At 38.8% G+C, this 288,358-nt stretch overlaps 2 protein-coding genes and 1 long non-coding RNA gene across 5 annotated transcripts; 2 read left to right on the top strand and 1 right to left on the bottom strand.

The window, feature by feature from the left end:
- The first annotated feature begins 91,918 nt into the window (after positions 1-91,918).
- Positions 91,919-220,829, top strand: fam184a (family with sequence similarity 184 member A). Of its 2 annotated transcripts, XM_036582090.1 has the most exons (18): positions 91,919-92,346; positions 97,917-98,339; positions 104,569-104,704; positions 110,685-110,866; positions 115,719-115,904; positions 131,713-131,835; positions 135,596-135,757; positions 138,313-138,434; positions 150,449-150,599; positions 158,326-158,538; positions 169,086-169,239; positions 171,665-171,792; positions 191,505-191,689; positions 197,864-198,010; positions 208,582-208,699; positions 209,744-209,848; positions 213,455-213,663; positions 220,681-220,829. In XM_036582090.1, the coding sequence occupies exons 1-18, from the start codon at positions 92,029-92,031 to the stop codon at positions 220,760-220,762; spliced, it is 3,144 nt and encodes a 1,047-aa protein (XP_036437983.1). In that variant the 5' UTR covers positions 91,919-92,028; the 3' UTR covers positions 220,763-220,829. The 2 variants fall into 2 exon arrangements, with proteins under 2 accessions (XP_036437983.1, XP_036437984.1); XM_036582091.1 differs by lacking the exon at positions 213,455-213,663 and having other exon boundaries at positions 220,681-220,800.
- On the bottom strand, positions 110,693-120,084 carry LOC118815751. Of its 2 annotated transcripts, none has more exons than XR_005007814.1 (3): positions 120,036-120,084; positions 115,401-115,521; positions 110,693-110,782 (listed from the first exon to the last, which is right to left on the bottom strand). It is a non-coding gene; the product is annotated as an uncharacterized LOC118815751 (long non-coding RNA). The 2 variants fall into 2 exon arrangements; XR_005007815.1 differs by having other exon boundaries at positions 110,722-110,824.
- Positions 220,830-258,244: 37,415 nt separating the features above from the next.
- mcm9 (minichromosome maintenance 9 homologous recombination repair factor) lies at positions 258,245-280,347 on the top strand. Its single transcript, XM_036582699.1, has 13 exons — positions 258,245-258,332; positions 259,734-260,050; positions 267,472-267,788; positions 268,773-268,854; positions 271,540-271,740; positions 272,840-272,965; positions 273,046-273,165; positions 274,238-274,412; positions 275,062-275,264; positions 275,999-276,202; positions 277,505-277,587; positions 277,677-277,822; positions 278,654-280,347. The coding sequence occupies exons 2-13, from the start codon at positions 259,741-259,743 to the stop codon at positions 280,125-280,127; spliced, it is 3,441 nt and encodes a 1,146-aa protein (XP_036438592.1). The 5' UTR covers positions 258,245-258,332; positions 259,734-259,740; the 3' UTR covers positions 280,128-280,347.
- Positions 280,348-288,358: the final 8,011 nt, after the last annotated feature.

The following is a 288,358-nucleotide window of genomic DNA, read 5'->3' as shown; positions in this document are numbered from 1 at the left end:
GTGATGACATTTTGTACCTTGGACGAACATTTAACAGTATCCATTTGAATAAAAAAATGAAAATGGATACCGTTAGATGTTCATCCAAGGTACAAAATGTCATCACTTTAGACCAGGGTGCGCAGCTTTTCATTATGGGTGGCCAAAGTGCAGTGTTTGTGGTGGACTGAGGGCCAAAAAGGCAAACAATACAAAGGTAAAGAATTTATTTTGTGACATTACAATATATTTGCATACCGTATGTTATTTATATGGTACAAAAATATTCAGAAATCGCAAATTTATAAGGAAAATAAGAATGTAATATGGTTATAGTCTAAATATGTTTGTTCTCTTATTGGATGATGGTGAGAGGTCAAGGTAACTTTTTGATGCACCAAATAAAACATCATCAGATCACACTTTGGGCAGCCCTGCTTTAGACCAAGCATGTCAAACTGGGGACCTTCCAGGCCAAAGTGCTGCAGAGATTAGCATTTACCCTCATCTAACGCTCTGAGTTCAGTTCATGAAGACTTTGCTAATTAGCTGATGAGCTGAATCAAGTGTGTTTAATGAGGCAGCGTGCTGAAGTCTGCAGTGTTTTGGCCCACCAGGACTGGAGCCTGACACATGTGCCTTAGACCTGTCAGAAAAAGTGCTGTTTTTTCCTTGTTACACTAAATGTATTTGTTGGACATCAATGTATTAAATATAACTTCATTATAATTGTAAAGTAATCAGCCAGATTGCATTGTTTTCAATTTATTTACAAACAATAAGTCCTAGGATGTAATAAGCCTGGTGGGTTTTAAGTGGTTAAATTATTGCTGATAAACTGACTGGAAACATACTCAGTTGTTTTTAAAATGTTTTTAAAAAAAGCTACATCACCCCAAACTTTAAATGAACAGTGTATTTTCTCCAGTATTTTTCTCCCACTTTCCGCTGTTTAGTATCTTTATTCTGTTGTAGACTGTTACACAGCAGCTCTGTATATCTGCACCGCGGGAAGAAGCGGCAGCACATTCAGACGTCCTGCGATACACATGAATCCTGCCACCTCTGCTTGTCAAACTGTCAGACACTCAGCATTGTGGAGTGGCTCATTGTGTTTGGAGGAGAATGAGAGGCTCTGAAGCAGGCAGATGTCTGACTGGCTGTAACACTGCACACACTGACACCCTGTCATTTCTGCCTGCAGTGAATTGTAGCAACAAGCCAGCGACTGAAAACAAGCAGAGAGGCTGGGACCAGGATTGTGATGTAACGTAATACGTATTGGGAAATGAAGTATCTGTATTCAGTCCACATTACATTTTGTAAAGGCAGTATTCAGAATACAGTTACTTATACTTTTAGGAGAACACCTTTAAAATACTTACTCACTAAATTTAAAAAATAAATAGCATCTTTAAAAGGAACACCGTCAATGCTTGTTTATAAACTATTTTACAATCAGCGCATAACATGTAGCAAAAATGCTCGATAGACAAACTTTAAAGAGGACCTGAATTAACGACTTCTTTACAAACTGAAGTTCCTGCTAAAGCCTGAGTGGACTGATAAACCAATGTGATGATCAGTTATTAATCTCAGCGTTACTGAGCTCTGCTAAAGCCTGAGTAGACTGATAAACCAATGAGATGATCAGTTATTAATCTCAGCGTTACTGAGCTCTGCTAAAGCCTGAGTGGACTGATAAACCAATGTGATGATCAGTTATTAATCTCAGTGTTACTGAGCTCTGCTAAAGCCTGAGTGGACTGATAAACCAATGTGATGATCAGTTATTAATCTCAGCGTTACTGAGCTCTGCTAAAGCCTGAGTGGACTGATAAACCAATGTGATGATCAGTTATTAATCTCAGTATTACTGAGCTCTGCTAAAGCCTGAGTAGACTGTTAAATCAATGTAATGATCAGTTATTAATCTCAGCGTAATCTCAAACGGATAATCTCCCCAGTAGTGGAAATGTTAGCGAGTGATAAGTCGGTGTCATACTGGACATCTGCTTAGGAGATAGTGGCTTTTAGCTAAAAAAATAAATTAACCTATTTGGAAAAAAAACTCATTCTATAAACTTACATTAATGTACAGTTTGCTAACTGTACATCATATGACACAAAAATTGCAATTGCATTTTTTTTTTGTTCACTTAAACACACATTTGATCAAATTTGAGTTTCTAGAATTCTGCATTATTTGAAATGGACTTAAAAGACAACAGGATTGCAAAAATCTTCAGACTGCACAACCAGAAATATCCCAGTAGATGGCAGCACACTATAACAGTTGTTCTGACAAGTTGTTGCAGCAAATTAATCATTAAAGGGCCAGTGTCTGGCATTGTCTCTCACTTTTTTTCCCCTGAGGGCCACTTTAGTGTGAATTTATCTGCCAAAACCTGTTATAATTTCCACTCTTTCTATATTATGTATAATGCACTCTTTCTTTATCTGTTAATTAATTAAGTAGAATTAAGCAGCCCGTTTTTGTTACTGTACTTTAAAAGCAGATCTGGCCAAAGTGAGCCACATGAACCAAAGTTGACCCGCAAAGATGTTTGATTTGGCCACCGAAGTGTGAGTACACACACACACACACACACACACACACATATACACACACACACACACACACACACTCACACACACACACAAAAAAAATTATTAAAATATATTTTATAAATTCTTTATATCTTCTATTTTTGTTTTTTAACTTACGTTTATTGTTTTTGTATCAAGCGTATAGTCAAATTATATAATTAAGTTTTAAAAATATGCCTCTTAAAGGTGCAGTGTGTAAGATTTAGGAGGATCTATTAGCAGAAATGGAATATAGTGTACAAAACCATGTTGTCAATAGTGTATAATCACCTGTAACTACTAATTACTAATTACTATGTACTTTTGTAGCTTCGAATGGGCCCTTCATATCTACATAGGGAGCAGGTCCTCTTCTAACAGAGGCTGCCATGTTGTGCTGCCATGTTTCTGCTGTAGCCAAGAACAGACAAACCAAATACTGGATCTAGAAAGCGGCTTTCCAGTTTTTACACTGAAGAAGCAGCTTGAATTTGGTGGTGCTATCACCCTGCAGAAAGATGACATAGAGATGCCAACTTTTGGCAAATGGAGCATTATACTTATTATCTGGCACAAGAAAAATTGAGGAAGGGTGAGTCCTCGTCTTCAAAGAAGCAAAAACATGAAGAAGCAAAGTGAAATTAGGGACAGTCAATTGCAGAAAAATAAGGATAAACATTGTTGTGGCCTTTTCCTACTATAAGCTTTACTACATGCTTGGAAAGGGAAGAGTGAGGGAGGAGGATTTTGTCGGTTGCAATCTGCAAAATCACCTCTAGATGAAAAAAATGTATACAGTGTACTTTGGACACCACACAGAACATCTTTCCAGGGAAATGAAAGACACAAGTTGAACAGTTTGCAGTTTGCTTTATGTGTAAAGAAACCGCTGCAGTATTTAAAGCATACAGGATTCATCATCGTCATGAAAATACAAATGCTTTAAAATTTTCCAAATATAGCTGTTTGTTTGTTGTTGTTTTTGAGTTTTTTGGTCCTCTGCTTACCACAAACATTGCACTTTGGCCACTGAAGTGAGAAATTTAGGAACCTCTGCTTTAAAGGAATAGTTCAGCAAAAAATCTAATTTACATCATTTTCCACTTGCTCCAGATGTAGTCAATCAGCCAAGACATGTCTAGGATTCAAATTTTCCCTATTTAGTTTAGAACTGCAGCTATGATGCTAATGTTGCACTAGAAACACTAGAAATCAATAGTCACCCAAATCTTTTTCATAAATACATCCCCAAAACTTCTTTCAACCCACTTAAACCACTGTTTTTTAGTAGTTGTTGTTGTTGTTGTTGTTGTTGTTTTATTTGACTAGTTAATTCAGCTGTCAAAAATGGCTGCCCACTGCTTTCACCTACACAGTGAAGGACACTAGAAACATAAGCTGAAAAAACAGCTTATATTAAATTCGTCATTTTGGTGATGTCACAAAACCACAGACTCTATGGGCTCTATGGGGGAGTGAATGACACATTTTGAAACTTGAACAATGTTTATATACTACACGAAACTCAAAAAAGTGACAAAATTTGGATTTTCTATGATACGAGTCTTTAAATAGTATCCTTTCTGAATGTAATTATATGATCAACCTTTCATTAAGAACATTATTTGTTGTGTTTATGCTTTTACTACTTTAATGTGCTTATTATATATTGAGCTCCACTGTACCAGAAACAGCAATTCTGTCCTGAGCAGCTATTTGACACAAAAGGTTTTCATGTGTTTAACTAACCGTTTCATTATGGAAGTGGAAAATGTGTCATAACACCACAAGGTGGCAGTACAGCTCAAGTTGTGAATTACAGTATGTCGCCACTAATCAGAGAGGTTAAAGCTGAAGTCTTTCATAGTTAACAGGCTGCAATTAAAGAAAGTTTTCAAGTGGATACCCAAAGTGTCCTCATTAGTTAAGCCAAGAACATCATTTTTGTCTAATGAGATTGATTACTAAGGATATGAAATAGCTGAACTCTACAGGGCTTCATTTAGTTATAATTGCGCGCTTATGTGGCTCACCGGATCCCAGCAGTATGACTCAGGCTCAGTGCTTTTAAATCTCCCCCTACCTCTGCTGCCCTGTCACCCCTGATAAGACATTTATATATCATCGTCTCATACAGATCTGTGTGCAGCCGCTGCAGATGGATGCCAAAACATCCCGTATTATCTCATATTGACTGTGTATCTGCACACTCCCACATCCTGTAATGCTTGTTCCTCGCCAGTGTATGAATCATGTGCTGTATTGTATATTTGTCACAGCTGCACAAGTGCCAGGCCAAGCTAAACCAGTTTAAACTTAACACTGAACCCTGATATGCGTGACTTGAGCCACTTGGTCACTCACGACTTGACTCAGACCTGCCCTTACCTGAAAAGGGGAATTCCATCAACTTTTTAAATTTCTGCAGAAGTAAATGATTAAGTTGTTATAATGGTTCACTGTGGAGGTGATGGCAACCAGGTGTCTAAAGAGTTTACAGAAAAAAGTTATTACATGAAATGGTTATGAAAGAGCACTATTTTACCATCATCAATATTATATATAAATACCAATCGCTGGGATTCCCTTTTAAGACTTGTGAAATTTCAGCCTGATTACAAAACTTTAACGTGGTACATGTGTGACTTTTCTAGGGTGACCATACATCTTCTTTTTCCAACACATGCCCTCTTTCTGGAAACTAAAACACATGTGTCTAGGATTTCTACATTGCCTAAAATATCTGGTATTTTGCCTTGCTTTCATGTTGACCTTTGCTTTATAGTGTCTGCCATGTGCCACCCTCCAGTCCCCAGTGTCCTCCATCCATCCATCCATCTTCTAAACCGCTTATCCTTCAGGGTCGCGGTGGGGTGCTGGAGCCTATCCCAGCTGTCATTGGACGGAAGGCAGGATACACCCTGGACAGGTCGCCAGTCTATCGCAGGGCACCCCAGTGTCCTCTTTTATTTAAAAAAATGTTACCCTAAGTTTGTCAGTTTTGCTAAGGTCTTGCATAGTCACTACTGTAACGGCGTTCTCCTACAGCTCACTGCATGAGACCTGCATGATACAGCTACAAATAATGAACCATTATAGGAAAACCTTCAGTCTGATAGGATGAGAACAGAGCACTACATGTAGTGTGGTGTGTAAAGAAAACAGGCAACTTCAAAACTTGAAATGGTTGCCTGTTATATAGTTCAGGGATGCAGGAAGTGGGGGTACCAAGGGGGCTGCAGCAACCCTGGATTTCTGGATTGCAACTGTTAAAAATAACAATGACATGTTCTGAACTTTATAATAACTTGTGCATATTAAAGACCCATGTGCGCTTGTTTTAGATTGAAGTTTATATTTCTTAATTAAATTTATATATTTTTAAAATCTGTAGTGACCGTGCACTTTTTAAGTGAACATTGTTCTTTCACTACAGTGAGCCGACAACCGCTTGCCGCTTTGGGGCCATGTCACTACAACACATGCAGGTTGAGATGCAAAGAGAGAAAGTTCATGCAGATTTATAGGCTTGTTGTAAGACCCAAAGTAACCTAATATTGTTTCTTAAATCTCACTGTGTGACTTTTTGCTTGTGAAGCAATCAGTTGCCACGCCAGAGCTGATGTAAGTGGAGCCTGGCCACTTCCCATTCACCTGTTATATCAAAAACATAACTGCAAATGCCGGAAGGCTTTAGTGAACGCCGGTGAACAGAGCTAAACGGCTAAAAATGAAAAGTTAAAATAGTTTCTAACCATTTGTGCAGGACCTTCCTTTAATTTTGGAGACGTAAATGGATGTATTTCACTAAAAAAAGAAGAGAATGTATGCTAGCATTACTGCCACTGAGTTCTGATTGGTTGGTGAGCTGATCAGCTCATTGGCTGAGTGAACAGGTTTGTTCTAACTGACATCACAAATGTACATGAGGTGTGTTGTCCTATTACTGGAGTTCAAAAATACTCACAAATATATCAGTGGTGTTAAAATATTTTATACTATTCTGTATTCAGGATATGAATGCATTCTGCTGTGTAAATGTTTAAGCTGAAATTTTTTTAAAAAAATGTCTTTTAAAATGTACTAAGCTTGATTTTAGTCACAGTTGATATAAAACCTACAGGCTGAAGATCATCAGTTACTATGTGGTTTGATTACTAAAGAGTTAATGCTTTAAGAGGCATTAAACTCTTTAAACATCTGGTGCCCATGATTCTGACACTGTTTCTGTACGACAGAGTATTTCACATTAATTCTGAATGACTTTGTTCACATCGTAATTATTTAATAATGCAGAACGTTTTAAAAATCTGAGGAACTTCCCTTTAAAGCAATTTAAATATGCAATGCCTTTTGAGTCAAGTAAAGAATGTAATTTCTTATCTCTAATTGGCAGAAGATGTCCGTTACTTATTAGCTACGTTAGCCTCGTAGCTCCAGTGCAAAACTAACGAAAATTTTGCAAATTAGATTTTTCATTGAACTTTTCCTTTTCCTCTTTAGGTTTAGCATTAAGACAACAGTCACCTAAAATAAAGCCTGCCAAGATACAAGACATATTCTAAGGTATTCTAGCTTTATCACCAGTTTAAAATATTAAACATAAAATGTGCTTGATTTATTGCAAAGCTCTGAAGAACTTTCAGACCTCAATACTGTGTCACACAACCTGCTCAACATTAAAAGCAGCTACTAAAAGGCATTTAGTTAAAACCCTAATAAGGATTTGTGGAGACGGTGCCTCGGCCGCTGCAGGATTATCCCTGACTTTACAATCACAGGCCCTGTAAAACACCCAGTTTTAGTAGATGCTGTCTTGTAGTGCAGTTGGCTGAAAGCCTTTGTTGTTGCAGATTATTTTCCTGACTTCAGATTTCTTTTGCTTTCAGGCTCCAACATTGCTTTTGATACCAAGAACTTTTCCTCAGTTTTTCATTTATATTCTACTGTCTGCTTTACAGAACGTCTGCAGAAAGAGTTCAGCAATTGACTCCAAAATGGGTTTTTACCACAGTCTAATGGTAAATGGTCAAAGTCAAAAAAAGAAGAAAAGAAGAAAAGTAAAGAAAAAGGCTCTTTCTCAAAGCCCCAGGCAGTTTTGCTGTACTGAAAGACTTTTAAAACCTGATCACTAAAATGTATAGCATGTACAGACAATAGCCATATGGACAAATGATCACATAATGCTTGTCATTTGCCATTTTCATTTCATTTCCAGAAATAGTTTTAAAATGTATTGAGTGAATCACAATTCACTTTCAATTTAATCGGAAGAAAAATATAGATTTTCACATATTCTAGTGACGTATACGCAGACCATAACTACCATTCAGATTCCTAGAGAATTACAGTGAATTAATGGCTCTAGTTCAGGAAACACCACTTTTGGTTTAGTATCCCTTTGATTTCCCAATTTTTACACACTACTTGAAGTCATTAAAGGCTATTATTAGTTGATGATTCAAGTTGTGTTAAGAGGAGAGGAAACAATGAACCACAGCTACAGGACAGGATATTAGAAAAACTGAGCTAGAGGAAATAGATCAAGGGCCAGTGCAATGTGACGGAATTATTACAATTGAACAGTAGATTCAGGAGATTTGTTTCTGTTAATCATTACAATATTTCTCAGTGTCTAGTACAATATATTAAAAAAACTTTTTTTTAGTTTGAAAAAGTTACCAAAATAAATTAGTTTGATCTCACACGGAAGGCCTAAACAAGTATTACACCAACCTGGTTGCATAAGCGTGAACACCTTTCATAACCGAAGATGTGGCTGTGTTCAGAATCAATAAATGTTCTTTAAAATCAAATAGTAGCAAGTATACACCTGCCATCAATTAAAGTGACTCTGATTAACCCCAAATAAAGTGTAGGATTTTCACCTGGATTGACATCGTCTTGGTGTCATGCTGCAAAAGCCTTTGGCCCACAAAGAGCTTATGAAGTATGAACAGGATCTCATTGTTTAAAGGTATAGATCGGGCGAGAGTTTCAAAACAATTTCCAAGGTATTAGTTGTACATGGAAGACAATTACCAACAAGTAAAGAAAAGATGGCACAACTGTGGCATTACCAAGGACAGGACATCCCTCCAACATTGATGAGAACACAAGGAGAAAACTTGTCAGGGAGGCTGCCAAGAGGCTTACGGCAACATTAAAGGAGCTGCAGGAATTTCTGGCAAGTGGCAAGTACTGGTTGCTCCCTACATGTGACAACAATCTCCTGTATTTTTCATATGTCTGTGAATAGGATGGCAAGACAGAAGCCGTTTCTCACAAAAAACATGTAAGCCTGGCTAAATTTTGCATGACGATACATTCAGTCTCTTAAACCCATGTATACAAATGTGTTATAGTCTGATGAGACCAAGGTTTAATTTTTTGACTGTAATGTCAAAAGATAAGTTTGGTGCACAAAAAACACAGCACATCAGCAAAAGAACATTATACTCACTTTGAAACATGGTGGTGGCAGCATCATGCCTTGGGGCTGCTTTTCTTCACCTGTAACTAGGGCTTCAATCAAGATGGAGGGAGCCATGAATAGCTTAAACAATCAGTCGATTTTGGTGCAGAACCTTCAGTCTGCAAATGCTAGAAAGCTGAAAATGAAGAAGAAGCAACACGACAACAGCACGACAAGGCATACATCTAAATCAACAAAGAAATGGCTTCACCAAAAGGAAATCAACAAAGATCAATGAATGTAGACTTGAATCCAACTGAAACTCTGTGAGATGACCTGAAGAAGGCTGTGCACAGGAGATGCCCTCAAAATTGAATGGATCCAGGACATTTTTGCAAGGAAGAGTGGGAAAATATTGCCAAGTCAAAACATGCCAAGCTGATAGACTCTTACCCAAAAAGATTGAGTGTTGTAAAAAGCACTGTAAAAAAGTTATTTTTCATTTTTCTTCTTTTTACTTTGAAAGAGAGTGGAGCAAAAAATAATTTGGGGTAAAATGTAAAACAATTTTGATGTGCTTAAACAGGTTTAAACCAACTTTCTTTTGGCCACTTTCTCATATCACCATTCCAAATTTTCACAGCAATCAGACAGATATTTCTTGATATTCACCCTGAGGCTGTTTCTACCATGAAAGTTTTTTCCAGCTGTGTGTAAGTCACACCTGTATTGTTTTAATCTCCCTCTTTATGCTTGTAGCATAATTTTGAAGTATATAACTCATATAACTACAGGTGGCCAAAGTCTAAATTACAGCTGACCGCTCTATAGTGCCAGATTAGTTGTAATGCTGTTTTACAACTAAGCCTTGCAAGAAAGAGAAGTCCATATATCCCCATATAAATTCAGAAATAGGCCAGTTACTATTATTACATATCGCCTATTTGCAATTATTTATGATGACTGCAATTACTTTCTATCCTAGCTTTCAAATCATATATTTACCTAGCAACAAACAGAATGTGAATTGAGTGCATTTTTATCAGTTGAGTTGAGGTTAATACATTCAAATAAAAGAAATCAGAATTGCAATTTTTTCCATGGCAATAAATTGTCAGCTAAAATTTCGTGATATCAGAAACTTTTTTTAGAAGTTTATGTCCATATACTAACATATTACAGTTTGTAAAATATATTTCCATTTTATCATGTAATGTAAAAACCAATTTAGAAATTTTACAACCCCATTTCCAAAAAAGTTTAGACGCTGTGCAGAATGTAAATAAAAATAGAATGCAATGATATGCAAGTCATGTAAACCACATTTTTAAAGGAAAATACTACAAAGACAACATATCAAATGTTGAAACTGAGAAATTTAATTGTTTTTTGAAAAATATTTGCCCATTTTGACTTTGATGCCAACAACACATTCTAAAAAAGTTGGGACGGGGGCATGTTTACCACTGTGTTTCATCACCTCTTCTTTTAACAACACTCTGTAAACGTTTGGGAACCAGGAGGACCAATTGCTGTACTTTTGAAAGTGAAATGTTTTCCTGTTCTTGTTTGATATAGTGTTTCAGCTGCTTAACAGTTCAGGGTCTCATTCGCCGTATTTTTCATTTCATAATGCGCAAAATGTTTTCAGTGGGGGACAGGTCTGCACTGCAGACAGGCCAGTTTGGCACCCGGACTCTTTTAGTACAGAGCTGTGCTGTTGTAATACATGTAGAATATGGTTTGGCATTGTCTAGCTGAAATAAGCAAGGCCTTCTCTGAAAAAGACGTCATCTGGATGGCAGCATATGTTGCCAAAACATTTATATATCGTTTAGCATTAATAGTGCCTTCACAGATGTGCACGTCACCCATGCCATGCACACTAATACACCCCTGTACCATCATGAATATTGGCTTTTGAACTGTGCACTGATAACAAGCTGAGTGGTCTTTAGCCCAGAGGACACCATGTCCATGATTTCCACAGGACACTTTTGATGGACCACAGGACACTTTTCCACTTTGCCTCAGTCCATTTTAAATGAGCTCGGGCCCAGAGAAGGTGGCAGCATTCCTGGATCCTGTTTATACATGGTTTCTTCTATGCATTTTAGAGTTTTAACTTCATTTATGGATGCAGCAACTAACTATTTTCATAGACAGTGTTTTTCAGAAATGTTTCTGAGCTCATGCAGTAATTTCCACTACAGAATCATGTCTATTTTTTAATGCAGTGCCACCTGAGGGCTCAAAAAGCATTGCCACAAATACTGGTTTTTGGTCTTGTCCCTTGCATACAGAGATTTCTCCAGATTCTCTGAATCTTTCTTTTAATGATATTATGTACTGTAGATGATGAAAAGCAAAAGTACTTTGCTATTTTATGTTGAGAAACGTTAGTCTTGAATTGTTGCATTATTTGATTATGTGTATTGATTGTGTAGTCTTTCACAAAGAGGCAAACTCCTCCTCATCTTTACTTCTGAAAGATTCAGCCTCTCTGGGATGCTTTTTTATACTCAATTATGTTACTGACCTGTTTACAAACAAGCAACAGGTGTTTTTTTTAAGCATTACACAACTTTACCAGCCTTTTGTTGCCCAAGTCCCAACTTTTCTGGAACATGTTCCTGGCATCAAATTCTAAATGGGCATATATTTTCCAAAAAGTTCTCAGTATTAACATTTGATATGTTGTCTTTGTACTATTTTCAATGGCAACACTTAATAATAATACAATATTATATAATAATATACAAACCCAATTCCAAAAAACAAACATAAAATGCAGTTCAAGACAGAAAGCAGTGATTTATAAATCTACTTGGAACTGTAATTGACCTGTTTTTTGTAAATATATATTCATTGTGAAATTGATGCCTGAGGCACGCTCCAAAAAATTTGGGATGGGTCAATTTAAGACTAAGAATATTGTAAAATGTTCAAAAACATCTTAAACAAGTGCTTGGGTATAAAACAAGCATCCAGGAAAGCCCTAGTGCTTATACTGTTCCTCAGCCTGACTGCAAAGATTTTAGGTATTTGACCCTCCACAGTGCAAAATATCCTCAAAACATTCAGGGAATCCAGAGAAATCTTTGTGTGTAAAGGACAAAGCTGAAAACCAGTACTGAATACCTGTGACCTTTGACCCCTCAGACAGCACTGCTTTAAAAACCAGCATGCCTCTGTGATGGATATCACCACATAGGTTCAGGAATACTTTAACTGTTGTCCATAAACACAGTCTGTCACTGCATCCACAAAAGGTTGTACTGTGCACACGACGTCATATGCCAACAACATCCAGAAACGCTGCCGACTTCTCCGGGCTCGATCATCTGAAATGGACCGATGGAAACGGGTTGTGGTCAACCTTTCAGATTATTTATGGAAAAAATGGATGCCATTTTCTTCAGACTAAAGGGGTAAGGGACCATGCAGATTGTCGCCAGCATAAAGTTCAAAAGTCTGGGTCTGTCATAGTGTGGAGGGGTATTAATGGTTAACTTGCACATCTGTGAAAGCATCATTAAAGCTGAACACTTTTTTCAGCAACATCTGCTGTTTGCCAGATTTCTGATTTTTCAGGGATGTCCATACTTATTACAATGTGACAGCACCAAGCCACATTCTGCATGTGTCACAACAGCATGGCTACGTAATCAGAGAGTGTGGGTGCTAAACTGGCCCACCTGAAGTCCAGCATTTTTAAGCTCAAAATACAACAACAAACACCATGTGCAGTTACACAGCTGAAAACAAAAAAATCTGCTTTCAAAACTGGATCAGTTTGTGTGTTCAGTCCCCAATCAATTATTAAGTTTTGTTAAAAGGAAAGGTGATGTAGCCAGTGGTAAACATGACATAAACTGACATCCATAAAGTTAAACATAACATGTTGTGTTTTTGTACAGTTTTCAGTTTGATACCGGTCAAACAGAATTTAGTAATCACTGCTTTCTGTTAGCATTTCACAGACTGTCCCACTTTTTTGGAAAGGGGTTAACCTAAGAATAACTCAGTCACTTTGCATTGAAGGCCCTGTTGTTACTGAATAACAACCCTTAGTATGTAATAAGCCTGGGATTTTAAACAGCTAAAGTATCTTCTAGATCAAACAACATAGAACTGTAGTGAATTATTTGTGTTTGCATTAATTGGTCAGACTTTTAACCCCATTTAGCCCCACAGTCAGTTTAAATTAACTTCCCTTACAGGGTAACCTGTCACATTTGCACTTGTGCCACTTTTGGTGGAGTTGTTTCCAAATGATAACTGCTTGAAACTACATCCACATTTTCATTTGTAGCATAGAATAAAGTAAAAAATATATATTTAGCAAAAACCAAAATGTGCTAGGTTGTGCCCTGCACTTTGTCATTCCATGAAGTGGTGGGATGAAATGTGATCAGGCCTCAGTCATTAATCTCTCTTAGATTCAAATTCAAGTGTTCAGGAACTGAAGTGTTTAATTATATCCTCTAGTGAAAGCTGAATCATCACTTTGCCCTTTCCCTTGAACTTACTGTTAAATGCACACCAATATACTGGGTTTTAAATGGGTTTGCTTGGTAATATTTCCTAGCTGAAAGCTATTGATTCCTGGCTTTTGGCTCACAAATGTGCTCTGTATTTTGGCACCAGTGTCAGACTGCTAAAACAAATTTGCCAATGAGGTGCACTGACTGAAGTGAATTATCAACTTGTGTTCATTTTCTTCTTGATCTTATGAAGTATGAAATATGAATGAGTTGACAGCATCGCTTTTAAGTGGCAGTTAAAAGTTACTGAGCTGTTTACTTTACCAGTATGAAACGCACTGAAGATGGGATCTATCTCCAAATTCACTTCTGCAGTGAAAGTCGTGCTTTAAACCTCTATATGCACTATATGTCCAAAAGTGTCCAGACGCTATCCTAATAATCTTAAAAATATCCTAAAAATTCAGAAATGATTTCAGAAGAAATGCTGGATGGCAGGCATCTGCAAACATTTGGGCACATAGTGTGTCTACATCCAAATTAGTTTTGCAGGGAAGGTCATGGCTCATGCCTCTACATATTCATTAGCTTTACTGTCATTATTCACAATCTCACGGCCAGACAACTGCAGCCACAAGACACACTAAGGAATCACCAGCAGACTTTTCCCTGCAAGGAGAATCCTTGAATTCTGATTCTATTCCCTACAACGAGGTGTTTCAAATGAAAAATTCAGATTAGAAATTCGAAGCAGAGTCATTAGAGCACATTCATCATTTGTGCAGTATTCTGCAGACCAGCTCTCTTTGATCTCTCAAAACTCTACTACTTTTTTTATTCTAAGCTATATTAATGTGTTACTACAGCCATAGACATACACCGATCAGGCATAACATTATGACCGTGTTTCTATGCTCATTGTCCATCAGCTCCACTAACTACATAGGTGCACTTTGTAGTTCTACAATTACAGACTGAAGTCCATCTGTTTCTCTGCATACTTTGTTAGCCCCCTTTTACCCTGTTCTTCAGTGGTCAGGACCCCCATGGACCCTCACAGAGCAGGTGCTATTTGGGTGGTGGATCATTCTCAGCACTGCAGTAACACTGATGTGGTGGTGTGTTAGCGTGTGTTGCGCTGAGTGGATTAGACACAGCAGTGCGGCTGGAGTTTTTAAACACCTCAGTGTCACTGCTGGACTGAGAATAGTCCACCAACCAAACATATCCAGCCAACAGCATCCTGTGGGCAGCGTCCTGTGACCACTGATGAAAGACTAGAGGATGACCAACACAAACTGTGCAGCAGCAGATAAGCTATTGTCTCAGATGGACTACAGTCTGTAATTATAGAACTACAAAGTGCACCTATATAGTAAGTGGAGCTGATAAAATGGACAATGAGCATAGAAACAAGGTCATAATGGTATGCCTCATCGGTGTATAACAGTCATGAACATCATATCATCTCTCTCCAAATAAAAATATGTATCTCCATTTTTGTAGATTTTTCTTTTCTTTACTTTTTAACATAATATGAACACAGCAACTGCTCTTTACATTGTGTCGATGGAGCAATCGAAACGCTCAAAAATCACTTTGGAGTAAACTCTATTTACATTAACTTACATAAAAATGTAAGACGGTTCTTGCATTCTCTTGTAAAGTCACCATTTTGGAGATACATGTTTTCTTTGGATGGTGAACATATTGATGTTGGTACAGCAGTGTACAAAAGTCAGAGAACACCAGCCATTACATATAAGTTATTAACTTTTTGAGAGATATTTCTGAGGAGATCAGGTGGTAAGATTATCCACTTCCATAAGAAAGGGGAAAGTCAAAGGAAAATAATCAGCAAAAAAAAACATGGAACTGGAGTTTGGAAACAATGCAAGACCTGGTAGACCACCAAAACTGTCACCATCAGCTTTCATGTTTGAAAGGTTTTGTAAGTGGGATTACTTGCATCATGAGAAGCAGAAAATGTGACCAACTTCTAAGACTGAACGTTGGAACTGTGGAAAAAAGTCTCTGCATATTAAAAAAGTGGAAGCTGTAATGAAGGCAAAGGGTGGTCACTATAGTGAATATTTAACATTATATTTAGTTGTTGAGGTATCTTAGTCATTTCTGTTAAGTATATGTTTTGTGCTGTTTTCCTGATGCTTAAAATGGATTACATGTACTTAATGACTGTTTTGACTGGAAATAGTTGAAGTGTGGTCTCTGGGAGTTGCATAGTACTGAGCAGTCTTATGAAAAAGTTTGAACACCCTCAGTCGGTTAGCACACAATTTCAATGAATACAATTTGAGTACTGTTGCATGTAAAAATATCAAATTAGTTAAAGAGTCAGATCCTAAAACAAAACCCATCAGAATTGGAATGTGAAGCTTGGTGAAAGAAGGCCCTGCAGGATCTACTGAAGACTTCTGGGGGCTTAGTGACACCATAGTGAACATAAAGGCCAACTAATAACACACACACACACACACACTCACACATATCTTCTAAGCCGCTTATCCTTCTGGGTCGTGGGGGGAGCTGGAGCCTATCCCAACAGTCATTGGTGGGAAGACAGGATACACCCTGGACAGGTCACCAGTCCATCGCAGGGCCAACTAATAACAATGACTACAAATGTGCTATAACTTTTGCACTGGCCACATTTTATGTTTTATTTCATTTTATGTTAAATTCAGCAAATAAACAGTAACTGTGCATTACAATATGCAGAAGTGTGCTCACTGTAGAGGACGTGTTAACTATTTCACTTAGAAAATCAACACACCATGTCATGTGAGCAGGGGTGCTCAAACTTTTGCATACAATTGTATGTACAATTGTCAAATTCGTAACAGAGAATGTTTCTTAGTACATCTCTCTTTGAGGACAGCATTCGTTTATCTAGCCTGTTTTGCTCCAACAAATTGCAAAGGAAACATTTTAATTGCTTTGTTGGTTCTGCAACATAAATCACATCCTGCAGCAGAGGATGAAATCAGTGACCTCAGACAGAATGTATCCTCATACAGCGTGTATCCAGCGAACCTGACAAAAATTGCCTGCAGAGGAGTGCAGCAGAAAGAAAAGAGAGTGTGTATCTGCTCTAGCGACATTTCTAATGCACACAAACCCATTCAGGTCATGCTCAGGCCTCTGTCTGAAAGCCCTGTTAGCCTCTGGAGGAGACCCGTACACAGATTCACTGTCTGTAATGTACAGATGGCGGAATATGTTGGGCGAGTAGCTTTTTCTGGGTTAATCCAAGAATCGTCATCACTGTTACATCATGCAGAACAGGTCAACACAAGGTAGGCAAGGTCAGCAGAGACATACCCACCCTTACAAAATGACACAGTCCGACAAGATTAATCCTTCTCAGTCTGGAGTTATTATTGCTGTTTTGCTGTACTATTCTGAATAACAATATAGTTAAACATTTATTTACTTAGTAATAAACTACGTTTACATACAACACATTATCTATCAACAGGTTCAAATCGGCACGTCTGAGTTTTTTGATTCTTTCAATGTCAAAAACCGACAAAAACAAGGCAAAAGTGTGAAGAATATTTTTCTTTATGTAGACTTTATGTAGAAGACTACACACTGCAAAAACATAACTTGTCAAATAAAATGATCTCATATCTTTATCTTATGTCTTAAGTAGTTGATATATTTGCTGTTTCTCATGTGGAAATTTATTTTATTAGATTATTTTATTAGATAATTTTTAGATTACTAATTTTTTTTTATTCACTATATTGGCAGATAAATTTGCTTGTTTTATTAGACTTGAAACAGCAAAATCATAACAATATAGTGAGGAACTAAATACATATAGCAGGTTTGTTTGTTTATTTGGCTTTTATATTTACTTGTGATGCAAAATGTTCAGCTTTATTTTAACCATTTCTGTTAAACAACACAACAACATGTGGATGTTCAGTGTGGTCTCACTGAACTGGAGCTGTGGATGTTCAGTGTGGTCTCACTGAACTGGAGCTGTGGATGTTCACCATGGTCTCACTAAACAGGAGCTGTGGATGTTCACTATGATCTCACAAAAATCGAGCTGTGGATGTTCACTATGGTCTCACTAAACTGGAGCTTTGAAGCTTCACTATAGGCTCACTAAAATGGAGCTGTAGATGTTCACTATGGTCTGAATAAACTGGAGCTGTAGATGTTCACTATGGTCTCACTAAACTGGAGCTGTGGATGTTCACTATGATCTCACTGAACTGGAGCTGTGGATGTTCACTACGTTCTCAGTAAACTGGAGCTGTGGATGTTCACTATGGTCTCAGTAAACTGGAGCTGTGGATGTTCACTATGGTCTCAGTAAACTGGAGCTGTGGATGTTCACTATGGTCTCAGTAAACTGGAGCTTTGAAAAAGGTTCTTACTAAGCTGGAGCTGTGAATGTTTACTATGGTCTCACTAAACTGGAGCTGTGGATGTTCAGTGTGGTCTCACTGAACTGGACTTGTGGATGTTCAGTGTGGTCTCACTGAACTGGACCTGTGGATGTTCAGTGTGGTCTCACTGAACTGGAGCTGTGGATGTTCAGTGTGGTCTCACTGAACTGGAGCTGTGGATGTTCAGTGTGGTCTCACTGAACTGGACCTGTGGATGTTCACTATGGTCTCACTGAACTGGACCTGTGGATGTTCAGTGTGGTCTCACTGAACTGGAGCTGTGGATGTTCAGTGTGGTCTCACTGAACTGGACCTGTGGATGTTCACTATGGTCTCACTGAACTGGAGCTGTGGATGTTCACTATGGTCTCAGTAAGCTGGGGCTGTGGATGTTTACTATGTTCACTACTACTCACTAACACCAAAAAAGTCATTTTAGCAATTAGCCTTTTCAACTGCACCATAGCTCCCCCATATGTTCTGGCATGGCACGCTTGTTACCGAATTCAGTACGTGTACTCAAGTAGGTAATAACAATAAAATTCATAATCACAGTTTTATGACCATGTCGTACTATACTGCAATACAAAACAGAAAAAAATGAATAAATCTAAATCTAAACAAATAATATTATTAACGGTAATGTCTTACATATTCAGTATAGAGATTCAGTTTTGTTGCCTATTACAAAAGCATTTTCATTCCATTTGTCACTAAAATTCTTATTCTGACCTGTATGTTGCTATAAATATATTAGCAAAATACCCCAATAATTATCAATCTGATGATAATTAATAAGAAAAAAGAAAAACTAATAATACCTGTTATTGCATAAGAAGTGGTGTACCGTGACTGTTAAAGTAAGGCCTTCAATTCAGCATATAAATCAAAGCTAGGTCAAAACACAAGGAAAAAATAATGCTACTAGCAGCCCTATAGGATTCTAGAGGTTTGTTAGCACTAAGCTAATGGCAATTGGCATGAAGGTGTTTTGGCCAATCTAGGATAAATTCAGACATTTGAATCTTCTAAAAAATATATTATCATTTCTAACATCCCACTTATTAAGCTCCCACTCATGTTTAGTCAGAGATGTATGAATGACGTCCAGAAGGCCTAGACAAATGTTTTTTTCCAAAAATTCCCAACTATTGGAAATCAAAAACATGATCCATTATGTTGATGGACAGTCTAACAGGTTAGGCCTCTCTTCAGCCCTACAAGTCCAATAGGAGAGCTCACTTAGCTATATGTACGTGGATACCACAGAGAAAAACAATTCCTGATTGGCTGATATTCAGCTGGATGAGTCAAGAATTTAACTCTTTTGTTTCAATCCAAAACCCAACAATGAAATGAGAGTCAGACTCTAATATTTGCAGAATGCAAATACAAACATGATTGCATTGAAAAAAAAAGAAATCAAAAATTACAGATGTGTATTTTTAGTTACCAGAAATCATAAGGCCTAGAAGGCCCTGAGGGTTTGCCACTGTTTATAAGTCAATAAACAATCATAGTACAGTAGAGTGTTGAAAACAAGGGCAGGTTTGTGCTTTTTTCTTTTTGCCATTATTGATTTGAACTAAACAAAACAATAATCTGTTTTGGGTTTAATTAGAGTTTGTAATTGACAGCTATATAATAAATGATCATGATTCATAATTACCCCACGACCCCCAAAATCATCTTGCATAATTTCAAAAAATGTCTCCCCATGCACCCCCCCCCCACTGAATTTTTATACCAGTACACCCAGAAGGTTCAGCTACAAGGTTGATATTTCTAATAAAGTGACCAGCGAGTGTCCAGTGGTGCTAATGAGTCCATAATAGGAAACAAGTGAAGGTCATTAGTATGATCAGTATTTGGAGTCTCATGGAGGCAAGAATATATGACACTGTCACATTGATAAAGCCATCGCGAGAGAGAGACCACCCACCTAAACACCCATGGCCACCTCAGTGCTGCAGACACATCAATGGTAATTATCTCAATGAATAGGTACAGCATGAGCAATGAATGCTGGGGGCTCTGTGAGGGGACAGTGATGTCTCCCTGGGGAGGTGACTAATGAGAAAGACCTCAGGAGTTCATCTGTCTGGTGACTTGAAATAAATTGTCCAGTTCCTCATTTCCCCCAGAGAGACAGCGCAGAGTGAAAATCCATTATGACTCTTCCATGACTGAAGGTCAAGATCATTATAGATGTTTGGTGCTCTGATCCTGGATCAGCTTCATGGTGGGTAAACCTCCACCCAGACTATTAAAGCCCAAGGGGCTGTACTGAGTGAACCATTGAGGATCAGTTATGAAATTACAGCACATTAAAGCAAACACCAGCGTGATGGCAGTGATTAAAACCAAAATTCTGCTCCATCACTGAGATTCTTCGCTAAAAATTTCCTTATTAAGAAATTGCAGTTTGTATAGTGACTTTATTTTTACGACAGATTTAATTCAGTTTTATGAAGTTTGTATCTCTTTGGCGACTGAGTAGATAGCAGTTTTTAAAAACTATGTAAACAATTTATTTTTACTTAGAATTATTTTTGAATAAGTACTCAGTGCCTGGTGGCCATTCAGGTCATGGCAAAATGTTAATTAAAAATTAAATAAAAACACAGCTTGTATGTAGTTTTAACAAAGGTTACAGATATAACTAAATATACATGAAGTGAATGAACGTTACTGACTTTGCATTAACCATGTATTTATGTGGTAAGACAGCGCTCACACAAAATGTATTTCAAATAAACAAGATCTTTAAACTGCATTTCCACAGTGTATCAGTACCTACAACTGTTGATTTTGCTCCATTAAAGGTTCATTTTCTCATGCTTGAAATGAAGATACTAGAATACAAATTCATTTCAGAAGGTATTCCAAACAGTAAACTACATTAGACAACTGTTATGGCATTATATTTATATGTATTTGATAAATACATTTACATACATTATATTTGTTCTATGGTACATTTCTACGTGTAATATTCAAATAAATATATTTAAAAATATATTGCTATATTAACCAAAATGTACATTTGGTTAATATGGCAATATATTCTGAAAAAATCTTAGTGTTTGGAACGTATTTCAATAAGGATTGCAACCTATTTGAAATTTCAAATATATAAAAATACCTGTCAAATATTTTTCCGATATAGGCACAGCCATTCCCAATGGTTTTGTAGTGTTTTTGTGTAATGCATGGTGGGTACTACAGTAAGAGATCATGAATTTTATATGTAATCATGAATTTTGTTAAACTGATGAAGCTGAGGGATATGAAGCTGCACTACAGAATATCGCATATCACAGCAAATAACATATCAAACTGTTTGTTAAAGCCAGAATGCTCCTTTAAAGAGGTAAGACTTTAGTATAAGCTGAATCTTCCTGATGCCCAATCATTTAACTTTGTTGTTAAATACAGACTGTTTTAATGACTTTTAAATGGCTTTTACCTGGTAAGGTGTTTTTATCTAAAAGCTTTTGATTCCTGTTTTTGGCTCAATAAAGTGCTCCATATTTTGTTTCTGATGTGAAGCCTGTGAAAGATTTGCCAACATGGTGCACTGGCTGAAATGATTTCAGTCAACATTCAGCTGCTTTGTGAATTTACAACAGGGTAGTTAAGCATTAATAGGGAATTTGTCTCTTTTTGCTGCAGTAACAGCCTCTACTCTTCTGGGAAGGCTTTAAATTAGATGATGGAACATTGCTGTAAGGATTTGATTGAGGCCACAAGAGCATTAGTGAGGTCAGGTACTGGTGTTAGATGTCTAGTACCTTGTATATTAGGGCTCCATCTTCCTTTTGGACATATAGTGTAGTTAAGGTATCTAAATATGCTTCTAGAAGGAAATAATGGTTTAACATATCCAAGACATCCAAATCAGCTTCCAGTCCGAGAACGTAAGTCATGATTCATGAGTGTATGTATGTCAGGCTCTATCTATTCATTGGCTTTACTTACTGTCATTACTTACCATCTCGCAGCCAGACAGCCACAGCTGTTGTGTGTGTGTTTTTATAAATATTCAGGGCAAAAATGTCTTTGTAGGAAAACCAGAGAAAACAGGGCCAACAAAATGGTCCTTCTAGCAAAAGAAACATTTAAATGTTTAAAACCTAACATTTAATTTTTTTTTATTACTACATATAGATATTTACATTTAAATTCAGTATATTAATCATATAGGTCATTTCTTTAAATATAAATACTTGCATACAAATATAATATTTCTAATCATTTAAATGCACAGTTTTTAATGTTTTTCTGAGTTTAGCATAGTAGAAAAAAGAAAACCTAAAATCTGTCATGTGCATACGTTTGGACACCCTTTCAGTTGCCGCACTGTTGTTTTTATTTATTTATTTATTTGTTTAGTTAGTTAGTTAGTTTAAATGCCTTAATCTATGTCAGGTGCAGACAATTCCAGAGTTGAATCAAACCTGTGAGCCTTTAAAACTTCTCAAGGTGTTGTGATTGTGCTCAACAGCCATGGGCTCATTAGGTAGCTGACTGAGGATCTGACATTAACTGACTTAACTGATTCTTACAAAGCAAGAAAATTCTTTTAAGAAAAGATATCTAAATACTCCCTATTCATAGTTTTCACCATCTAAAATTCCACCAAGAAATGTAAGGTAAGGTAAACTGTCAAAACATAATTTTGAAAGACCAATAAAATTCTTTGATAGAAATGCTTGTAGACTGGTCAGGTGTGCAAAGCAAAACCCCCACATCACTGCCGATGGCCTACAAGAAGATCTGACACTGACATAATTAAAATCAATATGTTTTGTATTAATGTTACTTGTATTTATTCTAACAATAATATTTTTCTGAAAAAAAAACAACGCTTACTGCCCAGACAAATAACTTTTTAAATGTAATTTTCTTAGGTGTCCAACACTTTTGCACAGTACTGTTTATAAATTACATGGGACATATTATTATTAGGTATTGGTAATGCCATCAGGATGACCCAATGTCCTGACATTTAAAACAAATTTCTTGTGTTGCTGATTTCAAATGTTCTGTTTAAGTCCATCCTTTTAAAAAGTGATTTTGTTAAGAGTGGTAAAATCGATTGACCGCTAGAAGAAAAGTGTGAACCTCTTTTCTCAGAGCTGTAAAATGTCAAGAAGAAAAATATCTGTTGCCAGAGAGACACAGTCAATGTGAGCAGTACTGCTGTAGTTCATACTCGTCTGTGAGCAAGGCTATGGTGGATGTGAGAGTCCAATAACATAACATTGCCAATACTGATTTAAACAGTGTGTCTATGTAGTCCAAGCTTTCATTTTTGTGTTTGTTCCCTGCATGAAATGAAATGTGTTTGTATTTTATGCAAATAATGACTGTGAAAATGAAAACATTACTGTCATGAATATCTTTGAAAATAGTATTAAGAGTAGATACAGGTAGGCTGACCTATGGACGTATATGCATAAAACTGTGAAAGAAACCTAGTATGGTCTTTCGTATGGTTATTTATGAATTTCAAATCCATTTGAGTGGATTTTGCTTCTCTTTAGCAGAGACCACTGACATATCTGCAAGACCGTTGAAAGGTTGAATTTACTTAAAATGCAGTGCAGGAAGTTTTCCTTAACTTTTAAATTAGTAGAACTTTTCTACAGTGCAGTACTGGCCTGCAGTAATACCTTTACATATATATATATATTTGGTGCAGAAATGCTACTCTGGTATGAAGATTAATCGTGTGAGAGCAATCTTGTGCTATCAGAATGAGTTTAAGAGTACATTTGATATGATATAGACTACCAGTCATTGGTTCCATTAGTTAAATGCTGGAATTACTTCAGCTTCAGGATGTATGAGGACGGCTGTATCTTCTTCTTCACAGCTCCCCTGGCCAGGCTAATGAATGGTGTGGAGGGCTGGGTTAGGAGCTCAGTAGCTACATGTCCAGGCAAGACTGAAGGAATCTGGAAGATGTTGGATATCTGACAGCAGAAGGTAGTGTTTTCCCCCACCACAGCTGGGGAAATGAGTGCTCCACAGGACTGAAGAGAGCACACTGCCTCTAATAAAGCCCTGATTGCTCCGTTTGAGGTGATGACAGAAGCAGGTGGAGGAGATGGCAAGCTGAACCCCATCTTGATGCTCCTTGGTGACACAAGCAAAGCTGAAAGATCTGGTAAAGTGGCGTCTAATCACAATAATAGCCTGCTCCCAGTGCTGCGATGTGCGATAATGAAGCTAATCAAAGGCACACGCGGGCGGCGAGCCATCTTGTGATGTCATTTGGATCAGAGGCACTATGTGGAGCTTTGAATTTCAGCCATAACTCCGACAGTTCTCTCACCTGTCCAAGAGATACGACTAGGCCAGGATGTGCGTAGTATCACACTGCGGGGGCGGACTGCTTCGCAAGGTCAGAAACGGCACACAGTACCTCCTCCAGAAAGCTGCAGCATCAATGTGCATTATTTTCTCCAAAGCTAGAAAAGTAGTTATGGCCTTTCTTCTCTCCCTCTGTTAACATTTCAACCTCTCAGGGTTGCCATTGCCTAGCAACTCTCCTCACTGCCAGCAGTGTCCTATTTTCCAAGGACAGGGCTTTTTTTTTCCTTTTTTTTTTTGCTTCATGTTGGCCTTAAAAAAGAATTCATCTTATTTTTTGACGCAAAGAGCATGACAGTGTTTGCAATTAGAGTCGCTGTCAGATGTTTTCACCTCACAAAGGTATTAGATTTTGTACCACTGAATGCAGTGCATGGCCTAGAGTTCATGAGCACTGTCAGGGCTGAGAAACTGAATAAAGAATTGGTTCACTCCAAGCACAAGCAATATTTTAATGTTTCCGTTCTAGCCTTCCAAACCTAATATAAGATTCTTAAACCAGTTAGAAAAAAAATGAAAAACTGCTTCATCTTGTTACTTTTTCATAAGCTGTATGTAGGCCTAATATAATAAAATACTAGGTTTGAAAAGTTATGACACTCCACAGTTGTGTGTGGATGGATAAGGACATGTTGGCAGGCCATGGAATTTTACTGTTTGTGAATCTTTAAACTGCTACAAGTTGTTTTTGCATGCGCAGGCTCAGAAAGAACACTGCAAAAATAGTATCTTATGCACAATTATCTTAACTATGGTGAATAAATCTAATATTTCTCCTATTGAGATAGTTGTAAGCTTAATTTAAGATTATTTACCTTATTTCTAGACATTTTTACTTGTTTTAGGTCATTTTAATAAGCAAAATTGTCTCACTATATCAGCAGATAATTTGGCTTGTTTTAAGAAATGTGCTTAAAGCCAGCAAAATTATATGCCAGTATAGTGAGATAATTTTACTGAATAAAATTAACTAGAAATAAGCTAGATAATCTTATAGTAAGTGCACAACCATCTCAAAATGGGAAATATTAGATATATCGACTAGATTTAAGACCCTTTCACTTTACAGGTGGCCATTTTTTGCAGTGAAGGTCTGGCTCGATATTTAGATCTCAAATGCAAAATCAACATTATGCTGATGAAGATATGATGACAGTAGTAGATAATTCACTCACTTCCTCAGAAACCACGTCCTTCACCAAGTTTTACCTGAGTTTTCTTTGAATAATCTTCCAACTTGCTTGCAATCATCAGATGCATCCTGTGCCACAAAATGTTCTTCCCTATCCTGCACACAGTTACACATTTCCACCAGAGAGGTCTCTAAATGACCAAATCTGCTTACATAGTGTAGCTTTATACGCCCTCCTTTAATGGAATTAATAGATGTATACATTTGTCATTCCTTATCTCGGTATGGATACATAAATGATGGAAGAACAAAAGGTTTACTAAGCAGGGATTGGAGGGCTAAGACAATGAGGCTGGTCTTAGAATCAGTCTGATTGGCTTAGTTCCTGAAGTTGGTAGAGCCTAGTCAGGCTCCTGCCCTGTAGAACAATACATGGTACATGATGGTATTTGTGGCATACTGTATACAGTATGTACTGCTGCAGTATGCAGTGTGCTATATTGAACATAGTCATTGTCTACTTATTGGTCATGATTACAGGATGAATATGTAGCCTAACAAAAAACATATACTTACCAAAGATGTGACGTTGATCCTAAAAGATTTAGGAGTCTGAAGAAAAGACACAAATAATAACCTAGTGGGCTAGGTGGCATAGAAAGATAATGCTTTTAGCCAGCGTTTAGCTGCTTCTATTCCTAGGAAAATACAGTTAATTTCCAGTTTTGTTCTTCAAACTGATTCGAGTGCTGGACACATTAGCTGAAGATGACTTCAGACCACCAGGTTAGCACATTTCACTGGCTGATCATACCAATGTTTCTGAGCCATAGCAATATGCTAAGCAGGCATGAGTCACAGTCAGACTGGCTCTGTACTGCGCAGCACGGGAGGCATTTACCAAGAGCTGAGAGCATTCATGTTCCAGAATATCTTATAAGCTTCTTAACACCAGCTGTAGAAATGCCAGGATGAGGGTCTTCATGCAATCAAAAGCAGTAGAAATTTACTGTGTGCTTTCATTAATCGGTTGAACACCCAAGAAGTGTACTGTTAATCTTTATTATTATTGCTGTCAGGAGAAAAACTCATATCTCCCAAATGGAGAAGAGAAAATATTCTTTACTTGGAAGTTGAAGATACAAGTAATTTAGAAAAAACGTATACTGGTCCATTTATAATGAAATAAAAAAATGAAAATGAAAAAAAAAACAACTGGCATTTTTCAAGTTCTGTAAAAAAAAATAAGTAAAACAACTGTCTTGTTCTTGAATCAGCTCTTATGTGTTTTTGTTGTTTGCAAAACTGTAAGCCAGGAACTTGTGTCCTTATGAATTCTATTTGAAGCAAACATTTTCTTGAGGGTTGATGCTTCATTTTGTTTCAACAGGCCTTTAATTGGAGCATCACACTACAGCAACAGTGTCACAAGACAATATTTTCTCTGTAAATTGTGCATCCAGTTGCATTTAATTATTCCCATGAGGAAGAGAAACGACCAGCAGAATATCTGTTTTTACTCTGCTGCATATTTGCATAAACTGAGCCAGGTAAAACGTTGGCCAAATCATTCCCAGTTTTATACTTTTCTTTTGTCCTAAATTATTTTTTGTCTTTTTAAAAACTTGAAATATTAAAGTTCATTCATACACTTTTCCTTTGTAGTTGTGGCTGTTTTTGGTACATAAACCCCCCAATTTTGCAAGATATGATCCCCTTAAAAAGTAACGAGTATAAGGGTCTGTATGTGGGCCCACACATTGATTATTCATTCTTATAACTACATAACCTACATATTAGTTCCATATAAAAATCTTCAGAATCATAACTGAATAATAATTCTGCAGTTTAAGGGTAAAGAAATGACTTGGCCTCCTTGAAATGGTCATGTAACATGGAAGAGACCTACAGCTGTGTGCAAAAGTTTGAATACCCCTGGTTCAAATTCCATTTCCATTTCAACAACAAAATTTCCAAATTTCCATTTCAACAAAAAAAAATCAACAAAACATGTTATCTGACAAGGGGTGCCAAAATACATTAGACATGGTTAAAAAATTGGCCTGCTTTAGAATTGATTTATAGTGTTGGATTATGTCAGGGGTTCACAACTCCAGGCCTGGAGAGCTGGTGTCCAGCAGTGTTTGGTGATTTACCTGCTAACACACCTGATTACACTCATCTGTTAATTCCGAGGTTAAGTGGGTGTGTTTGAGTAGGGAAACTACCAAACTGTGCTGGACACTGGCCCTCCAGGACTGAAGTTGTGCACCCCTGGATTAAGTCAATGCATTGATTCATCCAACCAATTAAACATTTAGTGACTTGTTAGAGGGCAATTTGCATATTCAGCCTTCTGTGCTACCAGTAAAGGCAATATAGAGATGGCAATCAAACTATAGGCTACATCAAGCAGCCCTACTTTGTAAACTCATTCTTCTATGGAGAAAAAGTAGACGCAGTTTGTCATTCCTCCCCAGAGCACAATGCCCACAGTCCCGGGTGCATTTTTCACCCACATCTTTCATCTGTCTCTGGTGCAAGAGGGATGGTTTGGTTGGCCTACATGTGCTGTTCGCAGGCCTCCGAATGTAGCAGTTAAAGAGCATATTTCAGTAATATTCCAGAAGAGAACGCTCAGTTCATGCATTATTTATCAGCAGGCAGATAAACGGGGATGTGCCCTATTTTCCAAATAATTCCAATCAACCCAACATCGGTCTGTTTAACGAAGTGCATCAGCTTGCATTGCAGAAAGAAGTACAGTTCAAATGCTTACAGTACTGCTCCCACAGCCGCTATGATGTCAGACTTAAAATGAGTTGCACAGAGTCATTAGTGTTAACTGGGTATGTGTCTAACTTAGTTCATTTAAATGGTCAGTTCTGGCTCTGACATGCAGCTACACTGTGCTATCTCACAAAAAGGCCTGAACCTTAAAACATGTCTTGGGCAGTGCTGTGGTGGTTACTCAAAAAAAGTAATGCATTACAAATTACTATTCATTGGTCTTTTCCAGTAATATATTTTGAAAGACACCACCAATCACATACAGCCTGTTATGCTGATTAAAATTACCAATAGATGATTCTATTTGAGTAAGTAGAAACATTTCTGAGTGATAATAAGTATATTTCTGCATGCATATATTAATATACATGTTGATGAAATATACGTAATGGTGTCCGTTTTTAATATTTACAGATATGTCAGACACGTATGGAACTACTTTACAAACCTGACGCATGTTTTGAAAAATATATGGACATATGGATATTTCCTTTGCATGTAGACTATGAAAAAGTTATGGCACATTTTACACAGAAAAATGCCATATTATGGTGTGTTCTCTGTAGATAATGTGTTAACTTATTTTCACTTAGAAAATCAACAGTACATAATAATAATAATAATAATAATAATAATAATTGGCGGGGAAACTTTTTATACAGAGACAATATCTGTTTTTTAAAAGTATCATACAAGATTAATATTATTCTCTCAGAAACATATGAATAACACAAGTAATTTACTCTTATTAAATCAGTAACTGTTTACACAATTTTAAACTGTGATGTGTAACACTATTGTTTACATGGAAAAAATATTGATGTTACAAGTTACTTTGTACCATTTTACCCACAACACTCGTCTTGTGGCACCCACAACCAAGGTGCGGAATGTAGGGGTCCTGAGGATCCATGACCCACTTATTAACCTTTCGGACCCCCTGTATTTCTCAAAATCAAAATTCTGGGGGTATCTAAAAATATACTTATTAGGACTTTATGCTTTATGCTATCTGTATTCTTAACTAACCAGAGCTGCAGCACTGGTCTGCCTCAGGGTGGCACTGTAGCAAAGTAGTTCACCCAATTGGTACTTCATAGCCTAGCAACTGTAACTATGCCCAGCATTATATTGTAGAACTTTACAACTTTACAATATACCACAAATCTGAGTCTGCATGGGTTTCCTCCGGGTACTCTGGTTTCCTCCCAAAGTCCAAAAATTGGCTAATTGGGACTAAATTGCGCCTGTGTGTGTGTGTCTGTCTGGGTAGCCGTGATGGACTGGCGATCGCCTGGGATAGGCTCCAGCAGCCGCCACCACCGCCCCCCTCATGACCCTGAATAATAAGTTGCTTAGAAAATGTGTAAAACTCGCCCACTTTCCCAAAAGATTGGTGGAAAGATCAAGTTGACACTCATTTCTTAAAAATAAATTAATGTGTTAATTACATATCTTAATTAGTGTGTGGAACAAAAATTTTGACAAAAAAATTAACGAACTAGAAAAGAGCATTTCCAAAAGAAGAATTGTTAAACAAATATTTTGTTGCCATCAAAGACAGCATTAGCGCTGCTGGCGAGTGAGTTAGCAGCCAGTCAGCACTAGAGTAGCCAGCCAAGATGGGGGCCTCTCATTCACTGTCCATAACCTTTGTCTATCATCTGATCATAAGTGGACAGCATAAGTTTAGGTTTGCAGGGGGTCCAATTCATCCCAGAGGTGCATTCAAATCTTCTTCGGAGGCGGTCAGGGACGCATATAACTTTACATTTGCAGTGTGAACATCAAGTGTCCCAGTGCGTCCCTGTCAACATTGACCAGCCTTAATCAACATCACAGCAGAGCCAAACTTTTTTCTTTTTTCATATTCTTATTTGTAGATTTGTGTGTTAAAAACTAAGTGAACTAAATGTTCATAACAGCCTGTACATTTACACACACAAGACATTTTGGTCTGACAACAAATACAATGAGAGCCGGTACCATTCCTTCAGTCACGAAATACAAACATAAGTGGCCATTGGAGACGCATTCAAGACCCATTGAAATGGCAGGTGTAAACAGCTATACATCTCACTGTCCACTTGTGATCAGATCACTCAGGACGGATGCCTTAGAGCCATGAATTTCAAAAGATCTCATGACTGTGAGTTTAAAGTGCAGAATATCAGTTTTAATTTGGGCGTGTTTACATCTACATACCTTCTGAGGTTGGAGTCTAGAGTTTATTCTTGATGTGGTGTTTGGATCTGGGCTCTGTTGCTGTTGTCTCTGAACATGTTATGAGTGTTATAAACAGGGCATCCTGAGGCTGATCACATCAGGCGTGTAAGAATCAACTGTTTGCATTAGTAAACAACCTGCCATTTCTTGCTATATGCCTTATAAGCAGTTGCTTAAGGACCTTGGGCCTTTTATTTATTGTTTAGTCATTTTATTTCCCTATAGAATGTAGTATTATATTTATCATGCTGTTTTAATATTATTACCTTAACATTTATTACACTTTTACTCCTAATCAAAATGTATTAAATATGATTTTTTTTTTTCATTTTTGCATACAATATAAGACGGGCTGGTTGTGCTTAGGGACACAAAATGTTAAGAAACTGCCCTGCCTGCAGATCATGGACAACCACTGTAGGGGATGACTGAAGACGGATTTCAATCATGAAGAATGTTTGAACAGAACAAGAATGTTACCCAGAATGTAGGCACAGATATTCAGAAGAACACCAACAACTCCATAGAAGGTCAAACCACAAGACCTCAAGAACAGTAAGGCCAGGTTACACAATGCTAAAAAAGCACAATAACAAGCCTGTAGAGTTCTGTGACAAAATCTTATGGACAGATGAAAATTAAAGGTTATATATCGCCGCTGTTGGAACAAAACCTTGTATCTCCAAACTGGTGACTTTACAGGGGAACGAAAAAACATACTTTCCTTTTAATGTAAGTCAATGGAACCAGACATCTTTTCAGGTATTTTCGTGCCAGTTGTTTTGGTCTATTCATCATATAAATTACACACAATGTAAAGGACAACATTGCACAGCAGCGAAATACGAGGCAGCGATATACAACGTTTTAAACATTAATATAGCAGCAAACAGCTATTCTGGCCAAGTGCATTTTAGTCCTGCATTGTGAAAAGGTTGGTCCTCCCCGTTTTTTGTTTTGCCCTTCCCAGACAGTGACCACCCACACAACATTGTGCATGCACCATTTAAGGTGGAACGGGAAAACTTGAACAAGATGCTGGCGAAAAAAAGAAGCTGACTTCAGCTCCATTGAGAGTTTAAATGAAAAGGGAAGGTTTGTTCTGCTTGACAGGTGAGTAATGTTAACTCCTTTTTGCACAGTACCAATAGGTCAGTATTGTTTTGTCCTGTTTGCTAATGTTTGTAATAGCAACTGATTAGCTTCACTGCAGCAATTGTAGCGACAGTTTGCTAACCCACAACCTAGCTAACGTTAGTTACATTACTTGTGGTTGTTCGCTCTCATGTTATATCATGGTATTGTCTGTACAACGTATGTGAAGAGTTTTATGTCCATGAATTGGAGGGGTGGAGCTTCTGAAGGAGCACTGAATGGAGGGCCATATTTGTTTTGCTGCTGAGTATAAAAATCAACAACCATTCTCCAGAATCATATACTCCTCCTTCAACCTCTACCAGAAGAATGGAAACATGAAAATGCGCAGATGCTCCCAAATCAAATCATTCCATCTCATCTGTAAACCATGATGTACAGCTGCTGGCAGAAACACTCACTTGTCTTTACAGGTGTTATGACTGACGATAGTAACACCTGATGTTGAGTTCAGCTACCTGGTTGGTTTTGTCCATTGTTCTAAATTAAGTTAAGGTCATACTGTGTCCCAAACCACATTGACAAGTCTGCACAACCTTAATGAAGACCTGGATGTCTTGTCTGGTTGACTGCCTATATCTGCGTTAGGTGGAAAAATGTGTAATTTGATTTCTTGTCCAATTCTTGTAAATGCTCATACACCTACAAGCCTCCAGACTCACTACACGGCAGTTAAAATGTAGAACTGAAGCAGCTATGGAGTTTTTCAGGGTCAAAAAGTGGAATGATCTAAACCGGTCAGGACAATCACCCAACCTGAACCAAAGGCCAAAGGCAGAAAGCCTCTGAAACAAGTAGAAGGGACACTAGGAAGCACAGTGTTTGCAAAATATGTGCAACTACTAGATACAGTGGTCTTATTTCAATTGAATTTAATTGGTCCAGTTCCCTAAAATGAGGCTGTATATTTGAAATTTCACCCAATACAGGTGTAAACTTAAAAGTGATATTCTGCAATTTAAAAGTCATTGTTTTATCCCAGATCCAGTGTGCTTGAGTGCAGAGCCAAGAAATCAAAAACAGTGTCACTGTCCAGATACTTACGGGCTGCACTGTATGAACGCAGAGTGGCCCAGAGCGACCTGTTAAATTCTACATTGTGTTCGTCATGAAGATGTCATAAGAACACGCAGGAACAAAAGCATGACTCTCGTAGAAGACCAGGCCAGTATGAGAACAGACATTTACTCCTAATTTATTGCAGATAATGACTTCTTTTGTTTTTCTTGCTTTCAATGGGGGCATTTACTGTCTATTTGAGAATGATTATATACTCAGCGCCAGAGCTCTCTGCTGAGTTTGAGGTCTGCATCCACTTACTGACTAGAAAATATTCAATTCATTCTCCTTTGGAGGCAGCACTTGTCTTCTTGACAAATTACTTTCTGTGCCGAACAATGCGGCCACCTATCAATGAGGCTCTTGCACTCACTCAGAGATCGTGCATTAAATTAGGCCTGTTCTGCTAGAGGGACTAAAACAAATGATTCAATCAACAAACAAGCAAACAAATATAACCAACTGAAAATGGAACAAAAAGTAAATAAATAAGTAAACATATAAATGTGAATTTTAAATAATAATTGGAAAATAATTGCATATAATAATAATAATAATAATAATAATAACAATAACAATAATGGTTGTTTTTATTATTATTTTATGATTATTTAAATACCTTTATTATTATTATTATTAATATTATTGTTATTATTATTGTTGTTGTTGTTATTATTATTATTACTGGGAAAACTTTATTTATTTATTTGTTTAGATTATTCTTATTGCTGAATTTATGGCATGGCAAAGCTTCTACTATGAAGCACCGGCTGCAGGCGCTGTGTCGCACCGCATCCTCAAAAAAAACGCATCAATGGACCTTCACGGGAGGAGGAGAGAACGGGCATTATTGTTCTGCACCTGTATTCAGGAACGCTCCGCCCTTCTGCGCAAGCATTGGCTAGTAGTTCATACGTAAGCTAAAATTAACCAATCCTAGCGCAGCTGGCGCGGTTCGTCTGGCCAATTCCAGCACTGGGAGGCGGGACTTGCCTGAATACGGGCGCTCTCCGTGACGTCACTGGCTGTCATGTAAACTGTTGAGGCGATCCATGGTAACAGCTCAGACTTGAGCAGTGCAGCAAAAGCCTCCTCGCACATTCTCTCTCTCTCTGTCACACTCATTCACACGATAGGATCGAAAAGCCACACTGACTGGGATCCCTACGGCTCCCCAACAACATAAAACACATCTCAGACTTTTAAGAAATCCACGCCGAGCGACCGGCTCTGCAAGCGAGCGGAGGAATTTCTGGAAAACTGAAAACTGCCGAAACATCCGAGGCTTCTCATGCCTTCTTCATCCAGAGGTAACGTTACGCTAGCGGCGAGCTAAACGGCTAAAATAACAACAACACCGGGAACAAAAATGCTCAGCTAGCTACCATCCACGAGGACAATACTCGACAAATAAGGGACGTGTTTTATTACGTTTAAATATAACGTACACTACATTGTACGTTCAGCGCTGGGTTTGTATTAGCCAGCCGGAAAAAAAACATGACTGTTGTGGATTAACGCAGCATCTCTGTGTGTTGATGTAGCATCTTTTCTGGGTTGCCTTTATCTGGAAATAGCAGCTTAGCCGCTGAAGCCTGCTCTCAGCGTCTCTGCCACTGATTTGAACACCTTCATAGTAACAGCGTTTTGAAGGGTTGTGAAGATGGCGACTGGAACGGGATGGCAGCAATACTACAGCCCTGCTGGAAAATACAGCACTTCCACATCCACGTCCACCTCCTCCATGTCCTTCCAGTCAGGCATAACCCTCGAGTACACTCAAGACCTTCACCTCAAGATGAGCAAGAAGATCGCCCAGCTCACCAAGGTGAGCTTTCCAGTCATCTTTAAAAGCGGTGCCTGTGCCTGTGTATGTGTGTGTGTGTGTGTGTGTGCACTACTGAAGGAGAACTGGATTGAGCATGCGCAGAAGCTTTGCTGTCCCATCCCAGGGAATGCACTGTTACATTACACTAGTTATAATACACTAACCCAAGCTAAGTGGCCAATAGGATTCCCTCTAGATGCCTGATATGATGAACCGGTTCTGATAGTCCTGTAGGCAAGGCTACTTTAGGTGTAAATGACCCACAGGGTCCTTCAAAACCAGCATCAGCTCAGAGAGCCCTAGCATGTTCCTCTCCTGTAGTTAACAAGGAAAAGCAGTAAAACATTTATTGATCTAGCAGGCAATGAATATGTGGCATACGGAAAGGACTTACTGTATTTAGGGGTCCAAGCAGTTTGTGCCAGTTGTTTTAAAAGATTTTTTTATTAATGTAATATGTTTTGCTCTTTCTCTTAATACAGAGAGTCTTCAGTTTGTATGTATTATTTGATTATGCATTTTATTATTATTATTTGAGAATTTGAGCTAGGCATCTGTAAATATATTGCCTATTGGGTACCCTAATATGTCGTCATCTTTAAACTGCCCCTGACAGTCTCTAGGTGAGGCTACATTAGGTATAAATGAATATGTGGCATACAGAAATAACTTACTTTTGTTAGGGGTCCAAGCACTTTGTGCCTGTTGTTTTTGTAAAGAATATTTTATTAATGTAACATTTTTTGATCATTCTCTTAGTATTGAGCATCTACAATTTGTGAATGTATTATTTGATTATACAAAGTATTATTATTATTTGAGAATTTGAGCTAGGCATCTGTAAATATATTGCCTATTGGGTACCCTGATATGTCGTCATCTTTAAACTGCCCCCGACTCTCAGTGGGTAAGGCTACATTAGGTATAATTGACCCATACAATCCTTAAAAATGAAGGTTTTTGTCAGCAGCAGCCCTTTGAGTTCTAGCATGTTCCTCCCCTGTACCAACCAGATGGACCCGAGCTGTCCAACCAGTTGGCAAAACATTAAAAAATTAAGTGTTGGAAAAGGGACTGTATTGATCTGGCTTAGGCAGTGAATTGTGGCATAAGAAATAACTTGCTTTTATTAAGGGTCCAAGCACTCCATGCCTATTGTTTTTGTAAAGATTTTTTAATGTAATATTTTTTGCTCATTCTCTTAATACTGAGCATCTACACATTTTTTCTGATTTGAGCTCGGCATCTGTAAACATATTGCTTACTGAGTATCCTGATTTGTCAAGATCCTTAAACTGCCCCTGGCAATCTATAGGCAATGCTATATTAGGTATAAATGACCCATGCAGTCCTTCAAAAATGAAGATAGAGCATCAGCATCAGCTCTTAGAGTTCTAGCATGTTCCTTTCACCCCTGTACCAATTGGAAAAGGGACTGTATTGATCTGACTGTGAATGTGTAGCATATGAAAATATCTTGCTGTTATTAAGGGTGCCTATTGTTCTGTAAAGTTTGTAAAATTGCTCATTCTCTTAATACTAAGCAACTGAAGTCGTATTATTTGAGAATTTGAGCTAGACATCTGGGAATATATTACCTGTTGGGCATTGTGATTTGTCGTCTTCTTTAAACTGCCCTGACAGTCTATAAATTAACCATGCGATCACATGAAAACTAAAGGTTTTTCACCATCAGCTTTTTAAGCTCTAGCATGTTATTCTCATCCCTGTACCAACCAGAGGTACCCGAGATGTCTGACCAGGTGGCAAAACAAAAAGAGATGTTGGCAAAAAGACTGTACTGATCTATCTTAGGCAGTGAGCGTGTGGCATACAGAAACGGCTTGCTTTCATTGGAGGTCCAAGCACATAGTGCCAGAACCCTGTCGTTTCTGTAAGGCTTTTTAAAATAATGTAATATTTTTGCCCACTCTTTTAACATCTCTGGATATATGACTTCTTGAGTATCCTGATTTGTCATCTTTTTTTAATCTGCCTCTGCTAGTCCTATTGGCAAGGCTACTTTAGTTATAAATGAGTCTTACCATCCTGGAAAAACGTTGAATTTTTCATCATTGGCTCAATGAACTCTTAACATCTTAGTCTCAATCTTGTACCAACTAGTCAGACCTAAGGTGTCTGATCAGACAATAAAAAAAAGAATAAGAGGCACTTGCAATGGGCTGTATTGATCTAGCTTAGGCAGTGAATGTGAAGCATACAGAAATAACTTTTTATTAGCACATAGATCCAGATCCCTGCTGAATCTGTAAGGATTTTTAAATAATATAATGCTTTTGCTCATTTTCTTTACACTGAGCTCTTAGTTTTATTATTTGAGAATTTTTGCTAGGCATCTCTGAACACATGACCTACTGGGTTACCTGATTTGTTGTCTTCTTTAAACTACATCTGACAGTCTATACACTATATATATATATATATATATATATATATATATATATATATATATATATTATAGAGTCTTTCAGCAAAAACTGAAGATCACTTTTGTACCAACCAGTCAAACCCACGATGTCTGATTGTTCTTATGTATTTGCAAAGGGACTGCACTGTACATAATTTGTTTTATTAATGTAATATTTTTTGGCTCATTCTCTCAGCACTGAACACTTAACATTTTATTATTTCAGAATTTGTGCTAGGCATCTCTGAATATATGACCTATAGGGTGTCCTAATGTATCATCATCTTTAAACTGCCTCTGACAGTCTTTAGACAGTGCTACCTTATGTTTGAAACAACCTCTCAAACTCCTCCAAAAACTACACTCCTAAAAAAGATGGTTCTTCAAGAGTTCTTTAGTAAAGACAGTGGTTGTATATAGAACCATGAACACTCCAAGAACCCTTTGCATGCTTAAAGTTTTCTTTGCATCATAAAATTGTTCTTCAGATTGATGAAGAATGTGTTGCACATGGTTCTATATGGCACCAAAAGGGGTTCTTCTATTGTTATGATGTCAAGCTTGTACCAATAGAAAAACACTTTTTGGTGTTATACAAACTCTTTTCAAAAAGGTTCTGTATAGAACCAGTGATACGAAGAAGCCTTTAAGCATGCACATGGTTTTTTGAGTGTTCATTGTTCTAAATAGAATCATTGTCTATAGAACCCTTGATGATCCATCTTTTTTGAAGAGTGTAAGACTCTCAGGTCTTTCAGCCTCAGGTCAATAAGCTCTTGGATTTTGTATCAACCATTCGGACCTGAGATGTCTGGCCGGTTGGCAAAGCAGATAAATGAGGTTTTGGCAAAGGGATATTGATCTGGCTTAGGCAGTGGCATACAGAAAAAAAAATCTTTTTATTAGCAGTTCAAGCACATACTGCCAGATCCCTGTTGTTTCTGAAAGGATTTTTTTAATAATGTAATATTTTTTGCTGATTCTCTTAACACTGAGCACATAAAAGTTTGAGCTAGGCATCTGTGAATATATGGCTTACTGGGTATCCTGTTTCGTTGACTATCTTAAACTGGCCCTGATAGTCCTGTAGGCAAGGCTTATTTAGATATAAATGAACTATGCAGTCATGCAAAAGCTAAGATTCTTTCAGCATCAGCTCAGTGAGTTCTGGTGTCTTATTCACACGCTTGTATCATCCAGACAGACACGAGATGTCCGACTAGTTGGCAAAACAGTACAAAAATGAGGTGTTGGCAAAGCGACTGTATTTGTCTGGCTTTGGCAGTAAATGTGTGACATATAGAAATAACTTGCTTTTTATAAGAGGCTTGTTAGAGGTTGTTTTTGTATGATTTTTTATTAATGTATTTGCTCTTTTATTCATCCTCTGAGCACTTAAAGTTGTATTATTTAAGGGTCCATAAATATATGGGCTACTGGGTATCCTGATTCATTGTGTGCCTCAATAGATTATGTATAAGGCTACTTTATATATGAAGGGACCTGTGACAGTCTTTCAGTATCAGCTCAGTATGTTCTTCTAACCAAGGGGTTTAAAACTAACCAAGATGTCAAGTGTCAGTGAAAAAATAATAGAAAGAATGAAGTGATGACTTATTGATCTGGCTTAGACAGTGAATGTGTGGCATACAGAAATAACTTGCCTTTTTTCATTCTCTTAACACTGAGCACAAAAAATCATTTTAAATCAGTGAATCTTAGCTGGAAAGCATATGTGGAAAGACACTAGATGTTGGACCATTGCAGTGAGGATTTGATTGCATTCAGCATTGCCTTAGTGAGGTCAGGTTGGGTGAATGTCTCCAGATCACAAACATGGCTCCAACTTATTGCAAAGTTATTGGATGGAGCTTCATCATGACTTAGAGCACCACTGCTCCACAGCCCACTGCTGGGAAGCTTTATACCCCTTTAGCTAATGCTTAGCTTTAGGCAGTGTGACCTTAGGCTCATGTGGCTTCTCCAATGCTATTGTTAGTGCTTTTATATGGGGATTTTACAAGCAATTGAATGCCTGTGTCCGCAGCGGGTGTAACTTAAAGTAACTAAATTCACTAATTAGAAGGGATATCTGAATAATTACTTTGTATGTACGTATGTGTGTATGTATTGAGTAAACAGTGTCCAGTGTGCTTCAGTAAGAAGTGTACATGTCAGAATTCTGATATAGCAAGTTTTGGAGGGATGTTCTTCTTCAGCTGTGTGAGCTTCTAAAGCAACAGGAGGTGAACCAGTTTAAATATATGCATATGTTTTTTCTGTTCATCTGTGTTTGATTTATATAAAATTGAACTGCCACCAAGACCAGACTGGCAAATTACCTTTACTCCTGACTCTTCTTATTAGTTTATCTCAAATATTGCAATTATAATACAATCAAATTTGACTGTTGATGTTTTCTGTTTATCTGATTGCCATAGTAGTCTAGTGGGGCCTGATGTGATCTTGTAACGAGAATACACATCTGGGAATAACTTCTGTTGCTGGATTGTGGTGAAATCCACCGCTAACAAAGGTACACCCCCTCTTAAACCTGCCCCCTAAGTTCCTCTAGTCTACGCCCTTTTAATGTCAGGGGTACAATCGATAACACAAACAAAACAAGCTAGCTAGCAAAATGCTGTGCCTTACAAGAGGTAATGTTTCTTTTTAACATTTTTACCATATGTATTGTGTTTTTTGCACAGGCAACACACATGTACATACTAATTGGAGTTTGTCAGGGACTTTTCAGCCGTTCTAACTCATGTTACATCCATGGGCCAATGACAGCCTTGTTGTCCACTGGACAGTGTTGGTAAGCTTTGGGTTGGTTTAGAAATTTGTTGTAATTTGTTAGCACCCTACCAACATTTAGACCAGAAGTTCTCACATTTGTCCCCGAAGCTCTTGTTACAAGATTATGTCTGGCCCTACAAGGCTACTGCCATAGTCCTGCCAAATAAACAAAAATCTAAGCAGACATCATGCTGAAATAGCCAAATACATATAATGTAAGTTACATATACTGTGACTAAGTATATAAGCCCTGTGACCCAGCTGAAAAGTTTATTGGTTCACACTGTTGTTTTCACACAGTGAAATCCAACGCCTCCATTCAGGCTGTTGGCTCATCTCACCACGTCTGCTATACTGCCAGTCCATATGTTGTGCTTTTGCCCATGTATTGCGAGTCAGCTGACTAGGATGACAAATAAATCCTTCAGGCTCTGGATGTGCAGTGAAACAGCAGGACCTGTCACAGTGGCATCAAGCCGTGGCCACAGCTCTTAAAATAGATATACATTTTGATAGTATGAAAAAGCGTAGAGAGCATTTTTGTCTCATGCACTGTATTTCACTCAAAGCATCACTTGAGGCCTTTTGCATTTTTTTTTAAGATTTTCTCTTTGTGGGCCCTCTCACAGTCTTGGTCTACAAACAGATAAAGTATATATGACGGAAGTGTTCCTCATTGCATTGCTTTGTATAACTTGACAACCCCTCAAGCAGCAGTGTTTGACAAGGGTAGTCAAGGTTATTCTTTTGGAAACTGGCTCAACAAGCACAGCCTTCAAAGCATTAGGCCTAGTTCATGCATGCGTATTCAGAGTTCAGCCAGCATTGCACCATTTGAAACGCTTCCCCTGTGGGGGGTCACAGGTTAAACATGAAATGTAATTAATAGATTTCATGCAGTGATTCCTCTCAGGCTTTTTCTCCCTTATTAGTAGCGTGGCTGGGCTGTGAATCAGTGGTATGAAACTCACAGTTCCTACAGCCAAGATTTCATCACAACTTTTTGGAGTTCAGGAGCTTCACACAAACACACAAACTTTGTAGAGCAGCTACACAAATGCATTTGTGGGCAGTCGTGGGCTGGATGTTAGGGAACCAGCCTTGTGACCGGAAGGTCGCCGGTTCGATCCCCTTAGCTGAAGTGCCCTTGAGCAAGGCACCTAACCCCCAGTTGCTCCCCGGGCGCCATGGATAGGGCTGCCCACCGCTCCGGGCAAGTGTGCTCACTGCCCCCTAGTGTGTGTGTTCACTAGTGTGCATGTATGTGGGTCTTTCACTGCATGGATGTGTTAAATGCGGAGGTCTAATTCCTCTGTGTGCAAAACACAGTAGGCTAATGGTTCTGAATTCAATTCATTCATTCATTGGATATTCAGTTAGTCATTCAATTATGAATCTTTCTTTCTTTCTTTCTTTCTCTCTTTCTTTCTCTCTTTCTTTCTTTCTTTCTCAATTTGATTGCATTCAGCTGCAAAAGCAGGTAGTCAGGTCAGGTACTGATGTTGGGTGGTTAGTTCTGGACCACAAGTGGCACCCTGGCTTATCACAAAGGTACTGGATGGAGCTCCATCACTACAGAGAACACATTCCCCTATTTCACAACCCAAAGCTGGGGGCTTTTGTACCCTTATTGATGTTTAGCATTGGGCATGGTGACCTTACCATAGTTATGATAAAGAAAGACAGAAAGAAATCTTTTTGAGTTCAGTAGCTTCACACAAATGCACAAATGTGTAGCTACTAAAGAGTAGCTACACAAATACAATGTACATTTATGCAGGGCTGGGCAATCTGACAATATATATGATTATTGTGATAAATTATATCACAATACAATACAAGATGCTTTTCTGTACATATTTTGCACGATTTGTCAATATGTGTAGAACACTGACCAACTGCATGTTTCATTATAAAGAGAGCAAAATTTGTCCCGTTTAACCGGATTTAGTGCCAAATATACAGTAAAAATTACTGTATTTACTGTTTTTGATAGTATTTTTCAAAATTTAGCACTACTGGTTTACTTTCTTCTCTGATCAGACGTCTGAAAAAATAAATGATTAGGCATAAATGATTTCTATATGAAGACAATTACTACAGCATAGTGTATCCAGAATCTACAGCATAGTGTATGCGTTCATTCATTCACTCATCCATTTATTCAAACTGTCATTTCTTTCTTTCTTTCTTCCTTTATTTCTTTCTTTCTTCACCATATCTTTTGTTGAGCTGTTGTAAAAAAATTATTTGTCTAAATTCTCAATATTAGTATCTTTCCAATATACAAATTTGTTTAGCAGTTATCCTTTTTGTAGATAAGAAACTAAGTAAATAATTTTATGACTGGAGAAAATAAGCAAGTCTCTGAAACAACAAGAACTGTTTTTGACTGTGTGAAGCCATGACTGCATTTGCCTTATCACCGACCCAGAAAACTACCTCTAAACCTCTACTCTGAGACAATAAGAAGTGTCTCTCTGCGTTATGTAACCTAAGCATATTATATTTTCTCTGCTGATTACGCAAGATTGATGGCTGCATTATTAAGCATGACCGACTTGCCGTAGGCATGCAACATTTTTATGTGCCCAGTTCCTTGTCCCCACTTTCTTCCCTGTTTCTTGTGTGATACAAAAAGAAGCTGAAAGGTGATAGAAAGACACTATTAATAATCAAGGATGTTTGGGATTTTTTTCTTTTTTCTCCTCTCTCCACTGAAGTGCCAGGTGGTTCTCAGTGTGAAGTCAGACAAAAATGCCCATAATAGAGCCTGCACCTGTGTACGTGTGTATGTGTGTCTTAATCCAGGGGTTAAAAATGGACTCTTCTTGTGTTATCTGGAAGGCCACAGGCTGTCTTTGGGCCAGGCAGATGGCGTAAGGCTGGGGCCTGTAGGCCTCAGCTTCAGTACACAATGGGGTGGCTGTAGAAAACAGCGCCTTCACCCAGATAACGCACAGCAATATCACGGCCTCCTTTTGGATTTCACTCACATTACTGTAAGTGTGAGCAGCCTCGCAACCCAATTATAACTTGTTTCTGTGGTTTACTCCTTATACCACTTAGGTGTCTCAGCCAAAGCCTGAGGCACTGTACAGCAGAAAACAAAACAGAAAAAAACCTTTTTTATCTGCACAAACCAGATGAAATTATTTGCCCCCCCCTTCCGCTCCTTCCTCCCCAAACACTGTTGGAAAGTAACTATATTTGAAGTAATCCTTGCCGGTGCCACATTTGGAGGGAGAGCATTTAAGAATTTCATGCGCCACAGTAAGTTCCCTTTAAGCTGGTTTGTTTAGAAAATAAGTCAGCATTGTCAATGTGGGGTGACAGGATTAAGGCATTCATTTTGAAGCTCTTTGTAAGGCAATTTGTAAGCATAATTGCATGAGCTTCTCTGTATAATTGTGTTTACATCCACGCATCTGCAAAAACAGCAGTTTGTAATGGCCACTGTCCTGAATAAAGCGGGCGTTATTACTGGTTTTCCATCAAAGAAGTGTGAATTAACCCCTTGAATCCTAGGCTCATTAACTGCTTATAAATATTTAGACTGTACCCATTCAGCAACTACTGAGTTATTCAGTATCTACTCTAAAACTAAGTAGACCTGTAAAATCTTTTTTTAAATCAAATTCTGTTCATTTTTTGATTTTCTCTGATTTTGTTGTAATTAAATTTTTTACTAATGTTTGTGTGTTTAAAAAGTACAAAAACACAAAATACAAAGAGGTGTATATCTTATTCATTAAACTTAAACTTAAGTGACCCTTATTAGTCCCACAACATGGAAATTTCACCTCTGCAATCTAACCCATCCGTGTAGTGGAACACCACATACACACTAGTGAACACACGCACTACGGGGCAGTGAGCACACTACCCGAAGTGGTGGGCAGCCCTATCCGCAGCACCCGGGGAGCAGTTGGGGGTTAGGTACCTTGCTCAAGGGCACCTCAGTCACGTACTGTCGGCTCAGGGGATCGCAGGCTAAAGTATCTCAAATCATTTAGCACTCAAATAGTTTTTATATTTATTATTGAAAGAGAGGAAACCAACATGAACCCACCCAAGCAGGATCCTGCAAATGTGCATGTTGCTGTTCAGCAACAAATGTTTATTGGTATGAGAAGCATTTTCTCAATTAGAAAAAAACTGAAAAAATTCTCATTGTTAACTAACTAACCCACAGGCCTTGGGCAGCAGCTGGACGTCATGATGTACAGAGAAGCAGGGCGGGATTGCTTTTTAAAGAATTTGGCTATTATCTGATGACAAATTAAACAAAATGTTTAATATGTTCAATACTAAATCTCCAAATTCTGCGCATTTCCATGTTTATGTCAGAAATCTATTTTATGTCTCATTTCTGTGATTTTCAGTTCTCCACATTGTGGAACTCAAAGGACCCTTTGTAAGTAATTTAGTGGAATTGAACTGTGGGCCCACGTCCAGATTCTTAGAATTTAAGGAGTTAAAATCTTTTGTAAAGCAATACATTTATAGATTTAGGAGACCTATGTATAATTGATAATGTAAAAGTTACTACTAAGACTTCAACGAAGTACACAAAAGAAGACATAAAGTAAAAAAATGTTTTATACCTAGGTATTTTTAATCCTGCTTGTGGGGACTGCACAGTTTCAGCTATTCCCTGCCTCTGCACCTGATCCATCAAATTGTAATCACCAGCCTTTCATGAGCTGGATCAGGAATACTTGAAACAGTCCCGAGGAGGACAATATGATTGATATGATATGATCTCTTTGAGTATTCATTTTGGTTAAGGCATATTAGTCTTTAAAAACGTAGTAGTGAGCAAAATAAGAAAAAATCGTCATACGTCAAGAAATGATACTGGACGTGCTGTCTATTTTTTCTGAAATCTGTTCATTTGGAACAGACAAAAAATTATGAACACTCCAGTTAAACGGGTAATTATGCTCAATTTGCAAAGAAATATGCAGTTCGTCAGTGTCATAGAAGTACTGATAGTATCCACGGAATGCTTAGAGAAGTGTATTGTGTTGTACTGTGTATAAATTTACCACAATACACTCTCAGAAAAAAGGCATGAAACTGTCATTGGGGGAGTACCCCTTCTGTCTCTGGGGTGGTCCCTCAAGGGTGCATCTCAGTATCTTTAGTCAGGGAACATAATTGTACCACAATCCATTGAAATTATATTTTCTAAGTTGTATTGACTCCACACACCCCGTCTCGTCTCCAGGCTTTTCATTTTATTATTCTGGTTTAAAACAGTGTTATGAAAAGATACAAATATGTACTTTTAACCTGGGAAAAAACTTATTTAAGGTACACAATTGGACCCTAAAACCACTGTTGTACCTTTGAGGCAACATTTACACTGTTCGTACCTTCATGAACGAAAAATGTACCTGCACGGCACCTTTATTTCTAACAGTGTAACGATAAATTACCCAGCCCTAGTGGTCAGTCAGAGTAGTCTTACTGAAGTACATCCAGTACAGCACATGCCCATTTTCTCATTTTCTAGGAGTTTTACCTGTGGGCTTAGAGGATACGGAATTATTTCATTTTGCAACAAAGTTAATATATAGAGCTGGAAATTGGGTGAGCAAGCTGTCAGAAGTGGATATGACTGGTGTGGATGTAGCAGGTTGCATTAACCTCCACAGAGTTTCCTCTGATTCTCACAATGCTTCGTCAGATCTCATTTAGATTCGCTCCCGGCTCACAGCCGTATGTTTTTTTTTAGTGAAAACGTGAGGCTCTTTCGGCAGCATGCGAGCCAGCACTGTGTGATGTAATCAGGTGTAAACAGGCAGGCTGATTTGGCCCGGGTGGTTTATCTGTTTGATTTGGATGTGGAGCTCTACGGTGGGCTTGGTGTTACTACAGTCATGTTACTACTGCTTGTGAGATTCCTAGAGGCTTTAGCTTCTCTGAAACAGTGTTTCCAGGCATGAAGGTTTCATACATTCCTCTGTCAAAAGCTCTGTCATCAGTGGCTGAAAACACAGAGGATCCCTCAACTTAGGCTGGCAGGTTATTTTGTGGAGTTTTTGTCAACACTCTTTACTGCCACTCAGCTCTCTCCACCTCTTCACTGCAGTAGGAATAGCAAAATGAGTTTCTCCACATTGCTATTAGAAGAAGCTCTAATAGGGGAATGTGCATGAGTGTGATTGTGTCAGACAGAGGCGATGACAGTGCAGGACATGGGATGTCAGCGCAGGTCAGAATGCGCTGAATATCAAAGCCTTGCTCGTCCGTGCGTGATCTGATGCTTTTCTCTACTCCTGCACGCTTGCTTTCACACTGGGCGGAAGAATCACTGAGTATGATCCTCTGCAATCATAGCCCCTTTTAACCCTGTGTTTGCCCCATTGAGCATTCTCATTGCTCTACAGCACCAATGTCTGTGTTGTCATTGGGGTGAGTGGCCAGTGTTGTGTCCTATTAGAGCATAAGAATGGAAATCCACTGTAGTGGACATGATAAGTCTCTAATGACCCACTGCAAGGCTCTGATCCTTTTTCAAAGTGAACGTAATTGAGAAATGCATTTTTCCTCCCTACTGTGATGTATTTCTGAGTATCTCTGTAGTAGCTGAGTATTTTCTCTCAGTGAAAGGTTGTTGGGGTGGGAGGGGGAGGTGAGAAATGATATTATGTGGTTAATTTTATTTTTTCCCCCACCCACTAGTGCATGGTAACATAATCAAATCAGACGACATTGTAGAGGTGGACAAAAGTCATTGCGTTTTGATGCAAGGTTACAAGAAACCAGTCATTTTAAATTACATTAGACGTGGAACATAAACTAACTAAGGCAAGAAAAATGTAATTTCAGGACAGCTTTATTTTTAGATATCATAACATGGTGTGTACAGCTGTATGTAAAACTGTGGGCGCCCTGGTTAAATGACATTTTGCTGATTTGTCTAAGTGAAAATTACACATTCTCTGTAGGGAGCACACTTCGAAGTAACATATTAGAAAAAAAAAACATAAAAGGTGGCTTGTGCAAAAGTTATGGCACATCCTATATTTTATGTTTCATTTTTTTCCAGTAAGTTGAGTATTCAGCAAATAAACAAATTATGCACAAAAAATCGCAGGACATTGCCGTATTTAAATTTGTTCCCTGTAGAGACTGAAACTTATACTTAACAAAAACATATTAATTAGGCTGTTTGGTCACACTTTACTTGTATGGTCCCCTATAGATGCTCTACAGATACTTAAATCATTAACACTCTTTCTGGTGATATTCAGTTGATTATCAACAACATTATGGTTAGGGGTAGTAGTAGGTGTAGGTTTTGCCCTGAGGTTAAGGTTAGAGTTAGGTTTAGGGTTAGGGTTGGGGACAGATGTAATAAACTCCTTCACGCTGAAATTGAAGTTCAGTCATATTTAATGGAAATTTAGTTGAATGTTACTTAAAGATATACTGAGCATTTACAAAGCATCTACAGTGGACCATCCAAATAAAGTGTTATCGGCTGTTCCTCACTTTGTAGCTCATTGAACCATCTATCTGAAGTATGGAAACAATGCCATATTTGTGCTCTTAAGTAAAAGGAAAAAGTCAGAGAGCAGACACACATACAGAGAGTAAATTGAATATAAATAGGTTGTGACTAACCGTGTAATTTATTGTGGAATTACATTTAAACAGTATAGCAAAATGTTAAAAACATTCTTAGGGTTAAGGCTTGATAGAGAGTGATAGAGATGTCATTAACACTCATGCTGTTAGTTTTTAAAGGGTCTGTGTTAATTCACACTTCCTGAGATGTGTCAACACCATCAGGGATTATGGACAGGAAAGGTGAGTTTGTTTATACCATGTAGGACTCATGGTATTGACTCATCGTTCTGCACATTGCATGAGCTGTTTGCTGTCTGAATAATCATATAACTGTCCTCTTTACCTGAATTTTGTATATATAGCTGTATTTCTACGCATTCCACACATTCATAATACCAGTGCATTTGGTTAATTTAAGTTGCACCCATTGGTTCAGTTGCACACACACAGTTTATATAATCTCTATAGAAAAGCACGGATCAATAGATGTCTCAGCTAGAGAGATATAAAGCTCCCCAGCATTGGTCTGTGGAGCAGGGCAACTGTGGAGTGAAGAGTGATTGAGCTCCATTCAGGACCTTCAGGATGAGTTGGAGTGGCGTTTATGATGCAGAACTAATCATCCAACATCAGTACCTGAACTTACTAATGCTCTTGTGGCTGAATGCAATCAAATCTTCACAGCAATGCTCCGACATCTAGTGTAAAGCCTTCCCAGAAAAGCAGAGGCCATTTCTGCTTCAAAGGAGGACAAACTCCCTATTGATTCCATTGGTTTCTTAGGAAACATAGGATGAGAGATGTCTACAAACATTTGGACATATTCTGTATTTTTCATAATTTTAAAGACACTTTAATACAAAGGTTTAAATAAAAAAAAACCCTCAAGTAGATTTCAGCAACAACAAGGTCTTAGCATATGATGGAGATGCTTTATATGAGGTGGCTTCTCATTAATTCTTGTGTACAAGACAAAGCACTTTATATATATGCTCTACAAGCAGCTTCTGCAAAATGGGTCTCTGGGATTTAGGTCTGCTATCTGACCCGGGTTTGTGTTCTAGTTAGTGAATTTTTTTATGTAATAGATTTATTTTTATTTGAAAGAATGTGAATTTCGTGCACCCTTACACTTTTTTCCTCCCTTGCGTGTTCTCCCTATTAACATTTCAGTCTATAGCTGCTTTTGGAACAGCTCTGGAGTTTAAGGAGTGTATGAACATGCTCCTGAATGAAAACGAGGATGAAGTTCAGCAGTGTATCAGTCTCTGGAACACCATGGGTGATGAGAGGGATATGTTGGTTTGATGGAAAGGTTACAGCAGATTTTTCTCCTTGCATTTTAAGTTTGCCCAAATTGTGTAAAGCAGGAAAGTTGAGGAAAGTTTTGTGCAGTGGGGCTAATGGCTAGTTAGAGGATGGTGGATGCTGTGTAGTACAAATTTGGCCTTTTTGGGTTGGCTCTATAAGTTGCAGGTACAGGTTGAATTCTGGCTTCAGTTTCATATCTGTGCAGTAGAGCTGGGCAATATGACTATATTTATCATTATCGTGATAAATTATTTCACAAACATGTCTGATATGCTTTTCTGAGCATATCATGGATATTGTCAGTACTTAAAAAGACACTTCCCAACTGCATGTGTGATTATAAGGAAAGCATAATTAAACCTGTTTAATTAGGTTTAGAGCAGTACAGGATGGGAAGTTTTATATACAAATCATTGTATTCATAGTTCTTTTTAATTGTGGCTCTACTTTGTTCCAACTTATCAGATGTCAGAAAAAATTAATTTTGGGATGTTGTGTGGTAGTGGGCAGTATACGGGTTGAAATCCCTCCTGGGGTATGAGTTTTACCATGACCGTTATAGAGGTTTGCCACAAATAAGCACAGTTAATGCAATGCAAACCAAGCTAACATTAGCCTGTTCGGCCAAACAGCTGAGGCAGGGGTGTTTTCATCATGTTTCAAAAAAAACACAGCAGACCTTTGATCACTTCCCACCGTCTAGTCCGTTGCATCTGAAGTAGTTTGCTTTGTTTTGGAGGCAGCTAACATATAAGAATGATGGGTTATTTGGGGTTAGTTTTAGCCTAACATGGATACCAGAGCGCATCTGTTTACTCTCGTACTGCCTAAAAGAAACCGCCTGACTCCATCAGCTGCATCAGAACATTATTGGGGTTTGTGTGTGAAGCAAGCCATTGGCCAGCTGGTACTGAAGCATGAACGACTGTAATATTTTTCAAATTCCAGCAGTGTCCGATGGTCAGAGGCACGAGGACATGGGAGGCATGTATTCTTAATACTTCTTATTGAAATTTCCTGTTCCTCCTTAAAGGATGCAGCAGTTACATTCAGGTGTCTGTACACGTGCCAGAATGTAATCACTACTTCATTTGAGGTGGGGCAGAAAATTTGAACATAAAGCTGGCAAATAAGAAGCCAACGACAGCCTTGTAGAAATTAGGACGTAAAAAAAATTAGCACCACTTTTGCCAGATAGTGTTAGGAAGCAGTATTAACGCAGGCTTATCTATACATTTTAATTTTTTTTTACTGTTTTGCACCATGAAAATATTTCAGATTTACTTTCGTTGTTAAAAATTATTCTGATTTAAAAGTGAAAGGACATTTCAGAATGATAAGCCACTGTTAATCTACGAAAATAGTTCTACTAAAATGGTTTTATTTGAATATATATGTGTGTGTATATATATACATATATATACAAAGTCAGGTTGAAAACATGTTTTGGTCTTTTAACTGATTTGGATTTTAGATTAAGATCGTTTTGCTTTGAATGACCCTATACCTTATTTTATGTTTATTTTATTAAAACAAATAATTGAACATGTAATTTTGTGACAACCAAAGCAGTCGTAACTAGAGATGAAACGATATTAAAATTGCATATCACGATTATCATGACCAAAATTATCACGATTATCGGTATTATCGCGATATTGTTCAAATGTTTTGAAAACATTTCTGGGGTATGAGTTTTACCATGACCGTTATAGAGGTTTGCCACAAATAAGCACAGTTAATGCAATGCAAATAAATATAAATAAATAAATAAATAAATACTGATACACAAACTGAAACTCATTTCACCAACTTTTATATTAACACAAATAGAATTGGCAGCAATATGCACTTTTTGTTTGCATAAACATTAAAAAATGAGGTCAATACATTTTTAGTATTACTTTTGTATTACTTACAATACTAGTAATACTCTGTAAACAAAAGAATAGCAAATTTATTATTATTACAGTTATTATTATATTATTATTATTATTATTACTGTTATTATTCTTTTTCTTCTTCTTCTTCTTCTTCTTATTGTGCCGTTGTGGCGCTGAACCCCTAATCAACACAGTGCACCAGGAAAAACAGCCAAAATCACAGAGGAACTGCGTGACCGCGCTGTGAGCTGCAGACAGTGTAGAACTCACACAGTGTGAGTTCACCTGTGGAGCTGCTTCTCTAAAAGCATTTAAACTAACACATAACTTAAAATTAACATGCATCTGAGCTGCGGCAGAAACACTCCTAAAGTTTAATCTCTGAAACTCTGCTTTTCCCAAAAGCAGCACGCAGCGTTACTCGCGAGGTCCCGTCTCAAAGCACACTATCTTCCCTACGTAGTGCACTTCGTGGATCATGAAATAGCAAATCCTTCACCCAAAGAGTGCAGGAAATGTTCGACTAAGTCATCTATAATCAACATTAACAACAGGCTACAAACTCCCTGTTTAAAACTCAACTGCTTGTTAATGATGATCCTGTTTGTTTGAAAAGTAGCGCACTACGTAGGGGACACTGAGTGATTTGAGACGGTGTTATTCTCCTCTCAGGCAGTAAACACTGCAAGCGAGACGAGAAAGGGGAGCTGTGCAGATTGAACCTCTGCAGCGTCTCGTTCCGGAGCTTGTGTGACTGTTAACTCAGAGCTCATTTTGGAGACTCTGCTCCACAGAAATGTGTTAAAAGCTTTAGTTTCGATTCACAGTTGATTCACCGATTGTTTTTCTTTTTTTTTGACGCTAAAAGCTTCATTCTATATGATTAACGAACCATAAGCATAGGTTAAACCACACAAACCGTGACATTTCTTCTATTTCGAAGTCCCCACAGACTTCTCCGTTAAAGTTAACCTTGCATTCTCTAAAAAGTAGCGGGTGGTGGTCGCGAAGATGACTCGTAAAGTTTGATGTGTTGCCCCCTTTTCCCGCTATTTTCTTTCGGCCTGTTCTGCAGACAGGGTGGTCATCTTCAATTAACTTTCCTTCTGCATCCTTATAAAACCCGAAATATGACCAAACGTCAGACTTGGTCTTCTTAGAAGGCTGAAACATCTCCGAATCTCCGAGTTTTCACACCGCGGTAATCGACCGCGGGTTTAACGATACTTTAAAGTTCAAACGGTACTACTAACCGTCATTAATTTTTACCGCGGTTTACCGTGAAACCGGTAACCGTTTCATCTCTAGTCGTAACACTACCAAAACTTTACTGTCTGTTCAGCACTGACTGTTTCAGTAGTGACAGTTTTAACTCATTTTGAGCAGAGCTCAAAAATGCTGGCCAGTACATGACTAGCAAACACAGCTTTTGAACAGATGTACACAGATAAATACATAATACAATAAAAAACAAAAAAGTTTATTTGTTAGTGACAGTTCTTAATGTTATACACTGATGGGAGACATTTACTTAAAGACAATGAAATCTAATCATGTTCACCATGTGGCCATGAGGGACAGGGATGCAAGCTCACTTTAAGCTCTGAAATGCAGGGGTGTGGCTAAAATAAGGCACCGCCTATGGACTAAAACTCTGTGTGTTTTGGTACTGACATGAAAATGCATGACAAAGTATTTTTTTTTTAGTTTTTTTTATTTAAAAATCAAACTCATGATAAATCTAAAAGTTTCAACTTCACTTTGAAAGAAATGATTAAGATCTTTAAAAAACATTGAAAATAAAATACAAAAAAAGGTAAGTATAATTTTCACAAGTGTAAATTTAGGGGTTAGGGTTTGGGACAGACACCTCCCAATAGAAATTAAACTGTAAATGTTGATTTTGTACATATTTAACTTATGACTATCTCAGTTAATGTCTGTATTTTAAATAGATCATCACATAATCCTGGTAAATATCAAAGGTCTGGATTCTTGGTTTTATTTATAGTTTTTTTAATGTGGGACCACAGTTTGAACTCATTTGGTAGAGTAATCCATATACATCGTGATGTTTACCGAAACTGTCAAAAAATTGTATTTTCGCGTGAAACAAAAACTTTTTGAAGTATCATGATATTAAATTTTTGCCGCACGCCCACCTCTACCGTACAGAGCTCTGCTCTGGAAATGGGCCTTGGGAAAATGGGTCAGTAAACATTATTGTGTAGCGTTGATTGTTGGCAAATTGATTTAAATATAAAATATTTATTCAGTTTTAAAAATATCTCTGCTTGCTCCCATACTGATTTGGCTTGTGTGTGCAGGTTTTTCATGCTGTTTTTATCAGTCTCTGGTGTGTCTAGTTTGGAGCACATTCAGCTGTGTCTGTGCTCACATATACACATTAGGGCTGCATAATTCCGCGCTAATGTGATTGTGCTTAATTGCGGGTAAAGGTGATTTGACCGCCTCGGTATGCACTCGGCGTGTTTTGTGTCACTCTGCGTGATTTGTCAGTGCAGCCAGCTCACACATTATGACAATTCCTCGGATTCATTAACTCACTCATTTGAGGAGTAGCACTGCTTGTAATTGGAAGTGTTTGATTGTCATGCAGTCAGACACGCTGCTAAAACGAACGCATTAATTGCTGCCTTTTGAGATTAACTAACAGGGTCCAAAATTTGACTTTCTGCTAATATATGATTAATTATGCATTTCTAACACTCATACACACAAACAGAACACCTGACTCCTGCGGTGCATTAGCACGTAAAACAAGATAAATAAATCAATGTTGCTGCTGCTGCTGGCCTCACTTAGGGCTTTTTCTCATGTCAGTGCAGCCCAGCTGGATGATGAGGCTGCATGCATTATTGAAGTGGGGCAGCTCAGACAGGAGAGCAAGGGCCAGTCTCTCAGGGAAGCTGGCTATTACCCCGTCAGCTCCACCGCCCACCCTCGCTGATCACGTTGTGTTATCGCATCGCTGGATCATTGTGTCTAGAGGAAAAGTGACACAAACCCCTAGTAGGGCGGCCCAGAGATAAGCATTTCCACTTTGGAAATTTTCCCCATCCGTTACTAAGCTGGCTGCTTTCGTTTCGTTTGACGGGTTCAACAGGAGCCTGGTTTCCTCATCGTGGCTGATGATAGGAGGGATGGCGAGCGCTTCAGTCTCTTGCTGTGTGTCTCAGTACTATATTCTTATAGACTATGTTATGTACTTCACTATCTATTGCCTGCACTTTGTTAGGTAATTTGTTATCAGTAATGGTTTGCACTAAATTGAAATGATAAAAGGCCACACACTTTTTCAGGTTACTGAATCAGGCCTAAATAGCCATTAAAGACCACTGTAGTTGTGCATCATTCTGTAGTCCATGTTATGCCCATATAAGGAACTCTGAGTCTAAGCTGAATTTCTCTATGGCCAGAATAAATGGGGTTTTTTTTCGAGTAATTGCCTCAGTCGTACCGTGTTATATAAAAATGTTCAGAACCCGATACGTTTTGTCCTGTGTACATTCTTCTCCCAAATATCACAGAATTTTTAAAAATTACAAGGTCGTTAAAGAGTCATAATAATAATATTGCTACATGAAAGCTAAAGCTACTGCACATCAATTTGATGTCACTAAGCTACGCAAAACTAAGGCAGTCTATGGCAGTGTTCTTGTGAGTTGTGCTACCTTATTGAAATGTATAGGTTTATCGCATTCATATGTATGTGCATTCATAGACATTAGGATATTTTGATAGCTTAAATCAGTTTTTTTAGGGAATAAGCAGTAATATTAAGCTGAGTCTGTACTGAATTAGCTTGAATGCGGGTAAGTTTGTAGTACAGAACGGAAAGTGTTTTCAGTGAGTGTCAGATGAAGGACAGAGAACTGTAGGGAAACCTGCTTCTTTTGTTCTGACTTCTTTTCATTCACCTGCAGTCTGTACATGGAAATATGCTGCCACACTGGCAAATGCTGGTTTGCACTATTTTAAGGAGGCTGCCAGTCTAATGACGTCAATTCAGTGTGCAGTAGCTTCAGCTTACATGTAGCAATATTCTGTATTTTTAGCAACCTTGTAATTCAGAGGATCCAGTGATATTTGAGAGAAGAATGTTCACAGGACAAACACATTTGAAACTGCAGGCTTCTCCCTCTCTGCAAAATAAGGCAGCCACTGTTTGAAACGTGCATGCATGAGCAGTGTAGCTAGCTAGCGAGCAGTGTACCAGGGACAGCTGCAGAGACAAGAGAAGAAAGTTATCTAAAGTTGTGTTGATTCATGTGTGCGTGTATCCTTGCTTGAAATATGGGTGGCGATCTGCAGAAACTGAGTCTGATTTTGCAAAAAAGCCAAGATGTCAAAGAAATTCAAGTATTACAACATTTTGGTCATGTATTTACTGTAGTTTCTGGTATACAATTCATAATTTTTTAACTTAGATGAGTCGAAACAGCAGTTAGCAGGCTAGCCTGTTAGCATAAGCCTTGTTATAGCTTTATTTACACCATCATTTCCTTGGAAAAAAGATGAAAAAAAAGTCCATCATTCAAAAAGGTTATCAATTTAAAAAATCTGTCTGCGAGTCTTGTGTGTGTTTCTGTGTGCAGCTAACTTGACTAACTTGACAGATCGGTAGAAAACTTTCATAAACAGTACAAATACTGCCAGATATTTGAGCAATCTCACGTGTTAACATCGACAATGTTATCAGTGTTAACAAACTGAAATAAGTGATCATTTATTACTTTATAACTGGTACAAAATTTAAAACTAAAAAGGAGAGTGAATCAAGGGTCAGTGTCTATAGGTGTTACAGAAAATGTCATATCTTGGTCTCTGAGGTATCTAAAAAGAATTTTAATAAAACCTCAAATTCCAAAAAATCGAAATTTCAGTATGTGAAGGGTTTCTGCAGGCCACCACACATGTTACTGTAATAACTTTAGGTAAACAAAGGAGTGTGAGGCATGAATGTGTTAGTAGCTATATAGCTACTGGTCATATTTAACTCGACCATTAAATTGTTTTATTACATGAATGTGTGTTCTGTGCTTAGCTATCTATATTTCAATCTATCTAACTTAAGCTAGTTGCAAGTGTCCCAGGGACAGCTGTAGAGATGAGAAAAGGACTTAAGAAGGGTAACTTATATCTTTTGGGCCTATACATGAATGCATGTCGAAATGCGGCTGTTCTGTGCAGTTAATGGCAGTCCAGTAAAACTAGGCTTGCCTACTCTTTCTTGTCAGTTTTCGTTATATCTGAATACATTTTGATTGTTAGAATAGAATAAATGATTAAAATAGTATTTAATAAAAGAATACATATTTTATTAATTATCTTATTCCACTGTAAATAGTCACAAGTCACATGTTTTTAAGACAAGTCTTGTTTCTGTGTCATGACATATTGCTGCTAGCTGTCTTAGACCTTTCAAAATTAGGGCTGTCCTCACTTACCACTTTTTGGGCATCGGAGCCGAAACTGTCCACCCTGTGTCTGACACCTGTGTTGAAAGCATATTTACATCAGTCGCTGTAAAATTCAGTTCTCCAGGCTAGCCGCTTTCTTTGCAGATTGCCGTGGCACTCACAGCTTGGCTTCACTCCGTTTGCCAGTCTGGCAAGCCTCTGTTAGTGGTGGGCTAGGGGGTAATAGCACAGTGCAACGGGTTGACCAGTGCTTCACAGAGGTGGTCAAACTCGAGGTACAAAGGGCATACAGTACGGCCCTAGTAAGGGTCCAGTATGGCAGAACACTGTTTGCAGCCACCTTGGGAATACATGCCATGCGTAATGTCCACTGCTGTGATTGAGCAGGAATTCGTTCGAATGAATATCCAAATAGTCAACATTTGGGTCCAGTCCCGGTTAAAATCAAGAATTTTTTACTGACAATAAATTGCAAAGGAAGTAATTATGAATAAAGGGCCCATGTCCGACATTTCTCTTGTATTTCAATTTTTCTGAATTTTTGAGGTCTACTTTTGTACCACATAAATAATTTTTAGATGACCATTTTCAACCTCTCTTTATCCATTAAAATTAAACAGGTTGCCTCTTTAAGACCGACATATGTAAATGACCTCTCTTCTGAACTGAATGTCCTTCAGTGTGCCTGTTTCAAAAAGCTGAAACTGGGCTGAAACACTCCTTCAGTGTGAATAGGTGGGGCTAAACTACTGAATTGGTGGATATACTTTAATGCATTGGGTTTCATGATATCACCAAAACAGTGTCCTCAAAACAGGCTCTTTTTGCAGCTGAGCTTCCTTATATGGACTGTATGAACTAGAAAATGAGTGGTTTTAAAACTTTAAGAATGTTCACATGGTGAACTGTTTTATTTCAAAAAAAGTCGCAAAAAATCAGTTTCTGTTGATACGGGCTCTTTAACATTTTATTATATTTTTGTACACTGTGTGCAACTGTTAAAGTACAAACCTGAAGTGTCCAAATTAACTGATTATGGCTTTTGTTTCCCAGCTGACGATAATTAGTAGATGACAGAAGCAGCTCAAGCTCATATAAACAAATATTACTCACTGCTGCCCTCTAAAGCCCATTTCTTACATTGCGGACACAGCCCTTGCATCAAATTACTTCCTAAAGAGCCATAATCTAATCAGACTGTTTTGTGGTTAAATATCTGCACCCCTAGTTCTAGTAGATTATGTCTGCTACATTACGGAAGCACTCGATTGTAGACCCAGTGTTGCACGACACCATCAGACCCCACTGAACCCATAGCAATCTCACGCCGTCTCCCTCACCTCATTCTTTTTGTATGCGTGTTGACAGCCCTTCTCCGGTCCCATCCTCTCCTCTCTCCTCCTCCCCTCATGCCCTCTTTCCCTGGAGTCCAGGATTGCAGAACTAGAAACGTCCCAATTAGAATGAGAGCGAGTCGATCTGACTTGGCCTTTCACTTCAGAAAGTTCAGTGTTAATGGCTGTTGACTCGCAAACCTTTCACCTGCGGCTCAGACGCAGCGCTATCAAATCTCTCTCTCTCTCTCTCTCTCGTTTCTCTCTTCTTCTCTGTCTCGCTCATTCTCCCTCTCACTTTACCTCTGCCTGTCTGTCTCACTCTCTCCCTTCCTCCTCTTCTTTTCACGGTGCACTTTAGCAAATGGCAGCCACATTATCATGCAGAAGAGTCACACCACTTCCACGCTGCTGCCTCAAGGAATGCCTGGCATTGTTAAAAAGTGCCCATATCTGTGAGAGGTTTTATTTGGTCCTGCTGTCCTTTGTTGCTATAAGCTTTAGGCTTTCCTCCTCTCACTGCCAGTACTGTGAAGTGATGCGCTTACCTGGCCAGGACTCTGGCCTCTGCCCAACTCTTCCCAGGCAAAGCACAGTGTGCTTGAAGAAGAACGAAAAGAATCTTGACAAATCCGGCTTCTGGTTTATGAAGATAAAATTTCCACCGGATGCTGTTATTTCATTTGGGTGCCTCTATTTTCTTTCAATCAGCTCTCCTGCACTATCACGCTAGCACATCGGCTAAGTCTCCAAGGTAAACGCCCAGGCAGTGATAGGGAGCCCGTTCACTTTGAGCAGTGTGCCCTTTCCAGTTTTCAGCTGAAGGAAGCTGACTTGAGCATTGATGAATGAAGGCCTGCCTGAGTCTGGACTATCAAGTCTATTTTTAGCCTGAAGTAAAGTCAGTGCTATAAACTCGCCTTATGCTGCAGAGTCTCTGGTCCCTACTGAGATTGAGCGATGGCAAAGTGTATTGGAGAAAGGCTTTCAATAGTTTTGTGTATACAAACATTGGATTCTCAGTTTGTCAACAGAATGCTCAGTTTTTGCCTGGAGTTCCCATAAACCGTGCAGTGCCAGAGCACTTCTGTAGGCCCGCCTCTACAGCTCACTGTGACTGGTAATACTCCAGGCAAAGCACTGAACAGTCTCCAGAGGAGATGTAGTGAAGTTTTAGGATTGGTGAGAGTTAGTCGGTGGAGCTTCCTGAATGTGAATGAAGTGCCTGCTTTCTGATTCAGAGCAAGCGGCCAGTAAATTGTTCTACTAAGTTTACTTTTTTTTTTTTCTCTGTAAGCCTTTGCTGATTTAATCTCAGTCTTTATCTATTTAGTCTAACCATAAGGCATCACATTAGTGCCAGTGGATTATTATCAGCTAATGATCAAAGCTCGTCATTTTATCTGCATGACATTATGATCTCAATACTTTTTAAAGTCACACTGAAGTCCATTAAACCAAACTGAAACTCTCTTATTTTGGATACATTAAGAAAAGAACCAGTTCATTGGGAAAGACAATTATGCTCGGAACAGCTGAAGGTAAAAGAGGAAGCAGTCCACCCGAAACAAGATGGATGGACACAATAAGCGATATCAGGAACAAGTCATTTAGAAGCCTAAATGCCCGAGCAGAAGACAGGACATTCTGGTACAAAATAAATATAAATAAACACACTTGATATACTGTCATCAAAACCTTTGCAGTTTCATTTATGGTGTCTATCAAAACACTGAAGGTTTCCTATTAATCTTGAAATATTTGGTCTCTTCAGTACTTTATGTACTATGTTTATGGATAAGGTCATTGTGCTGTAGTTTAAATCACTACGTATGTCACAACATATAGTGGAAAATTTGATAGAAAAACATTAATGGAGAACACTTTATCACCGTGTGAACTGCATACTGTTCTGTGTTTACTCATTGTGTTGCTGTTTTAGCATTTTTCTCATGTGGTGGCTCATTACTTCTTATGAGTTTCCCTTAGAATATTAAAGCATATTGTGAGCATAAATCTGAAAAATGCTCCTTGATAAAGCAACCTGTATACTATATTATTTCAGTTTGTCAGAGTATCTTGTCTTGCATACAGTTACAAGTTGTATGTTATCTCAGGTTGGGCTATTTATCAGATATTTTGCAATAATTTAAAATAATTTTGGAGAATTAAAAAGTAGCAACCTCATTAAATTAAAATAATCATGTAATGCAACATGATCATTAGCAAAATTATCAGAATCTCAAGCAATACTGCAACATGTAAAGTGGTTGAATAGTACATACAGGCAATATGCTGTTGTCTACCATATTAAACAGTTTTGGACAGAACTGTCTGCTTAAAACATAGATGTACTGAGAGAGAAAATTGAGGCTGAAGATTTAGTATCTGAAAAATTTCTTTCATCACCCCAGACATCATCCCACCAGTGTAGAACAGCTATTATTGTACACTTATATTTTTTCACTTACTCAAAATCAAACTTGTATTATTTCTTTGTTTTTTTTTTCTACTGTATTTCACATTAAGACTCATTAATAACCACACAGCCATGCTGATGGCATTCATTTTCAGTGCAGCTCTTAGCAAGTGTAGTTACAACACAAAACATAATTACAGCAATATGTTAAACACAATACAATACAGACTAGCTTCTTAATGAACGTTACTTACATTACTTAGCCACATTAAATATGGGACACTGAAGACACAACCTAGTCTAACGCATAACATAGCAAATACAGACAATCATGTCGCAGTATGCTTTTCTAAGGTTACTGTGGATATCGTCAGTAGTTAAAGAACACTGACCAACTGCATGTTATGTTATACAGAGAGCATAATTAGTTCTGTTCAATTGGATTTAGTGTAGTGCAATATATGAAACATTAAATAAGATTTGTTTTTGATAATATTGTTTAATTGTGGCGCTGCTAGTTTTTTTTCTTTGTTCAAACCTTAGAAAAACAAATGATTGTGATACATGTTGTGTATTGTGAAAATGTCTGGAAGTATCATGTAGGTATATTTTTGCCATATTTCCATATGAGATGGAATTCCAAGTTTGTATTACCGTGGAAAAGAAGCTGTTTTTGAAACAGGTTGTTTTGGTATAGCTCCCCCAAGAGGCAACAGCTGGGAAATCATATGTGCTGTGTGTGTGGAGTGAGCGATAATTTACTTTGCTCTTTTTTACTGTCCTTTTATGGTGGGGGGGGCCTATGATTCTGGATGATTTGTAGACAATGTGCTGGACAATTGTAGACAATCATGTCAGCACTGACTGTCTGTGACAGACTGTTATGGAGGTGGTATGAGTGCTTTCTATGATCACCCATATATTTCCTTACCCTGAACTTTTTGAGTTGTTAAAGGAAGCATCTTTATTTATAGTCTTTATTAATATACGTAGGTGCCAAAAATCTGAGCGAGTCAGTGTTGGAAACTGGCCCATTTTGAATGTACTTGGCAACAATTTGTTTCTTTCCAAGTTTGCTATCTCTTTGCATATAAAAGAGGCTGTTCAGACCAAATTAGGGTCTTTTCACTTTTTTTTAGTCATGTCAGAGAGAATGCATGAATATTGAGATGTATTTATTGTTAGACATTTTGTTCAAGTCATTAATGGATATATGTCAATTTCATCCTACAAAAGGATGAAAAATATTGAGATATTTATTTTAAACCTGATCATTCAGCCCTATTGGGTCATTCTTATGAAACGACCTCAATCCTTGTCCATTATTATTATCATAGTCATAGTCATCATGCAGATAAACACACAAACACACACATGCTTTCTAAACCGCTTATCATCCTGGGTTGTGGGGGGGGTTGGTGCTAGAGCCTATCCCAGCAGTCGCAGGGCTGCAGATAAACAATATTCACATAATTTAGTATATTGGTATGTATGAAACAGGAAAAACTGAATTCTCCAATTTTATATTTTAAAGTTACCAATACTGATAAACTTACCATAACTGATATTTATCATTTTTTGCTTTTTTTATTTGAAAAAAAAAGTTAGTTACTTTTAAGTGTTAAATCCCTTAACTTCAAAGTTCCATGTAAGCTCTAAGGAAGTGAACCCACACAACAAAACGTTATGTGGCACAAGAAAAATTCAAAAACAGGATTTTTTACTAGATTATGAAAAGAAAAAGTTGGAAAAACACTGTGTACATGTTTATCTTCAAATCCTACTGTGTTGCAGTAATGAACATTTGAGCACTTATGTGGGAAATGGTTATTAAAAACCATTTAGAGGGTCTATGTCTCATGTCTTTCTTGTATTTTTTTTTTTCTCTGAGGTTCACTTTTGACATTTATGTGGGTTTATGGACCAAAAAAGTCTTTTTCTATGACCATTTTCCAACCTCTTTTTATCCTTTTGAATTTAACAGGCTGTTTTTGTTAATGTAAATGAGCTCTTTTTGTATTGGCTGCCCTGTATTATGCTTCATTCAAAGAGAAGTCCAGGCTGAAACAGTTTCTTACAATTTTACTGTGAATGGGTGAAACTTTTATTTAAAAAAAAAGAAGAAAATTCAGTTTTCGGTGAGATGTGCCCTATTAAACTGATGAAAATCATTGAAATGATTCATGTTTACTTTTAATTATTCATACAGGCTTACTATTCTATGTTATCCAAAAAAGAAAAGATGAAGTTTTATTCGTTGATTTCAGGTTGGGTCCTAATTTGGTCATTTTTCATGAGAATAACCCTAATTAGCCTCTGCAGTGCCATGTTATTCTTACTTTTCTCTACTTTTTTACTTTCCTGAGTTGTTTCTCTCTTTCCTTCCTCAGGTGGTTTTAAGCAGAAGCTAATGAGGGGGCAGGGTGATGTAGCAGACAAATGTGCAGATCAGCGACTGTGTTTAAATGAAGATGTATTGTTTCCTGGGGTGAAGACGAGAGCGATACAATGCCTTTTTGATCTGCTCAGGGCCAAAGTGTCGACCCCTAATATAGCTTTGATCCATGGCTGCACTTATGGAACTGTGTGTGTGGTGTCTGTGTGTGTCTGTGCGTGTGTGTGCCCCCGTGGGCCCAGAAGCACTACTGTTATCAGCTCTTTACTTTCTATAATCATTCTCTCTTCTCCTCAGCTCTCGAGCTGCTGCAGGGCAGATTTGGCCTATCTGGAAGATGCATGCAATTTCAATTACACTTGACACCTGAATCAACCAATAGTGGCTGGGTTTTATTTTGTGGTTAAGGTCTGCTTAAGGTCTAGACTGAGAGACCTTAGCAGAAAAGCAAGGTCATGCGATTTCCTTTTTTCTTCTTTAGTTTCTTCATTCGCATTTAATTTCTGTCCAAATGTTTTTTTTTTTCGATTTTTATTTCTCTACATCATTTGAGCACTCAGCAGCTGCTCTTTACATTGTGCAAATATCCTGAGGAACTGACCAATAGAAATGCTCTAAAATTGCTTAAAATAAAATCTTTATACATTGAATTATGTTAAAAGTAAAGAATGTTTTTTGCCTTCTCCTTTAAAGTTACTGTTTTTGAGGTGTTTTTTTGACAATGTGAAGTGTTCTTTAGATGACTTTTTGTCCCTGCGTCCTTTGGAGGGACTTTTTCCCCCCACACGTTGACATAAGGCCTGAGTTTTAGAGGATTTTCAGGCCAAGGTTGATAACACCCTGAGGGTGCTGTTAAAAGGCTTAGTCATTCGCTCCCTGTGGTTTCAGAGCCTTTTCTCCTCACGTTGTTATAGGGAGTCTAATCTCATATGTGACTTCATTTGTATTCATAATGCTTACAAAAGGACATCATCTAAAATTCTGAACTATTGAGAGACAGAGAGATGTGTAATTCTGAAAGACATGCATCAGTGAAAAGCATCATGTTCAACACGTCATTGCTTAGAATGAATAATGTGTCTCTGAGAAGGCCTCATATCAGTTATATTTCATTTTTAAAATAAGAGCTGGCAGAAAAACACTTCATCTGTTCCAGTACTGATGTTGAAACCCTGAGTATTCGCCAATACAATATGTATATTTCTAATTTAAAACCTTAAAACCTACATTTGTCATATAAAGATATATAAAACTACATAAAATGTTAAAAATTGACCTCAGGCAGGAAATATGGATATGGGACCTTAAAGACTTTTCCCTTTGGTTTTGAATAAAAAGCCGCTGTACCTTTGTATAACATAGTGTTTGATATAATTTTAAAAGTGGCACCGTTGGTGCATGTCTGTTCCAGTCAAAAGTAAAACAAAAAAAAAATGATGATATGTATCATGTATCATGTAAATGTCAAGTACTGTGATGTTATATTCTTGCTACATTTTGCATTATTTGGTGCTAAAAACAGTCCTTGTGCAAAAAAACAAGCAGAGGAAAATTTCCCTCTGCATCAGTCCGTGAAGAGTGATGGTGCAAAAGTTCCCTCTGCCTCTCTGCCCTATCGTTCTTCTGCTCTGTTCTGTTCTGTCAGATTTGTTTCAGACCGCATGTTAGTTTTTATTAAAGTAAACATCTTGAATTTACTTGGCAACTGTTTATTTACTTCCAGTTTGCTGTCTCATTGCATTTAATGCAGGCTACTTAATCCAAATTAAGGTCCTTCAAATAGAAAAATTACTCTTTTAAACCATTTTGGAGGTTTTTGGATACGGATACACACACACACACACACACACACACACACACACACCATTATATAATATTAGGGGTGAGCGATGTGATATTATAAAAATATCACAGTACTTGAAGACATTTTCATAATCTCACAAAATCGATTCTTAGATGCATCGCGAGGTGGACGTGAACGATTCTGAATCGATTCACAAATGTCAAAAATCGATTTTCTAAATATTTAATTTATAACGTAACGTTGACGGAACGCAAAAGGCGGAACTTGGAAGTGCGGAAGTGCAGCGCCCGGACAGTCTGTGGCGGCACACAACAAAAACACACATCGATGATCGAGAAATCCGACCGGCTCCCTCTGCATTAAAAGCCAGGTTAAGTCAGGAGTCACAACACAAATGATAAGAAGAGCCATTTTGTCCTTTCAACAAAAATCAAACCAACTTGGGAGCCGCAACATTTAACGTCCAGTATGTCTCAGTATGTGATGATGTCCTAGTATAGACTAAACAATATAAACGAGAGCGCAGATTTACTTCGCTCTGCTTTAAGCTTCAGCTACAGCCGCTTTCCTCCCATCTCCGCCAGAAAACCTTTCCTCAGAAGCAGATCAGCTTATTGAAAATGTCTCAGCGTTCGACTGTTTTACGAGGCTGAAGTCGCTTCTTGTTCGAATTTTTTCGTTCCACCTTAAATTCTGACTGAGGCGCCGAATGTAAATGCGTTACCATTTAAGGTGGAACGGGACAATTCAAAAGAGAAACTGACTTCAGCTTCGCAACTTTTTAGTGTTTGACAGTCTCTCGTTGCAGATTTAACGTACCAGGAAACCAACTGCGCTGCTTATAAATGCGAATAACGCGTCGTTGCTATGCGACCTGCGGTCTACGGAGTCGTTGAGAAACAGGGCTTTCTCGCTATGCTGCACACGACCCGTCTCGAAGATTTACTGACACAGCGACCCCCCCCCGTCTCTACAGCGAGACCAAAACCGAAGTGATAAAATCACTAAAGAAAACGGGCAGGACGGCTGTAACGTGCTGCGTGGACATCCACTGACACTGGATCTTGTTTCCCCGTAACTGCTCATTTTATCGCAGATGAGTGGCAGCAGCGTCTCCTAACAAGAGCACTGAATGAGAGCCTTCTAGTTCACTTGCCACATCACTTCCATTTGACTTATTAATTAAAGATATTGGAAGTAAATTCATTGTGGATCATTACAAATACTTTGCTTAAACATTACCAAGTCCTCAGACAGTAAGAAAATAGAAATGCTGTATAGAAAAATAAGATGCACCAAGATGCATCGATAATTGTTTTATAATCGTAATCGAATCGAATCGTGAGGTGCCTAGAAATTCCCACCCCTAATATATATATATATATATATATATATATATATATATATATATATATATATATATATATATATATATATATATATATATCAGGAGCATTGCAGAGCATTTCAAACCAAAAGGCTGAAGAATATTTAGATTTTTAACCCTGTCACCCAGGGAAACAGCCTTAAACTTAGTTCATTGGTATTAACATAGTCATCATGATGATAACAATGTTCATATAATTTGTCTGAAAATCAGATTTTTTTCATTTGATATCTGATACTGCCCACTACCAACACTGAGCACTGGATCGGTACCTAGTCTGTATCTTAAAGGATCCATATGAGATTTGTGTGGTTTTATATGGCTTCACAATTTATTTTTACATGACCATTTCCCAACCCCCCTAGAATGAAACAGGCTGCTTTTGTTACTGTCACTTTAAGACCAATATATGTAAATGAGCTTGGTTCTGATTAGCTGCCCTATACACTTCATTCAGAGCACAGTACAGTCTGGAAGACCACTTATAACTGCAACATGAATGGGCAGAGCTACACAGCTGACTGGGGTAAATAAGTAGAAAGATGTAAATGTTGGTTTCTCATGACATCACAGAAATGGTGACTTTCAATTTGGGCTTAGTTTTGATAGATGTGAACTGTATGGACTGTGGAGTAAATGGTCCTCTTTGAAACTTTAACAATGTTTTTATAACAAATCAAACTCTTATTTTAAAAAAGAAAATTCAATTCAATTTAAATTCGATGTGCAATATTAAAATGCCACTTTTCCTTTCTCCTTAAATAAGCACTCTCTGCAGCGGTTCTCCGTAAGAGCAAAAAACTGATAGAACATGCATGATCAGTTATCATTGAACACATACAATTCCAGCCTGTTGGTGGGAGATCATAAAGTATTACAAGCAAATATACAAATGAATGGATATATTGCTGTTTCATTTAGTGAGACTTACTATAATCCCCACTATAAAGGGCAATAAAACTAAAAAAAAAGAAGCATGGATTGATTTGGACTGATAGAAAATCCCACTTACTCTGAAGAAGTGTGGTTCATTACTGTATTCATAAAGCATGATTCCAGACGTGATTTTAATAGCTGTATTCTTGGCTGAGAGTTAGCTGGAGGCTGTGGAACTGGGTTGGAGGCTGGAGTATGTAGCGCTGCCACTTCTGTATATGGTGGACGTGATCAGCCTGCAGCCGGCTTGCAGCGAGGCGGGCCTGCCAGATAAAAGCACCTCAGCCCATCTCTACTCTGCTCGCGAATTTCCCGTGGTGTGGACGTGCCCATGGGAGACCCGCACGCTCATTTTGACATGTTCAAAGAGCCAGCTCAGCTGTAGTCTGGCTAGCTTTGATCCCCTTTCTAGCTTTGTGGACTTCTGGCTGAAGCGCTGGCCTAGACCGCCGCTCAGGAGAGACTCAGGTTGGGGGTCTTCCGTTGAAAGAAGAAGGGTGGTTTTAGTGTGCCTTTTCAAAACTGAGCCCTCTTCTCTCCTGTTCTTCTTGAAGAGTCCCCCCTGCTATGTCGAGCACCTCAGTCAGGTTTAGAGAGAAAATAAGAACAGAAGATTGACTCTGTCTAAAAGTTTTTTTAGATTTTGGAGGACTCTTCAGGATGGTGTAGCATACAGTAAACTTCTTGGAGGTGGGATAACTACAGAGAAGAAAAGGGAGTCACAGAGGTGGAAGGTGAAGTTCAATGTGCACTAGCAGGAGATGTTGAAGCATTACTTTTGACGCATCACCTGTACACTTTCACTGTGAAAACAATGCTGCCCACAGGGCTAAAGAACAATGGGTTTTGCATTGATGCGGGGCTAAACTTAATGAATTCTATGAAACATTCTTGATCTGAAGGGAAACGGAGCAAGAAGGAGAGAGCAGAGGAATGAGAGGGCAGAGAGGCAGATAGTGAACTTTTGCAACATCACTTTTCATGGACTAATGCGGTATTAATTATTTTTGGCATCAGATGAAGCAAAATATAGCAAAAATATGAATTGACAGTTTGACAGTTTCCTTGATACACAGTACATATCATCAATTTTTTTTTTAAATTTTGATAAGCTGGAACAGACATGTACCAATGGAGCCATATTTAAATGTGCTGTCAAACACTATGTTACACAAAGATACAAAGATTTTGCACTGAAAACCGCAGGTCAAAGCCAAATAGCACTTATGCTACATTTCTTGTAAGGTTCACTTAAAAAAAATTGTGTGGTTTTATGTATTAAAATTGGTCATCATTCATTTTTAAATGACAATTTTCCAGTCTCTCTTTATCCCCTAGAATTAAACAGCCTTTAAGACTGATGTGGTTCATTCAAAAAGTACTCAGAGCTGAAACACCGAAACCTTCAGTATAACTAGATGGAGCTAAACTGCTTTAAACATAGATACGGAGAATGAGTTAGTTCTTGTGTATCACAGGAACAGTGAATTCAAAACAGGCTGTTTTACAGCTAATTTTTGCATATATGATAAACCCACTCACCACCGCCACTGCATATTGTTGCTGTCCAAAACAAAAACAAGAAGTATCTCCAAAATAGCAAATTTACAGGTGAAAGCAAAAACAGGCAAACATTTTTCCACATGCAGCTACAGTGCGTTAAATGAATGCATTAAACACATTTGGCCTTTTATATTCATAAAAACAAAAAAGTTGCTTGTTTAATTTGAAATCAAATAAAGTACATCAATATATGCATGTATATGTGTATATATATATATATTTTTAGCACAATGAGTCGTGTATAATTATTTTACATTATTTTGGTACAGGAGTAGCAGCAGCATTCAAATACATTATGAATGCATTTACTTGCCTCACGTTATTTACCGTATAAAACTGCAACACAATCAAAATCATAGACCATTTATCAGCATGTTCTCCTGTGTTCTCATGTTCTCATCTTGTCATCTAAGTTTTATTCCAATACTCAAGAACACTTCAAATACTGAAAATGGTCAAAGAACCTGGATCCATTCTTGATTTAGCCCAAATACTGAAGATGCATCAGTTTATTACTTGCCAACAAGAACTACCTGAAAGTACCATCATTCACACATTGGCGTCATCGTGACAGCTCAGACCCACAGCTGTAAACTTTTTGCTCAAATCTGCTTTTAAAAAATGAGGTGAGAAAAAGACACTAAAGCTGTCAAATCTTTGCTCGTTTCAAGTTTGTTCTGAAAATTTTTCAAGAGGCTCTGTTTAGATTAACTTTAAATCCAGCTATGGTAGCTTTGGAAGTTTAAAGGCATTATTTTTACTATTATAGTTTACAACACCTCTTTAAACGCTACATCAGCCATCATAGTGAAATCATTTCAAGGCAGAATATGGGCCACGTATTTGGTGATGAACCTTAATGATGTTGTATAGGCGTCTGAGAAATGCACACTGAGGATGGACACCTTGAGGTTGACTTTAGATTTTTGCTGAAGAGTTTATTCTATATAAAAAATAAACTGTTTTTCCACATAATTATTGTTTTGGCATTACTTGTGTACTTGTGTTTGGCATGACTGTTTGCAGTTTCAGTCTGTTAGACCCTTAATAATATTTTATACACCGCAGATGTGAGAGCAAAAAGGAAAGAATTTAATGGCTGTGTTTATTATTAAACAGCTATTTTTAGGACACATTATCTTGTATCTATCATAGCAAAGGGTATCGTCTGTAAACCACAGCTGAAGATAAATGGCACTAAAGCAGGTAGCCTCTTCTTCATCTTTCTCACGCCTCAGCTTGGCTGCTCCGCACCTTTCGGTAAAGAGTTACTGCCGTGACGGCTACAGGCAGCAACTTTTCCCTCTTAATTTCTGTGACTTTTTTCATCCCATACCTTGCAGTTAAAGCCCAGGCTATTAATAGTTTTTCCCTGCCATTGGCATGTGAACACTGAAACAAAATTACCGCTGCTGAAGAAGAGGCTGTATCTGTAGAATAACATACATTATTTTTGCAATGAAAGAAACACAGAGCAGTCATGTTAGACCCTATTTAGTCATATGTATCACACAAACATTTTTTAATTGTATGTATAAGATTCAGGACAGCTGTGCATAAGTTTTAAGGCTAATTGTAATGTAAATATTTACCAAGTTCAGATTTACGCATTACTAAATCAAAACTGGTTGCACCACACAAACTAGTTGTAACATTGAGCTCAATAGTTACTAAACATTTACACCTCCCCCTAAGTAGGTGTACGTGTTGAGGACACCAACAGAAACTACATAGAATGCACAAAACATGGCTTTTTGGTTAAAAATCATAAATGTTATGTGGTCTGATTTTATTACAGCTTGAATCACCACCCCGAGGTTTAACTGCACATGAGACTAACACCCACAACTCCAGTTCGGCGAGATTCAGCAGCTGCTGGAACATCTAAACTGATGCTGTGGTTGTGTCACTTTGCCAGAAACTGCTGTTTATAAAAGCTTCTTTGGCACAAAGAAAAATGAAGAATAAACAGATTATGGCTACAAGCCATACTTTGACACATGTTTCTTTTCCTTACTGGATATATTTTCCATGGAAAAAGTCAAGGTGCTTTCCATGGTAGCATAATTAAAGATTTATAGATGGTAGCATGTTCTGAACATGTAATTCTCATGCTAAAGCAATGTATGCATTAGTTACTTGTTACCAGTTAAGGCATAACGTGCAACCAAGTTTAGTAAAAGTATAGTTAACTGAGTATAGACTTTAGGAAAGACTGTACGCACAAACTGAGATATAAACTTACGCAAAACATACAACCAGGTCATGCTGGGCATGGAGTAGGCAACTGCGCAGTAGGAAGTATGCAACACATCTTGCAAGGTAACTTGTCAAAATAGTTCTTCCAAAGTCCATTCTTCATGTTCTTGGTGTAGAGAAACATCCCTACATTGTCCATTTGCATGTTTGGGGCAGATATCTACAGATTCTGATTGTGCACCGCTAGTATTTTAGATACTTGTTGGAGTCTCATATACTTGATATATTGGACTTGAATATGCGTCAGTTCAGATCTTATAAACTGTGCCTGCATAATTAAACAGTGTGTTTATGGGTTTCTGTGTATGTGTAAGGTGCGAGCTGCACAGCTGTTCTCCAGTCCCGACCTGGATCACCTCTCACACACAATTTCACAAGTGGATGGCCAGGGACAAATAACGAAAGGTCTCATTCATCACCTCTGAGGCTCTGTCTGAGACCAGGTGACAGTGCATGCTCTCTGTGCGTGTTTGTTTGTGTGTTTTTTTTCACACACACACACACCAAGCCTCAGCTAGTTCTGCAGCTCCTCACAGCTGTGTGAATATGAAGCTGTGCCCGATCAACAAACATTTTTATACTGTACGCTATTAGCAGAAAAAGCTTGAATTTGGAACTTTCGCTATTTCGCTTTTGATTTTCCTAGTACAAGATACTGTTCACTAGTGTTGGCCCAAATTATTTGAACACTTCAGTATTAGTTTAGAACATTTGTATCTGTTTGTCTATTGAGTATTCTGGAGCTTCGAGTGTAAACTACAACACGTTTCATCAGCAAAGACCCTAAAAAAGAACAGTTATCAATTATTATACAAGCTGTATTTGAATGAAAGGGCTATAATTATTGAATTCTGTCACAGCAACATTTTGCGAGCAGCTGGGCTTCAGCCCAACTAATAATACATTGTTGCCACCTACTGGAAATGTTTGGTACTGCAGTAATGTACTTAAAATTACACATTACTATTACTAAAATAATGCTATTTTCATTGTCCTTTTTGTCCTAGTTAGAGGTCTAACGACATTGTCGTGATTTATACAGAGCATTAGTAATGTACTTAAAATTACAAATTACTATGAAATGTAAATATTGTTGTTTTTAAGGATTATTTTGAGAGAAGTATTCAGGTATTTGTTGAAAATACCAATTCATAACTGACCAGTTATTGATAATGATCTTTACCAAATCATACAAAAAAAGTATTGTGATAAGATTTTTGAGTATATCATTCAGCCCTATCTTAGCCGCTACTCTGTATCTGACAGATACCTCAGCAGCAGGAACAGTTCCAGACCACCTTACACTCAGTGGTAAATGGAGAGAGACGGAAGGATGAGTTGATGAGTAGACGAAGGTTGCTGCCATTTTTGGATAAGGTTAAGTTTTGAAAAAAGGGGCATGAGCTAGCGAAGCACTTGACCTTTCATTCCAAAAAGGAATGAAATGAACAAACAGTGGACAGTTGGGCAGGATCCACCGCGCTCAGCCCTGCAGACCTGCTGGTGCTTGGAGGTCGGAAGTAGAGATTGGAGGTTAGTGAGAGCTAAGCGTGTGATGATGTGAGGAAGGTTATACTTTTATTTCTGTCCAGCCACACAGAACACAGACCTAGGCTCTAGGCTGGTGAGTCATTGGCCTAATTTTCTACTGCAGTGCTTTACTTGTCTGGGGTGTGCTTTTGCTGGCTCACCCGGACACACAAACACAGAAACCCGTCTTCTTAATTCACATACACTGTCTCAGTTCTCAACCTTGACCTCCACAGTACATATCTCTACATCTCTTTTACCCAAGCTCATACTTACGGAGCCCTGCTGGTGACATCCCGTATAAATTAAAATAATGCGTGGCCACGCATTAGGATCTCACTCCCACGCCTTACTAAGTCGTGGCCATGATTTAATTATCTTGTTACCTTGCCTTACTAAGTCGTGGCCACGCATTCTTTTTATTTATACAGAATGTCATCATAGGGGCTCCGAAGATAATTTGTATTTCAACGTTCTTTTGTCATAAACTGGCAGGTAAGTGGTGATTTACGGTAGCTAATGATCGTCCCACCTTTTCTATATTCTGCATCCGTGACATCAAAAGAGATTCACCTTTTGGCCATGTAGCTTCACTACAAGGCCAAAAGTATGCGGACAGACAAACATCACATCCATAAGTGTTTATTGAGCATCTCTTAACCATGGACTTTAGTAGAGAGTTGATCCCCCTTTGCTGCTGTAACAGCCCTCACTCTTCTGGAGAGGCGTCACACTAGATTATGGAACATAGCTGTGGAGATTCAGTCACCCTTTAGCCATAAGAGCATTAGTGAGGTTGGGCGCTGGTGTGGAGCGATAAGGCCTGGTTCACAGTTGGTGTTCCGGTTTATCCCAAAGGTCTTGATGGGGTTGAGGTCAGGGCTTTCTTCAAGGCAGTCAAATTCTTCCACACCAAACTTGGCAAACCATTTTTTAGTAGGGCAGTGCTCACTTTGAGCATTGTTGTACTAAAAAAGGAAAAGGCCTTCCACCAAACTGATGCCAAGCACACAGTTCTCCTCAATGTAAAGTCCACATAAGCTTACCAGCTTATTTGGCATGGACTGGACAAGTTTCTGGATGTACGCAACGTCAGTGTTCAGCCACTCTTGCATCAAAGAATTGCACAGTTCAGCCAGATTTTGTGGATGCCTTCCCTGACGTCTTACTCGTTGTTATAGGTAGTCCCACAGATTTTCAAGAGGATTCAGATCTGGGGATTTTGCAGGCTAGTCCAGATGTGTGAATGCTCCTGAGTGTTTATCGTGCCAATCAGTCACATTCGTGAATGCAAGAATTGTCATCTTGGAAAACAGAGATAGGAATGTTATTTTCCTCAATAAGATGATGAGCAAAAGGCAAACGTTTCTACCACCTTAAACACGGTGACTAATATTTTGTCCGAGGAGCTTACTTTAACTAATATAGTATGTACGCCTGAAGAGATGAATGCTGGCTTTTTCATTGGTGCCTTCATGCTGCATTTACTTTCTTGTTAACCACTCTCGATTGTTTATTAAAGGTGGAAAAAAGGTAGTCGACTGTATATCTTTAATGATTTGTTGCATAATCATGTGCCTGGAAAAAAAATCACCATCAGGGTTGACTCTTGATGAAATTTAAGTTCACTGATAACCTCACTAGGGGTGATTCTTACGCCTTTGCAAGATTTTTTCTTTATTTCCCCATAATTTACACCTCGTCATCCTGTACATGTTTAATTACTGCAGAGAGCTGGTTTAGCTTTACAGTAAATAGGCATTGTTCTTAAGAGGGGCGGTTTTTCTTCATTCTCCCCTATCTGTAAACATTGCATTTACCTTTTTAGCAGATGCACTTACCCATAGCAGTTGGTGAGTGTAGCGTGAGAAGTGTATTATTATAGCAGTAATGTTTTTGTTTGTGTTTGTGTCGAACAGGGAACAAAATTCTGCTCTGTCATGTGTGGCGCAGTGTGTTGTCTACTGTAATATTAAAGACTTTAAATCAGTAACTACTGGAGCTACATATGAATCAAAATTGTTTTTGGCCCTGTCGCTGTTCTTTCAGGACTAACATTTTAATTCTTCACCATCGCTCTCTCAATGACACAGCAGATCAGTATGCGCACTGCAAGAAAAAGGTCATGTGACTGAGATGGACGAATAGGCTAGGAGACACTGACCAGACAAGCACAAACAAACACAAACATCTGGTTGGTGTGCCATACCTGTGTAAGGTTGTCTGGGGAGTATAGAATGTTCTGTCCCCATTCACTCTAGTTCATTTGGCTTGTCAGTTCTGACAAGTTTTGGACAGCCTAATAGCAATAGCAGACATTCAAATGTCTGTCCAGTTAGTGTACTCTGGCCTTATCATCTCCTTTAGCCATTCTCCTAATCCAGAGTGATCTCTCCACACATGCATGTCTTGGGTAGCACAGATGGCAGATGTTGTCTTGGGCTCTGCCATGTATTTTCACATACATGGAGTTTAATAAAGCATGTAAACACTCATGTATTTCAGAGTTGGGGTAAAAAGGGGGCTGTATAGAGGTTCTCACATGCCTCTGAAATTGGTAGGGGAACATAATAATGCAGAAAAAGACATAATTGCTGTAACTATAATAAATCAGAGTGTGTTTATGAAACACACAATTATGCCTGTCATCAACATGTAATAGGGCTGGCTATTTTTAACAAACAAGCTGAAGTTTCATCTCGACTGAAAGTTCGAGAGATACATCCACAAACTTACTTAATCAGCTTGTGAACTAACAGTTGCATCAAGCCTAATATGAGTGTAATCAACTGATTTCAGCAAATGTTTAATTATAGGCTGCTAGAATATTTTAACCCAATCAAAGCTCGCAGCGAGAGCTAAAAACGGGGGAGGTAAATTGCAGCATGGAGAGAACCCTGCTTCACCGTTCACCGTTCATCACGTTCCTCACACCGGCAGCTGTGTCTAGTTGCCACGGTAACTTGCCGCTCTTCGCTGTGAGGTCAGAGCTGCCAATCAGAAAGGCACCAAAGTGCTTGAATTCTCTGATTTCGCACACGGTGGTCTGCAATTACAGTCCACCCACACAGGCCTAAATATATCGTCAGAATATAGCACATGACATGAATCTCATCAGCCAGGTTTAGCTGGTGACCTGTATCGTGCGACTGAAACTCACTTATTTGCTGTAGCCGGCAGATTAAGTTTAACAACAGAAGTTTTTGAAAGTTTGAGAGCCTGTGCTCCTGAGGAAATGGCTAATCTCTCAGGAAGTTAAATGGCTCTGTGGTGAAAATCGAAGTGTCATTTTATTGTTAATTGGGCCCAAAAGGGGATAAAATTGTCAACAGCAGTTAAAAAAAAAAAGTGGAAAAAATCTAGTTGAATGTTTTAAATAAATAAATGATAATTTTCTTCTTGCTGACTGCACAAAGCTGCTTGAGAAGCTTATAAAAAGTACTACAGAAAGGCTAAGGAGTGCGTTGTCAGAGTCCATTTTTATTCTGTTTTTAAAGTTAGCGAGTGCTGCTAGGTGCCGTTGGGTATGGAATCGAGATATAGGAGTGTGTTGAACTTTTCTGCCTTTTCCACATTTAAACAACATTTTGGACTGAGTGGGAGTGAATGGAAATGCCAGCTTGGCCAGTGGCTGAATGTGCAAAGTGGGAGGAAGAGGAGCGTTTAATTAGCCTAATTCATCATTTTTACAGCAGCGTAGCAGCTTTTTCTGCATGAGACCAATGATTTTGATCTGATATGGAAACACAGCTCTCAGGGGTGAATAGGAAAACATTCTATTGTGCATCATGCAAAGCAGAGTCAGTTGTCAGTTGCAGTGACTTACTAGCTGAACCTTAAACTGAGCATGTTCTGTGTTGCTTTTACCAATAACTATGTTTACATGCACAGAGTAGTATAACTAACCACTTTGTTTAAAGAATTGGACTGAACTGAGATGTTTACATGAGTGAAAAGAGTAGTACATTTATAGTCCTGTTTACATTCACGCTAGGATAGTCTGCTAAGTTTATCCTCGCATGAGGGGCGTCTCATCCTCCCTTCAGAAATGTCCTTTTGCCTTTTGTCATTCATGTTTGTTTTGGTGTCATAAAGCTGTCTTCTCTTGTGTGGCGCTCTAGAAAGTGCTGCAAAATGTTTGAAAAACACTCACAGCAATCTGAGCTGAGCTGATCTTGATCAATCAGGCCAAAATCAGCCTATACAATGTTTTATTTATGTGACCTTTAACAGACTTAGACAATCAAACCATGCTGTTTACATTATCATATCTTAGTAGGGCTGCACGAAATGGACATAAAATGCTATGTTTGATAAAGCTGTTGAATATCATGATGGTGATATGAGAAGTGAAATCACTATTAAAATAATGTGTCTCTGGTTGGATGTAATGCTGGTGCAGACATTTTTTGGGATGTGTAAACAATCTAACTGACCTCACTTTAACCCCCCTATTTAACAAATAGCAAAATGCAGAATTACAGAAGCACCATTTACTGTTCTGCAAAAAAAAGAAATCAAATACTAAAAACTGCTTACATTAGAACTGCGGTCACAGGTTTTTGTGCATTGAAGGGTTGAGAAACAGTCAGCTACCTCAACAGCTTATTCTAAATAAATATGTTTTTTATTTAGACACACACGAACAAAAACATAATCTTGTTTCATTTTTTTTTTGTTAGTTATTAAATATTGTGGCATCAGACACACCGCTATATTTTGCTTAAAAATGATATTGTTCATGCTTTTGGTTGAGTGCAGTTAGGCACTGTGTTCTTAGTTGGTCCAGGACTCTTATTTTGAAGGACTCTGGGGGTGTAAGGTAATGAGCTTCAGTAGCTCAGCTGGTTAGCAGAAAACTGTAGAGCCTGAGCAGCCTGTGTGCTGCATGTTATTCAGATTATTCCTCCAAAAGACGACTTTCTGTTTTATCTGGTTTACTTTTCTCATTTTAATCATTTAATCAGAGTAAAAGTAGAACTGTAAAGTAGACAAACCATCATTTAAAACAGGCTTTGCCCGCCCATGCACACACACACGCGCACACACACACACACACACACACGTACGCACGTTATTGAAGGCATTTATCCTTTTGGGTCATGGGGAGTGCTGGTGCCTATCCCAGTGGTCATGGGGCGGAAGGCAGGAAACACTCTGGACAGGTCGCCAGTCCATAAAGCAGGCTTTATACCCTTATGTATTTTATACAAAGAAATTTATAGTAGTAGGTGAATATTAAGTTAGAAATCTCTTCCAGCAAGTCTTATCAGTAAATTATAGTAGCTTTTCTGATTCCTGCCTAAATGTTGGGGTCAAACTATGTTCTACCAAGTGTAAGCTATGACTTCACTGATAGAAACCTCGGTCTCACCAGAAAGAAAGATGTTATGGACTAACACAGTGCATGCAAAGTGCATTTTGAATCTATTCTCACAATGCATGTTAAACAATTCTTTATTTAATAATAAAACACCAATACTTGGACTTCAGTGTATATATACTATTTGAACCCCAGACATTGGAGAGTTTTACGTATAGATTTTTTTTTCTCCAACTTTTTTCCTCTACTAGATAGTGTTTATTTTTTATCATTTCAGTTTAGCAACACGCTGTTTTCCTCATAAACTGCAGACAAGAGGTTGGAACAGCAGTTCTGAATTTTGTTGCTAACTCACCAGGGTTCCTCGATAGATGTGTAAATGTACATCACATTTGTTGCATAGACAGCTTTGTCCATCCTCCACTCTTTTGATGTGTGGAAATCAGAGGCAGGCACATGGCTTCTTTGGTGTGCAGCTGGCTCATTAGCTGGGGGTTAAACAGTAGGTACAGCGAGCCCAGCAGGAGAGCGGGTCCATCTCTGATTTGAAGCCCAGTCCAAGCATCCCTACCAGCTTGCACAGTGTGCCCTCGCTCCCGATGCAGAGCCGCCATCTATAACAGCTGCACAAGCCCACAAATCCACTAAAAGGAAAGCAAACCTTCCCACTTTTAGCTCATAGTACAGAATCTATCAAACGAGTATGATCACATAGTTACCATGGTGATGGAGCATGGTCACACGGCTTGTGCATGTGAGGTAGTAGCACGTTGGCTCTCGCTGGGGAAACTGCTTGACTCAGTGCAGCGCTGGGGGAGAGGTATGCTCTGTGTGGGTTTGATGCCCGCTGCTGGAGAATCCACAGCAGGTGAGTTGGAGAGGAATAGGGTTTCAGTGGAGAGTTGGGGAAGAGCTTCTGTGGGGTTTTTTTGTAGACCAGAGTGGAATGAAAGCTTGAACCACATCAAAAGGCAGACACAGCTTCTCTCCACAGGGCCTCTCACATGTCTGGCAATGCTTGTTTTGTCTTGTCAGAAAGTATGGACTTTGTGCAGATTTAAACATGGCTCCTGTCATGTTGGCCCACACACAAACATGGGCATGTTGCTCTTCCACTTCCAGGTTTCAACAAATACCATATGAATGCAAGCTAACTGTAAATTTATCCTGAGAATCCTTATCACCTAATAGATTTGTTGACCCTTTAAGGACTTCCATGTGGGCCCACATTTCAATTCCTGACCATCGTAAATGCATGAATTACATATTGGTGTCACAGTAGTTAGCGAATTATTTATGCAGATACTGAATAATGACCCTCAAGATTAATAAATAACGCCTGGCCTACAACATGGAAAACCAAATTTTCTTCACTTTTTGTGAAACAATGCTGAGTCTACATGTTAGTGTTAAAAAAAAATGCCTCATAGGAAGAAACTTTAACACATGCTATGAAATCATTGCCATGGTGACAGTATTAGAGGCAAAAATGGATGATTATCTGAGGAGAGGTTGTTTTGTTTAAGATAGAAAGTCAAGTGGATGCTCTATACTTTTTTTTGTATAATACTGGTTGTGCCTGGAGTTTTGGATGTTTGGTGTTCATAGCTCCTAGAATAATCAACATCCATTACGTTCCACCACCACGGCTGACAGCAAAAGCTGAGAAAATTGATCTCTTGATGGAACGTTATACTAACTGCTCTGGTATGCCACCATTGCTGCTGATGCAATGGAATTCAGTGGGATATCTGGTTTACTGTCTGCTGTCATAATGATGCAGTGTAAGAGTTTCATTTAGAATTTGAATGTGGATTTTAATGGATCGCTACTCTCTCTTTAATACTATGCTGTATAGTAAACTATTTAAATTACTAAATCACAACAAAAGCACATGAATCAATTCTTTCTTGTTATCAACCAGCGGCAGAAGTTGGCTTCTTATTCAACATAACTCCACTAATGGTATTGCTATATGATAATATATCTATCTATCTATCTATCTATCTATATATATCTATATATATATATATATATATATATATATATATATTTTATATATATATTTTCTTTTTTCCAATTGTATGTAGTTTTAAGAAAGGTTACAGGTATAAATAAATTTACATATACTGAATGAACGGTACAGACTTGGTTGTTTTGCGTTCTACTTCGCATTAACCATGTACATATGTAGTAAGACACTCACACAAAATGTATTTCAGATAAGCAAGATCTCAAATCATAACTGCATTATCACAGTATATCAATACCTACAACACTTGCTTTTGCCATGTTAAAGGTGCATTGGCTAATAATTAAATAAAGATACTGGAGTACAGATTAATTTCAGAAGGTATTCCAAACAGTAGTACATGTGCACTAGACAAGTATTTTAGCTATTTTCATATGTTTTCAAATGTATTTTATAAATACATGTACATACATTTATTTGTGTATGGTACATTTCTAGCTGTAATATTTCCCCATATATTTTAAAATAAATGCATTTGAAAATATATTTGATTAATATGGTAATAAATTCTGAAGTACATGTTAGTATTTATGGATTGTATACATAAAATACACAAAAATATACGTCCATGTATTTTTCCATATGGGGTTCCTCTGTAACCAACTTTCCTCTGTCCATTGCTTTGCTTTTCATTCATTGTGATGTCAGAAAAACAGTGCGTCTACATATATCTGCATATTCCATTATGAATACTTCAACTGATTGCTTTTTTAATGAGACACAATGCGCGCCTGCCAATCAGAGCAGAGGTCATTTACATATATTAGGCTTAAAGACCCAGTAAAGGCAAAATAAAAAGCAGTTTAAGCACCCTTTATTTCCCATGTATTGCACAAATTAGTAATGGTACTCTTGGCTATTAATCAACACTACAACCTTTTACTCCTTTTCTTAAACAATTGTGACCAAAAGTGAATCATTAAGCACTTCAGCATGGCAACAGTGACATATCAAATTCACTCAGCCTGTTTTACTCTCAGCTAGATGGCTTTGTTCCCTGTGTGCACAGAATCAGTGATTCTCTCCGAGTCCCTTCCAAGATTACATAATGATCCTGTCAGACATTTGCACACCCTGAGGGGCTTCTTGAGAGACACAGCAAACAGGCTGAAAGGTCTGGAGTCGCACCTGTGGCTCTACTCTGGGACTTGGCCTTCATGCTTCTTCCATAGCAGATTGTTCGGGGCCTGAAGAGGCACCAGAGCAAATATGTTTCATAGTTTCCTGCATCGTTTGTCAAGCTGTCTTCGCCCACATAGTTTTCAGATATTTTCTATAAAGACTATTAAAAAAAGAAGGGAAAGTGACAAGATTGCTGTGGCAGCACTGGCCATAACTTTTCTGCCACACCATCTCTTTGGTACATTTTACTGTGTACACTTTGTAATTACAATGTATGGATGTCATACCCACTTGCTTCAGTTACTGTCACTGTCACTGTTGGAGTATTGTTTCATTTTTTAAGAACCTTTTTTAATCAACAGCCCAGCAGCCACAGATGCGTGATTGATTTAGTGAAACCTTGAAGTAAAATGAATCTAGTATTGATTGATCATAACAATCAGGAGGTGCATAAAGCCTCTATTCAGCCTTGAATGCTCTCCATGCTGGAATATGAATGGTAGATTCAATGAAAAGGATGTCTCTCTGAGGGAAGTTGCTAGGTGACAGTTCACTTCTTCTTTTCTCAAACCTTTCTTTGAGAGATAGTGATGCTGTGATGCATCCTGTTGTCTAGGCCTGGGTAGTCAGATGTTGGTGATGGCAAGCAATGATGATGCTTCAAAGGCTGTAGTCGGTGTGTTGGGAAGGTGAAACGATCGAAAACTACAGAAGACTAATTTAAATTGAAACTTTTTAGTAAAAAAACTTACATTTAATGTTAAATAATATACACATATGATGCTTTATTCCCTTTTACTGTTAAAAGAGTAGATTTTTAAGAGGCAAATTTTCTATGGAGTAATTGTTTTTCTCCCTTTCCTGGGGATTTCCCAGAAAGCAACATACTGTCTGAGAAAACTTTTGCACACAGCTTAAAGTTCTCAATGGTTGAAAAAAAAAGTGTATGTGTGTGTGTGTATATATATATATATATATATGTATATATGTATATATGTATATGTATATGTATGTATGTATGTATTCTTCAGTGGTCAGGACCCCCATGGAAATATAAATACATGGATATATATATAATGTTTTGGACAGATTCAGTAAAGCTGAGCCAGTAAGCTTCTTCTGCCCTTGTCTTCTTTGTTTGTCACAGTACCTTGGTATTACTGCTTTAGATTTCGAAATAGAGCTGGTCTCCTAGTAGAAAACATTCTTATGATTTTTAACATTCTTATGACTTTTTTTTCTCCATGTTTTTCTTCTATAAAGTATGCTCTGTGTACAAGTCTCCGGAAGTAAGGGAAATTACTTGTGTAATCTTTGCTCTCTGGAGAATTCTTATTTGTAGTATAATGTAACGCTCTGATGTGCCTAAGGATAGATTGGTGTTGTACAACTGGGAAACGTTTCTAAGGCACCGATGCAAAAAGCAAAATGAGGAAGATGAGAAGCACTGAGAAGCCTCTGTTCCTCTCAGGAGGTTCCTACATCAGCGGACGCTGAGGAGGCAGATGGGCCCCCATCTTTTCAGTCCTCCCTAAGTGGGCCATATTAAAACACAGCAGTTGAAAAGCAGATGTAGCATATTTTTCTATTTCTGATCAAATCTCAGTGTGTCCTTTTGTATTTTTTTTTACGGTGCTCAAGGTTGGGGTTTGATATTTAATTAATTTGGCCTACATCCCAAACCCTACGGCCTGTGTCAGCTCTCACTGAAGCTGCAGGCGTGTTGGAGCTCTTAGCTGAAAACATGGCCTGCCCTACCTAAATGCTCCTGCTTTGTACTGTTGTCCAGAGTCCAGGCAGCTAAAGATAGGATTGCAGGGATTCAGCTGTAAATTGGCTTGGTCTTTGAAGACATTGCTTTGTAAGTGACCTACTTTTTTTTTTCTTTTCAAAATAAGAACAAAGCATATCTGTCAATTTGTCACTTAATAGCTGCAGGAGGATGGTATGTGTTTTGTCTTGAGACTTAGAATATGAATCATGGGGAACAAGAAATGGCTTACTATCAAAATCAAAAGATGGTTTTCCAGTGCATTTTATTGTTGCGTTTGTAAATTTTAATATGCTGATTAATCAATCGAATCGATCCGCTCTTTACAATGTCCGAATTGACTTTAAAAAATATTCATGCCTTATTTCATTTAACAGGACAGTAAAGTTTACTTTAAACTCAGGAGACATAGAGATTTTATTTCAGTTGTTAACTTTATTACCCCAAAGAGCAGCAGAGGTTAAACGAAGTCTGAATATCCATGTCGAGCTGAGAAGCTCTGAAAAATGAGTGGGAGAAGCCAGACAACACTTTATACTGAACGCCACACTCCAATGAATTGATAGGAACTCATACTCCAAATTCCCGGAAACCCCTCTGTTTCAACCTTTCCATGTAGGTTTTCCAGTCCCAATTTGACAGGCATCCACTGTGCATCTGCGAGGCGCAGCATCAAGGCAGTGACTCAGACAGGCCCACAGGCCCTGGTTGCCATGCTAGGCTGCTGGCAGTTCTCTGACAGAGAGGACAGGAATTGATTCCCCCTCGCTTCCTTTCTCTGCGCTTTACTCCACACATGTTTAGACTTGCAATGAGAGTCCTAGCTGAGCCCTGGCAGCTACTGACAAAGTATGCTAATAAGCATGCTAACCTTTGGCACATCAAAGATAGAAAGTCCCGTGTTAAGGAAGAGTGGTTCATTTTCGGAGATGTCAGCAGGCAAACCTGTCCTATTCGTCTGACTCAAATTAGTCTCGATTTCCAGGCGGCACCATAACCTGGATGGAGCTACAGTAGAAGAGGAGAAAGTTTCAAATACAAACTAGTTGTTTTTTTCTAGCAGTCATACTGGCTTTCCTGCGAGTCCGGACATCACCATGAAATTCACAACAGCTGAGACTGCTCGGTCTCTTTCCGTGGAATGTTCTTGTTCCTCTACCTTAGCGGTCCTAATTTCCAGTTTTTGGACTAGAGCTGTAATTGAACCTGAAAGCTTGGCTGAATATATTCCAACAAAATTCCGACCAAAATCTTTCCTGATCCAAGTCCAAACTCATTGTTTCCCCTAGATTTATTTCAGGCCGGGTGATAGACCCTCCAAAGAGGCCCTCGAAAGTTACTGTTGTTGTGCATACGTGGGGTCATCAAACACTTGCAAGGCTGGGGTAGTATCACTACACAGACTAATATACACTGTGTGTGTGAGTACACCAAGTTTTATGCTGTCTACACATTTATTTTAAGAAGTGCAGTTGTCATTGATGCTACAAGACTAGAGCTAGATGTTGCTCCTAGATGCTCTTTCACTCTATGGCAATGATCAGATTGGTGACAGACTAGGGATTTAAAGTAGTACAAATTTACATTTGGAAACAATTTGATCATTTTATTTTGGCCAAAGAATAATGCATACACATACATACAAACCAAGGAAGCAAAATTAGCTTACTAGTTAATGTTTGTTTCTCATCCAAACCAGACACTTAAGTTTAATGGTGGGGAAAAAACTGAGGTCCAAGCTCAGCCCAGCAGAATCTAAGCCTGACCACAACCAAGCAGAGGCCAACAGTCATCCTAACAATAGCCCCTGGTATGCTACTGTATCAGTAAACAAAATTTAAAAACGATTAACCTTTTTAAACCTCTTTAGTTTTAATTTCACACAAAAAAAATTATTTTATCAGTCAGTGCTTTCAAACATCTCAAATGTATTTAGTCTGGATGAACTTTGTCTAGGCCCCATGTGTCAAATACAAGGCCAGCAGGCCGAGTCAGGCCCATGGCACAATCCTATTCGGCCCACAAGTTTATTTTAATTTTCTATTAATATTAGCCCATTTTACCATGAACTGCACTACAGTTCCCAGCATGCACCGCAACATAATGTGTGCTCCCACCCCCTCCCCAACAATGATCTATAAGACTGTACCACAAAACAAAACAAAAAAAAGATGTTCAGTTCGAATGGGCGGTGTTAAAACACCTACTGTAGCCGTTGTAGTTTTGGCTTATTTTGAACAAACAATGGCCAGTTGGGGTCATGGCAAAATGTTAAGTAAAAATAAAATAAAAACACCGCTGGCCCATGGCTTTGTTGAGATTTTTTAATATGGCCCTTTTAATGGTTGAGTCTGACACCTCTGGTCTAGGCTAATACTGGACTTAAGGTCTTTGGTGGACCTTGGTGCCAAAAAACAAGAGGCTCCAGTGTGAGAGGGTAAAAATAGTTTAAGCTCATAAAAGTAGTGAGGAAGAGTAAATAGGGGGAAAACTAAATCTGGGTACAACTGATAGCAACACCTGTTAAAGGTGGAAGATGGTCTATGAGACTTGAACATGAAATTTTATCCCAACCCAAGCCCGACAAATATCTGAGAAATGATGCACAAACTGACCGAACCCCATGTGAACAGTCAGGCCCGTCAAGTATGGGTAAATATTTCAAGCTCTTCCAGAGATCTGTTGCCCTGCACATCCTAGTCTCTGCTCCAGCACATCTGATGCAGCTTATCCGGTATTTAACAAGCCCTTCATGAGCTGAATCAGTTCTGGCAGAGAACACTTGAAACTGCATAGGACAGTGGGTCCCCAGGACTGATCCAACACACCTGCTTTAATTTGTTAGGTAACAATCAAGCCATTCAGGGGCCAAATCAGGTGTTTTAGTTCAGAGAAAATGCAAGTATGTGTGTGGGTTCCTCTGCACTGGGATTGAGAATGACTGCTCAGGCCCCATGGGTACATTAAGAGGGGAGACACCTTGCCCTGTAGCTGTTAGGAGATCCTGTATCGATTGGTGTGCAAGGCTGCTTTCACTGTCAGCCTGACCCAGATCCCAGCTCCTATCCACACCACCGAGAGGATGACTCATACACTGTAAAGGTAAGGGTGCAGAGGCTTCAGCATTCAGGGTGTACCACCTCAAGCAATGAAACACTATGAGGCACTCACTGGCAGTGAGTTTTGAGAAGATCTAGTGTGCCCACAGCAAGCCAGAAGCCCTGCTGTGAGTTGAAATTATACACAGAATCCTCGCTCATGAAAATGATGCCATAGTCTGACTCTACCTAGCAGGGCTATCATATTACTGGCAGATCTAATCTTTTAAATGCCTGTTCCTGCTGACTGACACGTATCTCCACCCTGTATTCTTACTGTAGATTAGTCCTCGTTCTCCTCCATATCCCTGCTGTGTGTTTTTGCGTTTGTTTGTCCGCATGTGCTTGTAATTCTGAGTGTGCGTGTGTTTCGGTGTATGGGATTTGCCTTAGAATCATCCTGTGGTTGTAAAAGGATTTGCGTACCCTCTGCTCCCTCTCTCTCTTTTTCTCTCTATGTACTGGTTGGGCTAGAAAATATGTCATCTGGCAGCAATGTGATATGGGGGGGTGTTAGTGCCTAACAGGGGACAATCACTGTCCACCTCCATTAGCCATATGTCATATTTAGCCTAACCTCAATTGCCAGGAGATAAAGTTTCAGAACTTTCAGCCGCTGTGGAACGAACTGTGTTTCCATGGACATTCACACCAGGATTTTGGCAACCAGGACTTTCTGGTGACGTAAGCTTGGGGAGCCATCATAACCCGCCCGAGATCCATATTCTTGATTCCTCTGTGAAATTGTCTTGTAATAGGACGCCCCTCATGGAATTCAAAGCATCTGGTACCAATAGTGGATATACCTTAGTGCCGTAGTGCCACACTAATGGGTTGTCATGCCTGAAGAAGAGAAGTAAACAAGAACATTTCTGTTCCCCAGTTATTCAGCATGGCTGTGCCTCAAAGAACTACCTAGTTCAGTAGTGATAATACACCTCAGGGAAATCAGCCATTTTCTTGGATCCCATTGTCCAGAAGTAGTGACATGTTTCCAACAGAACTTTGCATAGCAAGCTGTTACACACTTAGCTAGCCAGTTGCATTTATGTTCTGATTTAAGTGATGTGCCTAAATTTTGATGTGTTAACTATCAGCTATGGCATAAAGCAGAACAACGTATAACATGCTATATTTAACAAGTGTTGCACTTTATTTGGCAACTTTATGAACAAAACATGACAGAGTAGGCCATCCTGGTCAGCAGGGAGCTTAGAAATATTCTGTAGGCTTTAAGTTTAAATCTGAGTTACTGTAAAACTGCAGCACAAAGTAGAAATATGTTATCTGGATGTCTAATCAAGTATCAGTTGACTGTTTTAGCTAGAGCTGCCATGTCATGGCGCTAACAAACCATTAGGACCTCGCTAGCAGAAATTAGCATTATGCTAACCCTGTTGACAAATGACAGAAGCCCATTTGTCAAGTGACTGTGATTGTAATAGCATTAAACATTACTATGTAATGAAATGTGTGACTGTGCCATGAAAGTATCTGGGTCTCATTTGTAAACAAAATGAAATCGTTCATGAATTGACTGGAATAATGACATTATGGCCAAGCACTATATAATTAGCGAGCTGTCCAGTCAGTGTTGTTGGTACTTCATTGTGTGCTGTCTCTGCCTCCGTGTCACATGTAATGCAGTGTCTCAGTGTTCTTAGTACCAGATACTGAATTTGAGTTCACTATATACTGATTCATTGTGTACAGAACTAAGGAGCGGAACAGAGACATAGGACATTTTCCTCTATGATGTGGGATCACAACACAAATGCTGCTCGCTAGCTCAGCCTGCTACTGCTACTTACTAAATCATTGGGTTTCTATTGATTTGTGGATATTTAAGTACATACACCTTTACAGAGTCAACATTTAGCAGGTTACCATTTCATATTGGCTGTTTGTCATGGTAACGAGTCTACTATACATAAAGATGTGCACTGTAAATCTGGAGTAAGTTGTCCAGCTGCAGATGGTAAGGGTAGGATTATAGTGTTGTAGCATGCAATTAGTTCACGTTGTGTTCTTTCTAGTTAATAATGACTTGCCAGGACCACAACCTTTTGGACCATGGCACCCGTAGCTCGAAACAACTTTCGCTAAGTCTAAGGCTTAAAGGTTTAATAGAAGCAAAAATATTCTTAAAACAACCAGCTTTAGCAGGCCTCGGCCCATGGCGTGGCCAGGAAACTTAACATTTGGAATAGTGCCATACGTTATCCATGACCGCAGTGTGAGAGAATAATTTTCATTATCCATATTAATGAGTTAACAGTTGCAGGTTCACTAAAAACTGAATCACTGAAAATCGATCCTCAGCCTAAGGCATGCCATGCGAATGAATGGTACACTCTGGGAAACCTCCTGACTGCGGCTTCATCCAGTCAGTTTCAAATCAGTGCCGGCAGACTAAAAATAGAAATCTGAAGTTTGATGAATTATTCAGGATCAGAAAAAGGATTCCTGATGCTAATTTCCAGAGCAGGTGATTGGAGCGCCGTCAAGCTACATCAGTTTAGAAGCTTACATAACAGCCATAGTGCAATAGCTCCGTGTCATGCATGAATGGTTTTGAGAAGACCTGTGCATTTGTTGCTCGTCAGCATCCAATGAGATCACTCCAAGGATGGAAATGAATATTGCAGATCAGCTTGAGCTGTGTGAAATATTCATCACGATAATGAAGCTGCGAAGTAATAACCACCCGCCCTTATAATGAGGGACACGCAGATGCTCTTATGCAACACCAGGGGAAGCCCGACACTCCTTAGAAATGCATAGCTGACCATGCTTACAGCTTCTGCTCACAGTGAAGGGCCACTTTTGTCCTGAGAGATTACATGCAGGATGCATTGTTAGGTTCCACAAGGCTATGTTTAAGAAGGTGATCTATAAAAAAAAGTGTGTAAAGTTTTCAGATCATTGGAGAAGCTGCTCATAAACTTTTATTCAGTCTCAATGCGTACTTTTCCAAGTGCATTATTTGGCTCGTCCACCCTACAGTTTAGTGCATCCGCTGAATATAATTACTCTAATTAACATTATCTATGAACCACTTAATGCATATTCACAAACCTTACAAATCACTGGCTTCTACTTGAGGTCCAATTGCTTGTGCAGTAACATTATATTGGTCCAGCTGGTGAGCTACTTATTCAGGTCTGAGTGGCCTGTTTTAGGTTAATGTATCTTCTTGGAATACACAGGAATACAAAGCTCTGTGACAGTCGAGGTTGTTAATACCCAAGAGGTGAGTCCTGCTTTGCACTCTTCAGGAAAGTCATTCAAGAATAGAAAAACATAACTGTGTCTCATTTTAATCTCATGCTGAGTCACAGCGCTGAAACAGACTGCGGCTATAGCCACAATGGCATTTCCCTTAGCCCCTAGGTAATCTGGACCAATTTACTGAAAGCTACATTTCACTGGACAATATGTCTCTCTCTCACTGTCCTTCAGCAAATGTCGGTTATTATCATTATCCTAGAGCAGGTCCTATTGACTGATAAGAGGCCAGTCATAATGGCTCCTAGATTGGAGGAAGTGATTACAGCTGCAGTGCCAGGGGACGTTATTGGATTTGTCTTATTATAGCTCTGTTAGGACACAAGTCACCCTGCCTGCCAAACATGCTGGACTTATTCCGGATTAAAGACTGAACTAACATGGTTGACCAGCTCACTCAAATCGATATCCCAAGGATGCCAGTTGGCAGCGGCTCTTTACGCTGCACTCGTGGCTACCACTCAGAGCAATACAGCAATTTTTCAGCTGTGTTTTTTTTTTTCTTTACTGTATCGCTGTGTTGCACTGCCGAGACCTTAGAGAGAAATGTCGAACTGCGACCAATCTCCCTAAGGTATAAACCTCCAAACCAGCCGCGCAGCAAATGTCGATTTGCTCCCTTGGTGGCGAGATGACCAGAAAAATCACTCCATAAATCAGTGTACAGCAGGGTGGAGGTCCAACGGTCAGGCCTTCAGGATATTCAGGTGTCGAGTGTTTGTTTGGGGTTCTGACTGCCTGTTGAATTTTAATATAGCTGGAGAGACAGCAAAAAACAGCATCATGCTGGAAGGTTTTGTGGTGTTATTTTGGAGACATCGGAAAACTCTAGCCCCCCACAGCCCTCCTGGGATCAGTGTTCTTACCTCAGCTTTAAACTGCTGCTATTGCTGCTAAGCACTGCATAGTTTTGTTAAGCCTGCACACAGACACTGTCAGATAAGGGCAGGGGGTTAGATTGGGATTTAAGCTGAGAGCACACAAAGATTTTAGCCCTAATTTTTAAAGTCACAAAAGGGTTTTTCATCCATCTCTTCTATATGAATTTTGAAAATGTGTGAGAAAAGCCTGGACAAGCAAGAAATTTTTAAAAATGCAAAAAAAAAAGTTCTCATGCTTCAATGAGGTGGAAAAGTTAGGCTGTGGAAAATTTGCACAAATGTACAAATGTTAATTTTTAAGTGTTCTTATCATCCTATATTACGCTGTAAATAATAACGATTGTATGTCAGCTCAGAGCTTGCACGTACACTATATGGACAAAAGTATTGGGACACCCACACATTACACCTACAGGAGCTTTTATTACATCTCATTCGAAATCCATAGCCATTAATATGGAATTGGTCCCTCTTTGTAGCTATAACAGCTTCCACTCTTCTGGGAATCTTTCTACAAGATTTCTGAGTGTGTCTGTGGGAATTTTTGCCCATTCATCCAGAAGAGCATTTGTGAGGTCAGACATTGATGTTGGACCAGTGGGCCTGCCTCACAATCTCTGTTCTAGTTCATCCCAAAAGTGTTAGATGGGGTTGAGGTCAGCCATGCCTTTATGGACATTGCTTTGTGCTCTGGGACACAGTCATGCTGGAACAGAAAAGGGCCTTCCCTGAACTGTTCCCACAAAGTTGGAAGCATTCAGTTGTCCAAAATGTCTTGGTATGCTGAAGCATTAAGATTTCCCTTCAGTGGAACAAAAGGGCCTAGGTCAACCCCTCAACTCCTCTTCACAACACTTCTTTGAGTGCCTCCATATTGAAGAAACTCCCTTTTCACAGACAGTTTACAGTGTTTTTACAGATATGTGAACCTGTTTTTTTTTTTTACCTTATAGAAGGTAAAACATGCTGAAATCTCTGCTGCAGGAGCGCACAGTCCATAAAAATGACTGACATTCGGACGGGATTAAAATTACAGATGCAGACAAAATGACCACCTCGTTGAATGGGTTATTGTCAACTAATCCTGTTGGACCGGTGCTTTTTCCAATCTGTTCTATTTTTATTTTATTTTTCGCTTAGTTAATGTCTTATTTTATTTATAATATGTGTTATAGTTGGTGTACTTGACTGGTCTGTTTGGAAAGTCACAGATCATACGTTTGTACACTTACCATGAGAAATTCCTCATAGATGTAACATTCTTGGTGAAATAAAGTGAAAATAATTCTGTGTATCTGCACCAATTAGAGCAGAAACAACAAATACAACAAATTTCTTAAGCTCCAGTTTGGCATGTGATAAACACATATTGCAATTATTTCCATGTGGCAGTGGGATTTTGTCATCAGGTGCACTTTGACACTAATCTCTGTGTGCAGTGCTTGAGCCTCACCTGCGTTAACTGATGTAGTATGCACAGCGCAACACAACAGGTGGCACATGAGGAGTATAAGCAGTATAGTGATTCTGAGATTTTGAAAGTCAGGTACTGTCCACTAGGCATGGGGAGGTGGGAGTCCTACTTATTTAGTGAGGGCCAACAACGTGGGAGCAATATTTTTGATTTATGTGTTATTGTATGACATTCTCTCTTCAATGATCTACCAGCTTCCCCCATCAGTCCACCACACTCACCAGGCTGAGAGAATACTGAAGTGTTATATGTGAAAGTGGACAGTAAAGATAATGACTGCTCTTCAGTAAAGATAATGACTCCTGTTCTGTGTGGGCAACCCATTGTAAGATGGTGGCAGCTTCACCCCACTCTGTGGCCATTATTTCCCCCAACAGCTCTCATGCAGAACAGGAGCCACAGTGCTGATAAGTGTATTGTTCTGCCGCAGCACTTGCCTAATCAGATGTCCAGACAATTATGGAAATGAATTCTGAGCGTGACGCACAAAGAGCAAGATTCAAAGTCTGAAGTCCAATAATAATTCCAGGCAAACTGTGTTATTTTTGTCCCTAAGTTAAAATGAGCTGTCATGTTATCTTTCCCATAAATATATCATTGGCTTTTATGAATCTGATGATATCTAGGGTATTTATATTTCAAATATGTGTATTTATAATGTACATATTGCACATTCTTGTCTCCAAACAAAACAAATGCAGAGGGAGTTCTGCCAAAGTTAACAACCCAAGATTTTACAACATGAAAACAGCAGAATGTTGACACACTTAAGAAAAACCTTTCAGAAAGTCCCCTTATCAACAGAGCACATTCATATTTAAACTTCTGCCTGGATTGTTGTTTTTTTTACCCTTTGTATGCTGTTTGAGATATGAAAAATAAGGCTGTCAAAAGCAGCCATGAGATTCATTATTAACTTTGTCTTTCGGGAGAAAGTGGCTAGTTAGGCAAAGTTTTCCGGTTTTCTCAGTCAATAGACAGGAGGATAAAGATTAGACAGCTTTTCTGGTTCCTTTTCGACTGTGCCTTTGAAAGTTATTTGTGAAAAATGTCTGCGTGATGAAAAAAGCACTTTATAGTCAGATTAATGCAGCTTTTTAGTTGAAAGTCTGTCTTTTGGATTTAAAGGTCACTGAGTCCCTTGTCTGCTAGGCAGCTGCGTGTCTTCATGTGAACAAACTCAGGACAAATGTCCTGAGTCAGCAATAGGATTTACTTAACCTTTGATATGACATTTGTTCCATGCTGATTCTCCTCAACCTTTTACTCTGTAAAAAAAAAAACATGTAGCCCTCAGTTGGACCCTGGTAACATAAAGGTCTTTCTAGCAGAGACAGTCTCTGGACACTTGTTTATCCGATTTTCTCTTCTTCTCAACCAGGTGATCTATGCACTCAACACAAAGAACGACGAGCATGAGGCGGCCATCCAGACGCTGAAGGAGGCGCACGAGGAGGAGGTGCAGCAGATCCTGTCGGAGACGCGGGAGAAGATCATGCAGTACAAGAGCAAGATCAGTGACGAGATGGACCTGAAGAGGCGCATCCAGTCTCTGGAGGAGTCCCTGGAGCTGCACGAGCGGATGAAGCGGCAGGCGCTGGCTGAGTTTGAGTCGTACAGGCAACGCGTAGAGGACATGCAGCTGTGCACAGAGGCGCAGCACACACAGCGGGTGGTAACCATGTCCCGCGAGGTGGAGGAGATGCGCCGATCTTTCGAAGAGAAACTCCGTTCCTTTGGACAGGTGCAGGCCCAGTTTGAGCAGGAGAAGAGGCAAGCCCTGGAGGAGCTCCGCACCGCACACCGGCAAGAGGTAACAGCATGGCCAGTCAGCTACAAAAGTGGTTCCCAAACTGATCCTCGGGGCCCCCCAGACGGTCGGCATTTTTGCTCCAACCCAACTCAACATATGACGAAGGAAAAATGTGGACTGTCTGGGTGGCCCTAAGAACCATGTTGGGAACCTCTGAGCTACAGCATGTGAAGCCAGTTGTGTAGCTTAGCAAGTATGTTTAGCAGCTTTTTAATGGTATAATTGACTCTGCACCAATCCCAGTAAAGTGGTACCAAAGAGAATAGGTTTGGACAGCCACTGCAAAACCAATTAGAAACCAGAGGGTTCCTGTGTGCAAGAAGGTGAGACAGCTTGTATTTTTATTAGCGCTGTCCTAGTTCATGTTATATAGTACCGTGGAAAACTCTTAGGTAGACATAAAAGAGATTAAGTGTCTTTGCCCATAAAAACCACTATGTAACCTAGAATTAGGCCACTTGAAAAAGATGTTGTTCCTTGACTGGTTTATTTCATGCAAACCAGAGCAAGACACTAACATTCCCGCATGTGAACATAAACTAACTTTTATGTTCATAAAGTATCATTCTTATAAATACCACATTTATCGTACAGCTCCATTTCGAAAGAAGTTGGGCGCTGTGAAAAATGTAAATAAAAACAAAATGCAATGATGTGCAAATCATTGAAACCCTATATTTCATTGAAAATGCTTTAAAGACAACATATCAAATGTTGAAACAGAGGAATTTTATTGTTTTTTGAAAAATATATGCCCATTTTGAATTTTGAATCCACTATATGGCCAAAAGTACATGGACACCTGGCCATCACACCTATATGAGCTTGTAGGATATCCTATTCCAAAACCATCAGCGTTAATGTGGAGTTGCCTATGCCCTCCTTTGCGGCTATAACAGCCTCCATTCTTCTGGGAAGGCTTTGCATGAGATTTTCGAATTTGTGCCCATTCAATTAAATACACAATTTCTGAGGTCAGGTATCGCTGTGAGACAAGTAGGCCTGTCTCACAGTCGCCATTCCAGTTCAAGGTGTTGAGTGAGGTTGAGGTCAGGACTCTTTGCAGGCCTCTGGGGTTTTTACCACACCAAATTCATCAAGCCATATCTTTATGAAGGTTGCTTTGTGCACAGAGGCACAGTAATGTGGGAACAGGAAAGGATCTTCCCCAAACTGTTGCCATGAAGTTGGAAACATATACTTGTCTAAAATGACTAATGCTGTTGCATTAACATTACCCTTTGCTGGAACTAAGGGGTCCAAACCCTGAAAAACAGCCCCAGGTCATTATCTTTCCTCCACCAATCCTTACCTTTGGCTCTATGCATTCTGGTAGGTAGTGTTCTTCTGGCATCTGCCAAGCCCAGATTCATCCATCAGACTGCCAGATAGTGAAGCGAGAATTATCACTCCAGAGAACACATTTCCACTGCTGAGTCTGGTGGCAGCGTGCTTTACACCACCCCAGCCAACGCTTGGCATCTTAGGCTTGTGTGCAGCTGCTTGGCTATGGAAACTCATTTCATTAAGCTACCGACGCACAGTTTTTGTGCTCGTGTTGCTTCCAGAAGCAGTTTGTAATGAGTGATGAGTGATGGGATAGATTTTTACCCTTTACTTGCTTCAGCAGAGTTTGTCTGGTCTGCTGCTTTTTGGCTGAGATGTTGTTCCTAGGCCCTTGAAAATAGACAAGACATTTGAAAATAGTAGCACTTACAGTTTACTAGGGAAGATGTAGCAGGGCAGAAATTTTACAAACTTACTTATGGCACAGTGCCACATTTAGGCCCAATCCTATTTCACACCTTACCCCTACCACTTAGCCCTTACCCCTCTGTTTTGCGCATTCATGTCCAGGGGTAGGGTGTCCCAATTTTTGTTGAGATAGAGGGGTAGGGCTTTTTCAGAGGGTGGAGGTTTTTCAGAGGCACACTTCAAATGGAGTGTAATGAGAAAAAAGAAAAACCAGCAAGATGGCTGCGCGAGCGACCAAACAAATCCACAAATGTAAGCATTTTCTCCGTTAAAAATTATGATAACCGTTGTATTGTCTTAGTTTAATGTCATTTCAATGTATTATGGTTGTTTTCTTCATAACAAGCATAAGAAATCGCTATTAGCATGCTAATGTTTCGCTAGCTAGCTAACGAACTTTCCTGTTCCACCTTAAATAGTCCGGCAGTATTGACGCCTGAAGCACCAGAATGTAACTGCTGCACCATTTAAGGTGGAACGGGAAAATTCGAACAAGAAGATAGCGAATAGCTGACCTCAGCTTTGTATCACCAAAGAATTAGCGGTCGGCGATAATAAGTAATTGTCTTATCCCCCCTCTTTGAAAGCATATGATGCCCTAAATGTAGCTAAAGCCCAGCAGTGAGGTCGCTGAACTTTTCCCTTCTCTGCCGTCATTGAAGACGGGCCAGGTTGCCTGCAGAACACTGCTAGCAGCCTGTTAATGAAGCAGTGTTTTTGTTTTGTTTTTTTTTTTATTTGAGGGTCCCATTTCGTAGGTTAAGGTTTCAACCACTACCCCTTGTAACTCAGTTCCAAGGGGTTAGGTGACACTTGAAACCAGGGGTAGGGGTAAAAAGAAGAAATAGGATTGGGCCTGAAAGTCACTGAACTCTTCAGTGCAGCATCAGACAACACAGCTTCAGGTGTCAGCACATGAGGAAAGCACATCTCAGCTCTGGTGCATCAAGAAAACTGGGCTGTTTCAAATATCCTTAGGTGAAATGGGGTGGATTTAGAATTCCCCAAAAACCACTATAATTATTATTATTTTGCATATTAATGAAAATATTTTTGTTTTTTTCTGTCATTATTATTATTGGTGTTTGTTTAATATAACATGAAGAAAACAGGGAGAAAAATGGGAAAAAATACACTATACACACTGTTTATCTTGGCAAGTATAAATACAGAGAAAAAAAACAAGACTTTTTTTATTTAAAAAAAATGCATTAGTATTTACATTTACAGCATTGAGTAGACGCTCTTATCCAGAGCGAGTTACAAGTGTTTTGTTGTCTACTCAGAGGAAGTATGTTTGCTACCTACAAATAGGTTAGAGAGAAAACTAGTCCTGAGCTCAGATATTGCTAGAAACAAAAGCCCATGTTGATACCTAAAGAAAAGAAACACAGTTAAACACAGCACAGTACAATACATTTCAATAAGTACAGTACAACACAATACAGTAAGTACTTAACTCAGTGCTCACTTTAGTGCTGTATAAAGAGATGTGTGTTCAGTCTGCGTTTGAAGACGGCAAGATACTCTGCTGTTTGCACAGCCAATGGGAGTTCGTTCCACCACCTGGGTGCCAGGACAGAGAAAAGTCTTGATGCTTGTCTTCCATGCATCTTGAAGGATGGCGGATCAAGCCGAGCTGTACTTAAAGCCCAAAGGGCTTGAGGTACAGTTTGAGTTTTGATCACTGCCATTAGGTAGGAAGGGGCTGTCACTTTTTGGCTTTGTAGGCATCAGGGTTTTAAATCTGGTGCATGCAGCTACAGAAAGCCGGTGAAGGGAGCACAGCAGTGGAGTGACGTGATTGAACTTAGGAAGATTGAAGACAAGCCGATCTGCTGCATTCTGAATGAGTTTCAGGGGTTTGGTGGCCTGCATAGGAAGACCAGCCAAGAGCGAGTTGCAGTAGTCAAGCCTTGAGATGACAAGATACTGAACTAGCACCTGGGTGGCCTCTTGAGTGAGAAAGGGTTGAATCCTCCGGATGTAGTACAGGAGAAACCTGCATGACCACGTTAGGTTCGCAATATGACCGATAATTGACTTGCTAGGACTGAGCTTCAGATGGTGAGCTGCCATCCATGAAGAGATGTCAGTCAGACATGCTGAGATGCAACTGCAAGCCTGAGCATCAGAAGGTGGTAAGGAAAGCATAAGTTGAGTGTCATCAGCATAGCAGTGATAGTAGTGATAGAATATTTCTAATTTTCTATTTTACTGTATTTATTTTATTTTGCATTATACAGTTATTTTGTATTTCATTGTTTTTATTGCATTTAACATTTTTAACGTTTGCAACAATTTATTTGCATTTGTCTTTCATTGCGTTGAATAATGGCTGTATAGTCAAAACCATGGCTTCATCATAAGCCATTTCAGAACAAATGCATGAATATCAAGGTACATCCTCCTTTTTGGCAGGAGGCTTAAGAAAGGTTGAGATATACATGGTTAGACGAATGGAACAGTCCTAGTTACAACCTGGGCCAGATTCTCAATGGCCTTATGTCCCTTTCAACCTAGGACTACTCTAGTGACTTTTGATATGGCTCATTCTCAAAAGAAGGATGGAACTTGGGAAGGCTGCATGTCACCTGTTGTACTCTTTGCCAATGACAGTGCTTTTCTATATGCACACAGCCAATAGGATGAAAGTGAGTCCACATGGTACGTCATTACCTTCTGCCTAGTGTGAACAATGGCGAGAACTTACAGAGTGATTCAAAAAGATTAATCTAATTTCAAAGCGCCATATGTTTTACAACCGTGAGGCGCCTAGGAACCAGTTACATACCAATTGAAAGAGGGGGTCATAGAGTTTCTGACTGTCACCGGAAGACGGCTCCCTTCAGTCTGCGAGGAGATGGTGACCCCTTAGCAGAAAGCATTTTGCGTTCTCCACTTCAATAAGAGTGAATCCATCATAACAGTGCAGAGTGATTTTTGGCGGCTGAGAACCTTCAACAGCTCAGAGCATTCGATGTTGGTTCCACAACACTGGATGATCTCCAAAATCGCGTTGAAAGATGTGAGTGCAGTGACACCCGACATGATGAATCGAGTATGGGATGAATTTGATTATAACATTGATGTTGTCCGTACCGCTGGAGGAGGTTCATATTGAGCACTTGTAAAATTACATAATAAACTTTAAGCTCACTTACACCATTTACAATTTACTGCACTGTTCTGTAATGATTTACAAGTGAAATAAATCATTTTGAAATCAGATGAGTCTTTTTGAATCACCGTGTATATTCATCTTACATTACTATTTTTGTCATACATAGTTGCCTGCAAAAGTTTGAGCATTCCTGATAAAATTACATTTTGTTGATTTTGTCAAAAATGACATGTTTTGTCCAAGTGAAAATAAGTTAACACATCTTCTACAGTGAACACACTTCTGCATATTTTAATGCACAATTACTGTTTATTTGCAGAATTTAACATATTGGAGGAAAAAAAAATGTTGACTGTGCCAAATATGTAACTGTGTGTTATTGTTTATTTTGAATTGTATTATGACAGTTTATTTTACTGTTATTTGAATCACTTTTACCTTGTAAAGGCTTTGTTAAATGTGCTCTTTAAAAACTAATATATGATGACAAAAAATTGTATTCTTTTTACTGCTAACACAAACAGCACCTGAAATGTTTTAAGAATCACTGCAGCAGCCCGTTATGACCGAGGCTGGGAAGATATGAAGGTCCTAGTGGGTTAAATGCTTTGAGAATCCAGCCCCTGAGTTCAGTCCTGGGCCTACAGTTCCTAATTACATGTTCCACATCTCAAACTGGTTTTCATTGCAGGTCCAAGAGCTGCTTCGTTCTCATCAGAGCCAGAATGCCAACTACAGTAAAGACCAGGAGAAGCTCAGCCAGCTGCACAAGCAAGAGGTAGAGGCTCTGACGGAGAGGGTGGAGGAGCTGAAACAGGACAAGAAGCGTCTGGTGGAGGAGTATGAGGCCAAGCTGAACAAGGCCCAGGCCTTCTACGAGCGTGAGCTGGAGGCCATGAAGCGCACACAGCAGATGACTGCGGAGAACCTTCTGGCCTGGAAGAAGACAGAGGCAGAGCTGAGGAAGGAGTTCCAAGCGCAAGAGGCAGCGCTGCAGAAGACGCTGGGCAAGCTGCGCTCTGAGCTGCAGAGGGTCCAGGAGGAGGCCAGGGAGAGCCGAGAGAAATCCCACAAACTACAGGCTACTCTCTCCGCAGCAGAGAACAACATCAAGGTAACAGTTTCGTTCTTGTAAGACTTTGTTGCCTGCCGTTTGGGAGACTGTGTTCTATGTAAATCACCAAAGAGCACTTTAAGATGAGAGTCACAATCACTACAGCTCATGTTTAGTGTGTGGAATTTGCTGTAATTAGGAGGTATGGTGCTCCACATCGTCTGCACACACCGCTTATTTTATCTTTTTTTTCAAGGGCGATCCTTTAATCCTCAGGAATTTCAGATTAAATTCAAGAGACAAGGGAAGTAGAAGTATGTGTCAGAGACAAAGCAAAACTAAATACTTTGATCTTATGGAGTTAAGTTGCACATAATCCACAGTTTGATCTAAGTAAGGGGTTAATTTGAGTTGATATTAATTAAGGCTGGTAACACTTTCTAGTACATTTATTTATTTATTATTGATTGAAAAAGTTTATTTATGCACTGTAGAGCCAATTAGCTCTCTTTTTATTTTCCACTCAGTTCTTCTCTCAAGGGTGTAATTACACTGGTCAGAAGGGCACTTGAACTAAAGCCCTTTAATGGTAGGCAGGGCTTTGCTGCCTTTTTTTTTTTTTAAAGAGCAAACTTTTCTTTAAAGCTGGACTATGTCAGATTTTTTTTGTTAGAATTGACAGAAAGTCAGGAGTCAGGAGGAAAAGCACATTAAATATGGTGTCTGTCCACTGCTGGGAGTTGCCCTATAAAGCCAGATGTGTCGGGTCAGATTTTGCAGTAGTTTTTCAGACTACATCATACATCTTTACATATTAACATCACACGCACAAGCTCAAAAAGAAGGTACAGCTCAGTGTTTCAAATACAAAATCAACATTGTACCAATGAAGATATGATGACAATAGTAGATGATTCATTTACATCCTCGAAAGGCACGTGAGAGAGGTCTTTGAGGTCTTTCAGTGCACTCTCAGTCATCCAAATTCCCACATCTTACATAGTGCACCTTTAATAAACATCTTAGTAATTCACATATTAACAGTTAGCAGGTTAACTATATACTAGAGCTAAGTTGATGTAATCTACAAATATGTATGCTATATCCAGATAGAAATGAACAGGAAAGCTGTGCAAATTCTTTCTGCCAGTTTGAGAAACTACTGAGACAGGCAAAGAGGAACAGAGACAGCTCATGTTGGCTGTGTCACTGAATATTAAAGACAGAGATACTGCAGGAAAATGTAGGATGAATCATGATAACAGTTCCACGCTGGAAATGGCAAAAACCAGAAAAATCCATCCCCATCCACATGGCATGTGCAAAATAAATCCCAGAGCAAAGGAATTCCTGGGAACACCATCTTAAGAGAAGTATAAGAAAAGCCTTTACTGAAACATGGCAATATGTATAAAAATGTGCCAGTGTGTTGTGGCCTTCTCAGGCTTCCATCAGGACACAAAAAATGTCAAAAATTCCTTTGCTCTGGGACTTACTTTGCACATGCCTTGTGGATGGATGGCTTTTCTGGTTTTTGTCATTCCCAGCATGGAATTGTTACTCTAAGTTTGCTGCACCCATGCCCCAGGAGCATCTGTCTTTTTGCTTCATTTTTGTGACCTCTGAAGCGCTTCTTCGTTTTTGTTTTTTTCGTGTAGGATTAATGTTAAGCTGTACACACCGGGGCGTAGTTATGGGAAGCCGGGAGGGACCTAGGCTCCCTCATGTTGAAGCCAAGCGCCCCAGATTTCAAGTACAAAATGAAAAGCTGTCATGCACAAAGGCTAAACCAAGAGAAGAGTTATTGCAAGTAGGATTCTGATTAATCAGTCTTTACTCGCTGTGGTGTGCTGTCAGCTGTTATAGTTACTAATGGTAAGCAGTTGAATGCGAGCTAAGCAACTATATGTTTGGTTCAATATTCCTTTTTTTATTTTGGTAATGATGAGTTAGCTAACTTACAATAAAGTAGGCTAGTGGTAGATCCACCCCCCCCCAACCACACAGAGAAATACTAGCTACACCACTCATGCATACATTGAATAAGAAAAATAGATAAAGTCTCTTTCCTTTCGTGACTTAACCATCTTTCCAAAGAGCTGCCAAAGACCTGAGAGTGTACGTACACTGTAATGGTGAGAGACAGCTATGTGGGAGCTGATGGAAGGTGGCTGTTAACTTAAGCTGACCAGTCATTGTTCATGATACCATTATACATGATGGAGGTACAAGGAGTATGACAGTTCAGGACTCTTGATTGAGAGATATGTGCTTTGGAGTTTAGACAGGCAGGTGGGGGCATCCGGCACTTAGTTAATTGGCACAATGTATTCATTACTAACAATAATACCATTAGTAATGCTTTATTTACTGAAATGCATATTATTCTATTATTAAAATATGACTACAGTTATTAATGATTACCACTAACATTGACCTATCACATGCCTGGTGCCTAAGCAGAGCTTCACCAGCTCCAATCCATTTACCATTTCATAAATATTTCCTATGAATAATAACACAAACACGAATACCACACAAATATACCCTATAATAAATAATAACACAAATATACAATACAATATGCAAATAACAATAACAGCGTGCTGTGTACAATGATTAATAAAATATATTTAGTGTTGATGTGTGGTAAATATGAAAATGTGATCATGGGTTTGTATTTTTATCTGGGCTGTGTTGCATGTTTGATCTTACGCTTATGAATCCAGCCACATTTCAAAAGGTGCAGTGCACAGATGCGTCCCTAATTTGTTCTTAGTCAACACAAAGTCACCCTTTAATAAGTGAGCAGCCATGAAATCCCTGGAACCTGTTTCTGAATTTAGATTATAAATGGAGGTGTATTTATGCCTGTAATTAGTGGAGGGGGGTGTAGAGCTGCATTAGAACGAATGGAGAAAAGGAAAAAAAAGGATGAATCATTCAGATAAAGCTTCGAAACCTATAAAACAAGTTTTACAGTCTCTGTTGTTGTAAATGACACAGTATTATAAAAAGTGCTCAAAGAATCCTACAGCTCTCTTGGGCAGCCATATTCAAGCGTACTTTCTGGCGAAGACAAAGCAGCTGCCTCACTCTGCAGCTGTATTCACTCTGCAGAAAGCTGCTCTTTTAATAGAATCGATTTGGAGTCACTGTGACATTTTCAAAGTCTGTGTCTCATAATGGGCTTGTCCTCAGGGGCACATCCCGGTCAGTTTTGGTTAATCCATGTTGATCAGATGGAGAAATGTACGGATGGTGATGGTTGAAGCAGCTGTGCGTTAAGAACTGGCGCAGCTTTTATTAGGAAAGAACAACACAAACAGGTTTGCTGAATGAAGCGCAGTGTTTGCTTAAACTCATCTGGTCTCAGCACACCTGGAGCCACTCTCTCCAGACGTGGACCAATCAGAAGCTCGCGCAATCCTCAGGGGAAGTCGTGAGCAATGGCATGGTGGTCATTGCCACCTTTCAGCTGTGCCTCTCGACTCCTCATCAATCAGCAGACACTAGGGGCAGGGGAGCAGATCAATGTGTTGCTTTAAACCCAATAACACACGCTAGAGTCCAACTTGGCAAGACGAACACTGTGGTGCTGCTTTGCTCATTGAACTTTGCCTTCAACTCTCTAAACGAAAGACTGCAATCTCATAAGTGTTGCTTAACTCTTAGTCTCAGTTATCACTGTCAATAACAAAAGCGTATTGTAATTTAAACTATTACAATAATTAATCCCAATCACATAGTATTAGTTAATTGTGATTTATCACACACTTTAAAACTCCTTTAAAGTTTTTACTTAAAAATGTAAGTAATCTGGCTGCCTTAAAATTTAAATTTTATTGTACTTTAAAAAATGAGTCAACAGAAAGTAAAATACACAATAACTGTTCTGTTAACTTACTATTTGATGTTCAATGTGTGACGGAATCTGACGCTTGCGGTAAAAATCAAAAGGAGAGGCTTTAATGTCAAGGGCTTGAGCAAAACTCGTGAAACAGGCAGAGATCAAATCTGAAAAAATCCAAAGACAGAAAAGAAAAATCATTACAACCAGGCCACCAAATCCAAAGGGGCAGAGACAAGCAGACAGAGTCGAAAAATTCCAGGCAGACAAAACAGTAATAAGGAGACAATCAGAAAAATACTCAGTTGCTCTCACTCGAAGAAGCAATACCTTGCAAAGCAACTCATCTAAAAGCCCGGGCTTTATACTAAATCTAAATAGACACATGACAGAACAGGTGTACAAGATTAGTAGGAGAATGAAATCGATGATTGGAGCGCTGAGAAGAGTCATCGATCAGAGGGTTCTGGGAGGTTGAGTTCGTGAGCGTCTCAGAGCCGGAGGGATGCGTGACACAATGAACTTGAAGTATTGTTCTTTACAGTACATTTGTCCCATTTGCTTAAATTTGACTATAAAGAGAGATTTTTTTACATTTATAAAGAGGTGTATTTTGTTATAGCTATACAAAATAAGCTTCATCAGTGTGCATCTATTACTTGCAGTAATTCGGTAACATTGTTTTCATTGTGTGAATGCACTGTTCACATGAAATCACTTAATTATTTTACAGAGTGAACTCAGCTTCCAATTTTCATAAGCCAGTTCCAGCCAATGAGTGGCTATTTCATATGCACAGTTGTAAGCAGCAGTTTGAACATCCCCAGTCAAATGACATGCTTTCTTGATTTTGTTAGTGAAAATAAGTCACCACTACAGAGTACAAACTCTGCATTTTTCTACAGATTTTAGTGCATAATTTCTATTTAGGTGCTGAGTTTAAAGCTGCACTATGCAAGTTTTGTTGTTAAGATTGAATCAAGTAGGATTACTGAGTAAAGAGAAAGAAATACTAAAATATGACGTTCATGTGCTGCTGTGAGTCACCCTGTAAACCCTGAAATTGTAATTTAAAAGTCAGAGGCGTCGGGTTGGATTTTTGTGGGAGTTCTCTGTAAGTACTGTTTTAATGCACTCGCAGTCACCAGATTCATCTGCATGGGTAAGGGCTCTGAAGCACAACCCACGTTACAAGATGTTCTTCCACACGTTGCGTGCTATTACACATTTCCATCAGAAATGTCTCCAGATACCCAGAGCTTACATTAATTAAATATAAAATACAGAATGTGCCCAATTTTTTTGCACAGGCCACATTTTGTGTTTAATTGCTTTTCTTAATATGATAATTCTCAATATGTAATTGTTTGTTTAAATGTACCAAAGTGCGTTCTCTGTAGAGGACGTATTAACTTATTTTAACTCAAGAAAATATATCATTTGACCAGGGGTGCGCAAACCTTTGCATACAACTGTATCATATGCATACTTTAAAAGGTTTAGAAAATGCTAAAATCCTCCATGACTGAAGCCTCTTGCTGTAAAAAACAGTATGACTGTGTCAGTTTTTCTTGAATGGAACATTTTACTTGAAACTACTCTGAATGAACTTCCCAAAGATTGAATTATACAGAAAGTTTGAAAAATGGTAGAATTGCCCTTTAAGTTAGAAAACAGAAATGAATGGCAGGTACTGGCCATTCAGGGGGTTAACAGTGACCTGCATAATATACCACAGCATCCAGACAAAATGGCTTTTTTGTCCAGCAAAGAGAATGAAGACGAATAGGAATTCATGTGCATTCAGTTCCACTGCAGTGTTCTATTTAAGAATGGACCCTTTTGTGAACTATAAAACTAGATGTGTATTATTTCATGAATAATGAGCAGCTGAGCGGAGACAACACTCGCAGTGTGCTATAAAAACTGTCTAATTAGAGATGAGGACGTGTCTGCTCATCTTCACTTCTCCAGAATACGCAGTCTGTGTGAATGAGAGTGTGCATGTGCCAGTGAGGAGAGTGGAAAGGGTAATACAGCATGGCACAACAGAGACAAAGAGAGAGAGAGGCTGATAGAGTGAAAAAAGGGGAGAGAGCAGATAGATAGCAATGATTTGATTAATAGGAGAGAAAATGACAGCAATAGAGAGAAAAATAGGGAGAGAAGGAAAGTGAGGGCAGCAGAGGAAATTGCCGTAGAGAATAGAAGAGGAAGAGATAATGTGTGCATTCACAATTAATAAGGGTGAGGTAGAGAGACGAGGGATTGAAAAAGGAAATAGCCAGACAGAGAGAGACAAGAGTGTAGCCGGTGATCAGATAAAGAAAGGCAGCCCGAATGAGAGACGCAAATCAGTGGAAAGTGAGAATGAGACAGCAGCCGTGTCGCTCAGTGATGATGCTGCTTTGATTGATGGGTTTGTGTGTATGTCTGCAGGAGCTCCACAAACAGCTGGATGAGGTGACTCAGGATGCGGAGATCATAGCCATCCGGCAGAAAGAAGCGGAGTGCGAACTGGAGGCCACCAGAGACAGAGTTCAGCAGCAGGCCACTGAGATCCTCCTCAAAGCCAGTGAGATAACACTGTTTCCTTCAACATTGCTGACATGTCTACACCCTGGCATATCTATGCTGTCTTCTTTAGTTCTTTTCAAGTCTAAAATCAGAGACAAAGCTTGCTTTCATTTGTAATCGTGTCTAAAACCAGTGATAGGGCCTGTCCAGTATATTGCTGGCTAGAGCAAACAATATTACAGTTTCTTGGATATACTGGCATCAGTGTAGATCCCACTGATAAAACACTCATAATAGCTGCGTTCCAAAGCCTAGACTGCAGCCGAGGTAGGGCAGGTCTCCGGTAGGACTGTCCTTTGAAAACTCCTCCTTAGTAGCCTAGTGTGGTGACGTTACGAAAAAGGTCCCGCCTCTCTGAGCCCATTGCATTATGTTTGTTGCTATGGTAGCTAATATGCCAACAAGCTTATGTAGTACGATAAACTGCATGTATACAAATACTTCTGATTAAAATACGATATATGGATGAATGCTTTAATTAATCATTCTACACTTTTTATGTAAGGTTATGAAGATGAATTCAAGGACGTGAACAACTTGCATTTTAAAACAAGCTCTGCTCCAACAGCTCCATTTTCCGTCATTTTCGTGGGGCTCTTCTTTTTCCTTCACAACGTTTGCGCATCCTTGAAATCACTTTGAATGTAGGCTGCATTTCTAGGCTGTATATGAAGGGTCCTTCACTTTGGAACAGCCTGCTATGACGTGGCAGCCGAGAAATATAGCCTACCTCGGCTACGGCCCAGGCTTTGGAACGCAGCTACAGTCTCTAGGGCTGCCAAATGATTACAATAAGTGCTTGATAGTGATCATATTGTTTTGGGCAGTAAGTGTTTTATTTCAGGAAAATGCTAGTATCAGAATAAACCTCTTCATAAACCTTTCCAAACCTCTCATTGTGGTAGCCCAGTATTATTTGCTATTCTTTATGTTAAATCAAATGTGCTTGTGATGGAATTGAATAAGTCCATGTGGAAAGTGGGGACAATGAGGAAAATACGGAACCAAACTTTGTTCTTGAAACTAACTACATTTTTCAAGATATACAGTATTTGTGTTTTTTTTGCATTTTTTTAATGACATTTTTACAGTAAAAAAAACACGCTTACTGCAGCACATATTAGACAATACATAGAGTATTTACAAGTGGCTTGTTTTGTAATTTGGAAGGTTCTGCTTTTTATTTGAGTTGTGGAAATTTGGCAGTTGAGAATTTCATGAACTGCGGTTGACAACTGACAATATGACTGACAGTCATACCAATTATTAAAGCAGTGTAATTGTTTAATTTTTAACGTAATAAGAGTTATATGAATTTAGGCACGTAAAATTGGTACCGGTGACAAAATGTTCACATCCTTTTTAGAATGCTACTCACAAATGTAGGTTGTGGTTCTATTTTGGTCCTACTGACTGCCAGAGGTGGTTCAAAGCGTAGTGGGTGATGTATGCTAACAAAGTCACAAACAATAGACTCACCTAGAGTGAAGCTGAGAAGCCCCACATAGCCCCAGCAAGCTCACTGTGTCATGAGAGGTCCAGAAGAATCAGAGGAGTAATGACCAAATAGCTGCTGCACAGGCACACACCAGCAAAACACCTTTCGCTGCCACCTAGTATCAGAGCCGATCCAGGCTTATTTTAAGTATTGACCGAATTTACTAGAGGTGATGTAAACAGGAATTATCCACAACCTGCAGAAATGATGCCTGCTTTCAGAAGTTAACAGTGCAGTTTAACAGTCTACAGTGTGGAACTAATTTACAGTTAAAAATGAAAATATATCATATTTGCAGCACCAGTGTTTCCACTATGTTTGAACCACATTTCATGTAAATGTGGGCACATAAAATGTGAGTGAGTGGCTTTGTCACCAGAAACATGTACTAAATGCACTCCTGCTACATTTTTAACTTGCGACTGGTTAAAGTATCTTGAAAGTATCACAAAAACGTTCCGCCTAACTGTTCGTGTCACTTCTGGTTCAAAACACCCAAGATAGCAGAAACAGTGCATTTAAAACAAAGAGAAATTAGCAGCACAGTATAATGGATGTTTGATGTAAATTGTTCTCCCAAAGAAAGATGTTAGTCTAGACTGTATATCATTACAAACATATCAATAATGAAGTGGTTTTACTGCAGCACTTTAAAGGTATCATGTTAATCAGTCACTTTGGATCATACGCTGCTCAAATGTAGTCGTGGGACACACTCTAAGTACAGGACATGTCTGGCTTATTTTTTACTTTCCAAGCTCCTTTGTATCCATCAGAAAAGTTATAACAGCCATCAATAACAGCCAGGTTTACTATCTGAAACTCAGAATGATCCCAAAAATGAAAACTAAAGTACTCAAACATCAGTGGGACAAACATTAGTGTTTCCTTAATGTATATAGGTTAGTGTTTAGTATTTTATTATTATCAGTATTAAAGTCAGTATTATGTTGCAGATCTCTTCTTTTGGATGAAAGCTTAAAGTTTTCATTTGGCTGGTCAGAATGAGACATTTTTTCTCTTTTTTTATTACATTTTTTTTTTATTTGATTTTGGATGTCTGCAATCTTTGTTACAGATATATTATTACCAAGAGACAATATTCTGACAGATTAATTCAACTCAATAGTTTTCTATGTTTTCTATGATGCGTGTTGTAGTAGTGTCCCCACATTGTATGGAAGTAAAATGGGAGGTTAGGTGACTAACTACTTGGTTATTGTTCATTTGAACCAAAGTATTCATTGATAAGTCAAAATATAGCTAAAATATTGTACACTTGAATATGGTAAAATAACAAATTAAATAATTCCAAAAAGAACAAGTGATGATGGAGGTGTCCCAAGACTAGTTTTGGGCATCTTAAGTCAATATTAAGCACATTTATTGAAGGTCATTTAAAAATAAAAATGTAAGCCATAAAAATATGTAAGTTTGATCGTCACATTATGCGCATATAATATAATCTAAAAAAGTTAGATTATTGTTGCGCTGGTCTGAGTGGATCAGACACAGCAGTGCTGCTGGAGTTTTTAAACACTGTGTCCACTCACTGTCCACTCTATTAGACACTCCTACCTTGTCAGTCCACCTTGTAGATGTAAAGTCAGAGACAATAGCTCATCTGCTGCTGCACAGTTTGTGTTGGTCATCCTCTAGTCCTTCATCAGTGGTCACAGGACGCTGCCCACAGGACACTGTTGGCTTGATATTTTTGGTTGGTGGACTATTCTCAGTCCAGCAGTGACACTGAGGTGTTTAAAACTCCAGCAGCACTGCTGTGTCTGATCCATCAGACCAGCACAACACACACTAACACACCACCACCACATCAGTGTTACTGCAGTGCTGAGAATGATCCACCACCCAAATAGCACCTGCCCTGTGAGGGTCCATGGGGGTCCTGACCACTGAAGAACAGGGTAAAAGGGGGCTAACAAAGTATGCAGAGAAACAGATGGACTTCAGTCTGTAATTGTAGAACTACAAAGTGCACCTATATAGTAAGTGGAGCTGATAAAATGGACAATGAGTGTAGAAACAAGGCTGTTATGGCTGATCGGTGTACTTGTATATGTTTTTGACCTTGTACAAAATGTATTGAAATAATGATAACACAAAAAGTGTGTTGCATGTAGAAATCACCTCCACTGCTGAGTGGGATGGACTCTGATGCAGGAGTCTATTTATTCCCATCACTGATGCAAACTGACTGTTGATCTGTCTGGCTACATAGTACTTAAAAGACTGGGCAATACTGGGAGCATTGAATGTCTTGCTTGTCAGTAAATGAAGCCAAATGAATACAGTTATATACCTACTGAAGGCATAAAACTAGGTTAGGTCATACTGTCAGAGCCTTTTAGACTCTGTAGTGGACTCACAGCTTTACTACATTTAGCTGAGCTAATAGCCAGTAGAAAAGCAGCCTTCAGTGAAATCCATCTGTATCGGTGGCTGTGAAGGGTGGATCACATCAAGGCCAAATCTCATGGCTGGACTGTAGGTGAGCGTGAAGGTTGAAGTTGCCACTTGCCTTTAAGGAAAGCACTGATCAAATTATTGTGCATCTACAGATGACCACCCAATTGCTTGTGACACATGTGAAACATCTCCTGACCCATAAGCTCACAGTCCATCAACCCTGACACAGTGGCCACAGCCAGAACCGAAGGCGATGTAGGTTCAGGGGCCACACTTTCAGTGGTTAGAGAAGTTCACAGAGATTCACCACATTTGAAACAGCAATGGTTGGTTCAGAGAGTGATTTATTACATTCTCTATTCTATTCTCATCTCCTGTGTGATTAATAAATTAAATATGAGCCTCAGAGTTTCAGAGCTTGGGCCAGAAATGGTTCTTTGATTTGCCCCAAGGCCAGTTTCGGCAGCCGTGTGTGTTGACGGCAAAGTTTTGGGGTGACAGATGACCTGCTGGTATCCTGGCAACAGCAGTTGAATGTCCCAGCTCAGAGGCACACTGAGACCTCATCAACACCCGCTTTATGGAACATTCCCCAGGGGAGTGAGGCCTCAGCTGGCCATGCAGCACCTGTTGTTCTCCTGGCCTAAATGCCAGCATTACTGCTTACCTTTCACAAGGAAAACATGCACACCAGCCTGTCTTACAGTGTCTGGGCCAATGATAAATGCATTTAACTGGTGAGAACATGGATAAATAGAAAGTCAACAAATCAAAACATACTGTAAACCTTTGTTTCCAGGGTAACAGAGTTCTACAGTATATCTTTACATGGCAGGTCATGTTTATTCAACAGCTTTTTTTGCAAGATACAGAAAACAAGTGAAAGGAATGAGATGTCTGATGAAGTGGATGGAACTGAAATATGTATTTTAACACTTGAAGTCAGAAATCATGACACAATTTCCTTCTCTAAAGGGTCGTGTTGTGTACAGGGGCTCTGTACAGTCCCCTAATATAGTAGCAGGAGGGGGAGGTGAAACATTAATATGTTGATATATTATTATTTTTGGTGCACAGTAATATAAACAAAACTCAGAAGGCATTTTTTGAGGCAAGTAAAAGTCACTACAGTTTGATCAGATATTACAGGAAAAGAAGAATTTAATCTTTGAAATTGTATGATATGTGAGGAATCATGCTTAGTAAGACCAGGAAGAAGGAGAAAGAAGTTGAAAAGAAGGTCAATTTTGATTTCAGATGCCAACGGTTTGTACACACCTGACATCATTATCTTCCTGGCACTTTCATTATAGTGTGAAAGTTAGAGACCACCCTTCATTTATTTAATTTCTAGGCAAAAAAAACACTAAGTATGTTATTCATTTTTCAAGAAATAAGATAAGATGCGTTCCTTAACGGTGGGGAGATCAGATGTAAAGTATTCAACTTGTATAAAGAAGAGAAAATTGAAGAAATTAAGTGAAAAAACAAGTTTCCAAAACTGTAGTTAAAAAAAAGATTAAACAAAAACAGACCTCATAACAACCGTGCAAGACCTCATAAACAGTCAAAACTGTCACAATCAGATAAACTTAAAGCTTTCATCTTTGAGAGAGAGGAGAAAATCAAGCTCCACTCTTACTTCAGATCTGAAAAAATCCACAGGTGTTTCTGTCCATCCTTCCACTGTGAGAAGACAACTCAACACTATGCGTCTGAAAGAATATGTAGCTGTCAAGAAGCTCTTACTGAGAAAAGGAAATTGAATCAAACAAATCAAGCAAAAGCAGAAAATGCAAACAACTTCTAAGACTGAACTTTGGAGGTGTGGAAAAATGTCCCTGCAAATTTCTTTGAAAAACTGAAAGTGAGTCTCCTGAAGTGTCTGGTTTATTCCTGAAACCAAAAGTTCACATATTCTTCCAGTACTGTCCTGGAGCCAAAAATCACTCAGTGGTCCAGGTCCAGTAGAATGCTGAAGTATAGATGAGCTGGTGGTAAAGTTTTAAGCCCTACAGCAAGTGGTGATTCTGATGATCTTCTCTGTGTGGTTCAGGTCAGATCGGCAGCTTGCAGGCTACGCAGATGACCCATGAGGCGGCCATCCGGGACCTGGAATCAGAGAAGTCACGTCTGAAGGACAAGGTGTTGCGTCTGGAGGAGGAGAGAGGAGCACTGCAGAATAAGAGCCAAGTTCTGGACGAAAGACAGAGACAGCAGATCCTTTCACTGGAGAAGGTACAGACCAAACACAGTCTCATTTACACTGCATCATTTCACTGCATTAGGACTGAAACAGCTTTATGGAACTATCATTAGAAATGCTGATATTTGATGTCACAGAAAAGGAGGGCTCTGTGTGCTGGGTTTCCTAGAAAATCTACAGCACTGATAATAATATAAAAGAACTATTCTTTTAGACTTCTTTGTATAACCATATTAGAAAATAGAAGTGTTATTCAATAACTGCATGCAAAAAATGTTGAGTGATTAATAAGTTATAGCAGTGAGGAACGGAGGTCTGGGCTCGTATTAACAAGTATTTCTGTGAGTGTATGCATTTATCAAAGTGCATGTTTACTTGGATTATTACAATTTTGAATTTTTACTTTGTTTTTACTCTTTTTAGTTCTTGACTTTGTTTTTTTTTATTTTTGTGTGCTTTCATTTAGTTTTAAGAGCGCATTACTAGTTTTACATTTGGTTTTGTTTTCAAATAGTTCAGTTTTTATTTAGTTTCAGTTTTAGTTTTTATTCTTGGTATTATGTCGAGAACTGTGAGAGTAGGTGTTATAGAATTAAATTTTCATAATAAATATCTGTGTAAACCACAAAACCGTATACTACATATACTATAAAGTGAAAATACATTCTAACACATTCACACTCTACAGAGAACACACTTCTACACAATCTGCACAATTTCAATAATTTTAATGCACAATTACTGTTTATTTGCTTAATTTAATTTTAGGGAAAAAAAAAAATAAAATGTGGTTTGTTTAAAAGTTATGGCATATTATATGTTTTGTTTTTATTTTTTCCAAAATGTTAAACTCAGCTAATAAAGTTACTATAAAAACTATAAATTGCAAAAAAAAACGGCATGTTTAAGTCTGTTCCCTGTGGAGTATGTGTTGACTTTCTCTTAGAAAATCGACAAAATATGGCATTTAAACTTTTGGGTCATCTTTATTGTCCTAACAAAAACTTGTATCTCTAATATATTTATGATTGATAACTTTACAGGAGCAAGAAAAACATTCTTAACTTTTAATGGGTGTTAATGTACCAAGAATCCACTCCAAGTCTTTCTGAACCATTTCTATCTGTCAGATCGTCAAGAAACGTTCACACCCTGTAAATGGTAGCTGCTGCACTCAAATTATGTCAGAAAATAGAAGTTATAATAGAAGACAAAAAATTCATGTATTTTGTATGACAGCAATGAAATGCACCACACCTTTCTGTGATGTTCACAAGTGTGAAGTGTCAGTGAAATGCATGGTTTGTGCAATACCCGTCAGACGGTGGGACGCCTCTGCTCGAGGAGTTTTTCTGTAGTTTTGGTTTTTAACATTCTTGGAATTAAGCAATGACAAAAAAACATTTTCAACAAATCAAACCCGTTCTTCTGTTTTAGATTTTACAAATTTGCCTCTCTCTTTGTCCTGATGCAGCTTTACACATGCTCAGAATTCTCTCAAGCAGCTTCACGAAGAGCCACTTGGGATGCTTTTTTAACAAGGGACGTGGGGACATTTAAAAACGTGCTATTGTTTGGAAATAAATTCATACATAGGCATTCATTTTTTAATTTAAATTTGTCTTTAGATGCACATTTCAAGCATTTAAGCATAAGTCTTCAGAGCAGGATGTCTTTAAAAGTGAATTCCGCTCATGAAGTGGTTTAGATGTAAACAAAGTCATTCAGAGCGAATTGGTGTGAAATGCTCCATCCTAGAGAAACGTACTGAGAGAAGTTCACAGTGGTGATACTAGGAACCAGAGTTTAATGCGTCTAAAAGCTCCCTCACACAAAGTTATTCCATGAAATGGTTATGAATACACTGCCTGATGCCTGAAACATTGTTTTACAAAAGATATGAGATGAGGTTTTATCCTGAAACATATTTTAAAATACGTTCATGGTGGAGAGATACATGCAGGGTGTTGTATGGTAAAACAGTTTCCAAAGAACCTAATTTATTAGATTTACAACTATTTTGCATATAAAAACTCAGGACACGCATGTAGGTTCCCTGATTGTTTTAGATAGTAAAAAAAAGGCTATATTGACATTGTACACATCACAACCTCTGGCTCCTTTCACCACCATTGTTAAGAAAAATGACGTATAAATGGTCAATCAGGTGTGTCTAGACTTTTGACTGGTACTGTAGATTTGTGTTTGTGAGAGAAATAGGGAACCCACAGTAAAATGTTTCTCTCACACATTATCAGCTTTTTAACATGTATGGCAGCTTGGCTGACCGTTATAAGTCCTAAAGCTGGACCACCTTGTATAATTCAAAAGACTTGAAAAGATGATTGGACAGAAATTCTATTTGAAGTTGTTCTCATATTCAGTTTTTAAGTGCCCTAATTTAATCATTCGTGTTACATAGGACTATTTTTATAGAGTAGCTTCTGTGTTGTTTTCAAAACGTTGCTTTCTAGGCTGGGCTTTTAAGACATCCCACAGCAATTAGGCTGTATTTATTATTGATATGTTCAGAAGTGCCGTCCATGAGCACATTTTAGTTCAGGCGTTTCAGCAAGTTTTCTTTCAAAAAAGAAAAAGTTTCTGTCTTCAGCTCTTGAAACGCCCCTGCATAAGAGAATGCTTTATTTAAAATTTGAACATTTTAATTTTGAAGTACAGCCTCAAGAAAAGGGCAGAGTACATGTACACTGAAATCTGAACAGCAGATTGCAATTCCATGTAAATGTCATGCATAATGTTCTTCTGTTTCTCAATTTGCATAAGTATAAAGCAGTGTGCAGAAGCGGGGCCCTTCCCTTGTGCACTCCACTCTGTAAACCTCAGTGCTGAAATTCATTAACTTAAATGAGTGAAGAAAACATGAAAAATATTCAGTGGTTATACAAAAGTAAACATATTGTGTGTATTAAAAACATTTCTTCCTTTTTCTGGTGATGAAACTGTTAAATCCTCTTTGGAGATTTAGGTAAAAAGTTGCAGTCCATGGCTCCCGAATGGCACAACCGCCTAAGCATTGGCCCTTTCATCAGGAGATCACACATTTGAAGAATGATAAGTCTTAAGATTAAATCACTGAATAACACCCAAGTCACTCTTGTCATTTTGAATTACAAGGTTTAATTCTATTGAATGATGGGAAGCATTTAGAATTTAGAGAGTGTTATGCAATTAAATTATACAACAGTTGGTTTCGGCCAGGCAAGCTGATTGGTTGAGAAGCGTTCTAACCGTGCTGTTATTTCGCCTTAACATCACGTTTTTTTCAGAAACACTGTATCACTCCGCTGTGACGGCATTGCTAAGCAACGAGTTTGACAGCTGTAGGAGACGCTCAAGCCATTTGAACGTTTTTACTTCTTACTTTGCCACAAACAGAAAATTGATACTTTTAAGATTACATTTGACCGACAGCCGATTTGGTCAGACTCTGAGGATGAGACGACACTAAATTCTGTGTAAGGAGCTGGAGAACGAACTGCCGGCTGTGCAGCGAGTGAGCGGAGCTTGATACTCTGACGTAGCAACAAGCTGCTTGTTAAGGAACTATAATTTGGCGGAAGGAACTGCGAACATTAAAACATGTTAAATGCCTCATTCACTGCCCGATTTATTTATTTTTTACTTTATTTATTTAACTGTTGTATAAAAGCAATAGAACACTTGAGGACGTGTGTTATCGTGACCAAATCACAGCCGTGACACACTCCCTCTCGTGTTCTATTGCTTAAATATACAGTAGTATAAAAAGTTTGAATTCCCTTAGACAAATCACGTTTTCTTGATTATCTAAGTGCATATAGGTTAACACATCATTTACAGGGAACATACTTAAACATGGCATTTTTTTTCATTTATTTATTCGCTGGGTTTAACATATTGTAACATGTTGTGCCACAACTTTTGCGCAGGCCACACTTGATGTTTTATTATTTCTAATATGTTAAATACAATTAATTGTGCATTAAAATGTGCAGAAGTGTGTTCTCTGTAGAAGATGTGTTAACTTACTTTCGCTTAGAAAAAAAGACAAAACAAGTCAGTTGACCGTGGGTGCTCAAACTTTTGCATGCAACTGTATGTGGGTAACATAGCCGAACTCTACAGTTCTACACATTCTGCTAACTTATTTGAGCAGCACAGCAGTTGAAAATCTGAGCTATAATGATGCAGGCCAGTACAGCTTGCTGACCTCTGGCAGGCTTTGTGGCATGCTGAGGGATTTAACATCATTCTGCACTGTTTCTCTGTTTTTTTTTCTCTCTTTCTCTCTCTTTTCTCTCTCTCTGTGAGCCTATATATGTGTTATGAACATAGCCTTGAGTTTGGCGTTACTATGACAACATGGTGCTGAATGGAGGCAGCAGAGCGGGATTGGCTCTGCTGGATGCTCCTGCCGCTGCCTTAATGGGATCTTTTGCTTTTTTTGGTTTTGGCTGGTTGCATTGCACTAACAATGTGGGATGTGTCAGGAGAGATTTGAGGCATCTCTCTTCGCTGTCAGTGTTATTCCCTTAGACTGCATCCAAAACGTGGGGAGTAACAGACCTGCGTAGCATATCTATGCATGTTCATGGCAGCTCTCAGCAACGTGATGCGCCTGAATCTGATGGAGTGCCGTGGGCTGGGTACTTCGCTGCCTGTCGTTTTCCATGTGTTTTAAAGCAACCTGTGCAGAAGCATATATAAAAGCCTGTTAGGAGGTTTGACATGTGGGATGCTTTACATACAGTTAAATGTTTCATCTTCTCTTACTCCTCTTCTCTGCTAGTTCAAAGTTGTACTAATAGCATTTTTCAGATATGCTACTTCTTTTGTCATGTCAAAGCTCTGAGTTTCCACCTCCTGTTGCTCTTGTCTCTGCAGACTCTTCGAGAAGAGAAGCAGGCATATGAGAAGGAGCTGATGAACCTGCGCAGCAAATACGAGGAGGACACGGCTCACTTTAAAGAGGCGCAGAGCCGGGCACTGGATGAGCTGTCCAAAAAGCATCGGGCCACCCTGGAGAACATCCAGACAAACTCGGAGAAAGAGAAGAACCGACTCCTGGTTGTGAGTGCACTCCCACTGCACACATACCTACACCTGCACTGCCTGTCAAAAGTCTAGGTGCTCCGTTCCTTCTTGTGAGTCATGTTTGATTTTCACTAACTATGATTACGTGTAGTTATTCAATATTAGTTCAACCCCTTAAATGGCCAGGGTCCACCAGTGGGCCCCGAAGTTTTATTACACAGTTCTATAACATAAGATATATGAATGCAAATAACCTATAACCTAAGACAATATAAATGAAGAAATGTCAGTTATGTCCAGGATGAAAAACGGAGCTGAGGATTTTAAACTGACTGATAAAGCTGAATGGCATTGAGAATGAAGTTATAATTAACATCCAGAATTCATTAAATCCCTCAGGTTAAAGAAAGTTTTAAAGAGATTTGCTTAATATCTCTGTAGTTTCTTATAAGACAACAATGAGATCAGATGGAAAGACTAAGGAGACTTTAGCTTTAAGTCTCTCCCACTGCTGCTTAGATATTTCTCCTGAGAAAAAGACCTCTGTAATCTCAGGTATCTCCTCTTGAGTTTTAGTAGTGATTTCAATAAAGGCACACATTGTGCTCATCTTCTCCCAGATAGTAATGCTCATCTTTATCTTCAACTAAAGTCTCGTCTTTCCTTTATCGCTTCTGTTTCTCGTGTCTTCTTTTTGTGTAGTGCTTTTCATCCCTAAGAAATTTTAGGAGAATCAGCATTAAGTTTCCCATCAAAGAGCAACATTTCAGACAAAAAAAACTGTGATTGCAAACGTGGTGATCAGATCTCAAGGCAGATAACATGAAAAAATGTAAATAGATTATTCAAATATATTATTTAGCTTTTTGTTCACGTCTTGTTCACAGAACTATTGAAATATTAAATAAAACATCTAAAAATACCTTTTGCAGAACAGTTTTGGACAATAACATTGTAAGCATTGCAAGTCATTCCAAACCTTTGAATGTATTATAGCTTAAGTATGGTTTTGGCTTTAGTTGACTTATGCTTAACCTGATTAAAACATGTGGTCCAGGCTGAAATTGGCTGGACTGTTCAAAATTTCAAAATGCAAATGCTTAGATTGCTGTCTGATTCAGTTTTGTACTGAGTATTTGTATGAGGCACTTTCTGCAGCACCACACACATGACAACGCTTTTGTGACACCAAAACAAATATGAGTGTCAAAAGATGAAAGGCCTGTTGGACACTTGTTAGACACTTTGTCAAAAATACACATCATGAAATATTTAGATGGACGGAAAACTGGAACATTGATATTTTAAGCAGTGGAAACTCATACATGCATGAACAAAGTTGAAGAGCAAGTTGTAGTTAATCAGACTATGTTGGCATGTTTGTACATAGGACTCTAAATATATAAACGGTGTGCTTGTACATGGGACTAACTAAGAACGTATGTCGGGAGGGTTATTTTAAAATATATTACAGTACAGATTATTGATTACCTGTTTGTAATGTAACCTGATTACTTTTCTTTACATTTTGATTACTTGTGCTTTTTAAAGTCAAATAAATAAATAAAGACAAGAGAAAAACAGTTTGAACAAGACGTTTCCAACAAAAATTTAACTTAGCAGGAGGCGAACAGGAAAACTCTTTGCTTTCTGAAACAAAATGATATAGGTAACTTAATTGTCTGTGCTTTGTGTGTGCTATTTGTGTATCTATTTGAAAATCAGGTATTCAAATAAGGTGTGATGTGGAACTACAGGGAAGGTGGGACATAAGCAGTCACTGATCTCATGTTTAGCGAAATTTCCAGATTTAAGTGAAGCAAATATGGAAATATTTCACATATAAAGATGACAGACATTTCTAAAAACTCTTCATATTGGTGCACTGTGCTTGGGCTATGATGACTGCCATGTGTGGTGTAATTTATAGATGGTCCCTTAGCTTTCAGCAGTTTCAAGCAGTACACATAAATCAAGATGTGGTAAAGTGTAAAAAGGCCTTAATTGCACACAAGAACAAATACTGATAATTATAACATTTTGCACCCATCGTTCAAAAAATAATAAAGAAAGAAATCATGTATGTGAAAATGAAATGAACTCACGAGACTTGTCTTTCCTTTTACATTTCAGAACTGGTAGTTAATGTTACCTCACTTAAGAACTAACATTTTAAACATTTTAAAAAGTTAAAATTTGGTTCAAAATTTTCATTTATAGCTAGTCAAACTGTAGTACAACTGAGGAGAATAAAAGCATTCACTTCCAGATCAGTTCAATGCTATAGAATCTGGCTAATATCACATATCTTTCTAGGAAAATGCTGCAGATCTCAGTTCTGCCAATAAAGTCAAATGTTTACTAAAATGTCTTTAGATTGGCTGAATAAGGGCTGTGACTGTCCTCCCCGCTTCTTCACAAAATTAATCTCTTCATATCCACACGATAATAGGCACCTTCAATTAAGTTAGCATCACTGTGAAATGCCTGGAACCAAAGTATGTCATCAACAGACATTTTTTATCATTTTTATCATTTGTGCAGCAAAACAGACAACACCAAACTAACTGTGTGTATTTGTAGAACTCTTTTGCGATTGGTGAGATTCTCCTGAGCCAGTCTGTTGAATAACTCCACAGCACAAATGCTGTGTATGAATGGCCATGGTGTGCGAGCTGTAGCAGTCACACTTCCACATCACTCATGTCCGGCAGAGGTGGTCAGTGTGGGGGAAGAAGGACTGGCTCATGGGGTGGAGCAGTGCTGGAGCGATCCCTGGGCAAAATCACATCGCTCCGTTTCCAGCTCCACTCCCATTTCGCACCTCTCACATACTCTGCTGGAAACACTGAATTTATTGTGTGCAACAGCTATAGTTTATAGTTAAAGGTTTACGTTAGATGTTTTTAGTTATGTATATTGTTATTGATGTTGTTTTGTCAAGAAAATATATGGTTATCACAAACCGACAAAGAATACATTCTCACTTGTATTAAAAACACTTTGAAAAGCTAGGTGTTCCTAAATTTTTAACGGGCAGTGTACGTGCACACCCTGCTGCAATCAGCTTGTGGACAGCGTAGTCTAGAGTAAAGTGGGCAGTGTACTGCGGCATTGCTGTTGGCGTTGCAGTACTTCAGTTCTCACTTGACAAAGAAACCACACTATATGAGAGGCATCTGCAAAGATAATGATTAACACAGGAAGCAAAAGAGAATATGTAATGAATTACTTGGTGCATTTGAGGTTCAAACTCATTCCCCTTTTGCTGGAGTGAACTTTGGCATATCTCGGTCTCTTGGGCTCAAGAAGATGCAGCGTAAGTCGAAAACAGAAAGAACTTGCTGCCAGCTTCAAAGACGAAGTTAAATGTTGATTCACCGAGAGAAAATCTGCCTGTACTTCATTTCATCTGTTCCAGCTGAAGATCTCTGGCAGTGGCAGGGGCTGTAATCAATCAGGTCTGGATGTAAACAGCATTACGAGGATGCACGAGCGGGATGTCATTAGCTGCAAAATGGAAGTGCGCTTCGTTCCACTGCGTCCGTCAAAGTAAATGACGTGAGTTCCCGGCTGCGGTGGTCGGAGCATGAAGCATGTCATCTACTTGTCACATTGGTCGTGAGAGAGAAAGAAGAGAGAATAGGCAGTTCTATTCCCGAGGCAGGCTGCCGCGCGGTCTCAGACTCTATTGTTGCTTTGCGTTGGATGTTCTATTATTGGACCTTGTTAGGCAGGGTTACTAGCAGGACATCAGGCACACACACGCACAAAGATATCCTCTCTCATATCCTACACTTTCAGAAACTGAGTATTGTTTCCTGCTGATTGGCTTCATTGATTTTTTTTTCAGCCAATTTGTGTTTTGGCGAGCTCTTATTTAGTTGGGCAGCAGAGCCTCCCTTCACATAGCTGCCGTGTCTAACCCAAGCTTTCCTAACGTAAACGTCTAACTGTGAAAAGTTTAGATATGACTAACTGAACATGCATATTTTATAATCTTAAATGCCAATGCCAACATGCAAATAAAACTTGTTTCTATTCAAAATGGAAATTAAGTACAATCTAAAAATATGAAAAAAACTCCTAAAAACCTGTTAGACCACCAACACTGTCCCAGTCTGATAAACAGCACATTCAGAGGAGAAAATCAAGCTCCACTCTTACTTCAGATCTGAAAAAATCCACAGGTGCTTCTGTCCATCCTTCCTCTGTGAGAAGACAACTCAACACAATGAGTCCTAAAGGATGTGTAGCTGTCAAGAAGCCTCACTGAGAAAAGGAGATCAAACAAAGAAGCTGCTGGTGTTCTCAGAACAATGGACTGACCAGCCCCAGAGTCCAGACCTCAGCATGATTGAATATGTTTGGGTCAGTTGAACTTAAAATGATATAGTAACTGATTACATGACTTTTCCTGAGTTGACTTAAGTGAGAGGACACCAGAGCTCACACATCTCAAACCTCTTAGTTGAGTCAAAAATTCTTCCAGCTACTGTTTCTTAGGTCTGCATCTCAGTTAGATAAACAAAATCAAAGTTGGGTTCTTTCACTCCAGGGGGTTCTTTTCCCCATCAGCTGGCACTCCTTCTATCACACAGTCCCATATTTTTTTTCTTGGGCTTCTGGATATGGACAGCTATGGTATTTGCTGGGATTCAAACTCACGATCTCCGGATGTTGGAATGAATTATTAAACCGTTGCACCATATGAGGCTATACCACTCTTTAAGGGTAAAACAATAAATATTTTCTCCAGTGTATTAAACATTTGTAGACACAAAATCTGAGTTGCTTCATGTGGTGCAGTGGACTAAGCCATCACCCCAACAGGAGGTTGTGAGTTTGAGACGCAGCAATGCCATAGCCATCCATAAGTGCATACCCAAGAAGAAAAATGTCTAGCAGGATTGTATGATGGAAAGAGCTCTGGTGGGGAAGTTCAATATAAAAAACAAGTGCATTTTATTAATCTAACTGAGATGCAGAACTAAACAATTAAGAGAGTGTCCTCAAGTTGAATCAACTCAAGAAAAGCCATGTAATCAGTTACTATATCATTTTGAGTTGAGCTGATCTCTCATTTTTAACAGTGTAGCTATTGAGGCTTTTATGTGTTTTTTTTTCCCCTGATGCTAAAAAATTAATAACTTCTACTTTTTTACCTGGAAAGTAAATAAATGGAAGGTGGAGACTTACTTCTGTGCACTACTGTATATTTTCTGAAATGCCCCTCCTACAAGTGGTTTTTAGCATAAATAAGGTCTCAGCATGTGCGTATCTTTCCTATTGTAATGTTGATATGTATGGAAGTATTACAAGGAAATGTTGATAGCAAATCCCTCATTTCAGTCCTGCTGTAGTAGTTAATGTAAGCTGATGATGTTAACTGAGTAATGTTCACTAACGATGTTAAAAGACTTTCTACTTAGACTATCAACCAGTTCATCTCTAAAATGCTGGACTATACAGCCCATAAAAATACACCCAGTCTGTGACCTTGAGCTATGAGTGTGACCTTTCACCCACAAACAAATGAAAACAACCTGAAAATGAATAACCTTGTCTTAATTTATATATTTGGGGAAAGCACTTGTCCAACAACAGTTGCTATGGGAATTTGTGGACAGAGCATGGATAGCTTAAAAGAATGCAGAATATTTACGTTTACTTTTTGATTTTAATGCCACAATTCAGTTCAGATACAATCACTTCCTGAAGAATAATGTTTATTATAAAATGTTGAATTGAACTGATACATATGCTCATTATGCCTAAAATCTGGTCAATTTCTTTTTTACTGAATTTACTAATAAAACTCTTTATTGCTTTTTATCATGTTACATCATTATATAAAATTACTAATATTTTAAATAAAACAACTCAACTCAAACTTATAGAACTCAAAACCTGATATAATAAATCATTGATTCTGATTGAAAATACTTGCTTCTAGTCCTTATGGTCTGTTGTGAGAGCCTGGACCTCCTTCAAGCCACAGTGTGACCAGGATTCTGGTATGAGAGCAGCTGTGTTTGTGTGTTGCAGTGCAGGTATACTTTTGGACATGCTTGCTGGATTATCTGAGCTATAACAGTGGGAGAAAAGCTCCTTACACTCATGCTGGTTCTGGTGTTGACGGATCATTTCACCAACAGAGCTATGTGGAGTAAAGTGGAGGAGGGCAGGCATCATTGGGTGTTACTGTCGTTTTTCGACACGCTTCTTTAGCCTGGATTCATGCACATTTTCAGTGGATGGGGGTCACAGCCAGTGAATTTGCCCTTTAGAGCTGTCTGTTTTTTAAAATCAGACCATGCAAACATGCTTGTGCATTTGTTGTGGTTGTGTGTGTGTGTGGTTGTGTGTGTGTGTGTGTGTGTGTGTGTGTGTGTGTGTGTGTGTGTGTGTGTGTGCCAGCTGCCCTATCACCAGGAGGCCAAACAGTAAGGGAAAGTAGAGCATCGAGGTTGGTCCTGTGTTCCATTAACCCTTACAAGTCTAGAGTCATTATTGTTTTGAGAAGCTTTTTTAATGTAGTTACATAATTGGGGAATGTTTGTTTTTGTGTAAAAAAAAATAGTCATGAAAATTTGCCAAGTGTGGCTCCACAAAGCAAGACTATACGACTCTAACCTATTGAGCCCCCTAAATGATCAATGTAAATTTTTTGGCTAATCATTTTATTGCATTTTGTAATGACAAAACATTATATTTCACAAATATAACTGTAACAGGCTTGTTTCTACATATTTCTCCAACCCTTCCATCATCCCCCGACCCACCTCTCCCTGAGCAGCTGCTCCTGAGCAACCAACAATAGGATAAGTAACAAAGCAAGAGTGAACAGGAGTCTAATGATCAGTAAGTAGATCGTGAACAAAAAGACAATAAAAAACACTAAAAAGAAAAACTTCTCTTTTACAGAAGGCCACACTTAGGCATCACTATCCCCATCTGGTGATAGATGAAGTTGCTGATAAAGTCAAGAACAGGATTCCAGGGATCCTTTCAGCTTTCAGAGAGAAACTTCTATTCTAAAACATATTTGCCAGTTTGACATTAGTAAAGGGAGCTTTATGAGCACTTTACACTGCAGTAGGCCATGTCTGTGTTTATAGATGAGGGTTCACCTGGTCTAGGATGCCAGTCCAACGATTACCTGAAATAATAACTTTCATTGATAGGTCTGAAAAAGATAGGACACCATCCTTATACAAATCAATAATTGTAGCAAGGCTAATACTTGACCAAATACAGGATGCAGGGTAAGAGCAGGATGGGAGAAACAGGTGTTTTTTTGGAATGGGCATATGGATTGAAGCTCTATGTTAAACAAACTGTTTTCTGAATTGTGGCAAGATATTAATAGTATTGGTAACAACCCAGTTTGTAGAGGCTTTGTTGACTGATATGGGAAACTGAGAGCAAATAAATGTGTAGTGAGCTTTGCGAGTAGGAGCTTTTAATATGAGCCCAAGGCAAACAGTCATTAGACGGTTTGTGGTTGGCCCAGTATAAATGTTTGTGAATGTTGCAAGCCCAGTAATAATGATGAAAGTTAGGCAATGATAGGCCTCCTTCAGACTGGGGAGCTGAAGAATTGATTAGACGTGCAGGCTTATTGTTCCATAGGAATGAGTTCAGCAAATGGTTGACAAAGAAAGATTTACTGATGAAAACTTGGATGTGTTAAAAAAAAAAAAGTTACAAAATCTAAGAAGGGTAACCATTGTGATCAAGTTGATATTTAAGAGGGAATGGTGCCTTTGCTGATGGGTTAACAAAAAATAATTTGCGTTTTGGCAGACTTAACTTGTAGCCAATTTTCAGTATTGATGGGGGGGAAGAGATGGGGTTAGAAATGTGTAGAAGAAGGTCAGCTGCATAGAGGAGAAGTTTATGGACTACACTGTAGTGTGTAATGCCCTCAAATCTTTCCTGACTGCAGAGCCATATAGCTAATGGCTCTATAGTCAAATTAAAGAGCAAGGGGAGAGGGGGGCATCCTTGGCGTGTCCCACGATGCAGAAGAAACAGTGGTGACTACATACCTTTGGTATGTATGGATGCATCCACCTTCTCGAAAGCATTTTCAGCGTCAAGGGATACTACAATTTCAGGACAGCTAGAAGGAGGAGAATGAAGAATATATGAATCTCCTAGCATTTAAATTGAGTGTATCCCCTGTGACACAATGTTTTTTAATATAATTTGAAATGTGTCGAAGTTAATGTGATAATAACACATTAATATGATAAATGATTAATGCCATTAATATTGTAAAGCTGTTAATGCATTTACCTAGTTTGATTCTTCAAACCATCCATAGTTCTGGCCTAGTTCTGTGTTGTTACTATGGCTTCAACACCGTAGCCCTCTCCTTCAAATACAGCTTTTTAATGGTAAGTTTTTTTGATGACCCTCTTAATAAAATCTAAGTTAGCTCAAACTACTGTTCTTTTCACTGAAGGATGTTGAGTCTAAAATAAGCGAAACACCGCTGATGTCCAATACCAATACTGGTAATATCAGTAACATTAGACCTGAAGGACGACTTTAGCAGACTACACTGGACAGTTTTTTTGGGAGAACTACGGACAAAATAAACAAGATGTAGTGTAGCAGAATGTGAGCAAGAGGCTACAATCACAGAAGAGCTGGAACCATTGGTAATATGGAATATACACTTAGTCGGAACATGCATCCACTGTTGCTCTCATTGGACGTCAGTGAGGAAAGCTGTAAATCACACATGGTTTATGTTCAGCTTATGAAATCCTGCATTCACACACTGAAAATAATGTTATTGAATTGCCAAAAGTAAATAAATATATTCTGATGAATCTTTTTTGGCCACTCTCATGACTATTATAAATTGTACTGCTTATAAAATGGAAAAGTCTTTCTTTAGGTTTAAATTTGAGCAAATATGAGAAATGCAATTACTTGTGATTAACTACACAAACTAATGTGATTCATGATTAATTATTTAAATGGTCCTATATGAAATATAACCATGACTTAATTACATTATTCTGAATAGTATGTAGGCAGCAAGTAGACATTTTAGATACTGACCAGTCCTAATAACATGTAATTTGCAAATCAGTGATTTGATTGCATCATTGGCAATTTTCAACCACTCATGCCTCTTCTTTTTGGCATGAATTTGTTTGGAAGAGATTTGTTGGTGTTGGATTGCCTGTTGTGAGATCTGGGTAATTTAGGTCCAGAAAGTAAAAATCCTCCTCAGGTTTTTGTTCCAGCTGTCTGGACACCTCTGGTTTAAGCTAATTAGAAAAGCCAGGATCTGCGCGTCTCTGACTGTGGCATGTTTTTCGCAACTTTGATTATGTCTTGCACTGTGTACTGTTAGCACACTTTCTGTAGGAGAGTCGGGGACAGAATCCAGTAAGCAGCTCAGTTTAATGGGGGACTGCGGGCACACAGACATACTGCACGATTGCAGGAGAGCTAGAGCTGGGTTTACCAGCTGTACGCAAGTTCAAACATATGCTAGTTGTAAGTATTTACAAAGTTCAGGTTTGTGCATTACTAAATCAAAATGGGTCGCACCACACAAAACAGTTTTAACATTAAGCTAAGTAGTTAGTAAATATTGACACCTCCCTAGGCAGAGGTTGGAAAAACCAATAGAAACTACATAGAATGAACAATAAAACCAAAAAGTTAGACTGAATTTGGTTAACCAAGCTAAATACAGTTAATGCTTTAGTCTGTAATTTTACTGACAGCTCTAATCATCACACTTGTTTTAACTCTGAGCGTGAAGCTAATTAAGACTCAGCAGCTGCCGAAACATCTAAATTGATGCTGTTGTTGTGTCGGTAAGCCAAAAACTGTCATTTAAAAAAGCTGCATATTCAGTTGTTGCAAGGAAATATTAAAAATGAAACAATAGGCCTCATTTACCAACCATTCTTTAGAAGAAATTTCTTCTTAAAACACACTTTTGCAGTGTTCACGAACATTCTGACGTTCACCAGTGTTATCTTATTTGGGATTTGTTCTTAAGAACAGAATCTACACACACTTAAGAGCACAAAGGTGCCATGAATCTGAAGTAGACCTTTTCTTAGGACCTTTTTCAAGAACAAATTTAAAAAGTAACTTAGGAAGATACTGATGAATGAGGCCCATTGGCTGCAAGTATTCAGTTTCATTCAGTCTAACTTGTACACATCATTCTCTTCTATGAATGATGTTTATAGAATGACTCTGAACATTATTGTCATGTGACATATGCATTAGTTGTTACTAATTAAGACATGATTTAAGAACTAGTAGTGCAATCAGATCTAGTAAAAAGATAGTTTGAAACTAACTAGTGTTAATTAGGGACTTTAGTAAAGACTTTATGCATCAACTTAGGTATTAACTTATGCAAAACTGGGGCAACCCAGTTCTAGTGTCACCCTAGTTATTGCCTATCCCTGGATCTGCTACTGCTTTTCAACTTTTTTTAATCAAATTCACATCATAACAAAATTGCTTCTCTTCTCTTCTCCGCTTATAAAAAACTGATTTAATGGGTTGATCGTTTATAATCTGTACTTTTGACATACTTTTGACTGAATTTCGACTTCTTTCAAAGAACTGTGAGAGAGAAATAATAGATATAAACTGACATTGTGCTTTTGTTATTGTATTGTAGGGTTCAAATAGGGAAAAAAACAGGAAAGTTTCCTCTTGTTTCAGACAGAAGTATCTCTTTCAGTTGACACAGTGTTCTCATTGAGTCACTACTCTGCCCAATACAGTACACGCTAAATAACATGCTTTTTCCTTCTCATCTGTTGGGACGAGACCAGAAGCTGCACATGACATGACTAGCCTGTCTGTTTTGATATCTTCAGCTGATAGCATATGAAAAGAGAAACCCACAAAGCCGTGCTTGATTTGCTCAGCCAAGACACAATCTGTCATCTGTCTCTCCACCATGCTTCTGCCAACGGAGCCACACATCATGCTCCAAAACGTCCACAAACCCTCTCATCTACTAGCAATTACATATCGCACAGACTGCAGCTAGTTTGCTGCCCCTTGATGAGTAAGGGTGAATGAAATGCTTTTCTCTAAACAATGGAGCAGACAGACAATGGCAATTAGCAGCTACTTTGGCCACAAATGCAAGTTAATTTTGAGGTCACTCTAATGAGAAAACAACAGTGTGAGGACAAACACTAACTCACACATCGGCTGTTTGAATGTGTGTTTGTCTGTGTGGGTTTGTTTGTGTGTGTTGGCTGAGTCTTATGCTGCTCATCTGAACATTGTGTATACCAAACTGGTAAATACCACTTCATTCAGGTGCCTTGTTAAAACTTACAGCCACCACATGGAGAAAGAACCAAGATAATTAAGTTGTGGCCATGACTTAGTAAGACGTGGGAATGAGATGATTAAGCCTTGACCACAGCTTAATAAGGCATGATGTTGTTCCCACACCTTACTAAGTTGGGGCCATGACTTAATTTTCTCTTTCCCACACCTTACTAAGTTGTGGCCATGACTTACTTTTCTCGTTCCCACACCTTACTAAGTTGTGGCCACGCATTACGACCTCATTCCCACATGTAAACGGGATGTCATCAGCAGGGCTCCGTATGTGCCATTATGTTAGTATGACGTTATATTTTAACTATTTCTACAACTAATGTTAACATTAGCTTAGCCATTTAGCAATAAAAGCAACACTATCTCTGCCTTTTTAGTCACATCCTTAACAACGCATCCTTTTGCAATGTGTCTACGTTAAGGCATGCGTGTTTCAGAGTAGCAAAGTATGACAAAACATAGTAACTTGCAAATATAAGCAAAACAAATAAAATCACTGTTTCATTCATTTCTCAGTTTGTGCTCATCACAGTGCCTCCATCATTTCAAGTTCCATCTGTGCAACAAGCTATAATTTTGTTTATGATACAACAAAACATATCACCTCCTACGCTTCTTGTAGAGTATTCGGGGCCAGATTACCAATCAAGCCTACTGGGCATTTGTAAAGGGCCCTGGCAACCAGGGGGTCCTGGACTGGCATCATCATCTCTGTAGATTTATAATAGGTTGGCCAGGAGCCCTTGCTTGAGTTTTCAGAGATTTCAGATAATTGTTTTCTGTGTAGATGTGTATGAAGTAAAATTCAGTTAGCTCCTGACTATTTTTGACAGAGCTCAGACAACCAGTGTAAGCATGGTTATTCCAACATCACAGATAACTGAAACTCAAATCTAAAGTGGGTTAGTAAAAAGAAAAAATGATAACAAAAGAAAAGCCAGAGGATCAACAGGCAGTTATTACCAAAAGTAATACCTAGCAAATGTAACAATGGCAAATGTGTTTAGCGTGATGGTGACATTTCACTCCGACCAATCAGTGCTCTGTAGATTCCCATATCACCTTTTGGAGTCAGCTTAGCTTGCTTAGAACCACAAAAATAGTACCAGGTAACAGGTTTGTCTAATGGAAAACCAAAAAAGGCGAGTAGAGTCTAGTTGAGTTAAGCTGGTATCATGTGGTGCAAAAGCGGTTTAATATGTAGAATTTTTCACCACTGTTGTTTGGGGGAAGTGTAAGGGGGCGGGGTTAACCTTTTCAGTTCCAGGGTTTGTGGCATCCTAAGGCATGGTATTCAGTAACTACATTAAAAGCAATGCAAACTGGCTAAATACTTTTCAAATTATAGGAGTGAGAAAAAAGCTTGGACCTTCTGGCAAATCCTGACTGTTTAAGGGGTTAATCCATCTCCAAATGTATCTGTTGAAATGGCTGTGTGTATCATATGAACGTTTTAGAGTAGAGGTCCTCCATTCCGTGATCACTGGTCATTACTGTTCATGTAACTTATTGGCCAACTAGGACCGAAACTAGATTCAAAGCTCTGAATTCAAGGCTCTTATTGGGCATTATAAAGTGCTTTTTTAATAAACAATATGTAGAATTTTTCCATAATATAACTTTAATAACCTATTATTGCAGATTTTGTGAAAAGGGTATATTCTGACACATAGCCAGAGTGAATCTGGGAGCTTCCTGTCCCTCCAGCTCAAATCTGTCTCTTTCTGGTCCCTGAGGTTTAAACTCATGCAGTTATGGTTGAGTATTATTTGAGATTCACCTTTTCTGTCCCATGGCCCTCGCTGCCCTTATCGCCTGCAGGCATACTGGGCCTGGTCCTCCGGAGAGGGGGCTGGGGGTGTCCCGGATGGGGCTGTGGCTCTAAACGCTGAATCTCATTAACACAGCACGGCTTTGGAGCTTATCGCCCATGCGCTGCTCCGTGCTGCCCGCCACTCTCAGAAATGGAAATGCCGAGTGAAAAATTGAGGAGCGGATGAATAATGAAGGAGAGAGGCTTACGCTGGAGCGCAGAGCTGACTCACCGCCGTGTACAGAAGCAGCATGACGAGCGCTCCAACGGCCTATTTTAGACCCAGCTTGGGGCTGCTCCTCCTCTTCCTCACTCTCCTTCTTTATCTCCCCCTGGGCTGGGTGGGTGGAGCATTGGGCGGTTTGTCAGGCGCATCCAAAGCTGGGCTGTGACTCACCTCTCCTGTGACAGAATGTGAACTATGGGAGTAGCGTTGGGCAATGTGACTATATGATATCGTTGTCAGGATAATTTATGTCATGATAAGCTTTCACGAGTGGTTTAACATCAGTAGTTCTAGAAGACTGGCCAATTGCATGCTAAAAAAGTTTAGACTAATTGTCTGTAAACAACCGATAGTGTTACATTGTCATATGAACCACATAGTAACATGGTGCTGATGGGCTGTCATTGTATTTTGTCACAGTAATTGTTAACAGCTTATAAAATGTCAGAGTTTTTGTTTTTTGGCCTTACATTGTGTCTCAGATAAACTAGATGTCATGATTAGACATGTGCCAATATTCCATAACAAGATATGCTGTGATATTCAGTATATTTTTATGTTCTCTTTTAATTTTAGTCAAACAAGTAGCAGTTTTAAATTGAAAAAAAAAATGTCTGCAAAAAAAAGCTTGGATATGGTAGAAAAGTTGGTTTTTCAAAAGAACAATAAGAAAAAACTGATAGAATTTTTCAAATAAGTGATGACATATTAGGAACAAACATTATGTGTTTTGGTCTTAAACGTGTTTTTTAGAACACATTTATGTGGAGAGATAATAAAGGAAGAATAGTAACCAAGGATAGAGTATTTTTCAGATTTAGCACTACCATTATCAACATAACATATAAAAACTCAGAAGACACATGTAGGTTCACTGGATGGTAAGTAAAATGGCTATATTCATGTTGTAGATATCGTGACCTCTGCTTGCTATCATCACCACTGTAAAGAAATCTGAGTCTCTCTACAGTGCACCATTTCATGTCAGATTAACCTGAATGACACGTCTCAATGATTAAATTATTGGTAAAAAGTTAGGTAATTATCATTCTGTCACATTTTGATATTGGCACATGCCTAGTTACTATACATTGTATCGCAATGTCATATTTTTGTGATAATGTTGCGTGTGGGTTGCACGGTCGGGGTCGGCCCGTGTTTAGATCCTGCCTCACCCTGCATGTGCTCCGATAGATGCAGTTCCATAAAACATACATGAGGTCACATTTGCATATTTGTGTGCTTCGAAGTTTGGGATGCGGTAAATTATGCACACTTGCTCGCTATACTCGGCGCACAGGCGTGCGAGCCATTAATTATTTATCAGCCTTACGTAGGGTCTCTCTCTTTGACAGTCTACTCCTCTACATGTGGAAAGCTCCTTTGAAGAAATGTGTACATATTTTCACAGAAGGACGTGTTGCGTGAACTTGTTTTGGCAAAGACAGCACAATCATTTTTGGCTCTGCTTTTAGAAAATCCAGCATGACTGTGAAACAGCTGAATGACTGTGAAGGTGCGAATGTGATAATATTGTCTGTTTCATCTTCAAAATCTTGCTGAATCATTTGACTCATTTCAGCAACAGCTCAGTTTGAAACAGCGGTGCATTCAGATTGCTTGCTTCTCCCTAGAGGCCCCAATTACATGCCACTTTGCTGTGTTTTGCAATCATTCATACTAACAACTAATGTCAGTACTGTGCATTTGCATAAATATGTAAATTTGAATTAATTGGCTCATATTTTTCATTAATTATAATTTATTCTAATGATTGTAATTTTGTTGCGGTTCTCTACAAAGGCAGTAATTTACAATAATTATACAGGTATTTTATTTTTACATCCTAGCCATGAAACCGAAAACTGACAGATGTTCAATCTCTCAGACTTAAAAAGAACATCTTTCATTGCGGCGCTCCATGCTGTGACACTTCACTCATGCATTAGACAGCGCTGGCGTCATCCTCTAACAGAAATATCTATGTGTGGGTGACACTCTTAAAGATCCTCTTCCATATGAAAAATGTCACAGCGCTTATAATTTATAGCTCTGTTTTCCTTTTTCTAATATTGTGTTGCGGGAAAGGTCCTCACCTTCATCATCAAATACAGCATTTATTAATCTGTTCACAAGAAAGCCTTGTCTTTGCAAGGTAAACTTTGTGCTCTCCTTTTTCATTTTCTTGGCTTGATATTAAGCGTTCTCCCAGAGGCACTGCATTTACATGTCACTTTGAAATTACATTTTCCATTAAACGCTGCACAACTTTAGTAGTGATTGATTGCTCTGCGACAGCGATGTGGTATGATCTCTGATTATTCCATCTTTCAGAAACACTGACAAATTACAGGCATCTGTTAAATCTGAATGATTTTTTTCACAAATTTGTTAACCTTAGCCCAGTGCTGTTTCTTACAGGGGATGTTATGTTGGTTCCTCAGGAGATGGAGCAGCAGTTTGAGAAGGAGCGCAGTTCACTGGAGGAGCAGAAGAAGCATCTGCGGGAGCAGCTGGACAGCCTGAGAGAGGAGCTCACCACCAGGCTGAACATGGCCAACAGCGAGGTGAGAACACCTCCGGTTACTGCCTCTGCTTACCTTGAGCATTCACTCCACAATATTCATGAGTGTAAAACCTGGGGTTGGTGGGTACACACTTAAAAATAAAGGTACAATATAGAACCAGAAAGAGTTTTCTAATACAGTAGCATAAAAGAACCACTTCTGACTCCCCAGATAACTTTTTAATGGATGGTACTTTAAAGGACCACTTTTGTAAATGAAAAATGTGAGTCTGAAGAACCTATGAAAAGTTTAACTTCTTTCTGCAGGCCAAATAGTTGACATTCCACAGGCGGAACAGAAGTCAACTCTGATATTTTTAATGAATATAAGCAAATAAAATATTCTTCCTCTGTTATCAGATTAACCAGGACACTGTTGGCTCTCTGTGTGCAAAATGTGACTCTGTGTTGAGCTGCTAGTGAGCAATGGGGTGTGAAGCAGAGGGTTGAGAACCCCCCTGTGAAAACAATACACATCTCTCCAACCGGGCTGAGATAAAACCAAGAGCACAACTGCAGCTTTCTTTACACCAAAAAAATCACATACAACTGTATTTAGCATTCCAACATGACACTTATATAAATGTTGATGATTTTGTAAATCATACACATTTCCATCAAAGTGTATTCCATCAGTGTTATTGAAGAAGAAAATACATGGTGCAAAAATGGAGGGATCTCCTCCGATACAGGTGGGAATAGCTTTTTACGGCTACTTTTGCATCAGCTAAGCTCTTTCAAGGCATATTATTTGCATTAAGCATTCCTTGAGATTTTAGGTAGGCAAATGTTGAAAGAAACAGCAAAAAAAAGAAAAAAAAATGAGTTGGGGTAGGTTTGCATATTTACTTCCATACTATGTATGGAACAGCCTTTGTCACATGACATGATCCATTCAGTTATTATTGAATGAATCGTTACTGAATGGAATTGTTACCTTTTTTGTACTTCACAAAAAAGAGGTCACAAAGTGTTACATTTAGATTTTTTTAGTATTTAAACATATTTTTAAAATGTACTTTAACAGTGACATTTCCATCACACTCTCTTGAACCTCCAGTGACACCACAAACCACTAGTTTGGAAACCCTGCGTCAAGTAAAAATTCTGTGTCACTATTTTTCTCTAGAACCATTTAAGCTAGGAACCATTTAAGAATGTATGTGCTTCGTTCTGTCATTTTATATATTGGAGTATGTTTAATACACTGTCCATCAAATGTTTTGAAGCCATTAGCTTTGCAGAAGTGTCAGAGGCACTTAATTAGGCCCAATCCCATTTCTTCTTTTTACCCCTACCCCTTGTTTTCGAGTGAAAAAAAAAACAAAACATCGCTTCATTAACAACCTACTAGCGCAGAGCAGAGCAGCAGGCGACCCAGCGCGTCTTCAGTGATAGCAGAGAAGGGAAAAGTTCAGCAACCTCACTGCTGGGCTTTAGTTACATGTAGGGCATCATATGCCTTCACAGAGGGGGATAAGACAATCATTTATTATCACCCACTCCAATTATTTGGTGATACAAAGCTGAAGTCATCTATTCGCTAGCTTCTTGTTCGAATTTTCCCGTTCCACCTTAAATGGTGCAGCAGTTACATTTTGGCGCTCCTGGCGTCAATACTGCCGGACTATTTAAGGTGGAACGGGAAAGTTAGCTAGCTACTGAGAAATTAGCATGCTATTAGCGATTTTTTTGTGCTTGTTATGAAGAAAACGACCATAATACATTGAAGCGACATTAAACTAAGATAATACAATAGTTATCGTATTTTTTTAAAGGATAAAATTGTCACATTTATGGGTTTCTTCGGTCGCTCGCGCAGCCATCTTGCCGGTTATTCTTTTTTTTCATAACACTCCGTTTGGAGTGAGCCTCTGAAAAACCTCCGTTTGGAGGGCCATGTAGCCCTAATACTTCGCCCTACCCCTCTATCTCAACTAAAATTGGGACACCCTTACCCACAATGTCTACAACACAAATCTAGATATATTATGTACTTGCCAAAACTAACAGTGAATCTGCATGTGTTCTGAGCTTTATCATGTTAATGATGGTATAACAGTGGGAAATTAAAAATTTTAAAAACTTTTCAGACGTCTGGTTTCTATCCCCACCACTATGAACCGCTCTTCATACCAAGGAAGATACCTAGATGAACATTAGGCTGAGAGTTGAAGTTATATAGTAAAATATAACCATTAGCAGATGGTAGTTATGTTAGCAAAACCTTTGCAGGTTCTTTTTGGCTTTCTTAACTAAAACATAACAGTGAAAATCAAAATATATTTAAAAAAAAAATTCAAGAAAAGTCAATATGTCCCCACTCTTGGCCTGTGGAGTCTGAATCCTGCTGGGAAGCTGCAAGTGCCGAGTGCAGTTCTAGCATTGCTGGCTCTGTGACTCTGGAGCTGTGCAGCGGGCAGATGGGTGTGGGGGCCGTTTCTGAGTGATTAATTTCAGTGCTGTGTGTTTAGCGTCCCATTACTCTCACTGGGTTTTAATAGGCTCTCTGCTCTCAGAGTTGGTTTTCTCTGCCCCACTACTGCTGTAGACTGTGAAGAAATGCCTCTTTGGTGTTAGCCATAACTGCTTTTTGTTTCCTTATTTAATTCAAGTCTTTTTATCATAAAATAATATTCAAACAAGCCCCTGGAATATAACAGTATAATTGTAAAACACTATCATATGTCATTTATAGATTGAATAAATATATTTTGAACAATTTCTGGTTATTTTTCAGTGATTTGCTCTTTGAAAAAGCAGACACTGCGAGAAACATGTTGTACCACTCCATGTAGGCTAAATAGTCTGTTTCCATGGAATCATGAAGCATATTTTCAAGCACTAGTCTGAATGAGTTTGATACATAATCGTTTCCTAACAATGAGAAAACAGGCTATAGTTAGCTTTTAACTTTAGACGCACAGATAGGAGTGTTGCAGTGTTTCATGGTTGAACAGTGACCAAATATTAGTGACCTAAAGAAATGCTGTGCAAAAGTTAGAGACCACCGTTTATTTATTTAATATCCAGTCAAATTAACAATTAAATACAGGTTATGTACAGCATTAGGAATATATGTTGTCAAATTAGTATTTAGTGTGTCCACGCTTTGCCTTTCCATTTTTCTCAGTTTTCAGTTTTTTAAAGAAATCTGCTGGGACATTTTTCCACATCTCCAAAGTTCAGTCTTGTCTGGTTGCATTTTCAAACCTCTCATGATCCAAGTAATTCCAAATAAAAATTTAGACTCATCAATCCATAAAACCTCACTTCACATCTCAGATGTCCAGTTTCGTCTCATTGTAGTCATTCTAATTCAAATTCCCTTTGTTTTTGTCTATTTGCTTTTCTTAGTAAGGGTTTCTTGACACCTACACATCCTTTCAGACTCATAGTGTTGAGATGGACAGAAAAACCTATGGATGTTTTCGGATCTGAAGCAAAAGGGGAGCTATTATCTCCTCTCTCTCAAAGCTGAAAGCTTTAAGTACTAATGCTAACTAGTACTAGTGCTAATCTGGACAGTTTTGTCTTTCTAGGAGTCCAATATAATATAGAATATATATTTATATATTATATAATATAATACATTATATAACACACACACACACATATATACATATATGTGTATATGTATATATATATAATATAAACATCTACAGTTTTGAAAAATTTTGTCTTTCCTTGAATGTTAGATGTGACACTATAGACCAGATTCATGGGTCTTTGAATTAACTCTCTCTCTGTCTCTCTCCCAGGTGAGCCGTCTGCAGGACCTGGTGAAAGAGGGAGAGCAGGGGCTGGGCTCTGCAATGGGTCACATCTCCAGCCTGAAGGAAGCCCAGGAGAAGCTTCTAGAAGAGTTAGATGCCACCCGGGCCAGACTGAGAGAAACCACTAATCTCCTAACAGCCCTGCAGGTCAGAAACACAAGCCATGAATCTATCGAGAGTGTCTCTTGTGGAGCCAGTCAAAATAATACCTCTTTTTAGTCATGGAGTATTGATTTTGTAGCCCATGGTGAAAACTATGTATTTAAGCATTTCATAAAGTTATTATTTTAAAGAGCAATGTCATGAACTTTTGGCACACTCTCTTCTCTTATCGTCTTCAAAGTTCTGGGCAGATCCAGCACAAAAAGACATTATCTGAACAACCATAAAACAGGGTAACAGTGGCTAGCTTAGCACTAATATTACCTAAGTTACCAACAGCACTGCAAAATGATAGCTGGATAGTTAGCTATCATTAACTTAGCATATAAACTATACATTTATCAGCTTTAAGAACAAACTGGCACCTCACCACCATGAAGAAGTTAACTAGCGGTACTTAATGAGAATATGATTTTACGATTTTAAGCTCTAGCCATGCCCTCAGAGCAACAAACTCGTTTATTTTCAGACAGATCAGATATGGAAATAAACTAGTGTAATGACATTATTCTTGTTGACCCTCATAAACAATCAATAGAACCCATGATAAAGTAACCAATTGTGTTCTTGTTACATTTTTCTGAACTTTTACTGCTGTTGCTCTTTAGTAAGATAAAGAAATGTTTTAATTAATTATACATTAAAGAGATTGCTAAAGAATTGACAAGTAACAATTAAAAATTAAAGGATTTTATGTGGTCGTCTTATCCGTTAGAGGTTTTATTGCCCTCCAGTGACTTTGGTGTTGTTGGGAATTATTTGTAAAGATGTTTTTCATCGCTGGAAAAATGGAGGAAATGTCATACATAAGTCGGGCTAAGGACGGGGTGTATTGCTTTCTGCTCTGAAGTATAGTCCACTTGTCAGTCATGCTCTCATTTTCCATGAATACTGATGTTGATGACAGCTGTAATGAGATGGCTGGAGTGAGATGCGTGACAGGTGCTGAGCTGAATTATGGATTGTGGCGTTTTGGGCTCTGGTGATGGTGTGGCAGAGGCACTTCATTAGAGTGAGCTCTTCATACTGGAACTTCTCGTTCCCCTGACCAGCCAGCTCAGCGCTCTCAGTGACCTTGCATAATGCTCCACATTTGTGTGAGTGTGTGTGAGCGAGTAGATGCCAGCGTGGAGCAGAGCTCTGGTGCAAATGAGGATGGATGAGTCAGGGACTGCTTCTTATTTCCTGTTCTGGCTTACCTCTCTGTGACTCTCAGGATTGATTGATGGCTGTGAATGAGGAGGGCGCTCCCAGTCCTCCCCACCTTCTGCTGTATATGAGATGCAGAGTCAGTCAGGGATGCACTGATATGGAATTTCTGGGCTGATAGGATAACCAGTAATTAACACCGTGTTGTAGTTTATATTGATATTAATAATCAATCATTTTTTTGTATTTTAAAACAAGTTCACTATGTCTACAGATCTACACTGGAGATATACACTGTATATACAGATCATTGATTAAATTTACACAGCCATGATACTACTAAATCAGATGTAACAATGATTGTAAACATCTACATTACTATATGTAAATATTTCACATGGTTTAGAAGACTTATAATAGTATGTTAATGTAGTATTGGGAGTCTAGCCCAAGGACTTATTGGTATAGCAGTGGTGTTGAAGCCTGGATGAGGAATCGAATTTCAGTCTTCTGTTCGTGGGACGCTGATGTTACTCACTGTGCTCCGTTTGGTTCCAGAATGCCATGATGTGCAAATCATTTTAATTTAAATGTATTTAATTGAAAATAGTACAAAGACATCATGTCTCACGTTGAAACTGAGAAATTTTATTGCTTTTTGAAACATATGCCCATTTTGAATTTCATGTCAGCAACACGTTTCAAAAAAGTTGGCACAGGGGTATGTTTACCATGTTTACATTTGGGAACAAAGGAGACCAATTGCTGTAGTTTTAAAAGTGAAATGTTTTCCTGTTCTTGCATGCTATAGGATTTTAGCTGATCAGCAGTTCAAGGTCTCCTTTGTTGTATTTTTCATTTCGCCACAGGTTTCAACAGTAGTTGTTTGGTCAGAAATTGACCACTGATGAAGGTTTAGAGGTTCTAAATTCAGTTCCCAATCCTGGACTTTGCAGTCCCAAGTAGTTAATTGTTGTCATATGTACCACTGATCACAGAATCTAGGACCATAAACTAGGTCTGGAATTGGAGACCTCGCTGAACTCAAAATTTTGCATGGAAAAACATAAGCTGTATTCATTGGACACCTACAAATCGCTACCATGGCACTATGACTGTTGTGTTAAGAATAGTGCACTACCCAAATAATATCTGGTCAGTGGTCCCATTGAGGTCCCTTTCCATTCATGATTGATACAGAGGGACTGATAATAATTGTCAAGCAACAGATGGGCTTCAGTCTGTAACTGCATACCTACAAAGTGAATTTTATTTTCTGATAAAATGGCCAGTGCGTGTAGCTATGAGGTAGGTAAAAAACTGGTTACTCAATGTACAGCTTATCACTCACCTGGCTTCTCTCTCTACCCCTCCCGTTCACCCCCCACCAGGGAGAGATGGAGACCCAGAAGCAGCAGCATGAGGCAAAACTTATAGCCACCAAAGAAGAGGAGAAGCTCAAAATGGATAAAATGGCCCTGGAGCTGGAGCTGAAGTGGACTGAAACACTCAGGTATGTGTGTTTCAAAGTGTGCATTTGCATTGAAGAGCCCATATGCTACATATTTCCTGAGATTTATTGTATGATATTTGTGTGTGTGTGTGTGTGTGTGTGTGTGTGTTGTGTTATGTTCCAAAAACAGCCATAGATAATTTTTACAAGACCATTTCCACTCACTTGGTATCCCTTACAATCAAACACACTATTTTTGTTACTTTGATATATACAAATGACTTTTGTTCTGATTTGCTGCCCTGTATTATGGAAAATAATGAAAAGGCAGATATATGTCAGTGTGCTGGTTGGTTACCTCACAGAAACAATGAATTCAAACCAGGTTGTTTTTGCAGATTGGATTGCTTTGACTGTAGAATGGATAGTACTGAAAGTTTAACAATGTTTACATACTGCATTAAAATTTTTTATTTAAAAAAATTGAAGATTCAGTTTCCCTGATTATCGGCCATTTAAAGTACCCGCTTTGAGTTGTGTCTGTGTTTGCTCACTATATAAACGTGATTTTTCTGATACATACAAAAAAAAACTGCAAATTCCTAGATGTAGATGTGGAAGAGTTGAGTGAGTTGATCTGTTCATTAGTGTATTCTTCCTCTCTCCCCGGCTGCATTAATGAGTAATAGGCCTACAGTATAACAGGGCTAAGTGCTATAGAAAATCTGTCACTGCCTCCGAAGGCCCTGATGATCTAATTCAGTCTCTGTAGGAGTGCAGTGTTCACATCCAGTGTTGGAGCACCTTCAAAGAGGACGAATGACTCATGTGAAATTATATTATAACCCTAAAAAATAGTAGAAGGAAATAGACTCCCTGTATGAATATAGGCCTAAAATCAGTGTTATGGCTGTATCTAAAGGATGGAGGATTAAATTGCTGGATGTGAGTCAGAGTCGAGTTTCTAGCACTAAGGCTCTGTTATACGTACGAGTGCATGCGCAGTGCAATATATTCCTTGTTGTGACCACATTGTGCGCCCACAAAGTGTCTGAACTTTCTGTCCGATTTAGCAAGACTGCTGCTTATCACGCAAACTGCATGTTTCTCCTCCCACTAATAATGCCTGAGATGTAGTGTTTAACAGGTACAGTGACGAGATATTCATGTTATTAAATGAAGGACCACCACAGAGCAGGTATTATTTGGGTGGTGGATCATTCTTAGCACTGCAGTGATACTGACATGGTGGTGGTGTGTTAGTGTGTGTTGTGCTGGCACAAGTGAATTAGACACAGCAGTGCTGCTGGACTTTTTAAACACTGTGTCCACTCACTGTCCACTCTAATAGACACACTTACTTTGTTGGCCCGCCTTGTAGATGTAAACGGTAGACAGTAGGTCACCTGTTGCTGCATAGTTTGTGTTAGTCATCCTCTAGTGCTTTATCTGGGGTCACAGGGCGCTGCCCAAAGGACGCTGTTGGCTGTTTTTGGTTGGTGGACTACTCTCAGTCCAGCAGTGAACGATCCACCACCCAAATAACACCTGCTCTGGGGGTCTTGATCTTTGATAAACAGGATAAAAGGGGCTAACAAAGTATACAAAGAAACAGATAGAATACAGTCTGTAATTGTAGAACTACAAAGTGCAACGATGTGGTAGGTGAAGCTGATTAAAATGGACAGTGTGTGTAGTTACAAAGTGGGTGTACTTAATGAAATGGACAGTCAGTGTGTATACAGTGCTCAAAATGAGTATTGAGACACTCTGAATACAACTTATATCTTGTTTACTAATTACGTTCCAAGCTAAAGTTATCTTTTATTAATTTGTACTCAAAACATTAGTGCGTCTTTTCTTTTGTATTTCAGTATTTAGTATTTCATTCCTTTGTTAAGTCTCTCAACAGGTCTTTGAAGCCCCTAGTGCAAACTTCTGTCTGGTTTTAAAAGTAGAGGAAGACTGACAAATTGCTCAAATTTTATTGAGTGAAAGATATGCAATCGGCTACTGGAGTAATATCTCCATCCACTGTTTGTGATCCTCTCACATTTTGTGCAGATGCAAGTGCATTTAGCATCTTTTTTTTTTTATTTTTTTTTACTGTTTAGGCTTGTGCACCAGTTTCGTACGAAACACACAGGTAGGATGTGTCCTGAAAATGGTAGTACATCGGACCTCCAGGTTTTAGTCTTTCTCCGCTAGAGCCACTGGGTCACTTGCAGGCACTATAAATCATGCCATGTTGTATAAACTGCCAGTTTAATTATCAATCTTGTGTATTAATCATGGTAAGTGCTACTGTTAGCTGTCTACCTCCAGTAACACCCAGCTTGTTTGGAATTCACACATTCCACAACTGTGGCACCGTGTTACGAACTAAATGCAAGATGTGTATCACACCCTACTGTAACTCATTTCCTCTAGCATTTGTTCTGCTTGATGCTGCCGTGTTCCTGAGTGTGATATTTAGGCGATAAGTTGTTGTCGAGTGTGTGAGGGGAGGCATAGTGGAGCCTGGCTGTTATTGCTCAGAGGAAGAGCTGCTAATGAGCAGAAGAGACCATGGGACTCAGGCTGTGGGCCTTGCACCCTGACAAGCCTCTGCCTATGAATGTAAAGTGGAGAAGGGGCCTGTGCGCGGCCTATGCAGAGCCAGCAGAATCTCAATGACTCAGCACCGCAGTGGGGATATCTGAACACAATTAGGGGTCTGCGACTGGTGAGCAGCCTATTCTTGCACACCATAAAGTCTTCAATTAGTGCCCCGACTCCCTCGGCGAGGTCCGTTAATGTCTTAATGTATTAATTTAGAATTCCTTTTTTATGAGTACACCAATGGTTGGAAAATCAACTGAAACTGCTGCATCTCACTTACTTCTAGCATTTACCTTAATCTCTGTCCGCCATATCTGTAGCATATGGTCAATTGCCATGGGCAATAATGTCGACACATTGCCCTGTACTTAGTAAAACAACAGGGAACTTGCTGACTCGAAACAGTTATAAAAGAAGCCACTGGGTTTTATGTTCTTTAGTGCCTCATAAAGTTAGAATAGAATAGAATAGAATAGAATAGAATAGTTGAATTAAACAGCTGATGTGAAGACAGGAAATACAACTCAGCAATCTTAAACACCTAAACGTAATCATTGTAGACAAAAGCATATATGCGGATATAAAACATGTTTATGGTCTATTTATGGTCTTACCTGTGATGACTTGATGTACTGGAGTAACGTTAGATGTTTGTTTTGACATTTTCACAAAGTCAATTAAAACAGTACTGAAAGTACCACATTTGCAGAAAACCTTCTGTACAAGTCTCAGTTACAATCAGCAAATCGGGGCTATATCACCACAGATATACACTTGAGTGTGATATAGTTTGAGTGTTCTTATGCTTATATGTGTGCGTTTATACATTAGTTCACAGTAAGCGGCCCACTTGGAACTCTCCCAGCTCTCCTCATCACCCACTCTGGCACGGTTGCAGATTTTTTTTCAGAAGCATCGTCCGTGAGCGCTAGCTTAACGCTGTCGCTTTGTTTCTTTCTGTATGCCTTTTTCCGAAAGCTAATCACTGGGGCCTGTAAGCGTGAAAGTAGCCAGAATTCCAATTTGGGCTTCATTAGGTACCTGAATATAATTGCCTGATTAAAAATATATTACACTATAAATAATAAATTAATATTAATTGAAAATTAATATTAATTTATTATGAATAAATGAATAAATTGATTAATTTACATTGATAAAACTTAAGTAAGCAGACTGTTTTGAAAATGTAGTGAGTAAAAGTAAAAAAGAATTAAATGACAGAAATTCAAACTCAAGTAAAGTACAGATACCTAAAAAGTTACTTTTGTACAGTAACAAAGTAGTTTTACTTTGTTACTTGCCACCTCTGCAAATATGACAAATTAGGTTTTGTTGCAGTTCATTAACTCTAATCACTGCAGTAACTAACGTGGCAGTGTGGTGATCGTGGTGGTCCCCCTGCTGAACTAGTCCACCTCTTGTATCATAGATGCTGTTTCATAGGCCAGTGTTTCACCCTATGAAAAAGCTCTGAATAAAATAAGGTGTTAAATAAACTGGCGTTACACAAAGTGGCTCTCACTGCTGTAGCTGAACAGGATCTAATCAAATTATTTAAATCAGGTGATGATGTCAGGGCAGACCAGATCAGCAGGGGAGACTACAACAGTCACCACAATGACAGTACAGTGCAGTACAGTATCACATACTGTACTGCACTAAATCCAATTAGGCATGCCTAATTATGCTCTCGTTCTAATTAAACATACAGTTGATCAGTGTTTTCTAAGTACTGACAACTTAAAACAGCATGTTGTGACATAATGTGACATAATTTATCACGATGATGCTAAATATTATCATATTGCCCACCCCTATCAGCAAGCACTGGAATGCAGAGGATCCCAGAGTGAAGCTGAGAGTTTAAAAGTAGTTCTCAGAGTTTCCACCTGCTTTTCCTCATCCACTAAGTACTCTGTGTATTGTAACTGTGCTTTGTAAGCACTAGTTTACACTTTCTACTGAATTGCTTGCAGCCTCCAGATAATTCAATAAAATGACTGAAAATTGCATTAGAAAAGCAAAACCCTGACTAATAAAAGACGCTGCAAGTCTTTTATTGGTTTTAGAGGCTTAAAAGTGTTGTTCTGCTGATTTGTCTCCGGTGGGATAGGTGTTTAAAAGATGTATTTGATTGGCTGTAGCATAAATGTGGAGTTGACTTTAAGATGTGCTGTTTTTAAGGGTTCGTGTTTTTGGTGATGTTTCTCTGGCTGCTCTAAAGGTTTTCTTCACTGGTCAATATGAGGCATCAGTTCTTCTCCCACTCTCCCACTGTCTGTTTCCATTTGTCCATTTCTTATTCTGGTGTCTCTCTCTGGTCTCTCTTTCATCGGGTTCTACAGAGCGGTCATCATGCTGCCACCAGTGCGGTTTTCTCACAGTCCGTTCTTTTCTCTCAGTGCATGCAGGAGTGCACTGAGCAGAATATCCTTTCATTCCTCTTTCGCTCACACGTCCTCCGTTGTGTGAAGGAGTTTGTGGAGCATCCCTCTTCTGAAATCTGGACTCTCTCTGCCAGCACTGGGCAGCTCCTCTCCAGCAATACTGATCCATTCTGCATCCGACTAAATGGGTTCCTCTATCTCTCTGATTGACCACTGGTCTAGGATGGGTCTTCTGCCTGATTTCAGCCGTTCTTACTCTGAGACTTTCTCCGTTCTTTCTGCTGTCTCTCTGTGGAGCACTCTTTTCCTCAGGAGGGGCTTGTAGAGTCTTCTGAAGATGTTCTACTGTCCAATGACACGTCTCTCTTCTATCCTCCCTTCTCTGTGTCCTCCTCTGCTGATGAGGATCAGTTCCAGGTGCTCTTTCACAGGTTCCTGAGTTCTCTGGCTGTGTTCTTGTCTTTCCAAATCTTTGTTGTTGTCTCCACTGACCTACAGCTCCCACTCGGATGCCTCTGTCTGCTGATGTTCTATCGCTGTTCTCCTCTCCATCTGCTTCACTCTTCCTCTCTTCTGGGTCTCTTTTATAATTTATTCTTCGACCCTTCCTGCGTGTTCCTCTCCTGGTGTTTCTCTTTTGTTGATTTGTTTTGTCTTCATACACAGGAAAGTTGTTCTTTGATGTTTCTATTTCAGCTATTAGAAAAAAATCAGAGAAATCAGCAACAAAGCTCATCTCCAATTATTTTACTTGGTACAAAGACTTTGTAACTAATATTTAAATGATTAAAGTTGTTAAATTGTTTGTTTAATTACAAATACAGATACCCAGTTTCAGATCAGTGCCATCTCGACATTTTACTCACCAGACTGGTTGATGATTCCTTCAGTCTCCTCCATGAAAGTCTGCCCAACTTTTAATGGGTTCATAATCAAACATTATTTCCACATCTTTTCCTGCAATAAATCAGATTTTGAAATAAAAAAAGCGATTTGATTATTTCAGTTTTTAAATGTTAATGTTTCAAAAAGGAACAAAAGAGGAGATATTTGGTATTGTATTATATTATTTGGTGTGAATAGGTGACATTTGAAGATGGTGGTTGGAGGAGAAGATGCTGATATTGTTACATTTAAATCCTGTTTTTTTTTTTTTTAACTGTTTAACTGTTATTTTCTTCATGATATCTAGTGTTCTAGTTTCAGCCAGGTGAGTCTGCATGTTGAGTCTAGAGGCTTCAGCCTCAGTATTTGCAGTGCTCATCACTTTATGTCCTGATTCAAAGAAACAGGAACAGAATTTTCTATAAATTCTTGATTAAACTTAACCTAAAGCTAGTATTACTTCTCAATAGTAATGGTAAAGTGAATGAATCTTTAGCATTAGATTTTTAACGGCTTCAACCTCATCTTCAGTGAGTGTCGCCTCAAACATCTCGTCTCCAGCTTTAACATGAATAAGTATCAACAGTTATAGAAATCAAGAACCAAGCTTTTCTCCAGTAATCTCACCTGGAGCTTAGAATGTACAAATTCAAAGAGTTTCATGTTTTTGCTTTAGTGCTGGTCCTCAGTTGATCTGTATTTCTTTGATGCTGACTCTCCCAGTAGTTCAGCACTCGTGATTCTAAATTTGCATTTAATTTAATACGTTCAGTCAGAGGTTCAACATCCACCTTAATGTCAGGTTGTCTTGATTTTACATGAAATAGTTTCAGTGTTTGCACTTACAAAAAGGAAAAAATGTCTTCCATGTTCTTTTCAGTCACTTTTGCTTGCTTGTGCTTATATTTCTTTTTCATACTGTACAATAATACAGCTGATCAAGTGTTGATATGTTGAGAATTTGGAGCAGCGATGAAGTTTTCATGATGTGTGGTTTTCCTTTCTATTACTCACCTGGAAGGTTGTCAGTTGGCTCTGTGTCCTCCAGGTTAATGTGAAGTAGTTGTTCAATGAGTTCAGCCTCAGTTTCCTCGTCCATCATGTTCATCGTCTGGATTCCTGCTTTAAAAATCGAAGAATCAGAATTGTGGAACTTTCTGAAACATCAAAAATGAAGATTAGCTCACACAACAGTAGCAGTGAAGAAATTAAGTGAACTGCAGACTGTGTGGGTTGTTGCTTCTTAACGTATTATGACCATTTCCATTACTTACTGAAGGGCTGGTCACAGCATGTTTCAGTCTCGTCCGGGAAAATGGCCATTAGTCTGTTTAGGTCATTAGCCTCTGCTTCAGCATCCAGGACCTTCTGCATCTCATGTCCTGCTACAAATAATGAAAGTATTAGCAGTTGTACAGCAACTCTCCTCATGATCTGTTTCTCTTTTACTCACCGAGACTCTGGTCAACTGTTCTCTGGCCGTCAGAGAGCAGATCTGCTTCAGCATCAGACTTCTTTTCCACATTTTTTCATGCAATACACAGAATCATTCATTAAATCCTGATGTAAGTTAGAACTTCATGATATCTAGTGTTCATTTGCACTACTCACCCAGAGGTTGGTCATTAGATGTGTCTGTTTCATCCAGATGAGTCTTCATGCTGTGTGTAGAGGCTTCAGCCTCAGTATCTGCCACATTTATCACTTCACATCCTGATTGAAAGAAACAGGAACAGAATTTTCTATAGAATCTTGATTAAACTTAACCAAAAGTAGTAATGGTGAAGTGAAGGAATCTGTGAATGAGCTGATGCCTTTTTTGGTACTGGAGTACTGTAATACTACAGGTTTCTTGAACATCATCTGAATAGTTTTATTAAGCATTTATTATTCAGTTTACCTTTATAAATGAGCATATAAAGGAGCATTAGCTCTTTAACGGCTTCAACCTCAGATTCACTGAGTGTCGCCTCAAACATCTCGTCTCCTGCTTTAACATAAATAAATATAAACAATTACAGAAATCAACAACGATGTGAACGGCCTTATTTTAGATAAACGAACAGATATCTTGCAGAATATCATTATGAATTAATAATTTTAAAGTGATATCTCTGTGATTGTTAGCGTTTTATGGTATTCGTCTCTAACCCACATTTTCAGTTTCTGTCTCCTGAAGGTCAATGTGCATTAGCTCTTTAATGACCTCTGCTTATTAGTTTTCTTATTAAGTTGAATTCCTGCTTTTATATTAATAGAATGTCGGCAGTTCTTCTGCTGTATTATCATCACACCATCAGCTCAGTTCCTGTACGTACCCAGATGTTTCTCCATGGTGTCCTCAGTCTCATCCAGATAAGTGTTCATGAGCTCCTGGATGGCCTCGGTTTCAACAGCCATCATCTTCAGCTTCTCATTCTCTGTTTTCACAATAGTAACTCAGATTAGTTCTCTTATTAGTGATTTTTTTTTTTGCAGTTTTCAAGACATAGACACTGTTCCAACTCCGGAATGTTCAGTCTGATCGGGAATTGTGTGCTTGTATTCAGCCTTTTGATATGACGTATGATTTTTGTACAATCTTTATTAAATTCCAATTTTTTTTCTCTTAGGAATGAATGTCCATCTACTGTGCTTCTGCTTAACTGAAATGATCAGTTTCGCGTATACCATTTGAATGTTTTTCAGAGACGCACTCATCTGTTTGTCTTTTTTTTCATCCCTCTTTTCTCCCATACTGTCACATTCATTTTCACCTTCACCCAAGCTCTATTATTTGCTTTACATGACTGCCAGGAATCTGCATGTACTTACTCAGGGTAGGTCTGCAAACTCTAATCCACAGCCATAATAATCCAAACTCCTTTATGTGTCGTTTTTCATCCCTCCTTCCTCATAGACTCCCATTCATTTTCAACAACATGCTGCTACCATTTGACAACTCCCTACAAACGACTTAATAAACACCCTGTACACCCTGGAAACTGCCTACCATAACAACCACCTAGCAACATCTTAGCACCTCAGATACCATGGAAACCACAGAGCAGCACCTCAGCAACGACTTGAGATACTATAGCAACCACCTAGCAACCGCCTAGTAACCACCTGGGAGACCATACCAAATGCCTTGCAACACCAAAACAACCATATGAGATACCATAGCAACCACTTTAGAACACCTTAGCAGCCATCTGTGATACCATAGCAACCTCTTAGCAATACCATAGCAACCACCTGGGGTACCATAGCAATCACTTTGCAACACCTTAGCAGCGATCTAAGCAACTCAGATACCACGGCAACCTCCTAGCAGCACCTCAGCAACTACCTGAGACACTATAGCAACCACCTAGCAACCAGCTGGGGTACCATACCAAACACCTAGCAACACCGAAACAACCATATGGGATACCATAGCAACCACTTTACAACACCTTAGCAGTGACCTGTGATACCATAGCAACCACCTAGCAACACCTTATCAACCTCCTTGAATACTTTAGCAACGACCTAGCAACACCCTAGCAACCACCTGGGATACCATAGCAGCCGCCCAAGAACCCCCTGGTGTACTATATCAAACGCCTAGTAACACTATAGCAACCACCTGGCATACAATAGCAACCGCCTTGCAACAGCTTAGCAACCACATGTGATACCATAGCAACCTCCTAGCAACACCCTAGCAACCACCTGGGATATCATGTTGCAGGCAACTCACCACATGCAACTAGGTTGTGTTTAAGTCAGCATAGAAATAATTTGCACTCATGTGAAGCAATACTTAAAAGTGAAGTGTACTATTATTTGTTGAAACTGAGTTGTTTTTGCTGTGTAAATATGTTTGAGTCTTTAGAAACATAAGAAGGTCAACTTTGGCACACTGTTAGAAATAAAGGTTCTGTGCAGGTAGATTTTTCATTCATCAAGGTACAAACTAAGTAAATGTTCCCTCAAAGGCACAACAGTTATTTTAAGGTCCAATTGTGTACCTTAAATAAGTTTTTCTGGGTGAAAAGTACAGATTTGTACCTTTTCATAACCTCAAGTTTTAAAACAGAACAATAAAATAAAAAGCCTGGAGATGAGACGAGGTGAGTGGAGTCAATACAACTTAATACAACAAGAAAATATAATTTCAACGGATTATGGTACAGTTATGTTCCCTGATAAAGGTACTGAGATGTACCCTTGAAGGTACCACTCCAGTGACAAGAGGGGTACTGCCCCAGTGACAGTTCCAGACCTTTATTTCTGAGAGTGCATAAAGGTTTTGGTTAGCCATGAAACAAAGCCAGAAAAGCAAACCTGTTCACTTTTTGGCATTTTTCCTTGGCGTCACTGCTTTTGGGACTGTGGTTTTGAAAAATATTGTATTATTGTACTTTTTATCTGCTTGTATATGTCTTAGATAGAATATGCCAGATTCCTTGTTTCAAGTTCTCAAATGTTGTTGTCAAATGCTCAACATCTTGTTAAAGAAAAAAAGTTGTTATGCTGCACTACATATAGATTCAGGGGCCTGAAAAGGGTTATATAGCCAAAAAGTGTTGACAAACTAATTTTTATGGCAGAACATCAGCTCTTTTCATTCACTGAGAACGGTTGCAAGTCCTGTTGGTGATGGGCTTACTGCCTCTTGACTTTCTGGCCACATTCCTCATTCTGAAGGTGATATTTGGAGCTGTGTATTACAGGGAGATGCTTGAGAAAAATCTCTCGGTCAAACACGTCTTTCTTCCACACACTCTTTTATGCACCTACACACCATCCCCACTGCAGTACTTTGAGGGGGCTGGAGAGATGTCCAGACTTTCATTCAACCTGCCATTCTTACTCAAATAGCAGTTAAGAAGGATTTCACACCTCTAAAACACTGCCACAGTGCGTCATGATGTGGGGGTTCAACAGCGGCTGGCTTTGAGGCATTTTCAGGCTACCAGGGGGTTGCATTCTCTCTCTCTCTGTTTCTCTCTGCTGAAGCTGTTAACAATAAATAACCAGAATCCCCACTGTGCGTTGAAAATGTCCAGCAATTATGTCACATAATTTGGCAGTTAACCTCCTCAGTCCCTTTACCGCACCTACGCCAAAGCCCTGTGGGAGCATTATAGTGAGCCTGGTGAGCTCAGCAGCAGGAGCCATGCAACTGTCAGCCTCCATTACAGGCCATTAATGATTGGCTGCAGCCTCCACGGCACAGGAGCAGTGCGAGGGTTTTATCACAGATATGCACTGGCTGAGATATAGTTCACCCCTCATCTCCCTCTTTCTCTCTACCTTTCATGTCAGAATCTTTGTGAAAACTGCGTATGTAGGTTTTAAGAAGAAATTTCTTCTTAAGAGCGGTTGGTCAATGAGGCCCCATGTCTAACATAACTGGCTAATTTGTGTATTGCTGATGACTGAATGCTCTTTGGGGTTCTAATAATTTACCGTTTAAATTGCACATAACCTTCTCAGTAGGGTTCTGTGTCACACTGCAGTATTTCTTTCCTATCCAGCTAACTTTAAGCTTAGTTGAGTCTAACTCTGATGGTCGTGGCAATAGCATTGCCTTTGGTTACATTATGAAGAAGAATGCAACAGAAGACCTGTATCACATTCTGAGCCTGTCGTTGCCCAAAATAAGTTTTTGTTGTAATGGGACAACTGTAATTACACAGTTAGTTTAGATGCTCCATCAACAAACAAGATACGCTGTGAAATGTTGTACAGACTGACTGGAACCAAACAACGCTCAGGATAATCTGGCATCAAAATGGTTTTATGGCTAACTGGTATAAAGCACATTTGAAATGTTCGGTTTACTTTTTTCTTTATTTTGTAGAAATTGTTGTATAAAAGCTATAGAACACTTGAGGTCTTGTCTTATCACATCTAACATCACTGCTAGGATGATAACATCCTCCCTCCCTTGTGTTCTGTTGTTTCAGTATAAACACCTGAGCCATATTCACAGAGCCTCTCAGAGTCTGATCTGGAATCTGTTCTTGTCCGTGAAATCAGATTAAATAAGAGAGAAAAATCTGATCCTACATCAGTGTTCCTACTCTCAGAAGCTTCATTAATAAGGCTCCTGTAAAAAAAAAATAAACAAATAAAAGATGGCCTGATGTGAACATGTACCCACCTGTTGAAATGTGTGCCCGCAGAGAGGTGCACTGACATTTGTATTATTTTGTCTCTCTGCAGGCAGGAGTGTAAGAAGCTGCGTGAAGAGCTGCGAGAGGAGCATGAAGAGGACAAGAGGGCAGCACTCACTCAGCTGGCCCAGAGTAAGGAGCAGGAGCTGGGCACTGCCCGCGAGAGCTGGCAGAGGAAGGTGGAGGACCTGCTGGAGCAGGTGAGGGATCCAAGGGTCACACATTCACCCCTGCACGCATGCCAAGCAATCAGTAATTATTCACACCATCTAATGGGAGAACTCTATTTCAGGCCACGTTGTAGAAGCCCTGTTCGATCAACATCAAGGCAGCATCTGAGAAGGTGAAATTAAATCGAGCAGTGCTGTATGAAACAACATAAAACACACATTCCTAGACTCCTGCTCTCAGAACTTATCGATTCAAAAAATCATTACGTGCTTATGGAACGCCAGTTTACATTTACATTTTGTAGTCCCCAGCTGTTTTGCAGAAAGTTTTAGTAAAGGACTACAGAGTAAGTCAAAAGAGGGCAGTAATTATGTTAGATAACTGTTTCTGTCCACTTTTTGAGATCACTGCAAGTTCCCACTTATAAACCCTTAATTGTGAGATTTTGTTATTGGAGAGAAGCAATCAAATCTGCGTGACTGGAAATGTTGAGAGATTGAGAGGTCTGCACTTGATAATTAACATTTTTAATGACATTAATATTCAAGCTGTTCTTCGGCGTCTTCTCTGAAAGCATTACATGTGTGAAAGAGAGGATGTAACTAACCTGAACTACATGGTCTCATGAAATTGAGATGATGATCAGAAATGATTAGCAGGCTGTTGCTGTATGCTTTTAAATATCCAGCTTACCCTTATCAACAGCTATTCTTCTTCTGCAATATTGGGATTTTGATGAGTTCAGGAGCACCGTACAGCTTAGCACCTCCCCCACTCTGAGACCCTTCATTCTACTGAGTTAATGAGGTGAATTAATGAGGTGAATGAGGTGAAATTTCAGTTGCACTTTATTCAGCTGAATTAATGACGTGTGTTTGGCTGGGGGCAATAAAAAACACTAGAGTTTAAAGTAATGATTCCTCCAAAATTTTAATTTACTAAACACTTCAGCAGTATTCCCATTACTACAACCAAATGTAGTCAATCAAATATATTTATTGTCTAAAGATTGCTTCCTTAGTTTTGTACTTGGGTCACTTGTACTGGATACAAATAGCTACGTTTACATGCAGTATGATAATCCATTAATAATCTGACTAATAGCGCAATTGGAATACAATACGTCCATGTATACACCTCAATCAGAATGGACTAGTACGATTGAGGCCATTCGGAATACAATTTCTATCCATTTGAACAAGTTAGGTAATCCTGTAAATAATCCATTAAATAGAAGACTAATAGCCATGTAAACACCTGTATCTGATTACATTCCCAATCGTAAAGTTTAAGGACGTTCTGTGCATGTGCGTTTGCATCATAGCGGACGTTTATAACATTCAACATGGCAGGAGCACAAACTGAACAAAATTATGCTTTGAACTTTAAAAGTCGGCAGTGGGATTGACGTCCAGCTTGTGTCTCAGAACATGACATCTTTCTCTCACCTCTCTCACATGATGCTTGTTGTCATGGTAACGTCTACACTAAGAGGTATTCTACGCACGCCTGTAATTTTAGATCGGATTACTTGGAGTGTGCATGTAAACGAAGATTTTCCATCTGATTGTTGAGTAGAGTGAGCATAGAAACACCTCAGTCTTAATCTATAATCGGAATATGTTCAAACGGATTGGCACAAATCTTTGCATGTAAACACAGCCAATCACATAGACATCCTAGTAAATGAAAATTATATGTTAACGGACTCCAAATTACACTCTGTTTTCTGTTGGAAAAGTCAAAGCAAGTTTCAATTTTGATAGCACCGTACTCTAATGGATCCATGCGTTAGGAGATGATGTGAAGCAGGGTTTAGTTAATCATAATGATATATAAAAAAAAAAGGAGGACTGTTAACTGCTGTATAGTCTAGAGATCTAAAGAGATAGTAGAACAAAGACTGGTGTGCTTAAAACTCACACAAGCCTTTTTGCTTCATTTTATTAAAATGAACAGCTGCCCCCAGCTGTTTATGGCTGTGTTTACATGCAAGGATTTACGCCAATTTGATTAAATACATTCCGATTATAGATTAAGACTGAGGTGTTTATATGCACACACTACTCAACAATCTAATGGAAAATTTCCATTTACATGCACACTACAAGTAACCCAATCCAAAATTACACGCATGCGTAGAGTACCACATAGTTGTAGATGTTACCATCACAACGAGCATTGCGTGTGTATAGTCAGAGTGAGATAAGCAGCAGTGTGTTTGAGCAGCAGTGAGTTTGAATTACTTTAAAATGATGGCAGACTCAGGAAAACATGCTTTGCATGTACTTATTAAAGAAGTGGAAGAGATCATGTTCTGAGACACATAAGCTGGACACCCAGTCTATTTTGATTGAGGTGTATACATGGACGTATTCTATTCTGATTGAGCTATTAGTCAGATTGTTAACAAATTATGAGGCTTCATGTAAACATGGCTATTTTTAAATAAGCTTCCTGCTCACATCAGTCTCTGCCCACAAACACACCCACAACAAACCAGCAATGCGTATCATCACATCTTGTATGAAGCTTCCATTACTTGTTATCTATGTTAGCATTGTAGCTTCATTACAAAACTAAATAAGCAAACTTTGGACACCAAACATATCCTGGTTGGTCGACTGCATTTGGGGAAGGGGGGAGTTGTGTAAATGTGATTTTTCCCCAAAGCTATTGATTCTTAAAGTCCTACTGTAGAGTGTGTATGTATAAACAAGTGGTGGGGAACTGAGAGGCAGTGTCCAAACAGTGGGGTGATTTCCCTGCTCAAACCCACCAGCTAAACCTGATGAGTTAATTCAGGCATGTTTGAGTAGCAAAATCACCAAAAACTGTACAAGAATCCTGGTGTAAGAGGAGGGAAACCACACTAGCACACAGACCAGAAAACAACAATTCAGCTGTAGCTTTCTCCTGAACATCTGTGCTCTTAAAATATACTGTAATGCCTCCAAAGATCAGCTCTGACCTTTCCAAAATCATGTCATCGCTCATTTTGATGGTTTGATTACTTGAAGTTGAACAGAGTTTCTTTTTTTTTTTCAATTTGTCATGAAGTGCCTCCTCTCTTTTTGCTGCAATTTCTTGTTCCCCTGACAGCAGCTGGCTCTTCAGGAAGCATTACATAAGTCAATCAGTAATGTAAGTCAAGTCCACAGGAGCACTAGCTTTGTCTTCCCTTTTCCCTTCTTTGCTGTCAGTAGATGTAGGCACTTGTGCTGTACTGGGGTAGTGTAGTTGTGCACATTGCATGCTGACCGTTCGAGAGTGGACTTTTGGCTTTGTTTCAATACACCTGCACTCTCTTGTTCTTCTGATTCTCTGTGTGTTTGGTTGTTCTAAACACTTTATAAACCAAAGGTCTTGTTCTTTTGTGTGGAAAGCACTCCTATCAGTATCATTTGTTAGACCCCTTGTTGCTGAGTTGTGACAGCCATTTCGAGGCCTCTCCAGGTCTGCTTGGGATTTAGGCAGTTTTCACGCGTAAAAATTGGCAAGCTTTTCTTGCTTTTGCGCGTCTTGGCGTGGTGTGGGTATGACGCTGGCCATTTTGATTACACTCACACTTTGCAGTTCCATCGCACCCTCTAGCAGTGAACTAGTGTGCTAATGAGGCTAGCAGGCTGGTCAGTGAACCGCAGTAATCGCAGATCCACCGCCTTCTGCCCAGATTCCCCAGAGACAGCAATATCGACTGGTGTAAAGTGAGAATCTGCTGTCAATACCTCACTCTTACCCCATTTCTGAGGCCTCACTGGAGGCACTATGTTAGTTTATACACAGACAACATGGTGAGGAGTAGCATGTACATGACTTGAGTATCCATTTATGGGTGATTTTGCTGTTTAATCTTCTTATTAATAGAACTGGCCCAAATAGTTTGAATACTTGGGTAAGAGTATGACTAGCAGTATTAGTAGTATTTAAAATTCAGAGGATCTTTTTAAGCAACAAAAATTGTAGCATAATCTACAATACATTTAATCTCAAAGGCTTTTAAATTCAGTTATATGCAAAAGTCTGGGAACCCCTGGTCAAATGATGTTTTGTTGATTGTTGAGGAAAAAAGTTAACACGTCCTCTGAAGAGAGCACACCTCTGCACATTTTAATGCACAATTACATGCTTTTTGCCGAATGTAACATATTGGAAAAAATAAAACTTAAAATGTGACGTGCAAAACTTATGGCCCATTTAATATGTTACTTTTATTTTTTACAATTCATTAAATTCAGCATATAATAGGTAATTGCGCACTAAAAGGTGCAGAAAATGCCACATTTATGTGTGTTCTCTGTAGAGGATGTGTTAACTTAGTTTCATTTAGAAAATCAACAAAATATAATTTGACCAGGGGCACCCAAACCTTTGCATACAACTGTATAATAGTTATTGTTATAGTTTGGAAATTGTGGAAAATAAATAAATTAAATCTGGTTTAAATTCATGCCAGGCATTCAGACCATCTCACCTTAGAGTGCAACACATTGCACTGGTGTCCACAAGGTCACACTGAAGCTGAAAGAACAGAGATGTCTGAGAAATTATGTGTGGAAGCAGTTCAGATTGGACGATAAGAAAAATGCTTAGTTTTTGAGGCAGGTGCACAAGTCAGAGGCACAGCAACAGTGATGAATCCTCTGATATATGTTAGTAGGCCTGTTGTTGTCCTAATGCAAGTACAGCTTGGTACTAGCTTTACCCTGAATTCAGACAAATGTGACACATCAACGTCACTCAGGAATATGCAGGCCGTAAATATCAACTCTTTTCATTTCTAATTGAACATTTTCACAGAAGGTTTAAAACTTTACAGCAGATCTGCTTATCATACTCACACTCTGCCTTTGATGTTCCAAAAAGTTCTAGTATCAGGCTTCCTTTCCTGCCATTTACACAGACAGATCTCTGATTTCTCTAACACAGATAAGTGGAGGCTGAAAGAACAGCACAATGACAGGACTAGCATGGAACTTCAGCTACATCAGCAAATCAAATGCCTTTAGAATGAAACTCAACTGGACATTTTAACATCCGGTTGGCAGTACCAAACAGGCACTGGACAATGGAGCTCAAAACAGGACTTTCTGGTCCAAGAACCTGGCAACCCTAGTTAGACATATGTAGTTGTCCCGCAGACACAGAAGTACACCTCTATATGTAGAGTAGATTCGTTTTTCAAGGTTTACTATAGTTAATCTGCTAGACCTACTTAACTAGTTATCTAGCTATTGCTAACAAACTAGTCTACAGAAAGGGATAGAAACAACTTGTGGTAGATAACTAGCTAACAGTATCTTACATTATCAGAGTTAGTCTGTTTAGCTTACCGCACTTTTTAAACATCCTTGACATTCTTGACCTTTAGAAAAGTGAAGCTGGCTTGGTCTGCTACAGTAGAGGAACATGAAAGACGCTAACTGTATGTGGACTGCATTTCCCACGAGTCTGTGCGCAGGGATGTAAAGATGTGATGGAACATATGAATTTAAAGATCCTGTTTGTTTAAGCCATAGTTATTTAAAAAATTATGTCATTTAAAAAAATATTTCAGGTCAAAGTTAATGACCAAAAGCAATTACAGCACACTGTTAAAAGGTGAAATGCGGGTATGTGGAGCAAATTAGTGGGAGGGAGCTACGCTAGCTAGAGGCCATTGCTAGTACCTATTATCCCAAACTGTTATCTGGCAAACATAAAGCAGCTTTCAGTATCACATTTACCAGCAGTTTTTGTACTTTTTGTGTTTAAAAAAGCTAATGCTACAGGCTCCTACATCAGCTTAGTACAAACTGCTAACAATAGCAGGCACGTGATGTCAGAGACACCACACGGCTCTCCTTCACCACAAACAACTGTGTTAAAAAAGAGAAAACTAAATATCACAGCAAAACCACAGTGCTATTATATGTCAAGAGTCATGTTTTCGAGTGAGCAGTGAATTGTGGATGTTATCCAAAGTACTGCTTCAAAAATTGTAATGAAACAAAAAGAAAGACACTATGTGGCAGATCGCTAACATACCTAGACAGGTAGTTTACTACTCATATGAAACTGGTGGTCCTTGAACTGGTAGGCTAGCTAACTAGCAACTGTAGCCTGCTAGCCTACCATGAGCTACAAGAGACCTTAAACAAAGTCAATCAAATAGACCTAACATATAAAATTTTGGTTTCCTCTTATAATTTTACAGAAATCGTTGGCTGTGATACATTTACAGCTCAGCTGTTCCAGCTGTTAGCAATGTTAGCAATCTATCAAATTCAAACTACATATACTAGTCCTACATTCTTTTTAAGACATAATTGTTACAGAAATTACTGGCATGTTGTACAAAGACACAGAAGCTGCGTTCCAAAGCCTAGGCTGCAGCCAAGGTAGGCTGCATTTCTTGACCGCTACATCAAGAGGGCCGTTCCAGAATGAAGCATCCCTCATATACAGCCTAGAACTGCAGCCTACATTCTGGGTTATTTCAAGGAGACATCAGATGTATCCTTCCAGGCCTTCAGTTACCCACAGTTCTCTGTGCACGAACAAAGTGAATGAAAAAACAGCACCACAAAAATGGTGGAAAACAAAGCCTTTGGAGCAGGACTTATTTTAAAATGTAAGTTGTTCTCATACTAAATTCATCTTTGTCACCTTATAAAGTGTAAAATGACTTATTAATGGAAGCATTCGTCCATATATCATATTTTATTTAGAAGTATTTGTATACATGTAGTTTATCGTACTACATAAGAACATCTCCTCAATTTCTGTGAAGAAATGAAAAAGCAACAAACTCAATGCAACGGGCTCCATTTTCTCTCACCAGTTCCCTCATGAGTTTCATGCTGCTCTGGCGACGTCACCATGCAGCCTCATTAGGACTGTTCCTTTTGTGTGACCAATAGGCTACTACGTAGGAGTCTTTATAGGACAATCTCGCTGAGGACCCGCACCACCTCCACTGCAGCCTAGGCTTTGTAAAGCAGCTAGTTACTGCTTGATGTGAGCAGCTACAGCAGTAATAAAATGTGTATTGACAAGTTGAATCCAGGGCTATAAAAGTATCCAGGCAGTTACATCAGTGATTACATCCTGCTTAAATTACCATGTTGCATTTTGGGAAGTAGTGTATAATGGAGACAGCTCTGCCTGCGTTTTGGATTATTTTGCTTGAGCAGTATGTCATCTGGGTATCTTTGGCACACTGGGGGAAATTCGTGTTGATCACATACTGCGTACTACCTACTATTTTGGGGGACAATAAATACGTGAGCAGTGTGTAGTAGGCTATTTTAAACACAGCCTTTGTGAAAAGGGTCCATTCATCTTCTCCCAAACATTAAAAAGGATCATATGCCCCCTCTCTCCACCCCAGGGTCTGGAGAAAAGGTTTGCAAAACAGAAGGAACAAGCTGAGTCTTCAAACAGCAGGAAGAGATTGTGCTTATGATTCTGCCCAAAATGACAAATAAGTAAGATGTTCAGTATCACTGATTATCTCTGGGGTGAGAGAACAGATGATTCAGAGGAAAGAAAAGAAAAATGAACCTGCATCTCTGCAGGCGCTTTTTCTAGCATTTGTTTCATACCATTCTTTAATTGTTTTGTCCTTTTCTGCAGCTGATGGACTGCAGGTCTCTGCAATGGTGATGACATGTTGTACCACTGATAATGATGTAACATTTGTTCTTGTCCCACCCCTTTCTCTCTCTCTCTCTCTCTCGCTCTCTCTCTCTCTCTCTCTCTGTCTGTGTGCAGATCTCGTTGTTGAAGCAGAGTCTGGAGATGCAGCTGTCTCAGTCTCAGCACTCTCTGCAGCAGCTGCAGGCTCAGTTCAGTCAGGAGCGGGAGCACCTGGGCCAGCAGCTGCAGGAGCTGGAGCTGGAGCACCAGCGCAGAGAGGAGCGTCTTCGGGAGGCCCACCGCTGCACCATCCAGGACATGCAGGAGGCCCGCCAGCATGACCTCAAGGTCCGCCTGCAATTGCTCACACACATCTATCACCACCTCCTCTACTGCCTCAGCCTCACTCTGTGGAGCTCTGAGCTTTAACCTGCTCTCTCACACTCTGTCCCACACAGCTGTACTCACTGCTGTTTCTCTGTGCTGTGATTTCTGCTGTTGCGCTCATCTGTCTACGTTTCCTTTAATTCTGTTATTATTACTGTTTTAGTGAGCATGACAACAATCTCACTCACTGTAACAATAACAGCAGCCAGAACCATAACATCTCCTGTGGTAAGACTGTAACAAACAGACTGACAAGACAGTGATGTGTGATAGATGGAGCGACCAAATCGAATGTCAAATGTATGTGCAGGGTACACTCTTTCGCTTTTGGCTCCCTAAAAACACATGGGTAAACTTTTAGAGTAATTGTGAAAAACTTTTTGAAGTTTAAAGAACCTAAGAATGTAAAGGTTCTAGGAAAAATCTTAAAGCGTAAAAGCGAAAAAACACTTAAAACACTTCAAAACACAAATATCTTCTTCAGACAACTTCCATTGACAATGATCAATGAACGCTTTGTGCACCTTTTCCTTTAAAGAAATGCATCTGTGTGAGTGTTTGTGTCTGTGTCAGTGTATGCAGAGTATGTGTTTTCAGAACAAAAGTGACCTTAATTTGAAGAAAAAAACTGAAGAAAAATATAGTGCTGATATGCATAGCAGTGGTAAGATAAACATTCGTATGCAAAGGTTTGAGTGTCCCTGGTCAAATGACATGGTTTGTTTATTTTCTAAGTGAAAATAAATTAACACTTTCTATACATACATATATATCGCTGCTGTCAGAACAAAATCTCATATCTCCGGAATAATAACTTTACAGGAGAAGGAAAACACATACTTTACTTTTAATGTCTGTTAATGAAAGTAGACTTTTTTAAACAAATTTTGGTTCGTTTTTTTGGTCCAACAACAGCGAAACTCCGTTTTTGTTGTTTTGTGCCGTAGTTTGTTTTTAGTAGCGGATGTGTTAACTTGTTTTCACATAGAAAATAAATTAACAAATAGAAATAAACAAAACATGTAATTTGACCAGGGGTGCCCAAACATTTGTATGATAAATGCTGTGACAAAAACCAGCAGTTAAAAAATCATTTATTGATTTACTTATTGCAAATCCATGGCAATCTCCCAAACATGAACATAATTGGACTATTAAACATATTGGGTGATGTGATACATTAATCAGACTAAGTGCCCACAGACACAACGGCCTTAAATTAAATAAATAAATTTAATAAGAAGAAATTAAAGTCGTTGCCAAATTAAACATGATCATAAGTAGACTTTTACTAAACTGCGCTCTTAGTATGTTCTTATTTGTCAAAGATTAAGCTTCAGCTTACACAGAATATGTGCCTCTGCCTCTGCTTCAGTGTTAGGAACCATCAAATCATCCACACCCATGCCCACCCATAGTGTCCCATTCTCCTCCAGTAGTGGATCAATGCGGAGGGCAGATCTGCTGCAAATCTGGCTTGGTCCTCTACTGCTTCAGCTCAGTGAGCTCCTCTCTCTCAGCGGCCTGGAATAACACATCCACTCAACACATACACCTCTCCTCTCCTGCCTGTGGCTTAGCGATGGCTGAGTGCTTACTGTCGTCGGCTGTGAAGCGTGCTGTATGCGTTACCTGCTCTCTGATGTCTCTGGCCGAGAAGAGCTCTCACTCAGTCAGGAAATGATTAGCTGGAGTTGGGCGGCCATCGCTCCTCTCCGCAGGCCAGTGGGTGAGAGCTATAAGGAGGGACAGTGTGAGGGTACACTGCTAAAATAACTAGTGACAGACAGACATGCACTTGGTGAACGTAGAGCCAGACAGGAGTAAAGGAATGTCCGTGGGTACTGTGAAAGCACTGTGGCTGATTTGAGTTTCTCTGGCATTTCAACTCAAATCCTTCGATATCAGTTTTAGTAAAGGCAGTGCACTTTGTGTTTGTGTCATTGACCTGTATGACCAGTGACCTCTATAAAAGTGTTGCAGTAAACTGCCTAGAAGCTGCTGAAACTGCTGCTCAGATATTAGCAGGTGAGAAACAGAGGAGTAACGTGAAATGAGACCAGCTCTTCGTTTCAATAGCATTTTTAACACACCCTCACCGACTCCACTTCGCGACTTGGAAGTGTGTTGCACCAGCATTACACGAGCTAGGATGAGGGCAGATGGGGACACGGTGACTGGATTGGAGCATACCTGCCTTCAGCTAGGCCAGCCTCAGTAAGCTAATTGGCTAGCTAAGCAGACTAGCAGAGTAAAGAAACGTTCTGGACAAGTTCTGCTGCTAAAGTCTACATATGTGTTGATGTGACATGATCTAAAAATACTACTTAATCCTCTACAGTACTGAAGCAGGCCTTAAAGGAGAATTCACATAATCAGTTGTTAAAATGTAAACAGTCATTCAGAGTGGTTTGATGTGAACTGTGCAATTCTAGAGAAACTTTGTAGAGTCAGAATTGTTTACAGGGGTGATGATAGAAACTATGATAGGAGACTTGTGAAACGTTTAGTGTCTTTGTAAGCTGCCTCACAGGAAGTTATTACATGAAATCATATTTGTAATTGTCTGAGACACTGTTGTACGATAGTTTACAAAAAGCTTTTGGCCTAAATTATGTTTGTAAAATACACTCAGGGCAGAGAACTATGTGCAGGGCATTAAAAAGCAAAATACCTATTTATTTCAGATTTACTACTGTTTTACCGTTGTCAATATTACATACAGTGCTGTGCAAAAGTCAGAGACCACCCTTCACTTAATTAATTTTAAGTGAAAACAGGCTTTAAGTACAATTTATTCGCTTCACATTTCTGAGAAAATTAGATATGAGATCCACTTGCATAAGGAAAGAGAAAGTCAAAGTAAAATAACTAAAAACCAAGACATTTTCGAAATGGAGTTCAAAAAATCAAGTAGTAGAACAAAAAATCAAGTAGTAGAACAAATGGGACTCCTAACAACAGTGCAAAACCTGGTAGACCACCAAAGCTGTCCCAACAGATAAACAGCACTTAAAACTTTCATCTTTGAGAGAGAGGAGAAAATCAAGCTCCATTCTTGCTTCAGATCTGAAAACATTCACAGGAGTTTCTGAGAAGACAACGTAACACTATGGGTCTGAAAGGATGTGTAGCTGTCACGAAGCCCTCACAGAGAAAAGGAAGGAAATGGGCTAATTAAACAAAGAAGCTGCTGGTGTTCTCAGAACAGTGGACCAACCACCCCAGAGTCCAGACCTCGGCATAATCAAATCTATTATGGAATATCTAGATCAGGAAAATGCAACCAACTTCTAAGACTGAACTTTGGAGGTGTGCAAAAATATACCTGCAGGTATCTCACAAAAAATGGAATAAGGTTGGATGCATTAAATATTGAAAAAAATCAGTTTTTAGCTGTTTAGGCTTTAATTTTATTTTAAATACATATTTCAGCTTTTTTCTGCTGCTGAAAAATGAATAACTTGTATTTAATAACCATTTTGACTGTAAATTAATGAAATAAAGGGCGGGGCTCTGACTTTTGCACAGTACTGTATAACTTAAAAAACGTGTAGGTTTATTGTCTGTTTTGAATAGTAAAAAAATTGACTATGTGTAGAACACTTTGCAACCCCTGGTTCCTATGACCAAAATCTGCATCATTAAGTTCTGTACAATGAAGCATTTCACATCAAACCACTCAGAATTACTTTGTTTACATCTCAAACTGAATTATGCAGAAATAATAAAAGTGAAATTTCTGTTGAAGGTGGAAATGAGGATTTCCTCAAGGGGAGGCGGAAAGGGCAAGTCACAGAAGGCATGATAAAAACAGTAATGAAATGGGGGTTACGACATCGAGCTGTCAGAGACTCAGTTCAGTGGCACTGTGGATTTTCATAAGCTCTGTGTATTTGGTTTTACAGCCTATCTGAAGGTCTGGACACTTTATAGGATAGTGCAGGCCCAAAACAGTGACCTTAGCTTTTAAATAAGCCACAACCACAGGTTAAACATCTGTTTATTATCCCACCAGCAGCCTAAACTCTGCCTATTAAGATTTAATAGCCCTGTAAGTGGAAAAGCACAGGGGCTGGTTTCACTCGGTATCGGATCAGATCACTGCAGTCTGGCTATGGACGTATACGAGGATGGACTGTAGAAATCCGCATTGTTTCAGTTCACAGAGTTCTCCAGCACTACAAATGGACGGAACTGACCCCAGTGCGGAATCTCGAGATAGCTCTGCTTATTTACAGTGCTGTTAAAGTAATGGTCCTTCTCCATCTGCTGCTTCATTATTCAGCATCAGTATCACTCTTTGTATTGAAGAGAAATCCATCAGCAAGACTCATAAAAGGCTTTTTTTAACAGCTTTATGCTCCAAATCCCCTCACCAGCGCAGGCAAAGGGGCAACCTTGTTACAGAAGACAAGGCGCTGTTGATTTATTCACTGCTGTTTAATAAGTAAGAGGGGCTTTAGTGTAGCAGAAAAGCTACAGCAGTGGGAGGTTGTCTCTCTTTCGATCTGTGGCAGTGGTAGAGTAACTGAAAAGCAGTGCTTGCTATTTTCTCCCTAGTGATGCCAAGATGGCTGCTGTCTTTGCCAATCTCACTACCCTGTCAACAGCTCGACATGTGTTGTGCTCTTTAAAGCCAGTGCTGAGGAACACTTCAGCTGCTGCTAATGGGTTTTGTGGTAAAGCAAGAGAACGCCCTTTCTGCGCCATAGGTGTAAATCTCTGACCCTAGAAATGATTCGATTTGATTATAATTATGCTTCTTTAGAAAATAATTCAGTGCATCATCTCAAATTTCACATTGGCCAAAACATTGGCATTCGGTAGCAGCTCAGTTTTTGGCAAAAGTTATAATAAATACAAATGTAGACAAAACATAGGCAATAATGATAAATTCTTCTTGTATTTGAGGCAGTAATGTCAAATGTACTCAGGTATGTTTTCCCCCTTTGTTTTCAGAGCTGCCTTAAGTAGTGTTAATCCTAGTGTTAATCCTACTGTCTTTGGTAACACTTGCAGCTGAAGCCAACAACAATTTAGCAAATCATTTTCTCTTTCAGATGAAGATAAAGTTGCTAAGCATTATCTCATGAGCAATAAATGCACCAGAATGTAAACAAGAGTAGTATGTTGTTAAACTCTACAGTGAAATGTGTAACAGGTGCATGTTTATGATTATATGACAAAAATTAACCACAGTAATTGTGAAGCTGTCAACCTTGGAAGATCAGTTTTAAAAAAGCTTTCTGTTTTTCCCAAATTTTGGTTAAATAACTTTTAGGATTGTCGAATCCTGTTGTGCCAGTGAGGTGCTACCTGTGTTATCCACCCAGAAGTAAGATTGTGACAGCTAATATGCTACAAGCTGCTGCTAGCTAACCGAGATCCTGTCAGTGTTTCTCGCTGCCCTCCTGTTCAAGTATATACAGTATTTTGGAGCATTTCACTGCAATTTCACTTTTTTAATTGCAGACAATTTTGGAGCATTTAAAGTATTTTTATTTTAATGTTATTTATTACTAAAATGGCTACAGCACTCTGTGATGCAGAAATACTGCACTCTGTAGAACATGTGCCTGTTATATCATCCAGAACCAGATTCATTCCGTCAGAAATTTCATACCCTAATCTCTACCTGCTCTACACTCATTAGCTGACAAATTACAGTTGCCAACAACCAGGGCTGTACCACATTAAAACATGTTTTGTTGTTTTTTCAAATTGAAAAAAAGTCCTAAATGTGCAGAAGTGTGTTTTCTACAGGGAACACACTTCTGCACATATGGCATAATTACTTTTGCTGAATTTCACATATTGTGGGGGAAAAATAAAACACAAAATGTGGCCTGTGCAAAAATGGCACATTTTATATTTTACTTTATATTTTTATATTTTTGTAAAATAGATGTATATAAAGTATATATGCTCTAAAACTTTTTAAAAGTTTGTCAACTTATTTTCACTTAAATCCACAAAACCTGTGATCTGACCGGAGTTTTTTTTTCATATGACTGTTTCATATGACTGAAATGAGCCCAAAACGTTACTGGCTCGCTTGGAATTCTCCAGCCCTCACCATTAGCCCCTCTGGCATCTGTCTGGAGGACATTTGCAGAGTAGTGTAATGTAGACAATACAAACAATGCAGTCTTTTTTGGTGAGAGCTTCAAATTTCTTACATTTAAAAGTAGCCTAGGAACTCTTCCCAAAAAATGGGTCCATATTTGCATATGATTAAAAACAAATATATTTGATTCTGTCATCCTGAAATCTGTACAGTTGAATCACCACCTTCAGATCAGTGCATCATGTTGCATCATTTTATTTCTACACCCCTGCTGCTCCACCTGCCTCAGCAAAACAAACGCATCAGTTTCCTCACTGCAGATTTTTCTCTACAACAGCTGAACGAGAGAGAAAATACTCACTCACTGAACCCCTTGTGGCTTTTTTTTTGCTGACGTTCGAAAACTGCTTTCAGCAGCTTTGATTTATCCGGAAAGACCGTGCGGGCCTCCCACCGGCTGCCACCGTGCACTCACTTATTTTCTCTGCCCACCTTGGCCGAAGAGCCAGCTGAAAGCATATGGCCCCAGTGGGTCTGCCTGGGCGGAAAAGAGAAGGATAAGTGAGAGAGTTTCGGCAGATATGGACACAATCTCAGAAGCCTTCCTGTCCTCCCAGTGCCTCTCATTTGGTCCTCGCCTTCTGGACGCTGTTTGCTGTGGCAGAGTGACTTAGAAAGGTCATAAAAAATGCATCAAGGTTTTCCATGTGTGAGGAAGAAAACAAATTCTGCACCTTTTTTATGAGTGAACAAGCTACATGAAGTGTGCCCCTGAGCACACCAAATCTAGCTTTATGACACCCAGGGGGCCGATCTAGAACGTGTCTCGACTTGCCATGAGTGAATCCGGTGAGATTTGATAGTGCTCAGTTTGCAGTATGCGCTGGAGCAGTACTCGTTTACAGTCCTTTTATAGTAGGTAATCAATGCTGTTTTAGGGATTCTTGCATATTGACTTTCCTTTCATCCTGTCGTGCATCCAAAACAAATCTCGCAAAGCATCATGTTAGCAGTATTCATGAGTTAGCGCACAAGAGCTCATATGGATTTGTCTCTCGTTGCGCTTGCTGCGTGAGTGTGAGCTGACTGCAGTTCGTCTCAGCACTGGAATGCGCTCCACTCAAGAGCTCTAATCAGGCCTAAAATTTTAAATCATAATTCATGCCAAGAAATTCTCTGTTCATGCCCAACCTTAACTGCGCAGGGCATCGCATTTTGAGTCCAAACTCGACCAGAGCCCAAAAAAGTTTATGAAGTCTGAACAAGTCCAACAACATTCTGCCCAAAACTGACCAAATCTGGCCCAACATTATGCAAAATGACAAAGAAGAAAATGGTATTTTTAATGACAGCGCTGGTTAAATGAACATGTAGTGACAATAGTAGACATTATTAAATCATGGCTAAATAAAATAAAAAATATGTAAAATAATGATATAAAAAAATCATCTGTCCCCAACTGACCCCAATCAAAGTGAAAAAAGTTAACACATCCAAACACAAGGCCCACGGGCCAACTATGGCATGTGATACAATCACATTCGGCCCGCAAACTTATTTTTATTTTCTGTTAATAGTAGCCCATTTCACCATGAGATGCACTACAGTTCCCAACATTCACTGCTAATGAGATGTGTGCTCCCAACCCCTTCACCAACAACAATCTATGGGTAGGGTTAGGGTACCACATAATAAAAAAGATGTCAGGTGTCTAGTTCAAGGGAATGGGCAGTTTTCAAAACCTACTGTACATTGGGGACATTTAAAGAGGTTAACAGTGATATGTACAGTAATGTAGCCTATTGTTTTATATAAAACAATTTGTTTATTTAAAGTTAGTTTTGAATCATTCAAGTATTTTTGCTTCTGTAGTTTTGGCATATTTTGAACAAACAATGGCCAGTTGGGGTCATGGCAAAATGTTAAATTAAATTAAAGTAAAAAATTTTTCAATATGTCAAAGTTAGAAAATAAGCTGTAATCATGCATTAAAATGTGCAAACGTGTGTTCTTGTGACAAGCTTTCTTCAAATGCAGTACCCTCCACAAATATTGGCTCCCCTGGTAAACATGAGCCAGACAGGTTGTTATTTGAAGTCCAATGATTGAAAGAAAAAAACCTAAATCTTATAATGAAATAATTTTTTTTTCAAAACTATGTCAGCCACAATTGTTGGCCCCCCCTAGAAATTTTTAAGAGTAAAATCTACTTGAAATATATTCCCAGATGAGATTTTTGTTGATATTTTGAGTGACTGGCTCATTGTCAGGTTTGACCACCCCCTCCAGCACCACAGATCTCTGTAAAGGATGAGTAATTTTACACTCAGGAGATCAACAAGTAATTTGACTAGGGGTGCTCAGACCTTTGTTTATGACTGTATGTGCTCAAATGGTTTCATGGCCACAAATATAAGGGCAACAATGTCCGAACTATTGCATATGACTTTTATATATTGAACATATTAAATTAAAAAAGCTAAACAAATTAAACGTCCTTTTGGCTGCCCTTAACTGCACTTCCCTGAATCGATTCACGCACATGAATTTCCTAGCTTGGGCCTTGTGGAGCTCACACATGAGTCGGTGACTCTGGCGCATCAGATTGAAACCTGTTTGAATGTAATGAAAGCAGGGAGAAAAACGTAAGGAGAATAACTAAAACAAGGGAAAATTCAGGGTAAAATCTAAACTCTAAAACTGAAAAGTGTGGAGGTGGGCATTATGTCTAAACCTGACGTAAGTAGTTGTGTCTCAGTGGGCTCAGACAGATATATCAAGCTCTGCTCCACACTAATGAGGATTGCACGTAAGAGCTCTAGAGCAGGGGTGGCCAGACCACAGGGACTGGAAATGTTCTCTGTTCTTCTCATGTTCTCACAGCCTTGTAGAGATGTGCTAACACTGTAGTAGCACTTACAGAGGTGTAAATGGCATCGTGTCTTATGGGAAGGCAGAGCTCCTACGTTTTCACTGAATGTGCTGAGAAACTGAGGGTGTTTTGGATGTAAGAGTGTGTGTGCAAGAGAGGTGCTTCAGGGACCATGTCAGTCAGGCTAAAAGCAACCCTCATGGGTGTTTTTCTCATACTTGGCCAAAGCTGCTGTTTTTTTTGGGTTTTTTTTGTGTGTGCGAGAGAGAGAGAGAGAGAGAGACAGACAGAGAGAGAGAGAGAGAGAGAGAGGGAGAGGGAGAGAGACGGAGAGAGAGGGAGAGGGAGAGGAAAGTGTGTAGGTTTTTTGTGGGTATGTCCATTAAAAAGGCAAGCAGGTCTCCTGATAGTTGCACGAAAGACTGACATGGTCTGACCTTTTTAGTTCTACATGAGTTTCCACAGAGCAGAGAGCATTCTTATCCCCTGCAGCATCCTTTAATGAACACATGCACCAGCCCAAACATACACAGCTGTAACCACCTCAGTGGTCAGGAAGGCTAAAATAAGAAATGGCAAAGAAGTGTGCAAAAGTAAGAGGAGGATCAGGAGATTCAATATAAGATAATTCACTTGTTTAAGGAAGAAGAAAGTCAACGGAAAATAATTGAAAAAAATGGAGTACAGAGAAAATGAGACTCCTAACAACTGTGCAAGACCTGGTAGAGACCAAAACTGACCCCTTCAGATAAACAGTACTTTTTTGAGAGCGACAAAATCAAGCTCCACTGTTGCTTCAGATCTGAAAGAATCCACAGGTGTTTCTGTCCATCCTTCCACTGTGGAAAATAAAAAAAATGACACAACCACTGTAGACTAGTATTGCATCTCAGTCATTTTAATCCACTTCTCTGCATGTAGACCACCTCCCATGCTTCTAATTGCTTTCCATTAAATGCTGTTTGTCTCTCTGTTTATCAGTCTGTTTGTGTTTTGTTTTGCATGGCTGTCTTTGTATTACAACAGCTGGATTTGCCCACTTTCCTTTTCCAACAGTGTCCCGCCAGTTGGCTGTGGCTTTGATACAGTGTTTACTGAAGCATCTAGAGGCCTAATTTGCTTCCACTCATATTCCTCTTCCTGCATCCTAAGGCTTTTTTAAGCTGGTAGCAGGTGCCATGACCAGGCATCTTCACCAATCAGTCAGCTCCAGCCACTCAGTCTAATGCGCAGTGACATAATGTGTGCTTTGCTCACTTTTGCTGGCAGTGAAGGGCAGCCATCCAAGACCCTCAACAAGCTGCTGATATGCTAAAGTGCTTATTGATCGTAATATAATTCTCATGATAGGCTACGACTTACTAATACGCCCTGGGCTGCAAGCTCGCCTGCATGCTCCCTTTATTGCTGTCGCTGGACTCTGTCCATTAGAGCCCAGATGCAATTTTTGGTATATTCAAAGATGCTGCTATCCCTCCACCAACATTAAGCAAATGCAAACTGGAAATAGAATATGCTCAGGCTGATAACTGCTTGTTGTCTGTGTGTATGTGTGTGTGTTTGTAGGAGCTGGAGGAGCGTCTGCGGCAGCAGCATCATATGGAACTTCAGTCTCTGAGGGAAGCACACAGGCAGAACATTGAGACACTGAAGCAGCAGTCAGAGCAGGAGCTGCAGACACTGCGCTTTGAGCTGGAGGATGAAGGCAAAGCCATGCTGGGTAAGGCCCGCGCACAGTGGAAGAAATAATCTGGTGTTTCAGATTTGAATAGTTAGTAATCTGGCTGCCTTAATATTGGATTTTATTAAACTTCAAATAATAAGTTAACAAAACAGTATTTGGTACAAACCAAATTATTGTTTTGTTAACTTGCAATTAGAAGTTCAAGTTCAGGAACTTTTTCAAGTGAACTCTTTTTACAGTGCAGTGACCATATTGAGTCCCATATTACTAACCAAAAGTTGTTACCCGGCTAGCTGAAACCAAGACTAAACGATTTTTTTACTAGAATTATTATTATTATTATTATTAGTGTTTTGATGTAACAGAATACAAGTATTACAAACTAGGAATACAGAAATGAAGTGTCTGTATCCAGTCCATGTTCAATTTTGAAAAGGCAGTACTTGGAATGCCTTTTGTTATTTTAAGATCTAAAATCTAGTCTATATATGTAATATTTCCCATTTCAATGTTGTTCTAAGAAATATTATATTAATATAATAATAAGAATAATATATTGTAAGGTATTTATAGAGATGGTTTTATTTTTTGCTTATTTCAAGAACGAATGTAGGTGATGTTGCTTTTTTCAAGGAATAATACTTGAAATAAGCGAAATTATCTCCCAGTGAATAAGACACTTTAACTAAACATATATTACTTCTTAAAACAAGTTGAAAAACTAGAAATATGCTAAATAAACATCTTATATTCCTACAACAATCTCAAAATGAGAAATATTAGACTGGATATTAGGAGGCTTGTACCAACTCACAAAACAAAAAGAGAGTGCCTGGCTTTTATGAGGTTTCTCTGATGCGTTTATCATAAACTGTCACACTTGTTCATGAGACAGGTGGCAGTCCTGCTCAAGGATTTTTGATATAAAAAAAATTGTTGAGAATTGCAAAAATGTTTAGAAATCAAAATTTTGAAAATATTAATAGAAAGATTACTTGAAGAAAGTTGCTGACCAGTAACAGTGATAATGAATTGATTAAAACAGCCAATGTATTCTGTATATATTCAGAATATGTTACTTTTTTATGCATTGAATGTGTTATTTAATTTATGCATACAGAATGTGTTACTGAACACATTTAGGACAGTGTATTCAGTATTCAGACATTATTACTTTTACAAAGGATTCTACTCAACTCTGATTATTACACAACCACCTTTTTGACTTGTAAAACAGTTCTCAAAATTCACACAATTCATTTTTGACTTTGTAAACACAAAAGTGTTACAGAAACTTTCTGCTTCACCAGCGTTCCTAAGGCAATTGTACATTAGGAGTCTTGACCAAGGACTTTTATTGTGTTGCATGGTGTGGTTGACCAGGAGGGGATCACACACCAGTCTGCCACATGGTAGGCAGCAATGTTACCTACTACGCTACACCAACCGAGACTCATAATGCACAGTGATGGATTGTGGGATTCCATTTCCATATATGCAAATAGGGATCCATTTGGGTCACAGCAAATGCCCCCCAGCAGACATAAAATACTCATAATGTAGTCTGTCGTTTGGTTTGAAGACATCCAGTGACCCACATAATGCTATAATGGCAACATTTTGCATCTTGAGTGATGAACAAACATGTATCATTTACCTGAATCATAAATGTCGTTTCCAATAATATTTTTCTGTATTAGTGCTCTTGATGTCCAGGGTATTGAATAATGTTCAGTCATTTCAAATGCAGCACTGGACTTTGTCCCTGTCCTAGCTTTGTCCATAATTTGAGGGCAGTGAGAAGCTATCTTACAGGTATTGTAAACAACAGTTAGTTAGGGAAAAGACTCAAATAAAACAGTTATTTTCTTTTTGCCCAAATAAAGGGCGGAATATTTTTCTTTATAATAAAGATTCAGTACACTGCAGATGCAGTTTGCCTTTATTTGAAGAATTACAATAAGAATTTATATACTAATTTAAAGAAATTAAAGATTTATTGCCTGAATAAGGAATTGTACAAATAAACCACCAAGGTGAGAGTGAGATGTAGTGACCCAGAATAACACAAGAGAATTTCTGTTAGAACCTGAGAGCTGAAGGTGCAGCATAACCCTATTTGCCTAGCACCCGGGTTTTACTAAACTTGTAAAAAATGTGAAAGTGTTTCGGCATGTTATTAGCTGAGCATACGTTCTGCGCACTACAATGAGATTACAGCACAAATTTTCTTGGAAATATAACTGTAAGTGTAAGGAACTGTACAGTGTAGCAATAATGAGACTGAGGTATGAAATTGCAGGTAGGAAAATAATTACTTCCTTTACCAGATTTTTGTGCTTAGAAAGTTTGTGATTGATGATTTTTAATACAGCTTGGAGATCCTGGAAACAATTTTTTCCTTCTCATTTACTCTCTCACTCTTTTCCCTCTCTCTTTCTCTCTCCCTTTCTCTCTCCAGCCTCTTTGCGCTCAGAGCTGAACCATCTTCATGCCTCAGCTATAGAGCACCTGCGGCAGAATCATCAGCAGGAGACTGCGGCTGCCAAGCAGGAGCTGGAGAACGCGCTGGAGCAGAGCAGGATACAGGTGAACAGCACTACACTCTTGGTCCCCTCCACTGCATGCCACAGTACTAAAGGTCTGCAGGGGTATGAATTTGAAGCAGGAGCCCATGACTTTGAGAGCCGACCTGATCAGTCCCGATTGGTACTGCTACATTTAAAACCTGAACCCACTCGCACACGGTAAAAATGGATTGTCACAGAAACGGCTATACAGAGTTTTGCGCTGGATTTAAATGACAAAATGTCATGCTGAGAGAAACATCTGTAATACACTGACAGTATTATTGTCAGTTTATTTTTGTGAATGGCCAATCATATCTGGCAGAAAACAGCATCCACCATCCTCTGATCAGCTGTAAGCCCCACTGTGTTAAAGTTCCTCTCACTACAACCTGTAGTAATGCACACTTTGTACAAGCTTAACAACAATGCATGACTTTCATGACAAAAAGGGCCAAAAAGACCCAAAGTTGAAAACGTTAAAGCTGAAACATCGAAAGTTTCTCTTTATTTGTCAAATATGGTGCAAGGTGCACAAGTGAACTAAAAAAGAACAAGGCAGCAAATGTTTCAGTTAGCAGGACTTCTGTTAGCGCTACACAAAGGCATAGTCAGAAGCAGGTAAACACAAAATGTATCTAGGCACAATCCACATAAAAACAAATTTACTGCGAAAAAAAATCACTCATTAGAAGACAAACCCAAGCCCAACTCAAGTGTGATGTTGTATTGAGCCCATTTGGACAAATTTGCTGTGGAGGAACTCCAGTGGCCTGAATTTAACCCCACTGAATGCCTTTGGCATGAATTAGAACATTGATTGTGAACCAGTCCTTCTCATCCAACATTAGTGCTTGACCTCACAAATGCTCTTTTGACTGAATGGGCCCCAGTTCCCACAGAGACACTCCAGAAGCCTTCCCAGAAGAGTGAAGGTTGTTACAGTCGCAAAGGGGTTGCCGACTCCAAATGAATGCCTGTGGTTTTGGAATGGGATGTCCAACAAGCTCGTTTAGGTGTGATGGTCATGTGTCCGCATACTTTTAGCTATATAGTGTAGCTTTGAGTTTTTTACATGAATCACTTAATTTAAATAACATGCCAAACGGTTTTATTCTGGATGTTGACCTCACTGACCTAAGGGTACCTCACCGGCAAAGCTCCAGTGACTTCAGCAAGCCAGATTAAGAATATAATAAAAGTAGTGAGGAAGAACTAAAGAAGGTGCAAATGCAGCCCAGAATTCATTAGAGATTAGAGACTAGCCATAAGAAGCCCAAACATGAAATTTCAACTGGACTGATTTTTGTGAAATTATGTCAGAAACTGACCAAACCTCAATGTGGTCAGTTAGAACATCAGTCAGCCTGCTTTGTTTTGTATGTAGTATTACCTTCAGTCTGGCTAAAGCATCAGCTCTCGTCCCTGCGGCTCTGTGCCCTGCTACTTAGAACTGCTGCTAGATAATCAGCTTTGTGCATCACTACTGCATATTGCATTCTGTTTGTTTACATGATGAAAAAAACAACTGTTCAGCTCAGACATTGTGCAAGATAAATGTGTACATTTTCAAGTGTTAAAATATTATTGCACTGCATTGTGCCTGTATTGTTTTCTGCTCTTTAATCAGACACAACTACTAGCAGCTTGAACACCCAGTCTGAATGGGGCTTAATATCAGTGAGAGTAATGCATCTCACAGCACGTTCAGCAAATAGATGAGCTGCTTTTCCACAAGAAAAGAAGTCTGTTAATCATGGTCCGCCGTCAACGGGCTGCAGAAAAAGAGACAAAAATTAAGTCCTCTGTTCTTCATCCAGCTCCTCAAATAGACCGCTACTATAAAACATGAGAACTATTTATCAGGACTGTTGGCTGGGTAACTGAAGTGTCAGTACAGTTGGGACCTAACAGAGTGAAAACATACGCACACATTCACACACAAACAGAAAAACTCCCAGAGCTGAGCTATAAAAGCACACATTTGTCTGCATTGTTCTGCAGTTCTGTAACAGCTCATTATCAGAGGCAGTGCCCACTGAAAAAAGAAACATATTGCTTCATCTTCTTCACGTGAACGAATATTAGACTGCCCTTTTTAATACATCTGCAAGGCTAATACAGGGTAGGATTGTGCAGTGTATTGTATGTTGGAGAGTGTGGGAGGGCAGAAGGCTGCAGTATTCAAATGAGCCACCTATTCGGTCACTGAGGGCACTTTTCCACTGCACTGCCAGAATCTTTGGCACCAGAAGACTGGAGCTGTGCTTTCTCCACTGGCCATCAGTCCAGGTCCCTGTTTTATGATATAGGTTCCTGTTCAATAAGCACATTTTTCCACTGCACAAAGTACTAGAACTTTTAGCACAAGAAACCTGGAACTAGTGCTTGTTCCACTGGTCATCGTTCCAGAACAGAAAGGTTTCTGTGTTATGGTTTTCGGTACCAATAGGACCTAATGGTGGTCTTTGGGAACACAACAATTTAGAAAATTCTTTAATCTCCCAGGTGAAGATAACTATTACATGACCAGTAACTGCACCTTATTGTAAACTACAATGGTATGTTGATGTGTCAGTTGCTAGTTTCACAATTATTACTTTGTAAAGAGCTCACTTTTACCTAAACTTGCAACACTGAATGACAAAAAAATAAGCTTTGCTAGATTCTTCATGTGATTCTGTGCAACTGTAGACATTCGTATAAGTGAGTAACAAAAAAAACAATTTTAAAATTGTTAATTGTGGTTATTAAGGTGGTCCCAGCTGTCTCAAGCAATAACTTTGCAAATCTGTCATCCGTCAAGTCTTCCAGTTGAGGATAAAGTCATTACAGGACCAATAAGTACACCAAAGTGTAAGCTAGAAGGTATTCTGATGTGTTGATTGCTGTTTTACGGAATTTGAGTTTGCTAAGTTCACATAAGCTAGTTAGGAAGTTAGCGCATCTATGTTAACCTCCCAGAATGGGTGTTTTTGCTCATTGTTTCGAAGAGAAAAGTTAAAGCTTTGCTTGATTCTAAGTATGATTCTGTGGAATTTCAGACTTTTGTGTGAGTGAGCACAAGACAGAAAAGACCATTTTAAAACCGTCAATTGAGCTTATTATAATAGTTCCAGCTGTATCCTAAGTAGGTGGACAATGATCTAGAACTAGAACCCTAAGTTCTGTTGGTTCCTGTTTGGATCAGTTCTTGTTTTTAAATGTGTAGTGGAAGCATGCCATAATGGTCCTTGAGGGTTTTTTCCTGTGACACTTGCAGCTGAAGCCAATTTTTTTACTCTTCTATTTGAAGATAAAGTCACCAGGCACTGTTGCATGATCGAGTACACTAAAATGTAAAGTAGAATGGTATGTTGATGCGTCAGTTGCTATTTTTAGAATAAAAAGATGGCTCAGAGATGGCTAAGTTAATTTAAGATAATTAGGAAGCTGTTGCTAACTCTATTAGCATTTATACTAGCCTGCTCAGTATGAATGTTTTTGGTCATGTTTTTGAGAAAAATAAAAGATTTGTGTGATTCCTCATGGGATTCTGAGACATTTGAGTTCATGTGTGAGCACAGAAATGCACACTATATTATTTAATGTCAGCACAACCAGTGTTAAGCTAACTAGCAAGCTAATGCTTAAGAAAAAGAATTAGGCTTTGCAGTAAATAAGTAAAGCTAGCTGTAACAAGCAAGGAAAGTTGCTGATTAGCCAATTTTGATGCTTTAGAGTGGCATATAATTACCAGAAAGACAATAAAATATTTATTATGACAGTTCCAGCTGTCTCTCACATTGGAAAATGAATTACTAGCACTGTAAGTTCCATTGGTTCCTGTTTGGGGCAGTTCTTATTTTTGAAAAGTTTCCTAAATGTTTTATCACACGCTGTAACCAAACCTAGATGATTATTACTGAAAGAAGTAATAATCCAAGGCAATTACAAAATAATCCAGGGCAGTCCTCCCACATCACATCCAGGATTCACTAATTAATTTGATTTTAATTTATTATAAATTTGCAATATGCAGCAATGTGATCACAGTATGCTGTTTCATCTATATTGTACAGCCCTTGTACAAGCATATGTGGGGGGTTAACTCTAGAGGAATGCCCATTGTGTTGTAATCAGATGTCCAGCAGCTCATATAGGTGTAATGGTCAGGTGTCCACATAGAAAGATACATAGACGTTGCAGAAAATGGCATCTTGTCAAGTGAAATGATCTTAAATTTAGTCAATATATCTAATATTTTTCCCATTTTGAGATGGTTGTGCACTTATTATAAGATTTTCTAGCTTATTTCTATGTTTTATACTTGTTTTAGGTCATTTTATTAAGTAAAATTATCTCACTATACTGGCAGATAATTTTGCTGTTTTAAGTACATTTCTTAAAACATGCAAAATTATCTGCCAATATAGTGAGATAATTTTATTTAATAAATTGACCTGAAAAAGGTAAATAGTGTCTAGTTATAAGGGAAATAATCTTAAATTAAGGTTACAGAAATCTCAACATGAGAAATATTAGATTTATTGAATATATTTATGATAACTTTACTTGATAAGATACCATTTATACAGTGCATAGATAGAAATCTTCCAGGCCTTGCAGTAAAGCTAATGAAAAGACAATCCATAGCTTGACCTGCGCTGTCCCAGCAAAAGCTGCAAACCCATTTAGAAAACTTGACAGCGCCCTGAGGCCAACTGCTTTGCACAAATCATTTTGTCCAGCACCACTTTCATGTGTTATTGGTTTCTCTATATGAAAATAGCCATTCGAAGCTTCAAAGCAGCTGATTTATCCTCGTCCCTATACTCTGCAGCTCACGTTTATCACCATAGCTTGGCAAGTGCTAAGTGATCCTGTTTGCCCTAAAATGCCTCCAGTCTCTGAATCCTTCTTTAATAAACACCAAGTCTGTTTGCTCAACCTCCAGGAGGTGTCTGCAAGCTTTATAGTCACACTGTTTTACTTTACTGCAGTCACTGTTGATTCAGTTTCACTGGCTCCTCTGATATTATCATTCCAGGGAATGATTGCAGCGTAGGTTGAGACGGTGGCAGACAGATCTGTTGCTGGCACTGATACAGTAGCTTGTTCTAAACCTGGAGGCAGTAGAATTAGCATTAGCATCCATTGTAACAGCTTGTCTTCTCCGCTGGTACTCACAACATGATACTCTCTTGTTTTAATGCTTGGTGTTTCATTTTTGGCTGAAATAGAGCTACAGAGGCTTGACCACCCATAGCTCTGCCCCCATTTTCAGCCTTTTTTTAAATAGCCCAAATAGCTGCAATGAGGACAAATGTTGTTTTTTTCTTGCATTTTCCTCATGTTCAGAAGAAAGAAAGAAAGGCATGAGGAAGTGTCCTCAATTCCATTCACCTTCTCTTTCGAGGTGCAGGCCTTTTGTTCCCTCTGAGTCGGGAAGATGAGTGAATGCAGCTGTTTCTGCTGACAAGGAACCAGACGGAACTGATTTCCTGGCTACGCCTTCCAGGCACAGATAGGCTGGCTGTCCAAAACAATGGTGCTAAATTTGGGGTTTCAGCACCTGGGACAGCGGCCATCGGTCCTGAAGTGGCACAGTTTTTCTTTATCGTGCGACATGCAGTATCAGCAATAGGTGTGAAAATCCCATCTGCTGGGACCATGCATAACCAGACATGGTTCTTTTTAGCTGCTAATTCCAGTGTATATGAAAACACCTGGACCAGCAAGTAAAACATCCCTTATGTGGGATTTTCTGAAGGCCATTGCTTGGTTTGTAGTGTTGTAGTGTTGCACACTCCACCAACACTCCAGCACTGCAAATGTTTAATGAGGGTTAAAAAGGCTTAACCTCCCTCTAGGCCTCTGCACAGTATAATGCCTATAAGCAGTCCTGATGAACTTGATGTATTAAGGCATAAAGTCCTGTTTACCCTTGGCATTTAAATGTGTCCTGTATCTGGATGTTGTTCATATTCGCACTGAAAGTCAACATAAATCAGAAATCATAGCACGTTTTTCTTCTGTACTGTGAATTAAGATATTAAGGAGAGTTCCTTAGCTAGCTGAGCATTTAGCTTGCTGATAGGTAGTGGTGGTGCAAGGTGAAACATGATATTAATGGCTAATATTATTTGCCCTGGTGCATGGTAACATAATCAAAACTTGATGTTTAGGCAGGCAGAAGTCCACACTTCAAAACAAAGATTACAGGAAAACAGGCATTTCATCTTTTAAATTTTGATCTCAGTTTGAAGATTAGTGTAACCATGTTTGTGATCCGAATGGCTTGGTTATAATTGCCTTGATGGCGAGGTAGTCAAGTACATGCTGGCCCTTATTCATCAAAGTTGCATAAAAAAGAATGCAGAAGCTTCAGTAAGCGCCAGCCTACCAGTACCTCATTTACATAAAGCACCCCCTAATTCATGCAGGTGTTTCCGTAAGGAGCCAATAAAATGACAGCATTCAGCGGCTTGTGAGCAACTGTACTTGTAGGCAGTGTTTGAGATGTGAAATAAACAAAATATCTTTGTTTTTTAAGACAATAGAATGATGTGATTGTGTAGTGTGATTATTTTCCCAATAGAACATATTTAAACATTGTATTATTGCGGTGTATGAGACATGTCTACACTAGCTGTGTGTTGTATTGTTTATTTTTTGGGTCAGTAGTATATTGTCTTATATGATTGTAAATTAAAACAAAAGCATGGTGCAATATGTCTTTGAATGGAACATAGAATGGTTGCAGCATTTGTGTATACCAGGGGTCAGCAACACAAATGTCAAGAAGAGCCATTTTGTCCTTTCAACAAAAATCAATCCACCTTGGGAGCCACAACATTTCATATCTTTATTTAAGTAACATTTTACCATCTTGGCTGTAAATATGTCTGTTGTTTTTTTTTTGTTTTGTTTTTGTTTTTTTACTAGGCTAAAGCCAGCTTCTCATTCACCAGCTTCGTGTTTGAATTTTCCCACTCCACCCTAAATGGTGCCTGAGGCGCCAGAATGTAACCGCTGCACTATTTAAGGTGGAACAGAAACAAGAAGCTGGTGAATGAGAACCCGACTTCAGCTTTGTGACTTTTTAGTGTTTGACAGTTTCCCATTGCAGATTAAACGTATCAGGATACCAGCTGGAGTGATTACAAACGCAAATAAGTCCATTCATCTCCAAATTATTGATGTTCATCTGCAATCTTTCTCTTTGCTGTTTCGTTAGCTACTAGATTGTTGTCTGTGTTGCTATGGTGACAGTAGTCTGCCATTGTGATCAGATCAGTAAACACAGTGTAGGATCTGAATGCAGTGCAGGCAGATTGTGTACATTCACGGTCTGATGCTACATGAGCTCCACCTCATCTTTCAGTAACTGAAAGTTATTTTTTAAAATATTTTTAGTCTTTAAAGGTAGGATTACAAACACAAAGGTTACAATCACCTATGAAAGACTATACTCACTACACTGGCTGTGATTTTAACCTGTATGTTTCCTTTAAATAAATGTGTTTTTTGATCTGGTCTCCATGATCCAGTCACAATGATAATGCTGAGAGCTAGTTTTTCTGTCTTGCTGAGAAAAGCATGACGTGTATATGGTCTGTAATTACAGCTCTTTCTCTAGGAATCAGCTTTGTGTTAATATTATGTCAGAGCATTCAGGATCTTTTCCACACTAAACTGTACACCTTCCAACTGTGAGATACACATGTACCTTTTAATGCTTAATCAAAGAAACCTTGTGCTGGCAAACAAGCAATTTGTCTTTTTAACTGGCTTCTGTGCAGGCAGCCGTTAAAAGGACGGCTGTCTCTGAGAGCAGGAGCAGAAGACCTGCTGCTCCTTTAGCTCAATCACCAGAAATAGAAAGAGCATCTCTCTCTCTCTCTCTCTCTCTCTCTCTCTCTCTGTCTCTCTCTCTCTCTGTCTGTCTGTCTGTCTGTCTGTCTCTCTCTCCCTCTCTCTTTCTGTTTGTCTGTCTGTTTGTCTCTCTCTGTCTCTCTCTCTCTCTCTCTGTCTGTGTCTCTCTCTGTCTCTCTCTGTCTCTCTCTTTCACTCTCTCTGTCTGTCTGCCTGTCTGTCTCTCTATCTCTGTCTCTCTCTCTTCCTGTCATTTCTTCTTTCTCTCTTTCTCTCACTCTTTTTTCTGCTTTTGTTTTCTCTTTTCTCTCCTCCTATATTCTTCTGTTCTTCAATCCCCCACTCTCTCTGGTGCTCCCTCTTTCTTTACACTCTTTTTCTTTTCTCTCTTTCATTCTCTCTCTCTCTCTCTTCCTCTCTCTCTCTCTCTCTCATCTATCTTTACACTCTTTCTCTTTTCTCTCTTTCATTCTCTCTTGTTTTTTTTCTCTTTCTCTCTCTTTCTCTTTTCTCTCTCTCCTTTTTCTCTCTTATTTTTCCTCTCTTTCTTCTCTGCTTCTCTCACTCATTATTTCTCTCTGTCTCTCTCTCTATCTATGTGTGAGTTTCTCTGTCTCTTTTTATCCCTTTTTCTACCTCTGCAACTTGCTTTCTTGTTTTCCCTTCTCTCTCTTCTCTCTCGTATACTTTTCTCTTCTTCAGTCTCTCCTTCTGCTGCTCTTTTTCTTTCCCTTTTCCATTTTTCTTTCTGTCTCATTTCATCTCTCTTTCTCTCTTCTGTCTCTCACTCACTTTTTTCTTTCTCTCTCTCTCTCTCTCTCTCTCTCTCATCTATTATTAATTGTTTCTCAGTGAGAGATCAGTGTGTGCAGTTGGTTTAATGAGCTGTGTGAGATTGGCTGGCCGAAGCCGCAGCGTAAAGAATTGAGTTTTATCCTGATAACGATCAGCGGAGCTGCGTTCCACATCACTGTCCCCCAGTTCTCTCTCTCTATCTCTCTCTCTCTCTATCTCTCTCTCTCACACACACACACACATCATGCAGCACATCACTTCTGATGGCCGGATTAGATTTGGTCTTATTGTCAATGCAGCGTGTCACAGTTCAGTCTACCAGACACTCTCATTCACCCTAATCACTCTCACATGTTCGCTGTCAGCGCTCCTGCCCAGCGTCTGGAGGTCACATTGGTTTTACTTCATGGTGAGTTGTATAAAATTTTACAGCTGTGATTCAGAGATTCTCACACAGAGCTGAAGCAGCTGTTGAGCAGCGGTCAGAGACTGGACGACTCCCCAAGGCCTCATTTCTCCAATTTAATATCCGGGTTCAGCAGGCACTGCTGTTTTATTAAATCCTGGTCTTTGAGTTTTTAGTCTTATCAGGAGACTTTCTGTCACTCTTCTACACACGAGCTGAGAAAATCGCATTGCTGAATCATTTGAACTACATGAGCGGTCATCACGGGCGGGCACAGCTAGTTGTCACTTAGCTGGGGGATTTTGTTGTGGGTCCCAAACATTTGTCTACAACTAGAAAATCAGGTCTGTACTTATGTAATGTACGCTTAAGAAAGAAATGGGGAGATGTATCCCTCTCATGCTAAAAAGAAGCAATGTTGTCCCTCCAGTATGAGGCTAAAATATCAATAATGAAGAAAACAGAAAATGCATTCATTGAATAAAGTCACAGGTCTTATGGCAGTCAGTCTTCTACAACTACAGTGGACGGTGCCCAGCTCCTGTTATTCACTCTGGCAGCTGAATGAGCATCACTGCACCACTCTCTGGGTATACATTTCAACTGCACCTATTCTTTAGATTGTAAAACAGTTTTATTGTTTGTCAAGGGTCTAATGCCATGCCCCCTCAGCCTTTTTTAACTTATAGGACAGGTGAATGAAATTATTAAGATCAACTCTGTGAACAAAAATGTTCCCAAGCTGATCCATTTTACGATACATACATTTTATCTTGGAATGTCACTGTCTCTGATCCTCTGAACTACAAGTTTGTTGATATAAAATATAAAATAGAAATATTTTTACACACAAACTAACATTCCTGCACATTGAACTGATATTGTAAGACTGGCAACTTCACCAGAATGAAAGACTGAATAGGTCAGACACGCAAACCTTGTTTAGTATTAGACTCACATTCATGCAACAAAATTTCAATAATAATAATATTAATAATATCTTTAAGTATAGGTCACTTTTGATGATGGTCACAGCTTAAGTGTTCTACAGACAGGTAATACAGTTTAACAGTAATAGAGGAATATTAAATAAAAGTACTACATTTCTATAAAACAATGGCATAGATCAAATTATAAAGATAAATACCAAAGAGAATTAACACAGAATTTAAAAAAGCTACATCAAATAGATACGTTTTCAAATGTTTGTTAAAAGTGTGTCCCGAGCTCTCTGCGTTCAACTCTGCATCGCTCTGAGATAGAAAAAGCTGAACTTTTTTTTTCATATGATAAAAAGTTGCTTTAGCAACTGTGTTTACTTGTGGGATAAAAAGGAGCTCAGAATCTAAGATTACACCCAGCTTTGACATACAAAGCAAAAGCACAAGGCTGCATTCTCTGAATTTTAGTATCAAGAATCAGTATTTCATTTTTTCTTGATTTATCTGTAGAAATTTTTGTGACATCCAGTGAGAAACAACTGGTGAGTCTTGATTTTCAGAAAGAAAGTCAGTGTTCGCGTGTCATGGAAATAATTACGTGTCATCAGCATAGTTATGAAAATGTATGTCATGTTTCCTAATGACATCACCCAGAAGTAACATGATCAAGAAGAAAAGCAAAGGCCCTAAAACTGAACCTTGCGTGACTCCACAAGAAATGTAAGAATTTTTAACGAATGAGCGGAAATGTTAGCTTAGTGGCCTGAATGCAGCAATATCCATATTTTTATCTTTTAATGAGCTTGTATTTCGGAGGGTCTGGTGACAATGAGGATGGGGTGGGGTGCACACAGGACCAGCATGACTTCAGAGGTGTACCTGATTCAGATCCAATGCTATTTTTAAAGTGATCACTATAAAAAGAGTTTAGAAGGGTAAAGTTTGCTATCAAGGTGGCTAATGGTAACATAATTAGCATATGTGTTAGCACCATCCCATTCTGCCCCAAGTCATGAGCATAGATGGTTTTCCTGCTGGAGTTGGTGACACTTCCTTTCAAGTTTTTTACAGCTTTTGCAGCTCTCTCTCCTGCCCTTGACTGAGCTGGGTGAATAAGTCAAAGCCTTATGACAAAACTGCAAAGAGCTCCCTATAGTCTCTGTAGTCCCTCTCTCCCTCCCTCTCTCTCTCCTGCCTCCTTCTTCTCTCTACAGAGTGTGTTTGCATGTGCTCTATAACGTAGAGGGCAGCCCCCAGCAGACCCTAAGCCACCCGCTAAGCATCCTCCTGCTGCAGGAAGCTTCTTGGTCAGGTTTTATTACACTGTCAGGACGTTCTGGTTGACCCCTGTCTTAGACAAGATCATATTGCCTTTTTCTGAAGACTGAAAAATGCAAGGCATGAAGCACTGCCTCTTTTCTTGGGGGTTCATGCTGTGTTTTTAACGACTGCTTCTGGCATTACTTCTTCATGTTGCCAAGCAACTATAGCATCATAACTGTCAACTGCTTTTCTAGGCACCTAGCTGGTTAATGTTGTCTAGCGTAGTTAGCTTTCTGTCATTCCAGCATGTACAAGCAGAAAGCTCTGACATTTGCCCTTTTTAGAAAGTGATGTACTGTTGACAAGCAAGTGAGGCTCTGCAAGCAAAATCAGAAGTTCCTTTGGATCCTTCCCTTACAGAGGAAGTGTTCAGAGTAACTACAACCACTCTTTCTTCCATGTTTACTGTCGCTGAAGGCTTGCCTTCACTGCAAAAATGATATGAATGAAAAGTTTGATTTTGTATGCGAACAGTATATATAGTCAAATATGTAAATTAACCTGTCATTTTGAATTCATTGTTTGTGTGATGTCACAGATACCAACATATACAATCATACCAGCCCTACAACAGTTTAGCTTCACCCATTCACGCTGACATTATAAGCAGTGTTTCAAGGAGGTACAATAAAGGGCAGCAAATCAGAGCAGAGTTGTCAAAACAGCCCATTTTGAGTTTGTTGTTTGTGTGATATCACAAATACAAACATATGCATCATACCAGCCTTACAACAGTTTAGCCCCACCCATTCACACTCAAGTTATAAGTAGGGAGGTACGATACAGGGCAGCCAATCAGAGCTTATTATTATAATCAGAGTTTATTTACATATATCATTCTTGAAAATAGTGATATAAACAGACAATTTAATTCTAAGAGATCAAGAGAGTTTGCAAGATTGGCATGTAAAAATTAATTATGACTGTTTGTGAGATGAGATAAAACATGGTTCATTATAGACCTCAGAGGAAACAATAAAATACAAAAAAAATGTAGGATATGGGCCCTTTAAAAGAAAGCACATTATGAGATTTATATATTATTATTATATATTTTTACTTATAAAAAGTCATCTTAGGTGAAATTATCTTACTGCTCTGGTAGATAATTTTACTTTCTTTGAGCATTAATTCTTAAAAAACATTAAAAGCAAAATTATATGTACAAAGATAAGTAAGTAAACATAAAAAAATATCAAGTACAATAAGCGCTAATGTCTAGAAATATATTGTCGCTGTCCAAAGAAAACCATGTATCTCCATTTGTGACGATTTATATTTTTCTACACCGTTTCAACACACCATGTGTAAATTTATGATGATGAACCAATAGAAATGCTCTAAAATCACTTGGAATAAAATCTGTTCACATTGACTTACATTGAAAGGTAAAGATGTTTTTGCTCTCTTCTGTAAAGTTACTATTTTGGAGATACTTGTTTTTCTTTGGACAGTGACGATATATATATTTTATACTTCACTTGGCAATATAAATTCTTTGCAGCATTTCCTTTTGTCTAATTCGTTAGAAAAAATGTTCATAAGGTAGCTTTACTGCTTCAAGTTGAACTTGAAGTTGAACTTTAGCTCTGGGCTCCTGGAGCACACAAAATGTAAATGCCTAAAACGTGAGGCCTGGGGGTCCCGAATGGTCTAACTATCCAAGCATTGGTGCTATGGCTGGGAGATGCCACAGCCATCTGGGAGTCAAAAAAAGTATATTTGGCTCCTCATCGTTTGCGTATGTTAGCTGATGTAACAGAATTAGCAGTAGGTGTTCTTCTGTCTAGCTATTCTATAGGCTGTTCATGATTTCAGCCTAAGACTGAAAAGAAATCGTTTGATCCTTGAGTGCTGGCCACTTGAAGTCACCTCTGACCTAGACAAGGGACACCCAAAGTGACGGTAGCTCAGATGTCTCTGTCCAGAGCAGCTTGCCGTTTGTTTGTTTGTGTATGTGTTTGTGTGTTGAAGGCTGATGTTATGCGCAGTGAAGGGGTCGAGGTTTGGCACTGGCCTTTGAGCAGCGTGTAGCTCAGAGGGGCCGTGCTCCGAGCCCTATGGGTGACCAGCTTGTTTTGACGTGTTGCTCAGGCTGTTTGTGAACACGCTTCATTGCTGCTGTGTTTGTGTTATTAAATCTGGAATACAAGAATAACCCAGTCTTTCTGAGAGAGAAAAGCCACTGGCCCATAATTACTGCTATTCATACTTTCATATTTCATTTCCTGCTCATGAATTACGCTTAACAGATCATTTGAGGTGACACTGCTCAGCAGTACCTTTTGGCAACTTAAAAAAAAAAAAAGGTCTACTAAATGTTCAGCATTGCCTTAAAATGAAGCCAGATAAATCCATTTTACTACATCCACAGGCATGTAAAATAAAGTGTTTGGGGAGCACTCAGCCTGCTTGACAGAGCTGTCAGACGCTCATGGTTAAAAGATGAACAAGAGGCTCTACTTGTTTGTCCACAATCCACAATCGAAGTAAAAAAAATGGCGAAGGTCAGATCCAGAATGAGCAAACAAGATGCAAACATGAGTCCAGGCAACTGAAATCCAAAAAAGGAACAGGCAAAAGGCAAAGTCAATAAATACAAACAAAGGGTCAGACACACAAGGTATATATCAGAATCACGGACAAGAAGGCTCAGTAGCTCTATAGAAGAAGGCTAAAAGAAGGCCCTTATAACCTAACTGGATATGATCAGGTGATTATATCCAGTTAGCTTATAAGGGCTTTAGGCGCAACAGTCGCGCATCCCTCCAGCCTTGATTCTCAGAACTCCAATTCCCAGAACCCCCTGGGTGATGGGAATTGGAGTTCTGAGAGTCATGGCTGGAGGGATGCGCAGCTGTTCTCCTTTCTGATGCTTTTCTTCATTGTAGTCAACTAGGCCCTAACTCAGAGGACAGCAGGACTACTATCATATGCAAAAGTTTGAATACCCCTGCTTCAATGACATGTTCTGCTGATTTTCTAAGTGAAAATAAGTTAACACATTGTCTACAGAGAACACACTTAAATTTGGCATTTTATGCCTGTTTCAGTTTAGTTGCTGAGTTTATCGTATTGGAAAAACACAAAATATAAAAGTATAGCTTTTGCACAGGATACATTTTATGTTTTATTTTTTCCCAGTGTGTTAAATTTATCGAATGAACGTTGATTGTATATTAAAATGTGCAGAAATGTGTTCTCTGTAGAGGATGTGTTAACTTATTTTCACCTAGAAATGAAACAAAACATAGAATTTGACCAAACCCTTATTCTTGGGGATCAAATTGCAGTGTTTCATGGTGCGCTGAGGAGGATAAAGGCAAAAATATACAAACAAAGAAGGTACATAGTTTTCATTTTAGGTTTTTAAAAATATATTTCATAACATTACACTATATATATATAGTGGCTAAAATACTTGAAAATGACAAATTTAAATAAAAAATAAAAATTACATAAGATATATATGGGATTTTGTTTGTTATCTTATAAGGAAGTGTACAAATGTTTTACAAATGAGGCCTCTGGTTTTCTGCCAGATTCTCCACCACAGCCCTAATCAATTATAATCTCCCTTGTTATGAGGTCCTGGCAAACACTGCCATTATATTATCCAAGAGAATGGATGCATTTTGGAGTCTGTAATGAACCAACATGAATGAAGAAGATACTTCAAATCAAGTCAAACTTTATTTACTTTACTTCTCATCACAGACATGAGTTGAGTGAGGAAAGAATTACAGCTCCTCTGAAACATTTAACACAAAACAGCAGGAGACAAGTGGATAGTGACAACAGTAGAGCAGTCAATAAAGACAATAAGTACAGACAATAAACAATGCAGTACACTATGCAATAAGTTATCACAAACTATAAGTACACGACAGCAGACAGTAAATAGAGAACAATAGACAATAAGACGGAGGAGACAAATGTACAGTCCTTAGCAGCACTGGCTTAAGAGCTTGGGCTCTCTAGAAAACAGTAGTCCCCAGTGCTCTGCTTCATAAAAAGAGGGGCATGACTCCTGCAGGCTCTACAGGCCAGGCCTTTGGAGATGCAGGCTTGCCGCTGGCTTCTTCCTGCGTTTAAGTGCTAATAGAAATATCACTAGTCAGTTCCACTGACAGGCTGCACCGGAGTTCAGGTAGCTAGCACACATTCACACCCACACATACTCACAAATTCAGTCCCAAGCAGTGAACCAGAGTGCAGCCCTTTTCCCATCATGAGTTCCTCTGAGACTCAGGCTTCCCTCAGCTTGCTATCTGCAGGATGAGAGAAACTCATCAGAAAAATGTGCTTACTGAAGTTTGGAAATCCTTCAAAATGAGCAAGAAAGAGAGAGAGAGAGAGAGAGCAGAGCCTTGTTGTCAGATGCTGGGATATGATTGGATTACAGTGGCTGATGAAATGGGTATTAACCCGTACAGGCTTGATTGAAGGAGCCACCATTCTCCGAATCTTAGGGTGGCTTTTAAAATCTTTGTTCAGACATATCTTAAGCCTACTCTTTCACCAAATTTCAATGTCAGGGGAAATACAGCACTAAAAAATGCACTTGCACTGGTCTTTCAAAGCTTTTGAAGGATATGTAGCAACTGTGTGCTTATTATTCATTCAGGTGTTAATTTTAGACCTTAAGTAACTTTTGTAAATTATTGTGGTGGAAAGGAGGTCACTTAATAAACTCACTGCTATTTTGGGCAATACATCACACCCCCTCTATGACCTACTGGTCAGACAGCGAAGCACCTTCAGCAGGAGAGTCATTCAGCTCCGCTGTAGTAAGGAATGGTACAGGAGATCGTTTGAATCAGCAGTGACCACACTGTACAACACCTCGTCACTGGCACTGTGGGCACTATATATCTCTACTCTTTGCTATGCACTGCCACTTTGTTTATACATCCATACATATTGCATATTGCACTACCACCTTGTTTATACATCTATATCTATTTCATATTGCACTACCACCTTGTTTATACATCTATATCTAATTCATATTGCACTGCCACTTTGTTTATACATCTATACATATTTCATATCGCACTGCCACTTTGTTTATACATCTACACATAGTCCATATTGCACGGCCACTTTGTTTATACATCCATACATATACAACTATTAACATATGTTATCGTTTACAGTGTTTAGTCACTTGGTTCATTCACTGGACATGACATGCACCACTGCATTGTCACCTGCATAATATTTATGTAATTTTATTTTAGTTACTTATTGTCATACTGTCATACAGTCATTATCTACTACAAATTATTTAGCAACTACAATGACATAAATATGAAAATGATGATATGAATATGAAAATGATAAAAGTGAGGAATTGAAGCATGGGCCCATGGGTAGCCCCATATAATTTAAAAGAAAATTTGCAACTCAACTCAATGTGTAGCGGTCAAGGAGCTGTAACTGGGAAGAGGAAACAGACAAAACTGAAGAACATTCACACTGCAACACTGAAACTTCTTTAAAGCCTAATTGAGTCAAAATTATAAAAGGAACTTGGACTTTGATGATGAGCAGCAAGAAATGCAGCCAACTTGGAAAGTGTTCCATTTTGACTGTAAGTTAAATAAATGAAAAGGTGGTCTCTGGATTTTGCAGAGTACCTTTATGTCACCCAAAATCTTCATGGGTGACATTGATTTCTATAACATTAGCCTTATTAGCTAGAGTTAGCTCCAGTACAACAGTTAAGAAGCAAACTTCAGACACCAAACATGTCTTGTCTGACTGATTACATTTGGGGTAAGGGGGGAAACTGTATAAATGAGCTTTTTCTGTAAAGTGTTGTTTTTAGACAAAGCTCAAAAAAAGTTATGTGCTGACAAACAATGAATGCTATGCTGCATCTGTTTCTTCTAGCATCTCCATCCTCGGACATGAAACTTTTGGATGAGGCTTTGGTTTTTAACCCCAAAGTACAGAGACTCTGACAGCACTATTAAGCTAATTGTGAGGTGTGAAATGATATTTACTGAAGCTCAAGAGTTGGATGAGCAGACTGTAATTCAATTAAGCAAGATCCATTAAGTTCATAAAGATGGCTATTGGCTGCGCTATGTGCTATAGGAAGAGCAGGGTTTCGTCTTCCGTGCTGTTGGAGTGGAAAATTAGCCGGCAGACGCAGAGCACGGTTTGATTAATCTCCACTACCCTGTACAGGACGCTGGAAATTGCGGCCGTGTTAAGAGGGCAACTTAATTTGCTTTCGCTCTCTCTCTCTCTCTCGCACTGACGGCTAGTTCACTGTGATAATGTATTGCCTGCAAAATTCCTTAACAGATGATGCATATTCTAATAATGTATAAGTTTAATATGGATGCAGTTATACACGTTTTAAAGCCAGCAAGGGGTTGTTTGGTTATTGTATTTTGATTATGTATTCAAAGCTGGGCTTTATTCATAAGGGGCTTAACAGCTGCGGCTGGAAAAGCATGTGTGGCACTGGGGGATTTGTACAGAAAGATTGGATGCCTTCCCTCATCTCATCTCATTTCAGTAAGTGTCAGAATAATTTATGCATATGCTGTCTCCATGGGACTCTTGTTGTTGTCCTGTATTTAAATAGAGTGTCCGAACATTCAGAGGCCTGTGGACTTAGCATTAGCTCTTCTCATCCTCTGTTGCTTCAGCTTACACTCCATTAGCTTCATTGGTCCAGCAGGAGATGTTCGCATAGCATCAAAAATGGACACTTAGTCTCTACGGTGAGAAGAGACAGCAGACTGATCTTTCAAGCATGGCTCAGAGCATAAAAACACAACGGCTGGCTGGTCACCCTCCTTTTACTTATTCATAGGAGAGCTATTCACATACAGCACAGGAGATGACCAAAAAAAAGGCAAAAAGGAAAGCAGAAATGCGCAACCATCAATATTGCATCCTAGCTCAGCCTCAAAGTGCAGTGGGAGGTGAAAATCAGAGACCAGAATGTCTAAACTTTTCAAAGCTGTCATTTTTGAAGTCCTGAGGTTTAAGTGATTTTATTTAAAGCATCAGAGAAGATGGTGCTGCCATACAAATGACAGGATCACATTCACATTGCCAATTCTGCAGAATATAGAGGAACACCGGGCATGTCTTAATGCAGGGTAATTTGTAACACAGGTTGTTTATGTAGTTTAACAGGTCCAAGTAGAACACGCTTCTGGCCATCTTCTTGCATTTCCATAGCAACATCATCTGTGGATTTTCACAGCAATCGGACAGACATCTCTCGTGATTCACTCTGAAGAACATAAAAGTTTTTTCCCTCATAAGTGTTTTTAATGACTGAGTTATGTACAAGTCACAGAATTCACACCTATATTATTGAATCACTCTCTTGGTGACTGTAATATAGCACCATTTTGAAGCAAATAAACAACTCACAGCAGGAGCTACTCAGGCTAAAGAACAGATTACACATGAACCCCTTAAAATCCCAGGCTTATTACATACTTAGGCTTATTATTCTGGAACTACAGGGACTTTAATGCAAACTGGTTGAGCTATTCGTTGGTTATAGAAGTGTGTAACAAAACATTGGGCCCGCCTGTGGTCCCTGGCCATAGAAGGGACCTTCCAAAGTAAACAATAAAAGCGGTCCACATTTTTCCCGTATAAATTAATTCATTTTTTCAAAACTTTTTAAAGTGTGTTTATTTAGTAAGTTATTTTGGTTAGATTTACATCCCATTAATAAAACATATTTCAATTTATCTTGCTGATAACTTGCTGTTTATCACACAGGCTCTTGGCTCTAGTGATGCATGTTTAATGCCTATATTTGTATGCTTATATAATTTTTTTGTTCGGCTGGAAAGCTCATTTGGTTCAAACTGAATTTTATTGAATAGACCTCTGGGACATTTATGTTGTTGTTTTGTAATCAGCATCACACCCATATTTGGAACTTCTGGTCTAAGCAGGGAAGTGTATGTTTTCATTTGTAGCAGCGATGTACATGTTGCTACTATTAATAATCTTACTCAAACATTTTAAAACATTTAGCAGAAAACAGTGTTCATTTGTGCCCTGTGCTCCACTACTTAGCTTGATAATATGGGTTCAGTTCACCAACCGTGTGTATTGTGTAATTGGGCAGGAATCTCTAAAATCTGTACCATGTTGTGCCACATTTTCTGAGAAGATATATCATAAAAGACCTCGGTGACCTTTTATTACTTTACTCACATCCTCCTTGTCAGATTCTGATAGATTAGACAGGTGTTTGATAAAATAGCGGAATGTCAACACTGGAACATTTTGTATTCTAATATAATCATCCTCTGGGACTAAGAAACAGAAGCAATCAGTGCAGTCTTGCGCACTATCTCTCTGGACACATAAGGCTTTAACCAACAGTCTTTGCTTCCCTCTCTATGTGTACTGCAGGAGCGGGAGCTGTTGAGTCGTATCTCAGACCTGCAGGAGGAAGTGACCCGCAGGAAGAACCACATTGCTGACCTGGACCATGAGATCCACACCCTAAACGAAAACATCAGCACCCTCACCAAAGAGCTGGAGCTGAAGGGCAAGGAGGTCCTGAAGATCCGCAGCGAAGCTAACCAGCAGATCAGGTGAGTGTGTGTGTGTATGTTGTGGGTGTAAAAATACGAGTGCATTGTGGTGTGTCTGAAGGAGGCCGTTCATTGTGGAATTGGATTGATTGTAGAATATCAGAACTGATTAAAATCAACTGAAAAGTGTGCTCTCATTTTTTGGCTAAGCTACATTTAGATGCGCAGACTTACGAGAAAGTTTGTACACCCTGGCCAAGTGGCATATTTTGTTGATTTGCTAAGTGAAAATAAGTTAACACATCAAGGGGACAAATTGAAATATGGTATTTTCTGCTAATTTTGGTGCACAATTTCTGTTTTTTCTAAGTTTACAAAGTACCTAGAGATACTGCAAGAGTCCATAACCTCAGAGAAAAGTACCATACTCTAGCTTGATCTACTTACATAAATAAAATTGAAGACACTGAGGAGAATGAATTAAGGGTTTATTTTTAACTAAAATCCTCAGGCCATTTTAAATAAAAAAAAAAAAAAACTGAGTGACTTCTTTTTGTTGTATTGTAAATAGTTCCTTTAGTCACATTTATATATTCACTGAATATTTTAAAGGTAATTATATCATACCAAAATAATTGAAAGGAATTGTAGTGATCCGGGTGAATAACGCAGGTAGCACTGCACTGGAACTACAGAATTTCATATTAATCCTGAGAGTAATTTAACCAGGGTATTGGAAAAACAGAAATGGATCTTTCTAAGTTGATCACTTCACAAATTTGTGTTTTTATTTTTTTTTGATAATTACGCACTTACACCAGCCACCTTTCACTGCATGCACTTTATGAAGGTGTTCTTCCACTGCACATTCAAAATCAAGAGCTGATCTAGATGTGAAGCAACTGAATTTATGGTTTTAGTTTTAGTTCATTTTCCACCTACTTGAGAGAAGCTGGAATCGTTATAATAGCCATGATTAAATTAATGGTCTTATTGGTCATTTTATGTCACTCTAAAGCATCTCATTTGGCTAATTATTCACCGTATTTACTAGTTTGCGGACGTTGTTGGCTGATATGAAACTATGCATTGCAGGTTTAGAATAAAAAAAGCAAATTTTCTCTGTCACGTGTGAAGGTACTGTGGCCTTAGCGTAAATGATAATAGCACCAACCAGCTTATGTCACCTCATGATGAACTCTCAACTCTCTACAAAGTAGGACTACTACAAAGTAATCCAGCTTACCATCATAGGTTACATGCTGGTGCTCTAATTGTTGATGTTCACAACTTCATCTGCATCTGGAAGACTGGCTAGATTGTCACTGGCTTCAGCTACAAGTGTTACAAGAGATAGATGATCCATTAGTGGGATTAATACTACTTAAAGTAGCTCTGCCTGCTTTTAAACCCTGGAAAATGGGAAAAAAGTAATTAAGATCCATTATGTACCTGGGTACATTTGCCATTACAGCATCAAACACAAAAAGATTTTGCCATGATTGCCAGTGTTTTGCCTGTTACTGTAAATTGTACTGTACATTGAGCTGCTTCTACACTGACTGGATACGAGTTACCCACCTGGACGTATAGCTAACCTTTTTTTTTACAGACGCTCACAGTTTGGTCTATAGGGGGAGTCATTGGCTACATTTAAATTACATTACATTAAAATCAGATTTATGTGTCCGCATAGCTCTGAAAACATCAGATCTGTGTCTCCTTAAAAAATATGATTTGTGCCACTTTAGCCTGTTAATGGGAACATAGCCCTGTACTCTTCAAAGACCTGTCATCTCGTGATTTGCTCCACCTCCTACATGTAAAAGGTCCTAAATCAGGGGTATTCAGTTCTGGTACTGGAGGGCTGGTGTCCAGCACAGTTTAGTAATTTCTTCAGTCTTATAGCACAGAAACAAAAATTCTATAATAAAGAGCAGCTGGAAAATAGTCATGAAAAAATAAATTCTGTTTTTGGCACGTAAAACCACACAAATGTCATAAGTAGAGAATTTGTTAAAATGCAAGAAGAATGTAGGATATGGGCCATTTAACATATTAGTTGAATTGGGTGTATTTGAGCAGGGGTCATCAAACTGTGCTGGACTCTGGCCTCCTGGCCTACATACATACAGAGGTAAACAGACCGCAAACTGCACCATTTTCTCTCCAGCTTCTTCCTTTGTCCGCCTACACAAAAATACAGTGACTGACTTTCCACTGTTGCCTTTGCCTGTGGCGTGCTTGTCACATTAATATTCTGAATAGCCAGTGGAGCTGCCAGTAATGAGGCTTGTCAGTTCTAGCCTTCATTTCATTTTAGAATGGTGTGTATTTCAAATTTGAGCGAGTGAGAATTGATGTGGCATTTATTGAAAACTTTTGAGCTACTGTAAGACATTGCTGCTTGCCTAACTAGCACTTAGAGCTGAGGCCATAACCCTTATTATGTTGATTAATTTCAGGGGAAGGGATGGCAGGGGTGTGCCAACTGCCAATATATATATGTATATATATATATATATATATATATATATATATATATATATATATATATATATATATATATATATTCTGTTCTGCTATTTGCAGTGAACTCTTTGATGATGACTGGATCTTCCTGGCACACAGTACTCTGCAAAAGTCAGAGACCACACCTTATTTATTTCATTTTTAGTCAAAACAGCAATTAAGAACAAGCATCAGGGAATAAAAGCTGACAACATATTTTTATCAGAATATTGCATGGAAGCATCAACTGCTATTTACTCTTATTGCAGCTCCATTCTGTTTGGGAGACTTGCTTTCAGTTTTTTAAAGAAATCTGCAGGGATATTTTTCCACACCTCCAAAGTTCAGTCTTAGAAATTGGGTGAATTTTCTGCTTCTCACAATACAAATACTCAAACACGTTCAGTGATGTTGAGGTCTGGACTGGTCTGATTGAGGTCTGAGGCGTGGACGGTTCATTGTTGTTCTTTTTATTTATTTTTTTTTGTTGCTGTGATGGACTGGCGACCTGTCCAGGGTGTTTCCTACCTTCCGCCCAATGACCACTGGGATAGGCTCCAGCTCCCCCCATGACCCAGTAGGATAAGCGGCTTAGATAGATTAGAGTGGCTGCTCCTTACTGCAGTAGAATGAAATCATTTCTTTGCTGTATAGGATATTACTCCCAACTCTGTAATGGAAATTGAGTCTGATTTACTGTATATTTGTGCTGAAAGGATGTCTAATTGGGGTCTTTTATTGAGGTACCTTCAATATTTTTTTTTCAAAAACATACAGATTCCCAAAAGCTAAAGAATTTTTTGCAATCTCAAAAAACATGGAGCAAAGTTCCTGTATAGGTCTTGCATCTAAAACACAAAGGAGAAAAGCTAAGATATATCTTACTGGGGTTAGATAGATACAAAGCATGAATTTGTAGTTTTCTCTTATTTTATTACAAGCAAGACAGCCAGCTGTTCTGAGAACACCAGCAGCTTCTTTGTTTGATTTGCAAATGTTCTTTTTATCTATTTGCTTTTCTCAGTGAGGCTTCTTGACAGCTACTTATCCTTTAGACCCATAGCGCTGAGTCGTCTTCTCACAGTGGAAGGATGGACAGAAACACCTGCGGATTTTTTCAGATCTAAAGCAAGGGTAGAGCTTGATTTTCTCCTCTCTCTCAAAGATAAAAGCTTTAAGTACTGTTTATCTGTTGGGGACAGTTTTGGGGGTCTACCAGGCCTTGCAGGTGGTTGTCAGGAGTCCCAAATCATTTTGTGAACACCAGTTTTGGACGCTCACGGTTTTTCACTTACTTTACTTATTTTACCTTCTTATGATGGTGGATTAGATGGAATGCTATTATTTTATATCTAATCTTCTGAAATATCTCTAAAAAATGGTTAAATAAATGAAGGGTGGTCACTGACATTTGCACAGTACTGTACATTGTTACCTCTGCCTTGAAGTCTCAGAAAGAGACTAGTCTTCATCGCCTTATTTTCACACAGCGTGTGATATTAATATTTCAGATTTTATGAATAAATGATGCTCTTGGCAGACTGATGTTAGGTTCTGATTAAAATCTGAGGTTGTTGTGTCATAAATTACAAATGCAGGAAAAAAATGCTTCCATGTTGTTTAAACTAGAGATGAGTTAAATAATGTGTGTATACAGTTTTAGTGTGCGTGCATACATGTGTGTTTGCGTTCATGCTGTGTAGCTAATGCACACATGTGCTTTGCACTGGGCACATTTCACTTCCAATTATGTAACATGGGAGCGGATCCTGAGTCGTATGCTATATATAGCAAATAAATAAAGAATCTTCTCTGGTCCCTTGAGGAGAAGCACTCTGGGAAGGCAGCAGGGCCTACTTCTGCATGCGCACATGTATGAATCAGTCAGGGGGAGTGTGTGTGCTGCATGGGCACTCGTATGTGAATCTGTGAGCACGTATATGAGTGTGTTAAAGCTGTGAGATTAATTCCATGTCGTGTGCTCGGGGGGAAACCTCTGACTCTCCTGAATGGAAATCAATAAATAAAAAGAAGGAACCGTTTACACTCGCGCAAGTCAGTGATACCCTCCCACCGAGCCCACCATGAATTATACACGCTTTTCTTCGAAAGGACAGCTGTTACTGAGGAAAAAGTGAAATAAAAGAAGGCCAAAACTGAGATGAGTGAGATGGATGAAATTTTAATAGAAGAACAGGATCAAAGGCAGCCTGTGCTTCTGTAATCATGCATACTGATGATGGTGAAGCAGGCCGCAGCTGCAGCTCTGTACTGGTCACGGAGATCAGCGCAGGATAGAGATTCAATAATGTTTTCATAAAAATGTATGTATACACAGTACTGTGCAAAGGGCGTCTGAGAAAATGACATGAAGCTGTTTCTCTGGGCACTAATATTAGAGTAAACAAATAAACAATATATGATTTAATGTGTGTTAGTTTCTCCAATAGTCAAGGTTGGTGAAGTCGAGGTTTATGTAGCGCTTTTTACAACAGACATTGTTGCAAAGCAGCTTCACAGAAAAATTTGGCTCCAAGTCCCCATGTGAAAGCCAATGCTCCATGGTGGTGAAACTGGTCCACAAGGCTAGCGAGCAGTGGGCACCCGATAGAGGCAGATAAAGCAACAGTATCAGACTGTGATAATGTCCCTTGAATTTTCACCATGGTAGCTATGATTGCATCAAGCTAGCAGGGTTAGCACAGCGCTATATAGGATTTTTATGTCAGCTGTATTTTAAATATATACGTTTTTAGCTCATAACAGGTATGGAAGTAACATTAGTAAGTAACACTTTATTTAAAGGCTTTAACTGCTACCTGCTCAGCCTACCAGTGAGTAAAGAATCCAGTTCTAAAGAGAATATAAAGTGTAATAAAGTTAAAGCGAACCTCTCACAGAAGCAAACAGTGATGTTCAACTGGAAGTCCAATATCTAGTTCCATTTAAAGGACACCGATAATAACGCTAACAACTAGGCTTTTTCAAGGAGTCATTATGAAGCCACAGTCTCAAGTCTGCTTAAACTCTGTGCTTTTTACGCTTGTAGCGTTGCTGTTATTTTGTCTTTACTCGGCTATACTGACAGCCACAAACGGTACGTTGTCCCAGAATGCCTCAGAAACATTTAATGGGACAAAACAACAATGTAAAACCACATGTATTGATGTTATTTCCGAAATAACATCAATAATGAACTCCTGGGCTCTTTAGTCACTAATGTTGATTGCAAATAATGCAGATGGGTGGGGCGACGGCCTCCTCTCAACAGAAGTTTTGATAACTGATTGGATGAATGCATTATTAAGTAATGTAGTTTATTAATTTTGTATTCTTTTTAAGTACCAGCCAAAATGATGACAGACCAGCCTATATTTTGCCCTCCTGCCAAAAGACTTTTCCTCCCACCAAATCTAGCCAAAATTCACCCAGTTTGGCAGAAAACCTGGCTAGCTACCTATCTAGGTCTGTGGGAAAATCGTTCAAACTGCACCAAGCTCCAGTATAAAGCAGTTTTGAATGGCTTATAAACCTTCATCTCATGCCTCTGTTCACTGAGAAGTTTACCAAAAAGTAAAAGATGATGTTTAAAATGATGCTGTTTCTGCTGTCTGCCAACCGTCACTGCTGTTCACGCAGAATTATTAGGTTCTGCTGTGACAGCAATAGTAAATGTATTAATAATCCACAAATGTATGGATGTATGTGTGTGTTTGTTCTCAGGGCTCATGAGCAGGACCTGTGTAAGAAGCACGAGAGAGAGATGACGGAGCTGAATGCGCTGCACAACAGAGAGACCCAGAACATGCTGTCTGACTTCAACAAGGCCCAAGAACTGCTCAAGGATAAAATCTCTGCCCTGCAGATCTTGTAAGTGCACACGTGTGTGTGTGAGCTGTTCGTTCATATATGAAATATCAGTCAAAAACCTCTTAAATTTTACTGTAATGGTTTTAAACTTTCCAAAACAAAAACTTCTTGAAATGCCCCATTGAAATGAAATATATTTTTATATGTTGTTTACAAATTCCAAAGTATAAATTGAGTATATAGTAATATATTTCAATATTTTCCTTTTTAAACTTTTATAAAGCTTAAGTGAAAAATGGAGTTGGAAAATGTTAATGTTCAATCAGGATCCTGATTACTAGGTGTGGCTCTTTAAAAGTTAAAGCTACACTTTGTAAGATTTGGGGATTTGGAGACCTCTCTGGTGGAAATATGCAATTGCACACAGTGTGCAGAATAACATTTTGTAACAATGCTTTAGACCATTCCCCATGTAGATGAATCTAATGATTGTGAGTGTGTTGAAAGAGTATTCAGAGAACTCGGTCAAAAAGGATGTGTCTTCTGAGGATATGAGTGAATCATCTAATATTGTCTTCTTATCTTCATCAGTATAATGTTGATTTTGCATTCGAGATCTAAACATCAAGCCAGACTTTCTTTTTGAGTCTGCGTGTGTACATAAGTATATTAGTACATAAAGACGTACAGTGCCCTCCACAAATATTGGCACCCCTGGTAAATATGAGCAAAACAGGCTGTAAAAAAAAATACCAAAAAATCTAACCTTTACTTGAAGTACAGTGATTGAAAAAAAAACTTAAATCTTGTCAGGGAATAAATATTTTTCTCAATTCTGTGTGTGACACTTTATGCAGCCTTGTGCAGCCTCCATTTACAAAGATAATAGCTCTGAGTCTTCTCCTGTCGTGCTTAATGAGACTGGAGAACACAAAGGATCTGAGACCATTCCTCCATACAGAATCTCTCCAGATGCTTCAGATTCTGAGGTCCACACTGTGGACTCTCCTCTTCAGCTCATCCCACAGGTTTTCTATAGGGTTTAAGTCAGGGGACGGAAGTGGCCATGACAAAACCTTAATTCTGTAGTCAGTGAATCATTTTTTGTGTTGATTTTGAGATGTGTTTTTTTTTTATCTGTTTTCTTGTCACCATTTCCTGATTGTGCAGCTCAACAACCTTTTGTCATACATAATTGCTGTTTTCTCTCGTATTTCTCATAGTGATGTTTGACCAAAGGCATTTGGTGTGTCTATCTCATACAAATTCCCCAGTGAAACAGGAAGTCATAAAATATGAATTAGAATATACTTCAGTTAGATTTCACTCTTAACAATTTCTAAGGGTGCCAACAACTGTGGCACACTTAGATTTAAAAAAAATACTTATTACAGCCATCCGTGGCCGGGAGTCTTAGAGAGCACAATTGTCCTCGCTGTCTCTGGGTGGGTCGGATGGCCCTCCGTCTCTCACCATCACTTAGCATGATGCCAGCCAACGCAGGGAACTGTTAACTGATGTAACAGAATTGGCGCTTAGCATTCTTCTCTGAACATGTTCAACTGTCCAATGATGTTGCGTGAGCGGTCTTTCAAAAAGATGTGGTGGCGCTTCACAGGTCTCTAAGGAAGCCTGTGCTAACCTTCGCCCTCCTAGCGCTGGTAGTATTGTCTGATTGGGGGAGTCCTAACTACTGGATGAAACTGGATACGGCTAAATTGGGGAGAAAATTAGGGGAAAAAAAAGAAAAATACTTAAATTATACCTTAAATAAAAGTTAGATGTTTGCTAATATTTTGAATGAAAGAATGAAAAGATAATTATAGAATGTTTTTTACTGATCATTTTGCTCATGATTACCAGGGGTGCCAGTATTCGAGGACGGCACCCTATGACATGGTCCGAAAAAGTCCCGCAAAATCCAAACCAACACCTCTGACTTTTAAATTATTATTTTGGCATACACTCAAAGCCTTACCCGTTTGTAAAACCTGTATAAAAGCTTAAACTATCTCAGTTCATTAATTTTAAAAAGGGCTTTAAAAGGACCAGCCTGGTCACACAGTGCTGCTGTGTCTAAGCAACCTATTTTTTTCCTAAAGCTTTTAGTTTACATCACACAACAGCACCAGCATATCTGACTGGGCTCAAAATACTCAGTAATGTTAGCTCATATTTCAAAACGCAAGAGACTGTAAAAGTATGTCAGTCTAAGTTTATTGAAAACCGATGGTTTTTAGTGTTGTACCTCAAGTTTGGCCAAAGCCTTCCAGGCCAGCTGACTGCTCTTATCAAACAGATTTTATGTGCAGGTTGGCTTCTGGAGTGAGAAAAAAGAATAAAACAGTAAAATAATAAAGAGTTTGAATAATATTACATTGTCTTTATAATTATTTAAAAGGACGATTATTAGGATTAGGTCTGTTCTTGGTTCTTGGAACAAGAGAAATTTCACTTGAATATGCATTAGGTTTGTATAATTAAAATAGGAGCTGCATACAGAATACCTCAGTATTAGAGTAACGTTGGGCCTCGTACACCAGTATCTTCCTAAGTTTTTTCTTAAATTTGTTCTTGAAAAAGGTTCTAAGATTCATGACGTGTTCTTAAACAGCAAAACTGTTTGCCCCTTTGTGCTCTTGAGTGTGTGTAGATTCCAAGTATAATAGAATAAATTCCAAGTTACAAAACATTGGTGAATGTCAGAATCTTTGTGAAAACTGCATAAGTGGATTTTAAGAAGAATTTTACAGCCCCATTTTCAAAAAAGTTGGGATGCTGTGCAAAATGTAAATAAAAACAAAATTCAATGATGTGCAAATCATTTAAACCCTACATTACAAAGACAACAAATCAAATGTCGAAACTGACAAATTTTATTGTTTGTTGAAAAATATATATAACCCTAACCCATTTTGAATTTGATGCCAACAGCACATTCCAAAAAAGTTGGGATGGGGGGCATGTTTACCATCATGTTTTATCACCTCTTCTTTTAACAACACTCTGTAAGTGTTTAGGAACTGAGGAGACCAAATGCTGTAGCAAAGTGAAATGTTTTCCCAGATGTTTTCAGTGATGACAGGTCTGGACTGCAGGCAGGTCAGTTTAGCACCCGCACTCTTTTAATACGGAGCAATGCTGTTGTAACACATACATAGAATGTGGTCTGACATTGTCTTGCTAAAATAAGCAAGCCCTTCGCTGAGAAAGTCATTGTCTGGATGGCAGCATATGTTGCTAAAACATGTATATGTTGTTCAGCATTAATGGTGCCTTCACAGATGTGCACGTCACCCATGCCATGTGCACTAATGCACCCCTATACCATCATGAATACTGGCTTTTCAACTGTACACTGATAACAAGCTGAGTGGTCTTTAGCCCAGAGGACACAGTGTCCATGATTTCCAAAAAGAATTTAAAATTTTGATTCATCGGACCACAGACACTTTTCCACTTCGCCTCAGTCCATTTTAAATGAGCTCGGGCCCAGAGAAGGTGGCAGCATTCTAGGATCCTGTTTATACATGGTTTCTTTGTGGATGCAGCACCAAACTGTTTTCTCAGACAATGTTTTTCAAAAAGTGTTTCTGAGCCCATGCAGTGATTTCCACTACAGAATCATGTCTTTTTAATGCAGTGCCACCTGAGGTCCCAAAGATATTGGCCAGCAAATACAGGTTTTTGGCCTTGTCCCTTACATACAGAGATTTCTCCAGATTCTCTGAATCTTTTAATGTTATTATGTACCGTAGATGAGGAAAAGCAAAAGTTCTTTGCTATTTTATGTTGAGAAACGTTATTCTAGAATTGTTGCACTCTTTGATCGTGCAGCCTTTACAGAGTGGTGAACTCCTCCTCATCTTTACTTCTGAAAGACTCAGCCTCTCTGGGATGCTTTTTTATACTCAATTATGTTACTGACCTGTTGCCAATTAACCACCAGATGTTTTTTTAAGCATTACACAACTTTACCAGCCTTTTGTTGCCCCCGTCCCAACTTTTTGGAACATGTTGCCGGCATCAAATTCAAAGTGGGCATATATTTTTCAAAAAACAATGAAATTTCTCAGTTTCAACATTTGATGTGTTGTCTTTGAAGCATTTTCAATGGAATATAGGGTTTAAATGATTTGCACAACTTTTTTGGAAATGGGATTGTACTTAAGAACGGTTGGTAAATGAGGCCCATTGTCTTTAAAGGTATTTTCCTGTACGGAAAATGATCCTGATATGAAGTCCTCCAGAAGTGCTGCCACAAATGCCCTTTTAAAACATCTGGCCTTGTCAAAGTCTGTGCCTGGCACTGCTGCTACTGCACAGAATATCTTTTTTTAATTTCACATCTGATGTGATCTTTACCCTGGGGCTAAGGTACAAGACTTGATGGGGAGAAAGTATAAAAGACAGAGAGAGAGGAGGAGAGAGAGAGAGAGGTAGAGGAACTAAAATAGAATGCTGTCTCTTGTACAAGAGTGTGTATGAGGGCCAATAGCAGACATGTGCCAGTATTCAGTAATTCAGTACACCATGAATTGTTATTGTGGACACTTTGAAATACTGTAACTGCAATTTAGTCTAACAAGTTGCAGTTTGACTAAAAACTCAGATCAGGTCTGCTTTCACAAACTCCCCCTGCGCTGTCATACAAGAGGAACAGATAATGAACTTTTTCTAAATCAAAAACCGAGCTACCCAGCTACCCAGCTACCCGGCTTCGAGAAGGAAAAAAACACTCACAAATATCTTTGTGCTCGTAGTCATCAACTTTGCGTGTATAAAGTAAAAGGCACAAAAACATACCCAACTTAAGCTCACTGAACGTGGTTTTATTTAAAAGGCAGTTGAGCAGACTACTAATGAGCTTAAAGGCAAATCCAGTAATAGTCAGAGTTTGGGTTTAAGTTGAAATAGTAACTAAATGATTGACTGTAAAACTGGAACATACAATGAAAAAACATTACCTAAATGTTTGTTACAAGCTTTGTTTGTCCAACGTCTGTATGACTCTAGCCATGTAATATTGAACCCAGTGTGAAAAAAAACTCCACCATCATTAGCTTGATGCTAACATACAGTGGAACTTTCAAATTCCCGCTCGCAGAAATAGCATTATCATCATTTGTGTTTTTTCTTTGATAAACAGAGGCTACAAATAAAGTAAAGGTGTACACATTGTAGAGCATGTACGTAATGGATATATGATACAGTGCAGAATATGCCATTGTTCTGTCTGCACAGTATAGGTAGCAGTAGTATTTTTCTGCAGCTTTACAGTTCTTGGTAAAGGTCAGTGCTTTATTCCAGGGTTCTCAATTCCAGTCCTAATTGCAGATAGTCCTGTATGATACACAGTGATTTATCATTATGTGGATAGTTTATTTTTCTCTTTTTAATTATTATTTTATTGCAAATATTTCATACATACTCAACTATTTTTAAATGACATTCAGAACATATCTTTATGACACTGAAAACATCTTTTTAAAATGCAATATCATGATAATATTGTAGGGCGACACGGTGGCGCAGTGGGTAGCGCTGTCGCCTCACAGCGAGAATGGCCTGGGTTCGATTCCCGGGCGGGCGACCGGGGTCATTTCTGTGTGGAGTTTGCATGTTCTCCCCGTGTCTGCGTGGGTTTCCTCCGGGTACTCCGGTTTCCTCCCGCAGTCCAAAGACATGCGGTCAGGCTGATTGGACATGCTAAATTGCCCCTAGGTGTGAGTGAGTGTGTGAATGTGTATGTCTGTCTGTCTGCCCTGCGATGGACTGGCGACCTGTCCAGGGTGTATCCTGCCTTCCGCCCAATGACAGCTGGGATAGGCTCCAGCACCCCACCGCGACCCAGAAGGATAAGCGGTTTAGATGATGGATGGATGGATGGATAATATTGTAAACCTTGATATATTGTGCTCTGAAAAAGTATTTGCCCCCATCTGATTTCTTCTATCTTTGTCACATTTTAGCGTTTCAGATCATCCATCTAGTTTTAAATTTTACTTAAAGATAAAGGTAATACAGGTAAACACAAAATGCAGCATTAAAATGATCATTTCATATATTGAAGGTAAAGATTTATTCAAAACCTATATCACCCATGTGAAAAAATAATTGCCCCGCTAAACCTAAGAGCTGGTTGTTTCTCTCTAAGAGAGGGTTTTCAAGTATGAACTTCCCACCACAGCATCTCAGTGTCAGGACTTTGACTCGGCCACTCCTAAACCTTAATTTTGTTTTTATGAGCCATTCAGAGGTGGACTTGCTTGTGTGCTTCGGATCACTGTCCTGCTGCATAACCCAACTGTGCTTGAGCTTTAGGTCTCAAAGTGATGGGTGGACATTCTCCTTCAGGATTTTCTGATAGAGAGCAGAATTTGTGGTTCCATCAATTATGACAAGTCGTCCAGGTCCTGCAGAAGCAAAGCAGCCCCAGACACTACTACCACCATGTTTGACTGTCGGTATGATGTTCTTATGGTGGAATGCGGTGTCAGCTTTATGCCAGATGTAACGGGACCCATGTCTTCCAAAAAGTTCCACCTTAGACTAATCACTCCACAGAATAATATCCCAAAAGTCTTGGGGATTATCTAGATTTTTTTTGGCAAATGCGAGACAAACCTTTGTGTTCTTTTTGATCAAAAGTGTTTTGCGCCTTGCAGATCTTTCATGGATGCCATTTTTGCCCAGAGTTTTTCTTGTTGTGGAATTGTGTACACTGACCTTAACTGAGGCAAGTGAGGCCTGCAGTTCTTTAGATATCTGTCTGGGTTCTTTTGTGACTACCTGAATGAGTTGTTGATGCGCTCTTGGTGAAGTTTTGGTAGTCTAGCCACTCCTGGGAAGGTTCACCACTGTTCCAAGTTTTCTCCATTTGTGGATAATGGCTCTTACTGCAGTTCACTGGAGTTCCAGAGCCTTAGCAGTGGCTTTGTAACCCTTTCCATACTGGTAGATTTCGGTGACTTTGTTTTGTATTTGAATCTCTTTAGGGCATGGCATTATGTGCTGCTTTTTGAAACCTTCTAGCCTGCTTCACATTTCCAGACAGGTCTTATTTAAATAATGTTTAGATTCAACGGGTCTGGCAGTAATCATGCCTGGGTGTGGCTAGAGAAACTGAACCCAATAGTCAATTGAATTTGGTTAACTGGTTGATTTAGTAGTTAAGGGGGCAGTTATTTTTTCACATAGGGCCAGGAAGGGCTGAACAACATTTTTCCTTCAATAAATGAAATCATCATTTAAAAGCAGGATTTTATGTTTTCTCGGGTATCTTTGTCTAATATTAAAAATGGTTTTAATGATCTAGAACATTCAAGTGTGGCAAATGTGCAAAAATAGAAGAAATTGGGAAGGGGGCAAATACTTTTTCATAGCGCTGTAATGTTAGGTAATTATCATGATAAACGTTTTTTTACCAGCACATGCCTAGCCAACAGACACACACTCATACTACAGTACAGTAAGACACAACTATTTCTAACATGGTTGATTCTTATTTGTTAGCGTAATATATTTAGAGATAATGAAATGGGAGCATAGTTATCACACTAATGAACAGGATTTCATTTAAAGAGCAAAACCAAAGTAGTAAATGTTTGTGTATGTGTGCATAAAGATAGAACAGATGTACAGGAGCTCTGTGACTCAGGCTAGCGCTGGGGGATATGACCTATTTTAATTTTACTTGAATGAGAGCACCATCTAGACTCAAATGCTACTATTACATATCTTGTGGTAAAAATAGCCTCGTTCTGTACAACAACTTTAATATGTGTAGAATAATAGACTCTTTAAACAAATCTGTGTTTGAGGTAGCGTCAGCAGCAAAAATAATAGGGGCAAAGGGTTAAAATGCCCACATAATTAACACAAGAACACGGAATAACATGCACCACAGAATAAAATGTTCTAAATGTAATAAACCTTTGTGAAAGAATTACATTATTGCTCTAATAAAACAGTCATATTAGTCACATTCATTGTCAGATTAAAAAGAGCTGCTTCATTATGCAAGAATCTTCTTTACATTTTTCATTCACAATCACCAATTCTGCATTTCTTTGCCTAAATAGATGGAAAATGAAATACAAACACTGCTTAATTTGTAATTGTAATGTTACTAGTTTGTATTCTTGCTAAGTTAGCATGTTATTTTGAGTATTTTGAAAAGTGCCCGAGTCAGTTATGTATGAAATGTTGCCTAATATAAGTGAGAGAAGGCAAACTGTTAGAGCTAGGTTCTGGTCATAAATGTCAAAACTTGTCCAAAAACCAGGAAAAAACTCATCTACAATAATGCTCATTCCTGCTAGAACTCCTGTGGAATCCAAGAAGTATGTTAGCATTTAGCTAACTGCAACTCACATACACAATATTTTAGGTTAAACACAGACATTTAAAGCTTGTAAAGAACATTGTGTGCTTTATTTGAATCCTGTTACGGACATTAACTTATATTTTACCTTGTAGCAGTCCTGGCATAGAGCTGCTGCTGTTTTCCATTTCTAACAAATAACGGAAACCTGGTTAGACTACAGCTTGTATTCCCAATCAGTGACACATCCACAACTTCCAGAAGGCCAACAGTGACGTTTTTTCTTACAAAATTGGTCCCACCCCCCACCCATTCACAACATGAGTATTTAATTCCATTGTTACCTCCTATTAATGTTAGTAGAGTAGAGTTGGGCCTGAAACATACTTCACGCAAGGATGAGAACGCAGGCGCTTCGAGCTACACAGAGGGGGGTTCATGCATAGTTGCATTGAAAAATATGTCACGATGCGAGCTGCATTCTGAGCGTTACAGCAAGGGGCGCTATGACGGCCAAGCCTGTCCATACAGTCCTGTACCACCAGCATGCTTTGTCAACTGCCATAGCAGACGAGCAGTTGAGTGTGAGTTTGTACAGAAGGACCGAGAGTTTGCAGTGCGTTGGCCGAGTGCTTTCATTTGCGTTTGCGTACATGAGTTGAGTATGTTTCTGGCCTTTCAGTTCAGTTCCAGAAGTCCTGCCAGTGGAGGAGCTTGCTTGTTTCTATCTACCTACCTGAGTGGTTTCAAGAATTTAACTCTTCTGTAAAACTTAACAATGAAGTAAGAGCGTTACTACAATTTTACAACAAGCATGAGAATTATATTAAATAAAAATGAATAAAATTACGTATTTTCTTTTAATTTCACAGAAATCATTAGGCCCTGAGAGTTCCCTGCTGATAATGTCAGTGTTAAACATTTTCTGTGTGTGTTTCACCCTTTTGCCTTTGAATGTTTTCTTTTAATGCAGAACACGTGTAGCACATTTGTGCCAACATAGCTTGTGGTTTTGCATACTGTTATGGAAATTTGCAAGTCGTACACTTTTTAAAGTGCTAAATAGTCCTTTAGTGACTAACTGAATGAGGTCTCAAGCGGAGCAGTCTTTAACATGTAACTTTCACACTGTTTTCTAACTGTGCCGTCTCCAGGCATCCCCAGAGGGTCTGGATTTACAGCTTGCTAATTAAGTATAACACAAATCTGTTTTAATGACGGTCCCGTCCTTGATGCAATTAATCACTGCGACGATCAAGTTTCCCAAAACCTAGTCCCCCAACCAGCCTGAAATTTCAACCTATTTAAGCTTCATGCATATTTGGTGTCAGTGATTTTTCTCACATATTGCTCTCTCCGTGGCTCTGAGTATGAGTAAGCTGAGCAGGCCTGTGGTTTTGTATTCTGTGGTCACTTTGGTTGTTGTCGCATTGCGAAGAGTGTAGAATCAGCAGAGTAATGATTTATTTAGGAAGGCTTGGCCACAGAGTCACTGGGTTTTGAGTTTGTTTACAGAGTATCACCCGGGAACACTTGTTGAGGGTGAAGGTCACAAGCTATTCAGACTGCCTGAGCTTCTGGCCTCCACATGCAAAGAAAGCATAATGGATGGATGGATAGTAGCTTTATGGATGGATGGGATAATCTAGTTATGGAAATCAATTAATATAAGAATAAGCTTGTGTACATTCAAACCTTGAATGCAGCTATTTTTTCAGAAAGTGCTAGAATTGGGCCAATAAACAATTGAATTGAACAAGTTTCGTCCATAGTTTCTTATAAGAAAGAAAGTTATTAGGCCCAGGTAATTAATGCCAGACAAATCCTTAAGCTGGTCTTTCATTTGAGGAAAGTCATCAATCATAAATGTGCATTCAGAGGAAGCTGTGCATTGGTGATTTGCTGTGTGCCCATTATGAGCATAGAATATCCAGCAGTAATCCAGAGGCTGAGCAGATATTGATTCACAATGACTCTATTCATGTTGAGAATGAAAGGATCGGTGGAGATGAAGGGCTCATTGAGAGAGACAAGTATTCAGAGGTGCTGCTGATTTTAATTACCAAACGGGCTCGGGGAGATTAAAGTGGAGACAGTGAAGTGGGATGTTACTTTCACATTGATTCAAAACTAATGGCTTTCAAAGCACTCAAAGCCTAGGACCGTCACCGTTCTCGGGTAATTGAGTCTGAGTTCCAAAGAAGTCAAATTTCTCATTCACTGGTACCTGGAAAGCCCAGACAGCTGCTGAATTTTTTTTTCTTTCACTGCGAGTGAAAAGATAACTTCTTGCTGTGTTCCTTAGGCTGGAGGCGACAGAGGAGAAGTTCAGGAACCGAGAGAGCAGGCCAGAAGACCTCCAGATGATCGCTGAGCTCAAGGAGATGGTGACTGAGAGGGAGACCCTGGTCAAGAAGCTGGTGGTGAGTGAGCTGATGATAGCAGCTCAGTCCAGGTTTCTGCAGGGCTTAGCCTCAGCTTGAGACATCCCACCCACAGAGTTTGGAACTGCGTGCCTTTTTTAATAACTTTTGTTATTTTACACACAATAATAACGTATACAGTGTGAATTTAAATATTATAAACTGTTCACCGAGAGGTACTTTTAGATGTTTTATTCAATATCTTGGAAATTATATGAATAAGAAATTATTAATGATGCATAATATGCTGTAATTATCTGTTTACCTTTTTTGTCAAATTATCTGCGTTGAGATTTGGTCTCCACATGTCTGGATATTACTTTAATTATAACTCAATTCTCAATGTCAGAGGTTTCCATACATTTTAGCTGCAGCTCTATTCTGTCCATTCTGGACATACCTAAAATTCCCTCATTTCATTCAGGGCTTCTGAGAGTCATACTAATTGTTTGAACTCTGTGGCATTGTGCAGCACTGACATTACAGTCATTTTGTGTCAATATTTATGACAACAACGAGGCTTACAGAGCAAGATATAGACTCTGGATAGAAAACAAGATTTTTGTGGAATCCTTTATTTAAAAGTTTTAAAAGTTTTAATGGGTTTTTCAGTCTTAACTCTGTAATTCTCTGTAATGTAATTCTGAGCCGTTGTTCTACTGTGTTTCACTTGGGTCTGTTTTTATTGTTGGACTGTTTAGACAATCACTCTATAATGGTCTGTGGTTGGTCATTTTGCATGTCAGCCAAGTCTTGTCCTGTCAAAGCCACACTGAGCAACGAAATCCTTGGCAATTATTATTTATTAATACTTGAAATCTATAATTTTACACAATTTATCAGTAATTATCATACAGATTAGCCAGTGTGGTTATTTTCCTGTGACACCCGTCACCGATATGTGAACAAGAACTGTGGGCAAGAACAAGCGGTCAGAGTCATGTTTACTTTCATGGATCTTTAGCACCTATAAACTGAGTGAGTGTGCTTGACAAAGTATTTGTCATGTCCACAATGATCTGAGATTTCCCCTGCTGTACACAGGATGACAAAAAGTTCTACCAGCTGGAGCTCGTGAACAGAGAGACCAACTTCAACAAAGTGTTTAACGCCAGCCCCAATGTCGGTGTGATTAACCCCCTCATCAAGGTAAGTTCAGCCAACTCTCTCTCCTACTGGCCGTTTGAGTTTCAGAACACACAGATAAATCATGTCAAACATATACAATATGTTTGGCATCTCATTTCATAATAAATGAAGGCATACAACGTTCTATAGTGAAGCAAAACGAAGGATTCTTAGGAACTGCTGGATCATGAACAGATATTCCCTGTGTGCTGATCTGCTGTTGGGTGGTTTGAGGAACACTCTACATAATTCTAATTGTGCCATCTACATAATTCACACTGTTCTAACTGCACCATACTTTGGTCAAGGATTAGAAACATATTCTTTTAGGGCTGTCGCTATCAGTTATATGACTAATCAAGTGATACACTGATTTTTTGGTGGTTGAGTAATCATTAATCATCCAAATAAGGCCAAACAATAAAATTGACTTAACCATGCACAGCCTTTCAAAGATTCCTAGGACTTCATTTAAAAATATATATAAAACACTATGTAGCCACAAAAGTATAGAAATTGATGTGATCAAAGACTAAGATCCATCACTGCAGATTAATAGCGAAAGCCAGATTATATGTTTTGTCTAATTTTCTCCTTTGGAGTATGAATAATTTAGTTATAACTTTTTTGTGTTGTCGAAGTTAACATGTTAATGATGTTTGTGTGCTGTATGTTGCTGTGACTCTACAACTATTGAACTCTCACTCTAATAAATGTCAAGAAATTTATTAGAGTGAGAGTTCAGTAGTTGTAGAGTGCCATTGATGGCACTCTTCATAAAAACGAAAGTTATTTCCAGCTTCTGCCAAGGTGAATTTGTTTATCTCTGAAGGTTGTTAGCATCAGAGGAAGCTATGGATAAGTAAGCAAACTGCAGAAAAAAAAACATCAAAATTGAAAGCTCCATTTAATCTTGAAGGCGTAATGTAGCGATATAAGAGCGAGAGGCTACAATTGCAGAGTAGTTTGGTACCATTGACTGTATACACCAATCAGGCATAACATTATGACCATCTCCTTGTTTCTACGCTCATTGTCCATTTTATCAGCTCCACTTACTATATAGGTGCACTTTGTAGTTCTACAATTACAGACTGAAGTCCATCTGTTTCTCTGCATACTTTGTTAGCCCCCTTTTACCCTGTTCTTCAGTGGTCAGGACCCCCATGGACCCTCACAGAGCAGGTACTATTTGGGTGGTGGATCATTCTCAGCACTGCAGTAACACTGATGTGGTAGTGGTGTGTTAGTGTGTGTTGTGCTGGTATGAGTGGATCAGACACAGCAGTGCTGCTGGAGTTTTTATACACTGTGTCCACTCACTGTCCACTCTATTAGACACTCCTACCTTGTCAGTCCACCTTGTAGTTGTAAAGTCAGAGACGATAGCTCATCTGCTGCTGCACAGTTTGTGTTGGTCATCCTCTAGTCCTTCATCAGTCGTCACAGGACGCTGTTGGCTGGATATTTTTGGTTGGTGGACTATTCTCAGTCCAGCAGTGACACTGAGGTGTTTAAGAACTCCAGCAGCACTGCTGTGTCTGATCCACTCATACCAGCGCAACACACACTAACACACCACCATCACATCAGTGTTACTGCAGTGCTGAGAATGATCCACCACCCAGATAATACCTGCTCTGTGATGGTCCATAGGGGGTCCTGACCACTGAAGAACAGGGTAAAAGGGGGCTAACAAAGTATGCAGAGAAACAGATGGACTACAGTCTGTAACTGTAGAACTACAAACTGCACCTATGTAGTAAGTGGAGCTGATAAAATGGACAATGAGCATAGAAACAAGTGGTCATAATGTTATGGCTGATCGGTGTATATAATATATATCATAAAAACACTCATTGGTTAAAATATGCAGCCACTGTTGCTCTCACTGGACATCAGTGATGAAAATTTGAAATTGATTATCAACACTAAAGAATGCTACTAATCACAATTAATTTTTTAATCGCTTGACAGCCCTAAACTTTTTAGCATGTTATATTCTTTTTTACTTCACAAACAGTTTCTAATCCCTGGCTATAGATGTACATATAAGACAGATAGTAATAATAATGGTGCAATATGTGTAGGTGCTGCTTTTCTTGGTAGTTTTTAGATCTTCCTATGATTTAGATGTCTCAGAGCCCAGCTAGAGGCTTTTACCCAGCCTCCACCTAATCAAACACTTGTTCATTCCTACTTCCTACATCAATCAGAGGCAGTGCACACAGACATGCAGGACTTGCAGGCAGATTCAGAAACAGCTGTGTGTGTATGAATAATGAGACTCATATCTACCCATGACATGCCTAAATGAGGAGCCCATCATTAGCTCTCCTGAGTTTTATCAGCATTTGGTTTCGCAAAAGCACCACAGCACTAAGATCTCCATAATGTTACTTAGAATGTCAGCTTGAACATGTTCTGTAATGGTAATCTTAGCACTGGGGTGCTTTTGGGAAAAAGAGGCTTGACTAAGGATGCACGATATATCAGCCGCTGCTTTATTATTCACAATTAGTGTTGGTATCAGTCAGATATTGGAATTGGAGCTGATAATTATAACTGGTAACTTGGCAGTCCAGTTCTGCACCTGCACACATGCAAGTAAAGTCACTAGTGGTGGGAATTTCATTTTGTAAATGTTTTTTTCATAAATCACAGTGAAATGGATAGCATTGCGGATAACACCACAGCTCCACATACTGAAGACTGAAGGTTTGCTTCCAAAATGTATCAGTGATCACTCTTCATAATTTAACCTCTATCTTTATGGATTATAGTTTAAATTTGTTTTAAAATAAAAAAAAAAACAAAGTAAAATGATCATGTATTGGTATCTGCATTGGCCATAAAAGGTTTTAGTTGTCAGTTATTGTTATCTTCCCATAACATCTATATCAGTGCACCCCTAGTCCTGACAGAGGAGGGAATTGTTTGTCCCATCTCAATGTAGTTGCAGCAACCCCAACCCAATGGGCCTGTGCGCATGAGCAGGTGGTTCACTGCTGCCCCATCTGTGTTCTAAATCCGGTCCTGCAGGCCAACGGCACAACACAGCGTAGAGTTTTCTCTGCTGCAGTACAGCTGACTCAACCTATGAAGGGCTGGATGGTAAAACTAATGAAACTAATGAGCTGAATTAAGTGTGGTCAAGCGGGTAAAACCCTAACCTGTGCAGTGCCGTGTCGCTCTGGAACCAGATTTGAGTAACACCGTTTTATAACTTCCAATATCTGTTTCAGTGTCAACGTTACATATGTGCGTATGTGTACGTTTGTATGGTTAAGTGTATGTGTCCGCGTGCGCGTGTCCCTGTTTTCTTGCTGTTTAGACATCCAGTTCTTCTTCTTTGCTTTCCAAGCCATTCTTTGTCACTTGCAAACTTTCAGTAGCCTCTTCCTTTCCGCCACATCTGTTTTGACTCATTTTGATTTGATTGGCTGAGAGCGACTGTTGCTTCCACTGCTGGGAGGTGCAAGCTTGACCATCAACACATGAGCTTAATTTGTGGATGAGAAAATAAGAAATCATAACAGAAGCTACTCTATTAACCAGAGCAGCTTTCCCACCTCCTATATATCTATATATTCTTTTTTGTTGTTTTTGTGTCCTTCTTTTGTGTAGCAAAAGCGAAAGAATGACAAATCGGCCAACCGATTCAGCAGCTCACCCAATCTAAGGGCCAATGTGGAGGCCTCGGGGACAGGGAGCGGCCAGCCCCAGCCCAGTCGCCTCGAGCCCATCCCCAACTCCCCCATTCACCAGCTGGAGCTCAACACCAGCAAACCACTGCCCCCACCGACCCCTCCCACCGAGCCCAAGAAATTCATGAGGTGAGCCACACCTCTCCACCACAGACGCCATCTCTCTCTCTCTCTTGCTCTTCCGCTCTCCACACCACAGGCCAGAGGACAAGCACACCAACACAACGAAGCCTTTCCTTATAGACCTGTCCTGAGAGTTTTTTGGGTTTGTTTTTTTCTAAGCTCAGAATTTTCTAGACGTTGCTGGTTTCAGCAGTATTCCCTTTTGTCGCTAGCATCTTTGAGATACTGGAAAGAAACCAATGTGACACTGACGGCTTGATTTTTTTGCTTCGTGATCCCAGGCTCTTCTCTGATAAACAGCGAGCGTGAAATCGTGAATTACAGATTGAAAGCACCAATCACTCGGCTCTGAAACAAGTCATTAACTTGAATAATGAATGCTTTCTCCCGGGCTTGGAGAAAGGGGTCGTGTGAGAATTCCCTCTTGATCGTTATGCTGGTAGAAGGACATGCCGCTGTTTTGTCTTTGCCTGCGTCCCTCAGAGACATTGATCACATCCTGGGAGAAACAGACTTAGCTGGGAGTGAAGAACCCACGCTGTGTTCTCCCAGGGTTCTCTTTAAATGAATGCTGTGGCGTTTCATCAGCACTTGCCCATTGGCTTCTACTATAAGTGTGTTTTCAGTGAACAGGTTCATTAAAAACAGGTGTGAAATGATTGTCTCTGGTAACCAATGAAATGCTACAGATGCAGCAGGTTGAAAATGTAAGACTTTGCCAAGTCAGTTAATCCACATTTGGTTTCTTTCCAGAGGCATAAAGGGAGATACCTATTATAATACTACTGTATACATGTATGAGTATTGTTCTTGCTATTAAGTCCCATACATGAGCTTTGGAAATGGCATTGGAATGCAAAAGGGAGCATGTGTCCCCACTGTCTGCGTGCACGCTGGGAGTTCATGTCTTTTCTTTGTCTCTGTGTTGTGGTTTGTGTTTTCCGTCTCTGTGCTGGAAGTTATACAACTCATGTAACTCTTATTAAAATGTTTTTAATGAGTACCATCATTCTGTATTGCACTTAATTCTGCACTTTTGGGTGATATGACCTGTGTACACTGAGAGGATGAAATTGTATTCAATTGTAAGATTTCATTTCCCACCATCCTCTGTATTGTATGTAAGTGTATGTGGCCATGTGAATTGCTTTGCATTTTGCCAACCTGTTTCTAAACCTTGTCCATTTTCTTAAATAAACCTCTGCCTTTGACTGGGTTTTGTGCTGCTCGGCATGTTGTGGGCCGTGTGTGAGTGTTGTGCATGCAAGGCTGTGCTTAGCGGATGCTGCTGCTCCACTCGTTCCTGGAAGTGCCTTTGCGTCTGGGGAGCTGCTATGTATTTCCGCTTGCATGCCGTCCTGAATGTGAATGAGCTGATGGTGAGGCGGCGAGACGGACTTGCGCAGGGCTGCCATCCATTGCCATGGGACTTGCCCATCTCTCCACCACACACACTCACAGCCTGGCTGGGTCACGTTGGGACAAGGTGACCTCACCTCCACACAGCAACAGGACTGCACTAGGACAAGCCTGCATCTGCAAATGAACATACTAAAACTCCACTAATGCCTTACTCCAGCAGTTCCCAAGCCACGACCCCTAAACTGTACATTTTGTTCTGTCTCAGCTCCCAACAGACCAGACATTATCAGAAGAAACAGTTCACTGATTGAAACGTGACCGGGATATCACTTTAAAAGTCTCTCCTTTTTTAGAGCCAATCACCTTGTTGGTAAAGGTGTAGTCTCAGCCTCAAACGCTCTGCCCACAAGTACGCAAAGCGCTGCCCACAACTATCCAGATTTTGCCAGTTGCATTCTTATTGACTTCATCAGTCTGACATCAAGCTTTGTGCACCCTGACCGAACCTTTATGAGGAAGATATAGTCGCTGGGTTGTTCACAACATAACATATTTAAAAGTTATTCAGGAGTTTTCTGTGAAGTATTTAGTAGCTTTTAGCGAGATATCCTCACGTATTTGCCAACACACAAACCAAAACATGTGGCTTTGTTTTGGTTGTATCCTCATTTTGGGAATCACCAGCCCCTACACATCATGCTAAACAACGGTCTGTAATTGCTTACTTTGCAAGTCAGCCAAACAGCCCTTTTTTTCTCAAAGTAGGTGATTCTTGGCCACACTCTTAAAAAAGATGGTTCTTCAAGGGTTCTTTGGGAAAGAAAATGGTTCTATATAGAACTTTTGCATGATGCGTGACTAAAGCGTTTTTCAGATTGATGGAGAATGTGCTGTAGAAGGTTCTATATAGAAACTTGTTGAAAATGGTTCTATATAGCACCAAAAAGTGTTCTTTTATTGTTACGATGTCAAGCCTGTAACTATAGAAGAGCCCTTTTTAGTGCTATTTAGAACCCTTTTCTAAAAGGTTCTATACCTTCTACTGCACATTCTCCATCAATCTGAAGAGCCATTTCATGATGCAAAAAGACCCTTTAATCATGCAAAGGGTTCTTTGAGTGTTTATGATTCCATATGGATCCAGAAACCCTCAGACCCTTTTTTAAGTGTGCATGCAAGCGTGCGTATGGGATGAAACACCACTCTCTCATCTGACAATAGGCAGATGTCAGGCTTGCAACACTAGTAAAGGCTGTTGTTTTTGTGCAGTCCTTTTACTAGAGACATTATCAACAGAATAACCATAGAAACAGCCATAAAGAAGGTTAGTGTAGGCAAAGCTTGTTTGCCGTCGGGCTGATGAAACCCTACACATGGATGTATGTTTAGTCAGTGAGAATACACTTGCTTACGAACCAGCATATTAGACACAAAATATTAGCTTGGCTGTCAGGTTCTGGTTTTTGTCCTCAAGTAGACAGCCTGGTCTTACATGACTGAAAATAATGTCCAGAGGCCCCTGCAAAGACTCACCTATAAAGACTTTGCCTGTAGCAGGTATTCAGGTTTGGTTCAGGTGTGTTGGGAGCTGGGACAAAGCAGAAATGTGGATTATCTGGAGGTTTCCTCAGGACAAGATTGGGAAACACTGACCTACACAGAGGTATTAGCCACAGGGGATAGAGCAAAATGAGCCCCCAAAACACTTTTACCTAGATAGCGATTATACACAGTAGATCAGCACCTCTATATAAAATGGTACATATTATCGCTGCACAAGGTATTTGAAACATTGTAGTATATTGAAATTGTTTTTCTCCCTAAAGCACTATTGGTGCTGGATTAGAGGAGGTTGTGTAGTGTAATTTGTCAGGATTTGACAATTTGCTGATTTGTACAAGATAAAGAATTAATTGAATTCATCCAAATTCCATTATAATCACTCCACAAGTATTACTGTCACACTGTAAAACTACACACACTGCAGATTCATACTGGATTAAATTCACTCCACAGTTATTACTGTCAGACTGTAAAACTACACACATTTCAGATTCATACTGTATTAAAATCACTCCACGGTTATTAGTCACACCCACTGCAGATCCATACCAGCTTAAAAATGACCCTACAGTAGTTACTGTCAGACTGTAAAAAAAAAAAAATAAACACTGTGAAGATTCATACTGGATTAAAATCGCTCCAGAATAAATATGGTAAAAATCTGTGCAAATTGCAGGTTTGTGTCAGATGGAATCATGTATAGCTTCAGTAATCACTTACATTGCAGTGTAAAACTAATCCAGCTAGAATTGGGTTGAAGTCACCTAAATCCTAATGGCAAACAGTCATAAGCTTTAGGATTTTGTAATGGTTGTATTTGGGAAGGATGATGAACCCACAAACCCAAATATGCTCCAGCTGTGTTTCCCACAATAAAGACGTGTGCTCGAGCATATTATAGCATGTGGCCTTATCCTCCTTTTCAAGTATTACACCTCAGTCCAGCACCTGCCAAGTGGGACGTGTGTATGATTACTATGTTCTTTGTAAGGGTTAAAGCCATCACCCCTTTGTCTGTGTGCAGGGAGGAGTTGAGTTGGTGATGAAAAGACTAATATACATGCTCAACTGAGCGCTAAATTGAGTTTGCTGGAACTGAGGCATCTGGGACAGAGAACACTGATTGCGGCAGAGATATTCGTGAATAGAAATGAGTCATTGAGTCGAGCGCAAATGGTTTTAGAAGTTGACTGACTGCAGATGCGTTCATTCAAAGAGTTGGAGCTGAGTTTATGAAAACTGAGGACTTGCTCCAAACCATTCTTTCTAACAGTAAAAACTTCATGGTAGTTTACAGTTTTGCCGCTCAAAATGAGAACTGATGCGGTGCTAAATTAACATGCTTCATCTTTTCAGTGATTAGCACTCTCACAGTATCTGACACACACTGTAGAGTGGAGTGACATTTTCATGATGCCTCATCAAAGCCTCGAAACTCATTTCCTTGCCTTTGTTGTGCTTGATGACAATATGCAAAAACTCCATTGTCTTTCAGGCAGTTTAAATATTCAGGTGAATCATCCATTTCTGAGATATTTCACTGATTATACTGTAATCTGTATGCAGTCACTTTCTTATAATGAGCCATTTTAGCTCACCACCATTACCGGCACTTGACACCTTCTATTAGCTAGTTAGACTTGAAGAACTGTCTCTCTCCTTTCTCCCTACTTTTCACTTTTTCCTCTCTGGCTCTCAAGACACTCGATTGTGAAGGCCGCCTTAGATAGGAGGCATCTGCTGCCCGTCAGTGGCCTGCAGCCTCTGCAGAGCTGATTCACTGGGAGAGATCCAGATGTCAGTCAGACATACAGCAAACAATAAGCCAAAACTTCCAGAGAAAAAGAAATATTTCTTACTTTCCACCAACTCTGAAACGATGCAGTTTGATGGATTTATTGTATTGTTTTAGACATTCTTTGATATGAGTTTGATATAGTATGTAAACATTGTAAAAAATGTTAATTTGTGCCATTCAGTGTGCAGTCCAATGTATATAAACTAAGCTGCAAAAAACAGCCCATTTTGAATTCACTGCTGTCTTGATATCAGGAAAACCAACACATTTAAATATATATCCGCCTATTTAGCCCCACCTATTCACACTGAAGTTATAAGGAGTGTTTTAGCCTGGTCTGCTCTTTGAATCAAGCACAATACAGGACTGCTAATCAGAACACAGCTCATCATCTTAAAAGGCACAGTCACAACAACAGTCTATATAATACAAAGTAATGAAGAGAGGTTGAAAAATTGTCATATAAGAAGGTATAATGACTGTTTTTGGAAAATAAAATCACACAAATGTTTAAAGTGGATGTACATGAAAAATATAGGATATGGGCCCTTTAAAAAATAAAGGTGCTAGAAGGGTTCTTTGGAACGATGCCATAGATCATCCTTTGCCAAATGCAAACCAGACTAACCCAGTGTCTAAGGTGTTCTTGTCTATGAGAAAAATTAATTGCATTATGGAAAATTGCCTCTATCACACTCCATAGCTACATTTTGTCCTACATACATTTCCTCTCTGAATATCACTGTATCACTTGAATTATGAAATTGTTAAATAGTCAAAATAGCAAAATTTCTACATACATGCTACATGCAGTCTAACACTGATGTGTGCTAAACTTACATTATATGACTTACAGCCTCACCAAAATACCCCGCAGAATCAGCAAGCTTTTTCATGTGTGAAAGTTAAGAGATTTTGGCCATAGTAACCTACTGTTTGAGTTGTTGTTTTTATATAGCAGTGTTGAAGTAATGTGTAGTTACAGTTGTAGCTTAATTTTCACAAGACTTAATGATGTCAGTTAAATGTGCAGGAGTGTTAGCTTGCTTGTAGCATGTAAGTAGCAATATTTATATTTGTACTACTTAATAAACGCATTATTCAGAAAACCGGAAGACATTTTGGGAAAAAATGTACACGTGACACTTATCAACAATTGGTATGGAACATTTTTGTTTGCCACAGGATGTGATAGATACAATTCATTTCTCCAAGTAGAGAAAATGGCTTAGACTTTTTATAGTCCTTATATGGCAGGTCATTACAAAATGACACACAAGCTCAGGTCCATAGAAGAACCTCTAAATGACCTTTCTGTGGACAATAAATGAAGTGTAAATAAAGTGTTGGTGCATTTCTTTATTAAAGTGAGAGAATTCCCTACATATGTACAGTGGGGTCCACAAGTCTGAGACCTCTAGTGAAAATGCTTCTATTTTGCATTCTATTCTAATTTATTTTTCCAAGAACAGATGATATTCCCAGTATTTGAATGGTGTATGCTGGGAAAAAATGATGGATGAAAACACAAAAAAGACTATCTGTCAAAGTGATTTTAGGTAATTTTTATGCCCCTTCTAAAAACCTCCACATAATGCAAAGGCTCTGTACCAATTAAAGGCTTTTTGTAGAGCTGTATGTCCAGGCCAAAAATCATTTGGGAACTTTTACTGTCAAAAGTGCAGCAAGCCAGGTTAGATGTAATTAATTTTTCTGTAACTGTTAAGCCAAGGCTAAACGATTCTGCACTGAAAGCAGACAGAAGGTGGAAGTGCACTCTGCATTTTTCACCTTGAAGAAAAATTGAGTTTTCTTTTACAGCCTACATAAAGCGGTTACATAAGAGGAACGCAAGCAAGGTCAACACAGTTCGAGTCTTAAATACATAAACACAAGGTCAGACTACTCCATTTTCCTCATAATTCAGTAAGGCTGAAGTTATTGTGAAAGTTTTTCCTGTTTAGAGCAAAAGGCCCTCAGAGAAACAGATGGAGTGAATTCAGATCACAGCACTGAGGGCTGAACTGAATTCTTTGGTTGTTGTTCTGGGAACGGGAAGTGAGACAGACTTGAAACTATAGCGTGTTTATCAAAACTTTTGATGAGACAGAGAAATATGACAAAATACGTTCAGTGTTGTTTGTCACATTGATGGATGAATGCATGAATAGAAAGTGTATGAAAGCTGAAAAGCCCAGAGAAAGGAAACTGCAGTCTGCAGTATAACCACTGCACACCTCTGTTCTTTCTCTCTCTCTCTCTCTCTCTCTCTCTCTCTCTGTCTCTCTCTCTCTCCACAGCCCTCCTGAGACAGAGGAGTCGCCTGTAGCCTCCCCAGATCCTCAAAGACAAGAGTGGTTCGCCCAGTACTTCACCTTCTGACTTTTAGCAACTCAAGAGCATGTCAGCCAAACCAAAAAAAAGCAAAAGAAAAAGAAAAAAAAAGATATTCATCTTTACATCATTTCATCTGTTCTGTTTTTTTTCCTCCACTGTGAATGGGTCTCTTGTTTTTGTACAGTGCTAATAGGTATGTTTGACGTTGCATTTCATGCCGTTTCTACAGAGTGGTGCATATGCTGCTATTTATTCTTTGTTAAATACAGTATAGAGTAAACGTCTCTACGTCTCTTATTTTAGAATGGCACCGTAATGAGAGTTTGTTACAGCTGCATAACCACTTTTGGTAGAATTAAAACTGTTTGTATGGTTGTCTCAACACAGATACAATGATGTCTCACCAATTTTAAAAATAAAAATGCATATTTTATATTTATATTATACTGTATGTATGCTCAAAGAATAAATAATTATGGTGACATTTAAATCGGAGCGTGTCCTGGTCATTGTGCAGGTGAACTGGAGGACAGATGGATTTCTTTCTCACATCTAGAAAATGAAAAAAAGAATTTAGCTGACGAGAAAAAAATTCAGGGGTGACCTTTAGGAGCTAGGGGGGATTATTTTATTATTTTTTTTTCTCAAAAGTGCGTAGATGCTGCCTGCACTGGAGCCCCAGCCTCTGCACAGAGCCTACAGTATGTAAGTACACACACAGCATTTTTGAGGAAGAAGTCCTCTGAAGGTCAGTGAATTTCTGCAGTTCTGCCTGAAACTGCATCACTCAAAAGACACATTGTGCATCCAGTTTTTCAGGATTCTTCAACACCAGGTTCAGAACTTTTTGCTGATCTTTTGGTTGGCTATATTTTAAATATCCTTGGATTAAATACTTGATAGATATTAAACTCTGTTGATGTTGCTATAGTGATCTACGCTTGGATGTTACCATAGAGACAGTCCCTGTGCACTGGCAATACTCAGCATGAAAAAACAAGCTTTCTCTTGAAGGGGGATTCCACCAATTTTTCAAATTTTCTGCATAATTCACTTTGTTCAGATGTAAACAGAGTCATTCAGAGTGGTTTGATATGAGATGATTTATTGTAGAGAAACTTACAGACAGATTTCTTTACAGTGGTGGTGACAGGAACCAGGGGTCACAATGTCCAACACAAATGTAGCCATTTTATTTACTATTCAAAACCACCAGTGGACCTACACATCTTCTGAGTTTGTATATGTAATGTTGATTATGGTAAAGCTGTGGTAGATCTGAACAAAATCTGTTTCCTTTGGGGACTATTTTGCCTCACATGCCCTGCATGTACCAAGAATGGATGTTACAAATCATGTTTTAGAACCGTATCTCAAAAGCAACATAATGTCTCAGGCAACAATGTATTCATAACCATTTCATGTAATGACTTTCTGTGGCGGAGCTTTTAGAGGCATTAAACTCTTCAGATGTCTGGTTCCACCACTGTGAACAATTCTGACTCAAGTTAAGACTTCACATCAAACCGCTCTGATTGACTTTGTTTACATCTTAACCACTGAGTGATGCATAAATTGTGAAAACTGGCGAAATTCCACTTTAACAGCTCTTAAAATTGAAATCCACCCTTTGATCAAATTTTCTGCTTAATTCAATTGTTGAGATGAAAACAAAGTCATTCAGCATATTTGTTTAAGAAAACCACTTGTTCTTATAATTATTCTGATGAGAAACATTAAGAAATTAGAAAAAATCTTAAGAAGGTTTTTGAAGAATAATAATTTATCTCAACTTTTTTCTTAAGTGTGTAATAAAGAAAAAAAGACACATTTAAGATTTTCTTTTTTAAGACACTTTTGTGAAACTCCTCAGAATTGTTCACAGTGGTGATCAGACGTCTGAAGAGTTTAATGCCTCTAATTGCTCCTTCACCGAATGTTATAACATGAAATAGTTATGACTACTCAGCCTGGTGCATGAAACATTGTTTTACAATAGGTTTATTTAAACATTGTTTTTGTTGTTGCTGATGTTTGTTTGTTTTTTTTTCTTCATGGTATAGAGGTACATGCACTGCATTGTAAGTCAAAGAGTCTTTAAAGAAAACCTACTTTTTTCAGATTTACCACTATTTTACCAGTATTAGCATTATAACTGAAACTCAGAAGACACACTTAGTAAATAAAATGACCGGACTGTACCATCAGAGCTCCTGTGGGGGTAGAAGCGGCTCCATGGTGTATCGTGTGAACATTCTCAGCAGCACTAAGATTATATTAATATGCATTGCACATATTTCTTACCAGTTGTTGTCAGAATTGATCTCATATGGCCCAGAATGCATTTCATAGTGGTTTTGATTAGCGTTAGTGCAAAAGGAACACACGGAGCAGAGAGTTCAGTAATCTAGCGCCAAATCTGAAGTATGTCTACCAAAACAGACCTGAGTCAAATATGTTCCTGGGTTAAAGTTGTAGAAGTTGCACAAGGTCAGTATAGTCCTCAGAAATGTCCACTAGGAACTGAATTATATTTTATTCCTTATGTATTGTTAATGGGGTAACGTTAACTACGCTCAGCTTTTTATTTGCCAGCTTCTTGTTCGAATTTCCCGTTCCACCTTAAATGGTGCAGCTGTAAGACTTGTTGTATGTCACTGCTGCACCACTTACGGTGGGACGGGAAAATTCGTATAAGACGCTGACCAGCTCCGGTCACTGTATGCCACAAAAATAACGTTAGCTTGCTGCTGTGTAGTAAGACCAGTAGTAGATGTCTCCATTACTATTTCCATGCTAGAGTAACTGTTAATACTAAATGTTAAAGTTTCTTTGTGTGTTTTAAACACAGCCAAAGTGCGTACACTGTTAGAAATAAAGGTTTATTACACTGTTAGAAATAAAGGTTTATTACACTGTTAGAAATAAAGGTTTATTACACTGTTAGAAAAAAAGGTTTATTACACTGTTAGAAAAAAAGGTTTATTACACTGTCAGAAATAAAGGTTTATTACACTGTTAGAAATAAAGGTTTATTACACTGTTAGAAATAAAGGTTTATTACACTGTTAGAAATAAAGGTTTATTACACTGTCAGAAAAAAGGTTTATTACACTGTTAGAAATAAAGGTTTATTACACTGTTAGAAGTAAAGGTTTATTACACTGTTAGAAATAAAGGTTTATTACACTGTTAGAAATAAAGGTTTATTACACTGTCAGAAATAAAGGTTTATTACACTGTTAGAAATAAAGGTTTATTACACTGTTAGAAAAAAAGGTTTATTACACTGTCAGAAAAAAGGTTTATTACACTGTTAGAAAAAAAGGTTTATTACACTGTTAGAAATAAAGGTTTATTACACCGTTAGAAATAAAGCTTTATTACACCGTCAGAAATAAAGGTTTATTACACCGTTTGAAATAAAGGTTTATTACACCATTTGAAATAAAGGTTTATTACACCGTCAGAAATAAAGGTTTATTACACCGTCAGAAATAAAGGTTTATTACACCGTCAGAAATAAAGGTTTATTACACCATGTTAGAAATAAAGGTTTATTACACCGTCAGAAATAAAGGTTTATTACACCGTTTGAAATAAAGGTTTATTACACTGTTAGAAATAAAGGTTTATTACACTGTTAGAAATAAAGGTTTATTACACTGTTAGAAATAAAGGTTCTGTGCTGGTACATTTTTTGTTCATCAAGGTACAAACAATGTAAATGTTCCCTCAAAGGTACAACAGTGGTTATAAGGTCCAATTGTGAATCTTAAATGTTTTTCCAGGTGAAAAGTACAGATTCGTACCTTTTTATAATGTAATGTTTAAAAACAGAACAATAAAATGAAAAGCCTGGAGACGAGACGGGGTGTGTGGAGTCAATACAATTTAGAAAATATAATTTCAGTGGATTATGGAACAATTTTGTTCCCTGACTAAAGGTACTGAGATGTACCCTTGAGGGTCCTACCCTAGTGACAAGAGAGGAACTGCCCCAGTGACGGTTTACTACCTTTATTTCTGAGAGTGTATGTGTCTACCAAGTAACTATAAGGCTGGGATATGAGAAACGTAGTCTAATACAATTTCCAAGTTTAATAATCAGACCGTAATAACTCCACACACTGTCTTCTGTCTTGGACTCCGTTTGCCGTTTATGTTTTAATGTTCTGTTTTAAAACACTAGGCTATGAAAAGGTTATTTAAAGTTTGCAATTGGACCATAAAACCATTGTTGTACCTTTGAGGGTACATTTACACTGTACCTTCATTAACGAAAAATGTGCTTGCACAGTATCTTTATTTCTGACAGTGCAGGGATTAGAGATTAAAGTAGTCTCTCTCTCTGTGTACATATTTCTCTGCATGAGAAAAAGAGACTTGAGCTGTTTAACTGTCAAATAAAGTTAAAACATGCATGTCTGATTCGTATGAAGTAATTACTATGACTACCAGAGGAATGTATCATAGTAAAGACAAAAAGTGTTCATGTTGCTGCTGTTGCTGATGATTTGGTACTGATAGAAATGTACTATACAGGTGTCAGCGAAAGTTTGGATGCTGTGTGTGTAGTCTAGAGATTAACAGCCAGAAAAGTGCAGCATTTCTAAATTTGTAACTGACCCTTACAAAAAGCTGAACTTTTCTGTATTGCTGTTTTAATCTAGAACATTTCCTCCTGTACAGTATTCCTGTGGGACTGGCTTATTAGTAATGTGTAACATTTGTGTAGTATCGTGTAGTAACTGTGGTAATTGTACAGATTTACGAAAATGTACAGGGTTGTGGAGCACAGGAACCAATCCCCTCCAGTAAAATGAACCCACACTGTTTTCTCTGATGGGAACAAAGGAGATCCACTGTAGCGGAGATCTTCATAACTGGACATTGTATCCAGTTTCCAGCCTTGGGTTTTCTAATCCCTGTGAGTTAAATGAACTGTTGATGTAACTGATTGGGCATCTAGTGTCATACCTACCAGTGACTGCAAAATCCAGGACCACAATCTTGATTCAGGGTCTAGATTTGAAGACCAATAATGACTGAATGCACTATAATGATTTTATTTTTGTGAGAAGCTGATTTATTACATAATTACAGTGAATACTTCTGAAACTCAAGACGTTACGACCTGTTTTCAGTAGTACATTTAACACATACCTCACCTTTAGGTTCACCAATAGCTAAATCTCTTACTGTTCCTGTTTTGAACTGATCAGAGAGAAAGTTCACAAGAAAAATTGTCTAGCCGGTTCCCAGGGTCCAGCAAGTAAAATAAGGACAAAAGCAGCAAAAAAAACTTAAATAACTGCAGAGGAACTTTTTTGTACATCCAGTGTCTATCAGCATAGAAAGTGAAGTTTGTTAGGTGCTATTCTTCCCTTTTTGATGCACTCTTAGTTTAAAAGGAATGGTAAAATCTTGTGTGATGTGACCAATCACAAAGCAGAAGTATTATCATTCAAAAATACTCAGGAAAGTATAATTCAGCAAATTTACGCGAATACATGTAACTGAGTACTGCCTACTTCTAATGATATAATACATGTTTTAAAGTCTTTTGTCTCTCTAAGAGTAGGAAACAGAGCCTGGTAGATGCACCTATCATTTATATGTATTATTTATTTATGTGCACATTATTTAAAGCTGTTTATCTTTGCATTAAGTGTGTTTTTGCTTTTTGATTGTAATAACACCACATATCACAATAGATGCAAAGAAACACAAATACAGTAAAAAGTAACAACTGTTCCTTATTTTTAAAAAAAGTAGTTGGTATCTTGTGAACTAATGTAAAGAGCAAAGTGTTGATTCCAGATGTCGCCTGGATGCCCCTGATCATCATGTAGAGTGGTTACGTTCTATCATTAGCGTACTTGATTTAACATAAAGAAGTATTATTAAGCCAGCCCAGGCTTTGGATGATGACTAGAAATAATACTGGGCTGTCAATAAGGTTTGGAAATCATTAACCAGAAACACTGACATACATGGACCTTCTTTGTATTAATATTATTTGTATTTGTTGTAATATTAGTACTTTCCTAAGCAGACACTTATTGCCCAGATAAGCATTTTATCTGTAATTTTGTGCACAGTACTCTGTGTGTATGTATATAAATATATAAATATATATATATATCCTGTGGGCAGTGTCCTGTGACCACTGATAAAGTACTAGATGATGATCAACACAAACTGTGCAGCAGCAGATGTTATCGTCTCTGACTTTGCATCTACAAGGTGGACTGACAAGGTAGGAGTGTCTAGCAGGGTGGACAGTGAGTGGACACAGTGTTTAAAAACTCCAGCAGCACTGCTGTGTCTGATCCACTCGCGACACATACTAACACACCACCACCACGTCAGTTTTACAGCAGTGCTGAGAATGATCCACCACCCAAATAGTACCTGCTCTGTGAGGGTCCATGGGGGTCCTGACCACTGAAGAACAGGGTAAAATGGTAATATATATATATATATATATATATACATACATACACTATATGTATTGGGACACCTACACATTACATCTACAGAAGCTTTTATGACTCCCATTGTAAATCCATAGCCATTAATATGGAGTTGGTCCCTCTTTGCAGCTATAAAAGCTTCAACTCTTCTGGGAATCTTTCTACAAGATCTTGGAATGTGTCTGTGGGAATTTTTGTCTGTTCATCCAGAAGAGCATTTGTGACGTCAGACATTGATGTTGGACGAGAGGGCCTGGCTCACAATCTCTGTTCTAGTTCATCCCAAAGGTGTTCCAAACTCACCCAGCCATGTCTTTATGGATCAGTGCTGGAACAGAAAAGGGACTTCCACAAGCTGTTCCCACAAATTTGGAAACATTACAATTGTCCAAATGTCTTGCAATGCCAAAGCATTAAGATTTCCCCCTTACTGGAACCAAGGGGTCCAGGCCAACCCCTAAAAAACCCATAGCATTATCCCTCCTCCACCAAACTCTACTGTTGGCACGATGCAGTCAGGCAGGTAATGTTCTCCTCGCGTTCACCAAACCTAGACTTGTTCGTCAGACTGCCAGATGGAGAAGCGTAATTTGTCCCTCCACAGAATACGTTTCCACTGCTCCAGAGTCCAGTGGCGGCATGCTGTACATTAACCCATTCTTCATACCAACCCATTCTACTGCCAGTGTTTGTCTGTCGAGGCTATGTGCTTTTATGCTATCCAACAGTGGGTGTGGCTCAAACACCTGAATTCAATAATTATTGTGTCTGTATATATATATATATATATATAAACTGATTACTTTATTGCTCACTACAGTAATCAACAGATTGCTCAATTACTAATACAGTCAGTTGTGACAGCCCTAGTGTTTTACTGCAATATTTGATCATTTGGGACCAGACTGGGAAATGTCCTGCATATATACGCATTATTCTGTAAGCATGTACATGACAGAGAAGCTGAACAACTTAATGTTGTGCAGCTGATATTAATGACACATTTGAAAATAATTATTTGACAGCTCCTGGGATTTGAGGAATACCTTTGAGGGAGTCCAAGTGCTTCTTCTCTGTAGCACATTTTTGTCAGTGAATAAACTGCCTTACAGTCTCTTGGGCCAGCGCAACTGTTGACGCATCAAAAGCTTATTGCATCAGAACTTGGGTTTACTGAAAACCTGAACTGAGCAAAGTGATCAGGGAGTTCTTATTCTGCTCACATTCACAGTACTGCAGCAGCGGATGAATAGTTTTAGAAACTGCAGTTGCTACTGCATCAGTTTGAGTTGGAATAGACAGATGCTGAGATGGAATAAAAGCTGCCAACATTGGATGCAGCTCTTAAATCCGTTAACGGGCTTCATTTTTTTTAAATTAGCGACACATGATAATATCAGCTGTACAGTAGTATTGGAAGATACACTTTATATTCAAAGGTATCCAGACAACCCTTCCAATTAGTTAATTCAGCTACTTTAGGCTGTACCCATTGGTGATACAGGTGTGCACACAGTTTGTAGAATCTTCATATTAAAGCATTGACCAATAGAATGGAACTCTTTGGAATAGTCACACATGAGTCTGAGGTCACCATATCCGGTGGCAGGCATATTCTGAAGGGGATAAAGCCCCCCAGCATTGGGCTTGGGGAAGTAAAACTGTGTTCTCTGAAGTGATGGAGCTCCATCCAACACCTTTTGGATGAGTCGGAAAGATGTTTATGATCCAGAACTAATCGTCCAACATCAGTACCTGACATCACTGATGCTCTTGTGGCTGAATGCAATCAAATAAATCCTCAGATCAGGGTTCTGTTATCTAGGGTAAAGCCTTGCCAGAAGAGTAGAAGCTGTTGCTGCAGCAAAGAGGGGCAAACTCACCATGAATACCATTGAATTGTTTGGATAAGCAAATGTCTGCAAACTTTTGGACATATAGTGTGCTTCTCTAGTCATGATATGGGTGTCAGTTGATATGAGGATCTGACTGGTGTTGGCGTAAAGGTGAATCATTAGCTTACAGTGATAAGATAAAAAAATGTTTGATTTCAGATCGGATTCATTGAGCTGATTCAGTGCGATGTTTTGTTGCTCTGAATGTACTGTATTACTCTGGGCATCATCATTTCCAGACACAGTAAGATGTCAGCTCATTCCAACTGTTAATTATTTAATGCCTGAAAGCTCTGTTTGATATGAAGCTCGGCAGTGGGTTGTGCTAGAGGTGCTGTATCTGTCTACAGCTGGTTAGGTAGCAGAGTAAACACAGCACGGTGGAGCAGTTAGACTCAGCAGGAGAGGTATTGATCCAGACTGAGGAGAAAGATTCTCTCACCTGAGACTTTAGCTTTGTGTGGCTCAGGTCATGCAGAGATAGAATCTGTCTGAGCTGGGCTGCTAGAGACATGCAGGTGGTCCATTTCTGATTTGAGGACACAATTCCCTGTGCCATAATGCAGGTCATGTATTTTATTATTTTTTCTTTTACAGTTATTTTTATTACATCAAAACTATGTGCCTACTGTGTAGTGCATTTACTTTGAAAGGCTAACTTGAATTAGCTTGGACATGAACATGGCATGAACCGGAGGTTCAGTGTGGTCATTTTTACGTCTTAAATACCCATGGATCCAGCAGGTAGCTATGTAGTCATTGAATAATAAGTATTGGGATGCAGAATGTTAGCCTCTGAATTTAAGACGCTAAAGCAGAAATATTATATTGCACAGTGCCCGTAGCACTAGAGACTAACACAGAGCAGGTATTATTTGGGTGGATCATTCTCAGTGACACTGACGTGGTGGTGACATGTTAGTATGTGTCATGAGTGGACCAGACACAGAAGTGCTGCTGGAGTTTTTAAACACTGTGTCCACTCACTGTCCACTCTATCAGACACACCTATCTTGTTGGTCCACCTTGTAGATGTAAAGTCAGAGACGCTAGCTCATCTCTTGCTACAGGGTTTATGTTAGTCATCCTCTAGTCCTCCAGCAGAGGTCACAGGACACTGTTGACTGGACATTTTTGGTTGGTGGACGATTCTCAGTCCAGCAGTGACACAGGTGTTTTAAAAGTCCAGCAGCACTGCTGTGTCTGATCCACTCGCACCAGCCCAACACACACTAACACACCACCACCACATCATTGTCATTGCAGTGCTCAAAATGATCCACCACCCAGATAATACCTGCTCTGTGGTGGTCCTGTGGTTGTAATTATAATATAAAGTTTATAGTATATAATAAATAATATTGATTAAGACATCTATACCTATACATAAAAATACTTGTGTCCTGTACAGAACATAAAATCTACACTATACATTGTTATTGTTTGTAAAATAACTCTAATTGTTAATATAACTGTTTCCAAAAGTTTGAGCTGTAGTTGATGTAGTTGTGGCAGTGAGGTGCTGAAGTGTAGGCCCACATATGGACTCTGAGGCCCAATCCCATTTCACTCCTTGCCCTACCACTTAGCCCTTAGCCCTCTGTTTTTGCGCGTTCACGTCTATGGTTAGGGTGTCCCAGTTTTTGTAGAGATAGAGGGGTAGGGCGAAGTGTTAGGGCTACATGGCCCTCCAAACGGAGGTTTTTCAGAGGCACACTCCAAACGGAGTGTTACGAGGAAAAAAGAAAGTTTAATGTCGTTTTAATGTATTATGGTCATTTTCTTCATAACAAGCATAAAAAATCGCTACTAGCTTGCTAATGTCTGGTAGCTAGCAAGCTAGCTAACTTTCCTGTTCCACCTTAAATAGTTCAGCACTTCTGACGCCTGAAGCATTTAAGGTGGAATGGGAAAATTTGAACAAGAAGCTAGCGAATAGATGACTTCAGCTTCACATCACCAAAGAATTAGCGGTCAGCAATAATAAATAATTGTCTTATCTCCCCTCTTTGAACGCATATGATGCCCTAAATGTAACTAAAGCCCAGCAGTGAGGTCGCTGAACTTTTCCCTTCTCTGCTATCACTGAAGACGGGCCAGGTCGCCAACAAAGCACTGCTAGTAGCCTGTTAATGAAGCAATGTTTTTTTTTTGGTTTAATTTGAGGGTTGTCCCATTTCGTAGAGCAAGATTTCAACCACTACCCCTTGTAACTCAGTTTAAAGGGGTTAGGGTGACTCTCGAAAACAAGGGATAGGGGTAAAAAGAAGAAATAGGATTGGGCCTGAGAGTTTAAGCAGTTAAACCAACAGGGCTACAACAGTCAAAATTGTTAGAACCTAAACCACGCAGTTCCAGCACTCTGTTTTTCATACCTTGATGAATTTAGGTGCCATAATGTTATGCAGTTATTGGTGGGCTAAACTTTTGTAGGCTAAATGGGCGGCCATATATAAATGTGTTCATAGTTATGACATCACAGCCATACTGAAATCAAAACAAACTTTCGCAAAGTTTTGCAATTTAGTTCCCATATATGAGCCGGGGAGTGAAGAGTACTGTCAGAAATAATGTATCTGAGGGTCTGTCTCCTCCCCATCGTTAGCTACCCGAACAGTTGTCAGTATATTATATGTCAGAAGTGAAGAAGATTGAGCTAAGCCAGGTGTAAACATAAAATCAGCCGTCTGATATAAATATTCATCTTTAGACACACTTTTGAACACCTCTGGCAATTCATGCTAAAAGATTACTGTGAATGTGCTGGAAATATAATTGTCACACTTTATGGTGCCTATTAAGGTAAACATACTCTTAACACCTGTTTTTCCATTATTCATATATTATTATTCACAGTTTTATTTATATAGCATATTTAAAATAATGCATTGTCACAGTGGAGCTGTTCAGGTGATTTTCTTTTTACCCACTTCAGGAGATAAAAATATGAAGAGATGAAAAACAGCTTGATTAATCTCATAGTGGCACATAATAACATAACAGCCTGAGCTTCACAGCAGCTGAAAACAGAAAAGGATATTCATAACTAGTTATTGAACTTTTTCCGTTAATACTGTCTAATGCTGTAAAAGCCTGAGTTGGAAATATTGTTACATTATGTATCCTGCCTTGAGTCCTGTGCTGATTTTTCTAGGACAGTAGCTATGGCATCACTCCCATGATCAGAATTGACATTTGTCTGCTTAACCCATGATTAGGACCAACACAATTAATCAACTGAACTTAAACTGCATTTTTTAATTAATTGTTAAATAATAGATGGCTCTATTACTAATATAACTGATAATGACAACTCTGATAATTGTATGTATGAAAATATCATACTGTTAGATACTGTTATTGAGTGCTGGCCTGAGCCTCGTCTCCAGAATAATTTCTACCTCACCAAACCGACCTTGCCTGTTTCCTCAGCTTTCATGTTATTGTTGAGTTTGCCATTGTGTGCTAGTCTAGGAGAAGTATAAATAGCCAGAGGTGGGCTCCATTCAGGGACATGGTGAAAACGCAATAGACGGTCCAAAAATAGCCTACACACCAGGCCTGCCATTATCAGACCATGGCTCAGTGTGATTGTGCTGAAGGAGAGTGCCTAAGCAGGGCTTTGGTGAAGGGCATTGTTGGGTGTGAGATTGTGCTTCTGGACATTTCTCTGATTTCATGTAGCATCACTGCAGCCTGCTCTGTAGAACTGCAGTACACCTGTAGTGCTGTATTTATTGTGCTCCAGAGTCGGGTTGGGTGATAGGACAAAAATATAACATAAAGATACGTCAAGATGTATGATATGCATCACGATATTTCTTTTTTCTGAGGTTTAATAAGTCCAAATACTAAAAAAGGAACCAGTAGACTGTCAAAAACTGAGTACAATGATATTCATTCAACATTGTACACACTGACGTGCCGATTCTTCAAACCTTTTAAAAAAGAAAATGAAGCTGATTGATGTCTATGTAGCAGGGGAAGCTGTAAGAAGGTATCAAAGTGCTTCCAGTTCACAGTGTCCTTTGTCCTGGTCATTAAGAAATGGCAGTTGAAGGAAACTGTGGAAGTCAAAGAAAACTCTCAGAACTGCTAATAACCTGGCAATTAAGAAAAGAAAGGCAAAGCAAAACCCCCCATTATATAATGGCAAAGTCCAATTCAACATGGCAAATTATGCTCTCTTGCAGTTAATCACTTTTCTTTAATACTGATGATATTCACAGTGTGCTCAGTAAAGCATGTGAGGTAATGGGAAGTAATTAAAAATAATGATAAATATTGTCTCATGTGATTTAGTTTGACCGCAGTCCATAGGGCACTGTCAAAATAAAACATTTTACTCACTCACATTTAGCAGCCTGTTAATTCTCCACAAGGGGCGCTATTAATGCTCAAATAGCTTTTGATGTTTCATAACAGCACTGCTTCATCTTAGTGACTCAGTGTCCTTGTTGAAATGTTTTTCATGCTTTGTTTGTTGTATTTGTATTTACTTGTTTATTTATTTTTAAATGAATTTATTATGATAAATCTTTGTCTGTTATTATTAGTCAGTTCAGTCCATTTTTGTTATTTGGGCTGTTAAAAAATAAACTCTGATTACTTAATAAATCATTAAAAAAATAACCAGAACTCGATTGCTAAAATAATTGATGGTGACAGCACCAGTCCAGAGCTGGGGTTCAATCTGTTGCGTTACCAGGTCTATCAAGAACATAGTGGGCAGAAAGCCCTGTGAAGTGCAGCATTAAGAGAGACAAAAAGCCAGGGATAAATGAGGAGCTTGTTTAAGATGCCTCGTGGGAGGAGCGGAGAGAAAAGGCTTTTATCCCCGATGACGTTTGTGGGTTGAAATATTGCATTGCATTGCAATGAAGTAGAGCATTTTGCTTTTATTATTCTTGGCGCGTGGGAAGGCAACAGGAGCTGTGTCACCTATAATTACAAAGCCTGTCTGCAGGCTCACAGATACGACAGATCAGGATGAGCAGACTTTATTGCACCTCTGTTTTCTGCACATTAATTCGGTTTATGTATTTGGTGTATAGAAACTGCTTGAGAACTGCTGCTTTGAGATCTTATCGCTCCTTAATTATGCGAAAGCAATCAACAAATCCCTTCCATTTACTCGTCAGCTCTGACCTTTAAAAGTAGTTTTTAGTGTTTATTCTGTACTTTCACTGTTCCTTTCTCTGACATTCTCCACTCTGCTTCCAGTCTAAATAAGATTACAGTGCCATCTAGTGGACACAGTAATCATGTAACGCTGAAATATTAATGTTTATTTTAATATAACAGCTTATTATTGAGATTTTCTGCACTGTGAATAGATTGTCCTGTGTAATTCTCATGGCTTTTCCTAAAACTAGTGGTGAAAAAAATTAATAATACTAAAAAATGTAAGAAGTGCTGTAATGTTACAGGCAGAATACTGAAGAGAGTAATCCTTTTATTTTGTAGTGTTATAACTAATTTAATTAAGTTTGCTTTTTTTAATCTGTCTGTGGGGCTTTGATTACTTCTCTATAAAGTGAATATGTTTAGCATTATTGAACATATAATGAAGTGAAACTGTAAGTAAAATGAAAGCAGCAATACCAAGTATATATTTAAATAAGAACTGTAAGATTTTTTTTTACCTCAAAGAAGTCACATTACTGAGTTAGGAGGAAAAACATGGTATAATATAGTGTCTGTGCACCACCGCGAGTCACCCCTTAAAGCCTGAAATAATCATTTAAACGTCAGATGTGTTGGGTCTGATTTCATAGGAGTCATATGTCTTTACTAGGGCTGGGCAATATGACGATATGTATTGTTATTGTGATAAATTCTGTCATAATACAATACAGTATGCTTTTCTGAACATGTCATAGATCTCATCAGTACTTGTAGAACACTGACCAACTGCATGTTTCATTATAAAGAGAGCAACATTATTCCTGTTTAACTGGATTTAGTGCAATGTAGTATGCAAAATATTGAATAAAACCATTGTATTTACAGTTTTTGATAGTAATGTGTTGTAGTTGCACTACTGTTTTTTTTTCTGTCCCAACTGATCAGATAGCTAAAAAAATAAACATTGTAACAAATTGTGTATTTGTGCAGTATTATAATTTTGCAAAACCTTACCACCTCATTTACATATTAACGTCACGCACACAGGCTCAAAAAGGAGGTCCAACTTAATATTTAGGTCAAAAATGCAAAATAAACATTATACTGATGAAGATATGATGACAATAGTAAATCATTCACTTACATCCTCAGAAAGCACGCCCTTCACCAAGTTTTGAGTTCTCTTTGAATATTCTTTTAATGTGCTCGCAATCAGATTCATCTGCTCGGCAAAGGTGTCTGAAGCACAACCCGCATTACTAAATGTTCTGCCGCACATTGTGTGCAATTACATGTTTCCATCAGAGAAATCACCAGATCTTACACAGTGCAGCCTTCAGTGGGAAAGGAACTGCTAAAACAGGTCACTGAAAGGCACATTCTGAGACTACTAAAAGCAATGTGTCTTGTTAAAAAGCTATAATGTTTTTTTGCTTGATTCTTGATATCAGTATCAAATATCTGAGTAAAACAATTATTATAGAGATCTTGTAATTTACTCATAAATGCAGAATTTCCCAGCACTGATCTTTTAATCTTTTCTGTGTAAACAACTCAAGGCATTTTTCTTTTACTTTCATGTAAGTCATCCAGCAGAGTCCTTAACTAAATGTAGCTCAGTTCATCTAGATAAACAAAAGCACCCACAATCACTTGCACCAAGCTTTGCTTACGGGGCACAAACAGTTGCAGATGAGGATCAGAGAGAGTGAGAATGGTGAGGGTCATTTTGAGCCTCAAATTCAATTTAACCCTTAGACATCATCATTGCTTTGTTTTGCTGTACTGTTTAAATGTTAATACATAATTACAAATTTAATTGCATAGAAAAAAATGTAATGAATTACCTTCATATTCCATTTTCATTCTGTATTGACAGGTACAAACCTGCACTATTGATGAGGCAGTACACACAATATTTTTTTCATCAAATAACCACCAGGAGAAAGTTTGTGAATGAACTTTAAGTTGGCTTTGCTATGTGGTTGCCAAGATGTTGCTAGGCCATTGCTATTGTATCCCAAGTGGTTGCTAAGGTGTTGCTATGTTATCCTAGGTGATTGATAAGACGTTGCTAGGCCATTGCTATGGAATCCTTGATCGGGGTTGCTTGGCTGTTGCAAAGCTGTTGCCATGTTATCCCAGGTGGTTGCTAATATATACAGTTTATCATACCCATGGCAAATTTTGATTTATAGTGAATAATTATTAAAACAGTGGGTTTCTGCTGGCTGGAAATGACAGAAACAAGTGACAAAGATGAAATAAATATTTACTATTTTCTCTTATATTTTTCTGCAAAAAAAAATGCCACATCCGATATTATTCATGTCTTTTTTCAGTACTTGTTTACTCCTCACAGCAATCCAGTGTTTTTTGTTACTGCTAACAAGCTTTTTCTATGTCTCCACTGGGATTTTGGACCACTCCTCTTTTGCTACAATGTCCAGGCTTCCTTGCCATCACTGTTTTTTTTGCTCCCTCTGCAGATTCTCAACGAGATTCAGGTCTGCACTCTGGCTGGGCCACTCCAAAAGGTTGATATTGTTTTCTGTTAACCATTTCTTGACCACTTTGACTATATGTTTTGAATCATTGTTTCATTCGAAGGTCCAGAGCTGCCCAAGGCCAAGTTTTTCTGCAGACTGCCTAATGTTTTCCTCCAGAGTCTTAAAAGTAGACCTCTTTTCCCATGATAGTATCCCAGTGGGCAATTTTTGTTTCGTTTGACAAGGTTGCCTGGCACATTGGCTGAAAAATAACCCCACAGCATTACATTCTCACCACTTAGCTTGACCGTGGGAATGGTGTTTCGGGGTTGAACACATCTTTTCCAAATGAAAGCCATGTCCCTGTGTACAAACAACTCCATTTTCATCTCATGCGACCACAGAAATGATGAGCAAAAGTTTCTTTTTGGTCCAGGTGAGTTTTGCAAAGGCTAGGCTAGTTTTTCTATGCCTGTCTTGGAGAAGTGGAGTCCTTCTTGGTTTTGGCATCCATGGACACCAGCCTTGTGCAGTGTCTGCTGGAGTGTCTGCCTTGAGATGTTAGTACCAGAATTGCTGATCAGGATGGCCTTGGTGGTGATCCTTGGACCGCTCTTGCACCACCATTCTTGTCAGCACGTGCCTCACTTTCTGCTTCCTACCACACCCTTTGATAAGCGAAATATGGCTTTATAGCCTTTTCCCGTCTTGTGAATAGCCGCAATGCACATCTGGAAGTCTTCAGCCCTTTTGTCATTCTTTTCATCTCTCAATTCATAGTTAATTAGAATGCACTAGGACACGTTAGAAATTACCAGGACCATTTGGAACGGTATAGAGGCTTGTTTTCTCAAATTTGCGATAATGTCCTACAGTCTTCTGTGCCTTTGAACTGTTTGTATGTGACAGGTTTGCCCATGCGTACGGAGCTGACCAGAGACCACATCCCCAAAGGCCGGGACATGGGCCACTTGTCTGTCACCGGGACGGTCATCCGCACCAGCGCGACCAAAGTGCTGGAGTACGAGAGGGACTACATGTGCAATAAGTGCAGGCATGTGTTCTCTGTGCAGGCTGACTTTGAGCAGTACTATAGTTTCTCTCCTCCCACTCGCTGCCCCAGCGGAGATGAGTGCTCCTCCTACAAATTCACCTGCCTGTCAGACAGCGATGCTGCACCAGCTGCCTGCAAAGACTACCAGGAGATCAAGATCCAAGAGCAGGTAAGGGTCTGTGAGGACACTGACTGAGTGGTTGTTCATAATTGTCCACATTCCTTTGATTATTGTTGTACATAATGAAAGTTCCTCAAATCTAAACACCACAATGCACTGAAAGCCTTGTATTAAGGAGATTCCATTGTAGGTCTTAAAGCAGTCATAACAGTGAACAAATATGAAGTGCAATAAACAAATGACTTTAGTGTATGTCACTAATGAAAACTAAATGTACCAAACAGAACCTTCATTGTATTGTTCTGACATCTCGTCATCTATATACTGACAATCAGCAGGGATTCTTTTATGAAGAGTTAAATACTGAATTCATGTCAGAAGTGAGTGTAATCTGCCTTGAAAAGCAGTTTACAAAACTACATTGCATTTCACTGCATGGTGCTATCAATGTGGCTAAAATGCTAAGTGCAACTAAATGCAAAGTGCAGTACTGTGAGAAAGTCTTAGACTATCTGACAAAATGATAACTAAGGCTGTTTACCTGGGCAGTAAACATTTACTTGTCCTTAAAACATTAACATTAGAATAAATACAAATAAATAAACAATATCTTGTGAGTTGATGTGTTATTAAGTTCTCCTTAAGGAAGCCTAGTATTTAAAGTTATCATCCACTACCCTAGTTTATTTAATCAGTCTTCCATTTAATTAAATCAGAGGCTGCTGACAGAATTGAATAAATCCATTCGAAGGCTGGAGTGCAGCAAGAAGTCAGGAACCAAATCTGTGTTCTTCTCACCAACATATCAATAACCTTTTTTAATGTTGTTACATTTTATTGTATTTTTTGTATTTGCATTTATTGTAATGTTATATAAGGTTGGTACTGAAAATAACACACTTCCAGGATAAATGGTTTTAAACTATTTTCATAGCACAGTACTGTACATTAGTGCATTATATCCTATGTCCCATTGTCTTTGCATTTCCATGTATCGAGTGTGTGGGAACTGTGCCACACTGAAAAACACTACCTGTTCAATTACGGACTCATTTCTGACTGAATTTAAGCCACAGATGTCCATGTTATTCAGTAGCTTCTTAGAAAACACTGTTTAAATTGCATTTTATATGTCTTCTATTTTTTTTATTTGTGGAGGAATATTTAAAATAGATCATGGCAAGGCTTATCCAGCAGGAGTTGCTATTGAGCAACTACAGCTCCAAGGCAATAGGCTGTGTAAAAGTCAGCCTATTCTAATTAAAGATATTCCGATTTTCATTGGCAAAGCACTGTGTCTCTTTTAGTCAAAATGTATGTTGTGAATTCTTAAGGAATTGGAAGTTAGCCTTTCCATAATATCAATTTCATGAACAATGTCATACCAGTAAAACTTGCTTTCTTACTTGCAGCTAGCAAGGCCTTCAGCAATTTCTTATCATTTTGGCCTAAGTCTGATGAATGATTTCCCAGATAAAGAAAACCAAAGTCAAAGGGTATATTCATCTGAAATATAGTACAGAGAGCCTAATGGATAGCTTTCCAATACCCAGACAGAACTGTACGTTCCCACACAGATATGGAAATGAATTGCATTGGCTGAAATACACATTCTCAAGCAGTTGGATCCTGAACCTTGGTGTCATTTCTGCACAGGTGTAATAAAGAATCAAAGGACATTTTTCCAACTAAATTCTCACCCAGTTAAGGAACTTGTCGTTGCCCCCTGAAGCTGACATATTTTTTCCCAATTATCCTCTGACAGTGATATTTTCCCCTCCTCTTCCCACTTTTCTTTAATATAAAATGTATCATCCTTCTTGTAAAGAATGAGCTCTTTACAAATTCTGGAGATAATTTTAGGGCAAGTACCTAATCTAATAGTTGACCAAATAATTTTGAGAAGTCCTATCTCTGCAGTTTGTGGATTTACATATTTAAAAGATTCATTGAAATAATATCACACTTGAAGTTATCTATAAAAATCTTTCGGTCCCACTCCATATTTTTCTTTTAAAGGCTGAAATGGCTGAAATACTCCTTTATGTAAAAAGGTAATGTATGTAGTAAGACCCTTCCCTGCCCATACTTTAAAGCCTTTGTCTTCTTTATTAGGGGGAAACTTGCTATCATAGGCACACCATTTCAGCAGTCTTATTGAATCTTGTATCCAACTTAAAGTAATTACCCTTTCCCAAATTTTCATTGTTAGATTGATCCAGGGATTCTCCCTGTCCAAAAGCTGTTTCATTAATGCTCTGTCAGCTATCATGGCTTGCAATGGGAAACTTACTGCCAATGCATTTTCAATTTCCTTCCATCTTGCTGTATAGTGCTCACTACTTCAACGTATTAAAGGCCTTTAAATGAGAAGCATAAAAGTAATCACGCTGACAGGGGAGGGAGATTCCTCCTGTTTCTTTTCCGTGCTGTAGTGTGATATACTTAATTCTAGGTTTATGTCCCTGCCAAATAAACTGGGAAATCCATTTATGCCATTCTCTAAATTGCTGATCTGATATCTCTACTGGTAGACTTTGAAAAAGATAAAGTAATCAAGGTAGTACATTCATTTTGATTGTTTCTACCCTCTTGATTAAGGTGAGGCGTGGGATAAGGTTCCATCTTTGCATATCTGCCTTTATTTTAACCTTTAAGGGACCATAGTTTACTTGAAACAAATCTGACAATTCTTTTGGTAAAAATACTCCTAAATACTTTATTTTATTTGACTGCCGGTTGATCTTACTAACTGTATTTGTCTAACCAATACATTAATGATGTTACTGACAACAAGAAGTTACTTATGTTTTTTGTATTAATTATAATATTATGTAGTGCGAAGATAAATACTTCTAAACAGTTTTCATGGCTGCCTAACACTGTTTCCTAACAGCAAACAGCACAAGACAATGACAAAACCCAAACGCTTCTGTTGTAATCAGTACAGCTGTCTAAACCAGCTGCAAGCAGCAGAGTGTGACGCTGCATGATGTGACGTTTCTATTTTTAACTCGTTGCATTGCTCTGCTATTACACCTCACAGTGAATGAGGACAAACTCATTCATGGAGTGGAGAACAGGAGGGATCTCTATTACCATACAAACTGCTTATTTCTGCATATGTGGGGGGGGGGATTTGATTTAATTGTGTCTCAGATGGCTTGGAATAAAAAAAACAATAGAATAATATTTCAAATAATAGAAATACTATATTTAACTACATTACTTACTTTTTTATCATTTTCATTTCTATTTTCTTGTTTAAAGTACAGACAGCTGCAGCTCACTATTTCCATAAATTCCACCGCTCTGCTTAGGCTAAACAAGCCATTTCCAACGAATCATGCAGCAGAGAATACATATGATACACTCAACACGTCCAACTACTGCTTAAAATCGCATGAAATACATTTTTGCCTAAACAACAAAATGAAATAAGCACATTAACATTCATATTCCCTCGTATTGCTTCGTGCAAAAGCAATCATTTTTAGTGCACGATTGCCCAAATATTAACTGTAGTATTTTTCACTGTAATACATTTACAGTTCTTTTTATTTGGTTAGTGTAGGCTTTATACAGTATTTAGTCTGTATCTAGGGACATTACAAGCCTCATTGCTGAAATCTGATTTTTTGCTCAAATCCGATCTTTCTGACACAATGGTTCACACTTGTTTAGGTAAGTTATTCAAGTCTGTTATTAATGTGACTAAACCCATGTCCTGAAATGACCCACATGCACACATCTTACTCAGTAAGGTCACCTGAATGAAGAACATGCATCATCATCAAACAAACTAACAAGCAGAACGAGTCTTCACTGCGAAGATAATTAACTCTGAACAGCTCTCAGCTGCATTATTAGAGCAAGACATTTGGCGAATGGTATTCGGTTCATTTCTGGCTACTTCCAGATTGTTTAGGTGTTCTTCTGTCACAGCTGTCGACTGTAAAGCTTGCTCAGTGGTAATGACAGTTTGGAATTTAGCATAGTCTCATCTTCAGAGTCCAAGATTCATGAGTCCATGAAGTCCATGAGTGTGATACAGTGTTTGTGAAAAAGAGTGATACAGTGTTTGTGAAAAAAACCATGATGTTATGGCGAAATAACAGCACAGTTAGAACGCTTCTCAACCCATCAGCTTGCGTGGCCGGAACTAACTGTTGTATAAATATATATATATATATATATATATATATACACTGACATGTACCAAAGGAGGGTCGTGGCCAAAATAGCAATGTTGGACTCTTGGACTTGGAAAAAGCTTGGACCCCGCAAATTGCCACTTGCGACTATTTTTCTTTTTCTGCCCTAAAACTTGTTGTGGAGAAGGCACCGTAAGTCATCCAAACACTAGAATCACTGGGGGGCTGTCTGGAGGATACAGAATGGATGTCACCACATGGTGAGGACATTGATGCAATAACATCATGCATTACTGACTGCATCAACTTCAGGGTGGACAACAAACCCTGGGTCACCAGTGTCTTAAAGCCTCTGCTGAACCAGAAGAGAAGAGCATTTATGGCAGGGGACAGGGAGGAACTGAAGAGGGTACAAAAAGAGCTTAAAACCTCGACCAAAGAGCTGGAAAGCAAACTAGAGCTGAATAACACGTGATGTTTGGAGAGGCCTAAAGGACATCATTAGCCTTAACCAATGTAGCAAAACTCTTAGGAAAATTGCTGTATACTGTTTATATTGGCATTCAATGTGCTTTGCCTGTACAACACTTTATTACACTGGAATAAATACAAATAAATATAAAACAGTAAAAAGTAGCAAGAATTGTTTTCAAAATAGTTCCTTACTTCTTGCTGCATTTCAGCGATCGCATGAATTTGTTTAATTCTTTCAGCAGTACGTCTGACTTGACATGATAGTGCACCATATAATCATGTCAAATATCATTTCAAATGATTGATTTCAACATATATAATGTACAGGAAAGGTCCTCCCTAAACAAAGATGGATATATAGATATAAAAGAGAACTTAACTAGTGGAGCAAATGTGTTGCATGCAAATCTGTTTTGAATTGCTTCATGTAACTATCAAGTAACAAAGAAATTATGTTGCATGATTTACAAACTGTAGACCTGCCAAGCTGTACGCATTTTGCACAGCAGAGTACGCTGGTATGATTTGTCACCCTACGCAACAAACTAGTGATGCCTGCGAGTTCAGTTGTGCGGATAATATTGGCACTTAAAAAACTGTGAACAACTCTACAAAGAGCATAAGTAGTCCTGTTTAGCTAGATTTAGTTCAGTATGTGAAATATTGAATAAAAATCACTATATTCATAATTTAGATTTTTTTATACGTGGCACTGCTGGGGCTTTTTTCTGTTCCACCTTATCAAATCCCAGAAAAACAAAATATTGTGATATTCATTATGTATCGTGAAGATGTCATGAAGTATTCTGATGTTATGTTTTTGCCATTGTGCCCACCCTTACTAGATACTAATACTACAATTTGGGATGATATTTGAAGATACAAGAGTATTTCTTAAAGTATGGATGTAACTCCATCCCAAAGTCTACTGCAGCCCAGTCCTGTCTTTCTTCTCATTTGTGGTTGTGTTGCTCTGCCTCCTCAGCATATGTTCCTTTTTAGTGATTAGATTGCACTGACTCAATAAATGTTTCAAAACACAATTTTTTACAAAACACTAAAACGACAGCATAAGCTTTAGTGCCTCATAAAGTTAATGAGCCGTTTCTGTGTCCATGTGTGAAAGATGCATATGAGGGATTCCACATGGTGTGACTTCTCTTTTGAAGAAGGAGTGCTGTTTGCATCCCGGCAAGCATCACTTCATCTGCATTCATGATTGGCTTTTAATTGTTAATTAGTCAGCACTAGACAGAAGGAGAGTGAGCAATAAGGAGTGAACCTTAACTCTTCAGTTTGGTAAAGACGTGTCTTTATAAGCTTTATGGATTGTTTTGTTTATCAGAGTTCAGTTTATCAGCAAGGAAGCCTCGGCAGTACTTGGGGGCAGACCTTGGTGCTGCTGGCCACAGCATTTCATATTTTGGCCCTTTAAAATGCAAAGCGTATGGGCTGAGTGTGCCTTGGGGATTTATTTACGTTCTATTTTCTTTTTAACAACTCTTTTTAATCAAACACGGAACTAATGAGACAGATCAGATTTTGTTGCAGTTCAATAACTCTAACTACTGCAGTAACTAACGTGGCAGTGTGGTGACTGTGGTGGCCAATGTTTGCTGATATCACCCCATTAAAAAAAGGTCTGAAATAAAATAAGGTGTTAAATGAGCTGGCGTTACATAAAGAGGCTCTCACTGCTGCAGCTAAACAGGATCTAATCAAATTATTTAAATCAGGTGATGATGTCAGGGGAGACCAGATCAGCAGGGGAGACCACAACAGTCACCACAATGACAGTGTTCTTATTGATGAAAAGTTTTAATGAATGTTTCTTTTTTCAAAGCAGCATCTAAATGTTTGGTACTGAAATATGACTGTTAATTGTAAATACGATGTACACAACAAACATCATAATATTTAGTCTTTTTTGAGGTTTGATAAATTGGACTAGACAATAAAGAAAGCATAGAGCCACATTCTGAAAATGTTAAAACTGTGAATGATGTTAATACAGCGTATCACATACTGTACTGCACTAAATCCAATTAGGCATGCCTAATTATGCTCTCCTTCTAATTAAACGTACAGTAGATCAGTATTCTTTAAGTACTGACAACTGATGTAAATATTGATCATTAAACTTACAATAAAACAGTTAAAGTTCTCTAACGGCTCTGCTTTGAGTTGACCAAATGTTTCCATAGAGCACGGACACTACAGAATTGACTCACTAATCAGCAGTTTATGTATACATTATATCTTAGATATAGTCTCTTTTTGCTTTGATTCATTTTTATGGGAATTGCTATCAGCCATAAAAGTTAGTTGTACTGCTACAAAACCCACACAATGTTTCAGGATGTTCCCCCTAAAAATGGTGATGTCTGGTTACACACTGGTAACCAAATGTACCAAACTGCATATGTGCTAACATTCACTGTAGAGTCCTTGTGTAGCAGAGCGCATGTTTCTTGAGAAATTGCTTGTCCTCTCTACACTCTATCAGCAGACATGAATTGGATGAGGAATCTAAATACACTATATTGCCAAAAGCATTCACTCACCCATCCAAATCATTTAATTCAAGTGTTCCAATCACTTCCATGGCCACAGGTGTATAAAACCAAGCACCTAGGCATGCAGCCTGCTTCTACAAACATTTGTGAAAGAATGGGTCGCTCTGAGGAGCTCAGTGAATTCCAGCGTGGTACCGTGATAGGAGGCCACCTGTGCAACAAGTCCAGTCGTGAAATTTCCTCGCTACTAAATATTCCACAGTCAACTGTCAGTGGTATTATAACAAAGTGGAAGTGAATGGGAATGACAGCAACTCAGCTACGAAGTGGTAGGCCACGTAAAATTTGCAGAAAAGAGCGTTTTGTTCATCTCTGCTAATCTTCACCCAGTCTGAGCAGAAGCTCAGACACACAGCTTTTATACTTTACCATTGATTCCTTCCTCCTCAGGACCCTTGGTAATAAAATGTGAAACTGAAAATAAAACTGAAGTCAGTGTTCTCAGCCGAAGATACTGTCATGGTCAGCTTTGTCAGGGACCCAGATCTACTGTAAATACCTTAGTGTCATAAACTGAGTGTTCTGTCCCAGGAAGGCCAAATCCTCCTTAGGGGGTGTCGTAAAAAAATTGCTGTTATCGCTTAACCCATGAGAAAGGGACACAGCTGACTTCTCAAAACAACTCTTCAGCATTAATATGTTTACCTATAAATAAGTAAAACAAGGAAAAAGAACAAAAAACTAGAAAATAAAAAAGAATTCCCAACACAACTTAGAAAAGCATGTTGTGACATAATGTGACAAAACTGATCATGATGATGCTCAATATTATCATATTGCCCACGCCTATCAGCAAGCACTGGAATGTAGAGGATCCCAGAGTTAAGTTCAGAGTGGGAAAGTAATTCTCATAGTTTCCTGCTTTTCCTCATACACTACATACTCTGTGTGTAAAATGACTGAAAATTGCACTAGAAAAGCAAAACCCTGACTAATAAAAGATGCTTCAAGTCTTTTATTGGTTTTAGAGGTTCAAAAGTGTTGTTCTGCTTATTTCTCTCCAGTGGGATTTGTTGCTGTTTAAGAGATGTATTTGACTGGCTGTAGCATAAAGGTGAATTTGGTATCAGCTCTGTAGAGTCGTGATTAAAGTCTCCTCCAGCAGTGAATGTTTCATGACTTTAAGATGTGCTGTTTTTAAGGGTTTGTGTTTTTGGTGATGTTTCTCTGGCTGCTCTAAAGGTTTTCTTCACTGGTCAATATGAGGCATCAGTTCTTCTCCCACTCTTCCACTGACTGTTTCCATTTGTCCATTTCTTATTCTGGTGTCTCTCTCTGGTCTCTCTTTCATCAGGTTCTACAGAGCGGTCATCATGCTGCCACCAGTGCGGTTTTCTCACAGTCCGTTCTTTTCTCTCAGTGCATGCAGGAGTGCACTGAGCAGAATATCCTTTCATTCCTCTTTCGCTCACACGTCCTCCGTTGTGTGAAGGAGTTTGTGGAGCATCCCTCTTCTGGAATCTGGACTCTCTCTGCCAGCACTGGGCAGCTCCTCTCCAGCCATACTGATCCATTCTGCATCCGACTAAATGGGTTCCTCTATCTCTCTGATTGACCACTGGTCTAGGATGGGTCTTCTGCCTGATTTCAGCCGTTCTTACTCTGAGACTTTCTCCGTTCTTTCTGCTGTCTCTCTGTGGAGCACTCTTTTCTTTAGGAGGGGCTTGTAGAGTCTTCTGAAGATGTTCTACTGTCCAATGACACGTCTCTCTTCTATCCTCCCTTCTCTGTGTCCTCCTCTGCTGATGAGGATCAGTTCCAGGTGCTCTTTCACAGGTTCCTGAGTTCTCTGGCTGTGTTCTTGTCTTTCCAAATCTTTGTTGTTGTCTCCACTGACCTACAGCTCCCACTCGGTTGCCTCTGTCTGCTGATGTTCTATCGCTGTTGTCCTCTTCATCTACTTCACTCTTCCTCTCTTCTGGGTCTCTTTTATAATTTATTCTTCGACCCTTCCTGCGTGTTCCTCTCCTGGTGTTTCTCTTTTGTTGATTTGTTTTGTCTTCATACACAGGAAAGTTGTTCTTTGATGTTTCTATTTCAGCTATTAGAAAAAAATCAGAGAAATCAGCAACAAAGCTCATCTCTAATAATTTTACTTGGTACAAAGACTTTGTAACTAATATTTAAATGATTAAAGTTGTTAAATTGTTTGTTTAATTACAAATACAGATACCCAGTTTCAGATCAGTGCCATCTCGACATTTTACTCACCAGACTGGTTGATGATTCCTTCAGTCTCCTCCATGAAATCTGCCCAACTTTTAATGGGTTCATAATCAAACATTATTTCCACATCTTTTCCTGCAATTAATCAGATTTTGAAATAAAAAAAGCGATTTGATTATTTCAGTTTTTAAATGTTTGGGTTTCAAAAAAGAACAAAAGAGGAGATATTTGGTATTGTATTATATTATTTGGTGTCGGTAGGTGACATTTGAAGATATTCTTTAGGTTCATTAGCCAAACTGCTTCTATTAGTTACCAAGGGCTTGGTTGACAGTAGTCTTTATCTCATCCAGCTGAATGTCCATCAGGTTGTTAAGTTTATCAGCCTCTGCTTCTACATCAGTGACCTTGTGCATCTCATTTCCTGCTTCAAATGTTGAAAGAATTAGCAGTTGTACAGCTTTTTATGTCCTCAATATCTGTTTTTCCTTTACTCACCGAGACTCTGGTCAACTGTTGTCTCGACATCATTCAGCAGGTCCACCATCAGACTTTTAATGGTGTTCCAGTCTGTTTCAGCATCAGACTTCTTTTCCACATCTTTTCAAACAGTAGACAGAATTGTTCATTAAATCCTGATGTAAGTTGGTGGTTGGAGGAGGAGATGCTGATCTTGTTATATTAAATCCTGTTTTGACATTTTTTACAGTTTAACTGTTATTTTCTTCATGATATCTAGTGTTCATTTGAACTGCTCACCCAGAGGTTGGTCATTAGATGTGTCTCTTTCATCCATTTGAGTCTGCATGTTGAGTCTAGAGGCTTCAGCCTCAGTATCTGCCACATTCATCACTTTACATCCTGATTGAAAGAAACAGGAACAGAATTTTCTATAAGTTCTTCATTAAACTTTACCAAAAGCTAGTATTACTTCTCAAAATTAATGGTAAAGTGAAGGAATCTGTGAATGAGCTGATGCCAGTATATAACAGATCTTATTAAGCATTTATTATTCAGTCTGAGCCGTTTTGGGTTAATTGTGTATTATGAATTTTTATTTCTCACCCAGCAATTCAGCCTCCATGTTGTTGATGAAAAGGAGCATTAGCTGTTTAACAGCTTCAACCTCATCTTCAGTGAGTGTCGCTTCAAACATCTCATCTCCTGCTTTAACATGATAAAATATCAACAATTACAGAAACCAAGAACCAAGCTTTTCTCCAGTAATCTCACCTGGAGCTTAGAATGTACAAATTCAAAGAGTTTTCATGTTTTTGCTTTAGTGCTGGTCCTCAGTTGATTTGTATTTCTTTGATGCTGACTCTCCCAGTAGTTCAGCACTCATGATTCTAAATTTGCATTTAATTTAATACGTTCAGTCAGAGGTTCAACATCCACCTTTATGTCATGTTGTCTTGATTTTACATGAAATAGTTTCAGCATTTGCACTTACAAAAAGGAAAAAATATCTTCCGTGTTCTTTTCGGTCACTTTTGCTTGCTTGTGCTTATATTTCTTTTTCATACTGTACAATAATACAGCTGATCAAGTGTTGATATGTTGAGAATTTGGAGCAGCGATGAAGTTTTCATGATGTGTGGTTTTCCTTTCTATTACTCACCTGGAAGGTTGTCAGTTGGCTCTGTGTCCTGCAGGTTAATGTGAAGTAGTTGTTCAATGACTTCAGCCTCAGTTTCCTCGTCCATCATGTTCGTCATCTGGATTCCTGCTTTAAAAATCGAAGAATCAGAATTGTGGAACTTTCTGAAACATCAAAAATGAAGATTAGCTCACACAACAGTAGCAGTGAAGAAATTAAGTGAACTGCAGACTGTGTGGGTTGTTGCTTCTTAACGTATTATGACCATTTCCATTACTTACTGAAGGGCTGGTCACAGCATGTTTCAATCTCGTCCAGGAAAATGGCCATTAGTTTTTTTAGGTCATCAGCCTCTGCTTCAGCATCCAGGACCTTCTGCATCTCATGTCCTGCTAAAAATGTTGAAGACATTTGATATTATGTATGCCATATTATGTAGTATTAGTTGGTGAAGGCTGAAGATGGTGGTTGGAGGAGGAGATGCTGATATTGTTATATTAAATCCTGTTTTGATATTTTTAAACAGTTTAACTGTTATTTTCTTCATGATATCTAGTGTTCATTTGCACTACTCACCCAGAGGTTGGTCATTAGATGTCTCTGTTTCATCCAGATGAGTCTCCATGCTGTGTGGAAAGCCTTCAGCCTCAGGATTTACAGCACTCATCACTTCACATCCTGACTGAAAGATACAGGAACAGAATTTTCTATAAATTCTTCATTAAACTTCACCAAAAGCTAGTATTACCTCTCAATAGTAATGATTAAGTGAAGGAATCTGTGAATAAGCTGATGCCTTTTTTGGTACTGGAGTACTGTAATACTACAAATTTCTTGAACATCATCTGAATAGAGTAATCATCTGAACATCGCCTGAATTCAGTAAACCTTTATAAATCAATATTTTGTTCAAAATCTGTGCCATATTGGGTTTATTATGTATTATTAATTTCTGTTTCTCACCCAGCAATTCAGCCTCAATCTTGTTGATGGAAAGGAGCATTAGCTCTTTAATGGCTTCAACCTCAGATTCACTGAGTGTCGCCTGAAACATCTCATCTCCTGCTTTAACTTGAATAAATATAAACAATTATAGAAATCAACAACCATGTGAACAGTTTTATTTTAGATAAACGAACAGATATCTTGCAGAATATCATTATGAATTAATATTTTAAAATTGATATCTCTGTGATTGTTAGCGTTTTATGGTATTCGTCTCTAACCCAGATTTTCTGTTTCTGTCTCCTGAAGGTCAATGTGCATTAGCTCTTTAATGACCTCTGCTTATTAGTTTTCTTATTAAGTTGAATTTTTGCTTTTACATTAATAGAATATCAGCAGTTCTTCTGCTGTATTATCATCACGCTGTCAGGTCAGTTCCTGTACGTACCCAGATGTTTCTCCATGGTGTCCTCAGTCTCATCCAGATAAACGTTCATGAGCTGATCAATTGCTTCGGCCTCAGCTTCAGCAGCTGTCATCTTCAGCTTCTCATTCACTGTTTTCACATGAATCAATGCCATCAGTTTACCAGCTGTGTCATATTCATGATATCAGTTATTAATTTCCATACTCACTCAGAGCTGTGCTGTTTGCTGCAACATCTTTCAGTAACAGTAATAGTAGAATCTGTGTTATCATGATATTATCATGTACTGCTATCCATTTAAATGTGTGTAGATTACTTTTTAGTGATTGCACATTGTTTAGCCACCACCTGTGATACCATAGCAACCACCTAACAAAACCTTAGCAACCAACTTGGATACCACAGCAATCTCTTAGCAACACCCAAGCAACCACTTGGGATACTATAGCAACCACCTAGCAACATCCTACCAATCACCTCAGATACCATGGCAACCCCCTAGAAACATCTTAGCAACTACCTGTGATACCATAGCAGCTACTTAGCAACCACGTAGGATACCATACCAAACACCTTGCAACACCTAAGCAACTACATGGAATACCATAGCAACCACCTGTGATTCCAGAGCAACCACCTTGCAACACCTTAATAACCGTCTTGGATACCATAGCAACCTCCTACCAACACTGTAGCAACCACCTGGGATACTATAGCAACCACCTAGCAACATCCTACCAAGCACCTCAGATACCATGGCAACCACCTAGCAACATCTTAGCAACTACCTGTGATACCATAGCAGCTGCTTAGCAACCACCTGGTATACCATACCAAACACCTTGCAACACCATAGCAACCACATGGGATACCATAGCAACCACCTGTAATACCAAAGCAACCACCTGGGAATACCTTAATGACCATCTTGGATACCATAGCAACCTCCTACCAACACCCTAGCAACCACCTGGGATACTATAGCAACCACATTAGATACCATGGCAATCACCTAGCAACATCTTAGCAACCACCTCAGATACCATACCAAACACTTTTCAACACCATAGCAACCATCTGACATACCATAGCAACCACCTTGTAAGAGCTTAACAATCAACTGTAATGCCATAGCAACCTCCTAGGAACACACTTGCAACCACCTGTAATACCATAGCAACCACCTAGCAACACCCTAGCGACCACCTCAGACACCATGCCAACCACTTAGCAACACCCTAGCAACTATCTGGCATACCATAGCAACCACCTAGTAACACACTAGCAACTACCTGTGATACCATACAACCACCTGACAACAACTTAACAACGACCTAGGATACCATAAGAACCGCTTAGCAAACAACTGGGATACCATACCAAATGCCTACAACACTATAACAACCACCTGTGATACCATAGCAATAACTTAGCAACCATCTTGGATACCACAAAAATCTCCTAACAACACCCTAGCAACATCCTAGCAACCAGCTGTGATACCATGCCAACCATCTAGCAACACCCTAGCAACTACCTTGAATACCATGACAACCACCTAGCAACACCTTAGCAACTACCTGTGATACCATAGCAACCACCTAGCAACAACTTAGCAAATACCTAGAATAACATAGGAGCTGCCTAGCAACCAGCTGGGATACCATACCAAATACCTAGCAACACCATATCAACCACCTGTGATACCATAGCAACACCCTAGCAACCACCTGGGATACTATGAAAAACATCTAGCAACACCTCAGCAACCACCTGGAATTCCACAACAACCATATAAAATACCATAGCAACTGCCTGGCAACTCCTTAGCAACCATTCACAGATTGCTTAAGCGGCACAATCAGTCTGCAAGAAATGCACCATTCTAGTTAACAGCGGTTCTCCAGCTGTGTTATCATCATTCCCTCTGTTCAGTTCCTGTACTTACCCAGATGTTTCTCCACAGTTTCCTCTGTTTCATCCAGGTAAATGTTCATTAGCTCCTGGATGACCTCGGCCTCGGCTTCAGCAGCCGCCTTATTCAGCTTCTCACTCTCTGTTTTCACATGAATAGATACTGAGATCATTTTCATGATATCAGTTATTTTATTAGTAATTTTATTTACTCACTTTATGAAATATATTGGTAGTTATGAAACTTTTTTTTATTGATATTGATAGTTGAATGTTCATGTGGCTATTTGGTGGTCAGTGCAGGACTCATTCATCTTAGCATTATTATCAGTAGTTTTTAGTCCTGTTTTTTTTTTGTTTTTTTGGCAGATATTAACTTCTATTTCTTACCCAGAGGTTGGTTGTTATCTGCCTCCTCTTCATCCAGGTCAGTGAACATTAGTGATTTAATGGCTTCGGCCCCAGATTCTTCCTTAATTTGATCCACTGAATTTTCCGTTAGATCACTGCTGGTTTCAGGAATATCTTCACTGGATTGGAAGTCCTCATGTAGAGGAGTTCCCATCTTCTCCGGTATCCCAGCAGAAATATTCTCCAAGCTGCCAGACACAAGACCTGCTGGGACGTGTGGAACATCGCTCTCCTTCTCTCCTGCTGCTGGCTGTTGGACTGCTTGGATTTCTTCTGCTCTTTCTACATCCTTTGTCTTTTCTTTTTTTTTCTTTTTCTAGTACTCCACTTTCTCTTCCTCTTGTTCTTGCCTCCATCTCTCCTCAGTTGTTCTTCATTTGCCTTATTTTCTGTGTCAGAGTCAGACTGTTGGCCTCTGCAACACCAAAACAAGAGGCAGCTCATTGTGCTGCTAGTCTTCTCTGGTGCCTCAACACAGAATAATTTGAGATTGTATGCGTGTGGAATTTATCTGTATCATAGCCATTATAACATCACATGGTTTTAATATTGGTTCATCAGGTGAGAATCTCACCTGTTATGATGTCACTGACCCATGAAGACAACATGCTACACTGTGGTTGCTGCAGTTAAATAGATGTGAATAAATGTAAAAATGCTATTTGTGTGTTAAAATTATAAGAGAGGTTTTTGCTTAAACCCCTTAACGTTCGAAGCTTAGTTCATGCTAAAACTTATTATTCAGTAACTACAGGGACTTTAATGCACACTAATGGAGTTTTTCTCAGGTTATATATGTGTGTAATAAAACTTTGGCTTGGTAAGGGGTTTCCCAGTCTCCTTCAGCACTGTACAAAAGAGTTAGGAAAACTGCTTTAAACTGTTTATTTTGGCAGTCAATGTGTTTTGCCTGTACAACACTTTATTACACTGGAATATATACAAATAAACATAAAAACAGTAGGTAGTAAGTAGCAAGAATTGTTTTCATAACTGTTACTTACTTCTTGCTGCATTTTCACCTGAAAAGATCAGATCGTCCATTTCACTTCAACCACGCAACCAAAATTTGCAGTTATTTTAAGAAACATAACGTTAAAAACCATACGTTTGCAGGGATGTGGAAAAAGGGGAAAAGTGGACTGTGATTTGGAGCTGCAGTCCATCGCGTTTTCACTGAAAATACACTTGTGTCTTTCCCACAGGGGTCACTGTTTGGTCTGGAGTCTCTTTAGTTTTGAGGATTTTAACGCCTTCTTTGAAATAAACTCCCCTCAGTGGGCTTTTGGATTAGCGTCACCACAATCAACAATAATAATAAACCTTACTTGGAATCTGCTTCTTTGTCAGTAGTTTATCAGTTTGAACTACTCAGGTCGCTGATGCTCGGCCAGATATCAAAAGCAGATCTTCGCTATTATTTTAAGGCTCGTCTGTCGTTTTTATCAGGAACGATATGAGAGCAATGAGAGTCTGTAAAGAGTCTGACGTTAAAACAAGCCGATTATCCTGACAGTATCTGACCCTGACATGCTGCTAAAAGAAGTAGAAAGCCAGCTGTATTTATGATTTGCCTCGTTTAATCATAAAATGCGTCCCTCCAGCAGTGAACTGAACAGGGTTTGGTCGGAAGCAGACCGAGACCTGAGGCTATTGCCAGGCCGGTTCAGCTGTTTGATGCAGACCCGAATACGGGTGGAGTTTTCACACACGTCCAAATGGAGCGAACTAAAAAGAAAGTTTGATAGGTCCTCACTGAACAAAGTATATTTATTGCTGTAAGAAACTCGTTTGTCAGTCAAAGAGCATCTAAAACTGGGTCCAATAGTAGGGGTACTGCCATCCTAGTAAATAAAAATATCCCCTTTATTATTGAAAAAGAACAGTACGACCCAGAAAATAGATATATTTTGGTCTCAGGCTTAAAACATAAATGTAAATGCTTAAACATAAATGCTCCAAATGAAGATTGTCCCAAATGTATGTCTCGAATGGCTCTGCTATTCAGTCAGCATTGTAAAGGTCTCTGGCTTTTAGCAGGTGATTTTAACTGCATACTGAATGCTAGTCTGGATAAGTCTACTTCAGCACCTGTGGCCAATCCAAAATCTTCCCACACTCTCGAGTTCTTGTGTCAGGATTCGGGTTTAGTGGATGGATGGCGGGAATTTCACTCCACAGATAAGAACTACACATTTTACTCTAATCCACATAATTCATATTCCAGATTAGACTCTTTATATAGTGTCTTTATATACTGTCTGTCTCATCTACACGTATCTGCATTTTCTGTTTAATGGCTTCAGCCTCTGTTTCTGCGTCATCACTTTAAAGTCACAATAAAAAGAAATTCGTTAAACATTTGATTTAACATTACAGATTATTTCTTATTTCTGTAGTCATGAGCATTAATGAGGTAAGTAATGAAGGAGTGAATGAATCTACAGGCTGTGAAGAGAGAACAGGCCTTTCTTTGCTACTGTGGTTTAAGTGATACTGGTGAACTGCAGGACAGATGGATTTCTTTTTTCACATCTAGAAAAGTCCTGTTTAGCTCAGAGAGGAAGAAAACAGTCTGGAACATGAATTTAGCTGACGCGAAAAAAAATCAGGGGTGACCTTTTGGTTGGGTATATTTTAAATATCCTTGGATTAAATACTTGATAGATATTAAACTCTGTTGATGTTGCTATAGTGATCTACGCTTGGATGTTACCATAGTGACAGTCCCTGTGCACTGGCAATACTCACCATGAAAAAACAAGCTTTTTCTTGAAGGGGGATTCCACCAATTTTGGTTTGATATGAAATGATCTATTGTAGAGAAACGTACAGACAGATTTCTTTACAGTGGTGGTGACAGGAACCAGGGGTCACAATGTCCAACACAAATATAGCCATTTTATTTACTATTCAAAACCACCAGTGGACCTACACGTCTTCTGAGTTTGTATATGTAATGTTGATTATGGTAAAGTTGTGGTAGATCTGAACAAAATCTGTTTCCTTTGGGGACTATTTTGCCTCACGTGCCCTGCATGTACCAAGAATGGATGTTAAAAATCACGTTGTAGAACATTATCTCAAAAGTAACATAATGTCTCAGGCAACAATGTATTCATAACCATTTCATGTAATGACTTTCTGTGGCGGAGCTTTTAGAGGAATTAAACTCTTCAGACGTCTGGTTCCACCACTGTGAACAATTCTGACTCAACAAATTATTTTTTTTTATTTTTTTTTGCCCGCCACCGCCCCCCCCTCTTCGGAGGACCAGTTTTTTCTTTATTACTGTTATTACAAATTTCTTTTAGTATATGCTGTCATCGTGTAGAGGGAGGGCAACAAACTGCAAACATACAAGCAAACAAAAATTGCAAGGGGGAATAAAGGAGAAAAAAAAGGCTAGAAATTGGGAGAAAAAAACAAACATATAGAACATGTAAAACAGAGGAAACAAACAAAAAAAAGAAAACAGTAATTATAATATTTGTACCCTCAGACAATGAATTGAGCTATAGCTATTTATAATACCTGCCATATATATTTATTTGTGTATGTGTTAATGTGCGTTAATATGTGACCAGGAACATTCGGGTAGAGGCACCACAGGTAGGTATACAAGCCGATAGAAGTTAAGGTGGTTGTAGAATGCTATCAAGTGTTTACCATGTTTTTTCGTATTCATGAGATTTGTTTTTGATAGATGCTGAGATTTTTTCCATAGCTATGTGTTCTATTAGAAAGTTTTTCCATTGATAGTAATCTTTTTCCTTGTTTTCCAGTTGGTCAGAATAGTCTTTTTAGCGATGGTTAGCGCTACCAAAAGTGTTCTGTTTTCTTCCTTGTTTAGATGGACTGATGATGTGTCACCTAACAGACAGAGTGATGGGGATGGGGAGATGGGTTGTTTTAACAATGGAGTTAGTTGATTTATAACAAGTTGCCAGAAGTACTTGACTGGTGTGCAATACCACAAGGCATGTACACAATTATCAGGAGTGTTTAGTGAACAGTGTATACAGATTTCAGAGTCTATTAATCCCATTTTATAGAGCCTTTGCCCAGTGTAGTGTACTGTGAATTACCTTATATTGTATGAGGTGGAGGTTAGTATTGTTAGTCATGCTAAATGTGTTTCCCAGATACTTTTCCAGAAGTCTTTAACTCAGCAAGACTTCACATCAAACCGCTCTGAATGATTTTGTTTACATCTTAACCACTAAGTGATGCATACATTGTGAAAACTGGTGAAAATCCACTTTAACAGCTCCTAAAATTTAAATCCAGTTCCAATTTTCTGCTTAATTCAATTGTTGAAAGTCACTGAGTGGTTTGATGTGAAACGTGCCGTTCTTAACTTGCAGAGTCAGATTCATGTAAACTTTCCTAAAAAAAACTTATGAAGGATCTTAAGACAAACACTAAGAAGTTCATAAGAATAAGAAACTTGTAAGTTCTAAAATATTCTCTTAAAGGAGTTTTTTTAAGTAAATTCAAAAATGTTGTCATATGTATTTTCCTACATACTAAGACTAAGACATGCGAGATTGTCATAAGATTAAGAAAATCTTTATCAGCATATTTGTTTAAGAAAACCACTTGTTCTTATAATTATTCTGAAGAGAAACATTAAGAAAGAAATGAGAAAAAATCTTAAGAAGATTTTTGAAGGACACTTTTGTGAAACTCCTCAGAATTGTTCACAGTGGTGATCAGACGTCTGAAGAGTTTAATGCCTCTAATTGCTCCTTCACCGAATGTTATAACATGAAATAGTTATGAATACTCAGCCTGGTGCATGAAACATTGTTTTACAATAGTTTTATGATGTGATTCTGGCATAAAACATTGTTTTTATGGTGTAGAGGTACATGCACTGCATTGTAAGGCAAATAGTCTCCCAAGAAAACCTACTCAGATTTACCACTATTTTATTAGTATTAGCATTTAGCATTAAAAATGAAACTCAGAAGACACATATTAGTCACTGGTGGCTTTAGATAGTAAATAAAATCACTGTATTTGTGTTGTACACACTGTGGTTCTCATCACCACCACTGTAAAGATACCTAAGTCACCAAGTTTCTCTATGATGAAGAATGTCACATCAAACAGCTGTTTGTTTTTATTTCAACAACTGAATTATGTGGATTTTTTTAATGGTAGGATTCACCTCTAAAAAAGTTTTGTTTTTACAAAAGCTATTGTCTGTGGAACATTACACCTTATATTTCAGCTGTCAGTGGCCTTATTTTTATTTCTCTGCTTCTGTGTAAGTGTGATATAAATATCATAAGCATAGGTTTAATTTCATACTTATTACATTGTTCTTGTCTCCTCTTTCATACAATCACAATCTCTCACCTCATAAATATTTCATACGGAACAAAAAGAGCAGCAAATACAAAATTAACGTTGACAGTTGCGTTGATCTCGCGAGAATCTCGCGTCAGAGCCAGCAATCCGCCCTCTCCCGGACTGTACCATCAGAGCTCCTGCGGGGGTAGAAGCGGCTACATAGTGTATCCCGTGAACATCCCCAGCAACGCTAAGATTATATTAATATGCATTGTTCATATTTATTTACAAGTTTTTTTCCTCGTAGTAGATCTCTTATGACCCATAATGCATTTCATAGTGGTTGTGATTAGCGTTAGTACAAAAAGAAGCTCCCCACGGAGCCGAGAGTTCAGTAATCCAGCGCCAAATCTGAAGTATGTCTGCCCAAACAGACCCGAATCAAATACGTTCCCGGTTTAAAGTTGTAGAAGTTGCAAAAGGTCAGTAAGCTATAATACCTAGAAATGTCCGCTAGGAACTTTATATTTTTATTCCTTATGTATTGTTTACGAGGTAACGTTAACTGTGCTCGGCTTCTTGTTTGCCAGCTTCTTGTTCGAATGTTCCCGTTCCACCGACGTTTTACATGTCACTGCTGCACCATTTAAGGTGGAACGGGAAAATAAAAGCATAAAAGCTGATTTCAGCTCCGTATTAACGTCTTCATTCAGAGAGGTTTGGTCACTCTATGACACAAAAGTGGCTTCCTGCTGTGTAGTAAGGCCAGTAGTAGATGTCTACATTACTTATTTCCATGTTACAGTAACTGTTAATACTAAATGTTAATGTTGCTTTGTGTGTTTTAAACACAGCCAAAGTGCGTGTGTGTCTACGAGGTAACTATAAAGCTGAGATACGAGAAATGCGGTCTAATGCAATTTCCAAGTTTAATAATCAGACCGTCCTTCAAAACTCTCAGAGAAAAGGTACTAAACTGTTATTTAGTACTTAGATGGGGAACATAATTGTGCCATAATCCGTCCGTTCGTTTTTTTTTAAGTTGTATTGACTCCACACACGGTCTTGTTTGTGGCCTTTTTTGTTTTAATGTTCTGTTTTAAAACATGAGGTTATGAAAAGGTACAGATACGTTTCCCCTGGGGAAAAAACTGGCGTAGTTATATGTAACACATATACAACAACTCTAGAAATTGTACTAATTTATTATAACATTCTAACCAAAACGGCCCTTATGGAAAAAAAAAAAAACTTTAATAGTACTACAGGAATTTTTACAGGGGTCCTGTAGTGTTGCCATAGATCTTTGTTATGAATACAGCTTTTGTCAGTTTGTGTCGAATAATTTTACTGCCAGCATTTAGGTCTGTACAGGTTTGTGGAGCACAGGAACCAATCCGCTAGTAAATTGAAACCGCACTGTTTTCTCTGATGGGAACAAAGCTAAGGGGTCTGGGGATCCACTGTAGCAGAGATCTTCATATCTGGACATTGAATCCAGTTTCCAGCCCTGAATTTTCTAATCACTGTTAATTAAATGAACTGTTGATGTATGGAATTAATTACCGCAAAATCTCAGCCGCAAAATACAGGACCACAATCTTCATTTAAGGTCCGAATTTGAAGACCGGCACACTGTAGGGATTTTATTTTTGTGAGAAGCTGATTTATTGCATGTAACAGTGAATACTTTAGAAACTCAAGACATTAAGACAGTAGTTGTTTCAGTAGTAGTATCAACACGTACCTCCCATTTAGCATCACCAGTACATTTCTTACTCTTCAGCATCTAAATGTGCTTGCATTTCCATTTTGAACTGAACAGAGAGACAGTTTACAAGAAAAATTGTCTAGCCAGTCATCAGAGTCCGCTTCTCTTGCAGGTAAAAGATGTTGCTAAGCCCAGAGCAGGTGGCCCTCATAGGCCTTGTGTTTGAGACCTATGTGGCTGAGCACCATAAGAGTGACATCCTGCAGATCCTCCAGGATCCTGATGGAGATGCTCATTATCCATTGGTGGTAAACGCAATGTCCTTGTTTGAAGCTAACATGGAAGTGGCTGAGTACTTCAACGCCTTCCCCAGCGAGGTGCTGTCTGTTTTTGACAGTGCTCTTCACACAGCCGCCTTGTCCATTTCTCAGTCAGAGACGCTTCACAGAGACTTGAGACCCAAACGCAACCTGCATGTCCGCATTTCAGGTAAGATTCCATTATATGCACACAGAAGTACTGATTTGTCACCTAGAGCTGTCACAATGTAGCTTGATTTCACAGTATCATTGGTTAAAGTTCACCTTTATGATGAATCTGCAATGATTAGTTTTGCGTGATGACAATTAAAACTACCTTTCCAAGGCAAACAAGTAAAATAAGTACTAAAGCAGCAAAAATAGTGACTTATAGAACTACAGAGGAACTTTTTTGTACATCCAGTGTCTATCAGCATAGAAAGTGAAGTTTCTTAGGTGCTATTCTTCCCTTTTTGATGCACTCTTAGTTTAAAAGGAATGGTAAAATCTTGTGTGATGTGACCAATCACAAAGCAGAAGTATTATCATTCAAAAATACTCAGGAAAGTATAATTCAGCAAATTTACGCGAATACATGTAACTGAGCAATGTAACTGAGTACTGCCTACTTCTAATGATATAATACATGTTTTAAAGTCTTTTGTCTCTCTAAGAGTAGGAAACAGAGCCTGGTAGATGCACCTATCATTTATATGTATTATTTATTTATGTGCACATTATTTAAAGCTGTTTATCTTTGCATTAAGTGTGTTTTTGCTTTTTGATTGTAATAACACCACATATCACGATAGATGCAAAGAAACACAAATACAGTAAAAAGTAACAACTGTTCCTTATTTTTAAAAAAAGTAGTTGGTATTTTGTGAACTAATGTAAAGAGCAAAGTGTTGATTCCAGATGTCGCCTGGATGCCCCTGATCATCATGTAGAGTGGTTACGTTCTATCATTAGCGTACTTGATTTAACATAAAGAAGTATTATTAAGCCAGCCCAGGCTTTGGATGATGACTAGAAATAATACTGGGCTGTCATGAGGTAAGGTTTGGAAATCATTAACCAGAAACACTGACATACATGGACCTTCTTTGTATTAATATTATTTGTATTTGTTGTAATATTAGTACTTTCCTAAGCAGACACTTATTGCCCAGATAAGCATTTTAACTGTAATTTTCTGCACAGTACTCTGTGTGTGTGATATATGTGTGACACACGTCTAGCATATATACACTATATGGACAAAAGTATTGGGACACAGCCCTAGTGTTTTTTGTTTTGTTGTTTTTTAATGCAATATTTGATCATTTGGGACCAGACTGGGAAATGTCCTGCATATATACGCATTATTCTGTAAGCATGTACATGACAGAGAAACTGAACAACTTAATGTTGTGCAGCTGATATTCATGACACGTTTGAAAATAATTATTTGACAGCTCCTGGGATTTGAGGAATACCTTTGAGGGAGTCCAAGTGCTTCTTCTCTGTAGCACATTTTTGTCAGTGAATAAACTGCCTTACAGTCTCTGGGTCAGAACGACTGTTGATGCATGAAACGCTTATTGCATCAGTTCCCACATATGGGCTGGGAAGTGAAGAGTACAGTCACTAATACCTTATCTGGGGGTCTGTCTCCCATTGTTAGCTAAGCAAACAGTCATAGTATACTGAACATAGTATATGGTATAATATACATCAGAAGTGAAGAAGATTAAGCTAAGCCAGGTGTAAACATCTTATCAGCCATCTCATAAAAATATTCATCTTTAGACACACATTTAAACATCTTACAATTCAAGAGATTACTGTAAATGTGCTGGAAATATATAAACATGACAGTTTATGGTGCTTATTAAGGTAAACATACTCATAACACCTGGTTTTTAACACCATTATTCATATATTATTATTCGCTGTGTTATTTATATAGTATATTTAAAATAAAGCATTATCTCAATGCAGCTTTTCAGGTGATTTCTTTTTACCCACTTCAGCAGATAAAGATATGAAGAGATGAAAAACAGCTTGATTAATCTAATAGTGGCACATAATAAAATACCAGCCTGAACTTCACAGCAGCTGAAAACAGAAAATGACATTAACTAGTTGCTGAACTTGATATACTGTCTAATGCTGTAAAAGATTTGGAAATATTGTTACTTTATGTATCGTGCCTTGAGTCCTGTGCTGATTTTTCTAGGATAGTAGTTATGGCATCACTCCCATAATTAGAAATGTCATTGGTCTACTAAACAACCCACAGTTGTAAATCGTGAAATGTCATGATCCATTAGTCAATTAAACTCAATTAAATAAAGGATTGAGTACAATTTTTACATGATGATATTGCATATTTCAGTTCTTAATCTGTTCTCTTACAATAAGAAAAGGAGTCAAATAGACATAATTATTTGTGTTTTTTGTCACAGTGTTTATTTTTTTTTTTTATCATCACTTACAAGAAAAGTACCTCCATTTTTTTCTTCGCTTTTCTGCGTCATGTGAGCACTGGGCACTGCAGCTGCCTTTTACATACATACATATATACATCATCTAAACCGCTTATCCTTCTGGGTCACGGTGGGGTGCTGGAGCCTATCCCAGCTGTCATTGGGCGAAAGCTGCCTTTTACATTGTGTTAAATTTTTTTTGATGAATGGACCAATAGAGGTGCTCCAGATTTGCTTGAAATAAAATGTCTTTACATTAACTTACATTAAAACTAAAGAATATTTTTGCCTTCCTCTGTAAAGTTACTAGTTTGGAGATACTTGTTTTTCTTTGCACAGTGATGATGACAAGGTCTTTTTAAGCATTTTAGGCCCCCATGTTTTCCCATATTCTTTTTTTCAGTGAAGTATTTTGGAATATTTTGGATATACATAGTTATGCATGGTTTGTTATTGTTTAGTAAGTCAACTTTAATTATTTTTTGAAAATGAACAATTGATTAATTGTTAAATAATAGATGGCTCTATTACTAATATAACTGATAATGACAACTCTGATAATTAGACTGAAAATATCATACTGTTAGATACTGTTATTGAGTGCCGGCCTGAGCCTCGTCTCCAGAATAATTTCTGCCTCACCAAACCGACCTTGCCTGTTTACTCAGCTTTCATGTTATTGTTGAGTTTGCCATTGTGTGCTAGTCTAGGAGAAGTATAAATAGCCAGAGGTGGGCTCCATTCAGGGACATGGTGAAAACGCAATAGACGGTCCAAAAATAGCCTACACACCAGGCCTGCCATTATCAGACCATGGCTCAGTGTGATTGTGCTGAAGGAGAGTGCCTAAGCAGGGCTTTGGTGAAGGGCATTGTTGGGTGTGAGATTGTGCTTCTGGACATTTCTCTGATTTCATGTAGCATCACTGCAGCCTGCTCTGTAGAACTGCAGTACACCTGTAGTGCTGTATTTATTGTGCTCCAGAGTCGGGTTGGGTGATAGGACAAAAATATAACATAAAGATACGTCAAGATGTATGATATGCATCACGATATTTCTTTTTTCTGAGGTTTAATAAGTCCAAATACAAAAAAAAGAACCAGTAGACTGTCAAAAACTGAGTACAATGATATTCATTCAACATTGTACACACTGACGTGCCGATTCTTCAAACCTTTTAAAAAAGAAAATGAAGCTGATTGATATCTACGTAGCAGGGGAAGCTGTAAGAAGGTATCAAAGTGCTTCCAGTTCACAGTGTCCTTTGTCCTGGTTGTTAAGAAATGGCAGTTGAAGGAAACTGGAAGTCAAGGAAAGATCTGGAAGACAAAGAAAACTCTCAGAACTGCTAATAACCTGGCAATTAATTAAAGAAAAGAAAGGCAAAGCAAAACCCCCCATTATATAATGGCAAAGTCCAATTCAACATGGCAAATTATGCTCTCTTTGTAAAGAAACATGCAGTTAATTATAATGTGAGGTAACAGGAAGTAATTAATCACAGTATTAGCAAATATTGTCGCATGTGATTTTTTTTATTTTTTTTTCCATTTTATTTATTTATTTATTTTTTTGTTTGGACCGGTGAGCTTGCAGTCCATAGGGCACTGTCAAAATAAAGCATTTTACTCACTTATATTTATCAAGCTGTTAATTCTCCACAAGGGGCGCTATTAACAGTCAAATAGCTTTTGGTGTTTCATAACAGCACTGCTTCATCTTAGTGACTCAGTGTCCTTATTGAAATGTTTTTCATGCTTTGTTTGTTGTATTTGTATTTACTTGTTTGTTTGTTTGTTTGTTTATTTATTTTTAAATGTATGTATTATGATAAATCTTTGTCTGTTATTATTAGTCAGTTTAGTCCATTTTTGTTATTTGGGCTGTTAAAAAATAAACTCTGATTACTTAATAAATCATTAAAAAATAACCAGCACTTGATTGCTAAAATAATTGATGGTGACAGCACCAGTCCAGAGCTGGGGTTCTATCTGTTGCGTTACCAGGTCTATCAAGAACATAGTGGGCAGAAAGCCCTGTGAAGTGCAGCATTAAGAGAGACAAAAAGCCAGGGATAAATGAGGAGCTTGTTTAAGATGCCTCGTGGGAGGAGCGGAGAGAAAAGGCTTTTATCCCCGATGACGTTTGTGGGTTGAAATATTGCATTGCATTGCAATGAAGTAGAGCATTTTGCTTTTATTCTTGGCGCGTGGGAAGGCAACAGGAGCTGTGTCACCTATAATTACAAAGCCTGTCTGCAGGCTCACAGATACGACAGATCAGGATGAGCAGACTTTATTGCACCTCTGTTTTCTGCACATTAATTCGGTTTATGTATTTGGTGTATAGAAGCTGCTTGAGAACTGCTGCTTTGAGATCTTATCGCTCCTTAATTATGCGAAAGCAATCAACAAATCCCTTCCATTTACTCGTCAGCTCTGACCTTTAAAAGTAGTTTTTAGTGTTTATTCTGTACTTTCACTGTTCCTTTCTCTGACATTCTCCACTCTGCTTCAGTCTAAATAAGATTACAGTGCCATCTAGTGGACGCAGTAGTCATGTAATGCTGAAATATTAATGTTTATTTTAATATAACAGCTTATTATTGAGATTTTCTGCACTGTGAATAGATTGTTCTGTGTAATTCTCATAGCTTTTCTGAAAACTAGTGGTGAAAAAAATTAATAATACTAAAAAAATTAAAAAAACTAAAAAATACTAAAAAATGTAAGAAGTGCTGTAATGTTACAGACAGAATACTGAAGCGAGAGTAATCCTTTTAGTGAGTAGTCTGTTATAACTAATTTAATTAATTGGCTTTTTAGTATATATTTAAAAGAGCACTGTGTAAGATATTTATTAAAACTGAAAGAAGTATCATTACTGAGTTTGGAGGGAAAACCGTGCTATAATATGGTGTCTGTGCGCTGCTGTGTCTCGCTGTAAAGCCTGAAATAATCAGTTAAAAGTCAGAGGTATCGGATCAGATTTCGCAGGAGTTTTTTTGAGCATGTCTTTACTAGGGCTGGGCAATATGACTATGTATTGTTTTTCTGTTACATTTTGTCACGATACAATACAATATGCTTTTCTAAACATATCATGGGTTAACGTCACACACAAAAACTCAAAAAGGAGGTCCAACTCAATGTTTAGGTCAAAAATTCAAAATAAACATTATACTGATAAATATATGATGACAATAGTAGATAATTAACTTACATCCTCAGAAAGCACGCCCTTCACCAAGTTTTGACTGAGTTCTCTTTGAATATTCTTTTAATGTGCTTGCAGTCATCAGATTCATCTGCTCCGTGAAGAGGTCTGAAGCGCAGCCCCCATTACTAAATGTTCTTCCACCAGAGAAATCACCAAATCGTCCATAGTGCAGCCTTGAAATGTGAAAGGGACTGCTAAAACAGGTCACTGCAAGACACATTCTGAGACTACTAGATTTTTTTCCCTTCCTTCTTGATATTAGTATCAAATATTTAATATTGTGGTACAGATCTTTTAATTTACACATAAATGCAGAATTTCCCAGCACTGATCTTTTAATCTTTTCTGTGTAAAGAACTCAAGGCATTTTTCTTTTTTCTTGTTTTTTATTTTCATGTAAGTCATCCAGCAGAGTCCTTAACTAAATGTAGCTCCGTTCATCTAGATAAACAAAAGCACCCACTTGCACCAAGCTTTGATTATGGGGCACAGCAGTTGCAGATGAGGATCAGAAAGAGTGAGAATGGCGAGGGTCATTTTGAGCCTCAAATTCATTTTAGCCCTTAAACAATGTCATTGCTTTTGTTTTGCTGAACTATTGAAATGTTATTACATAGTTACATATTTAATTGTATAGAAATAAATGTAATGAATTACTTTCATATTCCATTTTCATTCTGTATTGACAGGTAAAAGTCTGCACTTTTTAGGAAACAGTATACGTTTTTTTTTTCATCAAATAACTATCAGGGGAAGTTGGTATAGTATCCCAAAGGGGTTGCTTGGGTGTTGCTAGGCTGTTGCTATGTTATCCCAGGTAGTTATGCAGTTAATCCCAATATTATTCATACCAATGGCAAGTTTTGTTTTTATTAAACCTGTGGGTTTCTACTGGCTGGAAATGACAGAACCGAGTGACAAGGACGATAGGATGTTGTATAAGAGATATAAATGAAAAAATTACCTATTTCTTTGTTTGTTTTTACATTTCTATGAAAAATGCCACGTCCAAAATTATTCATGCCTTGTCACAGTACTTGTTTACTCTTCACAGCAATCCAATGGTTCTTATTATTGTTAACAAACTTTTTCTATGTCTCCACTGGGATTTTGGACCACTCCTCTTTTGCGACAATCTCCAGGCTTCCATGGTGTTCTTGGGTTTGAATGCTTCTCTTTTCTTTCGCCAAACAAAAGCCACATCCCTGTGTACGAACAGCTCCATATTTTTCTTATCTGACCACAGAAATATGGGCAAAAGCATTCTTCTTTGTCCAGGTGAGCTTTTGCAAAGGCTAGCCTAGTTTTTCTGTGTCCGTCTTAGGAAATTGGAGTCCTCCTTGGTTGGCATCCATGGAGATCAGCCTTGTGATATTTTGATAGCCTTTGATATTTTTTTACAGTGCAAAGCTCCTTGTATTTTTTATTATACTTTGCACTGTGGCCACTGACACTTGAAAAAGCTTGGATATGGCTCTCTAGCCATTCTCTGTCCAGTTAGCAGCCACAGTGCACAAGCGGAAGTCCTCAAGCTCTTTGATTTTAGTCATGACTTGCAATTGACTAGTAATTGACTTGAGAACTGCTGCTGTTCTCAATTTATAGTTGAATAGAATACACTAGGGCTTGGTAGAAATTACCAGGACCATTTGGAATGGTATAGAAGCTTCATTAATCCATGAAACCGGTACAAAAAAGCATAAGTGAGTAATAAAACAAAGAACTGTGAGTTGTGAAATAAATATGATTTTTTTTTAAATATTATTTTTCCTACAGACATAAATCTGGTATGAGTAAGAAATAATTACTACTGAATTACACCATTTTTAATTGCTATCAGTGGTGATAACTGCAGTTTCTAAGGGTTAACTCTGTGCTGAATCCATCTTGAAAGACCCTTTGAACTGTTTGTATGTGACAGGTTTGCCTGTGTGTCCGGAGCTGACCAGAGACCACATCCCCAAAGCCCGGGACGTGGGACACTTCCTGTCTGTCACCGGGACGGTCATCCGCACCAGCGCGACCAAAGTGCTGGAGTACGAGAGGGACTACATGTGCAATAAGTGCAGGCATGTGTTCTCTGTGCAGGCTGACTTTGAGCAGTACTATAGTTTCTCTCCTCCCACTCGCTGCCCCAGCGGAGATGAGTGCTCCTCCTACAAATTCACCTGCCTGTCAGACAGCGATGCTGCACCAGCTGCCTGCAAAGACTACCAGGAGATCAAGATCCAAGAGCAGGTAAGGGTCTGTGAGGACACTGACTGAGTGGTTGTTCATAATTGTCCACATTCCTTTGATTATTGTTGTACATAATGAAAGTTCCTCAAATCTAAACACCACAATGCACTGAAAGCCTTGTATTAAGGAGATTCCATTGTAGGTCTTAAAGCAGTCATAACAGTGAACAAATATGAAGTGCAATAAACAAATGACTTTAGTGTATGTCACTAATGAAAACTAAATGTACCAAACTGGAAAACAGAACCTTCATTGTATTGTTCTGACATCTCGTCATCTATTTACTGACAATCAGCAGGGATTCTTTTATGAAGAGTTAAATACTGAATTCATGTCAGAAGCCTTGAAAAGCAGTCTACAAAACTACATTGCTAAGTGCAACTAAATGCAAAGTGCAGTACTGTGAGAAAGTCTTAGACTATCTGACAATGATAACTAAGGCTACTTATCTTGTAATTTGATGTCATTAAGTTCTCCTTAAATTTAAAGCTACCAACCAGTACCTATTTTGTCTAATCAATCTTTGATGTAATTAAATCAAGTGCTGCTGATTTGCTGCGGATTTGAACAAATCCATGCAATGGCTGGAGTTCAGGGAGAATTCAGGAACCAAATCTGAATTCTTCTCACCAGCATATTAAAATTTTTTATTACATTTTATTGTGTTTTTTGTATTTGCTTTTATTCTAATGTTATATAAGATTGGTACTAAAAATAACACACTTACTGCCAGGATAAATTGTTTTAAACAATTTTCTTAGCACAGTACTGTACACTATTGCATTATATCCTGAGTCCCCGTAGTGTGTGGGAACTGTGCCTCACTGAAAAACATGACCTGTCCAATTACAGACGTCTACCAAACTCCTGGCTGTAATCAATCTTGGAAGCTCCTGGGTTAAGTTGCCTGTCCTCAGATGTGCTCCAATTGGGTTTTGTGGTTTTGCTTTTTTGGTCTTCTGACAGATGTGGCTTTGTTTGCAGGCGCAGAGACTATCCGTGGGCAGTATTCCCCGCTCAATGCTGGTCATTTTAGAAGATGATCTGGTGGACAGCTGCAAATCAGGTAACCATACTGTGCATGTAGCTCTTAGGCAGTATGAAAACTATTTTCTGACTAAATTTAACCCACAGATGTCCATGTTATTCAGTAGTTTCTTTGAAAACACTGCTTGATTTCATTTTATTTGCCTTCAATTTAAAAAAAAAAAAAAGCTGCCTAGATTTTTTGGAGAAATATTTCAGATTGACCACAGCAGGGCTTATCTAGCAGAAGTTGCTATTGCTTAATATAACTTAATATTAATATTTTTGTTTAGTTCCTAGTGTTATCATTTTGTGCAATAGTCAAAACTGTACATAAAAGGCATGAATCGCATCTGTTAAGTATTGTGCCATAATGTTAATCCACAAAGTCAGTAGACTTTCAACATTAAACTAATAACATTCATTGGAGTTTCTACATACTCCAAAAAGTATGAGTGTCAGTTGCCCACCGACTGTACTGATCTTCACTATGTGTATGTATCCAGTGCTGAAATGTAGCTGCATGACTATATGTAAAAGCCCATCCGTCACTTAGCTTTGATTAGAATAAAAATAAGAATACGAGTCAAGATCAATAGTTTTTATGTTTGTATTACTCTTCATTTTAATTCAATTAAATTCAGTTCGTCTTTATTGTCATTATACATGTACAGGGTACAGTAACACGGGCCTACGTCTGTGGTGCATAAACATTGAGACAAGGACATGAGTGCACATGTACTATTATGATTTTACAGTATGTTTACAAAAAAATTCCAAGCACAAACAATAAATAGACAATACCATCAATAGACAAAAAACGCAATAAACTAGACACACAGAGCTGTAGTACTGATGCACAGAAGTGTGAATATGTGCAAAATGTCCAAAATATGTACGTTAATTTAGAGGTAGTGTTTCGGTAAACAGTGGTGTGACTGTTAGTCAAGTATTCAGTCTAAGTTTATATGAAGTCAGACAGCAGCTCAGAATAACATAAAAGTGCAGTGTGTAGTTCAAGTTGTGTTTGTTTTCATGTTCTGGTGGGTGCTGTTGGTGTGACCAGTTTAACAGCTCAAAGCTCAAAGGTAGAAACGATTGGTGGAACCTGGTGGTTCTGGCTCGAATGTTCTGATATCTCCTCCTAGATGGCAGCGAGGGGAACAGGAAGTGGCTGGGGTATGTGGGGTCTGAGGTGTTACTGCCGGCTTTCCTCAGACGTCTTTTATTGTAAATGTCCTGTATGGGTGGGAGCGCAGCTGCAGTGATGGACTGGGCAGTTTTACCACCGTTTTCAGACCTTCCATTCCACAGCAGTGGAGCTGCTGTACCAGACTGTGATGCAGCTGACTATCATCTGTTTTTGCTTTTGTCTGCACTGAGGGCGAGACTGCTGTCTGTCCACTCTGTGAGAAGTTACACCTCCTCTCTATAGGCTTCCTCATTGTTGTTAGTAATGAGGCCCATTACTGTTGTATCATCAGAGAACTTGATGATGGAGTTGTGCTTGGCAATGCAATTGTGGGTGTACAGGGTGTAGAGAATGGGTGATAAGACAGCCTTCTGGACAGCCTGAGCTGAGAGTGAGGGTGGCAGAAGTGTAACTGCCCGTCCTAATAGACTGAGGCCTGCTGGTGAGGAAATCCAGAATCCAGCTGCAGACTGTGTCTGCAGTGCTAGGGTCTTAAGCTTGGAGATCAGTCTAGTGGGGATAATTCTGTTAAATGCTGAGCTGCAAGTGATGAACAGCATTCTTACGTAGGTATTCTTGCCCTCCAGATGGTTCACTGCATTGCCAGTAATTGTATCTTCAGGGGATCTGTTTGTGCAATAGGCAAACTGATGTGGATCTAAAGTTCTTGGGAGGCGGTTCTTAGCATGAGTCAAGACTGGTCTTTCAGAGTACTTCATTATGATGGGTGTGCGGGCAGTGGGGCAATAGTCTCTGAGGTATGTCAAGTTGGGGTTCTTTGGTATGGATATGATGGTAGTGGTTTTGAAGCAGGTGGGAATAGTAGACTGTGCTAGGGAGAGGTTGAAGATGTCTGTCAAAGTGACAGACAGCTGGCTGGCACACGTTTTCAGGACCCATCCAGGGATGCCATTGTGTCTAGCGGCTTTGCATGTGTGCACTCTCGACAGAGCTCTCCTCATGTCTGTAGACAGTGTGAGTACCATTGCTTTTGCAGAAGGACCTGAGGCTTTACTGGTCAGCTGAGTCTGGTTGATCTCATAGCAGGCATAGAGTGAGTTGAGTTCAGCTGGTATTCTGCCTGGATTCTCTCTCGAACATCTGAGTTGTTGGAAAAGTGTGCTTGAATTTGCAAGCACACTTAGCTACTTCACACACTTTAATTGCAAAATCTCGAGGTGCTTTAATCTGGAATATATTCTACATGAAAAACAGCACAATTATACAATCGGAGAGAAAAGGCACCAGATAGGCTTAAGCTATCGTGTCAAATATGATTTTATTCTGGATTAAAAAAAAACAATAGCTGGTTACGCAAACCTGCTTGTTTTACATACATTTAAAATTGTTCACCTCTCTGCAATGTGTATGATCACTGGTTACTAGAGAGACTTTTTGTTTCTCTCTTATTGTTATTGTAATACTATTGTTCATTTAACAGTTTGTCACAGTTTGTGTGAGATTGCAGTACATTTTATCAAATTAGTGACCTTGCAGTAACTTTACAAACATACAAACATCCTGTTTTCCCAGGAGATGATATCACAGTGTATGGTGTTGTGTGGCAGCGCTGGAAGCCACTGTACCAAGACTCACGCTGTGAGGTGGAGATTGTGATGAAGGCAAATTACATTGAAATCAATAATGACCAATCCACAGCAGCAGTGGCACTAGAGGACTTCCAGAAAGAATTTGAGGAATTCTGGGAAAATCACAAGCATGACCCTATAGCTGGTAAGCAGTTTGTGACTTCTTACACTGAAGAAAATGAGAGCGTCTAGGGTTCTGTATTTTAAGGTTCATTTCACATGCAGCAGTGATGTACTGTCTTTCTTATACTCATCCATGATGACAGCTTGGAGAAGTTCATCTGGTATTTTCCAGACATTCTGTTGCTGGACTTTTTTTGTTTGTTTGTTTTGTTTTGTTCTGTTTTGTTTTTTTTCCAGTGACAGAATACTGACTTGGTGAAATTATTACAAACTGATGAAAAGTTTGATGAAAAACCTTTGCAAAGGTTCTAGGCATCTGAGAAAATTATATGCATCTGAGTATTAAGCATTTATTTGTTTAGAACACTAATATTAGAAAAAATACAAATAAAAAATGATTGTAAATTTGATGTGTGTTAGCTTGAACATTTCCAAAGCTCTCCTCAAGGTAGCCCAGTATATTTAACTAATTCATGCAATGGCTGGAGCGCAGCAACAAGTCATGAACCAAAACTGTGTTCTTCAAAACAGTATTTTTCTAACCAACATATTAATGACATCACTGAAGCTCTTGTGGCGTTTTACTTAACTTATGTTTTTTGTATTAATTATAGTATTATATAGTGCCAAGATAAATACTTCTAAACAGTTTTCATGGCTGCCTAACACTGTTTCCTAACAGCAACCAGCACAAGACAATGACAAAACCCAAACGCTTCCGTTGTAATCAGTACAGCTGTCTAAACCAGCTGCAAGCAGCAGAGTGTGATGCTGCATGATGTGATGCATCAATTTTTACAAACACCCCATTTCTCTTTCTAACTCGTTGCATTGCTTTGCTATTCCACCTCAAAATGAATGAGGACAAACTCATTCATGGACTGGAGAACAGGAGGGATCTCTATGACCACACAAACTGGTTATTTCCACATATGTGGATTTAATTGTGTCTCAGATGGCTTGAAAAAAAAAAAACAGTAGAATAATGATATATTGATAGATTGCATTTCAGTTGTTGTTTTTATTATAATTTATTATAACACTGATAACTGCACTGTATATCTGCATGAAAACATGAATTTATAAAAAATCTCTCCTTTTTTTAAAAAAACATTCTAAAGGCAGGAATCAGATCCTGATGAGTCTCTGCCCCCAAGTATTTGGAATGTATGTTGTGAAGTTGGCTGTTGCCATGGTTTTGGCAGGGGGAGTGCAGCGCATTGATGCCTCAGGAACAAAGGTGAGAGGTATGTGTTCTTACTCTCCCCCTCTGAATCACTCTGTGTATGGTGTATTTAGGCTGTTAAAGAGGGATTGTTTTCTGCAGGCGAGTCTCACCTCTTGCTGGTCGGTGACCCGGGCACAGGAAAATCTCAGTTTCTGAAATACGCAGCCAAGATCACCCCACGCTCAGTCCTCACCGCTGGGATTGGCTCCACTAATGCAGGTGCTTTAACACCTTCCCTTTTCACTACTTTACTGTGAAATGTACAATTAATATATGAAAAATTAATGCCATACAGTCCTTATAATTTCTAACGTACTTATCCATGCTTCAAATAAATAATTTTTTTTGTAGCTGCTAGCTGCTGAGAGTTTGTTTAAGCATTACACGGCACTGACAAAAATCTCATTCATACAAATGAGGAATTTGATAGGAAAAGGTAAAAACATGTCATGGTTGAACAATGTTATTGGCAAAAAGTCATATAATTTCACTCACTAGCCAGACAAATGTGACTTGTGTGTGTGCTGCTCGAGCCCTGCCTGAAATATCGCATGAGTTTGGTGAGAGTGAGATTTCTGTGTATGGAGCAGACACGCTGTGCAGACCCACACTGCTTACGTAGTAGTTTGAATGTGTTCAGAATGTGTGTACCTACAGTGGAGCTGCAGTGGGCCAACTATACAAACAAGCCTCCAGAAAGCGGTAAATTATTTGTAAAATCATAATGTATCATTTTACATTTAATAATTAAGTTATACATAATTTCTGGCAGTTTAAAGTGCAGACAGCTGCAGCTTGCTACTTTCGAAGATTCCACTGCTCTGCTTATGCTAAACGAGCTGTTTCCATTGAATCATGCAGCACAGAATACATCTGATACACTCAACACTTCCAACTACTGCTTATTATCGCATGAAATACATTTTTGGTTGAATACCAAAATCAAATAAACAGATTAACGTTCATATTCCCTTATTCCCTCATTTGCTTTATACAAAAGTGAAGCTTTTTCTGCATGATTGCTTAGAAGTTTTTAGTCTGTATGTAGGTTTTCTGAATTGCATCCATATACTGAAAGGTAATCCTGCATTACTAATAATCGGTATCAGCCCTGAAAACCCATATTGGTCAACCCCTACTAAGAATAGATGTTGTATTAGGGGATGGAGCTTGGATAGATTAACTCACCATTCAGCTCCATGGAAAAGGGAAGGGTATGTCTGGTTGACACTCTGCAGTATTGATTGATCACTGAATGCCTCGTTATTCTGTGTATGTGTGTGATCCCTAGGTCTGACTGTAGCTGCTGTGAAGGACTCTGGAGAGTGGCATCTGGAGGCAGGAGCTTTGGTTCTGTCTGACGGAGGCCTGTGCTGTATTGACGAGTTTAACAGCATCAAGGAGCGTGATCGCACCAGCATCCATGAAGCCATGGAGCAGCAGACCATTAGCGTGGCCAAGGCTGGGTTAGAAATACTACACTTTGTCTTGCACAGCTGAAGCATTATAAACATTAACCAGCAGTTCTTCCAATGAAAAAGATCTTTCGAAGCAAAACAATGTCTTTTTGTCCAAAATGATGCGTTTGTTAGGTGCAGTGTGCTCCAGGTGCTAAAAAGAGCTCCTAATCACCACAACTGTAGTTCTGGAAGTTGATAAATAGTTGTTTGGTGTAAAGTCTTGCATTGTAGAAACAAAAAACATCTTGTACATTTAGGCCATGATTTTGTGTTTGTTTTTAACATGAAAATAAAAGGAAAAAAGTTTAAAGTGCAGACGCACACTTGTTGATGTGAAATGGAAAACAAATGTAAATGTTATTTATTACATAACCATTTATGTATAGCATAGCAAAATTACTACTTTAGACAGTATACGGATAAGTTGTCTTTAAGGGTTGATATAAGCATAAAAATGACAATAAATCTGACTTATACTATCTCATTCAGCTGTCAGTAAAATATTTCTGTTTTTCTTACATGCATAACTGAACTGTTGGCTTCTAGCGCTGCCTTATAAAATTATACTGCCCTCATAAGTAAATCCTCTACACTGAATTATGAAAGGAAAACACTTTGACCAACACTGAGTAATTTTTGTCTCTCTCGCATGCAGAATGGTATGTAAACTGGACACAAGGACAACTATTCTGGCAGCCACCAACCCAAAGGGCCAGTATGACCCCAATGTCTCTGTCTCGGTGAATGTGGCTGTGGCTAGCCCCCTCCTCAGCCGCTTTGACCTGGTTCTTGTTCTGCTGGACACTAAGAACCCAGAGTGGGATAAAATCATATCTTCCTTTATCCTCCAGAATAAAGGTTTGTTTAAAACAGAGGAGTTAAAATTCTGTTCATTGGCATAATATACTGTGTCTGTGATGATATTTGGACAGCATCAGGGCTATTTCAGTCTTGTGCCCCATTCTTTTGTTAAAAGAGAAAAAAATGTATGTGTAATTACATGACATAGTGAGTAAACGGTAATAGGTTTATTTTCAGTTGTTTTTATCCCAATTTGCTCCACTTTGTTAGTTACTGTTGATTTTTGCCTAGTTTCTAGATCATTCATATCACAGAATAGCAACCAGTTGGGGATCTTAAGGGTTTATAAATGTTTCGCCTGCCAAGCACAAGTAGCCAAGCACTGCATCTTTTTGAGCTGCCCCTTATGTAATGCTTAGAGACGTGGGAATACGAATGGACGGAAGCAAAATGGGTGATGTATAATGTCAAAAACAAACATTTAGTCTAGCTTCATGCTGTAATTTTACAGTTTAACAGTACAGTTACAAATTAAGGCAAATCCTGAGGTCAGTACAATACAGAAACCTAATTTAAATACATTTAACTGACTTTTGCCCTTTAGTATGAGCAGTGTAAATGGCTAAAATTGGTCTGATAATGATCTATTTTTATGCTACATTAAGGAAATCCACAATGAAATACACACAATGGATTTTATTAAAGTTCTAAATTGAGAGAAACTGGACTAGACTATCTCTTACTTTCCCCTTTCATCATCTCTCTTCATCATCATTATCTCGCTCCCTCAGGTGTTCCAAGTCAGTCTTCATCATTATGGAGTATGGAGAAGATGAGGGCCTATTTTTGCCTGATAAAAAGGTTGCGGCCCCACATCACTCGTGAGGCTAACTCCATCCTGGCCCGCTACTACCAGCTGCAGAGACAGAGTGACAGCCGCAACGCCGCCCGCACAACCATCCGCATGCTGGAGAGTCTTGGCCGCCTCTCAGAGGGTCAGTCTGTCTGTCTGCCTGTTTGTCTCTCTCTCTGTGTCTCTCTCTCTGTCTCTCTGATGCATACAGTTTCTCTACTTCTGATTCCTCTAGACATTGATATACCATGTGGTTATATATACACAGTGGCCCTTATTCATCAAAAAAGAGCGCAGGTCTGACTGCTTTTAATGATGTATGAACTACTTTGTGTATGATTCATGAAACTTTCATATGGCAAGTAAATACGTGATTTGAGCAGAAATGATGAATCGGCTTTAGTTCGTAAAAATCAAGTGCCAGCCAACCAGCACCTCATTTACGTATAACTTACATGAAGCACAGCCTAATTCATACAGATGTTTCAGTAGCATACAGTTTCTCAGATGTCAATGGCTGCTTTGAGTTTGAGGTCAAGCAGTGAGTGCACTGCTCCACCTACTGACCAGACTTTATAGTGTTATTCTTAACTAAAATGTCATTGCATTTTAGTTAAGTTGCCATTTCACCAAAGCTATTTTTGGCAGCTTTATTTGGAGTTTGTTGTTTAAAGTCTGTTTTAGTGTATTAGTGGTCTGTGCACCTTCATAGCTCACTGTAAGGGTCACAGTACTATCCTTTCATATTTATTGTGCTAGCTAGGTCTACCTGAAAACATTCCTGCCTAAACCAAAGACATGATGCCCATTACGTCAAAACAAGAACTGCTGTGCCATTATACAAAGAGCCGGGAAGGTTTTGTAACGACAGGAATCCCACCAACACATTATTGCCACTAAAAATTACATTTAAAACACTATATTTTTATTACACGTATTATCTTATACAGCATTGTGATAATATACCTAGATTCCTCTGCTGTATTAGCGCTGCATTCATTTTCCATGTTGCATTTACACACACACACGCACACTTTCTAAGCCGCTTACTCTTCTGAGTCACGGGGGGAACTGGAGCCTGTCCCAGCGGTCATTGGGCAGAAGGCAGGAAACACACTGGACAGGTCACCATTCCATCACAGGACAGATGTTGCATTTAGTATATGAATAATAAGCAGAATGTTTACCTGGATAGCCAGTACAATGTTGATTAGTTTATGTAATACTCGGCTCCAGCTTTGTTCATTCTGTTAAAGTGATAGTTCAGCCAAAAATTACGTTACATTATTTCTACTTACCCCAAATGTAGTCGAACAGCCAAGGTATGTTAGGCGGTGTGGTGTGTGTGTGTGTGTGTGTGTGTGTGTGTGTGTGTGTGTGTGTGTGTGTTTGATAGATAAATATACACAAAAAATAGCACACTCTTTTCCTGTTACCTTTTCAGCCCATGCCAGGCTGATGTTCAGAGAGATGGTCACAGTTGAGGATGCTGTTGTGGCTGTGTCTGTTATGGAGTGCTCCATGCAGGTATGTCTTGTCACTTCTTAGTGAGAATCCTTTAGCAAATCTTTTGAAGCATAAAAACACTTGTTTTTGTATGTATGTTTTTGCCACAGGGGGGCGCACTACTCGGTAATGTGAACACACTGCACACCTCCTTCCCCGACAACCCAAAAGAGCAGTACAGAACTCAGTGTCAGATTGTGCTGGAGGGCCTGGGGCTGACCCATATCCTCAACAAAGAGCTGGAGAGGCTCTCAAGGTAAACCACACATAAAAGAAGTAGCTGTGATTATCAGTGAAGAAGCACTCATGTAATCATATTTAGACTGAATGAATGAATGAATGAATGAATGAATGAATTCCTTCCTTCCTTCCTTCCTTCCTTTCTTCCTTTCTTCCTTTCTTCCTTCCATCCTTCCATCCTTCCATCCTTCATTATTGATCCCGGGGGGAAATGTGTCATTATTGTAGCAGGCAAGGCATAATAAGGTTACAAGGACACATTAATATAAATAAAAACAAATAGAAAAAGTGTAGATATACAATAGTAAATAATGCGTCAATGACGGCTGAAGATTTTTAAATTGATAATCTGAGAAGTTCCACATTTGAAAATTATTTAGGACTGCAACTGTTGAAATTTGTAATTTCTGAATATTCTATTAAATATTATCTCAAATTGAATGATTGTTATTACTCAGATATTCTGTATGAGAGAAGCTCAGTTTATCAACGTTATTATTATTATTATTATGAATATTATGACCTATAATAATAACATTTTTAATATTGTAAAGTAGTGAAAAAACAACACTGATAAACAATTTCTGTCCTAGCAATCAGCACAGTAGCATAAAATGCATATGCTGCTGCTATATCGAGGGACCCTGTCCAATCTGGCAACCCTTAAAAAGAACAGTTGGCAGTGCACCACCAAGGTCATTTCAGTTATACTATGAATAATCTTAACGATGCTCTGTTTGGTAACATGTTATGATTTTAGAGGTTTCAAACGTAAAATCACACCAAACTATCTTATTTAAAATTTCCCTGAACTTTTCAGATATGATTTTTTTATTTCCCCTTCCAGGCTGCGCAGCAGTACGTACGATTCATCCGGAGTGGAGCAGCACAGTGATGTGCACGGGGAGAGTGCGGACAGTGAGGCGACAGCTGGATCCGACCCAGGCCTCAACTGGTTCCACAGCTTAAACAGCCCGACTGAAGCTAACGCCACTTTCCCCCAAGTGTCCCCCATCACTACTTCAACACAGAACACAGCAAAGCCACACAGGCCTACCGTGTTGCCTAGCAACAGCAGCTCTGCACATAGTGAGGGTTCTGCGTGGGTGAAGGAGGCTGCTGGAGCCGTGGAGGCAGTGGCTGATTCAGGCAGGGGAGTGGAGGGGGCTGAGAGAACCAGTTCTGTAGTGGAGAAAAGCTCAAAAAAACTGCGAGCCAAACGATTAAAAGGGATGAGCAGGGACCCCCTGCAAAGAGAAGAGAAGAACACTGAGGGTGGGAGGACAGACACTGGTGATGATTTGGAGCAGATGTTTTCTCCAGGCAGGTTTCCCTCCCACAGCACGCCCATGGCGGGCAAAAAACAGCCTTCCAAAGGAAAAGCTGCCTCACTGAGTGTCCCTGTGGTAGAACAACAAGCAGAGAGTGGGGACAACATGCGCAACCAACTGTCTAGCTTTACCTTCAGACCTAGAGAAAGAATGGTGCATGCAAATGACTCTGGCATTGCAAACAATGAAAATTTTACCAAAGTAAATGAAGGTGATGGCAGTAAAAGTGATGCCAGGCAACCTACAGAGCTGCAAAGGAAAGGAAAGGAGTGGGAGGAGAGTGAAAATCATATGCTTTATAAGCAGCCAGCAGAGGGCAGCAGTGCAAGCAAGAAGCTCCGTCAGCGAGTTGAGGCCGAGGTCAGAGAGCTTCCTTCTGAGGAGCTACACAAAGAAAGAGGGAGTGAAAATGTGGAGCATAAACGTCAGCAGCTTCTGCAGAAACTTTCCAGTGTGGCTTCAGGTGAGCCTAAATCTGCTTCTGATAAACCCCCTGTGGCTCTGCAAGGGACAAGACACCCAAAGACACTCAAAGTGGCTTCCGCCGCCCTGGCCAAGCTTTCCAGGTTCTCTTTTGTTTCTACTGAAGAAAAGACTGTAGAAAAGACCACCACAGCTCCAGGACAGCCGCAGCCCTTACCAGTTTCCAAGGACGATGTAATGGAAAAGGCTTCCAGCACAGTGGAAAGTGCTCAAACACGGACTGTGGAGGAGACAAGGGAGCAGAGAAATGCCAACCCACAGATGCTAATGAATCCAACCACAGAGAGTGGTGCAAAAACTAGCAGGCGTAAGCCAGAGTGGAGTGGTGGAGTTCAGGGAGATGGAGAGCAATCGGTTAACCCAAAAAAGAGGAAGTGTTTTGAATTGGGCACAGCAGGCCATACAGGCCTCCTGTCTGGCTTTTCATTCTTCAGCTCCTCCATCATAGACGATGAGGCGCTAGATGTGGACTGGGAGGAGGAGTCTAGTAAAAGACCGACTGCGTAATCAAAGAATAGAAATCTGAGAGATATTAATGTCTATTATAGATGCATATGTGCAGAAATTTCTGCAAAGCTTATTTGAAGATGCAAAAAAAATCTTTTATGTGGAACTCTCACTTCTGTAAACTGCTGAAGAAAAAAATAATCCAGTCATCTGCTGCTGCTGTTGTACTACAGCACTGCCAGGTTGTGAATCAGCAGTAAAAAATGCACTGTCTAACTGAGCTCAGTTTATTTCTGCTCTCCAGACAAGTAAAAAGGTCATGCTTGCGTGTCCATATACAGTGATGATGGAGTGGTTAAGTTTCCATCACAGTTCTCTTATTGCTGCGTATTACATGACCATTTGCTTCATCAGCTCAGGATAACACTGAGTCAGCAGTCATATTGTGCTTATGTGATTCTCTTTATCCATCATTGAAGTTGCAGTAGTAATTAGTTTTACATTCATGGTAGTTATGTGGGATAAAGCATGTTACTGGTGTGTACCTAGTTGTATAGGAACATATTAATATGTAAAGGAGCAGTTTAACAAAGCTGAATCCCAGTAAGGCTCAAACATAATCACTACTGGCAACAGTAACTATGCAAAGATGTGTCCCTGTTGTCCAGGAGCAGCTGCTGAAGCACAGTTAAACCCCTTGGAAGTGAGAGTATTTGCTAGACTCATGTGCCAAGTCAGATTTAAGTTTATTTTGTTGAGTACTTTGTAGTGTAAAGCATGCATGTTTTATACGTGTTATCAAGTTCCACTCCTGTCACCAGCTTGCACAAATTTAACCAAAACCAAAACCAAGCCAGGGGTGGGCAATATGGCAAAAATATATCATAATGGAAGATATTTTTACAACAATCAATATGTATTGCAGTGTTTCTTTTTTCTGAAGTTTGACGAATTGGAACAAAAAGACATTATAGTGCCACAATTAAAAAAAAACTGAGTACACTTATTTGTATTCAGTGTGCTATGCCACAATAAATCCAGTTAAACAGGCATAATTGCTCTCTTTTGTTATGAAACATGCAGTTGGTCAGTGTTCTACAAGCAGTGGATAACTGTGACAATTAGAGCTAGACCTTGAGTTCTGGCCATAAATATCAAAACATTTTTTTTTTTAATTCAAAAAACATTCACAGTAATGCTAATTTTTGCTAGTGCCCCATAGGATTTCTAATAATAATACCTTTAAATGTAAGATACTCCTGGCCACATTACATTATTTTGTTGCTTTTTTAAGTGAAAAGTAAACTCCAAATGGGACTCTAAAGTCCCATTGTAAATCAAATTGTGATTGGTCGATTCCTGTGTCACTTCCTTATTACATTGGTAATGTAACCTGTCAGGCCTTCTGTTCAGTTCCTGAAGGCCTAACCAATAGGAGAGCTTGCTTGGCTGAATCTGCCTAGATACTACAGAAAAAATAATCTGATTGGACAGTTGTCTGTTGGGCATTGCAACCAAAATTCAACAATGGAACAACAGTATTAATACAACCACTGAGTTTAAATACAACTTTCACAGTGATGCTATTAAATAAAAATAGGTATTTTGTGATTTTCCCCCTGGAATCCTGGAAGGCAGTAGGTCTTCTCTGACAGTCTTACAGGCCCTGTGGGTTCCCCTCTGTCTTTAACCACTCATGATATCCACAATATGCTGAGAAAATTATGTTGTGATGTAATTTATCATGATAGCCCACCCCTATACCTAGGCGAAACAGGTGTTTTGGAGCACTGTGCACTGGAGGTGGGAAACTGTGCTACTAGAATGTTCCCAGATTGGTGTAAAGAACTCCTGAGAGACTGAGAACTCCACCATGGTGGGCTGGGTGGGGCTGTTTCCATGGTGACTTCATTCCATTGGGAGGTTAGGGATGAATATGCTGCTGCAGGTTAGAACAGGATCATTGTATGCTGTTAGTATGCAAGTCAGGTAAAGGTTTTTGTCATCTCTTATTCATGTACAATTAGTTTTAATTTGGGTAAATAACTTAAATATACAATAACATACTATCCATAACTTATCGAAACCTCACAATTCCATTTGTATTATTGTTTTAACCCATTTGAATAGATGGATCAATAGAAATGGTTAAAAGGACAAAATATGTTCACATTAACATACATGAAGTATTTTTCCTTGTTGTGCAAAGTCACCATTTTAGATATACCAGGGTTTGTTACAATAGTGACTATATATTATCTTGTCAGATGGAAGGTTCTTTTAATAACTCAATTGTAATCATCCCTCTTAAAAGCTACCATTTGATGTCTCAGCTAGATTCACACATCTCAATATCTTTGGGCAGGTATTGATGTTTTTGATGGATGTGCTAATATGCAGACATATGAAACCTTCACTGTGTCCTCAGAGTGAATAACATGCTGGTTCCATTGATAACCTCCATTACCGAGTGAGGTCCTGTCTCCATTTTGAGTGGGTCAAAGTCTAGTCAATGTCAGACTCTGAGGTGAGTCCCACGTGTATTTTCTCAGTGTTCCTTACCGAGGAGAGCTGTGGTCAGGAGAAACGAGCAGTAAGATGAGGACTTAATGGATCCTAACTTCCTGTGGATGAAGCACTAGGGTCATTAATAATGAAGTGATATTGACTTTGTGTCTGTCTCAGTGTCACCAAGTTAGCATATGCATTCTCACACTGGCATTGCATCATTCCTCTAGAATTTGGGACCAATACACAGATTGATTTGTGGGTGTTTCACAGAGGCTGGCTTGTCTGTAACAATCAATCAATCACAGATTATTTGTATGATTATTTAAGTAATCTGAGTTGTAAAGCAAAGGTTAAATCTGATTAGCTGAGCTGAGTTCAAAGCCAGTGAAAAATACAGGCCTTATTCACAACAACCTAATTCTGTATTCAAGCACAAAGTCACTAAACGCCACAGTGCTGTGAAAGGACTGCTGCGCTGCTTGCATGGAGCACAGAGTTAAGAACCTTGTTTAATCTCAGGGGCTGATTACGTAATTTTTTTAAACAACTAGGCTAAAAGATAGCTAAACTGCTCCTACATAAATATTGTGTCTTGCTGCTGGCTGTGGATGTGTGGGAGGCGTGGCCATGTGAAGCACCATGGGTACCACCATGGCAGCAGTGAGAGAGACTTAAAGACTAAATGGTTGGTCATGGTAACATAAACCTGTGCCTATGTGGTGGCATTCTGTGCTGGACTGAGGGGCTGGTTGGTGGAGTTGGGGGGGGGGCTACCATCATGCAGAAATGAATGGCTGACCTGCCTGCTTCCTGGACATGTCAGCCAGCACTGGCGGTGGGTTTTCCCCTGCTGCATATAAATAAAAAAGCACTTGTTCAATGTGCTGTCTTCTTATTGTATGTCAACGCCACAGTGGTGTCAGATGTGGGATCGCCCCCATCAGCTTACAGGGGAATAGCAAACCCAGCAGCACAATGGCAGAGAAGACTGAGGACTGTGAGAAAGGAGCAGCATGGCGAAGACAGGCAGTGGAGGACAGTGGTCGAGACAATGTGACGAGGCTCAATGGTGGAGCCTGGCTAGAGGACAGCAGCCGGTCGCAAAAGCCTGCCTGCAAGGACACCTGGCTGGTAAGGCTGGTGCAAGAAAACAAATGTGTGGCACTGCTATCTTGCTAGTACAGCACAGAAAATCGCACATAGGTGCTCATGGAAATTAGCATTATTGATGCAGTGGTAATTCAGTGCACTAAACATCTTATAAGGTAAACATTTCTCCATTAAACACTGCTAAATAATACTGTGGCCATTATATGACAAAAACTAAACTTCATGAAATGCCTGCAGTGAAATGACTGAAAGTTCTTCCTCCTTTAGCAGTCCATTGTTGTTTGGCAACAATAGCCTAGGTGGGGAACTAATGCTGCATTCAAACATTTGAAAAACTGTAATTTCATGTCTCATGCAACCAACTGGCATACACCAGTATGCAACCAACAGCAGCATGAAGCGACGCAAACGTTGGCATAGTGACAGCTTTACCGGGAAAAATGGATAATTATCAGGCATCCATTGCTCCCCAGAAAATTAACATCCAGTTTATTTCACTCCTGTGGTCGATAGCAAAAGTTGGGAAAATTGAACTCTTGACGGAACGCCAACCGCTACTTTCTGTGGAAGTTGCTGCAGTCAGTGGCAGAATTTTCCATTGCAACTCTGTTGTAAACAATAGAATATCTGGTTTGCTGTAGTCTTGTCTACTGCCAACATCTGAACATAGCATGAGGACCAGAGTCCAGTACAGTGTGGTGATTTCCCAGCTCCAGCAATTAACCTGGTAGTTAACTGGTGAGGTGAGTCAGGTGTGCTTGACCAGAAAAATCACAAAACTGTGCAGGAATCAGGCCCTGCAGGACTGGAATTCGCCACCCTTGCTGTTAAGGAACTACCCTTCTTGATGAAAGAATTGCTTGTAGTTATTATAACTTAAATTATTTACTATTAAAATGTGTCTATTTTATCAGATATGTTGTTTGGTTAAGGAATTGAGCCACTTGTGCTGTGATTTTACTGCAGGTAAGAGCATTTTTGGACCCCCCTTAAGAACACCCCTTAATACCCCACATCATGATAAAATCATATGGGCTCTCGTGACTTACTGCAGACCATACATAGCCTTTCAAAGATTTAAAAAAGGATAAGGTTTGAAGCCTTAAAAAGACTGGCCAAAAAAAATGTCAATGTTAAAAATACAATTAAAAATTTACATATTAACTCTGCTATCTAAACATTATTGATTCATCAAGAATCGAAATTAATTGCTATTTTTGATTTATTTATTTATTTATTTATATTTGCTTAGTTCTGCCTATTAATGGTATCTGATCAGAGGCTGATACTAGCTGACTTGATTTTATTAGCTTTGTTACTTTGGTGCTGCTGGCGTGGAGCAGCAGCGCAGCAATAAGAAGCAGTGATAAAGATGGAGTCCCATTTCAGCAGTGATTTGATGAGGTTCTCAGTCAGATAATCAATGATGTTAATCAAACGTCTCATTTATTGTCTTTAACTGCTTTTTAACAGCACAGATTCATGGAAGCTTCACTTTCTCTGCAGCTTGTTGTGGCAGCTTCAACAGCCTGAATATGGGCTGGCTTATGTCAAAGGCACATGTTCGGAGGAGTAAAACGATCTTTGGCTTTGTGTTTTGTTCCAGTCAGTTACAGTTTAGGCTGGTGTGAAGATCTGGGGTTTTGCTGTGAAGCTTGAGGTAATTCTCTGCTGTAGGGTAAGTCTGGCTTGTTACACGCTAATGCAGGCTGCCAACACTACAGTTAGTAACAGTGATAAATATATTTTGAACCAGGAGTGAACAGGTCGATTAGAAACAACATTAGATAAAGGTGAGCTTGCGATACAAGCTTTGTGGGTTTTAAAGAGATTCCCTCTGATTAAGCCAACTGATCTGTGTGTGCTGCTCTGACAGGTAAGGCACAGTTGCATAAACACACAGGAGGGTTACTCGGCTTGTTTTTGCAGGTTTATTGTGGAAGCGCTGCTGGGGGTTGGGGGGTGGGGCAGCAGAGCAACAGGATGGTTGTTGGGGTTGTGCATGTTATAGATCCTGCTTGTGCAGTGCTTTGGTAGCAGATATGCAGAGGTGGGTAATAATCACGTACTCAGTTCCATATACTTAAGTAAACTTTCGATGGAGTTGTACTTTCCTGATTATATATTTACTTTTACCTCTACTGAAGTACATGTGTGAAGAAGGTGGTCTACTTCTTAGTTACATTTTACTCAATAACATTTATTTACTCATTTATTTTTTGTTTGATGCTGGCTTTACACAGTGAAACCTTTATGCTACTAGTTGCATGTGAGGTGCATGCAACATAATTTAAATGCAACATCACAAATACACAAAGCAATTCAGAAACAATAAAAGTTGCATGCAACACATTTGATTACTCCGCTACTTAGCCAAAATGGCAGCCTTCGTTTTGGTACACCATGTCTCCTTTTCAACCCGCAAATAAACCTCCTTTTATTTCCTTGTTGACTGATCCAGTGAAATCAATTGTTTGAAAGTATGATAACATGATCTGTTATCTGTGTTTGGATTGGCTGTTTCATGAAACCTGAAAGTTGAGAACCTTTTAAAAAACCTTTAAAAAAAATTTTTTGGGACCGCAGTCTTGGACTTCTTTTTTTTTTTGGTGTGGATTTTTTGGGAAAAAAAGGTGTGGCACATTTTATTTTTTTGGTTTTGTTTTTTACAAACTGTCAAACTAATAAATTGAGATTAATAAATAAATTGAGATTGTACACTAAAATTAGCAGTTAGGAAAAAAAGCCATTTTTTAACTTTGTTATCCTTTAGAGGATGTGTACATTTATTTTTGCTTAGAAACGAAATCATCAAAACTATTGATATATTCATAGAATCTTACATTATTTTTGGATAATGTACTGTAATAATCTGTTTACAATTATATTATGACAAGTTATCAGCATCTAAATACTTCTTTTCCTTTTAGGAATTTTCTAGTACACCATGTCTCCTTTTCAACCTGCAAACAAACCAGCTTTTAATTTTTTGTCAACTGATCCAGTGAAATTAATCGTTTGAAAGTATGTTAACGTGATGTTATCTGCGTTTGGATTGGCTTTTTCATGAAACTTGCGTTTCAAGAGAGTTGCAGGACACTTTACATTATGCAACTCAATTGCAATTTAGTTTCATGCTGGTTTCAAGCAACCAAAGTCGCTATGTAAAGCCAGCCTAATTTTACTGTCAAATAATTTTTAAGTGAAAATAAATGAACACATCTTCTACAGGGAACACACTTCAATATAAAAAATAAAATATTTTCTGCAAATTTTAGTCATTTACTTAGTTTAACATATTGGGGGGAAAAAAGAAAACATCAAATATTAAATGTGCCATAATTTCTGCACAGGTGACAAAATATATATATGTTTTTTCCCGTTATGTTAAATTTAACAAATAAAGAGTAATTGTGCCTTGAAATGTGCAGAAGTGTGTTCACAGTAGAGGATGTGTTCACTTATTTTCACTTAGAAAATCAATGAAATGTCATTTGACCTGGGGCACCTAAACTTATGCATATGACTGTATTTTTATAAACATGTTTATAGTGTAAAACCAATATTCTTTGTACTGGGTTGTATATGTATGTTCCTGTGGAACCTCAAACCTGTGGTCTATGTTCTAAGTTGAGCAACATGTTCTCCTGCACTGTTGGGTGTGACTTTAGCACTAAAGTGCTTACTTAGAAACACAGACTCATGTGTCATAACCAACTGTGCTGTTTGCCACATCTTTTAAAGATCAGCTGTGTTGGCAGATTGAAATGAATTCTTTAAGAAGAAAAATGATGCAAAACCTAAAGGCTAAAACTAATTGTCCTTCTGCAATAAAAGTGTTTGACATAGTATGTAAACACTTTTAAAGTTTTGGAAAGTACCAGTTACTCAGTGCATCAGACAATCAGTCCATAAATGGAAAATAAGCAGCACAGACATCTTTTTTAATGAGGCAGAGAACAGAGCGTCCAGTCAGGACAGAACTCATTTTCATAAAGCAGTCTTAAACTGTAATTAAAACTGTCTGTTTAATTCTTGGGAGTAACGGAGAGGTTGGAAAATAGTTGTGCATGAATTATGTTTTTGGTACATAAACCCACGCAGAAGACATGAATATACCTCAGGAGAAAAAATAAAACCCAAGAAAAATGTGAGCCCTTTAAAGCAATCAGTACATTATTGGCTTAGTTAGACTGGAATCTTCTGAAATTTCCAACATGATCATGTTCTTTAGGGTTTGTTGTGGATTCCTGGAGAAGCGTAATGTGGCCTTCTTCCACACACACTTCATAACTGTCTCACTGACCCAGACAGGCATTGATCTTTTAAGGAAGTATTCCAGGCTGACCAGAGGCCTCCCACTGTGCTTTTAATAGGAGTCCCACCAGCACTGCTTTGTAGCCTTACAAACAGGACCCCCAACAGAAAACAGACATGTGTTAACAGCTCAGTAAACAGAGACACCACATCCAACAGTCATAGGTTTCTTTTTCTTTTCATTTGACTCAATCTGAATTCTGATCCGCTGCAGAAGAATGTGTGTGTGTGTGTGTGTGTGTGTGTGTGTGTGTGTGTATTTATGGATCATTCTACTAAATTGGTTCAAAGCCAGAGATCAAAACCCATTTTGGAATTTTAACTGATGTGGTCTTTAGACTAAAAGCAATTAG

The sequence above is a fragment of the Colossoma macropomum genome, unplaced genomic scaffold (genome assembly GCF_904425465.1).
Source record: "Colossoma macropomum unplaced genomic scaffold, Colossoma_macropomum, whole genome shotgun sequence".
In the NCBI taxonomy this organism is placed as follows: domain Eukaryota; kingdom Metazoa; phylum Chordata; class Actinopteri; order Characiformes; family Serrasalmidae; genus Colossoma; species Colossoma macropomum.
The sequence above is the reverse complement of the archived record's forward strand: the minus strand, read 5'-3'. Positions and strand labels throughout refer to the sequence as shown.

Coding starts and splice junctions, on each gene's coding strand:
- fam184a (XM_036582090.1), top strand. CDS start 92,029: ATGCAGTACAAGAGCAAGATCAGTGACGAGATGGACCTGAAGAGGCGC. Junction 135,758..138,312: donor ATCTCCTAACAGCCCTGCAG/GTCAGAAACACA, acceptor ACCCCCCACCAG/GGAGAGATGGAGACCCAGAA. Junction 208,700..209,743: donor CCCTGGTCAAGAAGCTGGTG/GTGAGTGAGCTG, acceptor TGCTGTACACAG/GATGACAAAAAGTTCTACCA.
- mcm9 (XM_036582699.1), top strand. CDS start 259,741: ATGTTGCTAAGCCCAGAGCAGGTGGCCCTCATAGGCCTTGTGTTTGAG. Junction 274,413..275,061: donor ATTAGCGTGGCCAAGGCTGG/GTTAGAAATACT, acceptor TCTCGCATGCAG/AATGGTATGTAAACTGGACA. Junction 275,265..275,998: donor CTTTATCCTCCAGAATAAAG/GTTTGTTTAAAA, acceptor TCGCTCCCTCAG/GTGTTCCAAGTCAGTCTTCA.